The sequence below is a fragment of the Drosophila virilis genome, chromosome 2 (assembly GCF_030788295.1).
Source record: "Drosophila virilis strain 15010-1051.87 chromosome 2, Dvir_AGI_RSII-ME, whole genome shotgun sequence".
Taxonomy (NCBI): domain Eukaryota; kingdom Metazoa; phylum Arthropoda; class Insecta; order Diptera; family Drosophilidae; genus Drosophila; species Drosophila virilis.
Window position 1 is genome coordinate 14,482,897 of NC_091544.1, and position 232,149 is coordinate 14,715,045.

The 232,149-nt window shown below is 41.8% G+C and overlaps 24 protein-coding genes and 1 long non-coding RNA gene across 37 annotated transcripts; 11 read left to right on the plus strand and 14 right to left on the minus strand.

Moving 5' to 3' along the window:
- Positions 1-10,045: 10,045 nt before the first annotated feature.
- Positions 10,046-134,963, minus strand: Ir94h (Ionotropic receptor 94h). The gene is made up of 4 exons (XM_070207553.1): positions 134,776-134,963; positions 133,925-134,695; positions 11,428-12,282; positions 10,046-10,886 (listed from the first exon to the last, which is right to left on the minus strand). The coding sequence occupies exons 3-4, from the start codon at positions 12,255-12,257 to the stop codon at positions 10,046-10,048; spliced, it is 1,671 nt and encodes a 556-aa protein (XP_070063654.1). The 5' UTR covers positions 12,258-12,282; positions 133,925-134,695; positions 134,776-134,963.
- Positions 23,461-86,280, plus strand: LOC26531646 (uncharacterized). Of its 9 annotated transcripts, none has more exons than XM_032435622.2 (4): positions 23,461-24,949; positions 70,592-70,659; positions 82,217-82,690; positions 82,801-86,280. In XM_032435622.2, exons 3-4 carry the CDS (start codon positions 82,295-82,297, stop codon positions 84,736-84,738), a joined length of 2,334 nt encoding a protein of 777 aa, XP_032291513.1. In that variant the 5' UTR covers positions 23,461-24,949; positions 70,592-70,659; positions 82,217-82,294; the 3' UTR covers positions 84,739-86,280. The 9 variants fall into 9 exon arrangements, 6 of the variants coding, with proteins under 6 accessions (XP_032291513.1, XP_070063090.1, XP_070063092.1 ...); XM_070206989.1 differs by having other exon boundaries at positions 70,596-70,659; XM_070206990.1 differs by lacking the exon at positions 23,461-24,949 and adding an exon at positions 63,856-64,590.
- Ir94e (Ionotropic receptor 94e) lies at positions 87,135-89,083 on the minus strand. The gene is made up of 3 exons (XM_002053799.4): positions 88,574-89,083; positions 87,226-88,512; positions 87,135-87,143 (listed from the first exon to the last, which is right to left on the minus strand). The coding sequence occupies exons 1-3, from the start codon at positions 89,081-89,083 to the stop codon at positions 87,135-87,137; spliced, it is 1,806 nt and encodes a 601-aa protein (XP_002053835.2).
- On the minus strand, positions 90,253-91,726 carry LOC6629544 (uncharacterized). Its single transcript, XM_002053798.4, has one exon. It carries the CDS (start codon positions 91,674-91,676, stop codon positions 90,321-90,323), a length of 1,356 nt encoding a protein of 451 aa, XP_002053834.2. The 5' UTR covers positions 91,677-91,726; the 3' UTR covers positions 90,253-90,320.
- Positions 92,859-93,882, minus strand: LOC6631028 (tabinhibitin 1). Its single transcript, XM_002053797.4, has 3 exons — positions 93,712-93,882; positions 93,260-93,660; positions 92,859-93,200 (listed from the first exon to the last, which is right to left on the minus strand). The coding sequence occupies exons 1-3, from the start codon at positions 93,859-93,861 to the stop codon at positions 92,900-92,902; spliced, it is 852 nt and encodes a 283-aa protein (XP_002053833.1). The 5' UTR covers positions 93,862-93,882; the 3' UTR covers positions 92,859-92,899.
- On the plus strand, positions 109,009-118,107 carry LOC6631026 (ankyrin repeat and SAM domain-containing protein 1A). Its single transcript, XM_002053795.4, has 12 exons — positions 109,009-109,679; positions 111,492-112,396; positions 112,530-112,845; positions 112,899-113,326; positions 113,388-113,625; positions 114,021-114,996; positions 115,055-115,266; positions 115,328-115,627; positions 115,685-115,868; positions 115,930-116,103; positions 116,159-116,290; positions 116,347-118,107. The coding sequence occupies exons 2-12, from the start codon at positions 111,520-111,522 to the stop codon at positions 116,494-116,496; spliced, it is 3,987 nt and encodes a 1,328-aa protein (XP_002053831.2). The 5' UTR covers positions 109,009-109,679; positions 111,492-111,519; the 3' UTR covers positions 116,497-118,107.
- Positions 119,746-120,636, minus strand: LOC116651263 (uncharacterized). The gene is made up of 2 exons (XR_004304266.2): positions 120,161-120,636; positions 119,746-120,108 (listed from the first exon to the last, which is right to left on the minus strand). It is a non-coding gene; the product is annotated as an uncharacterized lncRNA (long non-coding RNA).
- A 140-nt stretch (positions 134,964-135,103) lies between the features above and the next one.
- Positions 135,104-136,394, minus strand: RpS3 (ribosomal protein S3). Its single transcript, XM_002053793.4, has 2 exons — positions 136,249-136,394; positions 135,104-135,960 (listed from the first exon to the last, which is right to left on the minus strand). Exons 1-2 carry the CDS (start codon positions 136,282-136,284, stop codon positions 135,256-135,258), a joined length of 741 nt encoding a protein of 246 aa, XP_002053829.1. The 5' UTR covers positions 136,285-136,394; the 3' UTR covers positions 135,104-135,255.
- A 312-nt stretch (positions 136,395-136,706) lies between these two features.
- Positions 136,707-138,391, plus strand: Kaz (E3 ubiquitin-protein transferase Katazuke). The gene has a single exon (XM_002053792.4). It carries the CDS (start codon positions 136,813-136,815, stop codon positions 137,989-137,991), a length of 1,179 nt encoding a protein of 392 aa, XP_002053828.1. The 5' UTR covers positions 136,707-136,812; the 3' UTR covers positions 137,992-138,391.
- A 134-nt stretch (positions 138,392-138,525) lies between these two features.
- On the plus strand, positions 138,526-140,201 carry RabX4 (RAS oncogene family member RabX4). The gene is made up of 4 exons (XM_002053791.4): positions 138,526-138,872; positions 138,969-139,261; positions 139,568-139,681; positions 139,737-140,201. Exons 1-4 carry the CDS (start codon positions 138,749-138,751, stop codon positions 139,845-139,847), a joined length of 642 nt encoding a protein of 213 aa, XP_002053827.1. The 5' UTR covers positions 138,526-138,748; the 3' UTR covers positions 139,848-140,201.
- A 275-nt stretch (positions 140,202-140,476) lies between these two features.
- niki (nimA-like kinase) lies at positions 140,477-144,141 on the plus strand. The gene is made up of 9 exons (XM_002053790.4): positions 140,477-141,308; positions 141,367-141,505; positions 141,575-141,858; positions 141,915-142,082; positions 142,141-142,650; positions 142,721-142,889; positions 142,952-143,137; positions 143,199-143,431; positions 143,489-144,141. The coding sequence occupies exons 1-9, from the start codon at positions 140,620-140,622 to the stop codon at positions 143,616-143,618; spliced, it is 2,508 nt and encodes an 835-aa protein (XP_002053826.1). The 5' UTR covers positions 140,477-140,619; the 3' UTR covers positions 143,619-144,141.
- On the minus strand, positions 143,658-145,381 carry LOC116650893 (zinc carboxypeptidase). Of its 2 annotated transcripts, none has more exons than XM_032435875.2 (2): positions 145,299-145,381; positions 143,658-145,077 (listed from the first exon to the last, which is right to left on the minus strand). In XM_032435875.2, exon 2 carries the CDS (start codon positions 145,068-145,070, stop codon positions 143,730-143,732), a length of 1,341 nt encoding a protein of 446 aa, XP_032291766.1. In that variant the 5' UTR covers positions 145,071-145,077; positions 145,299-145,381; the 3' UTR covers positions 143,658-143,729. The 2 variants fall into 2 exon arrangements, with proteins under 2 accessions (XP_032291766.1, XP_032291762.1); XM_032435871.2 differs by lacking the exon at positions 145,299-145,381 and adding an exon at positions 145,134-145,245.
- A 25-nt stretch (positions 145,382-145,406) lies between these two features.
- Positions 145,407-147,081, plus strand: Vps16B (Vacuolar protein sorting 16B). Its single transcript, XM_002053788.4, has 2 exons — positions 145,407-145,543; positions 145,597-147,081. Exons 1-2 carry the CDS (start codon positions 145,518-145,520, stop codon positions 146,975-146,977), a joined length of 1,407 nt encoding a protein of 468 aa, XP_002053824.1. The 5' UTR covers positions 145,407-145,517; the 3' UTR covers positions 146,978-147,081.
- Positions 147,082-147,680: 599 nt separating this feature from the next.
- On the minus strand, positions 147,681-155,539 carry ca (RCC1 and BTB domain containing protein claret). Its single transcript, XM_032435859.2, has 15 exons — positions 155,099-155,539; positions 154,171-154,793; positions 153,594-154,107; positions 152,990-153,525; positions 152,609-152,925; positions 152,003-152,551; positions 151,640-151,943; positions 151,352-151,576; positions 151,160-151,292; positions 150,987-151,102; positions 150,762-150,931; positions 150,622-150,703; positions 150,317-150,556; positions 149,817-150,263; positions 147,681-149,752 (listed from the first exon to the last, which is right to left on the minus strand). Exons 1-15 carry the CDS (start codon positions 155,376-155,378, stop codon positions 148,400-148,402), a joined length of 5,889 nt encoding a protein of 1,962 aa, XP_032291750.1. The 5' UTR covers positions 155,379-155,539; the 3' UTR covers positions 147,681-148,399.
- Positions 155,540-155,699: 160 nt separating this feature from the next.
- On the plus strand, positions 155,700-158,490 carry ncd (non-claret disjunctional). The gene is made up of 3 exons (XM_002053786.4): positions 155,700-156,296; positions 156,354-157,033; positions 157,089-158,490. Exons 1-3 carry the CDS (start codon positions 156,104-156,106, stop codon positions 158,310-158,312), a joined length of 2,097 nt encoding a protein of 698 aa, XP_002053822.1. The 5' UTR covers positions 155,700-156,103; the 3' UTR covers positions 158,313-158,490.
- On the minus strand, positions 158,475-159,593 carry LOC6631269 (3'(2'),5'-bisphosphate nucleotidase 1). Its single transcript, XM_002053785.4, has 2 exons — positions 159,123-159,593; positions 158,475-159,055 (listed from the first exon to the last, which is right to left on the minus strand). Exons 1-2 carry the CDS (start codon positions 159,499-159,501, stop codon positions 158,514-158,516), a joined length of 921 nt encoding a protein of 306 aa, XP_002053821.1. The 5' UTR covers positions 159,502-159,593; the 3' UTR covers positions 158,475-158,513.
- A 338-nt stretch (positions 159,594-159,931) lies between these two features.
- On the plus strand, positions 159,932-161,194 carry Etfb (Electron transfer flavoprotein beta subunit). Of its 2 annotated transcripts, XM_032434684.2 has the most exons (4): positions 159,932-160,032; positions 160,110-160,163; positions 160,272-161,002; positions 161,066-161,194. In XM_032434684.2, the coding sequence occupies exons 2-3, from the start codon at positions 160,113-160,115 to the stop codon at positions 160,980-160,982; spliced, it is 762 nt and encodes a 253-aa protein (XP_032290575.1). In that variant the 5' UTR covers positions 159,932-160,032; positions 160,110-160,112; the 3' UTR covers positions 160,983-161,002; positions 161,066-161,194. The 2 variants fall into 2 exon arrangements, with proteins under 2 accessions (XP_032290575.1, XP_002053820.1); XM_002053784.4 differs by having other exon boundaries at positions 160,272-161,194.
- On the minus strand, positions 161,057-163,064 carry Drice (Death related ICE-like caspase). The gene has a single exon (XM_002053783.4). The coding sequence runs from the start codon at positions 162,836-162,838 to the stop codon at positions 161,801-161,803; it is 1,038 nt and encodes a 345-aa protein (XP_002053819.1). The 5' UTR covers positions 162,839-163,064; the 3' UTR covers positions 161,057-161,800.
- Positions 163,065-163,460: 396 nt separating this feature from the next.
- Positions 163,461-164,626, minus strand: St2 (Sulfotransferase 2). Its single transcript, XM_002053782.4, has 2 exons — positions 164,219-164,626; positions 163,461-164,154 (listed from the first exon to the last, which is right to left on the minus strand). Exons 1-2 carry the CDS (start codon positions 164,551-164,553, stop codon positions 163,539-163,541), a joined length of 951 nt encoding a protein of 316 aa, XP_002053818.1. The 5' UTR covers positions 164,554-164,626; the 3' UTR covers positions 163,461-163,538.
- A 1,329-nt stretch (positions 164,627-165,955) lies between these two features.
- LOC6631265 (uncharacterized) lies at positions 165,956-169,370 on the minus strand. The gene is made up of 5 exons (XM_002053781.4): positions 168,199-169,370; positions 167,965-168,113; positions 166,788-167,067; positions 166,273-166,569; positions 165,956-166,183 (listed from the first exon to the last, which is right to left on the minus strand). Exons 1-5 carry the CDS (start codon positions 168,991-168,993, stop codon positions 166,103-166,105), a joined length of 1,602 nt encoding a protein of 533 aa, XP_002053817.1. The 5' UTR covers positions 168,994-169,370; the 3' UTR covers positions 165,956-166,102.
- A 504-nt stretch (positions 169,371-169,874) lies between these two features.
- Positions 169,875-171,017, minus strand: LOC6631264 (ADP-ribosylation factor-like protein 3). The gene is made up of 4 exons (XM_002053780.4): positions 170,871-171,017; positions 170,665-170,805; positions 170,367-170,603; positions 169,875-170,306 (listed from the first exon to the last, which is right to left on the minus strand). Exons 1-4 carry the CDS (start codon positions 171,015-171,017, stop codon positions 170,169-170,171), a joined length of 663 nt encoding a protein of 220 aa, XP_002053816.2. The 3' UTR covers positions 169,875-170,168.
- A 277-nt stretch (positions 171,018-171,294) lies between these two features.
- On the minus strand, positions 171,295-172,375 carry LOC6631089 (ADP-ribosylation factor-like protein 3). Of its 2 annotated transcripts, XM_070207200.1 has the most exons (4): positions 172,234-172,375; positions 171,821-171,949; positions 171,629-171,760; positions 171,295-171,570 (listed from the first exon to the last, which is right to left on the minus strand). In XM_070207200.1, the coding sequence occupies exons 1-4, from the start codon at positions 172,234-172,236 to the stop codon at positions 171,295-171,297; spliced, it is 540 nt and encodes a 179-aa protein (XP_070063301.1). In that variant the 5' UTR covers positions 172,237-172,375. The 2 variants fall into 2 exon arrangements, with proteins under 2 accessions (XP_070063301.1, XP_015027546.1); XM_015172060.3 differs by having other exon boundaries at positions 171,629-171,949.
- A 72-nt stretch (positions 172,376-172,447) lies between these two features.
- Positions 172,448-174,097, plus strand: LOC6631088 (RCC1 domain-containing protein 1). 2 transcript variants are annotated; one of them, XM_032437736.2, is made up of 5 exons: positions 172,448-172,578; positions 172,639-173,164; positions 173,228-173,303; positions 173,362-173,773; positions 173,904-174,097. In XM_032437736.2, exons 1-5 carry the CDS (start codon positions 172,485-172,487, stop codon positions 173,930-173,932), a joined length of 1,137 nt encoding a protein of 378 aa, XP_032293627.2. In that variant the 5' UTR covers positions 172,448-172,484; the 3' UTR covers positions 173,933-174,097. The 2 variants fall into 2 exon arrangements, with proteins under 2 accessions (XP_032293627.2, XP_032293630.1); XM_032437739.2 differs by lacking the exons at positions 173,362-173,773; positions 173,904-174,097 and having other exon boundaries at positions 172,639-173,173.
- A 90-nt stretch (positions 174,098-174,187) lies between these two features.
- LOC116651433 (uncharacterized) lies at positions 174,188-176,248 on the plus strand. The gene is made up of 2 exons (XM_032437755.2): positions 174,188-174,346; positions 174,404-176,248. Exons 1-2 carry the CDS (start codon positions 174,342-174,344, stop codon positions 174,657-174,659), a joined length of 261 nt encoding a protein of 86 aa, XP_032293646.1. The 5' UTR covers positions 174,188-174,341; the 3' UTR covers positions 174,660-176,248.
- A 21,163-nt stretch (positions 176,249-197,411) lies between these two features.
- Qsox2 (Quiescin sulfhydryl oxidase 2) lies at positions 197,412-199,346 on the plus strand. Its single transcript, XM_070207212.1, has one exon. The coding sequence runs from the start codon at positions 197,589-197,591 to the stop codon at positions 199,233-199,235; it is 1,647 nt and encodes a 548-aa protein (XP_070063313.1). The 5' UTR covers positions 197,412-197,588; the 3' UTR covers positions 199,236-199,346.
- The last annotated feature ends 32,803 nt before the right edge of the window (positions 199,347-232,149 follow it).

Sequence of the window (232,149 nt, forward strand, 5' to 3'; positions counted from 1 at the left end):
ACCACTACCACCACCATAAACACCACCAATCACAACAACTGCAACAACACAAATGCTTCTAAATGGCAAAGTAAACTGATTTACAATCAAAGGCAACGAAGCGCGCAAAGAGTCGCAACGAGGTTTCAGTTGAGTTGAGTTGAGTTCAGTTCAGTTGGGTTCGATTTAGTTCCGTTCAATTCGTTTGCTAGATCCCGTTGGCTTCTTCTCCCTGGGCACTTGGCACTGCCACTGCCGCTGCCATCAGCAGCGCAAAATCAATTGAAGTAATTACGAAATGAAGGCACGAACTAATAAACTTGGTCGTCGTCTTTGGCCCTCGATTTGGTCGTCTTAACGAGCTTGTTGCTTCGCCTTCGTTGGTTTGCCGCTGCTGCTGTTGGGCCTGGCGAATGGCTATTGGCCGCGGACGAAGCCACCGCGCCCAATTTACAGTTAGTTTAAATTAATTAAACGAAATGCACTTAATTAGAAGGCAATTTCCAATGGCAATATCCATAGACATCCGACTCAAATGCGAGCTCGGTTTGGATTTTGATTCGTTTGGGATTTGGCTTTGGACGCGGCGGCAAGTGCATGACTTTTGCTGCCCAACCTCAAAATGAAATCAGGTCAAGCCTGGCCAAGCCAGAGACGCCCAAAGACAGCAACAAATTTGCGCTGCTACAGCACCCAGACAGGCGCAATCGATCGCACGTCAAAAACTGGGGCCAGCATCTGAGAAATATGGTTTTTCATTTAAGCCAGGTCAAGCCGCCCAGAAAGGTGACCCACGCTGACGCCGCCGTTGCCGCCAAAACGAAAACGAAAACGAAATCAGAGAGCGCCATTTGTATAAGGGCATCAAGCATTTTGACCGGGCCATCAACAGAGCGAGTTTCAAAGCTTGATCGTGGTGGTGCTGACAGGCAATTTGCTTATAAGGTTTCATTGTTTTCAGACGCGCAAAGATCAAAACAAAACAGAAAAATAATCATAAATACAAAAAATATTAGAAAAAGATGCGCCACACCCGCGACGCAGCCCAAACTGAAACAACAAATGGACAGCCCGAAATTAAAGCCATTGTCTGGGCATTGGGTCAAGTGCTGACAGCCATGATGTCGATGTTGGCGCGTGTGCAACTTTTTGATGATTTAACGCCGTTGTTATGGATTCGTCTAAGGTTCCTAACAATTTTTATCATTTTTTTAAAATAGATCTGATCGCTCAAGGGGAAGAACACAACAGGTAAACAACAACATTGATCTTATATGCATTATTATATGTATATATATTATACTAAAAGTAATATCATCACAAGTCCAGGAATAAATCTATTTTTATTGATGTAATTAGTTGCACTCGAAAATGAGCTAATCAAATAAGTAACAAGCAGTGCAAACTATTGCCCTAGCCAACGCCTACGAAATGGGAGAAAGTTGGTCCAGAAACGTGCGCTCCATTTGACACCCCAGCAAAGTGCACTCGCACTCGCTCTGTAGCCTGAAATGGAGTCCGAAAATCGGTTTCAATTAAAGCCATGCCGCTTCAGCCGAAACGTGCTGAAAATCAAATTAAATGCTACAAAGCTCGCGCTAAAAATTTTGATTATTTGTACAGCTGAAATTAGAAGGAAAGTCGCCAATGCAAGTCCAAGTAATCAACCTCATCATCACCTTTTGTGGCTGCAGTCTGACTCAGTGGCGTGCTGCCAAAGTAGGTTGACCAGCCAGCTGACCGTCCGGGTAGCTTTTGTCGCTGACCCACAGCCACATCCACATTCACATCCACAAATGTTTCATGACTTTGGCAGTTGGCTAGATTTGGCTGGCGCTGGATGCCTGAGAGATGAAAGCATGCCGAGTGGCTTTGAAGTAAGTGCTCTCTGTTGACTGAGTGCCAAAGTAATTAGTCTACTGGCGAAAAAATTTGGGCAAGCTTGCAGTTCCGCATAGCTGGTTATTAGGCCTAAATGCCTAACATGGGCCAAACAAATCGACTTAATTGATTAACATTCAAAATGTTCGGAGCCCAGCTTAGAAATGTTAAACGATTTTCAAATGCACTTCAACATGCTTCATCATCTGCCGAGGCTTTTGGTCGCTTCATCAAAGCAAATAACAAATAAATAAGCTAAAAATAAATCAATCCAAATGGATTGTTGTTGTTATTATTACGGTTGTTATAGACGGCATCAATCAGAGTTTTAGATGAAGATGAAGTTGGTGGTGGAGGTGGAGCAAGACCGGCGAGGCCAAAGGCGTTTTACAGTTTCACCGTGCGGGCGAGCCATATGAAGTTGGCTAAAAATAAATAAGCAGTCAAGTGAATAAGCCACAAAAACAGTTGGCGTCCAAAAATTAAGTTAATAATTCCTATAAACAAAAAAAAAGCAATTTTTGCCACAATGGCACAATTGTAAATCCCTCTCGCACCCGCTCCCGAATTGTGGGTTATGTGAGTATTTTTAATTGAATATTGGTTTGTGGCTTGGCTCTTCGTTTTACTTTGTGAGCTGTGACTTGTCTTCGGCTTTGAATACTGTAAGGTCTGCTTGATATTAAGGCGGCTCGAGTTGGCTATGGATCGAGTGTAATTAAAAGCCACACGAGCGTTAAGTGTGCCCAGGCTCTGGTTGCATCGAACTTTAATTGAACACCTCAAAATGATGCGCACGTAATGCAGATTTACAGCGCCAATGAGGTAATAAAACAATGGCAGTGCCGGGTCCATGTTCTTCATGTCCTCTTGGCATCCTTGTCGAACTTAATGAGGGCAGTTGCTGCATGCAACATAGCTGGGACCGCTGCCGCAGCCCATTCGTAAGATGTAAGGCTTAACACGCCCCATCAAGGGACCCGAAGTTTGCACAAGAAATTAAGCTCGAACGATGCGAGCAGCTGAAGAAATACCCATAAAGGCGAAACCAAGTCCCATGCCCATGTATCAGTTGTGCATCTACTTGCCCTTAAGTAAAGTACAGTATCTTGTTGCAACTTCATTTCGTGGCATGGCCCCAAATATTTTCGCTTCGGTTTGCTTTGCTTTGGCGACCACAACATCAGTAACAACAACAGTTACAAAAACAACATGCATGCTGCATATTTTTGTTGCGGCCTTGTTGTTGCTGAACGGACTGCGCCTCGATGCCGGGCAAAGCCGGGAGGACAGGCTGAAATTATTTTCTCTCCCTCGTATATGTTTCGTTTACGTTTTTTGGCTTGGGTGTTTTTATGTTCTTATAATGCGACTTATCAGATTTTTTGAAGCTGACAATGGCCGAAAAGTGGCCGGCCCAGGCCGCTGGCAGCGGTCGCGAAGGTTACCAAAGAGGGGGCAGGCAGGGGCCATGTCGGCTCTGCTGCGGTTTTAATGCGTGCGCTGCCGTCGCCGCCTGTTGTATTAAATTTGGTTTTCCCTTCGCAGCTTTGCAAAAACAAGATTCCCTCATCTTTCGCCCGTCGCTCGCCACGCGCCTGACTTGCATTTTAACATGATATTTTTGATGATTTTCAATAAAATTAAATTGAAAATAAAAATAAAATAAAATTTTACGTTATTATTATGTTGACGCCGCTGTGATGCTGCCTTAAAGAAAGATCGGGTCTGATAGTGCGCCAGAATGCATTAACAACTTATGTGCCTGATAGAATTTTATAGCCAAAAAAAACGGAATGAATAAATTGCAATAAATTGTAATAAAAAAAATTTTTTTTTTGTGAATACAATTTAACTATTGCGGCCTAGCACCAACAAGTAAGCTGCAAGTAAGAAGTCACAATGAAGTACTTTTATAAAAAAAAATTTGTCTAAAATGGTCGCATCTCCTATGCGAGTCAAATGGATGGTACTACTACTTGTATTTTTTTGCCACATCCAGAAGGTGGTAATGATCGTTTATACTCCCAACTTGTTGCCCTGCTGCACTTCGGTTTTCGGTGTCGGTGTTTTGCGCTTGTCAAATATTTGCAAATCGCTTTGACATCTGGTTCGACAACTTGTTATCGTTCGTGTGTACCGTCGCCCGACTCACCCGGCTCGCACATATTTCGTTTTTAATAAATTGTAGCACAATTTGATATGGCAACGCCACGCCCGTCCCGCGGCTACGGATACGGCTGTGGCTACGGTTTCAGCTACAGGCTCAGTCTTAGCTTCAGGTTCGACTCTGGCAGTTATTGCAGCTGTCATGAGCGCAATGCAAAAAATGGCATAAAGTCTTTGATTAGGCGTGGAAAAATATTGTCGGAAAGCATTTTAATCGTTTTGATTAAAAGCCACCACGCCTAATTAGTTGGAAATTTTACTAAAAACCGGTTTGCCAACAAACAGAGATGGAGTCCAGCGTTTGCCTTTTGATTGGGCTGCAAACCTTTCGTCAATAAGCGCACATGTGCGGGCAGCCAATTTAACAAATAATTCATAGAAACATAAATCGCGATAGCGCCACGGCTGCCACATCGTCATGCCTGTCTGAGCATTGTGACTTTGACTGCGGCTCTGACTGGCAGTTGTTGCCACAAATTGTTGCCAATTGTTTGCCAAAACAAATACACAAAATGTTTCGAACGGGCACGCCCATTGTTGTAAATATTTTCGCGTTTTGTATTTTGTTCTAATTAATTTTTTGCAACGGCTGTGCACTCGCCAAGCATTCAACACATTTGCCGATAAGCATCGATCGAGCCAAGCTAAACGAACGAGCAAACGACATTGGTAAATATGGGCGATTAGCAGCGAAGTCTATCGGGGGTAACACGTGCTCCACGATTCCCAACAATACCGTCTACCACGTCAGGCGTATAATAAGTATCTGAGAAAAATTGCAACTTTTAATCGTGCATATTTTGATTGCTGACTTTATTAATGTTTATTGCTTTGTTAATTCCTGGCTATAATATATGGAGACACCCATTAAAATATACTGTTTCGTAACTTTAGAGGTAGCCCTCGCCAGTGTTAAAGCACACATAACAAAAACGTGCCAGTGCACCAATGACTTGCGGAGCACAGCTACAGCGAATGCTTTTAAATTGAAAATGTTGATTGAACTCAAGTTCGTAGCCTAAGTCTTTCGTTCGTTTCGACTACTTATTTAACAAATGCAACAAACGACGTTCCCCTCCGTCGCCGCCAACCTCGCCCGTAGCTTTTCAGCGTGACACCAAACTGTTGTAGTAATTAATAATAGCAGGCAGCAACAACAAATTATGTTTTTAATAACTGTAAATTTGTAGTTGTAAAAATTTACGATTTAATTGCCAAGCGTTTGGATTTATTATAAGTGCTAAGTTATTTCATTCGTTGCATATATCGTGCTATAGTTATCACATCTGTGTGTGTGCATGTATGTGTGTGTGTTTCTGTGAGAGTGAGTAAAATGTGTTGGTTGCCGTATAACTGCTCTTAACCTTAAGATGGGCTCTGGGCCGCCCAAGAAGTTGCTGGCTGGGAAACTATAACGCTGCCAGCATTGACCTAGGCCTCGACTAGCTAAGTGAATTCGCCAAAAATTGTCTACATCCGATGTCTTTGACTGACTGGCCATGCTAAGCTAATTGAATGGCGCTGCCAGTCCGGCTGCAAAAGTCAAGATCATTCATAACAACGTCAGCGTTGTCTCCATCTCCATATCCATCTCCATCTGCTGCTGCAACTGATCCAACTGCTTTTCAGCTATCACAGCCGCTGAACTTAGCCGCATCCCAATCGCTGGCTGCTTAGCATTTTTTGCTGGCCATTTTGGCTCAATCGTGCTCGTCGTCGACGACGTCGTCACCATCACCATCACCATTGCCATCGCTATTGCCGTTTTGTTTAACTACAATTACTTATTTAATCATAATTTTGTTCGCGTTTCAACAATCATCAATCATCAAATGCAATGCCGACAGCGGCCGGCAGAATTCTGTGACTGGGCCAACTGTCAGCCTGACAGATTGCCCGCTTTCAGCGAGAGCAGACGCTAGTGAGCAGGAAACCGGAGAAGGAGATGGAGAGGAAAAAGAAGCTGGCCAAGCCAAGTGGAATGCGCTGCATGCCTCAGCTATGTGACGGCCTCCTCGTCTAGCTGCTTGCTGCTCCAGCTGTTTAGCGCAAAAAAAAAGAGTAGCGTCAGCGGCAGAACGCTACAATTATCTAGTCAGCAGTCAGTCAGTCAATCGGCTCGTTGAACTTGCAACCGGCGCTTCAGCAGTGGCTGTTGCTGCAACCGCTGCAGCCAGCGATGCCGTTGCCCAGCAGTCCCCGCTGTCCCCGATGCGGTCGCACAAATCAATCGATCACGTTTTATAATGCCACAGCAGACTTGGTTTTCGAAAAAAAAAATAAATAAATAAATAAAAATAGAGGAAAAACTGAAGCGCAACTGAATGAACTTTCCAAATGGGCAGCGCGCGGCTCGCGAAATGCTGTCGGCGTCAACTGAGCAGCTGCAGTCGGCGCAGCATCGGCCAGATGGATTGATTGATTGCCTGAAACAGTTAGCAGACATTGTCTGGCTTGGCTTATTGCTATTTATGATCTTGATCTATGGATCGAGGGCAAAAGCACATGCGGCGACGTCGTCGTTGTCGGCCAGTCAGTGCACATGCTGATAATCAGCACGAAGCCAATGCCGATGCCACAGCCGAAGCCGAAGCAGTTGATGCTGATAATGACGCTATTGCTGGCCTTGATTGCGGCTTTCTTGCTGAGGTTTCTGTTTTTCAATCATGTTCGAGTGCAGCGTGGCATGGTGCTGCACTGCAGTGCCGAGCAATCAACGCTTAGTACATGCAGAAGTTACCGCCTAGTTTTTGATTGAAAATATTTTCAAAATTGTTACAGAAAAACCTTTAAGGGTAACACTGCCCCAACTTAGCCCAAAACAGAGCAGAGCACAGGTTAAAGAGTTGCTTGGTGTTAAGTGCACGATAATCGATTCGACTCGTTGCAGACCAGCTCGAAACTTGGGCCAATTTTGGTGTTGGCGTTAAGCGGCCAAACGAAAATTGCCTATTTATGGGCTGAAGCATTTACTGTTGTTGATGTTGTTGTTGTTTCTGTTATTGCTGTTATTGCTGTTGCTGCCAGCAGACAGGAAACCATATATTTGCATGTGCACAAAAAGAGTCCATTAAATTTTGGAAAAAAAAAAATAAATGAGAAAAAACCAAAAATCAAATATGTACATTAAAATGCATTACATCAGCTCGCATTGGGCATATAAAAGCGGCATATTGCAGCGCACGCAAAAAAATGACAAAAATCGCAAGCGGCGACAATAAAAAAAATGCAACTGGTTAACACAATTCGCGAGTTTTTACAGTGTTTTAATTACGCATGTGCCAAAAAGACGGCGTTGTTAAAAAGAATTATTTTTGTAATTTTTAATTTGTGCTGCTCGACAGCGATCAATGAAAAGTCAATAAAAATCGCCAGCCAGACGTTCACACGATCAGTTAGTCGCACACACGAGCCAAAGAGTTATCATTGCGGCTGAGTTTAACATGCGACTAAGGTGCCGACCAACAGCAACAACGACGTGTTAAGTAGCATTTTATGAGATCATTTAAGATGACGGAGTTTGTGGCGGCGCTGGCGGAAACGACAACAGCTGCAGGTGCGCCAGATTTTGGTGTAAGCTGGCCAAAAAGTCAGCTAAGCTGCCAGTCAGTTAGCATGCTAATTACACGCCAGCAACATGTCGCCAAGTAGCTGCTGTTGTCGTTGTTGTTGCTGGTGCTGCTGCTCAAAAATTTGGCGCACATGCACATCAAAAGACTTTTGGCGTCGAACTTGCGAAAGGGAACACTAAGATCAAATGTTATGCCGAATGCGGAAACAAATTATGCTAATTGGCAACTTTAATTTTAAGAAAAGAGAAAAAGAGCATTAAAATGCAATTCTGTAATCTATCGTGATGGCAACTGTTTTAGACCGCTGCAAATGCGCTAATGATTTATTTAAAGCATATAGTCGGCATTGAGGCAGCCCGACCCCGACCTTAACTGATTGGCCGGTGGGCAAGCTGGGTGGGCGTCATGGACTTGGCCGCACCCCGTGTGCGTGGCATTGGCAGCGACCCAGCCAAGTGACCCCACCCCACTCGTCTATCTGTGGCTGCGTATCTCCGCCTCGGGTGTAAAACGAAATCGACATTGAATGCGCTACCACAAAATTGTGTGGAGTTTTTGTTGCGGAACGAGCGGGGCGGGAGTGAAGTTGGCCATTTCCGTTCAATAGCGGCCAACATGATATCGCACATTTCAATCAATTTACTTATTATTGCCGACGTCGACGATCGGCCAGCTTGCTCTCGGGGCATTCCCGTTAGTATAATAGACCATAAAGGTGCGCTCAAAATATCAAAAAATTTCACTGCCGCAACCGCAAAATATATGCCGAATCTTTGGCCAAAGCGTGAGATGCGACCACATGCAAATTTATGCACGACGCGATGCGATTTAGCAGCAGCCCAAGATGCGAGAATCGCGGGCTCCACGAAGCGTTCGCCTGACTGACACTTGTCAACATTTTGGCGCTGCCATTTTGTTCTCGACTAAACTATGCAAATATGTGTCAAGCCCGATGGCAATGGCAGAGTCATGTCAGCTGCTTGACAACAACAAATGAAGATCAAAGTTGGCTTATTTATTTTATATGCAACACGTGAAGCTGAGTTGCAGCTCGAGTCTGAGTATAAAAGCCGTTACGCCCCTGCAACTGCAACTGCAACATGTAGTCAGAGCCAGTCAGCCAAAGCACTTGGCAAACACTTGGCCCGGGAAACTTAATACAACAACAACAACAATAACAACAGCATTGCCGGCAATGGCAACACATTTTTCGCGCCCAAAAGTGTTGGAGGCGTTTTGTTGTCCACTTAGAGACGAGGGGCTGTCTGTCGGTACGCCAGCAGCCGCCGTCTGGCAGGCAGCCACTAAGCGTCTTAGGCACACGTCAGACTGTCGCTTCTGTCGGTGGCATGTGTTGCTGCAGTTGCAGATGTTGTTATTGCTGCTGTTGTTGTTGTTGTTGTTGTTGTTGGAGTTGCCTTTTGTTGCCTTTTGGCGCCCGTGGTTGTTGTTGTTGCTATTGTTGTTGATTGTGGCATTTTGATTGATTTCTTTTGACTTTTGGCAGCAGTCGCAAATATTTGGTAATCCTACAATCCAGCTAAGCCAACGAGTCAGCCAGACTACAAGACGCTTCATCAGCAATTTTAATGCATACGTTAGTATTTTAACACCTTGGAATTGGCAGTTGCAACGGCCGTTGACTATTTTTGGTATTTTAATGCCAGCTTAGTGCAACTTTCTACCAAAGCCGACAATGTGATAGAGTTAAAATCAAAAAGTCTCGTATGGCTTATTCTGCGCACCCGTGTATGTGATTGTGTGCGTGTATATATATATATATGTGCATTTCTGTGCGTGTGTAAATGAGTATTTTTTAAAAGTTGTTCAAGCAAATTGACCATAAACTTGATTTCAGCGCACATTCAGCGACAATTTGTCAAAAATTCTGGCAGCCTTTTGCAGCAGCTCGAGTATTAAGGTCAACGTCGGTATTTAATTGAACACCTGGACGACCACAACGATGACGCGGTGGCCAGACCGACACCGTCGACCAGGGCGGTCCGCATCTGACAGTGACTCATACGATTGGCTCCAAGGTAAAGACAAACCTTTTGCCATTCTGTGATTGTGGAGCATTCATAAATTTCTGCATGTGATTATGTGCATATGCAAAATGGCGTGAAAATGTTGTTGTGCTTTCAAAAATGGCTTAGCCTATTTTGTGTTGCACAATAGAGAATTAGGATATCTGTACGACTTGTCCAGATAGCATCCAAGCTTCGACTTTCCGACTTCATTGCAGGTGTTGGTTAGTTTTAGAACCTAATTCGTTTGCGCTTGTTTCCCGGATTTAGCATAATTCGGTTGGTTTCTTGTGGTTGCACCTCAATTCTGTGGCTGAAATGAGTCTTCGTATAGATCGTCGTGATGTTGCGGTGGCTTCCTGACAGCCAATTTGCATTTATTTTAGATGCTACAAAGCAACAATGACTTTTCCAGCTCTACAAGCTATCCAAGCACACGTTGACATAGAATCGCAGCAACTCGACTGCAAACACAATAACCGCTAAGCATAGCCCGCCACCATAGCAAAGCCAGGCAATCTGAAAGTCCTGTAGTCTTAGCTGTTGGACCTGGTTGGGCTTACTGTAGTCCTTGAGCTGCATGCGATCCGCTCTCAACATATCAATAAAACTTTGTTTCATCCAATGCAAAAGAAGACCCGATTCTTGTGTCCTCATTGTAAATAGCTTCAGCGTTTTATGATATATAGACTCATCGGACAAGAGGATGCTATATGGAGTATTGTGAGCCAAACACAGATCTGAGTAGCGAAAAAGCGGACTTTGAAAATAATTTTGTTGCACGTCCATTATGGCCCATTTGATTGTCGTGATTGTATAAGCCCAGCTGGTGTTGAAGCTGTTCCGTAGTTGAAAAAGCTCGCTTACGTTGTTGGTCAGCCTGAATGCCGCTGCATACCTGGCTCGAAAGTCCCCATCCAAGCTATCAAACTCCGAACGTAAGCCAAAGATGCGTAAGTTCGATGCAAGCAAGGCGTCAAAGCTGTCAATGGGGGCTTCCTCGGGGCACATTATCATCAGCGAAAACAGCTGAGCCTGACAGGCACATATAAGTAAGAGAGCCAGTAACCTTGGCGTAAGGTGTAGACAACGACAGCAATAACGAATCCAGGTCGGTATGGTGACAATTTCCAGCAAGAACGATAAGTAATAACAGCCAAAGCTAATCAGCAGCAGGGCCAGCGCCTTGGCCTTCAGAATCCGTTCATACAATGCGCGCACCTTAATGGGGCGTTCCAATGGCAACATGATACACCAACTGCCATAAACGATCGGATATGAGTATTGATAGTACCTATCAAAAAAACTGGTGAAATATAGGTACTATTTTTTTACACGAAGCACACTGCACTGGTTAAAATATGATATCATGGTATTATGCAATTTTATGTAACAGGCAGAAGTCGGCTAAATCAGCTTCTTAAATACATTCGAAGTTGATCTAACTATGTCTATCCGTTTCTCTGCTTATCGACTTGCCCGTATTTATGAACGAGTCGATCCCAGAGGCTGCGAAAGCTTCATACGTAAAATTTTAAATAGAGCGTCTAATTCGATTACTGATGACTTGCAAAGTATTCTTGAAATCGATAAAAGTCTATATATATTCGGATTTTAGGCATATCTCAGAGCCAGAGACACCCTTCTTAATATGTCGATTTTCGCCAATACACACATATTTCACTTTTTTGGATAGCTCCTTAATTGGATATACAGTCTTGGCCTTAGGTATTTTCATGTTTATACCCTGAACAATTCTTAAAGATTCTTATTTGTTTAATTAGAAAATCGGTGCTTACCTATGTCGAGACTTTTCCACCGCCTGTACAGTGATCAATCCGATGTCCACGCTTCCATTTTTTGTGAATTCCAACATATTTGCTTCACCTAAGATTCTTCCGGGCCGCCATGTCGGTTGGACCACGCTCAAGCTGGCACCAAGTTTCTTGGCAAATGTGTCTATAAAATTCCACATAAATCCTGCGATTCGTGTGACTCCGTGAGCATCGCGATAGAGAATCGTATTTGGCTCAGAAAAATCGGGCATGACGCGCAGTGTGTAGCCGTGAAGATTGTTTAACTGGTTAGGAAACAGTTGACCTCCTTGTCTACCTAAGCTTGAACCAGTAAAGCGATTCTTGATCAGCGCGAAGTTAGGAAATGCCAAGAAGTTGTAAAGAATAACAGGCTTTGTCCACTCCTGAAAGTACAGCGCCACATTAAGCATGTAGCTCTGCAGGCAATACGAAAGGATTTGAGTAGCCAGCGAGTCCCTGCTCGACCTAGGTAGGAGGCTGCTATTTGTCAGTTCTATAAGCACAGGTGCATCCCTCAAATGACTCAGACTAGCTGTTAATCCAGCCAGCTCATTCAAATTGAAGAGATCAGGCAAGCAGGCTAAAACAAACACCTCACTGGATTGTTGCTCTTTCAGTAGGGCATAGGGCATTTGACTGCGCCACACCCACTGCGGCTGGGTGGTTAAGTTGTGTTGCTGAAACGATTGCCAGCTGCATTCCAGCTTGCTTGGATTGTAATAAAAGATGCTTCTTCCATCGATAACCTGCAGTACCAGGGCATACAGCTGGTAAATATCCGAGGCGAAGCTTTCATTAATGTTGACCCACATGTCGAGCACAAGCTACCACAGAACACTGCAATGAAAAGAAAGAAAAGAAGTTATTAAAACCTGCACATTGCATTTTACATTGTTTACATGTGCGACGGACGTAATTGCCTGGGGATACAGGATATAGCAATTAGGGCAATGATATGTCCGTTTAAAATGCAAACTTATTATTTAAATAGTTGAAGTGGCAAAAAAGTGACACGACTATTAATCAATTGTTGTTTGTGCTGCATGTGCCACAAATCATTAAAATGATCGAAATTTAAAATTTTGCCCTTGCTTAAAGGCACAGCTCGTACCTAACCGACCAATTGTGTCTGCTTCTTGGGTAGTAGCTGTTGGATTTTATACCATGTTATTTCTTAAATTTTTATTGTTTTTACTTGGATTTGCCGCTTGCCAGAGTGCATATGGCGTTCATTATGTCTGCAATAAAACATATGTGCCGCCTCCCCATAACTGTGGGTCACTTGGAGAAAGTTGCAACAATAATATTCATTTTAAGATCGGAGAGTAAATCTTATAACTTGTAATTTCGTGTTTCATCGACCTTCGGCACAGTTTTATCAAATAATTTGCAACAAATTATAAGCGTTAGGCCAACGAAAGAGTGTCAGCACTCTCCAATGACACCTATTGCACGATTACGATTCCAAATTGCCCCACATGTCGTGCGGCTGGATGATCGCCCGGCTCCGCCATCTCTGGATTAGCTTTTCCACAGGCAGCCCACGGTCACGGCCACATAATTTATGGATCGTGTTGTGAGAAATTTGTCAACAGATCGTGGCGCCATAAATTTTTTTTTTTTTTTTGTCTTCTTATTTTTCTTTTCTTTTAAGCTTGTATGACAATTTTCTAATGCAGGATCAGCGCTTCAAAGAAAATATATATGCCTGTTTGATTTTCAAAGAGCAATCAATAATTTCAATTGATACATTTAGACAATGATTAACTCTTTGAATCTCTTTATTTTACCAGAAAACTTTGTGATAGATGCATTTTTCAAGCGGCTGCGTATTGAATGTTACGATGATATTAATATAAGCTCAATAATTTGTTGCTTGTTTATTGCTTGGCCAGCGAAGTATCTGGATTGTTTTCAGCTCTGTTTGAAGTGTCAGCTCTCCTGCTTAAATAGTAAAAAATCGTGCTTACAAATTTGTATTATGTTGCTGCAAGTAAATGTCTTTTATTATGGTGTATAGTTCTTCGTTTTATGTTAATCGAATTGGCCCAGTCGGACAGACAACCTCACCAAAGAGTAGGAGACATGGTGCCGTACTTCAACAACATCACAACTTCTCAACGGGGACTAAGCCACAATTTGTTAGCTGATACTTGGGGTGCCTGTTGCCAGGGTTTTACATAATTTGCTTGTTTTCTTGCGGTTTCCCTGCTTGTTCCTCATTTCTGAGGCTGAATTGAGTCTTCGTGTCGTTCGTCGTGCCTCTGCGGTAGCTTCTTGCCAGGCGATTTGCATTTATTTTTATTTGCGAGGCACACAAATAGCGAAAACAAAACAATACAACAAGGTGTAAGATGGAAGCTTTATTTGCAACATTTTCACTTAAAGCAAACGCCACCAGCCACAGCCTGTTCGGATACACGACTAACGCCGACAGGACATGGTAAGCTAAGCAAAACGATTTTAATTATGCTTGTCTCTATTTGTTGAAAGGACTGCAGAACTATCGACCGCCATGGCGTGTTTTAGTAAACAAATTTGCATGACTAATTGTCATAAGGAAATTGTCACATGGCGCGTGTCTGACTCACGGCGAGAAAGAAAGACCCTTTCCACAGAATTAATTATACTATTGCATTGATGCATTCGGTTATCGGGAATCGAATTGGCCTGTTGCATTTTGGAGAATCCGAGAGAAAGGCTGCAGGAACAGAATTGGCAGCGTCTGGCATTGCCACTGTTTCATCTATATCCTACCGTCTCCTGGCCTGACAAGGAACTGTATAGTGTATTTCGAGGGCTGATTAAATTGTGGTGTCAGCGTTTTTAAGGGCTGACTTGCAAAACTCTATGGACTCAATTAATATGCAATTGTTAAGCATGTCTAGCACAATTAGATAAAGAGCTCGCCCAAGTTAGACTATGAAAGCAAAAGTTTCGGCTTGGAAAACTGTTGTTGGCTTGACCTGTCGCCTGACTGGGCCAAAACAGTTGCCGTAGCTGGCTGCCCACTTGGCTGGGGGCACAAAACAAGCGTGTCGACAATGGTCAAATGTGCAGGCCAAACTGAAGATGCAGCTGGGATCGCAGACCCCAGGCCTCGGCCACGAGACACTTGCATACAATGAATTGTTTGTCTTCGCTTTGCGCTCTCCCACAGACACAGACCTAGACACACTCACACTCACACGCAGAGGCACCCACATGCCTGTACACTTGTGGCTATAGCTCGGGCTTAAGCTTTGCCCCTGTACAAGACTGGCAGCAATGTCCATGTCCATGTCATCATCATCATCGTTGTCGTCGGGCTTGTTGTCTCTATGGCTGCATCGTCCGTTCGTCCGTATGTCGGTCTGTCTGTCCGTCTGTGCGTCTGTCCGCTTGGCTGGCTGGCACTTGTTTTATCGTCGTTTTACAAGCATTTTTCATAAATTACAGTTTATTGTTGTTTGATAAACGGCCAACGGTGGGCGCTACTTGTATTTGTATTTTGTGTGTCCAGCAACGACACGCAAATAAAACTCAAACAAGAAATTATTGTAGTTTTTATTGTATTAACGTCAGCATCGTTGGCGTCGTCTGCCGCCGCTTGCCTCAGTTGCTTGATAAGTTAAGCGTTGACATCTTTATGTGCGTGTGTGGGCACTAAACAAGCAAACAAGCCCAGCGTCATCCTCGGCCGTCGACAATCGGCAGTTGTCAGTTGCCAGTTGGCAGATCTGACCACGAACCAAGAAGAAGCCATCATAAAAATCAAATAAACAAATGCGTGTACAATTTAAGTCTGCCTCGTGTTGTGCGTTGATGACAATTAAAAATTCATGATGCGCTTTTTAACGATCATGAGAACTTTTATACAGCATCTGCGCAGGTGCTCGAAACTATAACTAAGAGACTTAACATGTTTCGAAATCAAATGGTCTTTTCAAAACAGCTGCAGCTCAGTTCCTTAAATATATTCAAGGGAATATTTAAATAACTAATATATTTGTATAGTAAGGGTATATATATATTTGCAAAACTTCCTAAAATTAAATAAGGTAATGTACTAATTTTGAATTTATAGATATATTTCGAATGTCTATTATTTCAATAAACATATTTTACTAATCAATAATTATGCTTGATTGCTAGCTAGTTAAATGAAAAATAAAAATAAAAATAAATGTTTTGAAAAATATATTTTCCAATCTTGTGAAAACGCAAAGCGTTAGCTCCACCCTCGCCGGACATTTACACTGCTAAAGAAAACCCCAACTTGCCCAGTTTTGTGATTTACGATTCACTCAGTGGCCCCTCAGGGCGCCAGCGTGCAAATTACCAATGTAAAAATGCATGAGCGAGTCTCGAGTGTGCGGCAGCATTTGCATAATTTTATGGTCGCAAATTCCACTTAAACAACTTAATTAGATCTAAAAGTAAAAAGGCATATTTGAATGCACTTAAATAAACAAAATCGAAAATGGGGAACATGTCCCTTTGGGCAGCTGCTGTTGATTTATTGGACTGGCGTTTACCAATAGCACCATTTTAGTAACTGAAACTGAGTGATTTAGCTTTTAAACTAGCCGATTGGGTGAATGACGTATCTGGCCAGCCAATAAACTGGCTGCCAAATGCAACGCCCGCCGTTTAGTTTAACTGTCTGTCGACTGTCGACCGGCGCGGGCCAAAACGCATTCGTCTTTAATGGCCGCTAATCTAGTTAACAGTTTTTCAATTATAAACGATTTTGTGCAACTGATAATAAATGCGATAAAACATATTTGTGGCCAACGCCAATGTTTTGTTGCCAGGCCGATGCCAGGCGGCGATTACATCAGAGGCAACGGTCGGTCGGGCGTATTGCGGTTGCAAATGTCAAAATAATTTGCTTTTAGCTTTGGCTTGTTATCTCAGCTAGTTAGCTGCAGGCGTTAACTGATTTAGTGGCCCACTAGATGCAAACCATTCGTTAAATTGCAAAAAAACATTATTAATGTTCGGATTGGGGCTGATATCATTAAAGGGCGTCCTTTGATTTAAGAAATCTCTAATTGGCAATTGGAGTAGTAAATCTCTGAGTCATTTCTCAATTCAATAGATGGTTATAAAATTGCGTATTGAGAAATCGCCACGTCGCGACGCCCAAAGGCGGCAATGTGCTCCAAACAATCTTTCTTGGCAACAAATAAAATTAATGAGCTTAGAGCTGGACGTGGACAACAAAATAAAAAATCACTGCTGCACCGCTAACCCACTTCAAGTGGCTTGCAAATGTCAGTAAGGCATTTTTTGATAAATGTGCCAACCGACGACGTTTCTATGCCAAACGAAAATGAAAATGTTTATGTAGCCCCTCCCGAAGGGTTACCGTCAGCGTCGCCGCCGCCGTCACCGTCACCACAGCATTTGCCGTTTTCACTGCAGTCACAGTCACAGTCACATCATAATGATGCCCTCAATCCGTGCCAGTCAGCGGCGGAGACGGCGGCCGTCCTTAACCAAGTCGTGCGCCGTCAACAAGGAATATGTCAGAGGCTGAGGCTGAGACCTCAACTGAAGTCTTTTCGGTGGCTCGACGTGTGCCTGTTTAGCAAACATTGTCTGGGCCGTGGAACAGCCACTTTTGACGAGAAGTCAAAATGTTGCAAATGTGTTGCTGCTATACATTTTTTTTATAGTTTTAGTTTTGTTGCTTTCCGGCGTGACAGCTTTGGGCCATCAAATTGCAAACTAATGTCGAAAATTCAGCTATGCAAAACAAAAGCCCAATCCATGTCCCAATCGCACATGTCTGCGCCGGGGGCGCTTCTGCTGCGCCGAATTTCAAAACTACGCCAAAGAACTCGCCGTCCATAGACTGTCGACTGGTAGTCAATAAAATTATAAATGGCCCTCGTTAAATTGAACTATTTTCGCATTTTTTTTGGCCAGGAGGTGACGCGGGCTAGCAGCAACGCTTCAGCTATTCGACCCGTCTGTTGTAATGAAGAGCATTTAAAAAACAAATTAAAATATTGAGGGGCGTGGTGTGTGTTTTGATGCAGTTGTAATTAAATTAATTGCCTCTGACTGCCTCTGGCCTGACTGAAGTTGCATAATTCGCTTGCTTATTTGCAATTGTTATTACCGCAGGCAATTTTATGGACGCAGAGTGATTTATATAGTATGCCATGCGGTCGAACATTATCCGAGGAACTAAGCAAATAAAAATAGGAGATTATATTCAGGTAACAATACCCTGAAACGACTGATTACTCATTTATCCTGAATACAGTAAAGTAAAAATTATTAATATTGAATATGTAGCATATACTATTGGGTGTTGAGAAATGAGCTATAGTGAAAATAAAAGCAATTTGCAGTCATTTTAAACTATAACAGTGCAAGTAAACAACAACAGTTGCTTCTGCTCAAGCTCAAGTAGTTCCGCATAACAGTCTTTGTTTGTTTTGGGGCAGCTCAAAATGCCCAACAGCTGCCAAGGAGCTGAAATGTATATGCCATGTGCGATTACGAGCAGAAGTGCTTACATGTATCTATGTAATGCAGCTTACAGTGCTTTTGAGTCGCCAGATTAAATATTATAACCAGGAAGTCTATGACAATTATAAATCATCTTCGCCTTGGCAAATTTACAGCTGTCATGATGAGCACTTCAGTTGCCAGCTCCAGGCAGCAATAAACAGTTGCTCATTACACAAACACCCACCCAAATAAATGGGGTAAGGGTAAGTCAACTGTTGAGCTAAATGTGCACCAGCTCAGCACCTCAGCAGCAGAGTAAACACGAGCACCAACAACAACAACAACATCAACAAAGCAGCAACATCAACAACAAAGCAGCACTCACCATCAGAGCCTAAGCCGCTAAGCAGGGCGTTGCAAGTGGTATTTGTTTTGGGGGCAGAGGAAGCTAACTGGGTTTTATTCCTAGGACGCGCTGCGAACATTAAACAAAAAAAAAAAAAAACACAAAATAAAGATTTGTGCCCGCCCCGCAGCCCGCTGTCAAATTTTTGGACATGCAGCAAAAGGTTCTTAGATTAGAAAAGCGTGTGCTTGTAATTTCTTCTCCTCAAGTATTTTCACATGTTGCAGCGTCATAAAGCCGGGGCCAGGTCGTCGTGTCGACTCGCTGTTGCTGGTTTTTTCTTTAATTTTTTTTTTCCTAGCTGCTGCGTCTATTAAAATGCTATTTTGACTGGAGTAGTTTAGTTGAACAGCGCAGCAGCAGCGTCATCGTTTCGAGTGCGAGTGCTGAAAAGCATTTTTATGTTCTCGTGGCGTCAAGTGCCGCTGCCATCATGCACCGAGCGGCAAAACGTTAGAAATTTTGCACACCAAGCGACCAAAACCCAAACAAGAACAATGTTGATGATAATAGTAACAACAGTCAACAAACAACAAACAACAGCAACAACAACAACTCCAACTGGCAGACAACTGTGCGGCGTGCAAATAATGCAATTTGTGCAATGCGCCTGCGCAAACGTGGGAGTCAAAACTGTGTTGTCGGAGTCAGAGTTGGTGCCGCCATGGGGCTCACTCTGACTTTGACTCTGACTCGGCTGCTCATTTTAGTAGCTTCCCCACTGCGCGGCCAAGTTACAGCTCCTAACTTCTGTCAGTCAGTTAGTCGTCGTCGGCGGCGTCGTCGCGGCCGCTGTGTGGCCGCCGTTGATTGCATTCATGCGACTGCAACTGCAACTGCGGCAGCGGCAGCAACTGCGACGGCAGCTACGGATGCGGATGCCACTGCCACAAAACAAATAAGTGCATTTAGTGTTTAACAAATGTTCGCTTTTGCGCTGATGGCGCTGTTGATAAGCGCGAGCAAAATGAATTAACAGCAATGAGCCAGAGACAATGATGACGCTGACAATGACAATCGCTGATTCTGGTTTGCCGCTGATGATCAACCTTCTGACAAGCTCGAGCGGGCAGTCATTTACACCATTAGCATTCATTTTTCTAATTAATTATAGATTAAGATTGTTAAAGAACAATAAAACATTTAAATTGTATTGCCCTATACGATTTATCAAATAGCCAACGGACCTCTGCTGAATTTCTTAACGTATTCAGGTTATAATTGTGCTTTTTTTTTGTAGGAATTAAAAGTACATCTATAACTTAAGCACTTAAAGGCTTGCTCTAAATACTCGGAGCAGAACTTAGGATATTTCGAGCACCCCAGCTTGGATATGATTCAAATTGAAGACCCAGCTTGATGTCGAGCTGCAGGTACATTTTAATGGGTTAATGGCAGTGCCAGTTTTGCAATGTTTGCCCGCCGAGAGACAGAAATTGAAGTGCATTGGGAACGACGGCCATAAAACCGAAAATATTGCAACGCCCACGTCAGCTCAAAATTTCACCTAGCAAAACCCATACACACTTGAAATGTTGCAGCAGCCGGACAGCCGACAGCCAAGTGGATGTAGAGCAAGATCCGTTTGCCCAGTTGCTGTCGCAGTTTCCATCTCAGTCCTATTGCCAGTTGGAGTCGCTGCCGCTGGCAGATAAATGTGCAGCGTGCGGCTATATCGCGCGGGTGTTTTGACCACAGAGAGTTTCATTTAAATTAAATTAGAGCCGCCAACTCTCTAACTGTAACAATGAGTGATGCACGCACTAAAAGCTGACAGGCAAATGGCCAACAGCAATAGCCAATGGAATCCACACCAAAGGCAAAGCGTGGGCATAAATCAGCCCGGCCGTAGCCATTGCCATTGCCAATGTCCTCGTAAAAGTCGCCCGTTTACGTTGTCAGGCAATTGTAATTAGCAGTGAACCGGCTGCTGTTGCTGTTGCTGCTGCCACTGCTGTATTTGTTGTTGCGGTTGTTTTTGGTGCTCGCCTGCTAATGACCGGCATAATCATTATGAATTGAGATTGTGGCAATCGGAATCGCAATCGCAATCGCTTTGGCATGCCACTGAAGACGCCCACATGGCGCGACAACTGGATGCTGACTGAGTATGTGTGCTCGAGTATGTATATGTGTGGACCTGTGTGCGGATCTATCCAGGTGCCAGTGTCAGGTAATTCGTCATGGCATGTGGCAGGCAAACAGACGTAGTTCCACTGTCAGCGCCAGAATCGATGCCAGTCCGGCTTCAGTTCCGTTTGCATGCAAATTAGAACAAGTTGGAAAAACACACGCGACTGACAGTGCTGACAAACGGATTTGGCATGCACCTGCTGAACGGCTGGTGCCTGGGTTTGACCCCAAACCTGACTTTCACAAGCTACCAAGCGGGATAGGCACTTTCAAGTTCAGAGACAAATGAGCGCGCATTCGATTCGATTTACTTTTAATTTATAATTTGCCAAACCTTTTGAACTCGACTGCATTGAGAAAAATGAAATTGTCGATAGGCCGCCTTGCAATTTGTGGTTGCAATTTCATTTCAAATTCAGTTCCGCATCATTGCCAAGCACCGAGCACCAAGCACCTAGCACCGACCACTGTGCACAGTATACAGTGAGTAATAAAAGTAAAATACTGCAAATAAAATCAGGTCAAATGGGGCACAATGGGCAGCACGTAGCTAGAGACCATTAGGCCAAATCTGGCTGCCATTTGAGGCACTCCTTTCTAGTCTGCAGCCTGACATTGACCCTGCCTGCATTTAAATCGCCGCTTAATTGACTTTTGTGCTGACGTCGTCTATGGCTGCGTATCCCCACAGGCACCAGCCAACAGTCAATGGTAATCAGATGTAGTCGACGTCAACGTCTCTGACGCTGTCGACGTCGCAGTTTAGAGTTTCAGTACGCGTCAAGTGTGTCGTTGTCAAGGCAACGTGGACAAGACATCAATCATCACTAAATTAAAAAACATTTAAGATTCCTGCATGGGGAAATGTTAGATGCTGCAGCGTTTGCCTTGCCTCATAAATAATGCAGCAGCAACAAGATGCAGCTACGAAATGTCACATTAAACAGGCGATATTAAAGCTGAAAAGCAGATGACACCGAAATCATGTTAGGCGGCACTTGAATGAGTATCAAACGGCAGCTGCCATAAACACACAAACACGCCGTCAACGTGTCGACGATAGCTGAAAGGAGCAGACCAGATCAGGCTAGGCCAGGCCAGGCCAAGCTGGAGCAGGAGCTGATACTGATGCTGATGCTGGAGCAGTTGCCGCCATCGACAGTCGTTTTACACTTGTCGCCGGCATTGACCAAAGTTGGCAATTGCCGCGCCACTTTTATGTGGCCTCCGCCTGGGGAGCTGCTACAGCGGACGCATCAAAAACTTGGTAGGTGCAAACGCCGCACGTCAATTGCTGCATTAGACGGCAGTCCTATTCTCTGTCTCAGTCTCAGTCCCAGTCTTAGTGCCAGTGCCAGTGCCAGTCCCAGACACAGTCCCAATTCAACCAGAGATCCCAATCCCAGCCAGCGACCAAACAAGTTGTCTTTGGCGCGTTATTTATGACAATGTTCAAGATGTTACTGTTGCTGTTATTTCCTCCCTTGCTGCGCACGCTCCTCCTCTGCTTCCTCCTGCCGCTCAACACTGTTTATGTTAATGCAAAGTTCGAGCCATTCTCCTTGCAGCCCCCCACACTGACAGCAGTACTGCATTCAAGTGTCCGTCAATTGGCATCGTTAATAGAGTTCGAGCTCGAACCCCGCCGGCAAGTTCGTGTGCTGCTGCCGCAGTTGCTGACCAAAAGCGGCGGGCGTGTGACAATTAAATTGTCAAGCGCAGGCCTTTGACATTGACGCGTGGCAAGTGTCAAACAACAACGTTGCTGCTGCTGCTGCTGTTGCTGCTTTGCCGGCTTGCCGTCTTTGTCTGCCCGCAAAGAGTGAGGAGTGCGCAGTGAACACCTTTGGCCAGTTAGCAGAAGGGGCGCATTTCAATTATGATTTTAATCACCGCAGTCCAGCGTCAGCGGCAGCAGCAGCAGCAACATATTTATTTTATTTTTGTCGTTTTTTTATTTTTGCTGGTTTTATTTTTATTTCAGTCGGCAACTTAGTTTCTCACCAGAAAATTGGCAATTTTTTATGTGCGCCGCTTCTCTGATAAATGAGCCTTGATATGATTCAGGTTGGATTTGGCGAGAGGCGCTGTTCAGTTACCTGCGAAATTATGCTATAAAAACTCTTAACGCGTTTTCATATAATTTTATTCAATTTCTTATCAACCAAATGGCCACGGGGCTAGACACGCTTGAGCCCAAGTTCTCTTAACATTTTCGGTCAATATTATTGTTCTCTTTCATCCAAAAGCTTAAAGCCGCACTCGCGCACTCTGGACGTCGCAGTCGCTGCGTCACTTTCCAGCGGCGTCGCCGAAACCTCTTTTTATTGGTCAAAAGCTGATCGGCAACTGATAGCGCAGCTGTGTTGGAAATGAACCGCTAGGTCAGGCAGCAGTAAGCAGGCAGCAGAGCGTCTGACTGGAAAATCAACAACAAAACTCAACAACGTCAAACGAGAGAGCAGCTGAGCGCAATTGTGCTGCAGCTGGGCTTGGGCTTGGGCTGGAGAGCGTCGTCGATCGGCGATAAACGAAGCAACGAACGACGCTGGCAGAGAGACCAAACAGCGGCCGCAGCCCGCTCAACAGGTTTTTGCGTTTTAGCGGCTTTTTTGCCGTTGCTCCCAGGTTCGTATGCGAGCTCGGCTCCTCAATCGTAAGCCGCAGCGGCTCTGACAACGGCAGCGGCTGCCTGTTGCCTGTTTGGCTGTAGTTGTTGTTATTATTATTGTTGGTGTTGTTGCTGTTGCTGGACTGTATTACTCGGTCAGTCGGTCTTTGAGAGGTTGTTGCTATTTTGCCACTTTTTTTGCTGGGCGATTTTTGCTCGCTGCGCTTCGTTGGTGTTTTGCAACTTGTTGTTGTTGTTATTTTTTCTGCTGTCGCTGCTGCTGCTGCTGCACCGGCAACAGCAACGGCAACGGCAATTGCACTCAACTGCTGCCGCGACTGCTGCTGCGGCGACTTCGGCTACGCTGGGAGCTCGAGCTGCCTGCAATTTTCATCCTCTTGCAGTTTCTGTGCGACTTTCTTGCGGGACTGTTTAAACTTTTTGCGTTTGCGCGCGTTGCAAAAAAGTTTTCTGATTTGTTCACGCGTTTTCGCAGTCGCGTGCGCGCGTTTCTGTTGTGATTTGCGTGCGTTTTGCATGCGATTTGTGTGCGTCTTTTTTGTGAGCCCGTATGCAACACTTGGCCAACGAACTGCACTCACAACGCATAGCAAATTATGTTTGCAGCTGCATCGAGAGCTTAACATTTTTAATGGTTAGCCATCTGTGGCTACTTCAAATCAAATCACTCATAAAAGCAGCCAAATAAGCAACAGTAAAAAGCAATTCAGTGCTGCCATAAAACCAAATTAATACACATATGATATATATGTACATACACTCTTATATGCATACTTCTTATATTTTTGTATGTAAATAAGTATGTACATGGATATGCCCTTCGTCAAAATACCAGGTGTATATATATTTGTACGTATCTGGCTACATAAGTTAAACACATGGTAGTATAATCAAAAAGACAAACTTGTTTCCATCAACGACATCGCGCAGTAACAAATATAAAACAAATTAAATTAAATTAATTTTAATTGCCGCCAAAAGATCACATAAAAAGCGTGCAGTAAAAAGAAAAATATCAGCAAATTAATTATATTGTATATAGAAAAACATGATGCGATAAAATGTTTACGATTTAAAAATAAAAATAAAAAATAAAGAAAAACATACAAATTTATAGTATAAGCCCAGCAACAGAAGCGATAACACAACAGGCGCGCTGCTAAACAAAAGACTTAGGCAACGAACTTGCTGCTGTTTCATTGCTCGCTTACATTATGTGGCTAGTATTGAGTGTTGAGCGCTAAGAGCGGTAAGAGCTGTTAGCTGTGAGAGTTGCGCCAGATAACGGTGCTTCGGGTGATAGCAATAGACGTTACCATAAAAAAAAACAAAAGCAACAATAATAACAGCAAGAAAATGCAACAAGCAACAAACTAATTGACAAGTCAAATCCTGCCTGCTACAAACAAACAGCTGGGTACCAACGACCAGTAACAAAACAACTAACAACAACAAAAAACAATCGCCGGACAGCTCGTCGACTGCCAGACTGGTGGCTTCAACTTTAATCAAATCGCAGCCCCAACGACAATTGCAAAGTGTGCCTCTTAATGTTTCCAAATGCATTTTACTGCCGCAAAAACAAAAAAAAATCCAAATAAATTTACATAAATATTTCACGTGCTGCTTTTTGCAACTGTTGCAGTGACGACGGTCACATCCGCGTTTCCAAGATTGAGATTTACCGAGCTGGATAGTTGCAAGTGTTTGGACCGTGTGTGCATTCGCTCTGTGTGTGCGTGTATGCGGTCTGTGTTTCTCCAAGAATCTCAATCTGCTAAATGCCAGTGCCAGACAAATCCAAATAATACTTAAAATAATAAAAAGCGCCTCGAGTGCGTTAATTGCTGTTCATTCGAATCAAGCTGGGGACTTTGCCTCCGGTAAGTGTAATTGTTTTCAATTCGTTCATAGTTATTATTTAGTCGTCTTTGGCTTGGTTTTATGCGCCTTTAATTGCACTTTATATGCAGCATCGGCAAACAAGATGCAAAGCTTTCATTAAGAAGACTCCCAGCTGACTAACTTGAGACTGGGCTGGAAAGAGCCACAGATTCATCAATTAACATACGCGCCGATTTCAATTAAAATTAACAGACAAAACAGCTGCCGCATTTGCTGCTGTTTTTGTTGCTGTTGATGTTGATAGCGTTGATGCTGTTGATGTTGCTGCTCCCGCTGCTGCTGCTGCTGGTGGTGCTGTTGGTGGTGCGTTTGGCTATAAAACCGTTAGTTAAAAGTTTGCCACAACAATTAATTGCAGTGATTTGAGAGAAAACACCAACTACAGACGGGCCACTTGGATTTTAAGACGACGGTTGCTGCTTTGGCTGCCATCTATTTCCTTACTTTATGTAAAAATCAAAGAGCAGACTCTGTCCAGCCAATATCAACAGCAACAACTACAAAAGAGCGCGCCATAATTACAAGTTCAGTTGAGCAATTTAAATAAAAACACTTCAACACTTTAACAATAGACGGAATCAACGCCGTCAGCAGCGGCAGCAGCAGCAGCTGATTGCCAGACACAGTCTGTCTAATTGTCAGAGTTAGTGTGATTGTTAAAGTCTGGTGATGCAATTTATTGGAAAAACGTTTTAACTGGCACGCTCAATTTAAATGGTATTAAAATATTCACTCGCACAGCTTGAAATAAATGTAATAAAGAAGCGGTGATAAAATTCATATTCACTGAAAAAAAAAAATCAATAGAAAATCTGCACATATATATATATTAGACTGAAATTCAAAACGCGCAAATTATTATTTACTGTGCTTATTATATCTTATTGAGTTTTTAATCTAGTAAAAATTTCTTATACTCATCTATATTATCGAACAGTAGGGTATTTCGTACATCGACTTACATTTTGCATTTTTCGATCTGTTTTTTTATGTGCAACCAATACAATTATAAAGCAATAATTAAAGCAAAATCGCACAAAAAATTAATCGACAGTAAGGAAATTACATAAAATGACAAAAGCCACTTGCAAATAAATATGCAAAGAATTATTTAATTCTCACAATTGCGAAACGCAAGTCACGAGATTCCAGGTCCAATTGGGCGTGTGCTTGAGTCTGTACATAAAGCGAATTAAATTAAATTTATTGTCAGAAACAACAACAGCATCAGATTAATCAGTAACAGTAAGAGCCACAACAACATCCACATTAACAATAACAACAAGAACAGCAACAAATGTCGGCAATTGTTTAATTGCTGCGCTGACAAAGAAATTGCCGAGCGCTGATACAAAACGCCGCAAATGAGTTCAAGAAATGCTGGCTGACAGTTTCTTGGTAGTAGCCGCGGCCTGGGTTGTTAATTGTGGGCCGCCGCCTGCTTGGATGGATGAGTCAACAAGAAATTTTCTTAATAGCTGTCTGGCTGCATTTTTTTTTATGTATTTCAACCGTAGCTGCTGTAGCTGTGCTGTTACCGTTGCAAGTTTTTCTCGCTATGCTTTTTTAATTAATTCTTTTTTCTACTGCCATAATTTATTAACTTTTTTTGCGCCTGCAATTATTGTGACTGATTCAAAGTGCTGCTCGCCTGGGCAAGTAACGCGTTGCATTTGATTTGCTTTGCCTGTAATTGTGCTCATTATGCCTTCTATTGTTATTGCTGCTGTTGTTTTTATTTTTGTTGTGGTTTTTGCACGGGTTCACGTCATTACACGTGTTGTCTAGTCGGCGACAGACTGTCTGTCTGTCTGTCCGTCCGCCAGTCTGTGCGCCAGTCATTTGGTGAGCGCTTGCACGTCCGTCAGTCAGTCAGTTAGTCAGTGGGGCTGTCAAATTAGCTGTCTGCCCATTTGGCTACTGCATATTGGCAGCAAATGCTTTGATTTCCAGCTAAACGCTTTTTGCCCTTTGTTTATAAATTCTATGACGCACTTAACTGACATTTACTGCTGTCTCTGATGTCATCGCTGTCATCAGCTGCCAATGCAATGCCAGCACTTTAAATGTCACGCACTTCTGGCTTAATCAGTTGCAGCAAACGCGGCAACTGCTTATTCTAAGCAGCTGCGGTACTCAGTTCGTTGCCTAAGTCTTTTGTTTCGCCACTCAATGAAATTCCCGGAATATTTCGCTTATACTGCGCCCGCGTCGATTACGGCAACAAAACCAACTGTAATGAGCCATGCGCAAATATTTCGTCTATTACGCAATACAACAAGCAAAGAAAACCAACTACAACTACGGCCAAAATCGATGAGCTATACAGACGATAGGAGGCGCCAACACAATATGCATACATTTTAGTATTTTTTTTTTGTTTGGATACCCAGCCAACTTCATGCCACAAATGTGAAGAGTTTTCACTAATTTCGAGTTGCTGCGAAACAAAACACGCGAATAAAACAGAAAAAAACTACAACAGCAACAACAAAAAACAGCAAACAATCAGCGCTGCTGCATAAATAAAAGTAAATTTAATGACAAGCAAAATATTTCTTGTCATGCCTATCAGATTACAAGATTTCTATATGAACTCGCAGATGACGCGCCTGTATGTCTGCATATGAGTGCGTTTTTTATAAACGTACATATGCGTGTGTGTGTGTGTGAGTGAGTGTCGTTAAAACATGATTACTGGCGCTCACACAGACAGACAGACAGACAGACAGAACCGTTAGTGTCATTTGAATGTGGCTGTTGATTATATTACGAGTGTTATAATGCCTCGAGGTATCCGAGTCCAGGTCCCAGGCGTCGGCGACATTGAGGCAGCTTTTGATAAAAACCACTTCAAAGAGCTCGCGAGGTTAGTCGCAAATGTTTTGCAGATGTGAAAATTGTACTGCGTAATGATGCCTTAAGAGTTTCTTCGTGATAGGCGGTCATGAAGTCACATTCTTAAAAACTTCTTATGAGTAGCACAAATAGCGGAATATAAATCTGTTTAATTTACAACTCACTCATTTATTGCAATTAACACATTTACAATAATTTCCCATAGTTCATAGAAAAGTTTCCAAAATTGTTGAATAAAACATTATTCCGCCGAATGGGAAAAGCTCTCGCCGTTTATAAGCCCAATTGCCAATCATAATCAATTTCACACATTACAACACCAAAAATGGGCCTTTGAAAACAGAAAAAGAAAAAAACGACGCATGAAATTGCTAATTGTAGCATTGGCAGTGCGGAAGGGCCCAACCCAATGGGCCTGGGACTGTCCCAAATGAGAGGCTTGTTTCAGCGCCGTAGGCCGCTTCAGCACCAATCGACAATTAAAATCGTAGCGAATTCCCAAGCAACAAAGAAAATTTAATTACGCCGCATGTGGCAGCCTCGGCGACCCTTGAAACAACAATCAAAAAGGGCAACAAATTCGGGGCCTTGGTCTGTAATCAAGTGAAAAATTTGTGCGTTTTCAGCCTTTTTGGCCTAATGAATTTTTCTGGCCATTTAGCTTAAAACCAGAAAATGGGCGTGTTAATTATTTATTAAAATCAAAATCACAATCAAAATATTTTTATTGGCTCTAAAAATAATCGGTAATGATGATGCCACCACATGTTTTTCGAAAGGAGGTCGCAGGCATCTGGGAAATGTGCATAACATATAGAAATATATGACTCGCATAATTATCTCTGTTATGGTTTAGGATGATCAAAAATAACCCAGTACATTAACGGATGTGTTTGCGTCAATGACTGTGACAGCTCTTAATTATCAGTTGTGAAATATATTCGCAAGTCGGCTTTTTTATGCTTATTAGCAAAGTCTAGCTAGAAATGGCGGCAAGCTTCATTAAATGTTATATGATTAGATGCTCTGCTGAGTCTGAATCAATTTAAGAGCGAAATTTTTTTGAATTCATAATTCGAACAAAGTTTTATAATTTAGTTATAAATAATTTATATACTTAACATAAACATAGTAGAATTTAATAAGCCTCTTGCTATGATGCTGGCCAATCAGAATTGAATGCACGTTTTTCTAACTGCTGACTGCCTCGTGTGAAACGAAATGCACATAAATCATCCTGTCCGCAGCATGTTTTTGGTGACATCAATTAATTCAGCTTTGATGTGGATGCAGCAAAAAGGCAAAGCAAGAAAACAAGCCAAAAAAAAAAGCGGAAAAATGCGAGCAAGCTGGCAAAATTCATGCATACAAATTTTTAGCTGCGATAGACAAAGGCTATAAAAGTCAAATCAAAAATAAGTTTTCTTTTTGTTTGTCTCAATGTTTTTTTTTATTTTTTGCAATGCGCAATTTGCATATTTGTCGTAGGTGGTTCAATGAACTTGCTGCTACAGTCGAACAAGTCTGCATCTGGTGGGGGCGTCACTTGATGAGGCGACGGCGACGCAAGACAGCGACTGCGACACTTCCAGCTCTCGGCCTACGCGTTATTTGACAAATTTGCAAACATTTGCATAAAATTAGGAAAAGCAAAACAGAACTGAATCCAATCAACAAATACAAAAAGCAATTAATTGTACTTTGACCAATTTCCTCGAAGTAGTCGTACATTAATTATATCATAGAAATTTTTGGCTATGTAATATATGTCGTTGGAATGTGCACATGAATGGATATTCTTTTCACTAAACAGGCGTTACAATTTAGTTTGTGTACACGTGGAAATGTTGCTGCAATAATTTTATAAGGTCCATTTGGACAACAGCCGCCAAGGGTTTTGGCTTGCTGACAATTTCTATTAAAGCATTTTACGTTGCTAACGAGCAGCCGCAATGATACCAGATACCAATTGAATCGCTTTTCTTTGACTTTTAATTGCAATTGAGTTTCAACATGAGCTGCGTGCATTTGCGCAATGATTTGCAGATAGCTGCCATGGGAAGCGTCGCTTTTTCCGCTTTGGTAGTGCAACCGGGGCTTGTGTAGCCTGTGTTGCCGGGCTGGCTAATTGATAACGCCTCTTTAATTAATGCATAGGTAATGCCACTTTACCGTGTCTTTGGTATTCTGCGAATGTGTAAAGCTCTTGCTCTTGCTTCAAAGATATATTGACAAACGGGAAATACTTTGACAGTAGCGTGTAATTAGCGTACTCAGTTCAGTCATAGCTAGTTGCTTATTAAATTTATTTAAATGCACTTTAGCTGCAGCCTTCAGTGTAACCTCGTATACTAACTTTTATACGCAAAGTTAGGCTTAGCTCAATTCTTGCTACGCACTTGCCCCAAAGTAATCTAAAATGCTAATTAAGCTGCCGGCATTATTTTTTGTTGTCTTGTTGTTATTGTTGCTGTTGTTATTAACGCATGCAAAACGTATGTTACGTATACGCACCAGCCGGTCGATTTGGTTTTCGAGTTTGAGTTCGAGTTCGGGCCGTGTCGCGTTTAGCTGTGCTGCGTGCATTAATTAATAAATGTCGTGATGTCGCTTTTGAAGTGTCTGTCATTATGAGATCAATTAATAGGAAAAAATTCTAGATCAAGGCGAAAATGTACAAAAATGTCGCACACACGGGACAAGCGTGCGTTGTTGTTATTGATCGACACGTAGCAGATATTTTTTTATTTATTTTTTGTTGTCCTCTATACAAACATATTTCAACTACACTGCGTGCCCGCGACCCCTTTTAACCACACTGCATTTATTTTTCGTTTCCATAAAGTCTGAGCAGTCAAGCATTTTATTTATTTATTATTAACTACTTGCTCTTACTGCGTTGCATAGTTTTGGGTTTGCTTTTAATTGACGATTTGCCCGCGCAAAGCGCGTGACGTCAGCATAGGAATTACATCAGGTACATAAATGGGCAGCATATGTCGAGAAGCTGTGGCAAATCAAGCGGGAAAAAATAAATCAACAAGTTGATTGTGATTTGCCGACGCATTGGGCTTATATTTCTGGCACAAAATCAGAAAATCAGTTACCACTGTAACAAAACAAGATATATTTTGATACCAAATCTACGCCTAATTTGTTTATTTTTAAATATTAAGTAAAAAGATCTTCTCAAATACTTATATATATAAAAAATGTATTAAACGCAATTGACTCACAGTTTTCTTACAGTGTGGTTGATATTTACCATTTTGTAATTGCCAATTTGAATAACGCACTATTTTCGTTGGCTCGCGCTGTTTTTTAGTGGTGTTGGTGGTTTTGCATGGCTGCTGTAATTAATGTTGTTGATACGAAAAATGCTTTAGCTACGGTTGCAGTCGCATTTGCTTTGATTTCATGTTACAAAGTTGCCGTATGCGAGCAGTTTTGTGTTCGTTGTTGCACTTGTTGCTGCTCGTTTTAGTTGTTATTGCAGGCGGTTTTATGTTACACAAATATTTGCGTTATTGACAAAAAAGCTACAACGCAAGCTAAAAATGCTATGCACAAAATATATTTGCCTTGCAAATGAATTTGCAACTAAAGCAACTTTATATTTGAACTTGATTTTGGCGGCGGTATAACAAAAGTCATGGGCTACGCGAGGGAGGGCGGTTTGGGTCGGGGGCCGGGGTCAACGCTAAACCAGACGCTTTCCGAATGCAGCTGCGCTCAAATGCTGTGCGTGAGAACCAGCTGGCCATTAACAACAGCAACAACAACAACATTCATAGTGCTGCCTTATATATATCAAGATTTCAATTTTGCATTTGTGTACTTGAAAATTGACGCCGCACGGCACGCACGCATTATTGTTGTTGTTGTTCGTCTAGCTGGTTAATAAATTTTGAGATACTTATCAATTAGCATACGAATTACATGCCTTGCAATCATAAATAATGCGTAAATTTTGCGCTGTTTGTTTATGAAAACGAAAATTAAAAACAAAAAAAGCCTCATTGATGCATAAATGTTGATTTCAAAGACTCCGTGGCTAGCACGCTGCTGTAAGAATTGTAATTTATATGCATTTCTACACACTTAGACTGTAGGTGCGTGTTTGATTTGTCTTTGATAAGAAACGACAAATAAACAACAAATCATGCGGCACGAAACGGATAGAGATGGAGTTGAATTCAATTGAATCGAAACAAAAGACTTAGGCAACGAACTTGATGGCATGCACAAGAAATTACCGCAACTGCCCCGCCTGGGCAGCCATCTCATTGTTATGCTCAACACTTTTGCGCTATATTTACAAATTGGGCCAATAAAACGAACACCAACAGACCAGCAACGGGCAACAATAGTTGCACAGATACCGACACCAACACCAACGTCAAAACCAACAACACCAACAACAACAACAACGAGAACAGCAACATCAGAACTGTAAGACTATAAAAATCAAGCAAAACGGAAAACGGCCACATAACTAAAATCAACTCACAACTGCTGATGAATTTTTATGCATGTTTATATGGTGGTCATAAAAACTGACTGTCCGCCTGCCTGACTAGAAGTCAATGATTGTTTAATGAAACATCGAATAGTTTGTTGTCCCGACATTAAAATAGTCAGGGAATAAATCAAACCCCGACTGGCTACACTTGATTATACGAGATTTGGCTTACAAATCCGCCCGCTTCGTTAGTTACTCAAGCAACAACAACAGCAACATCTCACCTGCTGTGCGTCCGCTACAAGACAAAACAAGAGAAGATATATATATGTCAATAGCGCGTTAATCCCTGTGCTATAAATGTACCTGTTACCATCCGATACTCAAATATCTATGTAAAATGAAAACGTTTGCCAAGGAATTAAAGCTTAGCGAGGGAAAGGTAGATGGACACACGAGGGCGCTTTAAGCTGACGGCGTGAGGCACGCGCTAAAATGTTTAGAAACTGTGAACGTTGATAAATCGACAGACGGACGGGCGAGCAGTGACATATAAACAACGACAACAACAGCGATGTTAAAGTGCGGGCACAAGCTAAATCAAAGAAACATGAATAGCAAAGTCCGTTTTTGGTCGAAAAACCCCTTGTCTCTTACCGGTCCGGACAACACATTCCCCATCATATATCTCCCACTCTATAGCTTGATTGTTTATTAAAAACGAGTCATACTCGCATATATTTTATCTACTGCTCCAGATCTAAAACTGAAACTGATTCGGAATTGGAATCGGAATCGGAATCTGGCACCCGATTTTGTGTCCCCGCTGTCAGCCCAGTGACACTTTGGGCCATGATTTATGCGTACACATTTTGTTGGCAGGCATTTAACGTGCTGTGCGTAGTCTCTTGTTCGTATACTTCGGAACAATGTGTTGAGGCAATTACGCCCACTAACTGACGCTAATACTGTGTGTGTACACACACATACACAAGCATGTAAGTGCATAAAGCGTTTGGGGAGATTTGTCATTTGGCGTACGGAATTTCCCATTATTTTGGCATTAACTTTAGCTGACTCAAAGAAATGTGTCAAAGCTTTTAATGCGACGCTAATTAAAAGTCCATAAAGCAAAAGAAACAACAACCAACCAACCAGTTGGCGACTCATCGGACGATACAAACTGATGGCAGACGCCTCTGGCTGCCAGTGTTTGTCTCTATGTCCGTCTGTTTGTTGGCTGGCAGCGGTAAGTGCTCCTAATTGGCCGCCAGCTCGTCCTAAGCATTTTTCGTTAATTTGCGAAACTGACAAACGCTTAGCATCCGTCTATCCTTATCTGGACGCTATCTTTGCGCTGGTCTCGTGGCTTTTATGATTTTTTAAATGTAAGTCACGCTTTTGGCAATTAAGTGCCCCCAACACCGACACCGACACCGACACCGAGACCGGGAGCGACCCAACACCCAGGCCTAACCGCATCGACTGTGGCATGTGGCCGCCCTCGACAGGTGGTTGCCTCAGCAGCCTGCTTTCTGGGCGCTGGGGGGTGTTGGCCGTTGTATCGCAGTCTTGGTTGCCTGATCGCCTGGTTGTTTGGTCTTTCTTTGGCTGCTTCTGGTGGTGGTGCTGCTTCCAGCCTTCCTGGCTGCCTCTGTGCTACGTTTTGGCGACATGCGCCGCATTTGCAATTATTTTGCGGCTCATTAAACTTTTAAACACGTCGCTCACGTAGTGACGCGTCTGTCAGACGGCTGCCATGTAGCCAACGCTGGCTGCCGCATCCCCTCTCGTCCGCGCATCGCCTGCCCGCCTGTGAAAATGTCATAAAAATCTCTGGGGAGTTAGCAGTCGGTTTGCTGCTGGCTGCTTTGATTTCTGTGGTTGCTTTTTCCCAACGTTTTTAGCTTGCGAAATCGCAAAGATTTCTTTTTTTATCGCACAAGTTGCCGTTGCTGTTGTTATTGGTAATGTTATTGTTGTTGTTTTTGTTGTGGCCGTTTGATTGTTGCCAGCTTTTTATTTTATGATTATTATATTTTTTGAAAATTGCCAGCATCTCGCTGCTCGGCCACCCCGTCATAGTCGACACAGTTGACACACAGAGGCACACACGCTGACAAAAGACTTAGGCAACAAACTTGGCGCAAAAAGTTTACGTCTTTTTTTGCGTGTTGATATAAATTGGTTACCGCCGCTGTCAAATGCAATTAGCTGCAGTTTAATTGAAAAGCGGGCAATCGCCAAATGCCATTGCCCAAAAATTGAAAAACCAAAATTGAAAAATGCTTTTCTGCGCCGCATACCACGGGACATTTCAATTAATTTTACTACTCGGCCGGCACTTTTCTCTTTCCTTCACGCATTGTTCGCCTGTGTGCCACTTTCTGGCCGTGACAGGCAACGGCAACAGCAACAGCAACAGCAACGACAACGATGACAACAACGACAACGAACAGCAACAACGAACAGCAACAACGACAACGGCAACGTTTCAATGTCGGCTTGCATTAAAGTGTCGTTCGTTTTCTGGTTCAAGTACGTTTGTCGCAGATAAGTCGCCATCGCCCGGACCAGGCAAACGAGCAGATTCCATTTCATGGTCATTTGCATGGAAATCGCTCAGCTGACGGTGCCGAGTCCATCGTCTGCTCCAACCGCCGTCTTCCGTTGTCAATAACGATTTTCATCATCAGCGTCATCCTGCCGGATTGTGGGGCCTGGCTGTTTGCCGCTAGCCTGCTTTAACTCATGCGCATTGAAAGCAGTATATGAACCAGTTTGGTCCGCAGCAGCAGCAGCGCCATCTAGCGTGCAGTTTTCGCCAATCGCATATTCGCTACTAATGAAATATATGCGAAAGCCAGACGATGACCGCTATCAGCAACAGCTTCGGTTTCATCGTCTCGCGTTCTTTTAATATTGTAATTTTGTGCTGGTATCGCCGTCGTTGTCGCAGTCTCTGTCGCAGTCGCAGTCAAAGTCGTAGCCGCAGTGATCGCAACGGTTTCGTTTTGTCCAAAACTATGCATAATTTATGAGAGTCGTTTGGGTTGCATCGTTTTATTATGCTAATGCTTGGGTAATTTGTACGTTTTGGATCTAGCAGCTTGAGCTTAGTGTCACCATTAAGCGACTAATTAATTTGTTCAAGACGCTTCTGCGTTGCTCACAGATCCATGAATTGATTAGCCTTAGAGGGCTAAGCATGAAGGTGCCAACAGTATCATCAATCAATTAGCATGGAACCCGATCTGGACACACTCCAAACATTTTGAACGAACGCAATCGTTTTGCAATAGCCAAAGCCAAATACAAAATCCGTCAGATCAGCAGAAATGCAATACAAAATAAAAAAAAATTAACGAGCAGTTGAAAACGACGACCACGACGACGACGACTTGCTCGAGATTACAACAATATTGGCATGGGGCTGACCACGTCGCCGTGTCTGGTCTGGCAGCGTGTGTGCCCCCGCGAGAGGTCGTCCAGCCTCAGATCCGGCTTTGCGGTCGTTCTGTCTGTCGAACGTTTAGTCGATCGGTCGCTCGGTACGTCGATCCGTCGGTGAGGCGGTCGGTCGGTAGGTCGTTCTGTCGTTCGGTCGATCAGAGGCTTTTGAGTTATGAACAAGCGTCGCACGTTGGATATACTTTAAAGCGCTTAATAATATGCAGTTTATTATTGTTATTGGCGTCGTTGTGGCACATAAAACTTGCAATTGGCATTATTAACGCCATAGGCTCCGGCCATTCAATATTTCGCTTTTCCAGCCTCACCAAATCCATGTTTGAATTTTAGTTTGGGCGTGTGTGGGAATGCAACGATTGCAATATTTTGGCACTACAAATGACGCTGATTGATTATGCTCATAACAGTTTTCGGGCCAGTGCTTTGTGCCTGTTCACACCTGGCCAGCACATTAATGAACATTCAAATTAACTGCACTCTAATTAACCATATATGCCATGTATTCACATTTCGCACGCAAGCCAAATGGTTTGGCTTCGACGCGACGTGACGCGGAGCCAAGCGATTTTGTTTTGTCAATGAAAAGCCACCTGGTTCGCCAGCTCATGAGCTAATTAAAAGCAAAGCATTGCTAATAAAATATTTTTATATAATGGCTCTATAAAGTGCGTGCTCTGATTCAGCGGGGCGTGAAATGAATAATGATATCCATTGCGCTATATACACACGATTATAAATGCGATTACGAATAGAATATGATTTACTAGCCAAATGAGTGCACCAAAAGATTTGCGTGACGACGTGAATTTTTATATTGATCTTTTTTATTTTATATATTTAGCTTTGCATTCCACTCAAAGGATTGGCTATGGTTGAGCTTATAAGTGAGCTATAAAACTAAATGCATAAATTATGCCTTTTATTTAATGGATATATTTAAATAAATTGCATTAAGTTTACTCTCTTTCGACTTAAGCCGTATCCAGATAAGCACAAAAAGACTCTCGATGCGCTTTCAGTTGCAGGAGTATATTTAATAAATTGTAAAAACCGACCTATCATTAAATACTCATATTTACTTTAGTTTCCTCCCCCGATGTCGCATACATTTTTAAAATAAAAAATCAAAATGGAAATGAGTCGGTATTGCCAGATGATGCCCGTATTCGATTTCCGTGTTGCCAGGCGTTCACTTTTAACTATGCCGCCGACGCCACCGACAACTCTAGCTGACTTGGCTGACTACGCGGCGTATGCGCATTTTTAATTGCCACAGCATGTTGCAGCGAAGATTGGCAACATTTTCGACTGCTTTTTATCAAAGCGCTCGCGCAACGGCAAATTGATGTTGACATTTCAACAGGCTGTCGCTCGTTGGCGCGTTAATTTCAAGTGGCTCACCAAAAATGGTCGCGTTATGAATTATCAATATGGTGCCGCCCCTGGTGACATCGCCTGGTCAGAGAATTCGAACCGGTGCTCCGTTGCTTTTCGCAACGCAGGAAATTGTTTTCATTGCTTGACCAATGGACAGCGGCGGGTGCTCCATATACGGTCTAAATATTTGCTAAATCACACGCGCTCTACAGAGTCGCCACAGCCAGAGACACAAGACAATACCGTACCGTCGCGTAGCTGCTGTTGCTGTTGCTGTTGTAGATGGGAGCTCGAAGCTTTTGCTCTGAGTGGGGCTATGGTCACGATTTTAACATTTTTGCGCATGCGCAGCGAGCACCCCGAAATTTTCGGCGTTGCCCATTAATTTTCATTGAAAACGTTTTCATATTTTGCCATAGTTGTAGCGCTTGCCGTTGTTGCCACATTTTCGTATAGCACAATATTTTCATTGTAGTGTTTTGGCATATATTTATGTGCCGTAAAAAATGCGATCAAGATTGGGCTAGGACTACAAACTGCTGCACACCAGACAAGGCGAGGTTCGCGACTTATTCCGCCGCGGAATCGCTGCAGTGCTGCCATGCCAGCTTACCAGCTGTAACTTCAAGTACACCACCAACAGCAACAGCATCAGCAGCAACAACAGCAGCAACAGCAACAACAACAAGCGAGGAGTGAGCTAGAGCCATGCAGGCTGCATTGTTGTTCAACTTTGCACTTCAATTGCTTTGGTTGATGCAGTTGATGTTATTACCATTTGGGGGCGCAGGCGTAAATTAATGGATTCATCGAACCAAACCAAACCAAAGCCGATCTATAGCCGGCTGAAGCCAAAGCCAAAGCAAACCGAATTGAAGTTCAATGTTCGTGTTAACAACTTTGCACCTACATATGCAGGCGACAAACTCGGCCACATTTAATTGAATATAATGTTTAATTAATCAATTAGAGAGTTACTTTTTAATTAAGCCATGTAGCGTGGTCTTATTGCCGGCCAAATTAGTGGCCAACCAAGGTGGCCGTTATGGGGATGCCGAAACAAAAAGAACTCACAAATTGACTTGGCCATTTTCGGGGTGTGTACCTGGGCGAGTCCCGGACTGACTGACTGACGGCCAGCGAGTCCGCAAAACAAATGCTAATTATATGGTTACTGAGTCCGTCCGAAGCTCTCATTGATTCTCTAAGTTTGCCGGGGCCAGGGCAAGGTTATATTTTGCACAATACAAGAAGCTGAAGCTCGATCTGAAGCTGGCTCATTCTACGATAGTGTGTGTGTATGTGTCAGAGTTCTTTCCTTGTTGCGGTGTATCTGTAACTGCGGTTAAGCAGCCACGCCCATTTAATTGCCACCTAACATTTGAGTTAACTAACTGTTCATAAATAGTTATGGCATACACGGACAGCAGCTGCGCCCACAAAGTTGCCACTGCAACTCAGTTCAGACCAGCCAGATCCAAGCCGGCCCGGTCAGGCCCTACCCCAGTCCCCAGGTCCGAGAACGAGTCAAAGTCATACTCTGAATCCAAGTCCAATTCAAAATCCGAGCCCCAACACGGTGGCTTTCAGTGTGCTATTGTTAGTGCAGTACATTTATTTTCCCACTCTTGGCTTGGCTTTATTTTTTTACTGCAGCAGCTGCTGTTGCTTAAAACCTAGTTAATTTGGCGCATTTTGTTTAATTTTGGTGCTGCGACTGGCGGTGCTACTAATTTTATTTGCAGGCCAGTCATTGATTGCTTTATTAAGCGTTAATTTCGACAGCGTCCTTGGGCGAGTTAGCGTACAATGTTGCAAGCAACGGCTTCCGCATGAAGCCGGACAAGATATTCAACTCAAACAGCTCGCACCTATATGTCATATAATGACTCAATCAAATCTGTGGAACTACTTTTTACTCACCCGGTACTTTATACCAGATAGCAAAAATAAAGATCCGATAAAATTCCGTTTCTATATACAAAAGTGTTTGTGACTTTTCGAGATATGGTTCCCATCGTAGCTCAAATTACTGTATACGATTGTGTCTAATTAAATTATGCGTTCTCTTTTGAAGCAGTCCAAAATGTGTTTCCCACTTTAATAAATTCGATATGCAAACAAAACGCAACGCAGGCTCCCAGGCATAAATCACACAGAGAGACTCCACACTCAGGCCCAGAGAACCCCACACTTCCGAGCCCACTGCTCACGGGCGTTTCTTTTTGACTTCCATGGCGGCTCCATTCATGCGTGGTCCCAGCGGCCCATTCAGAGGTGTCGTTGCTTGGATCGTTTATGCAAATATGCAACGCTAAACACAAAAGCCAAGTACGCCCAACATGTCGCACTCGGCAGTCAGTCAGGCAGTCAGTCAGCCAGTCAGAGGGCGTTCATATTCATACGTCTAATTGCCCGCATCGGGCCGTGAGATTCTATGGGGCATTCAAATGCAAAATGTTTTGGGCCGCTTATTGTTATGCAGAGTACACACACATATTCAGCATTTAGCTCACTTTGTGCGCACTTAACTGCAGCCACTCAAGTGCAGAGCGATCTCTGGCGATATCTTCAAGTGGCATTTGCATAAATTAAACCACTTGCTGCTGCCGGCCCGATGCCTTTCGGCAGCGCATGCAAGCCAATCAGGCGCTCAGGCATCGCCTCAGCTATTCGTCATTCCACAGACAGTTGGCTAATATTTACGAGCCAGTAATAACAACAACAGCGCTTAATGCCTTGGACAATGGCGACTTTAAAGATGCGTTAAGCACCTTTGCCTTAACACCGACTTCTTGTATCTATGTATTTATGGCCCGCTGAGTGTTTGGCTTTATGAAATCATCACAACAAAAAGTGAATGGGTTTTATGCTGTACTTATATATATATATATATATATAAGCCCAATACGTCAATATACAGGCAAGCTTGTCGCCCAGTTGTTTTTCGGTGTAGTCAAAGTTGTGGCAGTCTTAGCCACAGCAATTATAGCTTTACACTTCGGGCCCAAATGTTTTTGGGTGGTTTATGAGCAGCTCTCTCAGATTTTAGGCACATTAAATGCTTGGCCAGTTGGGCAAAGTGGCTTTGACAACGTTTTATAACCTACACACGCATTTACAATCGCATACTAATCATATATCGTATAATGCGTGCTATAGTTTTGAAATGTGTTGACACTTTTTGGCTTTTTTATAAGCAGCATATCAATAAACGATCATAAACTTGGCAATGGGTGTGGCGTTTCCGCTTGAAAGGAGCTCACACATCAATGTGTGAAGAGCCATAAAATGATGTGTTAGACTCTAAGCCCACTAAGCCTCACACAAAGGAGCTGCTGCATACTTGTATTTGCTATTGTTGCTGGCTTAGATGTTTCTGGGGATTCCACTTGTCTACAATTCCAGTGGGCTTTTGTCCTATGATTCGCAATAAAATGAAGCACGCTGTTGCCAACGTGAAATCGTTGATGAACTTGTTGGTGATAAAAACCATGAAATGCAAATAATTAAATTTTCAAAAACACCCCATTAACTCCTTATTCTTAGACGTTTCAATAAATATATATATTCGTATACAGATTAATATGTACATAATTAATAAACATTGCATTTTTAACTTATTTCTTACACTGAGAAACTGACCCTATAAATGCTTTAGAAAATATTAGCTATAAAATTGTTATTACGTTCAGAAAATAATTTCTTAAATCTCTATAGGAGATATCATAAAGATTTCAGTATGTAGACAGTCGATATAGTCGGGCTATACGAATCTGCACGATTTTACGATCTTTCACTTTTTAAACCTCTTTCTCTCAACCTCTCGAAATTCGCCACCACATTAAATATTCTTTCCATGTGCACTCCTCTTTGAGCACTTAACTTTAGAGTAGTGCTGCCCCCAGCACCACCGCCGAGTGGTACAAATTAAAAATTGCACTGAGCTAAGCTGCCTGGTTGGGGCCGAGACCAACCCATTGACAAACCAAAAACGATTTTGCCATTTTGGCAATTTAGTGCAATGCGAGCAACAAAAATGTTGAAATACTTTGCAAAATGCGAAAAGAAACGCAACAATAAAAAAATAAATAAATGAACGAGTGTTTTTATAGGTTTTCAATTGATTTTGTTGCTCGGCGTGCGTTGCAATAAATAAAACAGCGTACGGCCTATTATACAATATAATAAATCGCGCAGAGTGTGTTGGTATACCCAAACTAACAAAAAGTGGGCGTGCTGCTCTTGATGTTGGTGCAGCACTTGGGACATTAAAATGCCGCGCATGCGTGCCAAAGTGTTGCAAACGGCGCGCCTTGCCCAGGCTACGTCGCAGGATGTGGGCAGTGGCAGTCCGACTCCGAGTTCGAGTGCTAGTTGAGCAATTCCCTCAGCGACAAATTTTTGCACAAACTGCCGCCAACTAAGCCTCAATATTGTCCACTGTACACTAAGCGACTTGCTAGCTCCCAATTGGCCTAATAATTGCCCCACCCACCGCCCCAGCTCATTGGCCAATTTTGGGCACAAACGGGGTTGACCAAATCGGCGCGCCCTTTTGTCTTCGTTGCACGCTTAATTAAGATTCGATTTTTATTCGTAATAAATTCACTTTAAATGCATGTTTTCGCACACATTAAAAGCGCATAAATTATAAATTAACACCCAAGTGCGTAGAGCCGGACACACGGACAGTGGCCTGTCTGCCTCCTGCCTGCTGCTATCCAGGCACACGCAGCCGCATAGAGACCCGTTGCTGCATCATCACTCATACGCAATGAAGACATTTATATGGCAAAATCGCTTAGCGCCAGCATGGGAGCTTCTTCTTCATCAGGTTGGGAGCTTGAAGTTGGAGCTGGCAAGCGGGCGGATAGGCTGTGAGATACACGGACAGACAGCTAGTTATGTAGTAGTTTCAATAGTTAAATGCAGTGGCGCTGTGTGGGGAGCGCTAAGCTATGGAAAGCTCCCAAATCAAGTTAAATTTTATGTTATTGCAATTTTCTGCTGATATAATTTGATCGGCTCTTTCAAAGGGACTTTGGCTTGTGTTAACTATTGTGCCCCCTACAGCCGCCACCTCTGTGTCGGCTTTTAACTTCTCACGCACTCGCCTGCCAGTTTCGGGCCAACCCCAGTCTAAGCTGCAGCCTTCAGCTCGGCTTGCAACTTATCGTCAAGTTTTTCTAGCCGCCGCCTTTGGCCGCACGCAATGGGCGTAGCCGGGCACCTGTTGCAGTGGCCGCAGTTGTTGTTGCTGCTGCTGTTGTCGCTGGCTGAAATCAGAGCAAGGCAAGGCTCATTGGTGTGTGTGTGTGTGTGTGTGTGTGTGTTTGTCTTTGCGTGTGCGTCTTGTGGCTAAGTCTGATGACAGCATCTTGGGCAGCGACTTGTGCGCGTTGGTTTTTTGCTGTTGAACATGTTAATTCGCCGTGCGTTGCATAAAGAGCAAAACGAGCGGCCAAGCGGCCGTTACATGGCAGCCACTTGCTAGCTGCTCCTTATTTTATGTAATTGGCAACTAAACACTTTCTGCCCCGATCGTCGCCATCATCATCATAATCATCGTCATCGCCGCTGTTGTTGTGCGTATTTATGTCTAATTAAAATCGCACTGCATGCCAACCATACCAGAAGCTGGGCTCCAAGTCAATATGCATGGGTATGTATGTGTGCATGTATGATGTATGTGGTGCCTACTTATATATGTTAAATATGTGCTTTGTATTAATTATAACGCTTTAATGTTTCGCTTTAAACGCTTTGCAGTTTAAACGGCATTTCCTGCGTGCACATTCTTCCTGCTTGGGGCAAAATGAAGTCAGTCAACAAATCTATGCAAAACTTATTAAAAAATCTAATGACAAAACGTTTAATTATTGGTTTTGCCAGAGTGAACCATATCTGGCTGCTGCTGCTGTTGCCGTTTTGTCTTTGTTGCTGCTGCTATAATAAGCCACCTCAATTTGACTTAATTTGCAGGCGGTCACAGGGTCGTATGAGTAACGTTTAATTGCAAGCTTATAGCAACAGTTTGAGCTCAACAAAGGGGCAACACTTGAAAGAATTTCAGCTGAAATTGCTCATTACGCGGTCATTACGCAGAACTATAGCAACAAAAACAGCAACAACTAGCTGTGGCAGTGGCAATATACCAAAAATGGTAGCCATAATAATAACAATAATAATTAAAAACCAATTTTTTAAACAAGTGGCTGCATAATAAAAATAACAAGAAACTGGGCTATAATCACACATGAGTACACACATATGTATGTGTGTGTGTGTGCGTGTGTGTTTGTGTACATAGTTTAAAAATTTGCTTAGTCAAGCGGCAATAAGCGCTACGTAAAATGGGCGCAGCTATTTAGCCCACGGCTTCCAAAATGCCACAAAAATGCACAAAATATTATTGCGATTAATAATTTGGCAATAAAACTTAAAACTTTGCACTCCACATAGCGAAATTATAACAAAAACATTTATTATTAATAACAATTAAGTGCAGCACTTAAGCAGATGCCAAAACACAAATTGTTTGGGGCTAAAAGCTTTGCCTGCCGTTCTGGCCGCACCATCGTCGCGACGCTGCAGCAACAACAACAGCTACAACTGCAACAGCAGCAACGGAAAAATGTTGTACCACTGCTGCCGCAGCCGCTGCCGCTGCTGTTGCTGCTGCTGCTGCCACTACTGTTAAGCAACAATTAAGCAATTTTCATAATTACGAACAATGACCAATTTTTTGACACGCTCGCAAATCGCGCAAAATTTTTTAACCAGCGGCAAATAACGCCGCCGCCGCCGCTGCTGCTGCTGGCGTCAGCGTCTCAGCTGCGCTGCGAATACGACTTTAACGGCAGAGTTAAATTTAAACGTAGTTTTGCTAGTTGATGCATGCTTAATCAGAAATTCAAACACTGAATTAAATGCAACAAGCAGTGCATTTGTGCATGCGAGATTTCGACTCTTGTTGCACTTTGAATACGGTACGATATCGCAATTTTCAATTTAGTTTAGTTGTATAAAATATTTAGACATTTTACTTGGTAACTAATCGGTCACCCTTAACTTTTCTTTTGTATTTTGAGTTCTATTTAGCTTATCATGCCGCTATAGCTAAAGCGCATGTGCATATTTTGCCAGTCCAGTGCCACCTGACAATAATCATGTGCTGCATTTGCACCTCGTTCAGACACCAGGCAGTAAATCTGAACCACAATTGACCAGAGGCTGTTCCCGACGTGTCGTGGTCGTGCTACGGCCGCACAGCGGCAGCTGATTTTGCTAACAATTTCTGCACCGATTTATATAATCAGCAGCGACACAAAACGTGGTAACATACTGCATGTAATTTGCCATTACTAGCTGCCTGCTTTGGGCAATCTAAAACAATTTGCGTTTCGTTTTTCGGCTGCTACAATTGGACAAAGCTGGAGCAGCTACGTTTGATGTTGCAATTGGTACCACTGGCCAGACTGAGTGTTAGGCAGCCAGCTAGTCAGAGACGCAGTTGCCGATCTGGGCGACATCCGAGACATCCCACCCACAATTAATGTATAATAATTGCAAATTAAAACCAGTGAAACAAAAGTCTGCGCGACTCGAATTGCAAAAGGCAAGCGCAAAACGCGGCAAGTGTTGCAAATGCAAGTCGAGTGCGGTTGGTGTTTTGTTTTTTCTATTTTTCTGTTTTTTGTTGTTGTTGTGTTGTTTTGTTGTTTTTTTGTTTTTCGCTGGTACTCATTCGTATTTGTTAAGAGTCGAGCCGAGTCAAGATATTAAACAATAATTGTAACTGTAAAGTGAGCTTAACGTGAGTGCATCAAAGCATAATTTTCTTGCAACAGCGACGGGCCAGCGCTCTATAGCGCAGACTGTAACAATTCATTGAAGAAAAACACAGACAGAGGCACTGTGACTAACCGACAGACACACAGACGGACCGACGCACGGGCAAACAGACAAATGGACAAGCGGATAGAGAAGTCAAGAAACTCAGCTAGTACGTTAAACATACCGCCTTATAATTAGAGCAGAAATTCTGACGTTTCTATTTCAATTTTCCAACAAACGCCACGCAAAACTGCCACGCCAAGTGACGTTTTGATTGAGTGATTGGCAACAAGTCAGAGAGCCACAGCACTAGACCCGGCAGACATGGTAGCCAACCAGGTAGCAAGTGTTGCCCACTGTGGTTACTATTGCTGTGGTTACAAATATCTGCATACCAAGCTGCTGCCATGGCAATAACTGAATGAAAATCATTTTTTTCTTGTTTATTTTTTTTTTTTCATTTTTTTTGCGCTCCTCTTGTGAAAGAAGGCATCGAGTTACCTTCTGCTGTTCCATGTGCAAGCGACCATTGTCTTGTACTTCAAATCCGGCAGGTAATTTAAGCACCAGAGAAATTTCAGTGCACATAACACATAGACTAAATGTGGTTGGGTCCACTTGTAGCAACATTTATAATTATCACAAAACAATTCGCAAAACTGTTGCTAGTTGTAGGTACGATTACGTGCATTTGATGTTGTTGTAGTTGCTGCTGCTATGTATTTCTGTTGTTGCTGGGGCGGCACACCCACTTTTATGCCATACGAGTTTCAAGTGGTAATTGCTCCAATTTGAATACGTAATAAAAATCGAATGAGCAGCAAATCGATTAGCAATCTAACGCGCCCATTGTGTGGTCGGACTTAAACTCAGTCTCAGCCGCAGCCGCAGCCGCTGCCGCAGTCGCCGCCTCAATCCGGCACTTATTCGGGCTATCTATGCACCAGCCAGACGACGCGACGTTTGTCTACCGGATCGATCGGCTTGCGGATACTGTCCATTGCTACTGCCGCAGCAGCAGCTGCTGCGGTCGCTCAATGTGAAGGTCAGTAGGTGGCGGCCAGCAACTACAACAATCAATTAGACCCCTGAAACGGTAAAACCAAGTGTAATATGCGCAAACTTATTATTAGAGGTTTCACATGACTCAGGATCGAAGAGAAAGGCGTGTTCGCAACAAACTGAATTGGTTTCACTGATTATATAGTACATACATATGTTATATATGTATACAAAAGACTAGGGTGAATTGATTTTGGGCAGCGGTTAGCTGTCAAGAAAACAACTGTCAGCTGGGCAATAACATTTTAAATTGTTAATTTAAACAATTATGTTCAACGGTAAACTTGAATAACACACAAATTGCTTGGATTGCAGTTGAATAAACTAAAGCTTAAAATCCTTTTGAAATTTATCTTCAAATGTCGCTTGTCCTGAACCTATGAACCATCCAACTAAGTGGCCACAAAGTATAACTAAAATAAACAAAATGATATCATTTAATCGTTGCCATTGTAGACAGCTTTTTGCTAAAAAGAATTTCAATTGGTGGATTAATGTCGTCTTAGCTAATGGCGCACCCAAAACTCAAATGCTTGCAATCAAAATGTAATTGTAATTGGTAATTGCTTTCTTTTATGTATGATGAGGCAGCAGCAGCAGCTGGCTCTGGCTTTTAATCCGGAATGGACACGCACCCACGCGAGGAATAGCTCCAGTGATTCGTTTGCGACTGCTCCAATTTGATTTGTTGTGCTTGATCTCTGTCGCAAGCATTTCAATCTGCTCGCCGCTGACCAAAAATGTGTTTTGACAGTTCGCAGTTATTGTTTGATGCGCTGTCATGTGATGAGTTCATTAAGTGTACAATAATTGAGCGTTAAATGTAAAACTCGAGTTCAACTTATGAATGGGCGTGCGTTTTGACAGTTGGTCAAGACTGGTACCCAGTTTGACTGACTGACAAAATGACGAACTGGCAAACTGGCTGACCAGCTGACTGACAGGCTGACACTGACGGGCAACGCCAGCGCATTAGGCAAGTGAAATTGATACAACGAAAGTGGGCGAACCCGAGACCGAGTCGTGATCTAGCCCGTATCCGAATCGGTACTTTTTTTGAGCTGACCACTTCCTACTTAGTTTGTAAGTCGGCAACTAAGTGTATTGTATTTTATGCGCAGCTATCTAATTAAAACAAAGGCTAGGCTTATTTCTCAGCTGGCCTTGATAAGAACGATAGTTACTTACGGCCCAAAAGCTTTTACGGTGCAGCTGCGACAACGTCGACACTGAGGTCGCTCCTTACTACGGCCGTGGGCAATCTGAAGTGGAGCGCATTTGTTGTATTGAATTGCCAAGTGAAATTACTGATATTTGATGCTATTAACACAAATCTCTAGTTGCAATGCAAAGTTGCTTAGAAGCCGCCACGACTTGGTGTCGCTTATTGTTGCAACAGTGGCCGTTTACAGTAGGCCAGCCTCTAAGCCCAACAGTATCTCTCCCCTTCTCTCTGGCTTCCTATGTCTCTCAGAAACTATGCTCCCATGATATTCTTTTTAATGTTGGGTAGCGCGCGTGGCACATCGAAACGAATCGAATCGAGCAGACAGCCTGATGAAATAGATCCGCTTTAATATCGGTAATTAGGACCACACCTATGCGATACTCAAAGTGATTTTTATTACAATCTCTGCACCGTCGCGTCGCGTTGCCTCGGTTTGTTCTGTTTTATGGCTGCCTTTGGCCAAAACTCGACTAGTTTCCATTTGCTGTTATTGTTATTGGTACGAATGGTGTATTGTTTTGTAGTGTGGTGTTGTATTTTATTGTTTAAGTCTTGCATGTATACATATGTATACATTTATATACAAGTATATATATATCAAGACATACACATTTATACATACAGAAGTATCCATGCTGCTTTATTGAACCGCAGCCTCAACCTCAGCTTTGCCGCAATTACATGAAATTTCAAACAAAGTCTCGGCCGCATATCAAACGACAAACTGACCTTAAACTTGCCAGGCGGCTTTTGTTATGGCAAATAACAAATTCAAATAAACTATGCAGCGGTCAGCTTCTATGTGCAATTAGTTTTTACTATATAAGTCGTTTTTTTTTTCTATGTATCTGTTTTTGTATTTTTTATGTTTTCATTATTGTATGTTTCCTTTTTTTGTTTGGTTTTGTTTTTATTTTTTTGGTTTGGAGGTTTCGCGTCGTGTGTTGAAAGTTTTTTGATTTCAGAGCCAGGCGAGCGAACAGCAGGTGGTCCCCTGTTGCACCGCCGCCAAAAGCTAATTGTGTTTTTCTCACATTTGCAGTTAGGCACCGTTGCTATCGGTTTAGCCGAAGCTCTATCTCGGAGATACATAGGAGCGCATGTGCTCATATGTGCGCTTAAAACAAACACACAATAAATTGCCTGTGCACAGCATGCGTCCTTAGTGCTATGGTGCCGTCGAGCTGCGTTGCTGTGGTGCAGTCATTTGACGGTGAGGGGACTGTGCGGCCGTGCTGTGGTTCTATTTCATTTTGCGGCTGTGCCGCATTTTGCATGTTGTAAATTAAAGCAAGTTAGCTAAATGTGGTTCCTTTTTCACTCCGCGGCCGAGTCTTTCACTTAAAAAAGAGGAAATCGTTAGGATGCAACCATTAAATAGATATAATTGCCTGTTAGGCTTTGTGTTCGCAAAGTACATTCGTGCCAACATACGTTCCTGAATAAGTCAACGGTCAGATAGAATAAGCAATGCCTAAATATGCTTTAAGGCTATAATAATTAAATAAATTAGTATGAAAAAGAATTTCTACAGTTAATTCAATTAAAAGCCTGTCACAAGCTGTGTCATGTTATAGATAAATTTAATTTTTAATCGACTCAACATTGGTAAGTAGATCAAAAGATCAAAAAGCTGCGCAGCACATTTAAATAGCCAATTAATAAGCCACCTCCCATTGCTAAACGTTACGTTGACAGACACCTAACTACCTGTGTTGTGCCTGCTGTCAACATATCCAGGCGGTTATCTTCCATATCCATATCAGAACTTATCGCCTTACGACAACCACATGTTAAATTCTTAGCTCGGCGATTCCTCAAACCAGTTTGCAACTTTTCTCTGCATGACAACTTCAGCTTCATCCGACTTCGTGCTTCATTAGACATCAGATTTGTGATTGCCGCGAAAGCCGAATGTAAACTACAAAATTTAAATGTCATATTACTTGATACGCCCTAATGCTGATTCAATGTGTGCAAGAGGTTCACAGATTTTCACTTTGTATGCAAATGCTCGAGATCTAATGAAAGCAAAATTAATTTGCAACACAAAACTGAACAGACTGTGCCAACAGGTGCACCACAGCCTCCATACAGAATGGGAAACACATCACGGAGTATGGTAAAGCGCTCATGCAGATAAACAGTTAGGAAAGCCATAGGAGTGCCCCAGCAGGCATTTTCTTTGCCTTTACCTGGCAAGTGGATCACATGTGGACCGAGATGACCGAGTTGCTGCAGTCAACGCGTCCGCGACTTCATATCAAGTGGCTGTCGGCAACTAGTAGGCGTATCAACTGCCCAGTGGGGTACAGGCAGTAGTTTGAACATGCAACGAGGCGGCATTGTCCAACCTCTTCTCTTCACTTGCACAACGTACAAGCTTATCCAACCCGGACACGTGGAGGAATTTTGTGGTTGTTTTTAACTCTGGGCTTCTAAGTCAATTGTTTGCAAGGCGCAAACAGCTAACTGACTGGACGACAACTTTGACTGCCACTGCGAGTGGAACTGAGGCTGCCGCCAAGCAGTCTGGAAGGCCTGTTGACCGCTAACTGTTGACTATTGACTGTTGACTGTTTTCAATACTATATTGGTGGCAACTAGCTGTAACGAGCAGCAGAGGCAAACGCTGCTGTCGCTCGTATTAGTTTTAAATGCCACATTGGCATTGAGCAAACAGTTTGAACTCCAACTAAAGCTAAAAACAGTATATGAATAATTTTAACAAGTCGAATACCACATACACTTGTACAAACATTTTTAAAAAATTCCAATGGAATGGCAATAAATGAGAAGCAAGCGTAGATGTATTTATATTTTCTCATCTCAATTACGAAAACCTTATTTAAATTATAAGTATCAAGCCGTCTAATAAAATCCAGTGTACCCCTCACAAAGCCAACAAATGCCCTTCCCCGTTTATTGACATTAACGGCTTAATGCGTAGTGTAAATATAGCCACCGTTGGGACCACACACACACACACATATACACACAAACAAATATACAGATAGGCACACAGGTGGGAGATTTAGCCACCGTTAGATACTCGTGGCCATTGCCTTGCTAATTGCGTAGAAAGCAAACAGCAGCTGCTGTTGGCGAAGCGGCAATGTAAATCGTTGTAAATTGATTTTTTGTTGCTAGAAATTCTCAAGCACTTATGAAATTTTCGCTTTTTTGCCATTGGCGCACGCCAAACCAACAAGGAAATTATGCAAAATAGACACAAAAAAAATGTACACTGTGGCAAAAAACGCCACAAGAGGCAAAAATTTGGCTGCTCTGCCATTTTTGGTCAAATCTAACTGTTTGCCCGGTTGATATTATGGACATTGCATGCGAAAGTTGTAAATTAATAGGCGAAATTACGTGAAGTTTTCGACTAGGCAGTTGCCTAGTTGAGCACACACACAAAAATACATAAACATCTGTAAACCTTTTGACTATCAGTATACGCCCATTGCGGAACTTTCAGTCAAATGTCCGAAAATGGCCGCTGTAAATTGCCAATACATTTAATGCAGCTCTTTTTTCATGGACCGCGGCACTTACAAAACAATAAACATTTATTTTACTAGAGGACAGTGATTTGTTGCACTTACAGTAACAACTATAGCAACGGCTGCTGACAATTGCCGCTTAAAATTTATGCAGTTGCAATTGAGCTCGAAGTCGAAGTCTCTGTCGAGAACTATCTGAACCAGATCCAGGACGACCAACTGGGCGCGACAACGCGGCAGTCGATTTTAATTATGTGTCCAAAAATAATGACAACGTCAGGGGTTGCCCAAAAATGGCGCAGCCCGAGCGATTCCAGTTTTTGTGGCAGCAAGCCTGCATGTCGTACGCCGTTTGTCGTTTGTCAGTTGCCTTTAACAGACTGAAACCGAATCTGAATCTGAGTATCGCTCCGTAACTGAGACAGTCTCTCCAAGTGGATTGATTTTGTTTGTTTATTTACTTTTGGCCTGCACTTGCTTTGCATTTGCTTGACGCCCGCGCCCAGCCGGCCAACTTGAGTCGTTCCATTGGGGCAGACGCAGGGGCACGGCTGCCATTTTGGCTTGTCGTTACATTTGGGTGGGTGTTGGATTCAACACTTTCGCCAGCGCCACCAACACCAACACCACCACAGCCGCTGCCGCTGTCGATGCTGCCGCCAATTGGCAATTGGGTTATGGACTGGCGCAGGCTTCGTTCGCAAATTGCATTGATTTGTGTGGGAATGTGGCGTTAATTTGATTTGATTAATCAAAATTCATGCACAGATTTCACCTTAGACTCCATATCTCGCTATCAGCCTGGCTCCGACAGCAGCCTGTGCCAATGGGTCGTGCCCAGACGCTGACTTTATGTGTTCGTACAATATGTGTGTACGTACATAGGTATATGGCCAATAATTCACTCAGGCCTAACGGTTTATTAGCATAAATAAAAATAAAATTGATATGTTTGAACTATTTCCTGCAGCAATGCGCGCTACAATTTTCGTACATGACAACCAACAAGCGACTCCAACAAGAACAACCTGCAGCCAAACGAGCTACAACTAATGCCAGGCTGCAACTACAACCTAACTTAGTGCAACACACAGCACAGCACAGCACCAGCAACAGCACCAGCACCAGCACCTTGTTGGCTGCCCATGCGGCAACCGCAGCAGCACTAGCTACGACGACTCCAACTGCGGAATTGGTAGCCGCGCAACAAAATGTTGCGCTGTCAGCGGCGCATGCAAATGGCGTGGCCAGTCAGCAGATAAGACACAAACAGCGGTCAGGGGGAGCTTGACAGAGAAGCACGAGAAGGGTGTAAACCAATCCAAGAAACAACCATCATGTCTAATGGTTTTATACATACCAACATTTGGCACTTTGTGTAGTTACTGCACTAGCTCTATCTCAGTGGCTACTATTTAGGATCAAGCGTTTGTCCTAGTTCCTAATAATGGCTTGGTCAAAAAAATAATTATGTTAAAAAATATGCAATCAAAAATTTTGAGAATTGCTCTAAAATTTGTTTAAAATATTTTGATGAAATATTACTAAAAAAAAATAGGTTTTACTTGACTTTAAATCTAAATGAACATGATCTTGACACCAGCTCCATTTTGCGTATTTTTTTTTTTAACCTTTTCACCCTCACTAGAAGACATCCATAAATTAAAATTTTAATTTTGGGAAAAGGTGATTATGAAGTATGAAACAAATACAAGAAAATTCACAATTGAAAACTCATAAAATATAAACGTTAAAGCAAAGATGTGGTTAAACTGTGGACGAGATGTCAACAAGCTTTTAAAATCAGTTTAGTTTTGACAAAGTTATACGTATTTGAATTTTAGAACGACTATGCCCATACGTTGCTATAGCCACGCCCCAATACTACATCATAATTCGTTTTTTGCTTTGCCTTTAAAATTTGAATGACATGTTAATTTTACCATGCCACAGTTGGTGCAAAGAGTGAAGCAACACATGAAAACATGCCAGATACGAAACGAGGCGACACGCTCATTCGCCAGCCGCACCACGCCCTCTGCCAATACATAGCTCTAGACGATTGGGCCATTTGGATAAAGAAATCATTTATGCAAATTTTGTCGACAGTTTTTAAAAACTTGGCTGGCAGTCAGTCAGCAGCATTGCTGCTGGGTTCTGTCTGGGAGTCATCAACTTTTGATTAAAGCACTTCATTCCACGACACAATCAGAAATATCTTATATATTATGCATGGCATTTGCATAATCAGCTGAAGCAAGAGTTGACTTAAGCGGGTTAAGATGCAGGCGTTAACTGGACTAAACGGTACTGGTAGCAGCTGCTGCTGGCTGCTCACAAGCTATTCATATGCTAAAGCCAAAACTGTTAATGGCTCACTAAGAGCACCGTGGGTCTAAGGCTAATAATACGTCGAACGCCTCAAACTCATTACAGCTTTGGTTTTGGCATTGCCCGGCGTGTGTGGCCTATGCGCGCAAAGCAAACAGTAACTAATTTGCAGTTAACCCACAAATACCAGTGCAAAAAAAAAATTGAACAACAACGCGTGCTATTATTAACATTTTTCGAAAAACTATCAAAGCTAACGGCAGTGTATCGCAGGCAGTACAATAAGCCCGGCCATAAGCCATTCAAAGTGTAATTGATGATGAAAAAAGAGATCGATCATATTATGCGATCGTATATCAATCATGGCCACGACAAACTATGGGCACTCGCATATTCACTCCCATACTCGTGATCGTATGGGCATTTCAGCAGGCCAACACGGCGTATGCGTAACGTGTCGCAACGGAGGCATCACAGCTAACTGCCCCGGAGCTACAAAAGTCAACATAAATATTAGCGATAGTCAGTGGCAGTGGCGGACATGACAGCGCCACGTTAAATCTTTGGCCTGGCGCACGGTGCGTATGAGTAATGTTTTGCCTCGCCGATGCTGTAAAACTGTAATAAGACCCGACATTCCATTAAAACGAGTTATTCATAATAATTGGCCATTTCATAGCACAATATTTTTCTGGTCTCGTTTGCTCAATTGTTGCTTGTGGGTTCGCTGGATTGGTCTACTTTCCAGACTTGATTTGCGGGCGAAGCGTGTCGGCATCTGCTTCTAAAATTGCCAAAAGATTACGCAGCAAAACAGTTGACGCCCTTGCACGACGCACAAAGGGCAACAGAAAGAGAGCTAAGTACTTAAATATCTGGCCAACTCTTTGGTCATTCAAATTCGCAAATTTGCCTGCGGCAAGAGCCGCGTTCTGCGCTCCCTCTAGACCCAATTTCATGCTGTCTTTTTATTTGCTTTTAGATTTCTTTATTGCTTGTTTTGATTAATTTTTGTGGGGCAGCAAACATTTTTGGCTAGCTCATGATTGTGGCAACTCAAAGCTTCCGTTGTTAAGCGTTTTGATTTAAGACCGCTTTCTTGGCGAAACGCAAGCATAACAAATTGAAACCGTATCATGTGTTGTCCAATCCGTGGGCATTGGTCGAGAAGGCGGAAATAAATAAAGCAACACGTCGGGTCAGCTTTCTTTTAGCTGCTGGCTCACGGCGCCAGCAGTGGCATCGGATGATAAGTATGCCAATCAATAAAATGTATATCTATGGAAATAAGAAGCTCAATGGCTTTCAATCTGCATAACTAATTCACATAAATAGCAAATCATAAAAATAAAAGAAAATATTAGAAAAAAAATACAACAAATAAACGACTTTGATTCAAAAATCATTTATTGATGATAGACAAGCAACAGCTTTTTTTGAGTAACCAGTGCACAGCGAAGCATCAAATAAAGCATAATGAATTTTAGAAAACTTAAGACCAAATATGTTGTGCAAATGTCGAGCTAAAAACCTACAACAATAAATCTTTTTTCAACCATGTCATTTAATTGCAACAAAGCCACAACACAGAGGACCGCATCAGATCGAATCGAATCTAGAGTGTCTCACTATATAGAAAAACACCTGTTTTTACTAAAATTGATGTTTCTTTATTTGTCCGGCATCGGCGACCTTTATTTGATCGAAGAGCTCGGCAATGTCTGCACTTTGCCAACTGCGATTGCGGGAGAGAGCAAAGAACCAGTTGGCTGGCCATGTCTGTGCTCCCAGCCGGGCCTGTCATTGTCGGCCTTGTTGTTGTCGCTGTAGCCAAAGCAAAAACAGCAAAAACAGCAACGAAAAAAGCCGTTAAAGTTATTTTGCATCATTAGTATGATATGTGTGCCTGTATTGCTGTTGATTTCTGTGCGCCGGCTGTGAGAATTACAAATGCTCATGTTAGTATACACACATATGTTTGTAAGTGTGCGTATACTCGCAGTCGAGCTCACATATTTTTCAACATTTAATATCTACCTTGACTTTGATAGGCCATAATGCCATAATGCCGCCACATGCACGCGGCAATCCAAAGCTAAAGCTGGAGCTAAGGTTGTTGCCGGCATTGGGCATTTGTCTGGCCCGGCCGTGCTGCACCGGTGCTGTAAATTATCCGCAGTTAGTGACCCGGCATGGCTGCATTGGCATATTTCAAGCGCTAAATGCATCATTAGGCAATTTGATTTACAACTACAACCAAAGCAAAGAACACGTGTTCCGATGCCTCCATGTGAATATGCATATAGTACACATTTTAAATATTGATATGGGACTGTAGCGATTGCCCATACAATTGCATTTCAATTTGAATTGAATTTGATAACATGCACGGTTATTTATGAATCGATATTAGTTTGTTGTATTGCAAACTGGCCAAACGATTTAATTAAATATGTTCGCAAAATGTTATCAAAATGTGTGGCCGAGCAGCGGCTGTTGTAGCAACTGCAACCAATTGGTTTTGGCCTGTAGCACATTTTATTTTTTTGGTCAAAACGAGATCGCAGCAAGTGGCACGCAATGCAGAGCTGCAGCTGCTGGCTGCGATGCTGGCTACCTGATGCGTATCGAGCGGCATTTTAAATGAAGCGATTAAAATCGAACGCCAGCACAGTTACACATTTTGCCAGGCTTGTAGCCCGTTTACTTTCCTGAGCCCCAGTACACCCCCCAAACCTCTCCTGGCCTTAGGCGGCCATATGTATCTTTTAATTCAATCATTTTTCTCACAGCTACTGCTGGCAAGCGCATGAATCATGTGAATTGAGTTACATGAGATCATATTCCGCATTGCGCATGCCAAAGTAAACAGAGGAACGCACAGAGAGTGAGAGAGAGAGAGAGAGCGAGTAGTGAGAGAAAGAGAGCTCACGTCGCTATGTTGCGCATACACCGTGTGGGCCGCTTTATTAGAATAAGCAAACATACCGAAAATCGTATGGCAATAGCGGTCAACAAGCAAGTGTGTATGGAACACCCACAGCTTGTTAAACACTGACGCGTATCTATTAGAGCCTAAGAAGACGACAAGTAAGCAGACCCAGCTCCAGCTGCGACCGTAATGCCATCGGCAAGCAATCAGATGCCAATGTTGCCATTGGGTATATTAGTTATTTATGCGATTGTTTGCTTTTTAAGGCACTCATCGATGGTCTTATGCCGATTGTCATTGACTAATGCCACTAATTGTTATTCTTCACGCAGTCGGTGGCCCAGCACTCTTGGCATCCGTGGCATCCCGCTCATCACCTAAGCCTGAGCCTATGTCACTTACACGCATGCACCCGTCGCATAAATCAGCCTTAGTCGTTGACCGAAAATAAAATAAAATAATATATCGAAAACAAGAAAAAAATGCCCAAAAATGCCTCTAATGATTTGTTTGTTTATGTCTTGGTAATGAGCTACCAGCTCGGATCGGGTCTGGTAAGCATCTTGTATATAGTTCGTTTCATTTTCACTTCATTGGACTTCATTCGATTTATGACCGCCTACGCACAATGTTGCCTTAAGTTTGTCTCATGTCAGCATAAATTTGGCTTAATTGATTTTAAATTTGAGCATTTTTAATAGTTTGCAGACCAATTTCCGACATGTTCAACATATAAAGCATATAAACTGAATCGAGAAAAATACATATATATATTTTTTATATTTTCGCTTAATGGAGCTGCATACCAAATAAGCTAGACTTGGATCTAGGGTCTCCATCATTTGGATTGAGCATGAATATGTATGCTTAAAATGTTAATGTAAATTAAATTAACGAGCCCTAAGCATTTTATATAATTTATTTTTTTCAATATATGCGCATTTATGTTAATTGGATCATTTAAATGTTGCCTCATTCTCAATCATGTAAAATTTGACAAATGTTTTGCACTCAGCCAGAATCCAAATAAGGCGACTAATTGGTTGTAACTTCTAGTGAACAGATCGCGGAATGTGTACATTTCAAATGCTTAACCTTCTATGCTTTTGAAATAGTCTTCCATCAACTTCGGGAACATAATGATAAGATAATCGACAGTAAAAAAGATAATCCAATCCAACAGAATTAATTAAAATTAGCTGACACAATATATTCATATATTTTAGACCCAATTAAAACAAAATAGGAGATCTTGTTAAATATTTTGCCCGAATGTAAGACTGCTAATTTATTTCTAGTTATTTTATTTATTGATATTTAATTTTATTCAACTTATATTTACGTGCTCAAAAGTCGTCGGCACAGTGCATATTTTCAGCAGCAAATTATCGCCATAAATAAGCGAACCAAAAATTAAAAACAAAAAATAAAATTATTAACAACAGCGCGGACAACAACTCTATATAAATAATCAAACAACTTGAGATCGCTTTTTGAGACAATTTATAAAGCGGCAAATGGAGCTGCCAAGCAGCAAACAGAGCGTCGCACGCTTAATGGCGCGAATTATTTACAGATTTTAATGTCAAGCCAGAATGCGATATATCGTATCGTATTGACAGACATTGCTGCGCCTTTGTGATTATGTGCTGCAATACTGTTAATACTTTTGCGGCATGTGATTGCTTTTATTTAAAACAAATCGTAAATGTTTAAATGCCGCATAGTTGCGGGCTCCAAAGAAGCCGACGCGTCGGTGTCGGTGTCGGTGACGGTGTCGGGGATTCAGATTTGAGAGTTGGTGGCTTTACGGTGGCTATCAGAGGCACCCGTTTGTCTTGTTGTATTACTCTTTTTGAGGTGTGTCCCATGCCTCATTCGGCCAGTTATTATAAAAATCAACAAAGTAAAAAAAAAAATAATAATAATAATAATAATAAATAAAGCCATGTGTAGCATTGAATGCGTTCAATATTGAATGTGGAGCAGTTTGATTTGAAAAGCCCAGTAAAGAAAACAAAAATGAAACAACAACCGCGGCCCAAAAAACCAACAATAAATTTTTTTGAGGTGGCTGCTGGCACTGGCTACTTAAACAAACAGAGAGCTCGGATAATGAAAAATATAGCGGCATCGAGTTAAAAAAAAAAATAAATAAACTTCTTTTTGGAGATATTTTAATCATAATAATAGACAACAGGCAGCAAAGCTGACAAAAGCCTTTGTTCAAATGTCAGAGTTAATAAAAGCGCAAAAATTTATTTTAAACGTTTTTTAATGACGTCGGTTTTACATTTATGTGTGCCTGAGAGAGTGTGTTTGTGTGTCAGTCTCTGTGTGTGTGTGTGTCAGAGTGTGATAATGCTTGACTTGAGCAATTTGAATAAGCCACGCATTTCATGTACCCCCAATGACGACCAACTTTGGCATAGTTACTTGCCCCCATGCCAGCCTCTGCCATTGTTTCGACTGTTCTTTTTGTCGGCTTGGTAGGTTTGTTTTTAAATTGGACGCTGTAACGCCGAAGCTGACGCCGAAGTTGAAACCCAAAACCCAAAAACCAAACCGACACCTACAACATGGCATCACGTACAAATTTCGTATGCACGATTTTGCACTATTTTGATATTTATCCAACACCTGCGCATAAAATGAAGATGGAGATGCACAGCGAACAGATCTGCGTCTGGGTGAGATGAGACTCTGCTACCATTGAATGATCACGCTGAACATGAAAAGCATGAAAGCCGTCGACAACGACGTTTATTTGTAACTCTTCTAGACTCTTCAACTATATTCAAATTTCCTGCCAGAATTGACATTGCCAGACCAGCCAGCTGTGGGCCTGAGAAACTGCAGACAGACGGGCAGGCACAGTCTCTGGCAACAGCTGGGAGTCTGCTTTGAAGGCTTCTTTAATGTATCCAGCACATTACAACAGTTGCATGGATATTTACGACGGCTGCAGCCAACTGACAGTCAACATAAAACAGTTTAAAGCATTGCCAAAATAAATATGATGTAATAAATGAGCCACGGCTCACGTTAAGACATTGAGTTAAGAAGGTGCCTATCGGTTGCCGTTGCTGATGCCGTTGCCATTGCCCAATGACATTTTTGGGGCCTTAGTAAAATGGGATTAGCGTTCGTTTAGGCATTAAAAAAGCTTTGACGCGTGAAACCACACAAACGAACTGCCAAAAATACATGTCGTTAAGCATTATTAGGCCAAACGCACAACATTTCCGTTTTAATCAAACACCCGCTACTTAAAAAAAAAAAAAGCCAGATCTACAGAGCTGGAAAATGGAAATAAATGACAAGAAGATTGCCAGATTCAAAAAAGAAAAAAGTTATAATCGACGACAGTTAAATACTCTTCTTCAAAAATTGCACTTATAAGTAAACTATAAATTAATAATCGCTTGCAAGGGAAATCGACTATCTATAGAATAATCTAATACATACGGTAGAGCTGTTGCCATTACATTATAAATATGTATTCCATTGCAATAATTAGCAGCAACGAGTGTGAATCATTCTTAGTGGAAACGTGCAAATAAATAAACTATGGAAAACGGTATTTCATGGCTCAATGGCATAACCAGCTGAAGAACTAATAAGCTAGGACGGACACCACGGACAGCACAGAAACCGCGCCACAATCAAACAGCCACGAAGCAACCACAACAGCAAAGAAATAAAGGCAGGCTATGGTATATATAAGCATTATGATTGCCTTCAATAAATTGCAAATAATTTCGACCTCATTTCGCTGGCGTCGTCATTGTTGGTCCGCCACACGGTCACGGACGGTGTTCATATGCCACTAGCAATGCGTTCCCGCCTACACTCACCCTCCCCCTCGACCCACTGGCGAATAATAGCGCTGCGTGAAATAAGTTTGAGTTATAGGCAAGTCAAAGCGGGCCAATTTTTTAGCATTGGACCACGCACTGACAATTTTAGCGCACTGCAATAAATTTTCACTGCTTTTATTTGAATGCTCGAACACTTTTTAATTAAAATACAATCAAATGTCAAGTTTACAGCTGCTGGAGCGCCAGCTGCATGTTGCAAGCTACAAGCTACAAGCCACAAGCTGCAAGCTGCAGCCTGCATCCAAAGCAAACACTTGTCATCTTGACAGGCCAAACAAAGCGTGACTGACGTGCAGCGAGCACACGGTCGGGCAGACAGATAAACGGGCGAACTCACGCAGTAGGCCTAACGAGGGTCATTCAATGAGTTGAGCCGCATTTGCATAGACCCACACACGCACACTCAGCCGCAGACCCAATCGTAGTCTGAGACCCGCTCGCAGACAGGCACTAGCCTAGCCACTCCAGTTATAATGTGGGCACATGTTTGGACTTGGAGTCAAGCGAATAACTCCAAATAAAACTCGAGCTCGGATATGTTAAAGTAAATGCGCGCGTGCGTGGTGGCTAACAATTGAGAAACACTGTGCACGGGGTAAGCCTTTGTCTGAGCCAACAATTTCTGAGTTTGGCTTTGTTTTGTTGTTGTGTGTGTTTGTCTCTTATGTGTTTGTTGATAATTTTGCGGCGATAAGCGCGACATGTCAGCGTCAGCGTGGCAGTGGCAACGCCAGCTTTAGATTTGAGCACAATATATTTTGTCAGCTCAAATGGTGTACATAATAGCCCAAAGATAAGATAGTAATGGCCCGGTTAAGCGGCTCATAAATCATTGGCATGGAAATTGCTTTTCTATGATAGACAACTTGTTAACGTTGTTAGCGGCCACTTCCGCAAGGCGAAACCTGCAAACTAAGCCATTTTAAGCAGTACTTTTCACTTTCCGCTAAACACTCGACATCCGCCCAAAGTCCAACAAGCAACAGAAACAGCTACAGCAATGCCAACAACAACAACAACAACAACGACGACAACAAAGACCCCAACGGGAGCAAGATCTTAGCATGGGGAAAAGTTCATTTTTAAAGTAAACAAACGAAAATAAACTCATTTTCATACTCACCGCCGCTTAGTGTAATGAATGTGCAAGTTTTTTGTGGTATGCGCTTCCTGCGCTAATTTTTATAGCCAAGCGCTAAGAAATATGCTGTTAAAAAAAATATCAGCTTAATGCTTATAGAAAAAATAATTTCTATATGCGGCGTGAAAAGCGGAATGCTTACAATAATAATAATAATTCCCTGTTCTGTTGCAGGATACAAAATATGTACTATTAAATCAGAAATCTATAAGAAGAAACAAATATCTACTCGAAATATGAACTTACATTAAATATGGATATATAAAAAAAAAATTTAACCAACTGACACCAATAAAAATGGTTGCAAATATATAATAAAATCAAAACAACAGCATCTGTTCGCTCATCAAGTTTGTTGTTTAAGTAAGTTTTTAAACAACCTTTGATAAATTCATTTTTATTGTCGCAATGCATTTGATAATTCTTGAAATTTTTATGAGCATATCATATAAAGAAAAGTGTTTTAACCAATTTAAAATTATTTATCTGGGTGATCTTAAGCAAAAGTTGCAAATTAACTACTAAGCAGTAGAAATATCTGAAGTTGCATTCCTTAATTTGTAAGGGCATGTAGACTTCGGCAAGGAAAATTGAACTCTCATCTCTTGATTTTTTTTCTATTTAATACATTTTTGTACGGCATTTTATGTGCGTCGTGCGGCAGTGGTATACAAATTTCTTACACTGTAATATGATTGATTGCCCCGTTGACCTGGAAACGTAGCACAGAGCGGCCGAACTAATAGTTACACTTAACAATGAGCCACAGAAGATTGAGGAGAGCAGGGAAGCAGCAGAGCAGCTAAATAAAATGGGTCAAGCGGGGCGGCAGACCAGCCCAAAAAAGTTGTTCGAGATCGGCGGCTGAGTGGGCGCTGCATGCCACAAATAGACTTGCAAGGGGCAAGTGTTTTCCAGGTAGCAGCAGCAGTTGGGTGAAGTTGCAGGGCAGTGGCATGACGTGGCGCTATTTGGCATTTCGGCAGTCGCACAGTTGACGAAAGCGGCAAGTTAATGAGCTGCCTCCTTTATTATTCTTGTTATTATTACTAGAGTTTTTTTTCAATTTCACTTTTCTACATACGAACAAGACAGCTTGTCATGCTTGCTGGCTGCAAAGCAAGAGACCTCTCAAACAAAGTCGAGAAGCCGAACCAATGGGGCGCATAGGTAATTAAAAAACCGTTAATATTGGAAACGCTCGTCGCTAGGTGTCAAATCAAACATAAAAGATATTATTAAGAATTCATAAAAAGTGGTTAAAATTGAAAAAAGCATCGCAGAGAAATGTGAGAAAAACGCAGCATGCCACAACGTCAATGTAAATGCGCTGTAAAATGCAAATGAGCGGATAGAGAAAAGACATAGTCGATGACCACAGATGGCCAGAGATATGACAACTAATAAGCAAGGTAATGGCAATGCCAAGCTGCAACACAATGAGCCCCCTTAAATGTAGCGTTAAGTGTGTTCAAAGCCCGGCAAACGGCATTAAGCCATAAAACAGATATGGCCAAAACTAAAGAAGAAACCTCAGCTCATCAACATCGAAACGGAAGATTGAGCACAAATGCATATTGATTGACGTTGAAATTTTTTAAATGGAGCAAAACTCTAAGAGCCAGGTGCAAGTGGATTTCATCGTTGTTTCTCTTGCTGTTGTTGTTGATGTTGCTCTTGTAGCTAATAAGTGGAAGTGAAATGAATTAGTAAACGCTTATGGGGGTCGCGACGTTGCGGCACTCAAAGAACTGTTCAAAGTGAACTGGAGCCAAAGTCAACGATTTTTAAGAGACCCCCGGTGCCAGTTCCAGTTCCAGATCAATGGGCCATTGAAGCGGTTCGTCGCAGCGAGCCAGCCGAAAACGTAAATTTGAAATCATTGACTAAAAGCTTTTGATAAATTATTCGAGAGAAATAACCAGTCAGTGAAAGAGTGCAAGAGTGAATGAGAGGCAAATGCTACTACGTCAATAAGCGCCAAATTAAAAAAAAAATCTATCAATGGGGCAGCATAATTGTGTGAGAAAATATTATGCATATTGGAAAGTTTGAGAGCAGGGCGTGTCCGTTACACAGGCCTTTCGAAATTCTAGAGGTCAAAAAGTATTTTTGGCGAGCACAAAATTTGCAGACCTCTTTATTGGCTCATTCACAGATACCAATCATAAATTATTCAGTTTATTGGCTAAAGCGTAACAAATGTTGACAGTTTTAGATATGCACACGCGTATGTCTGTGTTCCTATCCCATGCAAATCCCCCCCTACACTAAAATAGTTACAATGGTGGCTCTAAAAATAAACCACACTCTTGATATAACAATAACAACAATAACTTTTGAAATTTAAAGAAAAGTCCATAATGAAAAATGCTGCAGCCCAAAATGATTTAGGCCCAAACAAAAGACTTTGGCAACGCACAAACATAAAAATAATTGACAAATATATTAAGAGCATAAATCAGAATGGCTAATAGAGCGCGAAGAGCGCATAGCCAACTCTTAGCGCAAAAGCGCCCCAAACATCAAAAACAACAACAAGATCAACAATAAAGATCGAAACGTTTTCATTGATTTTTCGCTGTCGACGTCGTCGTCAGCGTCGTCCAGATATAAAACCTAGACAGCTTTTATTATCATTTACCGCTTGTCCACAGTACAAAACCAAAAACAACAAAAATCCCAAAAAAATTATACAAAAAAAAAAACTTTTACGAGTAGGTCTCGCTCTTCCAGTATTGCCGTCATGCTCTCAGCAGCGGCACCAGCACCAGCAACGACTTAGACTGCGAAGCGAGCAGCGAACGCTGCTGCGGGCCAGCAACTTCTTGGACTTGCTGGCCCGGGTCCGAGCCAGATTTAGTTCAGTTTCAAGTGTTTGTGCGTTGCGTGCGCCACGAAGCGGAGAGCGGAGATTTTGTAGTGTTTCGTTGTCGTTGTTTGCGGCTCGCAAATCGGAATCGACTTCCGTAAAGTTCATTTGCCGTCGGCCGCCGACCAGCGCCAAAATTTCGATCACGATCGTTGTCGTGGGCGTCGCGATTCCTGTCGCCGAGTTACCGCGCAAACACGAACGCAAACGCAACGGAAACCGAAACCGCCAACGGAAGTTGGGCGTGCGGTAACGACCGACGATTATTGCAGTATTTTTAATTAACGAGGCTCGACGAGCAAAATTAGTTTTTCCAGAATTTTTAATGAGCTGGCACCGTCGAATGGGAATGAAAAGTGCAAATTTATGAATAGCTGCAAGAATTATGTATTGTATGATAAGTTGATAATACAAGTATGATGATATGTGTGTGAGTGTGCCCAACAATTGAAAGCCATAAATAATGAGCATAATGGGTTGAGTTGAAGCCATGTGAGAAACTAACGCAAAGTGTGAAGCTAAACACAACAGAATTGTCTACCTTATCAATTTCTACATCTATATTTATATATACTCAAAAAATATAACTGCTATCACCTCTATATGGATTTATTAACCTATTCAAATTGGATACAAAATTTCCTACAACTTTAAACTGGTAAGTGCAAGTTTTTTTTTGCCAAGTTCGTTGCCCAAGTCTTTTGTCTAAAGCAAACAACAGCAACAAAATATATGACGTTTTATGTTGAAAACCCGATTCTTCAATAGAAAAAACAACTTGCTATGAATTTTCTAAAGATTTCAATAATACAAAACAAAAATAAATAAATAAAATATTTTGTTTAAATATAAAAAGCTTTAACGTCATAAACTTATTATGAGAATAAATTTAGATTTTATCACGATCGTTTTGTATTGGGGAATAACAACAGTTTATTAAGCATATCGAAGCTGTAGATCTGTGTTTACCTAGTTTCATTAGTTATAAACGCTCTTCTTCCTTTGTTTCATTTATTCGTTTTACTCACTGAATACTGATGTTCCTATTGACAACCAAAGTTAGAAAAACAAATATATATATATATATATATAAAACAGATGCTAAGAGTGTATAACTGCAAAAAATGAAACTAGGTTAGAAAAACAAAGAAGACGGTTGACGAACTAAGTATTTAAATAATTGTTGCTTCATAAATGATCAAACATTTAATAATACTATTTGTCTATGAATGAGAAATGTATTTTGATCTGTTTTTTACCCTACAGCAGCCTCTGATCATAGGAATTTGTATCTACTCGCCATAATCACGCGCCTCACAATAATTATACAATAATTTAGCGTATAATTAGCTAATTAGAACTGCGCAGCAAAGCTGCCAAGCCAAAACTGAAAATCTAAGGCTTTAATATCTTCCGGCTACACCTTTTGTGCAAAAATGCTTGCGAAAATAGAAAACAGCAGGCATGACTAAACCCTTGACAAGCCGAAAAAAAACAATTAATCAAATTTGGTCGCTTATGTTTGGGTTTTAGTAAATAAGTATTAATGGCTTCATAATTGAAAATTGCAAATTGCCAAAATATATCAAATTAGAGTATCCAGATTTCCCTTTAAACAACAGTAACTTGACCTCACATGCGTAATTTGCGGCTTTTATTCTTCTGTCAGCATTTTGCCCATATTTACAGTCGATTAAGTTGATTTTAGCATTCGGCATAAAAATCAAATGCCAATAAACAACTTCATATAATTTAAATTTTATGCACTCAAATTATAGTCTACAAAGCAATGCATATTTAAATTCCGGAATTTTTAAGAGCAAATAAATATTTTCTTCATGATATCGATTACTATCAGTAGTTTTAAAGTTATTTCGGAAAAAAGTTTTATTAGCAATGAATGTGCCAGTTATACACTAAATTCAAATTGGTATATGACACACAGAAAATAAATTTGTAAGGAGCAAATAAATCGACAGCAGTACAATTTTAAAATATTGCAAGATATTATATCTATGAATTCATTTACCAACTTTAAACTTTAAACAACTTTGATAATAAGCAGCTAATACACACATTTAACAAACGAAATTGGACAATTCTCAATTTAAAACAAATACCAAATACCCTTAAAATTTTATTTGAAAGCAGTTAACTTGCTGTATGCGTTAAGGTGTATGAAATCAACCTGATTAATCTGGCTTATAGACTTGTATCATATTTAACATTAATAATTAATACTGACTGTTGCCCCGTGCTTTTCTGTTCAGCAAAAATTAATACGTGCTAAAGCGCCAAAGGCGGCATATGCAAATTTCTATGTTTGTTTGGTTTCGTTCGTAATTTTCTATGAAAAATTTTGCCGCTTTTAGTATCAGTGTTGGTATGTTGTTGTTTTCTCACATAAATTTGCCGCAGGCGCAAAATTTCACTCAAATGAAACCGGAAGCGAGGTCGTCAAGTGGAATGGACTCAAATTGTTGCTTGGACGTTCGGTCGGACCATCGTTGGGTCCGACGGTCGCCTGAATGTTTAGTTTATCAGTAGAAGCAGCAACAATAGCAAAAGAAATTTTAATATTTATATACAATATGCGCAGTACAATTTGCACTAAGTTTTTCTCACTTTCGCATGTTTATATCGTCCGTGTGAATATGTATATAAACATGTGTGTGTCAGCGTTTGTGACCTGTGTGTGTCTGCTGTCTTTTTTCCACGCTCCTCATGTCAAACACTTAGTCAAAACAGCATTTGTTACGCTGCCAGTGCCAGCCACCAACGCACTGAGCAGCAATAGCAACAACAACTACACCAGAGTAACAATAGCAACAACAACAGAAAGATCCAAGCAAAATAATAACGAGCGTTATCCAAGCATCATCATTATCAACTTTTAACCATCGGTTAATGTTGTGTGCCACCGAAATGATTTAATTTTGACAGACCTTTTTTCAAGTTTCTTTCTCGACTTTTATGTGTGGGAGTTTTTTGGCTTTTAATTTAAATTTTTTTCTTTTATTTTTTTTTTGGTTTTTTATATGTCTATTTTGGTCATAATTTTTGTCGTCTTGTTGGCACGCATTGTTGCTGCTCCATTGCTGTTGTTGGTGTTGCTCTTGTCGCTGTTGTTGCTACTATTTTATTTGATATGCATTACCAGCTTTCGTCATTTTTTATTTCTTCTACAACTTCTCCTTTTTGGCATTAAGTGCTTGTAAATTGGGTCAGTGGGAAGTTACACTTCAGTCGTCGACGATGGCTGTTGTTGTTGGTGGCTGCGGTGGTGGTGGTAGAGTAGATGTTGGTGTTGTTTCTGCTTGTACTCTAAAGCGTCATGTGTCATAAATTATTTGTTGCTCTTGCTCTTGCCAGTCTGAGAACCTTTGCCACAGCTGCTTCGCCTGTTTGATTTTCATTGTTTTATTTATTTATTTACTCCAAACCACATACACATACTTGATGGACTATATCACATTTTCTTTCGCGCTACCATGTTGCTGCTTTTGCTGGTACTGATAGCTTAGATGTTTTAGCTGCGGTATGATAAATATCATATTATGTCGCCATTTATGTGGCGCTATCAAGCATACAATATATTTTTTGTAGCTTTTAGATTTAGAGATTTGACTGTCAAGTTCGCTGCCTAAGTCTTTTGTTATTTCATGTGGGGGAAATCAGCTTGGATTTTAAGAAGTTAAATGTTATATTATAAATTGAAGACATGGGGAGCTCTTCTGAGCCAGCTGTTAAAGCACCTTTATAGGCCAGCCTGTTTGTAGGCTTCACCTTGTACTTTTTTAAATCCGGCAAGGCTTAACATCCACATTCACCGTTCGTCCGTTACAGCCAGTCAGGAAGCAATGTGCAATGTGAAGTGACTTTGGCTGTCTGCTGTCTAGACATTCTTCGATTTTCCTGCCAGCTGCAGCAACATCAACACCAACAACAACAGCAAAAACAACCTGCAACAGCAACAACAATATGAGCAGCATTTAGAGCGATGAGTAGAACAAGTGCAACGGAGGCAGCTCTAGACTGAGGAATATGTACATACTTACGAGTACATCCATGAAAGCAATGCATTGCAGTGCTTTGCTTGATTTTTATTGACACAAGTCGTTAGCGGACTGCTGACTGCGCAGCCTGGCACACATTTTGCATATTTTACGAGTTCGTGTCGTTGTCGTTGTTGTTGTGGTTGCTTGGTAGTGTATTTGGATGGGCCTAAACTAAAGCCATTGCCGAAGACCAACCGAAGCCTAAGCCGTGTCTGGCCTTGTGCAATGGGGGTTTTAGAAAATCTTTGCATAATTACTGTGGAACATTTTGATTTGAATTCAATGTACTATTGGCAGCTACTGAAGCTTGAAGATTGGTTTATGTGCGCGTTAAGTCACCCGTGGTCGTCAATATCTGACCCAGGGGACAGCTGACCCCCTTGTGCATAAAAGACCCATGTACACATAAATCAAGAAAAGGCATTAATGTGCAACATATGTAGATGTACGTGTGTACATATATACATATGTATATAGATAAATCATGAAGACCCCCTGTTTTCACATAAGTACACAGAGATTTCGCTTGTTAACATTAATAATAACTTGTAATTTGCAGTTGTTTCAAAGCCCCCGTTGTTGAAAATCACTCTGAGGGCGCCGAAGCAGAATTACCTAGCAGAGGAGAAAAGAAAAAACTAATTACAACATTTTTCACATATGTAAACATTCATTCATAATATTAAACCGCACAAGCCAGCATAATGTAAACGACGAGAAACTAAGAAACAAAAATTCGAAAAAACTCACTTTGAAGATCTTCCGCGTAGCTGCTATAGCCATTGGTTTCTCAGTGTGTTGTTAATTTTTGTTCATTAAGTCCGAAAATGGCCAAGTTTAATGTTTGAGCGAGGCACAAAATTAATTAAACATTTATCAAAATCAAAGCCGAATCGCCAGGCAAAGGCAACCGCTTGGCGCAGCTCCTAACACCAAAAGATGCTGGCGACCTGTTGACATTTCAACATTTAAATATACTAGGTATATTATGATTGTCATTGTTTTGAGCTTTGCTTGGAGTAACTGCGACACATTTTTTTCGACATTGTCTTTGTTTTTATTGCCCTATTAACTTGGCTTGTCAAAATGCACTGCGCACATTGAAATTGAAACTGAAATTGAGACGAATCCCGCATTAAGGTTCAAACACACAAAACCGAACCAAAAACTATTCACATACCACATATCTCGGTCATCCATGGCTCCAACTCGGCTGACAATGGAAGTGGACATCGACATCAGTTTGGCTGTCGCTTTTAAATGAAAAATGCTCAAAACAAAAAAGAAAAAAAAGAAACACTCTGTGTCGTTCTTCTTAATGTATAGTGGTTTTTTGGGACCCTCGTTTTTGCCTGCCCGAATGCCTGACGGCCTGCCTTACGGCCTGCGAGATGAAGTTGGACTTGGACATTGGCGGGCATATCGCTGACTTGGCCCAGCACTTGAACTGTACTTGAGTGTTGTAAATATTTTTTAAAGCTGCCTTATTGTGTCAGGCGCTAAAGTTAAAACGAATATCGAATGCCCTGATGCGCTGTACGTTAAGTTAGGTGAATGATAAGAAAAGCTTATTAATAGATGACGGCAGCTTTGAAGATTTCACGTGATCTTCAAAAGGTGGCTAAGTGTCCGGGAGGTCCAAAGGGTCGCTTAACAATATTTGTGTTTTTATAAAACTAATAAGCAAATTGACTCACAAGGGAATAAATAGTACATAGGAAAAAATTGAACGCATCTTAAATACATTGCACTTATTTTCTTTTTCTTTATTTTTAAATACTTTTAGATTTCTTTTCTTTATTTCAAATATTGCGTTACATGTTATGCTAAGAAATAGAAATTTCTCTCAGTTGAAGAGCATATCCCGCAAAAATGTTGCCTTTTCGTTTTTACTTTTTTTCAAGAGCTCTTCGTATTGCAGTTTGTGCCTGCTCTTGTGCTGTAACTCTTATTTTTGGGGGCTTTTTTTTTGTATTTTGGCAATTTGGGTTACATTAGCTGCTGTCTGAAAAATTATCTGGCACTTATATTCACGCTTAATTGGCATTTTTTATGAAACCCGAGCGTGCCGAAAACAAAAACAAAAACAAAAAAATAACATTGAGAGACATTCGTGCTTCTGGGTTCCTTGTTTGTCTGTTTCTCTGCAACTCTGCGGCTCTGCAGTCCCCGGCAATGACACTCGCACTCAAAATCAGAAGAAAAATCAATTTAATGAGCAAAACATGCAATAAATTACAGTGGCGCAAGGCGAAAACAATTCTGCAGTAAATTTCTTTTATTTCCTTTTTACTTTGTTTTTCATTTTTCATATCAATTTGTAATAAAAACTAGGTCAGGTCTGAGTAGGATTTTAGTTCGAAATGGTAGGAAATGCGTTCCGTCAAATGAATTGAATTTTATTACTTAAAATATTTATTCATCGACAGTGACGTCAAGAAAGATTTCATTTTGAAGTTTGCCAAATTGTGAAACCGGTTTTTTATTTGTGTTTTGACCTTTTGTATATTTTTTCTACCCTTTGGTTAGCTGCTCTTAATGTTTTTAATTATTAATTTATTTTATTTATTTTGTTTGTTCTGTTTCTGTTTTTTGTTTCAGTTAGAATCCTAACCAATATGTCAGAGTCAGCACCTTAAGCTGGAACAGCGAAAACATAGGAATAATATGTAAGTCAATCTTTATGCTCAAAATAAGCATTTAAGTATTAGCCAAGTCCAATACATTTCACATCACTTAAAGCCACAGCAACTACAAGCCAGAATTGGATTCCGGCCACGGTTAACTCTCTCAAAATGATGGATGAGACTGGTCTCCAAACTGGTTGACCTGCGTGGGGGTGTCTTTCATTTAGCCGTTAGCCGCATACAAAAATTTGAATAGATTTTAAATGCAAATCGAATTTAAACGCGCTACAAACTCGTATATTTTAATTAGTCTAATGCGTGTGGCTGACTTTTTTTTATTGTTTTTCTTTTGTTTTTGTTTTAATTTTTTATTGATTTCTATTTTGATGATGCGGTGCACCGCTGTGCCAAAAACAAGTTTCTATGCGCATCTCTCACAGACTTCGACTTATATTAATGGATGGGCTCAGATGCTGAATTATCTGAAATTATAAACGTAGTAAGCTTACGCGCTCTTGAGTGCACCATTGACAAATTGTTAGACCAAAGACCTTTGGAATGATTGGGCTTAAGCCCCATGCTTGATAAATGGCTTTTGAATGTGACTTGGACTATGCTATGCGTACATCTATAAAGAGTCAACACTTTAATGTGTGTGCGTTTCTTCCGTCATGGAATACTCAATGAATGACTTAAACAAAAAAACCAAAATAAAACAGCAAAAAATCAATGAATGAAACAGCACACATGAATCCGGGCACTAAGCTTATCTTATTGGTTGTTATATAAGATTCGCTTGAATGCGAGCCGCACTGAAGCTTAGCTCAACGTTTGATATACCATGAAAACAAGAAGCTTAAAACACCTGTTACGCTGACCACATGGCCCATTGGGGTTCGTCTGAGTGCGTTGCCAACGCTCAATAAATTTCCGAGAATGGTACATAAAAATTTGTCACATAAATTACAATTTGCATGCCTGTTGCCTGTCCAACAACAAGCACACTTGTCGCACACACGCACACACACACACTTATATATAGCATATGTGCTAAGCATTTCGCAATGGATTTGCTAGAACCAGCGACCGACACGACCCTAATTGCCTTTGAGTGTTGTCCCAGACTAACTGCTGTCAAGCATTAATTGTGCGTACAACTCTGCAACTGCAACAGCTCAATTTGCATCGCAACAGCGAAGATGGTGCACTCCAGCTGAACATTGCCACAGAGCACCGTTAGAGAGCGTCGCGCATTCTGGGCAATTAGCCTGGCAGCCGATTCAATTGGCAGCCTTACAAATTTACGAAATGGAGCGCGCGCATAAATGTCAGCTCCGATTTGGTGTGGGCAATTAAAAGAGCATGGAAGCGACGGCGAGGACATTGCCTGACAGATTGACAGAGCAGCAGCTTTATTTACAGCTTAATCTGCTTTATAGCCTCGACTGCAAGATGAATGACGCTGCAATTGCCTGCAGCGATAGTTGAGCTGAGATAAAGCCGTGGTAGAAAGTATTGTGAGCGACTTTCTTTTTGCGGCATGTCAACAGTTTCCAAAAAAAAAATAAGCTAAAATCAGAAACAGTGAGATGAATAAAATTCCTTAATAGGCTTTAAAATCAATTTAAAAATCTCTTCACGCAGGGTGTGAATTTTTTGTAAGCCTTTTCGAGAAGGAATTAAGAGTCCTTAAGAGGAATACATTTCATTTTGATTTCTCAAAATTAACTTGAATACATAACAAGTCAATAGTTGTTTGGGTAAAGAATTTCAATTTTCATTTTGTAGCTCTGTTATATTATCGACTGGACAACCTGTCTCGTTCTGCCTATTGTTCGCCTCTCTACATGATTTTCGAAGGCAAATATAGATTTCACTCATTGTTTTGAGGACCAGACAATATGCATAACAAGACTAAGACATTAGGTCTTTTATTTGCTTAACATTTCTTTAAAATTTATGTAAATTAACATATCGATTTCCATTTGGCACGAGCTCCAAGTTTCATAATTAAAGTGTACGCGGAGCGGGAAAAGTTGCGGTCCGTTCAAGCTACCGCAAAGATTATGCAAGACGAAACATGGCTAAAGATGCAAAAGAAAAAACAATAAACAAAAACTCATATTTCTGGCTAACGCGGGCATTGTTGCTATCGATATGCTGGTGGTGTTGTTGTTGTTGGTTGTTGCTTTTAATATTAGTCAAGCTGCTCAGCCATTGGTCTGCTGAATGTTGGCTCATTAGCATGTTTAGTTCACGCCCCTGCGCAGCACACGCCCCTATAGGTTTGAGCTTGGTTTTTGGCTAACTTTGGCTGATAATAGCCAACAGAGTTGGTCTTGTGAAAAGCAACAGCACTCGATTGAGTTATCTAGCTGAGATTGTAACTAAACATTGAGCTTGTACCTAGAGTCGGGTTGCTTTGGCAATAAATCAAAATTATTATCCACACATTTGACTTTTTAAGGCTACGTATGCTTTGCATCCATTTATGGCATAAGCACACACATGCTTGAGCCGGCCCGGGTTCCTGGTTGAGTCCGTTAGCGTTAGCGTTGGCTCTGGGCAGCCAAAGAAACGGCCTTTGAAAGAATGCCATAGTCACTATCTTAGCCACTGCCAAAGAAACGGTGGCGCTGTATTATCTTGCGAACGCAATCTACAGGCTCTTAGCCGGACTCCCGACATCAACTCCACATTTGAATATGACGCACGAGTGCGCCGCATGGCCAACTAGGGTGTGTGCCCGTGTCCAAGACTACGACTGCGACTGCAACTGCAAGACTGCCGGCGGCCGCATTCGGTTTTGACTTGTAGGGGCAAGCTTGATTTTCGATGTGCGATAAGAAATTTATAGTTTCGGTTTAAAAGACATTAGAGTGTAATATATTTAGAGTTTGGCCGAGCTCAACCTATCGTTGCTAAAAGAAGCTCGTTTGCCGCATTGCCTTTGTTACCAAGGCAGCCTGTGGGTGTGTAAGTCTGCCACTCAAGTAATAAATATATGCAAATATTTGCATGCGCAGTACATGCAAAATAAAAGACTTAGGCAACGAACCTGCTCAGCTCACTTCATTCACCAAGTCATCGACTTGTCATAAAGTTATGTCGCAGAGCACAGAGCTAGAGTATTATATGATATATATAGACATATAATAGGGCTAACCGAGGTACAGATTAGTATATAGCTTATACAGACCAGCCGCGAGCAATTACAATACGGAAAGTATAGAACGTAATTACAACCACATATTTGTACTAAATATTAACTATTTATAGCATCTTCTGCAAGATTTCTACATATTTTTTTTTTTGTAAATAGTCCATTTTTTGTCTAGAAAAATGTTAGCTTATTTTCATTACAGTTATTTTTTCGCTGTTTATCATATGAGTTGGAAAGCTTACACTCTTCATATATATATACAAACATACAAATGATAGGCCAATAAGCACTCAGATTATAAGTTAGTTACAAGTTATTTTTGCAAACAGCATTTGACTTGAGTTGATTTATAAATAGCTTGGCGCAACAACTCTTGCAAATTCATTTCTATGCAAATTTCTAGTTTCCATTTCGGTTCTCTCGAGTTTCACTTTCAATTTGCGCTTTTGGGCTTTTGTCACATTTTTAGTGGCGGTGCTTTGTCTGCCACCGTCCCATATGCATCTGTAGGTTTTGCTTGTGCCTTTTTTTCTGTATTGTTTTTCCTTTGTCTTCAGCTGAAATTGTGTTTTATATGGTAAAATGCAATTTGTGCAACTTGCAAACGCGACAAACAGCAACAAGAAATAGCATCCTTTGCTATATATTGAAAGTGAAGTCTCTTAGCATATTTGTAGTTGTTGTTATTTTTGTTGTTGCTGCTGCTTCTGTTGTTGTTTTTGTTGTTGTTATACTCTAAAAATTTGCATTTTTGTGCACAGCTGCTTTTTGTGCATTTCTTCACTTGCTGCTGCAATTGTTGTTAGTGTTTTTGTTTTTGTTGTTGTCTTCTATTGCATTAATTTTGGCTTCTTGTCGTCGTCGGCGTCGTCGTCGTCGTCGTCGTCATTGTGGCTTATATGGCTGCTCGGATGCCGTTGCCTGCTGTATCTTTGTTGTTGGGTTTTGGGCTTATATTGTGGGCTCATGTACAGCATTTGTCGTTACCAGGCACTGTTGCCACATTCTGCCATTCAGGCGCTTTGTAATTAATGGTTAATTAATTGAAACGAAGTAGCTGACAATCTTAATGATCCGTAATTTGTTATTATGGTAATTTATACAAGCAGCAGCTAAGGCAGCTAATGCCCACAACAACACCAACACAATAAAGACTTTGTTGCTGCTGCTGTTGCTAATGCTGCTCTGCTGTTGTCTTGTAATACATATACAAATAAAAATTCATTAGCTTCTGAGCCATGGCTGAGTTTGACGACAGCGACAATTGTCTAATTGCAGTCACGAGCAATTTATGTAGTGTGTTTAAACATGAGTTATATATGTACATATAGTCAATATTACTAAATGGCCAAGCAACTAAATGAATATGGTATAGGACGCCCACAGCTAGCCCTAAGAGCCAGGCCATGGCAATAAATTGCACTTGGTTAGGCTTAAGTAAAATAATGTCAGGCCAGTATAAGAAATGCTTCAACAGACTGCCGGCTGGTATCAATCTGTGCACCTTCCTGGAAGATGCGCACGACTACCAAACAACAGCAGCAGCAAACCGCAACAACAAAAACAATAGCAACAACAAAGTAAACAGCCTGTCGCAAAAAATCAGCAAAAAATTTGCATCTTGACGAATTTAATGATGATGATGAAAAAGACGCCACAAACATTTTGATCGACCCACAAGACGAGCCAGCCTCAAGGAGCCCACAGACTGCACACGATATTGCCATAGAGTCTCTGGGCATGTGGGAGTGTTGCTGCCGCTGCTGCTGCTGCTGTTGTCGTTGCTATTGCTGATGCTGTGGCTACAACGGCAACAGCATCAAATTTATGAAGATGCTTTTTGGGTGGCATTGCGGAATGTTTGACGTTGCTGTCTCATGTCAAGTGTTGTGTGTGCAGCGTTTGATGGGCAAGTGAAAATATTTTCATTGCACTTTGACATGACAGCAAACAAATTGCTAAACACACACACACACAAACACACACATATACATAAAAAGAATCACAACATGCACACACCTACAATCTGAACAGATAAATGGCTTTAATGAATGGCAGCCTTCAAACGGAATACATGGGATCGTCGTCAAGCGCCCACCTTTTTGTCTAACGTGGAGTTGGAGTTGGAGTCGGAGTTAAAGCTTGTGCTGATTAGCCAGAATTCCTGGCGTGCTGTGCTCTGACCTGCTCTTTTGTTTGGCTGCCAAGTGGCGCCTGCAGCGATCACGTCACAGACACACCAACAATAATAACACCAACAACGGCACAAAGAGAAAAAATATAAAGACTTGGGTTATTGTTACTATTTGCTTTGATTGTTGGCCAGACTCACGATTCGGTTTCAATGTCTTTCAGCTCGTTTGCCAAAATCAATAAAGTTATCATGCTTCTTTCTGGCAGAGGCGTCTAAATCGTTTAACTCATTATATATTTCATGTGTATGAGTGTCTTGTGCTCTTATACTATTGGCATTTGAAAGCAGCAAATTAAGTTACTGCCTAGACAGCTGTCAAAACTGTGCCTCGGTGGGTTAACGCCCACCCAAAAAAAAACTCAATTAACATGTCACGTTTGGGCAATGAATGCAGTTTTGGTTTCTCATTATTATGTCGCCAGTCAAAAGCAATTGAAAGTAAAACAGCAACAACGATAACAACTAAAAACAACAACAGATCTTGCCAAATTCGTGCGCTACCGTTTTGCAATTTTTTTAGAACAGCAACAGCAACAACAATATCAAAAGCAGCAACAACACCAATAAGAAGGACAACAGCAATAACAACAACAACAACAAATTAACTTGTTAAAATGCAAATTTTTGACTTAAGGGGTTTCGCCCGCTTTATGGACTTATTGCCGGTTGGCATTGAGCCAACTGCCTTATTGATTTTGATTAATGTCTGCCGATTTCTAAAGCCACGAATCATGGGCAGGGTCTTAAAAAGTTCAGCCTAACTGGCTTTAATTAATACATTAATCACAATGCTGCGAGCAGCATGGAGAAGAATACGCTGGCCGCTGCCCCTGTTGTGCTGCTGTGAAAGCAGCCAGCCTCAATTTTCACCTGGCCACGAATGAGTTGAAGCACACTCCTGTGAGTGTGGGCAACCAAGATGGACATGTTCTGATACTAGTTTCGTAGCAAATTCGAAATTTATCATGGCATGTTGCTGCAGCGCCTGGCACACCAGCAACATCACTCACAGCAGCACCCACAAACAAGGCCAATCGCAGCGGCAGCATTGCATTCGTTTGGCCTTATTTGGCGGGCAGTCTTTATGCAGATTTTTGTGGCATATATTGTGTGTGGGTGGCCAAAGCGACACTTTCTACTTGCCAATTGAACATTTGCATTTAATCAACTCACAGAAAAATGTTATATAGTGTTGTGTGATTGGCGGCCATTGATTGCTTTATGATCGTCGTGAACAAATGATTTTTATTTTCTGTCATAAAAAATAACTGCGAATAACTAAGATGTTGCATCTGCAAGCGCAGTAGCAGCAACAGCAGCAGCAGCAGCGGCAACTGCAATTGGCAGTTGACAACAGCAATGGACAACGGGCCAATCAGCAACATCTTCGTTTGCCGCTGCGGTCGCAGTTGCTTTTAAGGCTTTGTCATTAATCAAATGGAATTGAAATGCGCCGCGTGTACATCACACGGCGTTGCTGTTTTCGTTGTTGTTGTTGTTGTTGCTCTTGTTGTTGCCTGTGTTTGGCGCTTCCAACATGCAGCGCCCATTTGGAGTTTGCCATTTTTGCGCATTTTAATCATGCTTGTCTCGCCTGAAGTTATTTGGCTTTTTACGTTTTTACGTTTCGTTATGCCAAAGATCTGCGCGCTCTGATAAAGCGCTGTAGACGCGTCTACAACGGCTACGCTGCTACACAAGCACTGCCACTGCCACTGCCACTGCCGCAGTCAGCGTCGAAGCGCGTCGCAACGCGTCGCCCGCCAACGCTGGCCAACAAGCTACAACAGTGGTCGAAATGATTAATACATCTTGATGCTATTTGGTTTGTAACGCAGGCCAATAAAAACGTTTCTTTTGATTGACAATGCCAGCCAAAGTTGAGATGCTGTCTGTTGATTACTTCATTAGGCGGGCCTCAGTTCGAAAGTAGCTGCTGCCGTTGCAGTTGCAGTTACTGGCGAAAACATAGCTGCAAGACCATTTGATTCAATTATGCATTTGCATGCAATTGAAACATAAGCCCGCTGCAACAGCTGCCAGCCGTGTCCCATCCGCTTATCAACCTGTCCGGCTATTGGTCAATTGGTCAGCACCAGCAGCCACAACTGCGGCCGTTACGCGCATTTGGCCGGTTGGGGCAGTAGCCTTTCAGTCGGTTGGTGGGCGATAATTATCTGGTTGAAAAATGATCGACTGGCTTATGGCATGGTGCAGAGCGGTCTCACTTCACTAACGATGAACATTTGCATTGCAGAAATAAATGTGAGCGAAAAAGAAAAAGAAATCAATAAAATATGGCTAAATTTGCAGCTGCATAAATTCGTTTTTACGAGCTTCCATTCGCCTATGATGCGTCTTACAGGCCGTTATAGAATAGGACTTTTTTTCATTACACAGCAAAAAGAATTTCACAGCATAAATATCTTCCTGTTTATAACGATGTGCCAAATTATATGCCTTATACCTTATTCACTTTCATACGCCGTTGAAAATGTTAACAGAATTGCCGAAGAGTACTTTCAATCAGTTACAACCAATAAATGTTAATATAGCTCGATACACTTCGCATTTGTTCAAATAGTTCTCAGAAAAACCTCAAAGCATATATGGAGTACTTAGTTATCTGGCTAAAGATCCTAAAAGAAGAAACCAAATGTGGTGCTTACTTAGCAACCACTTTCAAAAGCAACCACCTTCATCTCAATCTACTTAGCTTAGGTCAATAAATATTCTTTTATCGACAAGTGCACATACAAATCCAAAGATATTTTCACTGATGGCTCCATTTTAGCCAATCGAAGTGCAATTTGATTGCGCTACGTGAGTCAACTTGTTGCCTGTTACGAATTCTCGTGGCTCGTCTGGATCTACAGGTTTTTTTTTTGCCGCATTGTCTTCTTTATCTTTCTTTCTTTGGCAATTTCACTACAATTGTTGAATTATTTTAATTGATTGAGCTGGGTTGGGGTTGGGGACTGGTTTTCATTTGAACATGTCTGCAAACGGCATCTGTACGCATTTTGCCATGGCTGTTACCTATTGGTAATTGAAACTTGTTAGTGAAGACATTAAAAAATCGTTTAGCACGGTATTTAGGTTAAAAATGCGTGGAAAATCGTGAAAAAATCAACAACAAAGGCACAAAAAACAAAAAACTAAATCATTTGACAAGAAATTGCGATCAAACCAACAAAGGCAGAAGAGCTCAGGCGTGTGATTTTTAAGGCAAACTTGTTGAGCGGCTGAAAAGGGTAAGGTGATGGACAATGTTGAGGAAAATTGTGTAACCACAATATAAAAATTCCTGCACATAAACTAATCTCAGCAACGGCGGTGGCTTTTGACTACCGCATTTTATTTTGTTTTTTTTTTTTTCTTTGTATTTGACGCCCGCTACGGCGGGTCACAAGATGGAGGGATGCTAATCATGCCCGACCATGCACACCAAAGAAATTGTGCCGAAAACTTCATAATTTTTGTTGTTGTTGTGTGCTCTTTGCATACTTCAATAAATTTCCCTGGCAATTTTCCTTGGCAATTTGCATGCCTAACAAAGCCAGACCACAGCACAATATATTTTCTGAAACCTCCGAGCTTAACTGCATGTCAAATAGCACACGATGCAGACTTGTATGTGTAAATAAATATGCCAAAATTTCGTTTAATTAAAAAAATTATTGGCGCATTTTTATTTATGGCCCATAATCGAGAAAAACCCCCTCTATCGGCAATCCAACAAAATTGAAAGCAACATAAACAAGTTACTTCAAAACCGAATTTCTACTAACCGAACATGAAGTACGCTCTTTGCAAAATGTAAAATAATTACTTGAAATTTGTATTCTTAATAGTTTTTATGTAAAGATATTAGTTGGTATAAAAAAAAAACGATGTTAACTAATATCCGATATTTGAGGAAATACCTTATTTTTAGTTAAATATCTTATTAGCATACTTTATTTGTTTACATAGCATTAAAGTTAATATACCCTTTAAGGAGTTAAGGTAACCTATCATGATATCATGTTTTTTAAATGAAGCCGCTGCGGGCTGTTTGCATTGGCCAAAATGCGCTAACAATTTCTACGATTACGATTGCAATTGCTATGCAGCATAGTGAAATAAACTGCAATCGCAGCCGCTGCCGCAGCCTTACTCAGAGTCGCGGCCACATGCATCTTCATCTTGGCTCATGATGCATGTGCTGGGTACATGCACGTACATGATTGGCCGCCAGGCAGCCGATCAGCCATCTGTATCTCTGTATGTACTATATGCACGTTCCAGGCGCGCGGCTGCGCAGCCTGTAAACTTTCTTTTTGTTTGGGCCACAGTCAAATAACAATAATCGTGGCCAAATTAGTCAATATTTGCGCCCCCAAAACGCTCTAACAAAAGCTTATTATTTTATTTAATATTTTTTATGAATTTTATAGTCAAGTATTATATTCTCTCCCTCTATTTCTCTCATTCTTTCTCTATCGCACGCTGTGTTTGGACCATAAAATATGTATAAAGTAATTTTTGATTTTAAACATCATGATTAACTAAACTACCGAGTGGCAGCCGGGCAGCCGAGTAGCCAAGCAGCCATGCAACTAGCCAGACGACCAGCCAGGCAAATGACTACAAATGATTACGCATTTGAGCCAAGCCGCAAAGTTTTTGGTGAAATTTCAGGAGGCAGCCTTTGCCTTCTATGGCCGGTCAGATGAACGGGCGATAAGCCGTGGAAAACACTGAAAACGAGCTCACTTTGAGAGCCTAAAATGCAGACTGGCCGAACGCTTGGTCTCTGACTTGGCCAATGGCCTGCACTTGTTGTACTTTAAGCTGTTTTTTCCGCTGTTGCTGTTGTTGTTGTTGCTTTCATTCAGGCTCTAATGGGTCGTGTCTTTGGCTGCCGCTGCCGCACTTTAATGTCTTTGGAGATCAGGTGTTGATGCGGCAGCGGCAGCGGTCTTAAATAAGCATTTCAAAGACCTGGCTTCACATTTTAGTTGATTTCTGCGTAGATTGCACTTAAATGTTCCTAGCAACAGCATCTGAAATATTTATACCATGGCATTTTCTCTTCGCTTTGCCCTTATCTAAAGTATGCGCTAGAGAATACGCCAAGCTCTTTGCTCTCTGTGTTGTATGCAAATTTGTTAAGTCATTTCTGTTTGTGGTTCTCACGCTGCCACACCAGGCCTCGAAATGCCGTCCATTTTTCCTATATGCAGAGTCCAAGCCCAAAAACAAAATGGTAATAAAAGCAAAATATCAAAAAAAAAAAAAAAAGCAAATAAATTGACAATTTGAACATTTAGTACTTGCTGCACGACTTTGACGGAGCAGGCAGGCCACAGCAAACACATGAACAACAGATCAAAATCACAATCCCTATCGCAATCGCTGCAACAGCAACAGCAACTGCACGCAAGCTGTCAATTCGATTTCGATTGCTGCCTGGCATCGATTACTCGATCTCGGACTGACCAAATAGGTTTCTAATCAAGACAGCAAAGGCAGCAGCACCCTCCAGCTCCATGGGTAGCCAATAGTTCAGACTCGTAGCGATATTTTTGGCAGCGGCTCGTTGCCTGTTCTAAATGGACGGCTTGTTATGCGGCTCGCAGAATCTATGCAAATGAAACAAAAACAGCGTGTCACAGCGTCAGGTTTGGTTTTAGCCAAAGTCCAAGTGCGGCTTCAAGAGATTTACGAGCCGAGCGCGCCAAATGTGTTTACACTTTGTCACCCTTCTGTCAGTTTGATTTATTTGTTTGCAGATAGCCAGCAAAAAACTGAGAAGGCTAAAGTAGCTGGCCAAATTAAAATGCAAGTATTGCTGGAATGCACGTCCAACCGAACTGAGCCACAAAGTGAGACGAGGTGGGGCAAGGCGAGTTGAGCTGAGCTGAGTGCAAGAAATGGGCGAATGAATGAGTGATTGAATTATGCAGCCAACTGACAAGTGGCTTAAATAAATTAATGTACATGTCCCCAAAGAGTCCGAGGAAAACTGTTTACTAATCAGCAGAGTGGACGGTGCTGCACAAAAAAAAAAAAAAATATATATATATATATATATATATCACCACTCAGATCGGATTTTTCAACTACCTTTAGCCATATTAATTTTGTGTTTGCATTAAAATTCAATTAAATAACAAGCTAGAAGTTTTTCTTTAAATCAAATGATTGAGAAAATAAGAGTATAAACATTATTTTATACCTTCTTTTAAATATTACAGCTTATTAACACTTAAAAATCCACATATTGGCCAGCACTGAATAAACGATTTTGCGAACTGGAAATACACGCGCAACAAATGATTGGCACTGAGGATATGTCCACATCGACTGGCATGGATATAAGTGAATCCTTTCGTACCGAGGATCTCTCAAAAACGGATTTCTTCGATTTCGTCACAGCTCCGGACATGGGCATTGGCATCGGTGTTGGGGTGGATGTGGGGGTAGGCGTTAGCCTGCAGCAGCAGCACCATCAGCAGCAGCACAATCAGCAGCACAACAGTCACAACCACAGCCAAGGTCATCAGCCAACGACATCACAAACGCCCCAGCAGGCCATCTGCGGCGGCGGCGCAAGAACCACCAGCAGCATGACACACGACGGCGGCGAAGGCGCCGGCAGCGGCATTCCAGTGAGCAATCGTAATGGCAGCACCAGCAATGGCGGCGATCCCACGTTACAAGGCTATGAGGTAAGTTTTAATGGCAAACAAGTTGAATGAGGATTTTGCGCCTCAGTGCAAAGCAATAATATTCATTTAATAATATGTTGTTCTCGGTTCTCTTTTTTTTCGTTTTGCAGTTCTGGCATCAGGACAAGGATAACAGCCGCCTTGACTCCAGCTCTATCTTCGAGGACCTTGATCGATACTGCTGGCAGCAGCAGCCGATCACAGCCAGCGCTACGACCACCGTTAACGCCAGCAATGTGCGATGTACTAACCAGCCAAGTCCCACATCTCCGCAATCGCATCCACATCCACATTCACATCCACATCAGCAGCAACAGCAACATCAACAGCAACAGCAACAACAACAGCAGCCCAATGCCAGCAGCTCCTCGAGTGCTGCGGGCAGCAGCAGCGATACCATTAGCAGCCTGGATACAACTGACGGCCAGATTTACACTTTGACAGTATTAAATGGAGGCGAGCCTTGGTTAAAGCGCGCCGAGACGGAGCAACTGCCCAGCGCACTGGATTTGGACAGTTTGCTGGGCAGTTTTCCGGGCTATATCAAATCAGAATATCCTTACGACGACAGCGGCTTCAGTACGGATGGCAAGGATGTGATTGTCAGTGGTGCAGATGTCAATGGCCTCAGCAGTATTTCCCAATCCCAGCCACACGGACAGACGCTACCCTCACTGGTAACTGCCATTTCCATCGCAGGTGGCGGGGTCAACGAGCTGGGCCAACAGCTGGCCCAGTTTCAAAATAACAATAACGACTGGCACATGGCCGATCACAACGCGGAGGCGGAACAGAACTCTGCGGAATCGCTGCTGCGCAGCGCTCTTCAAGGGAAGGGCTACGCCAAGGGCCTGCATATGCAAAATGGTCTAGCATTGCCTGTGGTCAAAGATGATGAAATGAGGAGGCTACTCTTTACGCCAGATGATGCAGCGGATGCTTTGGGCTTTGCGGACTCAACGCTGAATACCGCGCAAATGTTCGAGGATGCACAGTCCATGAGTCATGCAGCCAGCGGTGCGCACATGTCCTCGTCGAATCACGGCCAGCATGGTGGCAATGCCAGCATCATTGTCGATGATATGTTCCTGTCGCTGGAAAATGCTTTTAGCGATGACTTTGAGAAAATCAAGCGCATTGCCAATGAGGTGCAGCAGTTCTGCAGTGCCAACACGGGCACACCAACGCCTGGAGATTATACCAGCAGCGATGTGCTCATGCAGATGTCACCGAGCGCGACAGCAGGAACAACAACACAGCTACAGCCCCTAGCCAATGCGCAACAACAACAGCAGCCGCCACCGCCCCCACAGCCCCTCAAGCCGGAGGTGTCCACATCGACAACAGCTACAGCTGTGGGCACATCTGTGGCAGGCAGTCGCCTTGGAGGCGTTAGCAAGCCCAAGAAGCAATACAAGCGTAGCAACAGCAGCGCCAACAGCTCAAACAGCAACAATAACAATAACAACAATAATCCTAATGTAGCCAACAACAATAACAGCAACAACAACAGCAGCAACGTTCTGGGTGTGGTCATTGGCAATGGTGGCAGCTCCTCGTCAAGCGGTAGCGCCAGCAGCAGCAGTAATAGTCCGCCTGCCAACTGCAATGCGAGCGGTAGTTCGGCCAGCAGTGGCGGTGGGCAGCGAAAGGAGCGTTCACTACACTATTGCTCCATATGCTCCAAAGGCTTCAAGGACAAATACTCAGTGAATGTGCACATACGCACGCACACGGGCGAGAAGCCCTTTGCGTGCTCGCTGTGTGGCAAAAGCTTCAGGCAAAAGGCACACCTGGCCAAACACTATCAGACACACATGACCCAGAAGAACAATGGCAACCTGATCAAAGGCAGTTCCGCCAAGCATCAGCGTGGTGGTTCCACTGCAGCTAACACCGGTGCAAGTCTTGTCCAACAGCGACAGCTCAGCGCGGTGGCCACCACGGTGGCCAGCCCCAGTTTAATGAGCGCCGGCGTCGTGCTGAGTGGGCCAAATACGCCGCCTGGCGTATTACCGCCTGCCAATGGTCTGTTGGCGAACCGGTAGTGTGCCGACCTTGGCTTTTATATGTATAGGCTATGTTCCACAAAACACAAAACAGCAAACTATTTCTTGTTCCTTACTAACAGCATACAAAACAATATGAAAAACTAAGATAACTACTTGAATACTCTTGGGAAATTATTTCCTAGAAAATGATCTTTCCTGATCAAAAAATTGTCATTGATGAATTCCTATCTCAGCTTTCTGTGCAATTCCTATATCACAAACACATCAAGACAAAATCACAAACTCACTAAATGCACTTCCAAATAAAATACTCAATTATATTTTATACCTAAAACACACACACACACACTCATAAACACACATACACAAATTAATTTTAAATGTGCCAAATTTAAAGCAAGATAAATTAACAAGCAATTTTAAATAATAATTAATTAATTATAAAAATAAAAAAGTTAAAATGAAGCTAATAAGCAAATTTACGAGTGGTGATATCAAAATGAGGCCAAACGCTTCCTTGCAACAAATAAAATCTATGAACTCACCCACATTGTTTCTGTAATTAATTACGTTAAAGAAATTAAATAATAATATTATGACAATAATTAAAATGTATTTTGAGAAGCGTTTCCTGTAAATTAAAAGTATTTCATTAGAGTTGCTTTGCCCAAATTAGCATAAGTTTCCTCAGTGTAAATACGACCTAATTTAAGAGAAAGCCAGTTGTGCGAACAATTTTGAACACTTCATTAAAATTAGTACAAGTTTTTTAAAATAAATCAGAAAGTCCTTTTGGCATATAATTACACCTGAGAAATACGAATTTATGTATCAAACAATGTCTTCTCTTCAAGGATCTCTTATTCCAAGCACAAGTAACATATTTAACTCGTGTTTTTTTTTCCTCACAAATAATACTCACATTTTCGCAAATCTGAGAAGTGTTCAAGTTATCCCCGTGCATCAACTATTTACAGATCATAGAATGCTTGAACGCATTGCACTTGCCATTATTTTTTTGTATTTGATATAGAATTCGTTTACATATTATACTTGATAACTATTTCAATTTTCATAGTACTCATCTTCTTATACTCGCCGCTGTGTGAATCGCAAATTGTATGTACTATAAATAAAATGAGCTAATTTTATATCTTATTCTAAGTTAAGTAAAACAAATTGAATAACTATGGATAGTTAATGTTAATTAAACTGCCAATTATTATGTGATAGTTTTAATAAAAAATGATTTATATTTTGGTGTTTGGGTTACGTTACATATATTGTTATATATACTTACTGTGAATTTTGCAATATTTTCTAATTTATTGAATTTAGTTTATGTACATAATAATTTTTTGAATTTAAGCCCTTGTTTATACACATATATAGCGCATAGTTTTAGGCGCAATCAAATTACAATTGTACTTAGTTAAATGTTTGTTAGTTATTATTTATGCAAACAAAAAGACAAAAAAAAAACAAAAAAAAAACAGCTACCCATTAGCAATTAAGTCTTACATTACATATTTAAGTATTGCAAGCATTAAACATCAAAATAAAGAAGAATAAAAAGTTTTATTGACAATTAAACGATATATATCTAATTCATGGTCAAACCGAAAAGCGAACACATCAAAGCCTTGGACTCATTGTTAGTAACTGAGCGTTGGCATTGTGTTAATTAGTTTTACAGACCTGTACCTGGACAAAGATCATCAGGGGCATATAAATAATTTTCTCCCATAAAGGAAGCGCATGAAAGCGCATGCAGCTGCGCATGTCAACAACAACAACAACAACAACAGCTACGACGGCTGCAACATTACACAGGCGGCACTTGTCAGTCAAAATCAAAGTGCGCAGCTACTGCTGCATTAACAGCATCATCAGCGGGTTGTGCCGCAGCCTTGCGGTATTGTGGGGCAGGGGGCTGCAAATGCGTGCCGCATGCGCCAACAGCCAGCAAACATCAGTGCAGATTAGAGAAAATGTTTTACTCGCAGCGTCTTGGCCAGATCGGGCAACTGCAACGGCAACGTCTGCCTCACCGTGTGGCGTAGTGAGCGGCAAGTCATTTGAGATCGAAACATGTCGATTAGGGAATTTCAAGAGGCGCCAGTTACTGGCGCAGGTGGCTCATATCATCCAAGACGTCGTCTTCGTGGCACCTTGGGGGACCTGAAACCGCAGCCACAATGAACAGGTATCTTAATTGCATTTGATGAACTTTGAGCCAAAGCACATTTGCACAACGAAACCCAGGAGCAGGTGAGCAGGGTACACAAATATGCGGACCCTGCACAAACTTTTGACAAATTAATAGTCTGTAAGGCTGAGCATTGAAAATAAAAGTGAAAAATAATTAAAATGCACGGAAGTCCCCAACTAATCGAAAACAAACATATGAAAGTTATTGGTTCAGTAAGGCCTTACAAATGCTAGATTAGATTAGAAAGATTATAGCTAATACTGAGAGAGTTTATGCCTGCGTTGGCTTCGGCGTTTTAGCCGATTTAATACCAGTTCGAGCAGCCAAACTGCTGTAGAAAATAATACCATAAAAGCAAAGCCATACCATACATATTCCAAATCCTGTAGTTGCATGGCACGAAACTCTCTGCGCATACTATGGTCCAAGTAATGCATTTCGCCTGCTTCTACAAGCTCTGAAAATCCCTTTGAAGTCCAATAAGATGTTAAGCCAGCATCGGCAAGTTCCATAATTAGCCTTTGTATGGGCTTTTTATAAATCGAATTTTCGTGCACCGGAAAACCAAGGGGAATATTATTGAAAAAGCAAAAATCATTGCGCATGCGAAACAGTGGCTGACTGAAGATGTTCTGTTGCTCGTTAATTACCACCCACTTGCTGGTTGTCATCATAAAGCCATGTTTAGTGTCAAAGGTGTCACGCATGCGAATAAATTTACTAAAACTAGGCTCTACCAGAAACATTGGTGCGTACTTCCGGAACTCCTTTAGGCGTCCAATAAGCTCATTATACTCCGATTCCCAGGCGGCCACTTTCAAATTGGAGGCCAGTATATCATCGTAGGTTCGATAAGGCGGCTCCTTGGGCCTACTGGTCACATAAGCCGAGAAGTAAGAGTTATACCAGGCCGTAAGCAGAAAGCCCAGTAAACAGATCTGCACGTAGATGGCGCGTAGGTGTACCGAAGCGCGACGTACCTCAAAAAAAGACTGTCCCAGAGCTCCTCTTAAGCAATTATCATGCAGTATAAACTCGTACATCTCCACCGGATACCCGTGGTGCTTCAGAATCGACGAAAGCGTCATGGAAATAACCACCAAGACGGCCAGAGTTAGCAAGAATGCCTGCAGCTCAAAGACATTGACATAATACTCGGCGTGTGGTATATCCGCTTCCACTGGTAGCATTAGACACCAATTCATTTGCTCGTACGGATAAGTAAAAGGTCGCATATTGAGCTGGTTAGGAAATGTAATCGCCAATGACAGGTCCACGGTACCATTGCGCACAGCTGCCACTAGCTCCGTTGAAGGAACTAACACATTCGGCTTAACTGGAAACGGCTGCTTTAAAGTGCAATTGAATTTTTGCTGAAAGACATCCATAAAGTGGCCCAATGTGCCCCGATAGATAATATCGCCCTGTTTATTATAGTAGAGAATGATGCGCGGAGTCGCGCCACCAATTATAATGCGCACACTATAGCCGTGTAGATTTCTCAGACGATCAGGAAAAATAGTCGAGCTGGGATCATATACACGTTGCTCCAATTGATAACTGGGAAATTGCGTATAGCTATAGAAGGTGCTCGTAGTCTGGAATGTAGAATACGCCTATTAATATGCCAAATTGATTTCTGCATGCTTTGTTATTTACGTTATAGTTCTCAAATACTGCCAACACATTCAGTAGCTTCATTTTCCAGCAATAGGTAAACAATTTGTATAGAAACGTCTCATTGGCTTCTCCGAGCTGCACCATAAACACCACCCGCGATATGGTCATGAGTCGCAAGTTGGTAACCAGTGCATTTAGCAAGCTCTCGTTCTCGTCTAAATCCATGCCGATCAAATATACCACAGACAGCACAAGACTGCTATGTTTTTCATACAGAAAACTATTAGCGTGCTCATCGAATTGCACAACAGGCGTTTGCAACTTTTCCATTAAGCTTTTCACAAAACAATTACCGTCTGTTTGATCCGTCATAAACTTTTCTGACACACGGGAATTTTGATATTTCATAAATAACAAATAATTGAAATTATCTTGATTTTTAATGCTGCTCAACAGTTGAAAAACTGCCGAGCTATCTGCCTCAACTGTTAGCCTGACCATCCAAAGCAAATGGCACAAAATAAACCAAGGACGATCCATGGCGGACATTGACGAATTACTGCAGGACACTGATTAATGGCGCTGCTTTTTAAAAGGGTTGCTAATGAATGCGTTGCGGAGACATGTAAAAAACTCAAATTAGCGGCTAACAAGGGCCACACAAAAAACCACACCCAAGAGATTACAGGGAAACGCTGCTTAAAATGCATATATCAATTTACTACGAAATGCTTGATGACAGTGCCCTAGTTAATAGGTGCCATGATGGCATAATTTATATTGAATGCTTAATTGTATTTTAGCCCACCAATAAGTGATCCAACAATAAGTGGCATTGTGAGTCGACTGTCTAATTGAACAATGTTTTTGGCAAATTTATAACCTGTGAGCTGCTTTAATATTGCAAGCCTAAACAAAAAATAATAAATATATGGAAATATAGAGAAAATTTGTTTTTTTGTTTTCAAAAGATAGGAGATACCCTGAACTTTCTTTTAGCAAAAACAAGAAAACGCAATCCATCGCTGATTTGAAACAAGAATTAAGAAGAGGCAATCGATTCCATTAACTAATGTTTCGCAAGAATAAATGCGCTCAATCATATACATCCGATTCCATATATCCATATCCATATATCCACCATATATAAATACACATAAACACTATCCACAAAGAGCTCGGCCTTAAACACAAAAGAATTGTTTTTACTCATTATCTTTAAATTGGTAGAAATATTTTAGGAACACAAATTTACCCTGCAGGGTTTGAGTTCGCGCCCCATCAACCACACATGTGTCATTTAAGCCTGTTACATTTCGGTCACATTTTTTAAATTATTTGGTTTTTGATACTGCTCGAACAACCTGTTCATCTGTTAAAATGATAATTCAAGACAATAGCCACTAAATACTCCGAGTACGATTCATAGCAGATTAATGGAGGACAATATTTAGTATAGCTGGGATCGATTATGAATTCGAAACCCCTATAAAGCTGAATTGGTTCTTAACAAGCTTACCAAGAAATCTTTGTATTAATATATGTTTAATAATTAACAAAATAAGCTGTAAAAAGTGGCATAGCTGGGCCGACGGGAAAGTAAAACACCTCCATCGGTCGGTGATGCTTTTAGAAAATAGTCACCCATCTACTTTTATTAAGAAAAGTGAAATTAACTTTATTTAAATATTTATCAAAATTATTATTTTAGTGTTTTTGCTGGTCAGTAATATATTTTTTATTTTAAAGCAAAAAATGCTGCGTAGTGCGTAATCTTCGAAATTTTTTATTTTAAGTGCACTAATTGCTTTGCAATTTTTAAGCCCTCACGCAAATATCGTCTTAGTCGCATTTTGTGAAACCATAGTTGCTCCAGCCCAAATACGGCCAGTGCCAGGGTCATCATCAATCCACCAGCCATTAGAATGTCGCTCAAGTCCATTAACTGCATGGCACGGAACTCCTTTGGCTTGCCCAGGTCGACCAAACGCAATTTGCCAGCTTTAATCATTTCACTAAATGCCATGTCACGCCAATGAACCATGAGGCCAGTGGCAGTCACCTCTCCTATCAACCGCTCTAGTGGCTCCCTGAAAACAGAGTTCTCAGCAATGGGAAACATAATTGGGACGCCTTGATAAAAGCAAAGGTCCTCGCGCATAGTAAACAAAATTGAGCTAAAAACCATTTGCTGTTGCTTTATAATGTTCCACTTCTGTATAGGCATCGCATAGCCATACAGAGTATTAAACGAGTCGCGCATTTTTAGGTATTTCTCAAAGTCTGGCTCGATCTTAAATATCGCCTCATACTTTCGAATTTGCCTATCGTACCTGAGCAGCGTTTGATACTCAGAAGTCCAGATAACCACCTTCAGATCCGAGTTCAATATGCTATCATAGCTCGTGAATGGCTTCTGTTTAGGGGAGCTGGTGATATACGCTGAGAAATACGAGTTGTACCAGGCGGTGAGCAAGAATCCCAATACACAGATCTCCAAATAAATGCCACGCACCAGCAAAGGCGCCCGTAGAACCTCATTGAAAGATTGACCCAAAGCTCCTCTCAGACAATTGTTGTGCAGCAGAAACTCATACGGTTGAACGCGATAGCCATAACGCCATAAGGTAAACGATAGTATTGCTGAGATCAGTCCTAAGGATCCGAGTACAATCAGAAAAGTGGGCAAATCCAGTACACGACTGTAGAGCTCACTGGACGGAACTGGGCTTGGAACGGGCAGCATAATACACCAGTTAAGGATCTCAAAGGGATACGTGTAACCCTGGAGAGGCATACCCGGATAAGTTGCCGCAAAGGCAAACTGGACGCTGCCGTTTCTCACTGCTCCAATCAGCTGCCGGGCTGGCACCAATGTGTTCTCGGTTAGCGGAACCGGCTGAATCAAGCTGCAGTTGTATTTTTGTTCGAAGCAGTGCATCAAATGGCCCACGTAGCCGCTGTAGACTAGCTCCCCAGTTGGACGACGATAAACTATAAGTCGTGGAGTTGAGCCGCCCACAATAACTGGAAGTTTATAGCCACGGAGATTTCGCAGGCGTGGTATTATAATTGGATTCGTCTTGTTTGTGATCAATCGCTTTTTAAGTTGAAATTTCGGAAAAGGTGAATAGCTGTACATGAGTCCGGTATCCTAAAAATATGGGGGTATTTCACACTATTGGCAATTTGTTTACGAACAACCATGCTGAGAAAATTTAAATCAAGTTCTTTTACTTTTTAATCATCTCGGTAAATATTTCAGCCAGATTTCATTTTGATTGTAAATTGTAAATATGGCTATAAAAATTTTGTTTTTTTGCTGCTTGCTGTGTCTCATTTTAGTTGCCCAAGCTGCACCGAATTCTATAGGCAAGTATTATGGTTGGATTCTAGAATCAAATCTTAATAAGGTATTTTCAGTTCAATGCAAACTTGCGGCCAACCACGGTCCATGCAAAGGCAAGTTCAAAATGTTTGCCTTTGACCCGTACGAACATCAATGTAAAACATTCATCTATGGCGGATGTGGTGGAAATCCAAATCGCTATAGCACCTACCAAGACTGTATTGAGACTTGCAGCGGAATAAATTCAACAACAAGTCCAAAACCGTGAATTGCAAGCACAGGAATAGAATGCTACCTCTAGAAAATTATGAACCAAATGTGACCAATATGATTTAGGCGAGTCGTAAATATTAATTGATTTCTTTGTTCAGAAAATTTATAGTATTAAGTAAAAGCTTGATATTTAATAATATATTTCTTATAAATACCTGAAAGTCTTCGAGAATCGCCAAAACATGCAACAACTGCAGCTGTTGCCAGCACCATTTCAAGATCACTTGCACTTGCTCAGTTTTTTTGAAGACCAGTAGTAAGGGTTGTGTATTCCATAATCTCAAATTGAAAGTCAGAAACTCAAGAAGTTCATGTGTATCATGTTCATCAACGTATGCAATGCTAAGCAAGTGATTAGAGTGATATCTATCTAGATGATAGCTGATGTTCAATTTGTCTTTAATCTTAATAGAGGACAAGGGCAGCTTCCACACCAATTGTGACCAATCGGAGCTGGAGCTTCCAACCAGCAGCACATAGTCAAAACGTTGCTGTACTTGCAACTGCTGCACCAGCTCCGGGACAGTGAGAATTAATTTAGCGCCCAGTGACAACCACAAGCTGAACCAAAGAAGAAACTGCCTCATGTTAAAGCTAGCTACTATTAACGATTGCTGGGCACGAACCGCGCCCCAGCTCCTTTTATACCTACCCCAAAAAGCTGCACGAACCTTGCACATTAGAGAAACCCAGTGGGAGTCATAATATTTCTAAATGTATTTTATTTAATTGAACTTGGTTTGTTACACCTCAACCTCAGAAAAGAGCTCCGCGGAAGATGGGAGCAGCTCGCCAGGCTTGTATTCGCGCTGGTTATTGTAAACTTCACCAAGTGCGCACAGATTCTTATAAGTACTGTCGCGTTGTTTGCACAGACTGCCTGCCGTAGCCCTTACCTTGTATATGGGCTTATTTAATATGTTGTCGGTGGCAAAGGTACAGGCTAGAAAAAACTGATTGACCATTCCATTTGACAATCTCATTGCACTGCAGCCTACATGTGTGTTGCGGTCCGCCATTAGCAACACGGCTTGACGTACAGTTCTATGAAAGGGTTGGAAATATTAATAGTAAGCCTATGGCATTATGGGACCATTACTAACGGTCGAGTAAATTCGTTTCTCAAACGCAGCGACAATTCTCTCGTCACAAAACGTGCATCTTCAAACCATCCATTTAGCAGCTCCTCTGTGATTTCAGGAATTTTATGCGATTTTTGGCTGCCCGAGTAGGAGAGCCCATCGTATATGCTGCCAATGGCTGAAAACTGTACCGAGGCCATGCAGGGTCGCGGATTAAATACACATTTCTTAATATACATTTTCGCAAAGTTTTCCAGTTCTGTAGACCATGCCATACGGGCCATTCGTCCGGCTGGAAACAAAGTGCGCGTATAACCAACGGCAACTTTATTGCGAAAACTGTTGAACTGGTGCAACAGCTGCTCTCTATAGGGTGACAAGCTAACCACCTTAGAGCCAGGCGCGCAAGCAATGCTCAAGTTCTATATGAAAACCAAAATTACCAATATGATTTACATTATTCCTAAACTTACTCTTGAATTCCTGCATGCCAAATTCTTAAGGCCGCAGCGTGAAGTTTTACAATAGGCGCCGAGTTCGGCAGGTTTTGATGACAAGCTGCCGTGTGGATAAAAAAGCGGTATTAGCAGTAAGGCGAATAACTGATTAAATATCAAGGACATGTCGATTTCAAGCTCTGAATGGGAAATAAAATAAATCCACAGCTTGCATTTCCATTTTTATAGACTTTTTTAATGTAACTTGGCGACTGCAAGACACAGCTGTGAAACCTAATCAAATTAAAACCAATTGTTATACTCTTGCAACGTATATAACAATTTAATCGGTAAATGTGTAACGCATAAACGGAAACATCTCCGACTCCAATATTTATATATAAGTAAATATTGAATTCCTACATTTTTGGATATTAGATATATCTGATATTAACAATCAAGAAATAAAACACAAAATTCAGCGCGATTTTACGGAAGGAGACAAATTAGTGCAGGTGCGAACAATCCGAAGAGTATTTATCCTTCGGCGTGCCAAAAGTTTAACTTCATACTTCTTATATGACAGCCGGTTGGTAATCTAAATTATGGGAAATCAACAAAGAGAAAAAAAGCTTTCCACAGAAAAAGAAAAACATGCAATCGAGAACTATTAAAAGTAAGAGTAACTGCGTAGTGTAGCGAATGTTATGGATTTCAATATAAAACGTTTCACAGCAGATCAGCTGAAGAACTCGATGACGAATAAATGTTTTTAAATTAAATATTTTTCCGATGCTCTTGGATATATATATTTTTATCAAACGATCAATAAGGTCCGTTGTACAATATTTGGTACTGACAGCCAGAGTCCACTTATTTAATTGAAAATTTCACAAGCTCAAGTTTTTGAAATGGAAATATGGATATAATCGTAATGAGCTGTCGCAAAGCAATGCAACAGACGAAACCAAATCCAAAAGAAAAACTTAAATGAGGCAAAGATCTCGTTCATGTTTCATGTTTCAAGCTGCCTGACAGATGATCACTCTTAATGATGCTGCCAGCTACAGCACGAGCAACACAACAACAACAACCACAACTCTCATTATTTTTCAAGCATTTTTTATTTTGGTAACTACAAGTTTTGGTGCACTTCACTTGATTTGGCAGATGCGTCAGCACTTGACCCGCGCTGGCTCCAGCTCAGACTCAGACTCGGACTCGGACTCCATCTTCGACTGTGTCCCATGCTTGTTAACCGCCAAATTGAGTTGACGTTGACGTAATGCCGCGCCACTCGAGTAGGTCTCACTCTTTTTTATGATGAAGTGCAGCATCTGAGGCCGCTGTTGTCGGTCAATTAGCTGCACATATCACAAAGCCAAGCACAACACACAAAAAGAAAAAAAAAACAGTGGCAAAATGGAAAGCCTACCACCGCATGACAGCCCAACTTGGGCTGGGGTCACATGGAGTCTTTAATTGGCATCAGTTGCTGCTACGACGACAATTTGTTGGCTTCCTCTAAGCTCATAAGTGCATTCACAGAATATTTCTTAAAATGATGATGCTCTGAAGTATTTTGGACTACAAACACTAAATCAATTCCAAATATTTATAATATTGTTATCTTTATTACTATTATTAATAATAGTATTATTATCATTATCATAACGAACTGTTAAAAAATGTAATTCTGTCAGGCATACCAGAGGAATATTTACAGGTGAAATTTGGCGTTTTCACTCAGCGCAGCTTTGTAACTTGATACTTATATTTAGAAAACTATTTTTAACAAGATAATTTCTAATTTTCAGGCGATAGGCAATACCAACAGTAGCCGCCCCTGGAACTGAAAACCATTCTCCCAGCTCTGCACCGTTTCTTTCGAGTGTCATATTTGAGTTTGTTAGTAGCTCTAATCTGGTAAGTCGGTTGTCCAGTCATTGTCGCTGTTATTGTTAGAGGCCACAAGACATGCTTAGGCCAAATGCAGTACCACCAGCCGCCCAACTCGATGCTGCCACACGGCTCGGTCGTTGAATAAGTGGCGCAGAAACAACGCGCTCCGCAAAACGGTAGCCTTTATGGAGTAGCCGTGCACCTAACAACAATGGAATTGTTGTCGGTCAGCAGTTGGGGCTGGCATATTGAAAAGCGAAAGAAATGGTGAAAATAGCAAAAGGCCAAATGCGGTCTGACAAAATGTGTATACACATATCGGTCGCTATATGTATGATAAATGGCACAGTTTAAAGCAAGTCAAGCGCTGGCGATTGTCCAGCGCTCGCGCCGCGGCACAATGTAAATTTCCATGGACTATTTTGGAGTGTTTGGCCTTAAAGTAGTCCTTCTGTTAGCCACGTCTTAAACAAAGTCAAAACGGTGGACGCAGCCTATTTCGCTAGGTCGTCGAGGCTTTTGCAGCTGCCCCCCAGTGCTGATTTATGAAAGGGTCTCATAATTTACCACAAATATGGTCATAATTTTTGGCTTTTACTTTTTCGGCAAATCGGCTGGCTAGCTAATGAAGCAGCTGCCGCCGCCATAAAACTGAAAACTGAAGCGCGGTGCTAATTTAAGTGGCCGCCCGATGGCCACTTGTTGCTCGTTCGCATCATTGCTATAGCCATTGTTGCCATCGTTTCCTAGCAATCAACGACAAAACGTGTCATTCCTAGACGGCAGTCTCAGACTGGCCAGGCTGTGGCACACTATAATCAACATTAACGTTACCAGCCAGCCAGCTAGCCAGCCAGTCGCCTACAATGTGGAGCAATGTGAGCAATCACGTCCGGCTGCATCCTGGCCTGAACGCTGATCGCTGGCCGCTGGGCCGCCGGCCGCAACGTTCAGCCACGCTTCAATAAATGTCACTCCTCGAGCTTTGCATCTAAAAATTGATGACAATAATTTGTTGCATTTGCCCGAGGGGGTGTGGCAGGCCAGTCAGGCAGCTAACCAAGCGGCCGACAATGCGACGGACCAACAAATTGTCTTGGCAGACAGTTGGCTCTAGCTGTCCCTGCCAGCGTTGGTGTTCGAGCTGGTTCAACTTGGACGCGACGGGACGCGACGCGATGCCCGCTGCCGTTTTTCGACACAATTTATACAAAGTGTCGCAGTTTTTGGCGCTTTGCATTTGTTGCTGACAGCAGCATGCCCCCGTACCGCACCGTGCAACAGTGTGCCACGCCCCAGTGCATGGCCCCTATTGGCTGTTAGAGCAATGCGACTGCACTTTGCAGCAACAAAAATGAAACATAAATTTCGTCATTTTGTCGCAAGTCGTTTGTATACCCTAACCGCAACAGGGTTAGGTGGGGCCAGTCGTTGATTGCAAAGCGCTTTACGAATTGTTTTCCCAATTCCATGAAAATCAACACTTAGCTTTATGCATAAAGCTTATTTATATATTTATTTAGCTGCAGTTGTCGCTGGCCTGGACTGGCTGACTGGATTGGCTTTGATTTGATTTCGATTGAACATTTTTCAATTTGATAAATTTATTGAGTTTCACGCCGCACTTTCCGACCAAATACAAATCACCTGCGATGCCAACGTTCGCGATAACACAAACGAAATTCAATACAAATTATAATGGCTCCTATACTGCCACTGCCACTGCCACTGCAGCCGCAGCCACTGCCACTGTGATTCCGTGTAAGTGGTACCCTTATGGCCGTCGCCTTGTAAATGGCATCAATTGCGACCTTTTGCCATTCTTACGGAAACATTTCGCTAATGAAACCGATACCTCAAGTGTCAGTGCCAGACTAGAATCTGCTTGAAACGCAGCTCCTGGCTCCCGGCAGCCAACTGGTAAACTGGCTGTTCGCAGACGCACACATTTACCACATTCTAAGACGACTTATGGTGGTCATAAAAATGTTAAGCGCACAACATTTGCCACATTGGCACCTTTTGGCCAACCAGAAATGGAGCACGCACGTGGCAATATGCCCGAGGTCTACACCAAGAGATGTCCAGCGAAATTGGATGCCCGCTATAAACACGTAGCACAAGACATTGATCGCCAGAAAATGCAGCTGCAGTTCATTAGCGGCAACTGGGCAATCATAATATGAAGTCTGTTCAGTTTTCAGAACCATAAATATATCATCTATCAAGGATATATCATATCCTCAAGCAGAAGCTGGACTATTTCGACGTGAAAAATCCTTGCCTATATTAAGCAGATTGCTTGTCCATTTAATTATTTCATTACAAAGCCAAAAACACATCAAGAAATAATAAAAATATAATAATAATTTGTGAGCACATACACACACACTTGACGGGCGCAATGGATGATGCCAAAAAGACACGTCAAGCCATCATTCAAAGCTATTCCAATGGGCAATCACAAAACTTCTCCTTATGCTCCATACAATAGTCGAGTGTTTACGTGGGCGTGCAGCGCCTGAGCCACAACAACGACAACAACAACAATATTTTGAACATATAAACAACAGGCGACGTGCGCTGGCTTGATGCCAATTTCGTGTATGCCAAGCTGAGAGCCCAAAGCAACCCATACACACACACAAGCATACACATACTGGGACGCTTGCCGGTGCATGTGAACGTGTTTAAACAAATACAATTTGCAATTATATGGCAAGCAAATCAAGTAGAAATCAGCATGCGATTTCCACCTGTGACCGGCGTCATAATTCGTGGCTGTGTTTTTGGCCATAAATCTAACGATTTACAATTATTTTTGTACATACATATATATATATATATTTTTTTTGGAGCTGGAAAGAGATACATATATATAAGAGTTGAATGCATTTCGTGGCACAGCGGGCAGCTGCAATAACATGCACATGCAACGTATGCAACAACAGCAACAACGACAAGAATAACAACAAAAACAAATGCACCTAATGGCCATTATGGTCATTTCGTTATCACTGCACTGCCACACGGCCAAACAACAAGGAAACGCCGTGTCCGTCCACATCCCAGCACCCGATGTGAGTTGTCATAAATTTGCATAGATTTCGAAATGCTAAAACTGCTAAAATTATTTATGATGACGCTAACGAGCGACGACAGGTGATGCTGTCTGGCGACTCAGCGCTACGCACCATCCTTCCCGGTAACCAGCTCGCGCACTCTCCCTCACTCGCTCTCTTTCTAACCATTTAGCTATGCGCGTACCGCTCGCACACGCACTGATAACGTGCTGCGTGGCAGTAAATTGATTTTGTGGCGCCGCCCGTGCCAAAGCCGCAGGCATCATGGATCGCAGTGCAGCGCATCGCAGCTTGTCCACATTATGCAAAAGACAAGTGAAAATTTACGTTAAGCGGCGACAACCGCGATATGCATTTAATACAGGTGCTGCTGCTGCTGCTGCAGGGATTAGCGTGCTCTCTACAGTTATGCACACACACGTGCACACATTTGTATCTGTGTAATTAAAAGTGAAATTATTTGGCCAAGGGGTCGTAACGAGTTAGCAACGTCCAACTGCAATTCGCTCTTTGATTGATGGATGAGTTTGAGTTTGTCATGCAAATTTCAACAGGCAACCGCTTGTTGCACGCTGCGCTCGTTGCACGTTGCACGTTGATGATGTTGTCTTGGGTCTCGAGCCGGCTAACGAGCGGCGCGTGGTCGTCGCTGCCGTTGTTGTTGTCAATGTCTTTTTTTTTTTCTTTGCCATATTCTGATATCATAAATATAAAGCTGTTTTTATTAAAAATTGCACGAGGCCAAGTCGGCATCGGGGCGCATTGGCATGTGTGTGGCATATAAATTGCAGCCCGTTGGAATTTTAATGACAGCCTTTGGAAATTAATCTAACGCGGCTGGCACTTGGCACTGGCGCACTGGGACTGCAACTAGCACTTGGCACGGGCACTAGGTCTCCAGCTCTGGCTCTGGCTCTGGGCCTGACTTCTATCGATCTCCGCATAATATCGTTGTCAAACGAGTTTCAAAAGTGTCGCAGCTGTACTTACGGGCGTTGTTTTTGTTATTGTTTTTGTCGCTTTTGTTGTTCCTGTTGCTGTTGTTGTTGTTATTACTGTTGATTGTTAAGTGATTTGGCGTTTGCTGGGCTATCAGCAGCCCAGCAGATTGATCGCCCATCGATCGTACAATGCAAAAAAGTCTCTCAACTGTGCCACTGATGCTTATCAATGCAGCTCCATAAAAATAAAGATGCCACCGCTGCTGCTGCCGCTGCCACAGCAAAAGCGGCTTTCACTTGCCGCATAAAAATGCCGCGCCAATTTTGCGCAATTAATCGCATAGCAAGTCCAATCCAAACCGCCCCCACCCGACCCAGACGAGTTGCGACTCATTTGCATTTCGACTTAATTAAAACAGTGGGTGGCTGTATCAAACGTGTTGGTGGTGCGGCGCACAGTGCTGGGCGGTGCTGGCGTAGGCTGCTGCTGCTGGATGCTTGCGGCTGTTGGCCATCAGCAGCAGCAGCAGCGACAGCAGATGCCTCGCTTTCTTTGCCAATTTCACTGCGTGTCGAGCTTCGGGAGGCAGGTAAATTGAAATTTATGTGGAAATTTCATGGCACATCTGCCGCCGTCTTCCATTTAGATACTGCAATGTTAGTTGCTCATAATTTAGTTAAGGAAATCTATCGAGGCCAAAACAGTGGCAAGTGGGCGAGGCAACTGATTTGTGGCCATGGGAAGCGTGCACCAACCCAAGATAAAAAATCAACAAAAATGAAAATTTCAAGGGGTGAAAATAGAGCCTGTAAGCAATTAAGATTCAAAGCACCAATGCACTGGGAAAAATTTATAGATTTACGAATCATGTGACGATAAATTTAAATAAAATTTAATATTTTCTTTAAGTGTAAATTAATAAAATCTAGTATCACTTACTTTTTACATTATGTTAGGTGTATATAGATAATTAAAAAAATAAATATAAATTTCTATACTAAAATTCCTTGCCAGTGCCATAAATTGTATTATCTACACACGATAAAATATTGAAAATGTCATCTAAAAATACAATTATTGAATCTATGAGAATTAATTAGCTGTAATCCAATCTGACAGTGAGTTATGAGGCTGAATAATGAAGTACGTAATAAATTAACCATCAATAATATGACAATTGGCAATTCCTTTCAATATTGAACTCGGCCAGAACGAATTCAATGGGTAGCTGGAACCGGACGAAACTTCAACGGTTTCTTTTATGCGACAAACCACAAAAAGTTGTCAAATTGATTTTATGCACTATTTCAATTGACCTCAAGTTGCTGTGGTTGTTGCCGTTGGAGTGCTTGAAGCAACGGTAGCTACAACAGTTGATATCAGAGTCGCAGCCAGTGCAAAATGAAACGAATTAACAATTTGATGTAACTGTGATTTTTGGTGCTGCTTTTTGGCTGCAAACGTCGCACACGCCCTCAACAAAACGAATTCAAAAGAAATGCTTATCGTGCTTCACAGAAACCCAGCAACAGCAACAACAACAACACAACAGCAACAGCAACAGCAAAACATGAAATTGAAAATGCCAAACGCTAAAAGACAACTAGGCGACCAGTCGCCCAGTACGGACCGTTCAACAATGTTGCCCATAGTAAAACTGTAACGAAACCCGATTGAACCCGCCATGGGTGGCTCGACTTGCCAGGGCCCAGAGCGGCGAGCGAGACGGCAACATTGCCGAACAGCAACAGAGCAACAAAACAGTGGACCAGGGACATGGACAATAACATGTACGAAAAATTTCATTGCTGGTGTGCTTTTTGCTCTATGCCTGGCCACGATTCGCCAAGCCAAAGCCAAAACCACAAGCAACAACGGCAGAAATCTCTGCCAAAAAATCGCTGGCGGGCGTTTTGACCATGGCGCATGGAGCAGCTGCGGGCTTAGGCCAGGCCCAACTCCGGACATATCCTCAAGAGCAACAATAACGCCAACAACGCCAACAACAACAGCAACAACTACAACGACAGCAACGACAAAAGCCCGAAAAAATAATTAATATGCCTCAAAAAAAGAAACCGGGCTGCCTTTATGACAGGCGACAAGGGCAGGGTTCGAGGCAACATCGATCGGGATGCAGCTGCAGCGTAGACGCTGCCCGCCGGCCGCCGGCAGTGGCAGCAGTTTAACTAACGGCTTCTGTGCTTGTTGTGCTGCCGTTTCCGCATCTCGGTGTCGCCTCAGAATGTGCACGATTTTCCTTCAGATTCAATTTCAAGTGCAGCAGCAGCAACAGCAGCAGCAGCAGCAGTGGCAACAACAGCGCCAAGCGCCGCTATTAAGTCGACAACAACAACAAGCAATAACCCTAACCAAGAGAGCCGACTCAGCTGCCTAAGCCGGCAACGCGGTGTGCCTGTTTGCCACTGTCTGCCGCTTCTTGCCGAGATTTCTATCTTTGATCTCTTACTCCACATGCAGCAGCAGCAGCGGCAGCCGCTTGGAGCTCAGGCTGTCTGCTTGTTAAATTGCTCATTTAAACCATAACGAAATGGCTGGCTGCTTGGTTGGGCATGGCCCAGTCAGGCGCAGCATGTGCCGCCGGCTGCACTTCCTAGAACTTCGATCAGGCACTTGTTTTGCTCCCCTATTTGCTAGGGACAGCAACTGGCTGCAATTTGCCTATTGGCAGTCATGCCGTTGGCACTTTTAATTAGCATACAGCGGAAATTAGTTTGCCCACTTTATGTGACATCAGACAGTGGCAATGGCCACGCCAGATGTCTGCCAACAGATTTGCCCGACATTATGGGCGGCTATTGCTGCCTGGTCTCGGCCCCATCAAATGCCCGTGAACTGCCTCAGACCTGTAAGCGCCCATACACATAAATTATGATCTATGGAATTTATCGCTGACATTGCGATAACGAGCATTATCTGGACGAGGACAGAGAATAGGCACGGCTTCTCAAGCAACAAACACATGACATAGACAATTATATTTGATAGTTTTATGGCATTTTTTTTTTGTGCGTAAAGTTTTCTGTTGCAGTTAAAGTTGACAGGGACTGGTATAGTAGAAAGGGAATGCCACATTTTTTTTTTCAATAAAAGAAATGGATAAAAATAATTGTAATTGTTAGAGAGTTAAAGCAAAAGACAGTTAACAAATTCATAAATTGCCAACTCGTTTATTGGGCTTCGAAAACTTTTCGAAACTTATCAGAACACATTTTATCGGAGCGAAATTAAACTTAAATTCAGTTAAAAAAACATATATTGAGAGAAACAAGCTGTTTTATGAACTATCGTTTTATATTTTTCTAATTTGTCTTTAGTTATATCAACCTGAAGGAAAACTCAACAATATCTTTAAGTCGCAGCTACAGCTATAATGCTGCAAGCTTGGTCGTTGGCCTGCCCGGCTGACCGCACGCCAAATTGATGTCACAAAACCAAATCATAAATCAGGCAAATTATAGTTATTATTGCATGCCATATGGATGAACAGACATACAAACATATAAATGAAGTATGCTATACACCTATATAAAGATATCTATGGGCAACAGCTCGTAGAACAAGCGCCGCTGCCAAATCTTGCTTGGAAAAAGGCCATAAATCTTAGCGATATTGTGGCCAGCAGCAATCGACATCGACATACAGCATCGGTACAGACATCGGTATAAGCATCGGTATCGGCATTGGCCTAGGCATAGCCATCGTCCATGCTTGACTGGACAATCATAATAATCACAGTCACAACGGGCAGGCCAGTCGCTGCAACAGCAGCAGCAGCAGCAGCGGCGGCAGCAACAGCAACTGACAACAGGCAACAAAAGCTACTTACTATGTCTATGTCAAGCCGATATGCGACTGATAAAAACCTGTGCAGAAAACAATCAGATATAGAAATACCCTTATAAAGAAGGGTAGCACGGTTAGACGGATCTATTGCAGCTCCCTGTACTACAGTTATATATAATCTACCAAAAAGATGTAAAATGTAAATCTGAACTTATATTCTGCTTTTTCTTTCCAAAGTATCCAGAATTCTATAATAAATCACAGCTTAAGCATTTTAAAGTGTATGGAAACTTCGTTGGCTCATAGGCAACATTTCGGCTTGTTGTTCATTGTTTTTGTTGTGTCTCTCTATATTTCTTTAGCAGCCAGCAAGAAAATTGACAATTGCGCACCTGCTTCATTTTCTTCTTCTCTTAGAAAGCGGGACCACTGCAATAGCAAAAGCGACTGCAACAGCAACAACAACAATGCCACTGCCACTGCCACAGCCGCAGCCACAGCCTGAGCCGCAGCAGCAGTCGCCTGTTTAATGGCACTTAACGGTCAGCATGCTCACTGTGTAGCAGTAAACTTTGTGCTTATAGCAAAACTTTCCAAAAAAAAAATTATATATTTATATACAAAAATCCGGCGACCACGTCTTAAGTTGTATATGCTTACTTAAGCGTATGCCTATATTTAGTTATGCAGCTCATACTGGGCTCATACCTTCGATTTAAGGCACCTTGCATTTGCATAATGCAACAAATATTTACATATCAAATACGTATACATATACATGTGTATTTCTCAGAATAACTATTTCATAAAATGCAGCAATGCTCTAATTGTATGGTAATCGAGTTAGCCCAAAATAAATCTGTGCAACAGACAACGATCCAAATGAATTATGACTAGAGGATCTAAGGCACGCCAGTTTTCAGCAGCTGTGTGCGGCGTCTTTTGTGTGGTTTTTCATTAAAAACTGATTTCGGCCCAAGCCAAATGGCCATCAGAGGCCAATTAAGCGAGCCAAAAATCAGGCTGACAAACCTGGCCAGAAGATCAATAAGCTACTGCTGCTTCTACTGCTGCTGATGATGATGATGAAGTTGTTTTGATAAAGGCCCTGCCTTAGAAAACGTGCTCAATTTATCGAAATCGGTGCAGAGTGCACCATGGTGCATATACTGAGGAGCACTTTGCATGGCCCGCTCGCCCAAGATAAACATCATAAATGCATTGAAATGTCATTGCCAACTGTTGCTATCGGCCGTCTGGGCAATGAGCTGGCCAAAACGAGCCAGCGATGGCGATAATAACGAGAAGCTTAACCTGGCCAAGAGCAGCCGTCAATAGACACAGGAGCAGAAAGTGCCGTTACTCCTTATGCAATTACGAGTACCTGCAATTGCCGAAGCTTAATTAGAAACACATAGAGGGCAACCGAGCTCTGGACCAGCTCCACTCTAACGTTGGCTCCACTTGGACTCGTACACAGTCAGCATCTCTCATTGGACTGATGATTATTTATCACCGTCGTGAGTCGTGCGACAATGATGAGACGGCCAAAGCAACAAATCCTATACACAGTGAATCACAATAAACCAAAAAACACAATTCAAAAAAATATTAACAGAAATACTTTAACAACCTTATTATTATTATTTTATATTCGTTCAAATATATAACTTCTTCAAGAGAAATTTAATTTTTTTCTGAGTCGACAAGTTTATTTATTAGATGCTTAAACCACTGTGCAGCGTTGGCAACATTTGACTGGCAACATGTTGGCAAGTGGTTGCTCCCTTCCTGTCAGATTGGCCACTCAATCTTCAAAGCCAGCGAACTTAAGAGGGCCTCGTTAAGGGAGCGACATTCTGTGAGAGCCAGACTAATTTTGAATCAGCTGGTTAAAATAAACAAAATGCCACATGTCATAGCGAAAGCTGATTATTAAGTAATTTTCGAGCACATTTTCACTTTAGTTAATAACTAACTGAACATGTTCATCTAGCGAACTGGACATCCCAGTTCAGTTACCAATTATCGCTAAAGCCATGAAGTTTGTTCTTAATTTCCTTGCGTTTGGCTTGGTTGTAGAAGTTTCAAGCCTGGGATACACAAGGGAACCTTTTGTAAAGAATTGTGAGTCAGATCTATTATTTTGCGAATAATCTTATTACATATAATGTCATCCCATATATAATACAGTGAAATGCTTGTTCCGCGTTAATCCAGGTCCATGTAAAGGCAAATTTGAAATGTTTGGCTACGATCCCTTTGCCAGACAATGCTCCAAATTCTTTTACAGTGGCTGCGGTGGAAATCCAAACCGTTTCGGTTCAGAGGTAGAGTGTCGGCATGCTTGCAAAAAACTTGTATCCGTGGATGAATATGAAGATTATGAATATACTGACGACCAGACAGATATAACATTTCCAGACGTTGAATATACAGATAATAATGATAAAAATACTGACGTCACTTACGTTACGGATGACGATTATCAAAGTTATGAATATCAATAATGAAAAACAAAACGAAACCTACAAAAATTGATTTTATGAAAACCAAAATAAAAACATAAGAAAGTAATCAACGCTTAAAGGACGAGAAAATGAAGGACGCTATTAATCATGCCCAAGAACAGTTAATTAGTAAAAAGTTACACAATGACACACATATATTCTAAATTAATATGTTTTTTTAGAAATGCAGCTGAAGCTAAATTTTAAGTTAATCGTAATGTAAATTAACAATTAATGTTGTGTAATAAACAATTGGTGCAGCTCAAGGCAGTCATATTTAAATTATAATAAGCATATTATTCTATAACAGCAAATGCGGAATTCGTTTATGTTTGCGGATGTTGTTTTATGTGTAGACACAGCCCCCAGCAACAACAACACTATCAGACAACAACAAGTTGCGTAGCCAATGCAGCGGAACTAAACCATTAACGCCTCAAACTGTGCGATCGAATGCCGACTTATGAGCCAGAATCGTATCGCACATTCTAATGACTTTATTACAAGCAATGCAGGGCATATGCAATGGGTTATTGTTGTTGTTGCCGCTGCTGCTGCTGTTGTGGCTGCTGCACCCACTAACAAACATGACGTCAGGGGTGTGCCACAGTCGTCGTCGTCGTCGTCGGCTTGATGCCTTTTAAGTGTGCCGTATGCTGAAATAAATACGAGTACCAGGCCAGGGCAGGCCATGCTGGGCCAAGCAGCGACTGTATATCAGTTGACTTTTCTGGCTTTGACAATTATTTATGGTAATAAATAGAACCGCCGGCTTGAAGCTGGGCACAGCTAAGCTGGATGTACAGCTATATACACCTATCAGAGATACTAAATCTAAGTTCCAAGTCGAGCCCACATAATGCGCCTCTAATTGCCGCACTCGGCAAAATGTGTTACAATTTCTATAAAATTTTACGAGCTCAGCGATTTGTGCATGCAAATTTCGATTGGCAATTACCACACAGGCGCAGAGCATATTAAAATGTTGAAACGTCATTGAATGCAACTGGCAATTTTTATAAAGCAGGCGTCCAGTTCATTGTCAGACAAACAAATGGCCAATGTCTCATTAATGCCACACAATGGAGGCAGCCAGCGGCGGCGGCAGCGACGTCCCGCTGCGTCCAAAATATGCAACATTCATCAATCACACAGCGCACACTGCTGGCCAGGAATGAGAATGAGTTCACGCGCTGCACTTGGGGTCGAACTGCGGGCTCTAGCTGTGCCAGTGCCAGTGCCAGTGCCAGTGCCTGGGCTTGGGCCTGTTCTGGGGCCTGTGCCTGTGGTCGGGGCAAAAGTTTGGTCTTGGATTGATTTGCTCGGCGCATTTTCAAGTCAATTACACATATTTGTGGCATTTGTGGCACTCAAATATGAATACCCATGCGGTGGGTCGCAGTCGTAGGTGTTAGCCGTTTGTCTGTTTTGCTATGTTTTTCCCTATGCCACCTCTGTCTGTGGATTTTGTTTGTTTGCTGTGTGTTTGTGTGTGTGTGTGTGTGTGTTTGTGAGCGGGGCATGCCACAACAAAGCCATATGTGTCCGCCCACAGCGGCGCTGGTCAAACAGCGCCACAAGTGAGTCACGTTGCCAGTCAAGCGTGCCATAAATTATACCCAATACAGTTGCACAATAGCGACAACAATGGCATTTAGAGGGCCATCTAAGGGTTAAATAGCGTCTCTTATCGAACAGCTGTTTCAAAAGCTTCACACGCCCCCATATAGAAAACACAATGCCCCAAGCACTAGGTTGATAAGAAAGCTTTACTCACTTGTCTGTTTGGCTCAACACGGCGCATGTGTGATGAGCAAGTCAGAGCGCGAGTTAGAGTGAGAAAGAAAAGAGAGAGCGAGTGCGATTGCAGAGAGTGCGGATGCGAGCGCGCGCGCATTGATAACAAACGTAAGCTGAGCAATGCTGCACTTAAAGCACGGATTGAATAGAAAACTCAAATTTTATAATACAAAAAATATAAAGCTCTCTTACTCTAAAATACCGCGTAATCTACAAAAAAAAAAATAAAGAAAAACAAAACATAAAAAATAAATGTAGTACCCTTTCTTTTTTGAGTAAGAGAAATCTAATTAAAACCTACATTATTTAAGTTAGAAAAATCAAAATTAATAAAAAAGTTTAAAGAATTAAAATTTTTATTATTTTAGTTTTAAATTTTATAATTCCAAAGAGACAATCAAGCAAAAAGTAAAGCAAAGTCGTAATATAATTTATTTAATTGTTTAAACGTGGTTTTATTTTATTAAAAGGCTGTCATTGGTATGAACATCTATTTGATGAGTCTACAAACTGATCGGTTCGGTTATTTTTGGATATCAAAACAAATAAAACTACACATAATGGTGATAATTTTTGTCATCAGAATATACATAAGTATTTTATCTATAAAAATGATTAGATTTTAGTGACCTATTTTTATATTTTTTATATTTATATACGGTTTATTACTTGGTTTGCTTACGGATTCTTTATGCTTTCGTAAATTACAATTTATGAATTTTTTCTCCAATAGATATAGGAAAAAACATAGGATAGAAAACATCCAAGAGCTGAGCAAGCCAACTCAAAAACCGTGTATAAAAATATTTTATCAATACTTTTTCAAAATGGTACATTCATTAGTGTGGTTCGTACTAATGAGTTTTATATTTAATATTTAAGTCTCTATAAAAGATGATAAGATGTAATATAATAAAAATATACGAAAGCGATACTTTTAAAAATGTACATACACAAAGTCAACTAAGGATTACTAGATTTTCTATTTATTTATAAGATTAACATATGATATATGATCGTATGCATGAAAATATCTGGATAATGCATTTATGTGGCAACTAAGGCGTTCCCTTTGCCACATTCTTTCTTCATGATGACAACTAAATAAAATGTTGATACTATTTTTACTACCGTCGCTGCTCTGCACTCGCTCCCATCCCCCACATTTAGCCGCTGGTGACACACTCTGTGGCTGATATGGCCGCTCTCTCTCTCGCTCTCTCTCTCCGTCGCTCTCTATCTCTCTGTCGCCCTCTCTGTTTCTAACTTGCTCTCTGATGCCTGTCAGTTTTGCACATCAGAATACGTAAACAAAAGCATACTATCGTGTAAATAAACAGAAATAAAATATTTATTCTCATCGCTCGGAGCTCAGCTACGACTCTCTGTCGCTCTTTGGCCCGCATGGAGCAGCGACTGCGGCGACAGCCAAAGCAAAACAATCAAGTGAAAGCGCTGAGCAAAGCATAGCATATCTAAACTTATTGTACTGTATTGTATCCACAACTTTCATTGGCACTGCTGCGCTGCCGTCTCGCAGCAGATACAGATACTAAGCGTACATTGCACAAGAGCAAAGTGCACGGCGCATGGAGTCACAGAGCGCGGAACACGGAGCACGGAGCACGGAGAGCGCATTGTGTGTGAAAAATGTAGCAGAAATTCTTACGGAACCCAGACCCAGACACTGGCAGAGTCAGAGTCACCATCAGCACGCCAGGCTGAGTTGTCAGAGTCGTCAGTGTCGTCAGTGCGCGGTCGGAGCCAAACGCGGGCGTAGCAAACTCATTTCGTAAATGGAAATGTGCTGGAGACGCAGACGACGCGGCAAGCCAATGAAATGAAATTTATTAAATTAAAGAAGACGAGAATACATAAACGAACGGAAGTGAAAAGTTACACATCCCAGCTACATACATATATGCATAGTGTACACAACTTAATAAACTAATCGCAAAAGGTAGCTAAACGAATAGCTCACTTGAGCATAGTGCAGCCAGAAAATGTATCTGTGAAGTAGCCATAAATGTGTGTATGTACGTGATGTGTGTGTGTGTGTGTGTGTGTGTGTATGTACACATAGCAGCCAAGTGCCTGATTGGGGTGCGTGTGTGAGTGTACATGAAAGTACACGCCTTTTGAGTGCAGCAGCAAATATGCCAATAACAAACATAGTTGGAATTTGTTTTCCACAGCAATTCTCATTAATGGCCGCAGATCAAATTTAAGCAAATTGGTTGAGAGAGGCGGAAATGCGCCCCAGACAAACTGTCGTCTAGGAAATCAAGCGGACTTTCCCATATGTACACAATAGTGTCTGGCTGTTTGCCAACTGCCTTATATCCAGTGGGTTGCGTACGGGTCAATATCCTTTGACCCAATTATGGGAGCCACTATAAATTCATAAGCTAGCAGCCAATTGACATGGCTGTTGTTGTTGTTGTTGTTGCTGCTGCTACTCTGACATTGTCGACTCGTTTATAATGGGCTTCAATTTCCGTTGCTTTTGTATTTGGCTTTATTTGCATGGACTAACAGCCCAACGCTGACCCCTTCCCCCATACTCATCGCCCACAACCACTACACATGGCACGCCTCTGAGCTTGCTTTCAAAAAAAAAACACACAGTTGCGTATGGAGTTGTAAGTGGAGGGCGGAGCCAGCCCCTTGGATGGTGGGCGCGGCAGGACCCCAGTCAGAGTCTGCAGGAATACTCTCTGGAGCAACACACTCTGAAAAGCTCTCTCGCACCTCTCTCTCATTTTGTCGATGGGACGTGCCTAACCTACCTTGCGTTGAATTTTATAGTAGCATATAAAGTACATGTGAGTGTGGGTGGGTGTGTGAGTGTGAGTGTTTAGGGTGTGCGCCTGTGTGTGTGTGTAGGGCAGAGCGTGTGTAAGCAGGTGATTATCTGTTGCAGTGTTGTATTTATCTCATTGAAGCCGATGTGACAGACTGGCAGGCAGCATGCTTTCAATTTCTGGCTCCCCATTGGGCGATATCAAAAGACAGCCAGACAAACAGACAGAGTACAATGGTTAAAATTTCACACAAGTTCAACAAATTTCAAAGGGCATATATATTAAAAATTGAATACGTATTTATTCAACAACATTTTCGACTCTTACTTTTTACTAAAGATTTCAAAGATTTCACCATTGTCTAAGGCAATGTTGACAATTTATATAGGGTTTAATATTGACTCAATATATTTTTCACTGTACCGAAATAATTAGAAAGTTTATGTGCGTGCATTTTTGCATAATTTGTACATTAGATTTGAATATATGAATATTATTCATACTGAAAGACGGTTTTTCGGTGCGACATTTTGAATTTTTGCCACTGTGTGTGGCCCTAACGGGACGCTTCAAATATACTCAAAGATATTTCAACGCATGAAAAGCACTTCATCAGCCTAGCAGCTGGCAGGCTACGAGGGCAGCCAGTGCCACATGAATGCTCCAGGGGACCTGTGCGGTATGTCTTATTGTGCTATATTATTTTTTTTCGTAATGGCAGTCCTTAGACTGGCATTACCGGGCTGGGGTAGCACAAGGAAAGTCATTAGAGCTAAAAGGCCAGACTCGAGCTAAAAGCTAAAAAGCCACAAAGCCCGCAGCCCCGCAGTTTTAATGAAGTGCACTTCACAGTCATAATTCATTTTCAGTAAATCAACTCAGCGATGTGACCGGGCGCTGATTTCTGAAAGCGATTAAAACGATGTGCGACCACTTGAGAAAGTCCATTAATGGCCATTAATTTGCAGGCAGGCACGTTATTTACACGCACAGGAAATGGGCAAGGATCAGGAGTTTCTGGAGGCGGCGCGCAATGGCAATATCAGCCACATCGAGAAGGTGCTCTCCCAGAAGGGTAAACGTGCCGGGCCACTGGCAAGCCTGCGACGCACTGGCGTCAATGTGCAGGACAGCGGCGGTTACTCGGCACTGCATCATGCCTGTCTTAATGGGCATGAGGATATTGTGAGACTACTGCTGGCACATGAGGCGTCAACCAATTTGCCCGACTCCAGAGGCTCTTCGCCGCTTCACTTGGCCGCTTGGGCTGGCGAGACGGACATTGTGCGGCTGCTGCTAACGCAACCCTACCGACCGGCCAATGCTAATCTGCAGACCATTGAGCAGGAGACACCACTGCACTGTGCCGCCCAGCATGGACATACTGGTGCTTTGGCCCTGTTACTTTCCCACGATGCAGATCCCAATATGCGCAACTCACGCGGCGAGACGCCACTGGATCTAGCTGCTCAGTACGGACGCCTGCAGGCAGTACAAATGCTCATTCGTGCGCATCCCGAACTGATTTCACATCTGAGCACGGAGGCGGTGGAGGGTGGAGCGCCTTCGCCCTCATCACCATCGTCGCCCACGCGTAATATATTTCCGCACACCTGCCTTCATCTGGCCAGTCGCAATGGCCACAAGAGCGTTGTCGATGTGCTGCTCGCTGCCGGCGTCTGTGTCAATCTATTGACGCCCTCGGGCACAGCCCTGCACGAGGCGGCGCTGTGCGGCAAGGAGAATGTGGTAAGAACTTTGCTACGCGCTGGCATTGATTTGTCGGCCACGGATAATGAGGGACGTACAGCACTGGACATACTTCGTGAATTTCCGCCGCATGTGACGAAGCACATAATTGCAGTGATTAACAGTACGTATACGTAATATTGTTTAGCAACTTTACGCTGGCTCTGATGTCATATTGCGGCACAGACTATCTTTATATATGTTATAATATGTTTCTGATATCATCAGACTAAGTATATCAAACCTATATTTATCAGACTTTCGCCACCAAATGGATACAGATGAGGTCGACGAGGTTATCTATCGCCAGCATGTGGGTCCACCGACAACTGGGCGTGACCAGAACGCTAAACAGCCGCTGCCGCATAACAGCCACAATCACTATCATTTCAACTCCAACAACCACTTGCTTAACCACTCGCACTCCATGCAACAGTCCGGTTACAGCAAACAGCGGCTAAGTGCCGGCAATGGAGGCCACTACAATGGCGGCAAATCTCTGGATAGTTCACTGCAGCCAGAGGACAAATTCTACCAGGATCTCAACGCACACTCGCCACTGCACATACAAAGGTGAGCCGCACATTTAATTTGCCTATTAACTTAATTCACATTTCTGCTCACAGCGACATGGGCGGTGGCTTCAGTGTCAGTCCCTCATCCTCGCTGAGCAGCTTTGAGCCGGCCTCCGTGTCGCCGCGTTCACGCTGCTCCACTGGCGGTGGTACACAGCCCTTGCAAATGAGCACATTTGCACCGAGCGGACCACCCAAGAAGCCGCCGCGGCGCAATCTCTCTGTTTCACCTACACACGCTGGCCCAGGTCAGCAGTTTAGCTATAGTTCACCCTCCAGTCAGGGTCAAGGCCAGCAGGCACGGAGACGACCACCAGCCAACGAAAGTCCCTATTCGCATCAGAGCCATGGCAGCGTCGGCGGCATGAGCTTCGATGAGACCCAGCTGCGCGAGCGTCAGCGCAGCGATCGACTATACGCCAGCGCCAGACAGAGCACGCGCTCTGCCGTGGCTGGCAGCTTGAGCCTAAGCTCCAGCAGTGAGTACACTAGCGAATGTACCTTGTATTTAGACTATATGCTAAAATGTTGCGCACTTAGATGACATGCTGGACCGCCAGTGCAGCAGCTCAGAGCTAAATAGTGAGACTAGCGTGCCAAATTCAAGCGGAGAATCACCAGCTGCAGCTGGACATGCCACCAATTCGATGAAGCGGCCCATTCCGGCCCCACGCAGCGCTACAACCAAATTATCAAAAGAGCTGCTCAAGTCCTGTGAGAGTGCCACCCTCAAGTCGTACAATCCCAATCGCAAACTCAAACGTAATCGAAACAGCTGGTGAGTAACCAATTTCACGAAAATATCCAAAGTTAATTAATTAATTATAATTATAATTATAGTTTTGACTAATCATTAATAATATTAAATTAACCATTTTTTAATCTTGTGTTTTTAGTTTTGTTTGTTAACCTTTTAACCATCATTAATACAAACAAATAAAAATCATTTAACAATAGGTCAGTTAATCTTTTTTAATCTTTTAAGTTTTTGAGAAATTGGTTGATGTTCATGTTATATGTCCCCAGACATTACATATATTCCTGATCAGTAACAACAGCCGAGTTGATAAAGCCATATCCATCTGGCTGTCCGTCCTTATTAAAATTATTATGCATGCGCATTGAATCGATTTGAAACATATTTTATATATATGCATATAATCCCTGGAACAGCTCCATTAATGTAGCCGAAAAGTCGGATGGTGGGGAGCAAAACTGTGATCCCAAGCAGCAAACTCCGAGCAGTCCCACACACTACAAGCAACCACCAACGCCGGATCATCCGCCACCCAGCTCAAGCCAGGCAGAGCGCACCATACACGAGCGCATCCGTCCGCTGAGCCAGGAGTACAAACGCCGTTCGGCGCTGCTCCAGTTGCAGGCAGCGCAGCAGCTGATGATTGAGACGGGCTCATCACCATCGAAGTTGCTGCCAACACTAAGTACGCCGGGTTACGACTACGATGATACAGTAACAGTGGTGCCACGCTGTCCGGCTCCATCGTCTGGGTCACTCAGCTCCAGTATTTCTTGCTCGGATCACAGTCTCTCGCACTCTACGGACTATGTGGAGGAGTTTGTCAGCGATATACCCTTTGCTGGGCTACTCAAAGGCGCCACACAACACAAGGAAACCAAGAAACAAGCAGAGCAGACTCAACCGCCGCGTGTGCGCCCACCAATTCCCACGAAGCCCTTGGTGCCCGAGAGAAAGTTTGTTAAGCCGCCGACGACACCCACCAATGCTGAAGTCAAGCTGGAAGCAAATGGCAATGGCACAGCTGAGAAATCAACTCTCAATGCAGACAAGTCGCCCGCAAAATCACCTGCCAAGTCACCTGTCAAGTCACCTGTTAAGTCGCCAGCAAAATCCCCAGGCAGTGGAAAGTCGATAGCGCGCAACTCTCTCAATTTGTTGAGTCCCTTTAATGCTGAGGAGGCACGCAAGAAAATCTCTGAAATCATTGAAAACTTTGGCAGCGGCATACTCAACACGAACATTACGCCCACCCATGATATTGAGCTGGATTTCGAAGATCTGGAAGTGCTGCCGGAGCGTCGAGAATTGGCCGTAAGGCTGCGCAACGCGGGCTTGTTACATCTGGAGCGCATACTCTTTGAGAACGGCTATGATAACTACAAGTTTGTGGTAAGCATGAAAAATGAATAACTTTTCCACTGATATGCCATGAGTTAACTTTCCCAAGCGTAATGTGTTCGAGGAGCCAGACATTCCGCTGCTGCACATACCGGAACGGGATGCAACAAAGCTGCTCACCTTCGTAGGGACATTGCCGCAAGCGGAGTTTCTGCCGCAGGTGCCATTTAAGGTACAACAGGAGAACAAACAGCAAGGCGTGGCCACGCTGCAGCAATGGCTGAACAGCATCGCATTGCCCGAGTATCTGGAGTTCTTCAAGTGAGTTTTTGCATTGCGTTAACATATCAATTTAAAGAAATTCTCGGCTTAAAACTTGCAGCAAGCATCTGTACAACACTATTGACAGTGTCTGTGGTGTCTGGGATGTGGAGCTGCAGACGGTGCTGGAGATTAATAAATTGGGCCACCGCAGACGCATTCTGCAATCCCTGGCGTATATACGGAAAATGCGTGAATCCAAGTCGCTTAAAACCCCGCTGGCCGAAAACAACGAAACAAACAAAATGACAACGAATGGCAACAAGGAGGGCACGGTATCTATCACCACAGCGGACAGTACACAGCCACCCACAAATGCTTTGCCGCATCGAAATTCCATGACGGGTTACCGCAAGAATCGGTAGGTTTTATTCAGCAGAACTCAAACATGTGCAATATCAAATGTTACATTACGCAGTCCTGCACCACCGCCGCCGGCACCACCGGCACAGAAGGCCGCAACAGCTGCAAACTCAGCTGCTCCACTCCAAATACGCGCACCCTCCGAGCTGCTGCTGGGTCTGCCGGCCAATATGCGCACCACCCAATGGCGTCATTCGGCGCAAACTCTGCTCGATGAGCACATCAAATACGAGGTCCAGGTGAGTGAATGACTTTGTTTACGTCGACATCATCTAATCATTTGGTTATTGCCTTTGCCAGTACCTCGGCTCAACGGTTGTGAAAGAACTACGTGGCACTGAATCCACAAAGAAATCTATACTAAAACTGAAATCGTCCTGCGCGCAGACAAATGAAGAGGTTCATAAGCAGGGCGCACAGCTGTCGCTGGCAATTTGTCACCGCGGCGTGGAGTTCATTGATGTTGCCACCAAGGTAAGTGGAGCAGCAATATATTTTATGAATCGATTTATACATTCGTCTTCGCCAGCGTGTTATCTGCGAGCATGAGATACAGAACATCAATTGCGCCTGTCAGGACTCGGAGGATATGCGCCATTTTGCCTACATAACGAAGGAGCAGGATATGCACTATTGTCATGTGTTCCTGGTGCAAAGCACGGTTTGTTACAGCCTAAAAAAGCCATGTGGCCTATGCTAAAAACGTAAATTTTACAGGATCTGGCCAATGAGATAATACTGACGCTGGGCCAAGCCTTCGAAGTCGCGTATCAGCTGGCGCTGCGCGACGGTATTGTCACAACGCCAGCTCTGCTACTCGATAATGGCATGCTTCAGGGTGAATATTGCGGCGGTGGCACCAAATAGAGCCAGGAGCTGGCCACCGCCCGGGCCCAAAATCAATCTTTGGCAGCCAGCTCAAATCGCACGCACAGCCGAAGTCGTAGCCTCTGCGCCAAACTATTTTGCCTGACCAACTACGGTGCGCTGTTTAAGTTATAGATGGGAATCGTGTGGCAACTATTCAAATTGATCCTAGTCCTTGAGAATTTTATATATTTAATTGGTATTAAGTTTTAAATGGCCAACAAGAACAACAGCACATTGAACAAAAAGACTTTTTACAAATGGCACAAATTTTTTTAATGAGCTGCACTCAAGAAAACTCCAGCTTTTTTTTGTCAAGCTACAAACTTCTGAGTACCAGATCAATAGAACGCACAATTTTTCCTGATATCATCGTTGTTTCGTTTAATTTGAAACGAAAATAATGCATTTACAAACTTTTAAAATCTTCATAAAAACCAATTGCATTTAATCAAAGAAAGAAAATACCCACTTGTGTGCAATAATGTTTTAGCAAATTTTAGCTATATATCTAATCCTTAAATCGACTAAATCGTAAATTAATTAACATACTATTGGCACATAAACAATTTTATTGATGTTAAAAGCTGTATACAAAAAAAAAAAAAAAAAAAAAAAAAAAAAATAATTGACGCAGCGAACTGCTTATAAAAGCAATGAAAATTCATATCCCGCAAACAAAAATACAAATTGGCTATATACAAGCGATAAATATATATACATATATAACTAATCCCAATGAGCGTTGTTATATAATTTTAAATAAATTCATATTAAACAAAAATAAAACAATGCTAAACGAAAACTCTAATCAAAATAAATACAACGCAAAAAAGTTATAAGCAAGTGTGCTTACAAAATACAAAAAAAAAAAATAAGAGATATACGCAAAACATTTAAAAACAATTTATAATATGGGTGAAGCATTTGAATATGTTTTATAAAATTGGGAAAAATTTGTAAAACTAGTCCTTTAGTTGTTATTGGAGCGTAGGTAAAGCATTTTAATTTGTTTAATTTGAAACTGATTTGAGGCAAAGCCTTGTTGTTATCATTTGTTTAACATGAAATTTGAGTTAATTATTATTTAAATAACAACCTATTCATGATTAAAATACAAAAGTCTTTCTCTTGATATGTGCAATGCTTTAAATGTTAGCCTGCTTTATGGTACAACAGTGTTCATAAGAAGTACCTATCCATAAAAATCATGTGAAAAATCTACTAATTAAACAAAATATTTATGCATTTTCTGTACGTAGTTTAACAGTTTGTTATGCCACTTGGAATACATACATATATATATATATATATATATATATACATATAAATGCATACATTCAAAGAACTAACATACATACATGCATACACAGGCTAGCGCATAACTAATGAAATTTAAAAGCGATCTATGCATAAATAAATATAGCAAAAAAAAATAACATGTTTACCGAAAAAAAGCTAAATGGAAACCTGTAAACCTGATTTGTCTTCGTCAAATTGCATAAACAAGTTTACCAAACATACTAAAACACAACACAAAAAAAATGAAAAAGATAAAAAAAAAATTATTGAAAATACGCACACGCATACATATGTGTGTGTACATATACATATATGTACAACTAACAACAAACCTTATACAAATCAATACTAAATAAATGCATAAATATGTATGTAATTTAATGAAGCCGCAATTGTTTATCTATTATTTATAGTATTTATCTACTGACCAGGTCAGTGCAGCATTTAAAACGCCTCATGTCAATTAAGGCGCACTTTCCCACAGGCCTCTGCCAGACGTGCCAACTGCACGTCTCCACCGCTTCCAGCTCCCAGCATCAGAGCAGAACGCGGATCATTTACACAAGTTGGTCGCGAGCCGGTTTGGCGAAACGTCTTGTTGGTTTTTATAAGGCTAAATGCGTTAAGCATTTGATCATACGAATATTAATTGGCAAACACCAAAGCGCAAGCTCAGTCGGGACACCGACTACAGCTTCAACTGCAGCGCCAACCCCAGCTCCAGACTATGCCCCTGTCCCTGACTCCTCGGCACACGCACACACGTCGCTAATGTTGCCAGCAATAAGTTGCCGGCGTGCGTCAAATGTTGCCAAGCAACACGATAGCATTGGACAGGAATGGTGCTGGTGGCGGGAGCAGGGCATCAGCTGCTGTTACCAGCCAGAATGACGACGCTGCAACATCTGCTTGATGCTGCCGCATCTTGCGCTTAACGGTTTAAATTATTTCTCGTCTCGGGCGTCTCTGGCTAGCGTGCAATTTGTGGCGCACAGCTTATCACAATTTCATTATTACAAGTATTATTATTGGCCATAGTAAATTTGCAGCAAGTAGAGAGCAGCTGCCATTTGGCATTGCCAGTGCTGTGCGTTTATTTGTAATTGAAATTGCGTGACTTTATTCTTCAATTTCGCCATTTTCCCGTAATTTCTGCGCTTTGCCATTGCCATTGTTGCCATTCAAACGAAAGAGAGATAAGCTTGCACATTTTGCCGTTGTATTCATACACACACTCACACACTCGCACACGCACGCAAGCACTTACATACGTGTGCAACGAAAACTTTTGGCGAGCTTTCATTTTACCAGCGAGAACAACAAAAGCAGCAAACAAAATAAAAAGCACAAACAAAAGCTGGCAGCTACCAGCTAACAAGGCTGTTCGCCTGTTCCAATGCGAGCAAGCAGCGCAATGTTTGCCCAGCCCTTGTGAACTTGAGTGTGTATATGTGCGTGCGTGCGCGTGTATTGTCACACTGTGAGTATTTAAGTTAAAGCACTGTGCAGCGGTTTGTTGTTTTCTTGCCTTTTGCATTGCTGCACGCCTGATGAAAATTGTACCAAAAAATCGCCGTTCGTTAGTGAAACGCATATCTGGCGAGTGACTGAAACGCGAGCGATTCGTGATTTCGTTGCGACAATATACTCGCTCTATTAAATTGAGCAACGTTGCTTTCGCTGTGTTTTTAGCGTGTTAAACAGAATTCAATATTGTATTCAAAATATCAAAAACAAAAAGAATATTAATATTCTGTTTATATCAGCAATATCCTAATGCCTTTCTGTTCTGCCTTAGAAAATGTAATTTGCGAACTGTGAATCATCATTTTACCAAAGCAACTTGTTTTTAAACACTCCTTTGACTTATTAGGTGAAAAAAATCAATGTATCTTCTGTGCATTTTATGATTAAGGCTTAATATATAAAAATAAAATCACTTAGTAAAACAAAATATTTAAATATATTGTAATAGTATCTGATATATATAATCAAATTTTATTGAATTCGCTTTGATTAGAAATAGTTTGTATTATTGTATTTGATCTTGATATTCATATTTTGGGCTGTATTTACAAAACCTGAGCTACCTTTGCATATATATAACGATTATTCTGATATATAAACAAAACTAGCTGAGCATCTTTTTCTTACAAAAATTGATGCAATGTTCTTCGGAGAAGAACTTATTGCGATTGCCACCACAGTTGGAGTAATCAAACAATTGGCATCGTGATCGACCTGGATTATAGTACCATAACGAGCGGTGTCCTTCACATAAACCATATTCGGGACGCGCTGAGCATATGCCTGCAGAGATACCATATCAACTATCAGCAGTCCCTTCACACTTGTAACTTACGCGTCCTTAAAGCATTGTTTCTATCCTTTGCAGTGTTATTTTTTGCGCCAGTTGCCGTTGAGATTAACAACAAGAACACACAATATATGGCTAATATGACTTTCATTTTTGAACCGATATAGCGACAAGCAAGGTATAGTATGGCACTGCATCGATTTGGCCTACGCCGACCTCTTTATATATCGCAGCTTCTTAATGGAAATGTGTTTTGTGCACTTGCCGCTAATTGGCATAACACATTTGCGGTGTATATATATTTACAGCGCCTATGCATTTTTGTGCACAAATATGAAGATAAAATATTGAATAGTTTTTAGGCTTAACTAAGGGTTGAAAAGTATAACCAAATATTTATCGATAACCTCACATTTTATAAAAAACTTTTGAATATTGTTAGAACGTATCATTCTCGACTTCAATAATTAAATTGATAGTTTTATTTTTTGTATACAAATAAAATAGATTAATTATTACTATTTGATATCATGTCTAGGACGCATGGGCATTTCCTTTGCGATCCATTCTTTAGCTCTATCAGTGCAAAATTCATCACATTCGGCTTTGGTAAAGTAACGATTACGATTTCCTCCGCAATTTGAATAGATGAATTTCTCGCATTTAAGTTTATACTTATTAAAATACCACATCTGACGTCGGCCCTTGCATAGGCCATACTCAGGCTTCGTATAACAAATGACTGTAAGATACAGAATTGTGCACATTACCTAAATGTCCACAGGATAATCCATCAATTTATCATAAAAACCTTTAGAGAGTTTATCAAACTGCATTTTGCGTGCACCAGAATCAAAGCTCATGCTATCAGGCATCTGAGCCATTACAGTAACAGCCATTAGTAAAACTAAAAACAGAGCTATAAAGCGTGCCATCCTGTACTTCAGCTGATGTTGTTCTTGAATCGAATGGAAAATGTGACTGAATAAACTGATTCACCTACATCTAACATTTATACCATTCACGAGTGGACTTGCTAACAACTGTTTTGTCAAAAGCAGACTACCTTTTAATAAAACCAATTGTTTAAAATGGTTTTGGACAGTTTTTTAAACAAAAAAAAAAAAAAAAAAGGAAAAACATTAAATAGCTAAAGCGCAATGCAATTGCTCAATCTGTAATCAGTGGTCAAAATTATTCGACCGGTTAACCAGTTAGTTAGCAAGCGAATTCAATTAAATTTCTCAATAAATTATAAGTGCAAAAACGCACGCGTTTCTACACACACGGCTCAGCTGTGGTGCTGCATACTTAGATGCATAAGAGTGTAAACAGTGAACTGGTCCGGTGTTTAAACCGGTACTTAGTACACGAATCGAGATTACGCAATCCCCGCACATCACATACCATCACACATACGCCATGTTGTACGTAGAGCATAGTCATACAAATGTAGACATGTCTCTCTGGCATTTGTCTTCTCGCAAAACGAAATCGAAAACATCGGAAAAATCGAAATTCTAGATCAAGGCCAATATTATACATGCATACATACATGCATATATATGTACAAATACGCACACACACTTAGTCGCTGACACACGCAATGCATGCGTAAAATAACTCAAAACTAGTTTTTCATTGGAGGAGGATGCTTGTGCTAGGCCTGTTAGCCAAACGCACGCAAACTGGGTCAAAAGGAAGCACTGCCAATGCGGGCAATAAATTGCAATTGAAATGAATTTTGTCATTTGACAATTTGCATTTGTAAATTACAAGACAAAACACTTAGCGGCACTTACGCGACTGACAGGGCCACAGGCTCCGCGGTCCGGGGCGGCAACCCCAATTACATATCCAAATACATTATCAAAGTTTACGATTGCCAATATGTCATTGATCAGCCGTTTATTTATAACAAACACCACTTGAAGGCTGCACTCAAGTGAAAAAAAAAATATTATTTCAAATTGTATGACTAAGAATAATGCCCCTTAAAAAATATAAAAAAAAACTTACATTTATAGCACTAGACGTAATAAAATGTTGTTTTCAAAAGTGTTCTACACATTTTTGAAATATAATAAAATATTCATCGTATTTTTACCTAATAATCTATGATGAGGAAAAAACGAATTAAAATAGCAGCACAGAAAACAATACAATTGCAATTGCAATGCTGTTGACAGAATTCGAAGAAGACTCGCACATGTATACAGGAGTAATACTATTCTTCATAAGCATCAATAGCCGAGACGACTTAGATATATCCGTCTGTTTGTGCGTATTTCTGTCCGTATGTATAAAGGCGATCTCAGAACCTATAAGTGACCTTGTACGTACGTCCTCCTCGTGCCGGCGAAGTACGAGATACCGATAATCGATAACTTGCCCCGTTTCCAAGCGATAACAAAATCCAGTTTTTAATCAAAGCCTCTTAGGTTATAGTTTATAAGAGACATGTATCTTCCAGAATAATATATATCAAGTATCTTTCATTTTTTTATTTGAACTATAGCCTTCTGTTGATAAAACAAAAAAGCCTGTATTATTTAATAATTTAATACCCAGCTTTGGGCCATTTCAATTCGATTTCGACATTTGTGTACCAGATTTATTTACATATGTATATATGTATGTATTTTGATCGGAGGTGATTGCGAGGCCGCGGGACTTGCCAGCTAGTTGAGCTATTAAGAAAATTAGCGAGCATAATTCTATTAATTTAAATGTTGCATTTAATGTGCTGGCAAAACAGTTTTCAGGCTTCTTGCGATTATTATGGTTATTAGCTAGAAAAGAAACACTTAGGGCCGCCTTGGGCTCGCCTGTACTGGTCGATTATCGATTGTCTCTGGCCTCGTGGAGCGTGTCAAGGCCTAGAAAGCAGGCGGAGATTGAACAATTCATAACTTATGGCATTATCAAATGCTAAATCTATCGATATCAAAAGATTGATGACAAACGAAATGCAAAATTTGGCAGGCACTAAATAAATATTCATATCTACAGGTTTGACGCTTTTGACCGCTGCACGCAAATAAACCACATGGTAGATTGTGCAATTATTGCTAATAAAAATGTTTATGGCCGCTGCTGATGCCCATTGGCCGATGACTTCTGCTGGAGCGATATGAATCACCATAAATCTAAGTGCAGTATAAATATTTATCGTGATTTTATAATCATGGCAGTGCAGCATGATGACCCAAACTATAAGAGGGGGACAACCAACTTGCCTTGCATGCTCTGCACCAACAGCAACAACAACAAACACCGCGTTTGGCATGCGTGTGAATCGCACGCAGGCCAACTGACCAATGGCCAATGTCCAATGGTCACAGACCACATTTTCTTCTTTTTTTTATGGCAGGCAAATTTCGCACATGGCAGCGTCGTGATTTGAATGGCGCAGATAAAAAAGGTCGCGCGGTCTTAGAAAGTGGGTTAATTAGCAGGCGAAGCAGATTCGAGTACCTGGATCCGCATGTGGACCCCACAGCGCACATTGCTCCAATAAAACATAACGCATTGGAATGCCCAATACTTGACCTCAAATGGCGCTGCCGGCAGCGACTCGAATGTCCAGCTAAGGAGGATGCGACTGCGGATGAGGACGAGGACGAGGACGTGCTGCTCGCGCACACGTCACGGTTAATTGGGCATTCAAATGTCAAGTTCAATTTTGGGCTACATTAGCGTTACCTATAAAAGGGCCGTTCTCTCTGCGCTGCATAAAATGAGATTTATTGTTGCATTTTGCTGCCTGCTGACTGCTGCATGCTTCCAACGGCTGCTGCTGCATACATTTTTTTGGCCTATTGGGGCTGTGACTGCGTCCAACTCTGGTGGCAATGGTCCAGTGCTCATCTGGCCAAACAATTGCCGAACGAGCCACCCGATAGCCGTTGCGCTCGCCCAGTCGTTCGCTTTTAACTTTTGAATAATTTGGCCAAGCCCAAATCGTATAAATTGGAATATCATTATTAGCCCAACTTGAAGGTAAATTGCTATGAAGAACTAACCCCAACTTGCAACAATTTAAACGCCTAATGCAATGTTAATAAAGTTTTTTACGACATTGACGCGCTGCTTCCGATTTAAGTCTTATGCCAAAATCGAGTTCAAGCTAAACGGCTTTTTTTAAGCCAATTGGCAATGGTCTTTAGTTATGAGAGCTATAAAGAAAAACCTACAATTAGCTTAATTCAATCACACTGTTGTACCCTGTAAAAAAACAAAGAGGAGATACCCCCGACATCAAAATAAATGTGTTCTTTAAATAAATGCCTTTGCGATCTTTGTAGATGTTATCCAATATTATATATGAGGGAAGGAGAGAGGTAACGATGGATGGAGAGTGAGAGAGAGGGAGCGTAAGCACCCTATCTCTATATATCGAGATTTCTATGAGATTTTCATAACACATTTATTAATAAGAAAAGAAAAACTTTGAGTAAAAGATGAAGTTAACGAAAGACGATAACAGAGTGAGCGAGTGGAAGAAAACAGAGTATTTATATTTTGTAAAGAAGGTCAGACGAGTGTGCAGGGTATTTGCTGAACGAGTACCATTTCCCGATACTCTCTTACTAGTTAATATACTTAAGTTTCAATTAAACTACATAGCTTAAAAAATTGAAGTGCAGCCAATGCAAAGCCACAACAGTGGCACCAAAAGTTTGGCATTGCAAAATTGTTGTTGTTGTTGGTGTAATTTTTGGTGGCATAAATCAGCGATAAGAAAATTAAAAGCCATAAATTTGCAATTAATTTTTAATTTGCGCAAATTGATTAACATCAGCACGCTGCAAATGCCAAATAAAAAATGTTAGAAAATAAATCAAATTGTAGTTAAACATTTGATAAGCATTTCAATTACGGCAAGTTTCTTAAGCGTCTTTTAACCATTTCCGCTAATAGCAGAATTCAGTCTGCTCCTAAGCCAAAAAGTGCACAATGTAGCCTCTAGTCCGGATTGGCCGGTTCGGAAATACCTCAATTTAAGGGTAAGTCGGGGTATACAAGCCAATTTTGAGGAATCTCTTTGAATATTTGAGACGTGCTTAAGATTATGTCTCAAAAACTATATCCATTTATATTTGCGAATTGGGAGAAGATATCGAAAGATAAGAGGATTAACTTGTTCTGATATATGTATTATTTCTCTTTCCATGGGAAATATTTAAGCTTCTCGACTTATCAGCTAGCATGCATGTTGCTGTTACTTTAAAGCGAAATAAATGCCTTTTACTAAGGATTCAAGCATTTCCCATGATCAAACCTGGTTAAACTGTTTTCCTGCAATGAACCCGTCAACAATAACTGCTAACCAAATTCGTCTTTCTAAAGACTTGGCCCACAGCCAAGTAAATGGTACCGGGCATCAAATTGTAAAAGCCAAACGAAATGCTCACAGCTACAACCTACGCAATATGGCCAATAAATTAGCTGGCGCATAGTCTAAGCTAACAAAAAGTGTGAAGGTCTCGGTCGGGCCAATCTCTCAGTGGCTGGCTGTGAACCCAGCGAAACTAGCCAATAACATAAGGCGAACTGTTGACCCTGCTGTTGGTGTTGTTCTTCTTCTTTTTCTACTCTGCTGTGGCTGAACATTATAAGATGTGATTAATTATGCTGACATTAAATCGGCTAATAGAAATATATCTCGTTGCGTTGAAAATAATGTTGACGTGATTGTAATTGAAGTTGTTGCTTTTGCCAGTTGGCAGTTTCTAGTTTCTAGTTGCCAGCTGCTTGTTGTTTGAATGTTGCCTGTTGCCTTTAACCCTGCGGAAAATTGCCTTTTCACCGAGTGCTGTGCAGTTTATTGCAAATTTGTTTGTTTGCGCTCATGATAACTGATGGGGAAAATGTTGTGAAAAGCGCTTACGAAAATACAATATGACAGAGTACATTAATCACATTGATAATTGGCAACTGTTTCACCATAATGCTGGCTTTCACGCCAGCAACAGTTGTGCCAGCAATTTGGCCAGTTGCTGGCACTTTTTCCGAAAGTTCTGATACAAACGAATCGAGCAACAATTAAACAGAAATGTGCGCCCATACACTATATACCTGTATATATAATTAACTGTTGCTTTAAGTTATTTGCGACGCATCATCAACGTATTTAAATCAATTACAATCAGCAATTTGTTGGCTCGGCTCGAGTCGGCTAGGCTCGGCTCGTTTTACCGCGCTGCCTTCTCTTTAATCAAGGCATGCGTTTGTATTACAGATAGATGACACTGCCCCTGGAGACGGAGATGGTCGTGTTAAGTACGCGCGAATTAATGTCTTGCCCGAGTCACTACATCTTGGAAAGTCCTCTGCAGCGGTTGCCGTTGCCGTTGCTGTTGCCGATGTCGCTGTTGGTGTTGGTGTTGTTGGTGTTGCTGTTGTTGCTAAATTGCAAGTCAAGACAAGTCAAGAATTTAACAGCCAAAGCGCCGCCTGCCAGTGCTAGTTGAAGCGACTTTGTGGCAGTCAGGCGGCGCGTAATTTACGTCGATTTGATGTTTCCAACATAAATTTATAGCGCGCACATTTTTACCAGCGATTTGTTGCCAGCGCCGCCTGCAACATGCTGAATTGATGATGCTGCCGCTGCTGCTCCTGCTGCTGCTGTTGCTGGCGTGCTTTGATTTCGCAGAGCAGCAAACACAAAAATGTCGCAATAGCATTATAATGAAAAAGCAAGAAAAATCATGTTGGCATGCGGCTGGTCGCACTGTCTAGTGGGCTGTTGCTGCTGCTGTTGTTGTTACTGTTGTTGCTGTTGCTGCGACTGTTGCTGCTGTTGAGTTGGGCAACATTTTTGCCAGCGATTTGGTTTTTATTGACTGAAGAGGCCGCCAGTTGAGGTGGAGGCAGACGTGTCTATTGAAGAGGCGCCTGCGTGTATGAAATATGGTGTTGCTGTTGTACTGTTTGCTGCATGTTGCTTGCCCGACATGACATGTTCGAGGAGCAGGAAGTCGTTTTGCGTTTGCCACATTTATGAGTTACGCTTTGGCCGCGTGTTGCAAGCAACACCGCATGCAATGTGCCACTTATGGATGCCGTGCTGTTGTTGTTGATGTAGTTTTGTTGTTGTTGTTGTTGTTGTTGTTTAATTATGTGCAACTTGTTTGCAGACTTAGCCAGCAAATGATGTCATTAGCACACAAGCCGAGTGGGCCCAAAGTGCAAAGGTACAACACGCACAATGAAATTAAGAAATTAAATGCCAACATTTAGCGCCAAAGCCTTGCAACATGTTGCTACTGCCGACAAATTGCTGTTGCCCCGCGGACAACACGCCGATCTAATTGCAAATGGAGCAGCAGCAGGGTAAATTATTTGAAAATTCGATTTTTCCTTTAACAACTAGCGCCCAAGGGCGGAGGCACGTTTAATTCCAAAATGATGCATATTGCTGTTTGCGGCAGCCATGTTGTTGCTGCCACTGCTGCTGCTGCTGCTGGAGTTGGTGGGTGATGTTGATGTTGCCTAGCCCAATTATAAGGCACCTGCAATTGACAATGCGGCCAACTGGACGGCATGATTTATGCGGCGCACCATTTAAAGTCCATGGCGGTTCCATAAACAAATTGTCGCCATGCGCTCTAAATGGACCTCTGCCTCTGCCTGCCACAGCCATGAAATTGAGCTGTAATTGAATTGCGCTCAGGATACAAAATTTTTGCAGCACATATACAATTCGATACGTTACGAATTTTTTGGCCATCTTGCAATTTATTGCAGTGCATTTCAATTTCACAATTAAAACACGGCCCGTAGCCACAAGCTCGAGCCACAGCCACATCATTAGTTTTGGGCCAAACAAATATGGTCATTGTCTCAGTGTATCTTTGTGTATATATATGTTTGTGTTTGTGTGTGTGTGTGTGTGTGTGTGTGTGTGTGTGTGTGCGTGTGTGTGTTTGTGTTTGTATGTGTCATGGATATTGCCACATATTGCATGCGACTTTGTTACGATTTCAAACATTTAACATTTGTTTTAGTCAAACAGCAACAGGCTGCATGTTTGCCCAGCCCGGGGGCTGCTGCCTTGCTTGGTTGTTGATAATTTGTAAGCAGCAACTTTGTTGCTGTCGCTGCCAGTGTTGAGTGCTTGTTGCTGTCCAAATTGCCAATGCGACCAATATGTATCTTAATCAATGTGGCAGCAACATATATGCACCCAGTCGCAGGCGATAATTAGCAAGCTGTCTCCCACAGGCAAACTTCTCAGCTCATAATAATTCTAAGCAGAAGGAGCTATAGAGTATGATTATTTCTAAAATCTCTTGATTTCATTATTCAGTCGCTAGTATATTTAAATTAATTTAGGCACCAATTAGTCCTTCGAATCATCAGTATCAAATCACCAGTTAAAGAAGGTCAGAGAAAACAATGCCTAAATGTTGGCCGGAAAGGATGAAGAGATGTCTAATATTTGAATGAAAAGAGAATTGGTCAGGCGAATCACTTGATCCTCTATCGGGAATCGTTTAAGCATTTCAACGGAGAGCTTTAGTAATATAACCAACAAACAAATGAGGAAATTATGAAATATCAAATTGTTTCCGGGCTCCGTTATTATATAGATGAAAGATCTCTCATTACAAAATTAAACTAAAAACACAAGTTCTATTCAATTTGTTTGAACTATTCATAATGAACTAAAATATTATTTAAATTTCCAAAAAAAAAAAAATGTTGAAAATATTTCTGTCATGCAGTGATATTATTTCAAGTGTATGAACGAAATTGGCCGCTTCATCTGGTGTAATCAAAGAGTCAGGTTAGTTGGCTTTGCCCAAATTGGAATCATTTCTGACTGCACACCAAGTGATCAGTGATCAGGCTGCCACCCGGCAATGGCAGCAGACCCCAGCAAAGCGAATATCATTGTCAAATGCGCTTTTAATTGATGTAGACAGCGCCCGTACATATTGGACAGCCAGCTGGACACTCGAGCTGGGGCTCGACCACAACTGACAAGCGCACATTAGCAATAAAATATCTAATTGGCGTCTCTTAAGCAACAACAACAACAGCAACAACAATAGCAATAGCAGAGTTGAAGTCAAGAAATGAAAATTTCATTATACGACTCGTGTTTGGCCAGGAGTCGAAACGTAATCGAGACTTTTGTTTGGAGATTTGCTCTGGCAATTGTCTGTTGTGACTCTTGTGTGTGAGTGTGTGTGTGTGTGTGTGTGTATGGCCTGTTACAGTTTATAGGCTGTGATTTATGCCAGCAACTAAAATTTATTTCATTTTTAATGAGTAATTTACACAAAATTGCATTAATTTGCGCGCCCAAAGCGAAACACATGCCACAGCGACAAGCAACACGCCATGGCGACAAGTCATGGCAAATTTCTGACATTTCCTTGATTTATATTTCAAATCGAATTGAATTCTCAAAAAAAAAAATGCTTCACGGCTCACCGAGTATATAATCTTGGCGTTATGCCCATGCAATTGACAATTAATGCAATTAATTTTGATTTTCGTATATACATAAATTGATATATATATATATATATATATATATATTTATATATTTTAATTATATGTTTGCTGTTAATTTGAATTTAATTCAGAAAATGCCGCCGCATTCCAAATTGGCAAAATGCCTTTGGCCAAGACACAAAGAAAATTGTTGGCAATAGCATGAAGTGTTGCCAATTAAGCGCCACCACATGCAATGTGCGTGGCCGTGTGCGTGCATTGCGTGGCAATGTTGCAACGATTACCATATGCGCAGCAGATGCCGGCCAAAATGGTCGTTGACAAACGCAGATCAAACGACGCCCCGGACTTGGATTGAGATGATTTAGTGTCACAGCGGCCAGTTGACCATAAATGCAACGTTTAAATTAATATGTACGAACGTCACCTAATGAAGCGGCTGCCCGCAGCCAAAGCGGACAACGTGACCAACACGGCGCGACGGTATTTTTGGAATTTTTACAACACCCCAGTCCGCTGAGAGAGGCGACAGCCGGGTCGTTCCACCGGTCCGCTTGCCATTTTCCATTAGTAATAAAAATAAATAAAAATAAAAATGAGAGAAAAAAAATACGAGGCGAAGACGAAACAAAATGTTGGAAAATAGTGCGAATGCGAGTAGTTTTAAATTATGGTAAAACACCTAGGCCATGATTTATAGTTGTTGTAAATAAAGAAATTAAAATGCTTTTATGGTCAACGGGCAAGCGGACAGACAGCCATGCAGGCTGCAGGCTGCGGCTTCTGTTTGGCCGGGGCCGCCTCAAATGAGCAGAAAAAATTAATTGCCAAAATGTTGATAAGATTATTTTGTGCATGCACCGGCTGGCAATGTTGGCAACACCCCCGCGCCATTGTGTGCCTTTGCTGCGGGCAAAGTGTCCTTAATTAAAAATTTGTTGCATGCTGGCAGCATTTGGTTGCGGCACAATGTTGCCAATATTAATGTGGCTCTGTAATTGGTTTCCCAAGACCAAGTCACGTTAAGTCTATTACAAGAAATGCATTTTGGCAGTATGCACCCGTGTGAGCGGGTGACGCGACTGTTGCATAACTCCATTTGTTGTTGTTGTTGTTGTTGTTGTTGCCGCAACGATTTGACAAGCAGGTTTAAGCAGTGCACCTAGCCAAGCAGTTAAAGCTCGGCTCGCTGATTGGAAGAAAAGACGCCATTTTTATTTGAACTGTACCGTAATAAATTAACACTAAAAGCTCATCGTAAATGACTGGCCCGATGTCCAGGGGGCATGCGACAAATTTATGCACTCACACTCACACACACACACACACGCACACGTATGCAACTGTAATTGGTTTCTGCATCTGCAACATTTAAGCCAACCTAACGACGCAGCGTCGCATCGTTGCGCACTTGTTTGCCGTTTGGCTAAGTCCGAATTTGGATGGTTTCTGCCACTAAAAGCTTAGAACAAGCTCGTTAAACGTTTTCAGATTGCATTGCGCTATAAATTCTGACAAAAATGTTGCTAATGATGTGTTATGAAAGACACTCATAAATCGTTTGATTCCATTGCAACATTTTGCCATGGGGACCAGCAAATTCGCAAAGAATTTATTGGCCACATTCTTTAGTATTTGTTAGCAGCTAAAGATAAAAGTTAGGACTACGCAAATTAGAATATTTAAATAAGAGTGCAGGATATAAACGAACAGACGCACGGATAAACGGACGGACATGGCTAGAACAACTCATCTATTGATACTGACCAATACTATATGTATTTTATGGGGTAGAAAATTCTTACGCCTATTACATACATTTACACAAAAGCATTTTCCATGGATTCAGGGTGAGCAACAAAAACAAAAATCAGCAGGATAGTGTAAATAAAACCGCAATCTAGTCAGTGAGGACGTATTCAAAGTTGGCCCACAAATGCTATATAATTTTTGGTATTGTGGCTATCAGCCAGTCGCAACGTTCGTGGCCCGAGCAACTGCAGCAAGTCTGTGCTGTAGGGGATGACCCCGAGGCGGTGCCTAAGCACGCTACGATCACACGCGAATATATCACATGGAGCTGGACAGCGCCTCACAAGTGCTGCCCTGTCGGGCGAGTGATTCGTGTGGGTTCATGAAATAGACGCGCGTGCCTGGCCAGAAGCTAACAATTATATTGATCGACCTCAATGATCTGCTGCAGTTACAACGTGAGCCATCGCAGCATACTGAACCACAACTTGGAGGGCCCCACTCTATTGGACTGGCGCCAGAGCACACGTCTGCGTTACTTTCCAAACGAAAGGATATATGCTTTCCATTGGTGGCATGGGATTAAGCAGTCAAGAAGTGCCCATCGGTTGATTTTATTTATAGAGTGTGACACACACGCTGGCGAGCTCGGATTGCACCTGCTGAAGCCACTTATTTTATTGATCGGCTGCCGCAGTTCGGCGATAACTTGGCGCAGCTCTTAAAACTGGTTGATCTTTCCCACGGTGAGTCCGGATGGCTATCACAGCAGCTAAAGATCGCATGCAGCTTTAAATTAAGCGCAGCTTAGTAAGTTAGTATGCAGCTTATCAAATCGCTGAAACTTCTCGGGTGCTGGAACTAATACCCTCTACTCAACGAGTAGAACCCCGAATCTGAAACTTTTCAGTTGAGGGCTAGCTCCGGTTAACCCTAACCAGTTGCACACGTCACGAGATCTCGGAAATTTGCTCAGTTAGCCAACCAAAGGCGCGGGAAGCCGTTGCAGCACCGCAAATAATCATGACTTAGCCCAGCATCCAGCAAGCAACTGCTCCAACATCATCAGTGGCAGCAGCAGCATCTGATGATGATAAATGTGTCGTCTGGTCCCTGGCAGTTCACATGAAAAACACATTACGCGCCAGCGTTTCTTAATGTACAATAATGATGGAAAAATCATGACACAAGCCTCACAATAATGTTGATAAATCAAAGCAAATATATAAGCACAGACGGGCCGCAGAGCTCAATAGAAATATGCGCTTACAGTTACAACCAATTGTTGTTGTTGTTGTTGTTGTTGTTGTTATACCCTAAATGAGAGCCGCAGAATCTAGACACATGAGCTGGCCCATGGAGCATAGGCATTCCGCCTAGGGACTGAGTTCTTAAAAAGGCGCTTTTGTGACTTTGATGTGAGAAACAATTCCAGTAGGGCATACATTGTTCGGTTCGTTATTATTATTATTATTTTTTTAAGTTTTTTGGTGTTGACATGGCCAGAACCGAAGCAGACACTAAAGTTATGAACCTGCGCCGCTCTGCTATAACAGGCATATGCATGTGGCACGTAGCAAAACAACTGCAAAAAAATGGCTAGCAACACGTTTCCAGCCACCGCCGCAGACTTGTTGACGGCAGCTTTTGTCTTGGCTGCCTTATTATACCCTGTGCGGTGTGAAAATTGACAAAGGGTATACGCAGTGTGTTATACAATAATAACAAGTATGAGGTTCTAGTCGGAAGCTCCCGACTAGGGGATACCCTGAACCCTCTTCTTGCAACACCAAATGCATATATGTGTTCTATTTTAGAAGCTATCAAGTTTGGTGACCCTAGCCCTTCTTATTGACCAAAATTCCCTAATAAACAGGATATCGATATCGATTTTTATCGATTGCTTCGAAACGGAGTAAGTTATCGATTATCGGAAATAACCTCGATCTGCGCAGGTACTAGGAGCACCTACATCTAAAATTTCAAGTCTCTAGCTCTTATAGGTTCTGAGATCCTTGCGTTCATACATACGGACAGACGGACATGGCTGGATCGATTCGGCTTTTGATGCTGATCAAGAATATATATACTTTATGGGGTCGGAGATGCTTCCTTCTGCCTGTTACATACATTTGGATTTTGCACAAGTACAATATACCCTTATACCCATTTTTAATGGGTTCAGGGTATAAAAATTGGAAATCTTATAGATTAGACAACCTACCTATTAAGTTTTTCAGATTAGACACTGCTATTTAAAAGTAGGGTATTCAGTGTCTAACATACAGTCAAAACATTTCTAACGGTCACTTTTTTAAAACCATTTTATATTAAGCTACACCCCGTTTCCCCTCTACTCGGCGAAGACTCCTCTTGAGTGTAAATTCAATGCTCGCCTAGCAAAGTTTTCATTGTGCTTTTATAAAATCTTGATTTTGTGATGAAAAATTGGTATTTTAATCCTACTAGACTACAATTTTGAAATATGGTTTCAATTTGGTAAGGTCTTGTTAATTTTAATGAAGGCTCTTCGCGCTTCATCTTAGACCCAGATAATAATGATAATAGAATAAATAAAAAACTCACCATAATGACTTGTTGTTGTACACTGAACACAGGGTATTTGTAAGTCTATCAGTAAAACAGATCCATTTAATGCTTGCCTTATCGATGCTTTGTTGTTGTCGTTGTTGTTAACTCTTGCTGTTTAAGCCATTAAAATATATAGTTAGTGTTATTGCTGTCAATATGAGGTTGGCAGTGGATCGCAGAGGGGTAAAAACAACACAGCACATGTCAGAGCGTTTGGCTTGTTAATAATGTTGCTGCTGGCAACAAAAGTTGCTGATGCTCGTTGCTGATGATATTGATGTAACCATAATCACGATCTAATTTATTTACAAATTTTTGTGTTGAAATCATACGTTCGAAGTCGTGTTTAAAAGGTTCTTTATGATTTATGCGCGCGTTGAAATGCCAAAATGTGTGCAAAAACTTCTCACAGACTCAAACGATAAGCTCTGGGCTCTATTGATTGCCATTGTCCAGAATGCAGCCGGGTCAGCTGATCCCAGGCACTGTCTCCGCTGTGCGCCGTCATGTCCGGGCACCGCTTTGAAGCGTTAATTTAGATTTATGGCACAAATCGCAACTAGCTTGATGCGTGATGCAGCCGCCAGGCCATGAGCATGCGGCTGCCACCCAGCAAACGCAACTGGGCAACTGTTGCATGTGGCCCATTTGTCATGCAGCAGCGATCGTGTGCTGGGACTTAAGGTGTGCGGTGCCAGGTGAGATGCGGCGCAAGGTAAAAGCAAAGACTCTGCATTAATCTCGCACTCTTACTGGCTATATAGTCTGCAAAAATGTTGATAAATTAGTTGATTGTTGATTCCATGCGGCAATTGATGCAGTTGCTGCGATACTTGCACTCATACCATGTCACTGTGCCAAGGAGTACCCAAATAAACATATCAACATGATAAATATGCGGCCCATAAGCAACTGCAGTTATCCGAGTGTCCGGGCTACACGCAAAGCGAAGGACAAGCGCATAAATCAGTTGCCTTTTTTAATCGCTGATTTCCGCTTCGTTGGAAATGAAAACAGAGACATGCGGCAATGGTCAGAAAACTGGTTTGCCGCCAGTTAAGAACGGGGAGGATGATCCGAAGGCATACTGGAGTGAGATCTCATCAGAACCGATGTGGCGGCCCTCGTACACTGGACAAAACTGCGGCTGCGGTTGGTGTTTACATTTAAATGTTTACTAAAAATTAATTTGTTTATTAAATCCACACATTTGAATTAGCTTTGTTTTTGTGATTTTTTGTTGTTGTTGTATTTATCGCAAACTCTGCACACTTGTTGCTCTTGTTGTTGTTGTTGTTGCTCTTGTTAAACAGTAAAACTTTATTTTACATAACCTTAGCCTCGGAGAGATCATCCAGAGGCTTGGTCTGTGGCGGAATCTTGTACTCCGTCTCTGGCGTCTCATAGATCTTCTCTTCCTTGGGCTCAACGACAGACACATTGTCTGGCAGTGGCTTCTTGGGTCCAATCTTGTTCTTGGGATCGTACGGCAACATGATCTTGACCTTGATGCCCAGAACGCCCTGGCGCAGCAGAACGTGACGTGTGGCGGTCTCGACATAATCGTTGCACGGATCACCAGAGTGAATCATGAGTCCATCGACGAACTTCATCGACTTGGCACGCTGACCACGCAGTTTGCCAGACACAACGACTTCACAGCCCTTGGCGCCAGACTCCATGATGAAACGCAGCACACCATAGCAAGCGCGACGCACGGCCAATCCACCGGTCAGCTTGTAACGCAGCGATTCAGCCTGGGCGATGGCGCAGAGACCGCGAGTGGCGACCTTCTCAGCGTACAGCTCAATGCGGCCGGTCTCGAAGTTGAAACGCTTCTGCACCATGGCAGTGAGCTCACGAATGCGACGGCCCTTCTCGCCCAGCACTTGTTGGGTCTTGGTGGCCATGATGATGATTTCAGTGCGGGATGGAGTCACACGCACCTCAACACCGGAGTAACCATCCTCGGCGAGCTCGCGAGTAAGGAACTCATTCAACTCCGCCTTGAAGATACCGTCGGAGACGAACTGTAAAATGAAAGTATAACACCTGTTAGCCATGCATAACCCAAGCCTTAAGACATCACTTGCTTCACGAATCGCATTGTCTATGTCATTGTTTTTGTTGTTTTAACTGAGAGCATGACACGGGTGCTCCACGCCTGCCACAGACGCCCGCGTTTTGAGGTTAACTTTGGTTTAGCACTGTTTTTGCGGCACCGCCGCAGATTGCTCACACAACTTTATGCACACAACATGTACGCAGGTGCAGTACACTTATTTATTTGCTTTCCAATGCAATTTTCGTTTAATTACCTTACGTTTCTTCGAAATGTTTAGGTTCATGTTCATTTCATACGACTCGCACGGAACGTGGTCAAAAAGAAAGAAAGACAGCGACCTGCTTTACCGATAACATGGCCGTCGCATACACTGCTTTGCCACCTGTAGGGTTGCAACGAAAAACATACCGATTGCTGTGTGTCAAATTTATCAAATTACGAACTTACTTAAGTAGCAGCATCATACCGCAGGAGATACACAGCATGCTTGTGCGACATCATCGCCCACCGCTTTCTTTAGCTTTTTCCCAAATAACGTGCACATTTGTATGTTCAACATTAAAGAGCTAAACATCGATTCGATTAAATCAACTCTGAACGATATTCGCAAGGAAATAGTACTAAATTTGGACAAAATAGTAATGCACACTTTATCGCTTGCCGCCACAAATTATTAACCCATTATCGATATGAACATTTATTGACTATCAATAGGTGCATCGATAATTTGCCAGCTGTAGAACAAAGCAGCAACAAATTGCGTATCTTAATTAAAAACGAAAATAAATAACGGATTTAGGAGGATTAAATCAGCAAAATGTCCGAAATAAAGGCGTTGGAGCACGCCACACTAAAAGTGCCATACGAAATACTTAATAAACGCTTCAGATCAGCTCAAAAGATTATCGACCGTGAAGTTGACCAAGTGATGAATGTTTCGCGTCAGGTGGAAAAGGCCTTGGACGCCGAGCAGCCGCCCATATTATCGGATGTGGCCAAGCTAATGGGCAATGTAGCACAAAAGCTTCAGGTGCTCAAGCGCAAAGCCGACGAGAGTATCAACGACGAGCTGAGCGTCACACAGATTTGCAAGCGCAAGCTAGAACATCTCAAGGGCATAATGCCTCGCAACGCTGACGAGGTGTGTCAGGGTTCGGTCGATCAATGGAAGCGTATTCGTCTAGATCGCTTGGTAATTGAGCATCTGTTGCGCATGGGCTATTACGAGACGGCCGAGGAACTGGCAGCACGCTCTGATGTGCGTAATTTGACAAATCTGGACATATTTCAAACTTCGCGTGAAGTGGAGGACGATCTGGCCAATCACAGCACTACTAAATGCGTGCTCTGGTGCATTGACAACAAGTCCAAGCTGCGCAAAATCAACTCAACCATTGAGTTTAGCCTGCGTGTGCAGGAATTCATTGAGCTGGTGCGTCAGAATCAGCGCTTCGAAGCTGTCAAGCATTCGCGACGCTACTTTCCAGCTTATGAGAAGACCCAATTGAATGAGATTTGTCACGTGATGGCCCTGTTGGCCTATCCAGCCGACACCGAAATGGAGCACTGCAAGAAGTACATGGATCCCAAGCGCTGGGAGCAGCTTGTGTTAGACTTTCGTCACGAAAACTATCGCTTGTTCCAGCTTTCAAGCACATCAGTCTTTTCGGCAGCCGTTCAGGCTGGTCTATCAGCTTTGAAGACGCCACAATGCTACTCTCAGACCTGCCGCAATCTCAATTGTCCCGTCTGCCAGGAGGATCTCAATCGGATTGCGCTCAAGTTGCCATACTCCCACTGCGTGCAGAGTCGCCTCATCTGTCGCGTTACTGGTTTGCCGCTGAACGAGCACAATCAGCCAATGATGTTGCCAAATGGACAAATTTATGGACGGCTAGCTTTGCCGAAGATAACCAAAGAGGATGGCACCATGACATGCCCCGTAACCAATGTTAAGTTTACAAAGCCTAAAATCGACAAGGTATTTATCATGTAAACCGAATAGTCTGAACGGCCAGACTTTGTTTAAAATTAACCCTCTATACTATCATTATGATTAAGCCAGAAATGACTATATATATATATATTTTGTATAACTATATTTCTATTATGTATGTATATTTAAGTGGCGCATCAGTTTTTCAACAACTGCGCGTTTGAATTTCGATTACGATTAGTTTGTTCTCGTCCACATTTGATTGTCGACGCTGCGCCGTCGCAATTCTATTGATTTTTTCGACTGCGCAGTCAGTAGCAGCAGCAGCAGCAGCAGCAGTATGTCGATGTTGATTCATGCTGAGTGCAACGCGGACGACGTTATTTAATTCCTTCCTAAGTGAAAACTATGCAAATATATCAGAATAAATAAAGAGAAAATCATATAAATAATAAGCAAAGCTTGAAGGGTTTCCAATTGTTTGGGTCTCCAATTTCATTTGCACTTGAACTCTGTATTGTTGTTGTTGCTCTTAGCCAGCTCAGCTGCTAAAATGCATAGGATATTGTGAAAATTTACAAATCGCTGTCGCGACCCACAATAATTAACGCAGCATCTCGAGCTAAACAGCTGCGTCTTCTTCTATAGTAATAACAACAACAAACAGATACATAAACACCATATACGTTCAACCCCTACGGCCAAAACCTCACACCAACACCACCCCCAACCACCACCTCTACTGACACCACCAAGAAACAAAAGCAACAACACAAACCCATCTGTAACACTAAACCCGCTCAGAGCAATACGCAAAATGGCTTTGGATTTTGTGGCCACCTACAAAGTGCTGGTGCTGGGTGACTCCAACGTTGGCAAGACGTGCATTGTGCACAGATATTGTGATGAGAAATACTACGACACATACATCTCCACCATTGGTAAGTGTTGCGACAGGTGACATACATATACATACATATTTATATATTCTTTTGTCTGGCTTGAATAACAACATCATCCATCCTTCACCCGCCCAGGCATTGACTTTAAACAGAAACTCATTAATCTCGATGGTGTGCCCATAAAGCTGCAAATCTGGGACACAGCTGGGCAGGAACGTTTTCGCACACTAACCACAGCCTATTACCGCGGTGCCATGGGCATTTTACTTATGTACGATGTTACCAATCTGGAGAGCTATAACAATTTGTCCTATTGGTTGCGCAACATACAGGAGAATGCCTCACCCGACGTTGTCAAAGTGCTGGCTGGCAACAAATGCGAATGCTCAACGACACAGCGGATGGTGGACAAGGAGAGAGGTGAAAAGGTGGGTGGCAAATATGTAAAATATACGTAAGATATGTATATAGTAGCAGATGAAAGATGTCCTAAAAACCTTCTCAATCAATAAACCCCTTTGAATGACACTAACAATTTATATACTTGGCGCAAGATTTCTCTTTTATTTAGAGAACATACAGTAGCTTATAAATGCCCTGTTTTTGTCAAGATATATTGATAAACAAGCATTAATTGTATAATTTGTTATCTGGGTCCAATCCTATCAGGTTGATAGAAATAATCTGATACATAAGGAGTCTAATGCAGTCTTAATGAAATTTATTGCTTTCAGATTGCCGAAAACTTTGATATGCCCTTTTTTGAGGTCTCATGCAAATCGAATATTAACATTGAGGACGCATTTTTGTCGCTAGCTCGTAAAATACGTGAACAGCGTGAGCGACGAGTAAGTTAAAAGCAGAATTTAATTTAATTCAATAACTAATTAGTATTATTTGCAGGGCGATAACTTTGACAATGATGAGAAACAGGACAAGAAATCACCCGGATCGAATGGCTTAGGAACCTTCAGTTTGGGTAGTCTATCCGGTGATAATCGTTGCACCTGCTAAATTACCGTCAACAAGAGTAGGCCATTGATCCGCTGTGTAACCTGAATAAGTTGTCCAAAGTTTTGCAAAGCATTGTACAGCTAGCAGCAACAATTCATGTAGCCAAGTTTGTGCAGGTTATATACCGCAAACGATAAAATTATTAAAAATGATAAAATGAATAATAATTAAAAACAAAGAAAACATTTTAAATGCATAAAACATTCAAGTCAAGCCTATGTAAAACGTACAGATTGTGCATTTTTTAAGATAGTCCAAGAATAGCATAATAATTTTAGCATATTCGTGCAAATCATCAATAATAGTCGCGTCATAATTTCTACATTAACTAACTCGTGTACTTGTTAAGCTAAATAAGTCTATATATATATATTATATATAAAATATATTGTATAAAAATCGTAAACATAGCTATAATGTTTGACGCAAATAACAAAATCTGAATGTAAGCCGCCTGTAACGTTTGTTACAATCACAAACTTTTAAAGTAAAGCAAACATAATAAAGTCTATTTGGACTAGTTTTGCTTGGATCTGATCAATTATACATTCATAATACAAAAACTCAATTGGTCAATTTTCATTTCAAAATTTTCCATGATTAATGAGATACCAATCAGGCTGTCAATTAGCGCGGCGCGGCGGCTCCGTGGCGCCTAGCAACCAAATTGTCCACAACGATGAGCGATGTCATATCTTATGAGGAGCAGAATAGATAGTTGAAGTTCGATTTTTGTGCTGCTTTGACAATCGTGACAATTTGCGCGGATGATATGAAAAAGTTTCGGAACAAAGCCAGCTCCTTGCCAATTTTTAATGGGCGCATTACAGATGCAACCACGTTGACAACTACATCGCTGCAGTTGCCGCTGGTTGCTCCACAGCAGAAGCAGCACACGTGCCGCAAGCTCAGCTCTCGCGCCATACCCACAGTTTTCACCATAACCGACGGCAACACAGGCGCGCCCAGCACATCGCTTGCTAAGGCCATGGCCATAAACCATGTGCCGCATTCACCGGATAAGCCGTTGCGGCAATTGGAGGTGCCCAAGGAGGAGCTGAACATAGCCGGAACCGAACTGGCCAACTACGAAAAGGTGCGCGTTGTCGGTCAGGGCTCGTTTGGCATCGCAATTCTGTACAGGCGCAAATTTGATGGACATCATATTGTGTTTAAGCAAATCAATTTGAGTGAGCTAACGCCCCCGGGTCGCGATCTGGCCATGAACGAGGTGGAGGTGTTCTCCAAGCTGCATCATCCAAACATAGTCAGCTATCTGGGCAGCTTTATCAAAGATAATACATTGCTCATCGAGATGGAGTATGCGGATGGTGGCACCTTGGCTCAAATAATAGCTGACCGACAGGGCACACAACATTTTCCCGAGCGCTATATAATCGCGGTCTTTGAGCAGATATCCAGCGCTATTAACTATATGCACTCGGAGAACATTTTGCATCGGTAAAGAGCAGTCTTTTAAATATATAGCCATATATCTGGAGTTTTTGGCCATTTACAGCGATCTGAAGACGGCCAATGTGTTCCTCAACGGGCGTGGAATCGTTAAGATTGGAGACTTTGGCATATCAAAAATTATGAACGCAAAGATTCACGCACAGACTGTGCTTGGCACGCCCTACTATTTTAGTCCCGAGATGGTGAGTGTTGTCTTCTGTCTTCTCCTCAGACTTGACGAACAATCTATTCCATGGGATTGGTGTTTACAGTGCGAGGGCAAGGAATATGACAATAAAAGTGACATTTGGGCGTTGGGCTGCATTTTGGGTGAGCTGTGCTGTTTGAAAAAGACCTTTGCCGCCTCCAATCTGTCGGAGCTGGTTACGAAAATCATGGCCGGCTCCTATACAGCTGTGCCACCCGGCTACACCTCGGGTCTGCGCAGTCTCATGGCCAATCTGCTACAGGTGGATGCAGCACGGCGACCCACTGCGTCGGAGGTGCTAGTCTATTGGATCCCCCTAATATTTCGCAGTCTCGGCAAGAACAAAGGGTGAGTTGCGAATACGCCGCCCGAGTTAGATGAATACCCCATCACTTACCCTCTAGCTACACCTACGAGGATAATGTGAGCAACAATGGCAGCTTGATAGCGGCGCCAACCTCACTTTTTGCCAGCTGCAGCAATTTAGCCATGGAGCTGCCCACGGCCCAAACAGAAACGAGGAAGCTTATGAGCGCTGAAACAGTTGCGCCCCATGAGGTTATAGAGAAGCGGTAGGTTTATTGGACCAGGCAGAGCTGATTTGTTAATCATGCTAGCTACTTTTTTCAGATCTGTCTTGTACCAGCTGAAATCCTTTGGCAACAGCTTCAGCATGAGTCCTATACAGCTGCCACCCAAGGCATTTATTGTCTGCGTGGCCATGAGCGAATCCCACTTTGTGGTCATCAACGATGATGGTTCGTCATACGCCTGGGGCGAGGGCACACACGGTCAGCTGGGCCTGACCTCGCTGGAGACCTGGAAACATTATCCCGGACTGGTGCAGAGTGTACGCAATTATCATATGGTCAGCGCTTGTGCCGGCGATGGTTTCACAGTATTCCTCACCCAATCCGGTAATCTGCTGAGCTGTGGCAATAACATCAAGTTCGCTCTGGGCCAGGACGAACAGAAGGATTATTTCACTCCTAAGCTCATAGCCAAACTGGCGGATGTGCGCATTGAGCAGATTGCCGCCGGCCTGCATCATGTGATGGCGTTGAGTCGCGAGGGCGCCGTTTATGTTTGGGGCACCAGCGTGTCTGGAGCTCTGGGCCTGGGCAACCACCAGCAGCAGCAGTAAGTGACTTTTAATTAAATCGCAAGAGACACAGGCACAGACACCCATTCCTGGCATTACCCTTCTCAGAATGCATCCACAGAAGATATTGTTGTCGCATGTCAAGAGCAAACCCTCAAGGATCTACTGCGGCCCAGATACATCAGCCGTGCTCTTTGCCAACGGCGAGCTGCATGTCTGCGGCAGCAATGACTACAACAAGCTGGGCTTTAACCGGCCCGGCAGGATTACAGCTTTTGTAGGCAATGACTAGCTACAAATTATGGAAATGATTTTAAAAATCTTATTTTCCGAACATAGAAGAAAATACAATTGCCCTTTAAAGTGCTGAAGGCTTGCTTCTCGTCCACGCATTCCGTGTTTCTCACTGAAGGCGGCTATGTCTATACCATGGGTCGCAATAAGGAAGGACAACGTGGCATTCGGCATTGCAATGCAGTGGAGCAGCCCACACTGGTGGATGCAATACGAGCACGTTACATTGTGGTTGGATACAGGTTAAGCTAGTTGCTAGGAGTCCACAATGAATAGTTTCTTTAATTCGTAGAAAGCGAATTGCAATGATCAGTGCACCATAGTTGCCTCGGAGGATAATATAATTACGGTGTGGGGCACGAGGAATGGCTTGCCGGAGATTGGTTCCAGCAGCAGTGGCTTGGGCTTGGAGGTGTGCACACCCAATGCGGAAATGGAGTTGGGTAACAATACAGCCGCGTTCACCAATTTCCTGGCATCGGTCTACAAATCCGAGTTAATCACAGAACCCATGGATATATTAGCGTAAGTTAACTTTTCAGAGCCGAGGTCCATGTAAGCCATTTGCTTTTCCCTGCGCAGGCTGCACTCATCCAAGGAACAGTGTGAGCGCGGTTATTATGTGCAGGTGAATGATGTGTTTCCGCTGGCTCATAGCGTTTTGGTGATGGTAGAGACGACCACACCGCTCATTTCCTCCTTTGAGGGTTAACATATGCACAGATTCTGACCGCAAGAGCTCTATTGTCCATTACTAGTTGAAATATTCTTCGTATGTATTATGCCTTTATTTATCAAAATGAATAAAAAAGCTTTGTCTCATTTACTGGTAATAACCACGTTTTCGCGCCTCCTCCACAATGGTTTGAACCGCAGCGAATGCCTCACGAGCTGTTGGCTCAATCTCTTTGGCCGGCAAGATGAACATGTCATCGCTATCTGGTGGACCGCGCAGCTCAAAAGTAAAGGTAATCGGCACCTTCAGCTGACTATGAGCCCAATCCTTTGAGCCACCACTTGATGGGTAGATGGTCTCATGTATGCTGCCGCTCTTATAAACACGTCCAGTGAGTGCCTTTATGCGCGCCGCTGCCAATTGGCCGATCGCCTTGAGGTCTGCATAATTTTCCACACGCTCCGCTGTGTGACCATATGGAAACATAATGAGCTGCGAGTAGCTGTGCAGAGATAGATAGGTGCGAATGCGTTCCGGTTCGACATGCTCTTCCAAAAACTGTATAATGCGTTGAGTTTCTAGCTCGCTGGCAGCGGCTGGGCCAGAGTAATCATATTTACAGGGATTGCCACTGGCACCTGTTGTGTTCCAGCTCAGTGGAAAATTGCGATTCAGATCGACGCCGCGACAGATACCAAAGAGCTGGCGGTTCTTACGCCACATCCGATCCCCAGTGAAGCTATAGTGATACCCATCCGGATTTACCGTTGGGAAGATCAGCCAGTTATGAGAGCGAGCCATGGCCTGCACTAAGGTATCGTTGGAGTGCAGCAGCTGATCAATAAAGTAGGTGGCTGTAGCAGGTGCAATCCATTCGCGTGCATGTATTCCACTCTCTATGAATACACTTGTCAGATTCTCGCCACCAAAGGCAATCTTTACTCCCTTGATGGGCAGACCTTGAGTGCTCAAACCCATGTCCAACACCTTTACCACTTCAGGCTGCTCACGTGCCAACTTCTCTAGCCAGTCATATATGTTGTCCAGCTGAAAGTAACGCTTCCAATCGAACTGATCCGCAGGCGTGCTCTCTGCTGCTACATCAAGGTAATTGGCGTCTATTAGGTCCTGAAAGTTGTAGTTCAATATGCGATGGCTCACGTTGTAGCTATGCAAAAGATCATCAAAGTCGGCCACTTTAGGAGCGGTCACCATAATAGTTAGCTTCTGGCCAGGCACTCGCGCGTGCCCCATAAAGCTGCACGAATCGCTAGCCTCCTCCAATGCCTGAAAAAGCTCGACGTGATTGACTGTGGCCAGCTCCACATTATATATCCGCGTATGATCGTAGCGTGCCTTGGCGGAAGGAGCAGCTGCGACCTGAGATTCGACGCCTAATGCACATCGATCAGCCTTGGTGCAGTGCCTCGCAGCCCGAGCGTGAGGGCTGAGCACGACCAGGATCAGAACAAATGAGACAGATAACATGTTCACTCTGGAACAGACAAATTACTATTGTTTGGAAATTTTACCCTCGCTTATCAGCCTCACCTTTGAGGGCATAATTGATTACAGATGAAATTATGCACATACATGTATATGTGTATATTTTGTTAGTATGGGTATATAAGCAAAGCAAGATTATTGTTTCTCTGTTGACTCCGTTAATGAGATCAAATAAAAAAATGTCTCAAGTCTAAATAAACATAAACATACCAGCTTGTAAGTCCAACTATGTTTTTTAAGTTAAGAATAATAGTTTTAGCTTAGTTTATAATGTAGCACATTTAATATCGTGATAAAAGCGCGCTTACGTATTTTTTTTTTTTTAAATTTTAAGCCGATAACTATATTTCGATATTTTGAGCTTCCCTGTTTACAAATACTTACAAGAGCTGGTCACACTATCAGCTGTTTTTTTAAGAATACAAACCAATGGAATCTCAATTTGATAACACAGAGTAAGTGCGCTTAAAGTATGGGGTTTTGCAGTTAAAATTACATTTGTTGACAGCGAAAACTATTGGAACCGCTCCTCGAGAGCTGCCTTTAGCTTTGACGACGAAGATGATGTTGATCTTGGCGATGCCGGCGTCAGAGGAAGCTCAGGTCACGCCAGCCAGAACAGTAAATGGGACAACAATTCAATATTTAATGACGACACCATATCAGAGGCCAGTTTTGATAATAGTGCCGCGCTGGGAACACTGAATCATCTCTCCATTAAAGCCATATTGAGCGATGAGGCGCTTAGTCTGGTGTTACAAGAACAAACATTGGACGATCATGTCATGCCCAAGGGCGTAACGCCTGAGGAGGAGCTAAAGCTGTTGCGACGCCAAATACAGAGTACTCTGTACAGCCCCAATCTGGAAGCTACCGCACAGAAGCTACTGCATGGCAAAGTGGCACCATTGGAAATGTTCAAATCGCTGCTGGAGAAGCGACAACTGTTGGATATGGTGTTGGCCAACGGCGGCGATGCGATAATTGGTGTGCTGCTGTTCCTCAAACGCACGCTGAACACCACCCAGTTCCATAACATACTACAGCAGCGGCCCAAGGCGCTGGAACACTATCTCAGTTACCTGCGGCAAAGCGGTGATGTGAGCCACTATATTGATATATTGCAGCGGTTCGGTCGCCACCAGGAAGCTGCTCTCAGGCAGTTTCAAGCAGCCATGACCTGCAGTGAATTGACAACGCGAAAACAACAGCTGCAGCGTCTGGTTGATGCGTATGCCAGCGCTGGTGTGGGCGTTATTTCACTATATGAGCAGGTCTTTCATGCGGCCTTAAAGCTGCAGCTGGTCAAGGAAAAGGAACCTGTAACTGGTCTGGCCCAACAGATAGGTGATGAGCCCACGCCCATTGAGTTTTTGTATGTATGCTGCACGCAGAACAAGAACTGGAAGGAACAGGACATGCTTAAGCTCAGCTCACCCCAGCGCTTTGCCGCCGATCAGGAAATCTCACCAGCACAGTATGAATGGACTGCGCTAAATGAACGCGCCCATGCACAAGCCTATGCGGATTTGGAATGCATCTTTGAGCGCGTTTCCGGTTGGAATCCGCTCAAAACGAAGCAGTTTCACATTAGCTTTGATTTGTCACTAGCCGTGCAGCGGCTCTTTGAGTTGCAGGCGCCTGCAACGGTATTACAGCTATTTCTCTCCAAGATGAGCAACAGTCCCGAAAAATTGGCACTGGCGCAACGTGTCAAATGCATCAAAGCCGTCATTGATGCTATGGTCAGTCTAAAACAACAGCAAGAATTACAGCAATTGAAGGAAACGCTACCTGAACGATCCGAGGAGCAGTTTTACTGTGAAAATGCGCTCAAATTGCTGCAAAGCAAACGTTGGACAACGGACAATATTAAACTGAAGCTTTAGGAAACCTTAGAACGTTTATATAAATGTATTTTTTATTACCTTTTTATATATGTAATTATTAAAATTTTTAAATATATATTTATATATAATATATATATATATTAAATAATCGCAAATCACAAGCTGAATATCAATCAAAAGTGTTTGTGTACCACGAAACGGTTAAGGATTACCATTTCGGTGTGTTGTGTCCTTTAAACATTTTTTTAAAGTTTATTTTTTATTTTATTGAGTAAACAAAAAGCGTGTATAGCCAATAGCAAACAAAGCACTACAAAAATTAAATTCTTTAAACAATTTGTTTGCCTTAAATATTTTTCTTAAATAACATCGCTATGAAAGCTATTTATATAAATATGCGCAGAAAACCGCAAACAACAATTATGTAATTAAGTATAAACATGTGTGGGCGGGTAATAGACAATATGTAATTTTTTTTTCCTTATTATACTATCATCTGAATTTTGTCGAATGGCTGCAGCACAAGAAAATCCCCGAAGCTCCCTAGGTCTACCAACTTTCAAATGGAAAACGGTTAATGGCAAGGATGTAAAAGTCTCTCCCAGCAGCCTACAAACTATGAATATATTGGCGATATTTTCGCAGATCGAAACAGCATTCCTACAGTTCACTGGGAATTTGCTTTCCACATAGCCAATTCCAATTCTAACAAGAAAATCACTGACTGATAAATTAACTCAAGATTGGAAATCATACAGTGTCGGAACCAAAACTATGAAGCGTGTGGACTTTTGTTCTCAATTTAAAGTATGGAGCGAGTCATAGGTTTGCAATGTGTGTAGATGAGAGATGAGATCTTGCGAACATACAACCATCCTGAGAAAATTTCTTAGTCCATAAAAGCAAACCCAAATCTGACACAATAATGGGACCACAGACGTCCACTGCTGGCCATAGAGGCTGCCCTATTTGTGCAGAATACAGAAAAATTAAGCCTTGGCTGGTAATGCGGATGGAATAGGTGACGATGCAGAACAAGCTATCCATTGAAAACGGGGATGCACCACCAAGAATGCGAAATTCGGATGGAAGATCAGTAAAATTATCGAGGCGATGACGGCTCCAATATTGGTGAGTGTGGGAGCATGGGTTGAATTCACTTAAGTTGGTCAGCTGCCTTGACAAAATTATACAGACAATTAGACAATTAAACAGTATTTCTAATATTTACTTATGTGTGGTGTTTGTGGGCGGGCACTGCAACTGACGCCATCATTGATCTTTGGTTTCCTGCTCGAACTGACAACAAATCGTAAAAACTTTGAAATTACAACAAAAAAAAAAAAACACGATAAACTTTCAACTTATGCAGAGTTGAATGTGAAAAATAACTAACAAAATTCAAAGCAAGAACCGCAAGTCCTTCGATCGACCCCATTGACCACGAAGCCAAAGCCAATGCTAATTGCTGCCACTGGCATCTTGATCACAATAGCTGAGCAGACGTTGGCACAGGATTGTCTTGAACTTAACTGTGAAACTATCAAAAATGGCGTCAGTGTCTTGGAGCGCACTCGTCGATGGTTGATTGCTATCCGACGCCGCAATCAGCGACTTGAACTTCTGGTTGAGATTCTGTTCAAGTGCCGAGTTGTTGTTGTTGAAATAAAATACATATGCCAGCTCCAGCAGATAGTAATCCAGATCAGCCATAAAGTAGCGCTCACACTCGAGCATATCGAGCTTGAGCTCCAGAAAGTGCACACACATGTGATAGATAAGATACTTGAGATCGGAGCGATGAAGGGGCACATAGCCCGTGTCCTTGCTGAAGTACTCGAAAAGCTTAAGGGTACGCTGGGCGTTGTCGCAACTATGCAGGCACAGCTGGAAGGCCTCCACGAATCTGAAATTGAGCATACAAATCCTAATGCGATATTCGTTGCGCTGCACACGCGAGCATTCGGCTATTTTGTCCGGATTGTACAGCCCATGAAAGGCGTATAGACAGTAGTGTATATAATGGCGCAACGGTTGTAATGTAGAGACATCTGCGCCCTCAGAGCTCGGCGTGCAGGTGCTTGCATCGTCTCTATCCCCGAGCAAGGCAGCAGTGTTGCAAGCCAAGCCCGTCGCTCCCTGATTTGGCAACGGCACATAGCTCTGCTCTTCCGGCGATAAGTCTAACTCTAGAGAGCTGTTGACATCGGCCAATTGCTGTGCATTGTATGAGTAACTAGCATCGTTGTGGCTTAAATTCTCCAGGCTGCTCAGTAAATCATCTGAGTCCTGGCCAGTCCCCGCTTGATCTGTGCTGGACTTATAGTTGAGCGTTTCCGGTGAGTAGCGATGTTCAAAGCTTATGTTTGCCTGCTGCAAGAAGTGCGGCTGATATGGCGGTATCACCTTCAAGTAACGCACAGGATCTTGGTCCAGACGAATACGTGGACGCGGTAAATTGATCTCTACAGGCGCCTCAACACACTGGGTCTCAAAACGCATTAGCCGCTTGGTGGTAGGCAAACACACGACGCGCTGCCGCATGCGATCCAGACTGGCGCCCAAATCGCGGCCGCATTGCCCGTTCGAGTTGCCACCAAAGGCCTTGACAATGTGATCGGTGGTCATGACAAGAGTAAAATCGGCGCCGCAATCCACGTACATGGGCCTCTCGATGCTGTCAATGGGTGATGGTTTAAGCACTGTACGGCGATCCTTGTCCTCGGTGCCCAGCTGATGCTCGAGATTCTTGCCCCATGTATACAGAGTGCACGTAGACGATATCAATGCAAAATGAAACAATCCGCTTGAGACCTTTGAACGGCAAAACGATCTTAATTTATACTAACAATAACCAGAAATGAAATGAATAACGTACCTGCAGTATTTGTCCAGCCACCTCGCTGGTATCTACTAGATGTGGCTTCATGTGCTCCGTTGGATCTGGCTCAGTACTAGGTTGAGCAGTTGATGACGCAGCCGTTGTCTGTACTGACACTGTGCTTGTTCTTATTGTTAAGTTAATATTTTCGCAAGCATCCGATTGCATGGCCTCATCTTCGGCACACTCTTTGGTTTCTGCACTAGACTTGGGTATAGCTCCTGCCACAACAGCGGCATAGGAAGTACTTGGCTCCACCAAGGCGCTGTTGTTGTTACACGGTGGCAGCAACGTTTCCTCTAACCGCTTGCTAAGCATCTCACGCTGTTGATTTTCCTCTAACTTTTGCTTGGCGTTGGCACGCCGCTTTATTTGATTGGCCAGACGCAGCGCTTGTGGCGAACTGCCCCAGGTGTACATGCGTTCCCTCTCATCTACAGCTAGCTAAAAACAAATGAATAAGCCAGTGTTGCGTCAGTGTTAGCCCTATTACTTACATTTGTAAAAAATTTCGTGTGTATCAGTCTTAAGCTGCAATCACCCAGTTTGAGGCGCAATGGCACACTCGTCTTCGTATCCTGAATCTGCTCAATGTTGCCAGTGCCCAGCTGGCCAAAATGATTGGAGCCGAACACAAAAAGTTCGTTGCCAATGTCAGTAGCCTCTACGAATTTGTTGTAGTTCGCCTGGCAAAGCACCAAACTGTGTGCATGCCCTAGCGAAATTTGTAAAATTTTCTATGGAATAAAAGAAATATTACTATAAATAAAGAAGTATTTAAAAATACATAATATACACGCACCTTATACTTAAAGAAACTGACTAGTTTTGGTGTTGCGATGTTCTCGCAACGGCCATTGCCCAGCTGGCCATAGATGCCCCAGCTAAAATCAACACGCTGGTTAAAAATGTTCTTTGCGATAAAATATTATTGTATCATACCCCCACATGTAGAGCTTGCCATCAGCAACGGCTGCATTATGATATTGGCCTGCCTCCAGCATGGTAATGTTCATGCCATCCAAAGCTGTTACCAACATAGGTTGTAGCGCCATTTGCATATGCTGTCCAACGCCCAGCTGGCAGAGACTATTATTGCCCATGGCATACAGCTATGGAAACATGAAATTGATAGTAACTTCCAAAAGTTAGAGCCACAAAACCTACGCCATTATTGGTGAGTATAAGTGTATGCTGACGTCCACACTTGAGCGCATGTACTTCCAATTGAAGTTGCGACAGCAGCTCCAATGTTTTCACAGCATGTGCAGGTTCCGGTGGTTCTGTGAGATATTTAATAGGTATCGCAAATTCAATGAAAATATGACAAAAGAACTTACCAGTTGACTTCTGAGCACTAAAGCAACAGGGCACGCCACTGGAGCCCCAAAAATAGGCCACACCATCCACAACACAGGCGCAATACGCACAGCCAGCTGAGATCGGCTTGAAACGTGATGATTCAATGGCAAACTAAGGCACACACACTATTTAGATAATAATGTTGATTACTGGATCCTGCTGGTACTTGCCTGATTGTCCTCATAGTTGATGCGAAAATTTGATAAGGCGTTTACAATGGAATCGTGCTTGACACGCTGTGACTCCAAATGAATAAGCACAGCCAAATACGTTTCGATTAGGCATTTGCAGAACTCAAATATATGTTCATTATTGTCATTGTGGCTTGAGCTGCTGCTGTGTGACACAATGGGACGCAGTGAAGGCGCAAAAGGATTAAGCTGCATAGCGAGACGCTGAAAGTAACAAAACACATTTTATAAGTCACGACATTGAATAAGGTGCATCAAATCGTTTACCTGTAGCACGCAGGGTCTTATATGTTCCAGTTTATCTTGTATAAAGGTAAAGTAATCCATTGACACTTGCGGCAAATATGTGATTGTCTCCATAAATATATTCTCGCTTAGATTGTACAAACATACGTTAAGTTCGTTGTACCAACCAAACTCCTGGGCAACAACGCTGACCAATGCATTGAAGGTGTCCAAGCAAACACCACGCACTTTTGCCAAAATTATGGCGGCCGAAAAGAGTCCGCTCTGGCACAGCACAATGCTGGTCATATTGGTGTGGTATTTGGTGTTAGTGACCAAAAAGTTCCTGAATTAAAAGTTTACATTACAAAAATGAGCATTGAAATTATATAAAATCAAACATACCACAAAGGCAGATAGTTCTTATCGTTTACAGCCTTCTCGGCCAACGTTATTAGCAGCAAATTTGCCAAATGAAACTGTGATGAGGGCGACATTTGCAAAGCGCTAATTGACTCATCGACACCATAGTGATAATCGCTGCAGGAGTCCCCGCTATTGACCACAACGTCTACAGGCTTTTCTTTGGCTTGCAATATTTCGCGCACATCCTCCGAATGACGATAAGTTATATCCGATAGAAGACTCTTCAGCAAAGGATGGCTCAAATAGCGCGATCGCAAAATATAAGATGACTTCAGGGCCATGGCGCTCAATTGCATCAGCGCGTAGGTGTGTCCATACATGGCCAACTTGAGTGCAGTACGTATGGGTTTCACGCGTGCCACATTATATGTGATTAACGCCTGAGTAATCTTTTTGCGCCGCAGCAAATAATCTCCAGCGAACTCAATGCAATGCTCAAAGGACAGATCAAAGGTGTTGCAAAACTCCCGGCATTGATTCCATTCGCTGAGCAACGCTGCGTCCAGAAAGATTTCAAATGGTTCCTTCCTGTAAGAAATAAACATAATATAAATATATGGATAATATAAATATTTGTGTGCGCACTTCAGCTGTATGGTGTAGACATTTTTGTTGGTTATAACATAGCAAGGATCATAGTTGATTTTTGGGAACTCTCCCTGCATAATCTCCATTTGCCGCAAAGAAAATTCATTACTACTATCCGCCGATTCATAAAACTGCACATAGTCCATAGGGGTGTGTATGTCTTTGATTTCAAATGCTTTTGCCTTTTCCTCCTTCGTTAGAGTTTCGGTAAGGTTGTTCCCGCCAAGATTCCGAAATTGCGCCATCTGATACAATTGAAGCACAGTCTCGTGCTCAAAGCGAAATAGTGCCAGCTGTGCCTGATGATTGAATCGCTGTGAGGATTTAAAACATGAATGAATGCGCGTTTGATAACTAGGATAGCATATCAGTACTTACATCATCTTCGGTGGTATGCAGCGAGGCCATAGCGCTGCTAATGACGCTTACCGCATTGATGGCATTGGTTGGCATTTCGCTTTGATCGATGCTACTTGCGCTTGTGGTTGTTGCGCTCGTCTCGTCGCTTTTGTTCGTATTACCCGGCTCCATATGCTCCAATTTTTCAGTATCTGCATCTAAGCTCTCCTTCTCGGTGTTCGCCACCAGTGGCTCTTCCAGCGACGTAGCTGCCGTTGAAGCGCCTGAATCACTGCGACTGTTCAAATCCACATATTGTATACCATACAATATATTGGAGCTAATGAGTATGTCCACACAGTGGTTGGGTATCTTGTACAAAAACAATGGCTTCAAAGTAATATCGATTCTGTGCACGGTCAGGCTGCAGCTGTTGCTATGCAAAGCGCTCAACAGATAAGTGCTACGCAGATTTTGTATGGTATAAAATGAGCCGTTGGTGTTGCCCAGTGGTTCCGGTGTAACTGATGGCGAGTCCATAATAGCAAATGTGCCCATATTTGTCTCTGGCATAACTGTAATTAAATAATAAATAGTGCAATCGATTATAATTCTTAGGATTCAAAGTGTTGACAGCACGTACATTCGTCTATCTTTTGTCGCTGATCGGAGAGGCGCAATTTGATAGCCTGCAACTTCTTGGAGCCCAGACTTTTGAGAGATGCAAGGCGTGCCCGTGTGGCTGGCAAAATGCCATCGAAGCTATTGACGGCCAACTGCTGCTGCTGGAAGCGCACACCACTGCTTTCGGCATAGGATGGCGGCGACGGTGGCATTTGCGTGTTGGCATCACTGATTGCCATACTAGATTCAGCACCACCAGCAGTGAGTGGTACTGTTTGTGTGCTTGGTGCGATTTCATCGCTGGCAGGTGGCGCGAAAACATCCTCCTCTAGCTGGCTGCTGTCCGAGGCCGGATCAGAACTGTTGCTTTGGCGCGCAACGTTTCCGGCAGCGTTTTGATGCTTCGAATGCACGGACATGACAATCTGCCAGGCGCCCTCACGTGACGTAGGCGAGCTATCACCAGGATAGACATACTTGATGGCTTTTTGTTCGAGCAGCAGCTTATATTGAGCCTTAACTGACGATGTGATCTGACGATGGCAAAACAAAAATTGTTAACTTTGTTTATTTGTGCATTAATAGTGGCAGCTTACCAGCAACATGACCCCATCAAATGTATTATCCTTGCAAACTGTCAAACGCACCACGGATCCATTTTGAATGGTTGTGCTGGCTATCATTGGACAATTTGGACTTAGGCCCACAAAGCATATGGATCCATCTGAGTAGCCAATAATGGCGCGATTTAAGCCATAGTACGTCTTCCACCATACGACAGAGAGCGGATAGGGACACGTTTTAGATGCCATGAACGACGTAGCCATTACTTGACTGTTGCCCGTAGTATCAAAGGGCGGTGCTTGCACTTGGACGGCATGCTCCGTGGCAGACTCCACTGCCACAGGACCATTGCCCAACAAATGATCGGGCAATTCATGACACAGCGGCTCCTCGTCTAAATTATCAGCCTCTTTGTCCAGTTTAACATGGTGCAGTTGCTCTGCCAACTGTTCCGAATTCCACTGCTGTTCAAACGCCTCGCCCCGTGCCGTAGAATGATTAGGGCATTTCTTTGAATTGGGACACTCGTGCGGACCAACAAATGGTATTATATAGGATGTCACCTGCGTGGTGCTGTACAACGAACAGGCGGACAAATCGTGCGTCTTGTCTACTAGAGAGAGTGCGGGCACAATATGCAGCGTGTTGTCGAAACCTGTTGATAGGTAAGGAAGGCATGGTAATAGCTGGGTTCAGTAACACTTTAATGTACCTGTCCCCTACATTCACCGACCGTTCAAGAAGCAGCCAATCAAAACAAAATATGCTAAAGAAAATCAATAATGTAAATCGCGTACATGTGTACACGCACACACACATACACACACGCACACACACACCGGACCACTACGCTCCCACCCACAGCATCAAAAGTAATTTTAGGCGTCACTATGTGTAGCACCTTATCAGCAGCCCCATCCCTACCCCCAAAACATGTCCTGCCCGACGTCACATACTTACATAGAACCAACAGCCAAATGCCCGCAGGATCGAAGCAGACATCGTGTATGACACGATTGGTGCGCCGGAACCAGGAGATCATCTTGAGGACCTCTTGGCTACCGCCAGCGCTGATATAACGCAGCACAATCTCATTTTCCTCGCTGACCAGGCACAGGAATTGTTTTTCATCGAATGGTGTGACTGTGACGGTGGAGAGCTTACAGCTGAAATTCGTAATAAGCGGACGAAGCTCAAAGATTTGTAAGTCTTTGAGCTCGGCATGCCCATGCACCGCCATCACTTGAAGTTTTTTGGTCGCTTGACGCTGACGGACCTGCTTACAGCGTTTCTTTTTTGTTGCACAAATCAAATTTTAATTTTTTGTACTATTGCCATGTTTCCATAGCAAACATTTGGTATCGCATCTAAAAACTATCGGCAGTATACGATAGGCTGTTTGCAGGGAACGCATCCAAATTAGTACATTATACCATCAAATATAAACTTAACAATTTTGACATATCTTAAATAAAAAAATATCGTATTTGCTTTGTTCAGAAACATGTGTGGTATAACAAAAAGTCAATATCATACTAGACATAATTTCAAAATTAACAAAGGTATCGATTTGTCATAACCGACTTTTGACTTTCGGCCTAAATCTGCATTTGTTGATGGATTAACTGCAAAATAGCCAAAAAAAAAAAAATATGCTATATTAACTTCTAAAGATCTCTGACGTTACATAAACTGTTATCTATTATCAAGTGCTAAATAAAAAAGTTATTAAAAACTAGTCTCCTAGCAAGAAATAGTTTCCTATCCAAAATACAGTGTTAGCAAATGCTAAAGTTGCAAAAGTAAAAACCTAAATATATTGACGAGGTGGCAACATCGATATTTTTCATGCATCTCTACAATCAAAATTAACGGCGGGAATGGAATTTTGGCGTCGCTTGTTTTTACCGATCGACGAATTTGAGTTGAAAACACGGATCAATTGATAAATAAAATAAATCAATAATGGAATCACGTCTGCCAAAGCCATCTGGTCTAAAGAGGCCAATGTCTGCGATAAAACAAACTTTACCAACTGATCGCAATAAAGCGCTGATGAGCAACATGAATGCAAATACAACATACAGCGGCCCAACAGTTCAGCCACTTACCAGAGAGTTGCAAAACATTCCTCAAGCATCTCTGATGCGGCAAGGCGGTAAGTTAATTAGTTATCCATTGCAACTGGGTATTAACAGCGCCAATAACAACATAGCTCGCGCCCTTTCACCCGAGCCGAGGAAACCAATCGGTATGCAAAATAGGTCTAAATTGCGGCGTAGTCGCTCTGCGTGTGACATCAGCGAGATAAGGCAAAATCTCAAGCGGATTGGTGCACCCAATCTGTCAACCATACCGTCAAAATTAACACGGCATGCCAACAGTACAATGACTGCGAATACGACAACGGGCTCAGAGTCAACTACAGGTATGTGTCGCACTGCCCGTGCAGGTTCGGCACCAGCCAGGCGGCTAAATGTAGCAGCACCAGCTCCGGCAGCGACCACGCGTCCGTTGCCGCGGACAGCTGCGTCGACGAACAAAGCTAAGCCAGCTACGGGCACTGCTGGTGGTGGTGCAGCGGCTGCTGCACCCAAGCGCATTGCCCCTTATGACTTCAAGGCACGCTTTCACGATCTACTGGAGAAGCACAAAGTGCTTAAATCCAAATATGAGAAGCAAGTAGATGATATGGGGGAGCTCGAGTCGCTGCCCACGCAGCTGGAGGAATCTCAAACAAAACTTATTGAAACGGAGTCAATGCTGAAACATACACAGACAGAAAAAGAGTGTCTGCAGCGGCAAATAAAACAACAAGTAGAAAGGATTGAGAAAATAACTAGCACGTTGGGTCGCGCAAAGGATGAACTAGATCAGTTGAAAGTCGTGCATCAGGTAAGCCGCTATAGCATTGTATGACCTGATAATTATTTTCCAATTTGCATTGCAGACTATCAAAACCGATCATGACAAACTGTCCACAGAGGTGTTGGATCTGCGCCTTAGGAATGAGGAACTCATACGCAGCAATGAGCAGTTGGCTGCTGATCTGAGCACATGCAGGGAGCAGCTGTTCCAGTCGAACATAGAACGGAAAGAACTGCATAACACAATTATGGATTTACGTGGCAATATACGAGTTTTTTGCCGTGTGCGTCCGCCGCTTGATTTTGAATTGGGACGTTTGTCCTGCAGTTGGACGTACCACGATGAGGCAACAGTTGAGCTACAGAGCATAGATAGCCAAGCGAAGAACAAGATGGGTCAACAGATATTCACGTTTGATCAGGTGTTTCATCCAAACTCAACGCAACACAATATTTTTGAAATGGTTGCACCATTAATTCAATCTGCCCTGGATGGTTATAATATATGCATCTTTGCCTACGGCCAAACGGGTAGTGGAAAAACATATACGATGGACGGCGTACCCGACAATGTGGGCGTTATACCACGCACAGTTGATCTGCTGTTTGACTCCATCAAGAACTATCGCAATTTGGGCTGGGAATATGTTATTAAGGCAACGTTTTTGGAAATATATAATGAGGTGCTTTACGATCTGTTGAGCGATGAGCAAAAAGAAATGGAGATCCGCATGGCCAAAAATTCCAGCAAGAATGACATCTATGTGTCTAATATAACTGTGGAAACAGTCACGGATCCCAATCATTTAAGACAACTCATGGAAACTGCCAAAATGAATCGCTCCACGGCTTCTACAGTGGGCAATGAACGCTCATCACGATCACATGCGGTTACCAAGCTAGAATTGATCGGCCAACACGCAGAGAAGCAGGAGATGTCAGTGGGATCGATTAATCTGGTCGATTTGGCTGGCTCGGAATCGCCAAAGACCAGCGTAAGAATGACGGAAACCAAAAATATAAATCGCTCGCTCTCCGAGCTAACAAATGTTATTTTGGCGTTACTACAAAAACAAGATCATATACCCTACCGCAACTCGAAACTTACACATTTGTTGATGCCGGCGCTGGGCGGAAATTCAAAGACCCTGATGTTTATTAATGTAGCACCGTTCCAGGACTGTTTCCAGGAGTCGGTCAAATCGCTGCGCTTTGCTGCCTCCGTTAATTCTTGCAAAGTGGCCAAGGCAAAACGCAATCGTTACTTGAACAATTCCACGGCTAACAACAGCAGCTGCGAAAAGTAAATACTGGCATTTCATATACGAGATTACAATTATCTGGATCGACAGTTTTTTGTAAATCTCTTTTTATCAATTTACATGCACAATCTTAATTTTACTACTGTCTGTTATCACTTAACTTATAAAGGTGTATGTTTAGTGCAAAAATAAACAAATAAAAACAACAACGATTACAGTGTCATTTTATAGTTGTGGATTGTTTGTTTACATGGCTCCCACGGCCTGCCGCACTTCTAGAGGAATCTTCTCCACTAGCTCTTTGTGATTATTCCCGACGCTGGCGAGCACACCCCTGCTATTCACGTGCTCCACATCTGCATGATATTCATAATGTTCGCCATTGATATTAGTCAGGGTGCCGCCATTTGCCTCCAACACCGCCTCCGGTGCGCAAGTGTCCCATTTTTTGCATCCTGGCGTGGCAAATACATAAGCATGCGCCTTTCCCTCAAGCAGTTGTAGCACCTTAAAGCCAGCGCCGCCCACCTTAAGCACTTTGCTGGCATTGAAGACATCCACTGCCTTTTGATGCAGCGCATTGGAATGTGAACGGGTCGTTGTGATGATGAATTCACCCGCTGGCGGTTTCACAGGAGTGAATCCTCCAGTACCAAGCCCTTTAAGACCCCAAATTGTGCGGCCTAGCTCTCCGCTGGATTGCTTGTAAAAGGGCTGATGAATAATGCCACCCACAGCCGAGTTTTTAATAGCTATCCCAATGAGCACAGTAACATGTTCCACATAGCCTAAGGTGGAGCGACCAGAATGGAAAACAATATAAGTTAGATATTAACATAATAATTTTCGGCTTACCTTGTGTATACTCCGCAGTACCATCTAAGGGATCGACCCATATGACAAAGTCCTCCGGCTTGGCATCTTGCCATGCCGCCGGACAGATTTGCTTCAGGAATGCTTCGTCCTGTTCACCGACCAGCCAATCATCGCATACATTCAAGTCGGAGCCGCCCTCTTCGCCAATAATTTTAATGCTGGGAAATTTCTTCGTTAGCGACGCAATGATGCACCGTTGAGCAGAACGGTCTGCCTCAGTTTGTGGATCATTTTTTCCCTTGTCCACAATGCCCAAATCGCCCTGCTTCAGAACATCGCGTATGATGACGCCGGCTCGTTTTGCAGTGTTGATGGACAGCGCCATTATACGCATTATAAGTGGAGCGTTTGTGGCCATGTTAAAATCTTAGGTAGTTTTGACTGTGGAATGGATTCTATATCGAAATACAGGTACTTTCACTGCTTTCGTAAAAGATTTGGCAAATCAGCTGTGCCAACAGCGAGCAAGCAGGGTACGAAACTCACAACCTTTGCGAGCAAAATAGTCGAGCAAAATTAAATTATCCATAACTAATATTTAATAAACATGTTGAAATAAATTATAAATAAATAAGCAAAAATAACTAAAAAATATTTTGCATATAATTCCTTAAATATATTGGATACGCAGCGCAACATCTACCCTTACCATATATTATTATTCTTACATAGATTTATTCCTACAAAAAGGTGTATTCAAACAAGGCCAATAAAACGCCTGCATAGAGGTCAGCATACTATTTACTGTAACTTACACGATCAGCATACTTCCCTACAGTCTGGCCATTCTGGCCATTCATTCTCTGTCTGGCAACGCTGCGGCGCATACAACCTTTGGACCCCCAACCACCCCCCTTCACAATCAACAATATCTGCTGCTGCTCAAGAGGTAAATTAGCATAGCACACGATTAATAATTAATAAAAATTTTCCAATATTAGTTAATTTTGATTTGTCGTTAATTAGAAAATGGCTCGTGTTTTGGTTGGTGTAAAGCGTGTGATCGACTATGCCGTTAAGGTAAGTGTATGGAAGAATCGTTTGTTTCTTCCTCTTATCACTTGTTGCGCTTCGTTTTGCGTAATCGTTTTTATTACACTTAATTAATGTCTCTCGATTGGAATTTAGGTGCGCGTTAAGCCCGAAAAAAATGGCGTTGTTACCCAAGGTGTTAAGCACTCAATGAATCCCTTCGACGAGATTGCCGTCGAGGAGGCCGTCAAGCTCAAGGAGAAGAAGCTGGCCGGTGAGATCATTGCCGTGTCTGTGGGTCCAGCCCAATCGCAGGAGGTCATACGCACCGCCTTGGCTATGGGCGCAGATCGCGGTGTTCACGTTGAGGTGTCAGCAGCCGAGTACGATCTGTTGCAGCCAGTGCATGTGTCCAAAATACTTGCCAAGCTGGCGCTGGACGAGAAGGCGGATCTGGTCATACTGGGCAAGCAGGCTATTGATGACGATGCCAACCAGACGGCTCAGATGACTGCCGCGGTGCTGGACTGGCCTCAGGGCACATTCTGCAACAAAGTTGAGAAGACGGATGCGGGTCTGACGATTGTTCGTGAAATCGACGGCGGCCTGGAGACCATCAAGACCAAAATACCAGCCGTCCTCAGCGCTGATTTGCGCTTAAATACGCCGCGTTATGCCACGTTACCTAACATCATGAAAGCCAAGAAGAAGCCACTGAAGAAGGTGACACCCAAAGATTTGGGTGTTGATACCTCGCCACGCATTGAGATTATCTCCGTGGAGGATCCGCCAGTGCGTCAAGCGGGCGCTGCTGTTGCCGACGTAGATGCTCTGGTGGCCAAGCTAAAGGCTGGTGGCCACATCTAAGTCAACATCCAATCAAAATTGTGAGCAAAATTCTACGTTCTATTTTTTGTACTACTTTCTATCAGAAACGTGCATTTATCTAGCCACTAAAGATTGATTCCCCATGTGCGCGCCGAGTGTCCCATAGTGCTTTAAGTGAAAATTAAATGTCTGTTTTTGGAATCTGTCGTGTCAAGCCTTAACGAATAAATTGAAGTGAAGCAACTACAAAACATGCCACGAGGTCAGCCACTGGCCGTTTTTTGTCACACATCCGTCTATTCCTTTTCAGCGGACGTGGCTCAACTTGACGCACCAAATCAGCACCCATTTAATTCGCTTCGTTCTTTTCTTGCGGTTGCGCACGTTCTTATATGGCATGATCGAGTCACAGGCGAAGGTCAAATGATTTGTATTTAGCTCTATATATTTTATTTCCAAATCGAACTAATTTTTTTTTTTTTTTGCTTAAATTATATTGAGTAAATACATAAATATGTACGTATATAATATGTATAAAAAGATAAAATTCATTATTTTTGCTTATAAAAGATATAGAAAGCTGATATAAAATTGTAAAATATGGACAATGGACACTTAATAGACAAAGATAAAGACATGGCAGGAGCTGGCAATTTCATAGGAAATTACTCTAATAGTACTATCTTTAGATAATTTCAATATTTAGAGTTTGGATAATTAAGTTATTTGTGATTCATTTGTTTCTTCAACAGCTTGAGCGTCTCATATATAACATTTTATATCACACTGCCCGCAGCTGCACGAACACCATCAGAGGAGTTAATCAGCTCTAGCAACCAATTAGAATGAATCGTTAATTAATTACGTCCAGCCGGAGCTTTTTCCTTATCGCTGAATAGCAATATGCGTGTCAGCATTGTGGTAATACAGGGTATTTGCTTCTGCTGATGCATATCTGGTGTGTCCGGTGTGCAGGACTCGAAATCAACAGCGACACGCTGACAGACGAACGTAAGCAGGGTGAGAATGTCCAGACGTTTGCCGTTGGCGGCCAGCTCAGCGCACAGACTTTGCATGAACCAGCTGCCGCGCGTGGTGTTACGCCATGAGTAAAAGCCTGGTATGGTGGAGTAGGCAATCAGAAAGTCGGCGTGGATGGGTATCTTGTAGCTCATTGAGGAGTCGCCGTCGGTTTCGGTGCGACCGCGTTGCATTGTGACACCCGTGTCCAAGCGGTCGCCCTGGCAGGCCTGTATAAAGAACAGCTTGGGTTTGCCAGCCAGCGTGGGACAGTGATTGGCCGTGAAGTGGCTCCAGATATTGTCCAGCTTGTACTGAGTATCCTTTGCATAAATGTAGCCCATTTCGCCGTGTGAGAGTATGGCCACGAGTATGCAATCGTTGTGCTCGTGATTCTGCGATGACACATACTTAATTGTGCTCAAAATCTCCGGGTATCGACAGTCCTTGTACACAGAGACATCAAAGTCCAGCTGTTTGAGCACACGTGACAGATTCTCACAGTCCACATTCGTACCAGCACGGGATTTTAGTGTGGGCACCTCGAAATGTTCATGATTAAATATGATTGCCATGCCGCGATTCTTGTGCCGCATGTTGTACTCGGCAGCATGTCGATCGGTAACCATTTTGGCCACATATTTGTGATAGCTGGACGAACTGTACCCGTTTGAGGCCAGCTGCCCAATGGCGCCGCTGCCATAACTGTTTTGTTTGTGAATTGCGGAGGTCGATGCGCCGCCGCTGCTGCTGCTGCTGTTGCCCACAGAGCCAAAGGCATCGGTAATATCGTCGGTGTTGGTGGCGACCTCGACTCGTATGCCTACCTGGTCGGTGGACTCGATTTCGTTGTTGCTATTGTTGTTGGCGGCCATTGTGAATATTGGCTGTGAATTTTTTGATGAGTCACACGGCTGGTTTTATGTCCAGGCAAGCAGTAAATATCAAACACTTTTCACAAATAGTCCCTTAGGTCAAAAATGTTTTAAATTGCACGTTGCGGGCACTTGTTGTTGTAACAAAGGAATGCGACGCGAAACTGCACCGCACTTCAGTTGCAGTTTTCTAGTTTGTTACTCTCTTTGTTTGTTTTATGTTATGCATTTTGCGCACAACAGCTCAACAGTTCGCTGGACTGTTAATAACAGTGTGCAGTATTTTTTTTTATCAAAAGCAACCGTTAATGGTTTTGAAAAAAGAATAAATACAATTTTTACTTGAAAATATAATAGAGTAAAAAATTGTAGATTAAGTGTATATTGGTAATTCTTAGTATTCCCGAAAGGCTATATCCAATTAAAGTTTTAATTTAACAGCACTAGCTGTTAAGCTGATGAGCAAGCAAAAGAATCCCGCACACTGTAAACTGATATAAAACACATAAGTACCTACCAACAGTGTGGTGAAAAACAGTTGCAGCCGCTCGGGGTGAAATTTGCATACTATGTAAACTAACCAATCAATATCAATGATCTTCATCAAATAATTGCAATCATCTTCAACTGTAACTGTAATATATTTTTCAAAATGATTTTATCAAATATATAAACAATTCATATACAGAAGCACATGGCTCTAATCGTAATCAAATGTCAAGCCGCTTCCGCGCAAATGTTGCTCGGACCATGAATCAAATCTCTCGGACATTTCATCGGTCATGTGATTTCGCCAGTCGCCAATTTTGCCTTTGCGTATGAATTTCGTCTCCCTCTGAGGAAGTTCACGCTCCAGATTGATGGCTTTATTGTTTTGCATGCTGTCGAACTTCAAATGGTCGCAAATGCGCGCCATGTTGGCTTCGTTGAGAATATTTGAAACATCCAGGAATTGGGCACAGCGTCTTACCACCGCGGGCAAATCGCGAATCATGTCCTCGTATTTAATAAATAGGACATTATCATCAACGCTGCGCTTCCAGAAGGGCAGCACATGCTTCCAGTACGAGCCCATGGGCGTATGGCCGCCCAGAAAGAGCTCCACGAATTGCTCAAAATCACCATTGATTCCATGGAGCAGCTTGCAATAGTGATAGTAGGAGACACACAGATCCTTGGGATTGCGCGCGGTGTACACAATTTTTGGCTTGACCGTCTCAAATTGCTCTGGCAGCAGCTGCCAGGACAGATGCGAACGTGCATACCGAGGACGTGGCAGATTGCGCACCAGCTCAACTGTGTTGCCAAAAGCATCCCTGTGAAATGTTCAGGCTCAGTAGAGTTACCTTGCGCAAAAGAAAAACCAAAGTCTATACGTACGCTACCCACTGATGATGGTCTATGCTGAATAGTGCGGATAGCTCAATCAAGGGTGCACGCATTCGCACATCCTGCTTCGCGGCCTCAAAGTCCAGCTGATGGCCTAGCAGCCAGACCATCTCTAGGGCCCACGTCGAACCGGTACGTGGATACGACACCATCCACACATCATCTTCATAGACGGGCAAATTGCTTATCGATTCACCGAGCTCTACATATTTGCGTGGTATGATCAGTTGATCGGGCAGCACCTCGACAAAGCAATCCTGCGCCGGAAATATGGCATTTGTGCGACGCACAATATCCGCATCCAGTTCCCGATAAACAAGCTGCATGGCATATGGCGTTCCTGCTACCGTTGGCCTGCAATACCTGCAGTCGACTGACTCCAGCTCCAAGTGTGAAAGGAAAGTGAGCCCAAAAGTGCGGTGAAAGTGACGGCAACGCGAATCCAGCTAAGTTGCCCGCAATTTTAACTTGTTTGCGCCAAACCGGCTCAGTGCAATCGCATTTGCAAAGTGCATCAGCTTAGCCTGGCACATTTAGCCCTGCCCAAACCCATCCTCCGCGAAACCCAACAGGCCAACACTTATATTCACATGTACTTCTCGATCAGTTGGCACGCATTGTTCTAATGTGAGACTTATTTTTACTACCATTAGATAAACAAATAGTTGACTTCCCCAGCCTATATGAAACTAATTTATTTAAAATCAAATTATACAACCAGAAACTTGGTTTTGCATTTGCGAACTTAAAATTGAAGGTTCGCAATTTGTAATTTGTATTTTAAAGATTTAAACGAGAAAGAACGGCACGCCGAAGATCTAATACCCTTGCATACCCAACCTATTCATAATGCGTATAGTGCTTTGCCCGCATCTAAGAACCACAGGGAAACTAGTAAATGCCGAGCTTGGTCTAGATATCTGGAATAAAACAAAGTTTTAATCAAAAACCTAGTTTTGGACCGATCGTTCCTTTGGCAGAAATATAATATAGTAGGCCGTTCTTAATAAGATTTTTTTAAAAATGAAGGGAGCATAGTGAAAACTTTAAATGCCGTGTTTAATCAAACTATCTTGAAAGACAAAAAAGTTTTCCATACAACTTAATTTTCGAGGAATCGTTCCTATGGCAGCTATATGATATAGTGGTCCGATCCAGCTGGTTTTGACATATGTGCTTCGTCCAACAGAAACAGAAACTTTTGCAACGTTTCATTAAGATAGCTTTACAAGTGAGGGACTAGTTGGGACAGAAACAGACATGTCTATATCGACTCGGCTGTTGATGCTGACCAAGAGTATATATACTTTATGGGGTCGGAGTTGTCTCCTACTATGCGTTACATATTTCACGACAAAATTATAATATAATAATTTGTAGTTTTCACTGTAGAAAACAGTCTGTGTACAAATTATAGTTTTCGTATAAGCAATAATGTTCGGAAAAGGAAACAAAAGTTTTGGATGGGCTAAGGACAATAAATATTATATGTTCATACAGCTAGTTGGCATCGGGAAACCTAACCATAAACGCAAAAAATATTGCTGTATAAAAATATAAACGAGTATATATATCAAATATATATATATAAGCACACATCTTCTAAGATGGATAGGCAATAACCAAGTACTTTTGGATATTGGGTTGAATTGTTAAAGTGTTTCTCTAAACAGAGTTAAGATAATATTATTATATTGTTTCCCTTAAAGATGACTTAATCTAAAAATGTACCAATTAAATTAAAATTTATTGCAGTTCGTAATACTATATACACTTGAAATCTTTTTTTTTCTTTTTTTTTTTTTTGTCAGTTACAACTAAATCATTCTAATGAGCACTCGTTAAAAGTTATGTTGTTAGTTGGAGCAACTACAACTACAACTCGTTGTGCACATATTCCGTGGTCACCTTGGCCTCGCCCTCATGGAAGCCATTGCAGTCGACTGGATATTTCACCTGTGTAAAGATTGGTTTTGTATTTGCGATAAAGCAACAGCATCACATTAGAATGAGTAAAAATGCGGCTATGACGGATGTGGACTCACCTCACAATTATATGGCGCATTGATTACCCCAAATAGCGTCCAGAATGGTGTACCGGTTTCTGTGCTAATGAAGATCGCGGCACCCATGCTGCCGATCTTGACAATTTTCGGACTAACACCGGCAATGAGACCGCCCGGCGATGAGGCAGTCGCTTGTTTCTTGGACTGTTGCTGCTGCTGCTGCTGTTGTTGCTCCAAAGCAGCTGCATTTAGCTGGCAGAGCACATAGCGATCGCATTGCGGCGACTTCGAGATGTATCTGTAGGCGCGATGGACTTTAAGCACCGGTTCGATAACCTGTTAGATGTTTGTTGTTTGTGGGTTGGCCATGTGGAGTATGGAGTATGGGTTGGGTTGATGCGTGCGCCGTGGAACAAAAGAGAAAATTGTAGCGTAATTAATTTAATTTCTGCTATTTGCTGGTTTAGTTTTTTTTTTTTTTTTTTTCGTTTTAGAGAATCTTTCATTGCGGCGCTTTAATTGGTTAGCAATTCAATTGGCCGCAACATGCTTACCTCCAGATTCAGTGTATCCGTTAATCTATCACTGATCTCGGTAGCATTGAACTGCAGCAGGCCACGTGCTTGGCCCAGTTTCAGCAGCTCCTTGGCATAGCCCACTGCGGGTTTCACGTACTGGCGCGCATCGATTTTCACATTCAAATGATGTTTGGCAACGTGGTTCAATAGGTTTGAAATTGTCTCGCTGGGACGTGCCGGATCGAAATAGGTTTGCTTGGGATAACCTTGAGATTTTAACAGACCGTTGAACATAATTTGCGCCGTCTGGAAATATCTGTGGAAAGTGCCAAAGAAAAACAAAATTGATGAGCGTTGCCTTTAATGACGCAGCATTGTCAGAGTGAAAGGGCAGCTAGAAAGTGGAAGTTATTTCTGTTGTCGTTGTCTAATAATGATTGGCGCGGCGCAGCTTATGCCAAAAGTGTCTCCATATACCTACATACATACATACATACATACATATATGTATTTGTGTTTATATAGCGCGACCCAAATAGCCAAGGCACTCGGCTTATGTACTTTGCCTTTGGCCCACTTCCTGATCAAACCGGTTTCCCCTACACACACACATATACAAAATAAACTGTTCTGGCTTTGGTTTTGTTTGTGTATTTTAATGATGCGCCATCGTCTTTGTAACTGTAACACACACACACACGCAAACACGCAAGCGCACACCCAAAGCCAAGCTAAATCCAAAACTCGAACTCAAACCCAGGAATTGGAGTTGGACTTGTACTGTTCTTTTTTGTTGTTTGTTTTGTTGTTTTTTTTTTCAATTTTGTGTTGACCAGTAAGATTAACAGTCGTGTTCTAAAAGCCGTCAGCATTAAAAGTGTGTCAAAAGGTAAGCAAGAGAGCTTCAAACATGTTCGATGCCAAACAGGTAGCAGTTAACGGTAACTCGTCCGACAGCAACAGCAACAGCAACAACAACGACAACATCAACAACAACACGAACAACGCTAACTGGCAGCTGTTTGAGCCAGTTGCGCTGCCTCCATGTACACGCGCATTCGTATTGCATTAAACGTAACGCTCAGAATTCGAATCGTATCACAGCAGGGTGCTAAACGGCTTAAAACCGTTGAGAAAGCAGAACGTGTTCCACAATTAACACGCATCGTTCACCCTCACGATTAATGCTTTAAATTATATGCACCTGACTCACCTGAGATAGTTTTCAGGATTGGCCAAATAACTGGCCCAGTCAGCCAAATACAATGTGGCCGATTTGATCCAGCGACGACGGAATGATTGATTGTTCAGAGACTCGAACAATTTGTCATAATCCAACTTGCCATCACGGCCCTTGAAGCCCTACATAAATAAATGTTATTGTTATGAGACCAAAATTTTTAAACATTATATTAATCGAATTTCTCAGTCAAATCTCGTGATATACCTTCATGATCTTGTTGACGCCCGACTTTTCGTATAGCGCATCGGCGAGCTCCGAGTTGGAGAAGTGATCCCACAGCACGTGCACATGCTCCAGGAATGGTGGCAGCACCCAGGCATGACTCTTATGGCGTTCCTGTGTGCTCTGGCCCTCGGGACCAGCAAAGGAGCTAACTGCCTGCATAACCAGCGGCAACAAGTTCATGATACCATTTTCCGACTCTGGCTCTTCGGATGCGGATCTCTTCTGTTGATGATGGGTATGTGTAGCTGGCTTCTCGGCACCGCCCTGTGTGTTCATAAAAGCGGAGGCCACTTGCAGAATGGTGTCCAGGCCAATGCCAGAGCCGCCATCAGAGCTGCCGCCGCTGTTGCTGCGCCTTTGAGCGGCGCCAGAATCCTCGTCATCGTTTTGTGTGAACATTTCCAGGACATTTCCAATGATGGACGGATCAAACCCACCGCCGCCACCACCTCCATTGCCGCCACGTGCATTGTTGGCCAGCAGACTGCCCAGACCTGATAAGATTTGCATGGCGCCACCGCCGCCACCGCCACCGGCTTTTCCATTGGCTTGCATGAAGCTGCCGATCATGGAGGCGACACCTGCCAGTCCGGCGCCCGCACCGCCCCCGCCAGCAGCAGCACCGCCACCGCCACCGTTCTGATTTGACAATGCCTCCTGTATGAACATGGAGGCCATGTCCAGGAATGGATTGGATTCATCCTCACTGGCCATGTGGCCATAGGGCTGTGCGCTGAGCAGCGCCAGCACAAATAGAGCTCGCTTCATGTACATTTTTGGGCAGGAACTTTCACAATCACACACTTGAGATACTTTTTTTTTTCTTTTTAGCTATTTTTTTCTATTTTGCTGTTGGGCCAATTAAACAACGCCGCCGACGACGACGACAACAACAACAATAATAACAACAACAGCGCGACCGACGCTTCACTGCGCAAATGGCTTGAAAATTGCAAGCCAAAGACGAAAATCTGTTGTTATTCCACGAGACTGGGAAGTACTTATTTACATGTACATATACTATATAAGTAATATGTACTCTGATGCCTGCAACGCAGCAAACACAGCCAGCTCAGGCGAAAACTTTCTTTCTTCTGTGACTGCGAGTCTGTTTGTAACACTTCTTAAGTCGCCCGTCTGGGCCCGGCCAACATGTTGCATCTGGCGCTGCTTGTGAGCTTGTGTGAAGACTCTCGCAAGCTCAGCTGTGTTCGCTTCTAGCGCTCGCTGAACATTTCTCCTGCACTTGGTCTTTCTCTCGCTCTCTCTCAGTCTCTTGTTCTCTCCGTCTGTTGTCATTCTTCACGCCTGCGCCGCCTTGCGAGTTGTCCACGTCAGTTTGCTGCCAGCATACAAATTCGTTTGTGTACGTGTGTGCGTGTGCACATTTTTGAATGCTTTTGCGCTGTTCTATGGCGCTGTGCTGGACTTAACTTTGTTTATATTTTCTACCCACTTTCTTTTTACACACACACACACTCGTTCTGTCGCTTTGAAGTCGTTCTTCTTGCCATGACTTCAGCTTTATCTCATTTTTTTGGTTCTTTTTGCAAGCTTTAATCTACGTCCATATGCATACATACATACATACTGAAAGAGTATTTATGTACGTATTTATGTACAATGTTCGTAACATGAGAATAAAAGACATTTTTTTGGTTGCTATTAAATTTTCTTTGGGCTGTTTAATTTAATCTAACCTTCATAAAAAAAAAAGTTGTGTAAAGTTAATTTAATTCTGTGTTGTAGTGTATTAGATCGTGTCCGTAGGATTTTTTCTTTAAAAATCTTGCAACTATAATTTTTCAATGCAAATGTATAACTCAAACGAATGGATGTCATATTGTATTTCGACTGTAATTCTCTCTGGCTTCTTTCGATGTGTGTCATGGCCCATTTTCGGTTAAATTCGATAAGAATAGATTATTTTGTGCGCCAATTACATAAATTTATGAAATGTTCATTTCGCGCCGTCGAAAGTCCAATGAACATGTTGGTCCAAACAGAAAAGATGGAGTTAAAAGTTTACTAAAACGACTTGGTGTACGGAGCTTCTTAAGTTTACCGTAGATCCAACCAATCGTACTCTTAAATCAATAATATTTAATGGCATTTTTGAATAAAAAAGTGATTAGTGTTCTACTCACTTCGATGCCGTCGCCTGCCAATGAGGAGCAGCCGTGTATCTCCCAAACACGACCCTCCAAACGGTTCAATCCCAACAGCTCGGATATCATGGAACTTGGCAAAGCACCAACCGCGTCCTGTTTGTTGGCCAAAAGCAGCAGCGGAACCTGTGCCATCCGCTCGTCCAGCAGAACATCACAGAGCTCGCAACGTGCTTCACTCAAACGCGACGCGTCCGTGCTATCGACAACAAAGATCTACGGATCAATTGGTTAGCCGAGAAAGTGTTTTAAAGATTAAGGTATGTATGGGCAATACCAATATGTTGGCTTCCTGATAAAATGTATGCCACGATTGACGCATCCTCCATTGACCACTCAAGTCACGCAAGCATACCTTTATCCTTTTAAATTTTAAATGTCGCTCGGTTAGGTCGACCGTAGGAGAAATGCGCTTTAACTTATTGGAATATACATGTATATAAATATGTGACTAATGTCTAATAAGGTTGTTGGTCCGCTTACGGCGTCCCCGGTTTCCAAGCTAAGGCGGGCCGCCAAAGTACTCTTGCCTGCATTGTTCAGGCCCAGAATAAGCACATTAAACTCCTCCGAGGGCGTCCCCTTTAGTTTGCCCAGGAACGAAGTGACACCCTTGTAAATATAGGACATTTATTGCTATTGTTTTTGTTGATGTTATTAAAAAGTGTGAGCTATACACAAGCTACTACTTAGATTTGGATAATGGCTAAGAATTGTAGGGATATGTCATTTTCGATCTGGTATGCTTATGCTAGTTTCAACACACAAACAAATAAATTCAAGAATATTTTGATAACATTATGGTCTCTATAATTATATAAGGGGCACTTCCTTTAACACTTTTCAAGTAAGTAGTGTAGGTTGAATAGCTTTAATCTTACAGTAGCACAAATTAATGAACTCTAAACTACTTTTTCATATTTTTGCACACCCAGTCCATGCCCTCTTTGATGCCAGTGCCATCTACAGCTGTGCAGGCCTTAATTTCCCAAGTGCGCTCCTCTAGACGCACTAGACCCAGAGCCTCGGCCACTTCGGAGGCGCTCATGGCACTGGGCAAGTCCTGCTTGTTGGCAAACACCAGCAGCGGTACTCTCTTTAAACGATTGTCCATAAGCATCTCAAAGAGTTCACTGCCCGCTTCTGATAGGCGTTTCCGATCCGTGCAGTCTATAACGTAGATCTGTCATGGTAGCAAATGATGAATGCTTGAATCCTATCAACACTTTGTAAGAAATTACCAAAACATCGGTATTGGCAAAGTAGTTCTTCCAATATGGCCTTATTTTCCATTGACCGCCAATATCCCATACATTCAATTTGAACCCATCTGCTGCTACGGATTTGATGTTAAAGCCCGCGGTGGGCGTCACCTGCGAAGCATTGGAACGACTATTAGGAAAGCAAAGACGCATCTGTTCCAAAATACTCACCGTTGTTATATCCTCGGAAGCCAGTTGTTTGAGAATCGTTGTCTTGCCGGCATTGTCCAAACCGAGCAGCAAAATACGTGCCTCCTTTTCCGGATTGGGGCGCAGTTTGCGCAACAGCGAAAGTAGACCCTAAAAACAAAATAAAAACATTTGAAAGCGCAATTCATTTTCGCGCAGAATGTAAATCGATATTATGGCGAGTGCTATCGAGCTTTCGGCTGGTCACACTTTACGAACAGCTGTTGCACGAGTATAAAGTATCGATACTATCACGCCAAAAAGTTACCATGACAACCGAGTTAAATAAACAAATATATATTATTGGATAATAAGAGCAATTTAGAAAAGAAAAAAATACTATAATTAAGTGCTACCGCGTGACTGATAATCTGGGTATTCAGCAAACAACCTACCATTTGGTAAAACAATTACAATAACTTATTTGAAGTGCGATCACTTAAAAAGCACCAACTGTAGCAATTGTATTTAAGCACAATTCAAACAACTAAATTGAAAACCACCACCAGCGACAACATTACAGGTGCAATGCTAGCTAGCAACTAAACATCGGTCGACCAAACAATAGAGCAACAGCCGCAGGTAGCGGCGCCCAGCCCCTATTACAGTGCGCGTCGCTGCGCAAACGCTGTCGGCGAAGCGGAAGATGCGACAGTTACTATTTACGGGGTTCAATGCATTTGGGCAGCACAATGGAAGCAACACTGACCGCATTTCCGGTCGCGTCACTGCCTTAACCGGTTCGTAGCTGCTACCAAATAACATTCTCACAGTTTATACTGAAATCCTTAAATTTTTAGAAATTAGCGTACCCGGGCATGACGCGGGTAACGCTATAATTGCGTTGAGCTGGCGTTATACCGCATATGCTGTGGGCACTAAGCTATGGCTGCGCGGACTCTTCAACTTGGTGCCTGGGGAATGCCTGGAAGTGGAGGCACCTGCGAGTATAAAAGCGTTAGCCGCTTGCGATTCACATTGCCTGGTGCTGCTGCAGAATGGCGAGCTGTACAAGCTGCCAGCCAAGATGAATGCAACATTGCAACACATCAAATTGGAAACAACCCCCACAACAAGTGCAGCCACAAAGCGAACTATTTTTGGTACACCTAAGCTAGCTAGGGACGCCTCACACGACATCACTCACATAGCCTGTGGCACGCATATTAATGTGGCCATAAGCGCTAACAACGCCGTGTACAGCATACCCAGCTGCTTGCATCAGTTCCCGCAACGTCAATGGCGGGTCCAACAGTTGGAGTGCGGACACGAGCATGCCCTGTTGCTGAACGGCAATGGCGATGTCTACAGCTGGGGCAATGGACTGTAGGTTTAGTGAGTCGTTTATTTGAACAAAATTTTGTGACTTTTTATGCAAATATTTCACAGTCGTGGACAACTAGGCCACGAAACACTAGCTGTAGTGGAGACGCCACTGTTGCTGGAGGCGCTGGCGGGCATTAAGGTAAGCAAATTTCATTATCTAGCTTGTCAAGTAATTCATCCATCCACACACATTGTAGATAACACACATTGCCGCTGGTGGCTGGCATAGCGTAGCCATCTCTGCATTTGGGGATCTCTATACGTGGGGCTTGAATTGCAAAGGTCAACTGGGTGTGCGCGTTATGAAACCCGATGGTTTGCTAAAAGAGCCCACGGTTTATCCATTGCCTCAGCTGCATGATTTGCCAGACTGTTGCGGGGTAGAGAATGATGCCTGTGCGCCTCTAAAAGTATTTGCAGGTTCACGTCACACATTGCTCCTGCGCAGCTGTGGCAGACTCTGGGCTAGTGGCTGGTGTGCCCACGGCCAGCTGGGCACGCAGCCCACTAAATTGGAATACTTGGACATATTTCAAGCTGTACGAGATACGCCTAAGGGTAATAATTATACTGTGTTTTGTGGTCCGTGGTCCAGCTTGATTGCCTTGTGTGAGTAAATATGTTTTATATTCTTTATTTATAAACTATTTACATTTTAGTAGAACTATTTTAAATTTTTTTTGTAAACGGCCTCGTTTCTTTTTTATGTTTCGAAATTGTAACGGCTTTACGTTAACAGCTCTTAAGGCTGACTGCTATGGTACTTAAATTGCGCCATGGTACTAACTGCTATGTTACTCACATACCATATAAAGTATTATCATGGTGTCTTTGCTAAAGCTTTAGCCAAGATTCACACCAGGTAGATGCAGTTGATTTCGATTTTTGCAAAATTTTAGTGAATAAAAAGTTATTGTTATTATTAACAAAATATGTTGTTAGCTCAGCCTCGGCCTTTAACATAGCCTTCTTTCTCAGTTGCGTTGTAAACACACTAGCATTGTAAATTAATCACTTAGAATTCGTTTTGTTTCGGCTTCACTTTTCAAAGCAGTATTTTTCACAGCTTCACGTCAAGCATTTCCAAAATTTTTATTTTACTACCCAAAATACCCAAAACACTCAAAACCCAAAAAATAAACATAAAACCTTTCATGCTGGTGACCTGCAGCTAAACATGGCGTAAGTGATTCTCCATACCGTCTGTCGCATTCGATATCCATACCAATCTGCCAACAGTCCCAGCATATTCTTTGTTCTCTTCTGGCGGATTGGGGTCCATCTTCTTTATCCCTATAGATATACGAATCGCTCGATTCAGGATGCGCTTGGTGATGACTATATACTGTGGGTCTCCAGCGATCGATTGCAAAACGAACAATTGATCATGATGCTGCTGCGTCAGTCGATCGAAAATTTTCTGATATTCATATTGATTATGGAAATTATGCGCTCGATTCACGAAGGACGCGAACTGCCCTTTTTGTTACAATGAGGGATCCGTGTGTGCAAAAGCAGGATTTGTTCATACTATAATATATACATCAATTTTTTTTTTTGTATATTTTTGACAACTTTTTGCCTGTCTATCAAAAGTAAACACGCCTCGAGTGTGGGGCACACAGCATTTTTTGTCTTGGGATAGGTCCGAGGCCGATGTCCCATTGCCGGCGCTGTTGTCGTTGTCGTTGCAGTCGCGCGTGTAATCAGTAAATTTTATTTTTAAAAATGTTATTAAACAATATTTGCTTTAGCAAAAGTCAGACACGCAGTGCAATAAACTTTTCAGCACTTGTAGATCGTCCGACGCGACGCGACTCGACGACTGACGACTCGTCACTTTGGTGGGACTCTCATTGTTTGAATTGTGTGTGTGTGTGTGTGTGCGTGTGTGTACGTGTGTGTGTGCATAGGGTGGGAAGTGGGCGGTTTGGGGGTATTTCTTGGAACGGTGTGATAATTTTGTTATTGGAATTGCATGGCTTTTTGATTGGGTATTACAAATGAATATACATATAGAATAAATATAATAACCGAAGTTTCTTTCGGTTTATATATTGATAAATTATAGGGTAGGTCCATAAAAAAATTAAATTCCTAGTTTTTATTTAGTAAAACAAAGAACCCACATATTTTTATAAATATTAAGTTGGTCAAAGTCAAGCCTTGAGACAAACTACCCCAAACTTGCCTAGATATTTCTCTTAAGCCCACGCTTCGGGTTTTGGTTTGAGCAATTTTGGCTTAAAGTTCAAACTTGACTTGAGCAATTGGGTTCGGTCCATGCTGAATTCTAATTTAGAATTTCGTTGTCAACTTTTAAGTTTTTAATATCTGCCATAGTTAAGCCCATTTTGTCTTTTATTTCATTTGAATGTAGCGCTTCGGTTGTTCATTATAGCCCATACTTTACTATCTGTATGCCTATCTCTTTGCGGTGTTCCACCGAGTTCAACGTTTTTATGTTATTTGCCAAATGAAAAAGTAAAAACAAATGTTTATCTTATAACGCACTGTGCGATTCGCTGTGTTGCAGTACAGTTCTAGCGGTCGGACAGAGTGCGGTGCGCAAATAGGCTTTGCTTTTGGGCTTTACTTTTTTATGAGCGCCATTTTTGAGCAAACTTTGTTATCGACAAAAAAAAAAATAGAAACGAAAAATTAAATAAAAGCCTGGCAGTGTCATTTTTAGGCCGCTAAACTATTTGCTACCAGCAATTGACGACAGACAACATGCCAAAGAGGGCGGGTTACGGTTGAAGACAAAGAGGGAGGGGGGTGGGGCTGTTGGCGTGGCCAGTTCAAGCGCCTGGCTCAAGGCGAAATACGGTTGAGTTTCCGTTTCTGGAGCTTATCAGAGCCACTCGAAGTATCCGAGAAGCCAAGTGCAGAATGTGCTAATTGTGGCACTCTCTCTGTTTATCTGTGTGTGTGTGTGTGTGCGAGTGTGCGAGTGTTTGTGTGTGTGTGTGTAGGTGCATGTGGATTTCGTTACTCGAAAATTGTAATTCATGCGTGCCAGCAGACGCCAAAGTTTCAACAGAAATCAGTCAATCATAACCAAAAAAAAAAAAAAAACAACAACAAAGAAGAGTAGCTAGTTTGACATGCCGAACTTGAAATACCCTAACAAGCTATTTGGCGAAAACTGTGCAGCTTGTAATTACAGAGTTTGGGGCAGATAGTAATACACCTGTTTTCTTTCTGTTTTTAGAGCTGAATAACTACGCTTGTGTCTTTTTTACACCGTTTTTTCTGGAACCAAATAGAATTAGGTGTATATCCAATTAAAAGTTGTTGGCTTTATAGGTTCCATATAGCACGATACATTTAAAATGCTCTCTGTTAGGGCATACAAAGCGCAGCAGCAGAAGACGCGGCCAGTTTGTTTGCTGCGCCCGTGTGCTGCAAGGCTGCAAGTGCGTGCTGTGCCGCATGCAACGCTGCACACAGCGCCCCGCCCACCGCACGCCGAGCTCCTCCGCCCCATCTCCTGGGCAGTTCACAAGCACAGGCTACTCCTTGGCCATGGCTCTGGCCGCGTATTTGCAGTTTGCATTGTTTGTTCGCGCTAAGTGGGAGGTTTCAACACATTTGGGCTTAGGCCCCACCTGACCTAGCTTGGCGCTCGGCCTATTTGCTTTTTGGCGTACATTGACCAGCAATGGAAGCCCCCTACCGCCGCCTAATCATCGCTTTGAATTTGCGCTAATGACTGTGCCCACTTGCCTTAGCTTGCAAACTCACATTGAGTGGCAGGAGAAACGTGTTCATAAAACGTTTTGGCATCCCAAATGTATGAAAGAGTCATTTCTTGTCCCCCTTATGTGCCATAAAAATTATGCATGAATGTATTTGCCACATTCTACATACTCGCACAAGTGCTCCCATTCATATTGCTGCCCAAATAAAAACGTTGCCCTCGACTGGCCCAAAAAAAAAAAAAAAAAAAAAAAAAAATATGGGAAAAGAGAAGACGAATGCAGCGTCGCATTTTTACGGCTCCATTCATGTGACGACGGAAGTGTCAAGTGGCTGTTGGCAACTCGTCCTCGACAACCAACTCTCATCCTGCGCGTCCTTTTCGTCAACGTCGCCGTCGTCCTCGTTGCCGTTGCCGTTACCGTCGCTTCCTCGCTGCTCTGCATCGAAAATGCCGTTATTGTTACCAGTTGTCTACAAAGTCCCCCCGCCGTTTGCATGCACACACACCTCGCTCTCCCACACACATACACATGTGTCTACGTGTGCCAAGTTGCATTCTGGTCTGCGCCTGGCGCTGGGTCGCCTCTGCGTTGGCGTCTGCCGTTGAGTGGCAAACTTTTTTACGTATGCTATCGTATCGTACGTCTAAGTATGTGTTTTTCATTTTTTTGTTGGGTGTATTTTTTTTTTTTTACATGCCCTGCACCATTTTTGTATGCCCTTCATTTGGGTAGCTTTGTTCTTTTTTGGTACAGTTGTGTCTGTGGGGTTAAGTGACTGTAAATGCACGAATAAGCAGTGAAAATTTGCTTACACGAAATATATGTGTATTCACTCTTGGCTGCAAAATTGATTTATTTTTTATCCTGACTGACTGACTGACTGATTAAACGGTGATCAACGATATGCAATGGGAATTATATATGTTCAACCGTGGTGCGATAGGATTTTATATTATATTCTGACTGGCAGCCTGATTGATTGACTGATTGAACGATAATCGACGTATGCAACGAGCATTTGCTGACCAACAGGCTGATTGACTGACTGACTGACTGACGGAGCGTCGATCCGTTGATCTATTGGTTTAGGCAGTGAAATGCACCCTTTTGGTGTCAAAGGAATTTATTTATTATACTGATTGACTGCCTGATTGACTGATTGAACTGTGGTCAACGATAAGCAATCGACATTTGTTTACATGAACTATATATATTCACTCACGATGCGAGAGGGACTTATATTTTATCCTGGCTGACTAACTGGTTGACTGATTGACTAATTGAACGGCGAGCAACGTAAATCAATAGAAATTTGCTTACATATTATTTATATATATGCTATTTGTTCGAGCTGAAGTTATTTAGTTTTATCCTGACTGATTGTGTTATGTGATGCAGGTTTTACTTCCGATCGGCCTCAAACTAATGTTCAAAGATCTTTGTGTTAATTTATTTGAAATATGTTTCACAGTTTTCGGAAATTTCATCCCTTTGGGCTAAAAAATGCGGGCCAAAGGTTGAATTAACGACCACCACGGCGCTGAAATGGGTGGGAACTGTTGATTCCGACTATTGTTTCTTGTTCGATTGACTTTAAACTCATTTTGTACTATCTTTGTACAATTTGAAGCTTGGAGCGGGTGAGGCTGCTTTCTTTGAACTATAACAAAAGGTAACCTAATAGTAGAAAGCATTGGAGAACAAATGAATGATGGACATGATACAATAACTGTAACTAAAATAAACATACTTAAATAAACTAAATTAAGTTGTTAAAACTGAAAAAACTTGTATCCGAAGTTCTTTTAAGCGCTTCTGATTATGTTGGATCAAGTGCAAGGCTCCATTGCAATGCAAATCGCTTGAAACTCCATTCATCCTATTCAATTGGGGCTCTCCGGTTAAAATTCCATGACAACTGTGCAATTTGTGTTGACGACTTGATTGTCCTGGCCCAAACGGCCCCATAGAGCGACACCTAATTGAAGTTAGTCACTTATATAACCAACAACAACAAGAGCAGCAACAATGATGGAGCCAAGATTACATGATTACGCGGCGACAGCGGCCGGGCCATGGCACACGATGCCCGTCGTCCCACGCGCTGCATGCAACCGACAACAGCTTTCGCTTTCAGGCCAGTGAAACTCGGCTTGCCACATCCTCCTACAGCCACGAGCAACAGCAGCAGCAGCAGCAGCCACTTAACGGCAACTGCTGCATTTTTGCATTGCGTCTGTCTAATGAAATTCTGTTGCCATTTGCTGCTGCGGCTGCTGTTGCCGTTGCTGGCGGTCAGCATTGGGTCTCCGGACTGCGTGCGCGACCTTCGTCTCGGCAGCTGCACTTTTTGGTCAAACAAAACGCCCAAAAACGTAGCCCATTCATGGCCAAATGGCCATGCCCCAACAGCCGGCCCACTGGCTGGCTCTGTGTCTGGCTGCCAGGCTGGCAGTTGTTATTTTTGGCGCAGCATCGGAACGTGCCCAGGCCCGACAACGCGGCTGTATATCTATGGCATTGGGACGATGAAGCACACATACAAACACACACACACACAGCAGCCCACACATAGAGTCAGATTCGAGTGTGTGGTTGTTGTTGCATCCTCCACGCTGTGGCATTGGCATTGGGATAAGTGTGGCAACAGGCAGCCGGCATTTATTGTTGTTGTTGTTGTATTTTTGGCATGCCGTCTGACGTTCGGCAAATGCTGGCACGCGGCGTATACGTAACGCGTTGGGGCTCTATTTTTGTTTGTGCAATTTGGTGATTCATGTTGCCGGCGTTAATGCGCTTATGGTATTGTAAGCTATGGGCTGCTGTAATCGCTTCTAGGAAAGTTTACACTGCAATCGAAACGCAGCCCCAGTGATTCAATTCGGTTGGGTAGGGCATAATCACAGTTTCCTGTAATGCCACTTCAATGTAAATGGGCCTATATATAAATCCTGGCTCTTTGCTCATGATAAAACAATCAACAGGAGCCAATACTTCAGTCAAGAAGTCTACATTGAGAATAATATGAATTTATATTTATGCTGGAAAACTAAATCACGTAGAATGTATTTTCTTTGTTGCATAGTTAATTTGTTATTAACAATTTCTAAAAATTTTGTGGACGAATTATAACAATTTGTCGCCAGAAGATTTTTCTTCAAGAGATTAAATGTGTTAAAACTTGGCGCCTTTAACTTCAAGGCGTTTTTAATTATTTTTTTTTGTATTTAAAAGTGTTTGATTTCGTAAGCAATTTCTCGACATCTACGGAGTAAGCGTAAGTAAGTATAAATAGAACACGAACTTTCCGATAAAACTATTAGAGCAAAACTTTAGCGTAACTTAAATGCATTGAATAATAGGGTTTTGATAATGCCTTGAATATTACTTACAGTAGCCAGATTTTATGTATTTATTTTTCTTATTATTATTTTACTCACAGGACTGGAAAGGATTCGGCAGCAATTCAATTGAATTTTTTCGCATGCAGCTTTCAGTGAACCTTCAACGCAAGCTCTGAAAATATTTTTTATCTCAACTTTTGCTGCTCATTTTCCCTTTTTCTTTTTATCTGTGCGGTAACTCTTCATCATCCCATTTGCGACTACATATATACATGTGATTTTTGGTTCGTTGTCTGCCCAAAAAACCATTGCCTGTCCTGTCTGACGCCCCTGTCCAACTATCCAAGTGTCTAGCTGTCTATCTCCCAGTCTATTCGATTGGCCGTAATGTAATATGCGTTTATGCCAAGCTGCTTGCCATGGCCAAATCGAGATGCCTGCACATTCGATTTTAATATATATAGATGCTTGGTTATTTTTTTTTTGATACTGTTGCTGTTCCTCTGCCGAGAGCGAGAGAGACTCACTCTCAATCTCTGGAAGTGTTTTTTCTACGTTTCGTTCGTTTTATTATTTTGCCTTCTGCTTTTCGCTCGCTTTGCATATTAAAATTTCATATGAATTTTTTGCTTTATTAATATCTAGCAGTTATTTTTGTTGCCTGCGACTGCGAATGGCTTGGATCTCTTCGATTGCTGGCTGGGTTAGTTGGGTTTCTGCTCCGTTTGCCCCATCAAACTGCACGTCGAAATTAAATTTCATTTGTGTGTGAGCGTGTGTTGATATGCGAAATGAAACCAAGCTTGGCAGTCGGCAGTCGGCACTCTGGGTAATCGGTAACTGGGAACTGGGAACTGCGCAACGGGAACTGGCAACTGGGAACTGGGAACTGGGATCTGACACTTGGGAGTCGGTTTGGGTTCTAGCTAAGCGCGATTTATTGAATTATTTAGCGAGCAGCTGTTTAACTCGATTTACTTGACGTCAGCGCACATATCACACACATATCCCAACCGAATGCCAATTCACATATATTGCATACATTTGCATGTGCGCATATGCATGTTTTCATGCTTCCTTCTCTTGCATTGAGAGCACCACTAATTTGTTTTTGCCTCAGTGCGTTGACGATGACGACTTCATTGAAAATTAGACAAATTGGAAGAGTCAAAATGGCAAAGCGACAAAAAAATAAAAAATAAAAAAACCAACACGAGAATATATGCCCAAAGCGTATGAAAGAAGTGAAGTACGAACACAGTTGCACTATCAATTTGCACACAGCACACAAACACACAGACGCACACACACACGTACAGAAAACCATGTCATTTAAGTAGCCAACAGCGCGGCCCCCAACTCCAACTTCAACACCAACACGCATGCACACACACATATACATACACGTACGCATACACTCACACACATCACACATGCATTAAGAGACATTCTACGCTCTTTTTGGTTTCTGCCTGCTGCTTCTTTTTGTGCGCTTCGACGCGTCACCAGCTCTCTGAGTGTGCGTGTGTGTGTGAAGTTTATTCAACTAAACGAGCGGTTCATTGAACTTGGCCGAATGGCGAATATTCGGTTGTCGTAGGTTAGGGCACCCATTGTGCATTCACAAAATGAAGTTGTGGCGAGTTAAGCATACAAGCACACACACACACACACACACACACACATACTCAGAAGCAAACACATTCAATCGCAGAAGAGACGAATTGTATGACTGACTGACTGACTGACTGACTTGTTGACTAACTGGCGAAATGAGTGACGAAAAGTGCAATGGCAAATGCATTCACACACACACCACTCTCATACACTGGCACACACGTAAGCGCATATCAAAAGTGCATAAAAAGCTATAAGTGAGCACTTTATGGCACTGAGGCAAGCAGCAACCGTCGTTTGGGCAGCCTTACATGTGTCGTCTAGCCATCGGTGTAAAGGAGAAGCGGTGGTAGGGGAGGGATTGGTAATGCACGTATAATAATCCCATTGATAGAAACGTAAAAGCAATCGGTAAATGAAATTTGTAGTTATCAATATGAATATGTATTTAAGAAGGTAATCAAAATAAATTTTTATGAGAAATGCAATGAGAGCAAAGTGTGCCTTGAGTAGAAAAGCCAATTTACCAAATTTGATCCGAACGCCACAAAGCCAACACCTGCACGGTACGGCTTTATTCACCAAAAGATTGCATGTGCCCAGGTCAAAATTACCTTAACATAAACATATGTGTGTATATTTATATGGCAATCTGCACTTATCCACTAACACACACAAGATTAGTTTATTGCCAAATGTACGTCAATAAAGAATAAAAGAAGTATACAGTGGGTTACAATAAAATGCTTAAAGTGATATAGATTGCGAGAGAGAGATTGAGATAGAGAAAGAGAGAGATAGGGAGTAAATTAGAGTTATAATGGTACGTGGAGAAAATATAGCAGCTATCCTACTACTAACTCCTGAGAATCGCATAGAAAAGCAATATGAAACATATTAATTTATTTTTTAATTTTGCTGATCTGATCTAAACTTTGCCTGCGTACATGCATTAGTACATGACACATGTATACATACACACAAAGATTCATACTACATACCGAAATACATATATACATTCATACATACATACATGCATCCATACATACATACACTTATAAAAACATTCATGCACATATGTACTTTGACACATGCAAACATATGTACATGCATAGTTAAATACAAACAAATCTTAACATCTTCTTAAGGGTTGGCGGGCAGTTGAACTTACATTTGGATTTGGCTTGCGAATCTAATTTACCTAATATCTAAAATATTGCGAGCACAGGTCCAATTTTGTATGTTTCCAAACATAATCCAGCTCTGTTCACGTTTGTACACGTTTGAAAGCCTTGAATTACTGGCCTATCTGTGCGTATCATTTTGTCGAAATAAACATGCATCACAATTTAAGTAATTTCTTTTAACGTTTAGACCTCATAAGTGTTTTTCAAGTGCATTTTCTAAAATATTTGAACTAGTGCGTCTTGCATATTCATTGAAATCCTACGCTCTGCTGCTTTCCCTTATTGCTTATGCCCTTCAATTGTCTCCATCAAACACTCAAATGTTACCACCAAGATGTGTATAAATATATATATACATATACCAATGCAATATAAAAAGTGGAAACCACAAATTCTTTAGTCTTCTTGTCTGCACAGCGAACGCATTGGCCTGGGTATTGGTGGCATCTTGGGGCAGAGAGCTTTCATAGACGAAATATGAGGCGCAACCGAAATGCAGCAAATGCTAGGTCGCAGCCGGCAGACCCTCTAGTATGCCGTAGACCCCTCTGTTCCGCCTCCGCCCCGTCATTTTGCATATGGGTAATTTGAGAACATTTGCGCTTTAGCTGCAGGCGAAATGCAAAAATAAGAAAAAGTTGCAACGAAAAAAATATCTATGTAGTTACATATGAGCAGATGTGTCGCCTGGCCTGGTATCTAGCTACATACACACACACACACACACGCACACACGCACACACACACACACACAAGCACACACATGGCTTGTAGCTTGTGTGCTTAGGTTCACATGGGCTTTCAAAGGCCTAAACCGATGCGGCGCAGTTGCAGCTTGTTTTGTTGTTGTTTTTCATGCTGACTTTTGTTGTTGCTGTTGACTTTGAGGGCTTCATCATCTGCTTTTGGCCAGTCGCTCGCTTGGCTTGGCTTGGCTGGCCAACAACGAAAACTGACAGCGACGAGCCATTGGAGTGGCTTAGGTTTTGGAGTAGCTAGACAAAAGTGGCCACGCCAAGGGTAGGAGACAACAACAACAACAACAACAACAACAACAACAACAACAACAACAACAACAAGCACAACAACAACTGGCGGCACATTTCAAGTTGACTTTATTTTCATCTGCGTCGACTTTGGTGTCCGGAGTTACGGCTGGGCTAGGAACCGAAACTTGATGAATTGGGAATTAATGCCTCTGACAAGCTTTTCTATTATTTGCCTGCTGTCCTGCTGGGGAAGTCAAAAACATGGCGTGTCATAAAAATCTATAAGAAAAACAGCTTGCATGCCAATCATTTGACTAGCCATCCGCAAGTTCCTTTTTCCTGACGTACTTATACCCTCTAAACGAAATGCAGCATGAGCATGAGTGAACTAAAGAGTTATTCTCACACATTTTCATGCGTACAGAAGTCAAGCTGAGCAAATTATTGGGCTAGTTTTTATATTCAACGATTTATTAGAGACCTTATTAGCTCGCAAATCAATTGGTTTTCTTTAAGCAGAATAGCTGCAGATATAATCAAATCCTTGAGATGAGAATCTAGCTAGAATCGGAAAGTCAAATCGTTCGGAGTACCATGAGAGGGATACGATTCTTAATGGTTGCGAGATCCAAATTTTTCGGCTTTTCATGCTTTTCCCTCCTATACAATAAAAAGATATATAGACGAGGGCAAGCAAATGCATTATAGTTTTATAATTGATCCCAATAATACAAAATGTATAAGATTTGGATACATAAATATTTTTATATTTTTTTATTTTTATATTGTATGGATAGCAATTTCCAGAACATTTTTGTTATTTAGAGGGTATGTACCTGTAGTGCAATATTAGTTTATCCAGCATTCTTGGTTATTGTGTGGCTTGCATTTTGGGTATTTGATATCTTTTGTGGCTCTTTAGTCACACAGAAATTGTGCTGCAGTAGCATTCCCACACACACACACGCCCAGGCTTAGCTTGTGTGTGTGTGTGTGTGTGTGTGTGTGTGCGTGTCTTTCCCTGCTCCTGCTGTGTGCTCCCTTGAGCGTTGAAAAGTTCATTGCACTTTTTGCGCAGAATTTGTTGCCTAACCAGCCGAAGAACAAACGCAACGGACGCATAGGCGGACAATGTATGTGTTGTTATTGTTGTTGTTGTTGCTGTTGTTGTTGTTGTTGTTGTTGCTGCTGCTGTTACTCTCCTACTCTTTGGCTTTTTACTTCGTTGTGTTGTTGCCGTGCGCCTTTTTTTCGTGTTTGGCGTCAACATTGGCAGCAGGTGTTTGACATTGCGTCAAAGCTATTGTTGTTGTTGCTGTTACTTCTGCAGCGACTGGTTGCCTGGCTGACAGCCTGCCACAGGAAGCCATAGAGCATTTGCCAAGTTGTTTTCATTGTTAACAAGCTTTCTGTTGCTGTAGGTCGCTAAATGTGAGCATGAGAGCATGAGAGCCTGATGCGACTGCGAATGCGAACGTGAATGATTCCCGCAAAACCGAATACTAAAAACTCACATTCATACGCAGATGCCAACATCCAATTAGAGTTGGTGTTCGAGTTGCTGTGCTAATTAGCCACTAAAAACCAGTTGTAATATAATAGTTCAACTGACCAGCTAGCTGGCAGAATGCTTTGTCTTCTAATGTTGTCGAAAATTTACGCTTTCTTTCAGCCTTTTGTGCAATTTGGGCGAGAGAAGAAAAAGTATGTAAAATCGAAATTACGTAGTCTGTTACACTTGCTGGCAATCACTGATTTCTTTCTTAACCGAAACTTAATTCCGATTCATGGATTATGTTTTTGCCACAATTCCAGCTACTGGCTAAAGCTGAGATATGCCAAGCATATAGCTCAATAGCAGCCAGTTGATGTACTTCAAAAGGATTAATCATAAATTTACGCTCAAATAAATTCACAACTGACCAATGAAGCCAAACAAAGAGCCTGGCAAACTAAATCAAATAGAACTTCAGTTAAAGCTGAAGCGTAAAGTGCTTGAAATGAAAAAAAAATAAATGTCGATGGCTATTTTCTAAAATAAATATCTCTTTGGCTTGCTAGCCAAGTGCATGACCATTTTGTTACTAATTCCCTGCCTATTTTCTCTACCTATTTACTGCCATTGGCCAACAGCTGCAATTGATGGAAAATATTGCGTATACGCCCCGGCCGCACTTATGCAATCGGCTCATTTGCTGTTTGGCCTGTTTTTTTTTTCTCCTTTTTTCTTTTTGCCCGCAATTTTTCTAAACAGAAAATGGCTGCAGCAAAGTTTGCAGTCCAAGTGTATATATGCATGCGTACACGCATAAAAGGATATTGATCTGCCCCTTACCAGGAAAGCGACCATTACGCATCAGCCCGGGGGTAAAGGGGTCTGCCGCAAAACTTTTTTTTGCCATGAAAAGGCGGCGACTTTTGAGGGGTGCTGCAAGACAGCGACCGGCACAGTCCTTTACAAGAGGCCTCGAAATCGGCGCTGGCATTTCTGTATAATTTTCCCCATTGCTAAAGCAAATACTTGTGCGTATGTATGTACGTTTATACGCCTTAGATTGCATTAAATGGATTTCAGTGGTAAAACTTACGCACTTTTCGTTATCCGTTTTGTTTTTGTGCTCGCATGTGTGTGTCCTGTGCGTGCGGCAGGCCAAGTGCTGCTTATGCAATATTCATAATTATAATTTTATTTCTATAAGGTTTTTTTTTCTATTTTCACTCTGCATAAGTATTGTGGTCCATTTTGTAGCGCTTTTAAGGAATTAGATTTAAAAGGAACGCTTTTCAAGCGGCCTTTTTAACTGTCAGAGACCAAGTGCTTCCTAGTAGACGGCCTTTGGCCATTTCCTGTCGCCCAAAAACGTAAAGGGAAATGAATTTCCCATGCGCACGACAAAGCCATGTCTGGGTTCTTTGCATTTTCAGACTGCCCCGAAAGGAGAACTGAAAAAACCTCTAAAAAGAAAAATAAAAAAACAATAGTCTTGCATTGATAATTAAGCAGAGCAGACAAGGACAGAACTAGAAAGTGCTTGGTCTCAAAGCGGCTAGCAAAACGCCCTATGGCCAGGTACAGTCAGCTCTGCCGTTAACTAAAACAAGGAATCTATTAAAAATGCAGATCAGGTGATCCGTTAAGAAAAAGTATCAATATATGTTCTAAGAATCTTATTTTGAGAAACACAGTTTTGGTTATGTGTCACTATGAATTTATGCTAGATTTAGTGTGTGCATGTTTCGTTGTGCCATTTTCTAAATATTTCCCCGTGCCATTTAACTTGTAGCGTGTGACGAATTTTCGAATTATTTGTTTTGGTCGCTGGCTATAAATTTGAGCGCTTTTCGTGTTGGCCAGTTTACTGCTCGTGTTTCAGCTTTTGCATATTTGACAAAAGCAGCAGCAACAGAAAAACCAAATAAAAAAAAAACAAAAATAATGAGAGTAGCTTAAACTGGCCTGGCCGCTCACCATCAACATCTAAACGGCCCAACGACAAATTTATGATAATTTACAATGAACCAAAAAAAAAGGTAAAAAAAAAAAATTGCCCGTACCTCTGAGGTTCCCTGGGCCATGGAATGACATTTTAGTACATCGTCTATTATTGCCTCAAAACATGCTCTTTTGTTGTTTGTCGAAACATTCTCATAGCCTGCAGGCGCCACGCCCCATTCCCTCTGAATATCCACCATCGTCTGGCTGGCTGTTTGTTGGAAAATATGACCGCCAGCATATTGCAAATTATATTTAATTAACATTGCATTTGGACTACAAGCTGCCGAGTTCTTTTTGTTGTATTTTTTTTTTTTTTTGCTTTGTTTTTTACATTTTTTCAAACAAAATCCAATTGCATTTTTAATTAGGCGGCCATCGGTTTTCCTGTCCTTTTTTGTTAGATATCGTTTTGCTATTTTGGAATATTCATAGGGTTTGTTGTTATGTGCTAAACATGCAAATGATGCAGTCGCTGTTAAAGCAGACAAAATGGGCGTATTTTGAATATGCGCATTTAAAATGTTCCTCATACTTATATTGTGGGTAAATTTCCTTAAGAGTGCAAATATAATTTACCAACGAATTTTATGCACCCCTCGCTAATAACATACACAAGTCTGAGATTTAAACCCAAATTCCAAATCTTGAACAATTATTCTAAAGTTTTTTAGCAGGTCATGATAATTATTTCGTGCAGGCGCAAAATATAATAAAAACCGATCATTTTATACCCTTTTAGACATTTCCATTTTGGAAATATGTAAGAAAAGTATAAGATTCTACTATTCCACCGTTCTTTCCTTAAGCAGCCTTCTGATATAGTAATCGGATATTGATAAGATATTTTATGTATAGAATAATCAAATAGAACTTATAAATCTCGAGTTTGGTCAAGTTATCTTAATGTCAGAAGCAACTCAATCGAAGGATCTCTTCTATGGCAGCTGTATGATCACAAGTTGATAAGATTTTACAACTATGCCGAGTTTGGTTAAATTTTCTTGAGAAATAAAAACATTTTTTATACGAGATCCGACTTTTGGACCGATCCTTTCTTTTGCAGCTAAGTATATAATAAAGTAGTCCGATCCGGCCGGTTCCGACATAAGTGTATATATACAGGCTGCTTCCTAAGAGCAGTTCGCATAGAAGCAGGCAGATGGACAGACGGATATGGCTATATCATCTCGGCTGTTGATGCCGATCTAGAATATATAACTTTATGGGTTCGGAAAAGTCTCTTTCTGTGCTTCACGCATTTCATGGAAAAATCATAATACCCGCTGGAAGGGTGTAAAAATCATAAGTATTATAAATCATAAGTTGCAAAAAGCGGAGCACATACTGACGCGGCCATTGTTACTTCTAGATTCGTTGTTCCAAAGGATAATCTCCATTATTCACTTACTGCGGCACTTTAACACACGCTGTCTGTCAAGACACTTATATTTCGCTGCCCGGACAACAGCCTAACAGCCTCATTAGCTCGAGTGCTTGACATCGGTCTAAGACTTGTAACCCCCTTTTTTTTTTGTTTTTCTTAACAGCTTTGTCCCTACATGGGCTCTAGCTGCCTCCAATAAATTTTGGCTACCTTTTAAACAGAGCAAAAAAAAAAAAAGAGAGAAGATGAACGAAATAGAAAAAACGCTGGCATACTGACAAAAGGCAGCCCGGCTGCTGCACATATTTTAGCCAACTTTTAAAATATGTTGCCATTTGTTGGCCAAGTGGCCGCATGCAACAGGCGGCAGCAGCTGCCGCTTAGACGTTGATGGCCATGCCAGTCGACAGTGGCAACCGGAGTGAGGCAATGCACAAAAAAAAAGTGGTTTTCTATATATTTTTCTAAAATCAAAATGTCCAGTTTTTGTTCATCAACGCCGCCGCTGCATTGCTGCTCTTTGGCCAAAGTTGTCGCTGGCTTTATTTATTTATTTATTTATCTTCTTTTTTTTTTTTTTTTTTGTATCCATGCTTGTGCCTGCAATGTCATTAACTTGGCATGGCGGTCGCCTGCTCCAGCTGCAGTTGCAACTCCAGCTCCATGTGCGCGCTGACATGGCAACATGAAGCGATTTGAGCATTAATGTTCGCTCAGTTGCGTCTTTTTCTGGCTGCAATTGGGGCTGCAACTTCAACTGCTGTTGCTGCTGCTGCTTTTGCTGCTTCTAATTTTGTCAAAGTGCAAAAAGTGCGTGTGCAATTATAAAATGCATTTCATTGCTGCCCAGAGATGCAATGACTTTGATTTTGTGTCGCCAAATTGCTGAGCTGCTACCTCTGCTGCTGCTGCTGCTGCTGCCCGAAAGGAAGAGGTTCATTAAAAGAGTATTTCAGCGCTGATTTTGCCACACATTTTTTGATTGCCCCCTGGTAGCAGCAGTCGCAGCAGCAGCAGCAGCAGCCACATCTTGACTGTGGTCAGTGTTTGCGAATCGATTGCAATATGTTGTTGCTGTTTGTAATGCGAGCTGCAACAAAAAGTTGCCCAGCCAGCGCTGCTCTTCATCTTCATGTTCATCATCATTACCCCTACAGTTACCACCACCAACGACTGCAGATGGGGCTCGCCTGCTCGCTTTGATTGCTGTCAGATTTGCGGTTGGACTGCCCAAGACATTGAACCTGCCCACAAGGCGACCGCGCGAGTTGGTCAAAAAATTTTCGCATTGCGATTGCGAAAAAAAAAAAAAAAAAATACTAAACTGATTGACACTCAGGAAATGTCAGCAATTTGATTGGCTTTTATGCTCAGCCGCCTTTGAGTGTTAGACACAACGAAAAATTTACATATTTTAGCCTTCGCTTGTTGGCCATACGAACAATTAGAATTCATAGACATGTGCCAGCAACAACTTTATCGCGACTTTCGCATCGAGTCAAGTTGGCTGTGTAGGGGGTTCATTGACGCGTCCCACAGAACAGGAATCAAAACGAAATACGCCAAAAATAGCTAAATACTAAAAACCAGTTACGAAAAAATGCACCAAAGCGAGAGAGACACACATACACACACGCACACACAATGCACAACAACAGCTTAAGAAATTTTCATAATTTTTGCATTTTATAGAACATTCGAAAAAAAGCAAACAACGTTTTATAAAATGCTATCCAATAGCTGCCTAATAACTGCTTGCGACTAGTTAATACCCTGTTAGCTAGTTAAATTAAAAGCCAATTTTCTATACATATTTTCCTGTTACTGCTCTTCCTTTGCTGGCTCCAGAGCATTAGATGTGGATTTTGTTAACCTTTTCAACTTTCATCTTATTATTGTTATTATTTATTATTTATTTAGTTATTTGCGCTTTAAAGTAATGTACACAAATGGCAGATCTGCCATGCATTAAATTAAAGAAAAAAAGTAGATGTTTTGGTTTATGGAGTAAGCCAATCTGCTACCTTAAGGCGCGTTTCATGAATCTGGTTTTCACTTTCGTGTGATGTGGCATTGGTTCAAACAGTGGCTAATAAAGTGGCTTGGTCGAAAAATGATTATCTTAAACATTTACTTATGCCTTAATTATTTATTTAGCTAATATACCCTAGCTGTTCTTGTTGATGAGCATTCATCGACTCTTAGTGCATTGGCCGCCTTCAAGGCTATGCTCAGCGTATAGTTTTTGCTGCTGTTGTTGTTGCCTTCATCATGAGCCGTGTGCTACAAGTTTTAGCCAAGGGCCGAAATCTGTACTGTGCTCATTTGGCTGAGTAAAAGTGTGTGTGAGCGTGCGCGTGCATGTGTGTGTGCGCGTGTGTGGTCTACTCTAATTAGCCGCTAGCCTGGTCCATTGAATGCACATTTGATGCTGGCACACATTCCATTCAATTTCATTGATGTAATCGCTGTACAGCGCCTTTTTCCGCCATGGCTAGCTCCATTCATGCCCAGATTCATCCCTGTTCACCGTCCTTGCTGTCTTGCCTGCCCAGCCCAGCCCATTGTGTGTCGGTAGCTGTGCGCGCATTTGGCTACTTCAGTTGCCAAGTTGCCAGTTTGGGACACACCTTCCGCAACGCCACGCTAATCACGAGTAGGCAGCGCCGGCAGCGCGTGGATAAATCAAAATGCAGCCGAGACGTGAACACTGCCACACAGCCGCCGTGCCCCCGTCTCAGTCTGCATAATCCACGGCAACGAGCCAAAGAAAGTGCCTTACATGGGTCTCGAAGACCTGGCTGCCAGGCAGGCTGGTTGCCTGGCTGGCTGGCTGCCTCATCGCCTAACTGCCTAACCGGCTGACTGGCTGATCCTCGTGCTTAAGACAAACGCAAACGCTGGCTCTTTAGCCGTATCTTTCACTTTGATTGTGGGTCTGACGGTGGCTCGTGTGGCTCGTGTTATGTTGTTAGTGTTAGCCTAAGTCGTTTGCCTTGCGGCTTCAACGTGCCGCACTTGTTGTTGTTGCTTGTTTGGTTTTTTTCTTACAACTTTTTTTTTTTTAATACAGTTGCAGCCATTTGGCTACTGTTTGTTTACACATGTATATATAACTCAATCAGCATCTGCAGCAGTGGCCACGTCATTTGGGCAGTTGACCCACAACAAATTATTGAACCCGACAGCTCTGGCTGGCAGCAGCGCATGGAAGGAATTCGAAACAACAAAAAAAAAATACACAAATATATATGTATGCATGTATATACGAAAAAAAAGGAAGTCTGTGTCCATAGTTGTGCGTAAGTTCTAATGAAAACCTAATTACAAAATCAGCCAATACTCTCAAGACCCGCACATAATTAAGGCGCACACTTGGCGTCGTCGCAGGCGCAGTCGCAGTCGCTGTCGCATAGTAGCCGTTGCAGTTGTGGACCTTGCCCCGGCGTTGCGACTGCGTCTCGCCATGAAAAACGCATTTAAAAGCCACATTAATGACGAAGACAACGATGCAACCACTTTGGTAAAATAGGAAATTGCTAGCTGCTTTCGTTTGAGCGTTTGGCTGCTTTTTTTCGTCCATCAGCGGACGAGATCAACGCCAGTCGTTGGAGATGTTCTCTCTGGACTATTCGTCTTCAGCTTTGTGGTTTGTCGTTGTCCACATTCACAGAGACAACCACACAAAAACCACGCTGCGTCGGTTGCTCTGACTGCGGCAGCGACTGCGAAGCGTTTTCAGCATTTTTAGTTAATTTACCAGGAAAAACATTTGAAATTCTTAAAAAAGTAGCATCAAGTAGCTGGGTACACGAGAAAAAGTAGCATAGCATCGGGCGGGCTCTATCACGCAGTCATAATACTCTATGGTAAATAAATTATTTATAGTAATTAATTATGTATAATAAATATAGTAATAATTATTTTAAAAATAATATTAATAATAATTATAATAATAATATATTAATAGGAATAGCTTTTGCTCAATATCGTTAAGTTTTGTATACGTTTTATTTCCCAGACAATCATTTAGTAGTTAATGCCCAATTAAAGAGCATTAAAATCTCGTTATGTTTTCGTTTAGTTTTTCCACGTTTTCCACTTTGGTTTAAGTCGCCGCCACCGTCGCGACGCGTTGCCGCTGTTGCATAGACTAAAAATCGCATTCGATCATTTATGGGATTTTATTTGGCGCGTCAGCAAATGTTGCTAAGCAATTTATTTATGACATTTTTTGCTAGCCTCGGCCTCGGCCGCTGGCTAGCGCTGTGGCAGATTCGTGCAGAAATTTCTGTGCTGCTGGCGGAGGCTGCCAAGCAGGCGGTGGTTGGATGCATGGTGGGACGGAGGGATGTACGCACTGAAATAGTTACAAAGTCAAAGCCAAGTTCCATATTCATCAGCTGCAACACTCTTCATTCGTGGTGTTGTTCGTTTTGCTTGTTCTTTGGCTTGTCTTGTAATTTTTCGTTGTTGTTTGTCCTCGTGTTGTTGTTTTTCTATCGAAACCCAAACTGGATTTAGTCATATACGCGATCTCTCAGCGGACAAGCGTCGCCGTTGCATTGGCATTGCAGTCGCTGCAGCAGTTGCAGTTGCAATTGCGTTTGCTGTTGATTTTACCATTGCATTTTAATTAAGTGCATTTTAATGAGGCATCATTGGCTGCTGGATGCAGCAGATGTTCCTGCGGCTGCTGTTATTTTGTTCATTACCAATGAGCGCATTTTTAATAGGCTCCCAAAGCTGGCAAATGCGGCTGAATGCTTTGGCCTGGGATCCTTGTTCCCGCACCTAATTAGACATACCATTAGCTAAACCTTAAGCCTATTTAAATTAGTCTACTACGTTTGTGGTTTACGCTTTGCTAAAACAAACACAAATAATAAAAAAAAAAATGAAAAAATAGTAAAAAATGTGGAAAAATAAATAAAATGTCTGCAAAATTGTCAGTCTAATTTAATTCAAAGGCTTGGCTGTTTATAGTTGTTCATATGTATATTGTGGCCAGCGGGCAATATTTGTGATTAAAGTGAGAGTGAAAAAGTATAGTAGATGGAAAATTTTTTACGCTGGCTTACTTTAACAGAACTGGGCATATTTGCACTGAGCTAAAACTTGATGCATGTAGAAGAATTTCTTGAACTCATTTATTGAAGAATATGCACAGAAGGTCTCTACTCTCTATTTAAAACTAATATAATCTAAAAAAGCTTTAATTCCTGTATATCTCCTTTAGTAGAATCTCTCCAGTGTTGAATCGTTTTCCTTAAATAGATTTATTTTCTTTATAATTAAGTGTTTTTTAGCGGCATATCTAAGCAAACAACATGCCATTGCCGTTTATTCTATACCACCCCGTTTAGCAGCATTTTCCAGGCTCAACATTTTTTATTTTTTCATTTTTCAAATTGCGTAATTTTCATTAGTTTGCTGCATCTGCAGGCAAATTAAGAGCTGCTGCTGTCTCACTCCCAATCTGCACGACTCTGTCACTCTCGTGTCCAGCGTCTGCCACGCCCCGGCTCGCCCCCCAACCGCCTAAGGTCGAAAGTGCGTATCTGCAGGATACGCATGCAAATAAGCGCATGTGAGTGCAGGACGACCCTCGCTGGCTGTTGATGTAGTAAATGTATTTGTGTGGTTTGCATTTTTTTTGCATCATACGAACATGCATTTTTTTTTTTATTTTATACGCAAATAATTGTGAATCTCTCTGTTTTTTTATTCGCATATTTTTCGCTGGCTGCGGTAGGTTATTGTTTGGTTTGTTTGGGTTTTTATTTTTTATTTTTAATTAAAAACGGAAGTAAATGCTGGCAGGCCGAATGCAGGGATGGCATCCTGCCTGGCTGGTTGACTTGTCAAGTGCATGCGTGAGTCTGCCATCAAAATGCGTGGGTGCGAGTGTGTGGGTGTGTATTAGGCATGTGTGTGTGTGTGTGTGTATGTGTGTGTGGGCGCTCACATATCGGGCACTTTGGCCAGATTGTAGTGTTTTGCTAACAATGCAATTTTCAGTGCATTGTTGCTGGTGGTGATGCCCGCCTACAGAGCTCTCTTCCTCGCACTCTCTTTTGACGGACGCACATCAAATCAAATCCTTAGCTGCTGCAGCGGTCGCAATTTCAGACAATCGCCGTCGCCCGCCTGATGAAATGTCAAACGCGTTCCCGTTCCGAGTGTGCAAACAGTGTAAGGCACAACGGATACGGATACACTGACTGCCGCTTAGAGAGCTGCGGAACCATATATGCCCGCCACGCACAAACTAAACCAAACTCAACAACAATAAAAACATGGCAACAATTCAAAACTGAAGAGTTTTTCAAATAACGCAAAAAAAAAAAAAACGTAAAAGGGAAAAGGCATGCAAAAAAAAAGAAGAAAAATAGAAAAAAAAATCGAGAAAATTAAAACAAAACAAACAGCAGAACGCATCATCGTCGGCATCAGCAATGGCAGCCTCATCAGCCTTTGGCTTTGCCACTGCTCTGTGCCACGCATGAGGAGATTTTGGTTTGGCTTTTGATTGACGAACTTGGCTCGTTGTTGTTACTGCATCGTGCCTCCTGCCACCTCCCTGCTGCCTACTGACTGCTTCACGATCCGCTTTTCACTCAAACTCATCAACGTCAACGACGCATTCAAATCGTTTTGATGGACTGCTGCCGTCCCACTGCCTTTATCCGGCCGCCACCCCCAGCTTCCGTACGCAGCGCATCCTGGCACAAAAAAAGAAAAAAAGGAGAAAAAAAATCACACAAAACCTTTGCACAATATTTGTATTTTACGCAATTTTTACTGACTGCCATGTCGTTGACTGGTTGCCTGTTCGTTGCTGCCTGATTTGCAAACCGATTTGCAACATTGTTCATGTCAGTCGGAGTGCATTGTTAATAATCATGATGTGTGTGCGTGTGTGTGTGTGCGTGTGTGTACGTGTGTGAGATCTAAGTTTTAATAGCTAGACTCTTGTTTGCTCAGCCATTGTCTTTGCCTGCCGATTGCAAATTAGTGCGACAATAATTGTGGCATTAAAATTTATTTGAAAAGCCATAGAAATTCCTTGCGCTTTCGTCATGAGTCTGAATCTAATCTCAACTTATGGGCCAGCAAAGAATATCTCTTTGCATTTGATTCGATTAAACAGTTGGCAAGAGTTGTAATAAAAGTCAAATTAGCTTTATTGCGTATACGCCCCGCTGGCTATTTTGTTTTACTTTTAACTCGCACTCATTTAACAGGACTCAAACATGCCTCATGCAACGCTTAACACTTTCCACTGCAACGCCTTTCCATAGTTAATTTGCCATAAAATATGCCAGCAACAACAGCCGTCAGCTGATGATGGAATGAAGCTCGTCTCGTTCTCGTAATTAAATTACTCACCATCAAGTTGCAAGCTCAGCAAAGGCGTGTCCTCTGTAGAGGGAGGGGGGTGTTGCGCTCATAAACTGTTGCCAAAAAGTTTTAAGCTGCAGTTGAGTCCCCGCAAAACTTGCCTAACCGACAACAGAGACAAGAATCTGTTTTCACATCCCAAACTTTTGCCAAACTTTTGCGAGCAGTTGCTCTTGTCTGCTTTTGTTGTTATTGTTTTTTTTTTTTGCCTATTTTCTCACATAATCTGGCATGTAAATGATATAACCACAAAGTTGAGCATACTTTGAATTTTGTTTCTGTGCCCAAAACACTTCATACCACTTGTTGCTGTTGGCAACTTGTTGGATTTGGCCTGGAATTTAGGCAGCTGCTGTTTTATGGCTGTAAAGTTATTTATGACGCCAGAAAGCAAGTGTTAAAATGCATTGTGGTTTAATCTGCAACTGAACGAGTTTATAATTCACTCTATCTGCATAAAACAATAATCGGAAGGTCGTTAAAATTTGCTTTAGCCCTGGATAGAACTATTGAAATGATATATTAACATATCTAATTCAATAAGATATATGAAATGTATGTGATATGTGGGTTTTTTGTGGTTTTGTAACGAATTTTGTAATGTATGGAAGGAGCCGTGTCCGATCTCCTCAAGTACCTACGTGATTAGCATTACACATCGATCGAGAAGATAGGATCCGACATATGAATATCACATAGCTGTATGAACAGTTGCTTTGAGTTAAGCATGCTCGAGGTGAATATGAACAAGGAGCCGGCCAGTTTGAAATTAAGGCAACCTAAAACATGTTAGTCATAAAAACAAGTTATTTTTCTCTTTTTACCAATATATTTCGATTGCTTTCCGACAGTCTTCTTTAGAGCTTGAGTTCTTTTATTACACGTCTGCTCTGTTGTATAAGAAACTCTTTTGTTTCTTTCAAGATGTCTTGACCAAGTTTATCATTTGTGAGTTTTATTGTGCATGAAAAGTTGTTGTGTTTTTACGATATCTTGAGCACAGTTGGAGATTGAATTCATGTTATATTTAAAATAAAAAACTCATAAGATAATCGCTACCCATTCAGCTCCTACGCATTAGTCTGATCAATTAGTTATCTCAAGCTTATTGTAAATGAAAAGTAACTTCTGCTGTCTGCTTTTATTCTGTGTTGTTGTTGTTGTAGCTGCAGTTGTTTGTCTCTTGTCTGCGCCTAGTAAAACAATCCAAGCAAAACGTGCGCTTTAATAAACCATGCGACTTGGCATCTCTCATCAGTTGCAGTTAAAAACTAAGCCGGGCAGCATCTTCTGCAAATGTTTCGCTTTATTCTCTTACTGCTGCTGCACTGTGTTGCGGCAACTGTGACCGAGCCAAGTCTCTACAGTGCCGAGGACAACGTCAAAATATTGAACAACGACACGTTGGAGCTGCAGTTGTATAGTCCGCATACCTGCAAACTTGTGCAGTTCATCAACTATTTCTGCGGCGACTGTCGTCGCTTTGCAGGCACATTTAAGCAGCTGGCCTGGAAATTGTACGGATGGCAACGCGTACTCTCGATCTATGTTGTGGACTGTGCGCAGGAGCGGAATGTGAAAATCTGTCGTGACTTTGACATACGAAAAACGCCAACGCTGCGTTTATATCCACCCGCTTTTCAGCGAACTGAGCAAAAACTTGGCTTCGAGTTGGACACACTTGTGCCAGATGATATTTTTGTCCAGCTTGCCGAATTTATAGGCAAGGTGAAGTACACAGCCTTTGACCAGCCTAATTTTGAGCCGCTGACTGCTACGGATACTAAACAAACGCTGCTTAATGAATGTACTACTAGTAGCACAAAGTTTATTGTGCTCGTCCACCAGCCAGAGGGCTCAACATTGGGCAGAGACACAATTCTGGGCCTGCTGACTTGGCCAATTGTAGCTGTGCGCATACTGAGCGATCGGTGGCTGTTTGATAACTTTGGCTTAAACCCTACCAGCGATTCCTTGATTATTATGGATTGTCTGGGAAAATCCTTAAGCCTACATCCCCAAAATGATAGCAGCACAGCCTATGTGACCAGCGTGCAGCAATATCTGCAGTCCAAGGCCTACACAGCAGTGTCGCCTCATTCGACTACGACTGCGCCAAATGTTACTTCATATCTCGTTGATGAGGAACAAGCGGCAATTCTTGCAACTGTTCTGCAAGGAGCACCAAAAATATATCGTGCCGATTTGGAGCAGGCAATTGACAAGCTGCTCCACATAGAGCTGCCTAAAGTGCGTGTTTTTGCAGGCGAAAGTCTTTTGGCTCTGAGGCAGTTGCTCAATGTTATGCACCGTTTTAGTCCTTTAAACCGCAGCGGAAATATATTGCTGGCACGTCTGTATGAATTCGTTAATGACTTCGGCGGCGACAAGCTTAGTGGCTTTGCCTTTCAGGCGCAGGTGCAATTGTTGGAGAGCATGCTGCCAAAGGTATTCAAGGCCAGGCGATATGTGGGCTGCATTGCATCGGGTCCTTTTCTGCGTGGCTTCACCTGTTCGCTGTGGACGCTGTTTCATTATCTCACCGTGCAGACGGCCAGGTCGCCCGTTTTGCCAGCGGGTTTTGTTTTGGGCACTATTCACGGCTTCGTCAGTCATTTTTTTGGCTGCAAGGATTGTGTCCAGCATTTCCTGGGTATGGCAGAGCGTCGCAGAATTTTCTCAGTGGCCAGCCGGGACGAGGAAATCCTTTGGCTATGGGAGGCACACAATGAGGTGAATCAACGCTTAGCTGGCGATTCCACCGAAGATCCCAAATTTCCGAAAATACAATTTCCCAGTCGCAGTGTTTGCGACAAATGTCAAATGCACACGCCTCAAAACACGACTTGGAGGCGGCCAGAGGTATTGGAGTTTTTTAAACTACTCTACGCTGTCAAAAACTTGAGCAATTACGGCTTACCCACCGCAATTGGTTACGAGTGATGATTGGGCATTAAATCAGAATCGAGGTTCAAGACTCTGAATTGGTTTAATAAAATGTTCTACGGGAAGATTAATATAATAAGGTATTGCAAATAAATATGAATGAAATATAAATTTGATAATACAAACATTTGCTTTATTTGTTTTTTTTTTTTTTTTAATATGTGAGATTAAAGCATTTTCGTCTCTTTTTTATGCTTCTGCACATATTATTTTAGTTTCGACCGGAAATGTTAAGAAAACATATATATCTTCTTTTATCAGTTAAATTAAATTTTATTTTTTGTTTATGTATTACAAATTATATTCCCAACAAGGGAATATATTAGAATCCGCATCCTCTCAATAAGAATGTAATTTCAGTAATTAATATGTTTAATTTAACTATTTATGAAAGCTTAACCTAGAGTTACAAACTTTTGAATAACAGTAAATTGCATTAGCAACAGCAGCTACGGTTTTTAGCCAGATATGAGTTGGGCAGAAGTCTATATATATAAGTATATGAAAGTTTCTTTGAAAGATCCTTTAATCCACAAGATATTTTCTTATAACATACAGATGATGATTTATGATTTGTGCTTCTGATGTTTGTTGGCCAATTGTCATAGCTAATTGTGGAAAATTGCTAAATTGAGTGTTCAACTCAATTTAAGTGCCGTTCAAACTATTGCAATGTAAATGTTCCGGCTGTCACATCAGTTATATAACGCACACTCAAACACACAGGCACACACAGTGCAGGCAAACTCAGTCGTTGCATTTGTCAGAAGGGGATTGAGTAGCACACGTTGAACGGCACATCAATTATTTATAGAACATTTTTGCAAAATATCTACGCACTAATTTGCGTAAAGTAATCGATGTGGTGGAAAAATTTTCACGCATGCACACATGGGGTGACCCAACGGGGAGTTTCAACCTCTCCATGGGTATGGGCGATGCCTGGCCCTGGGTCTGGGTCTGGGCTGGTGCTGAACTGGCAGCGTTCAGTGGAACTTTCGATTTGGGCATGGGAGAACAAAATGGCCTGTGCGGAAGCTAAAAATTACTAGCTACCCCTACGTGGCAGCAGGTAGCTGGCGTTAGACACCCACAAGATATCCTTGTGCGTAAATTGGCGTACCGACCCCCACAACTTTAGCCCAACCCGGGGTCAAGCATGGAGTTTAACGCATTTACATGCATTTTAACTATGTATATAATAAGGCCTATGTAAATTATTTAATATGTATAAATAAAATGCGCACAGTCAAAAGAAGCGCCAAAGCTGCTCTGGTGGGGGCTGTGCTTATTGATATTTTTCACACACACACACACATACCCCACCCAGCACACACACACACACACAATCACACCCAAATAGAGGAGCCATCGATACGTGCAAAAAGCATTGCATAGGCGCGTGGGCAAAATGGCCGCCATAAGACTTGAGCACAACTGTACGCAAAATTTTTGTGCGTCATGCAATTTCACGCACAATACGCTGAAAATTGAAGGTGTTCGTTTGGCGTTGGTCGTAAATTTAGACCCACACGCACCTTTATCGGCACAGGAAACAGGAAACCAGCGCCCATTTGTAGCAATGCGGTTTATCTTTTTCGTTACGGCCAAAATCTGTGCTGTGCGTAAAATGCGTAAAATATGGTTGAGACGAAAAATTACCGACGTCTTTGGCATTGTTGGCGTTTCTAATAGCAAACGGATATTGTGGCTTTTGCCATATAAATTTCTAGATAGCCAGGCACCAGAGCACGGCCGGATGTCAGCTAATTGGGCGCTTCTTCAAAAGGGGGCTGCAGATTTTCGTGCTGCCATTTGGCATTTGCATAACATAGGTAATTGCTAGCGAGTTGAGAGGCTTTTACGTACATCACTTCAGTTGAATTTTTCATTGCATGCATTAACCAAAAACAATAACCCTTCAGAATAATGCTCAAATTATTGTTTAGGCATTTAAATTAAAATGAAAACAATAAAAGCAACGGCGGGAGCAGCCCAGTGCACTGTTATAATTATGTAAAAACAGTCTAAAGATTGACTTGACTTCTATGCACAACACACACACACACACACACACACACACACACACACACTTTGATTGCCACAAGCGCATGCGAAAGCAACATAAATTTGCAAAACCTAGTGGACAGAGGGGGGCGGCAGGGTATGGCGGTAAGAGAGTGCTATATAACAACCTGGTAATTATCAATGGCTGAGCGGCAAGCCAAGTTGGTAACATTGTCTGTCTTGACTGCGTCGAGCAGGGGGCGCTGCCCCGCCCCCAGCCTCCACATGCCCTTAGCCCATCAGCCGAAACGAGAACACACGCAAAAAATGTAAAGTGGAAAAAATTTTCGTGGCACTTGCTGATGAAAGGGTGGTGGGCGGCACGGGTGCGGATGCAACCGCTGCCTACATAGCCACAGCCACCGCCCTGCCCTGGCCTACAGCTACGAACCCAACCAAACTTCAGAAATTTTCTATGTAGCTACAATTAAAAATATATGAAAAATGTTTGTGGATGCAACACGAACCAGGGCTGGACAGAAGCTATAATCTTTGAGATACTTAATATAAAAAAATTATCTTCTAAGAAGAACAAAAAGTGGGAAATTAAATTAAAAATTAATTAAACTTAAATTGTTAAATTTTTATTGTAAATAATTTTTAACATTTTATAATATTATTAATTTCATAGTAATACCGCTATAATTTCTCCGGGCATTCAGCTTATATTTATTTTTTTTTATAACATATTTTTATTCGATAGACACACAATTAATTGGCTTTTTATAATAAATAAAATAAATAAAAGATAATAAAATACTAGCTAATTATTAAAGCAACTTTTTCAGCCCTATTAAAACCACTTAATGTTGTGGCTAATGTAGGCAAAGCAAAGCTAACGCAATTTGGCAACAATTTTCCCAACAACAACAATCATAATAAACAGCTAGTCCTCCCCCCCACGTAGAGCTCTACTACTACCACAGTCCCACAATTTGCGGCAGCGCGTAATTAAAACAATTTAATTTTTGTACAAGTTCGCTCTGGCTAAACACTCAACCCAAAGTCAGAGCCAAAGCCGGAGCCTAGAGCCAGAGCCAACCCTGGGACGTGTGCCTTCAAATAATAATTTGCTTAGTTTATGAAGTATATATTCTACCCAAGTATGTGGGTGTGGGTGTGTGTGTGTGCTACATAAACAGAACATTCAGTTTTTTTTGCAAGTTGCTGCGCACAATTTACTCACTTGGTTGCATTTTAACATATTTTGTTACGTTTTCTGCAGGCCGCGTCGATTGTTGTTGTTATTTTTTCAGTTGGCTGCCGTGTTGTTGTTCCTCTTGGCCTTACCTCAAGTTTAATTTGTTTGAGTTTTCATGCAACAGCTTCTGTTGTGAAATTCATGTGCATCTGCCGCAGCCGCTGCCGCTGCTGTTGCTGTTGCTCTTGGCTTCTTTCTCTCAAGTCGAAAAATATTTGTGCACGCAAAAAATGTTAATTACTAAAGTCGCTGGGCAAAAAGCGAACCATCAATGCGGCTGGGGCATTAAAATATTTAGGTTGCTCTGCCTGCTGACTTCCCAGGCCCAATCCCATGCCCAGAACCAGGCCCAGACTCCGACTCCCGAGACCGAGACCGAAACCGACTTACCCCCTGGCTGAGGCCTAGGCTCAGGCCGTGGCCCAGCTACAAGTTGCCCGTTAATGCAACTGCAACTGTAACAAATTGCAATGTCGCACATCTGTCTTGGCTGGCGTTTGGTTTTGCCTAAAAAACTGCAGACCAGGCTTTGGCCCCGGCACCAGGCCCTTGACGTTGTCGAGCTCATATTTATTTTTGCAGTCGTTTTTTTCTTTCTTCTGCCCAGTTAAAGAAAAAATTGTCGTTGTTGTTGCTGCCGCTACTGCTGCTGCTGGTGCTGCTGCTGCATTGCCAATTACCGGCCGCCGGGAACCCTAGCAATTTGGTCATATCCGGCCCCCTGGCTGCTGTTTGGCCAAGCTAAAATCTGGTTTTTCTTTCACTTGTTAACTATTCTTGTGGCACGCTGATTTTTCGTTTGCTTTAGATTTTCCTGTTTTTGGCCTTGCTATCAATTTGCCGAACAGTTTAGTTTTCTATATATATACACTATTTTTTTTTTGATGGGCAGCTGCTGGCCTTTCCGGTTCCAGTTCTGAACTCCACTAATTGGTATTCAAAATGGCAGGCTATTGTTTAATTTGAGCTCCAAATTGTGCAATTTAACTAAATATTTGTAATGAAAATTGTTATTACGCTGCAATTTGCGATGCCCAACTCATTTAGGGGCCTTTGTCCTGGCACTTGGCCACGACACCTTGCACCAGTCATTAGCACAAAACGTCAGCAACATTTAGACGCTGAGCATAATGTGTGTACGAGTTGTTGTTGTTGTTGTTGTTTGTATTGCAACTAATGAATATGGAACTTGACTCTGACTTTAACTCAATGCTCATGTCCATGTTGCTATTGCATTTCTACTGCACTCGCTGCTTAGCCACAATGTTGTTGCTGTTAGCTATTACAAGTTTGTGCCTCATTGCGTTTTTGGACGCGTCATGCGGCCAGTTTTTTTGTGCCACAGATTGCCGCACGATTCCAAGTCGGCAAATGTGTCGCTCAGCATTTAAACAACAGTGGCAAATGCAACAGTAGCAGCAGCTGCAACAGCAGCCGCAGCCGTAGCCGCAGCTTCTAAACGGTTGCAAAAAAATGTCATAAATAAATTGCTTACAAACATTTGCTGACGCGCCAAATAAAATGCCATAAACGATCGAATGCAAGATTTTTAGCCAGAGACTTGCGCCAGTCGCTGCAAGGAATTCCAAATGTTTTTCCTGCCATTCGTGTAAATTAACTAAAAATGCTAAAAATCGCTGAGATGAGTTTGCTTATAGGGCTCATGTCTTGGCCATCAACTGCCTCATCATTAATGTAGTCAAGTGCGCTTCTAATGATACTGGAATATGTATTCGACTCGGCTGTCTGAACTGCAGCTTAGGACTCGGACTGAATTCCTTTTGTTCGCTTTGGAACTTTGTTTAGTATGAGCAATTTCATGTGTAATTCCTTGATGCACATTCAATTAAATAGCATCAGCTTAGACTGCGCCACAAACTCAAAACAATTTGGTACCATTTACTGAGACTCACACATTTTTAGTGGCCATTGGCATGCCGGAGGCACATTCAAGTGGCAACAAAGTTTCAGCTGCGCCCCGAAATCCAAACGAAGCTGGACGGCAGCTGCAACACCTTTGCTAATACCTGGCATAACAACTTAATTCAGCTTGCTGCATGTCTGCTAACGAACAGACACGGCGGCAGCAGCGGCAATAAGAACAACAACAACAACAAAAACAACAACAACTATGCTATAAGAACCACAAGTTTCTCAGCAGAGCCCCAATCCTGTGGCTTGATGAGGCACCCCAAACCGCAGCGGATGCAATTTTTTTTTGTTATTTATTTATTTATTATTTTTTTTTTTTGGACAAGCAGCTCAAATCAAAGCGAAGGCAACAGCATCAAATTTGCAATCCCATTCGTTACATTTCTTATTCAGGCTAATGGGAAACGACTGTGGACGATGTAACGCGTTGCAAGCTCCATAAATTTGGCATTTTAATCGCCGCTTTAGATTTTTATCTCAATTACCGCATCGGGCTTGGGGCGTATTCTGCATTAAACTTACAAATTTTATGATTTTTTGGGCGTAGTACGCGGCGAGTGCTGGGCGCAACTAAAAATTCTAAATATAAAATCGTGCATGTAAACAAAAAGCGGGCACAAATGAGCAACAGGGCAGCCAGCCAAATAGCTATGAAAAGCGAGATCAAGTTCAACGCACATTTGTCCTTGATAATTGAAAACAGCGCATACACACATACGAGTGCCAACAAAGGGGAGCCCGAAAAAAATTACATATTTGGTCTCTAGTTAGTCGAGTCCGACTCGAAGATACTCTACACCCAGCGCCGAGCGAGTTTTGTTTTATGCACACAAAATAACATGCTTATATTCCGATGTTTTTGGGCTTCAAATTGGCATGCGTAGGTATGTGCATTCAAAAGCACAAAGCTCTATCTGTAAAAGTATATATTAAAAAAAAAAGATTTGATGTACATCTTAAGTGAAATATTCTTAATCTGTATATATTCTATACGAGAAACTATATACCACATTTTAGGACATGACATATTTTTAATTTCTAGCTCTTAAAGATTTCGATATCCGCAAGTTCAAAGAGATGGGCGGTTGGATGAAGAGACTTCGGCCTGAGGCATGCTTTTGGTAAAAGCCAGCATACCCATGCATACTCAGGGTATTGATATAAGTATATACAAAAATTATGGCACTGGATCGGCAGACTTATTGCAGAGTCTGTCAAATTGCTGCCTCTCGCTCACGCGGCCTGCGCCATATCAAAGCGCAAAAGAAACCGGCTGGGGCTGCCAAGAATGCTCCTATAATAAACACAAGCACATGCACAAAATGTGCGTAGCGTATGCCGAAAATACGCCGGCCATTAAAGCAGCCCAATGCCCCAATCCCCAATGCCCAATTTCCCCCAGCACATGCCCACGCCGGCAAGGCGACTTGCGCGACTGCCAAGTGCGATCTCCAGTCGATCGTACGTGCCTTCGGGAGAGGAAGAAACAAAAAAAGAAGAGAAATAACAAAAAATAAAAACAAAAAGAAAACAAAACATTTCCGAAAATTTGCAATTGACTGGCTGCAACGATGGCGTCTCTGCATCGGGACCGAGCACAAAAATGTTTATGCATTTTTTCTGGTCACTGACCGTACTCAAGGTTTTTCGTATTCTGCGGCTGCCGCTGCTGCCACTGTGGCAGCAACTCCTTCGACGCTGCGTAAATTGCATGCGCACAAAAATTGACGAATATGCCAGGCGACGCAAGGCAAGAGCAAAGCCCATGTTGTATGGGGCATCTTGAGGGAAGTGAAGCGCAGCAGCAGCAGCAGCAGCATCAAAATGCTCGCCCCAAAAACAACACACACAGCATAAGTGCTGCACGCCTTGTGGCAAACTTGTTGCACTCGAACGAGGCAAGTTTAGCTACCCTTTCAGTTGCTCGGTTCGGCGACGACGATGATATAATTTAGCACGAAAGTGAAGACGGCTTTGCAGCCGGCTGCTGCCGGCCCGAAATCGCCAAAGCCGAAACCGAAATGTGCCGGGGCAAGATGGGTTGCCTGATCTCATTGTTGTTATTGTTGTTGTTGTTGCGGCAAGTGATAAATTATTGTGCGTGGCATGGTCTTTGCTTTTTGGCGCAATGTCAGTTTGATTGCGGTAGGCTGCCACTCACCAAGACTCTGGCTCTGTCTCTGACTCTGACTGTACCTGGCCGGCGGGCCACAAATACTTTTTAGACTGCGCCGTAGCCTACCCTGACCACCCGCAACAATCGAGGCGCAAAAAGTTCTCAAATTACCACGCCAAATGCCAAGTCAGTGACCGATTATGTTACCCAAAGCGTATGGGCGAGAGACAGCCGTCATTATAAAGCGTCGCTGTCGACGTCACTGTCGACGTCGGCCCCATAAGCCGTTTTCTCTATGCGGCCTGTCTGACACCGTCTCCAGCCCCATCTCCTCTCCGTACCCATCTGCCATCCGTTGCTATCCCTGTGCCACTAGGAGGCTTGCTGTTTCTTACAGCTGCTCCTTGGGCTTGCTTCTATTTGCTTTTCTTGTGGCACATTAGTTGCTGTTCTTGCTGTTGTTGCTGATGTTGTTGCTGTTGTTGTTGTGCGTGGCTTTGATGACTCTCTTTCTCCTAGGCTGACCGCAAAAAATGCGCTTCATCAAAGGCCGCGCGATGACTGCGTAGGTTTTAGAGTTTTGATAAATGCGGGGTGAAGTGCTGAAGTGAAGTTTGCTGGAGTGTGCTAAAGGGTCGACGGCGGGGTGTATGCTTGGTGATAAATATTTATTATTTAGCATGCAGCACTTTGTTTTTATTTGATTATGTTGGTAATCTAGGTGCTTAGGCAGCATTAGGCACATTGCGCATACGTCACGTTGAGCAGCTTCAGCTTTCTAAAAAAAACATCACCCATAATTGGCTTAACTTCAAAGTGCATTAAATGTGTATTAGAAATGCTTTTGTAACGCTAACTAATCAAACAAAGTGATATCAATTAATTGTTGACTTATTAATAAGCAGCAATAAATCAGAAATTGGTTTTCATTATGTCAAGCTGTCAAACAAAATTTCAAATTTGTTGCCATAATCACGGCATCTACTTAAGTCCTCAGAGAAAATATTAATTGGCATGCAATCCTGTAGAATTCTGTACCAAAATTATATTTAATATTTTAGTACGTATTTTTTTTTAATTTATATAAGAGAATAATATTATATAAGGAATACAGCAGAATTTCTTTAGGGTATTTGAAACTCTCTAACAATTTGATCAATATCATGTATGAAGCCAAACAACTTGAGCACTAAAAGCCTTAAAAAACTACAACAAAAAATGTCAGAAATACTTCGTTAGTTTGGCATTAGACAAGCAGCTAAAAAAATAGTAGAATAAGAAAGGCAAAAGCTTGACGCTTCAACGTCAACGTAAGCGGCTTTGGTCTAGGTCAAGTTGCAAGTGCCACTTGGCAAAACTAGCCAGAATTCAAAACTCATCCCCAGCTTTAGCTTCTGCACTGGCGCCTTGTACATTCAATTACAATTCGTCATTGGTTGAAATGGCTTGGAAAATGATTTAATTGCTCAGAGTTTGAATTTGAACAGCTCTAATTGAGCATAAGTCGGCAATGGTCGACTCAAAGCAGCTTGTACAGTGCGCTGTACTACACGCATGCACGTATGTGGCCCCGAGGGCGAATCTACGGCAGAATGCGTACAAAAAATTGTACAAAACTTATTCGGCACAGCCAAATGGAAAAAAAAAAAAAAATGGAATCAAAAATGCAGCGCTACAATTTGTATAGAACGCACACAATTTGATTGGCAGGCCAGTCAATAAACGAGCCATACTCCCCGGGCCTGGGCAAAGTCTGAAGTGCTTTTGGGTAGGCCTTAATTACGTAATGTGTGCGCCCAGTTATGACCAAAGGAGTACTCCACAATGCGCGTGTGTGTGTGTGTGTGTGTGCGTGTGCTGCAAATGCGTAAAATTTTAATTTCGTTTTGAAAATTTCACTCGAAAAAATTGAGCGAGGCCTGCCACAAAAGTTGTTTGCAGGCGCGACTCGGATGGTTGCATTTATTGAGGCCAATGACCAGACACGCACACACTCACACAGTTAGATGTTGTGTCTGTGTGTAGTTGTTTGACTGTGTGCGTGTGCTGCTTCTTACGCACTTTTTGCATTTTCTAATTTGAAAGCATACACACACACACACACACACACACACACAGGGGCACAATTATTGGCCTGTTTGCGCAAAAGGCATATTGATCTGCCCTAACCCTCTTAGTTCTTATTATTATTATTAAACAACCCCATTAAGTGCGGAGCTCACCGTTTGTTGTGTGTTTGTTGTACGCTCGCCCCTGGTTCGCTCCGCAGTTGGGTTATCTAAAAAGCAGGAGGGGTTTGGTGGGATATAAAGAGAGAAGGCCGATTCCATACTGGGACGCGCAGTGGGTCGTTTATTATGGATCTTTATTTGGCTTGATATTCGTAAGCCTTCGTTTGGCTTTTTGTCGTAGTTTGTTTTACAAAGCCATTTCTGTAGGGTACACAAGTCGGGGAGGGGTGGGGCTTTAAGTGAAGAAGGTTATATATATATATATATAAATAGTATGAGAATATCCAATATTAAATATTAATAAAACTATACAATTAGAAACCATTTAAATTTTTGATATAAGTGTTTGAATAGAAAGCAAATAGACAACGAAAAATAAATAAAAAAAATTAATTTTAATTTGAACTATTATTTTGTAAGTGTTATTGAGAATAATTCAAGGAATTCCTTGAAGTGCTTGAAATAATAAATAAAAAAAATGTGAGTATATTTGTGATAAGGCTTTACAGATAGCCCAATGCTTTGACGATTTTTGCTGCATTTGCTAATGAGGCCAATAATAAACTGTGAATAAAATCAGATCAAATCATAATCCGCAAATAAATTGGCACTTAATGCATTGATTTAATATTTTCGGTATTGCCATAGAACAAAAGCTGCAACATGTTGACTCATTGGCAATTTTTCACGCCCATTTGCCATATTTATATGCTGTCAACAATGGCCGCCTCAGCGCCACAAAGCATGCAACATTCAGTAGAAACCACAAGCTGCTGAAATTGCACAATTTGTGCGCAAATTAAAAGAAGTGAATCAAGTTTGCACGACTGCTAGATGCCCTATAGAAGTGCTTTGAGTATCCTAAGAATATATACCCATTGTTTTACACAAGGCAACTTTTTAACATTAATATGTAAATTATTAAAAATATTAAATTAAAATATTTTGTTTTTAAAATACCTGACTTTTTAAGTGCTTGGCCATATAAACTCTGTTCTTGATTTTCAAAATGAATATACCAAATGATTTCTTTAATATTTAAACCTAAACATTAATTTTTGAAAACCTTTTAAATTAATTTGTATAAGCGAAGTATGCCCGGTATATTCGAGTGCGCTGAAAATCTTCCATAAAGCAGGATAAAGACTCAAATGCAAATACAAAGAATAATAAAAAGCCTGTGAAATTGCCATACAGTCAATAAAGAATGCAAATATCTATAGATATACCCTGCAAATTTAAAAACAATATTCGAAAATTATTAAAAACTAAATGATAGATTGACGAATTGTCGAAAAATTGATATATTAAAATATTTGGAATATACAGCAATAATAATACCAATTACAAGTGTAGAGCATTTCGTGGTCGTTAATTGTTTACTTACTTTGCTTGTATTATCACATATTTGCAGTGTGTTATGCGGGTGATTATTTTTTAATAAAAATGTTAGCTCGAAGGCATAGGCTACGCACTTTGTTTAACAGCATGACACCAGTGGAGACACACACACACACACAGCATAAAAGCATTTGTTGTGCAGCAGCTTTTGTGATTTGTTGACGCGTTTTTTGTGCTTGTTGCTGGGGTTAAAATAGGTCTTACAGCTGACATAGCCGCGGGATCTCAGCATACGCATATATCCAGCCATATTATAATACAAAAGTAATTTTGCGCACAATTTTTAAGCTGGTGTCAACTGTCGCGCCTTGTGGCATGAGCCAGAAACACAAACCCGACCGCTGACAACATGCCGCAAACGATGGTGCGTTTAATTTGTAAATAATAAATAATGCTATCATTGTCTGGCTGCGCACATCCGTTGGATCTGGGCTCCTCTGGGCGCTGTCTAAGCCTAAGCCGACTGCTTTAATGAGCCAGATACAATTTAACATCAGCTTCCTGTTTGGTTCCTGTAGCGACGGCTTTTCAAATCAGTTTACTTCCTTGGCCAAGAGCAGACGCATTGACTGAATTAGACCAAAACCGTAAATTTTGTGTGGCCTCTCGAGCCGCTGAGAACGGATGCAATCGCGGCCTGGCCGCGGGATCTGGCTCGAAAAGAGAGCGCTCTGCACGCCTCAATTGCCGCAAAAAAAAAGTTATTAACAGGATGCAGTTGTAGTTGCTGCTGCTGTTGTTGATGCTGTGCCTGCTCTTGTTGTTGTTGTTGTTTTGTTGTAGTTTTTGTGCATATCAAATGTCAGGGCACCAAAAAACGCTTATCAAGACAAACTCTTGGACTTCTGCGCCCCTCGCCGGGCAATGCAATGGGTATGTAAATTGCATCTCCAAGATGCGAGCTGCTCGGATTTCGCAATGCATGCGGTCTTTGTAGTTGCATTTACCCTTCGATTGCATTTATGCTCATTTCTTGTTGTTGTTGTTATTGTTATCGCTGTCGTCTTTCGTGCCCCGCTGCATTGTTTGTGCCTTACATAAATTGAAATTTTTTTTTCGAATTATTTAATTTTATATTTTTTAGTTTTTTTATTTATTTTTATTTTGTTAAGAGGGTTGAATTCGGGTTTGCCTTTTGATAAAGAACTCGTTTCTACTGTTAGAATAATGTGGTTAATCTTGTCGCCGTTGCCTTTTTATCTTCCATAAATATGGCAATCAAACGCTTGAGGAACAAAGGTGTCAACTTTTTAACCCGTTTGGCATTTTTTGCATTTATGTATTGCTCAAGGTTTTGTCAACAATTTCGACATATTCATTTTCCCAATAGCTAAAGGAACCATACAGAAATATTCATTCGTAGCGAAAATTAATTATGAAAATCGAATACTTATGCACATACGCATATCAATATGCAAGTATTCATATTCGTTTTCGAGTATTCAATTTAACTTGCATGTTAAAGAAATTGCATTGCCTTCGCTGAGAGCTAAAAGAGCGCCACGTTATGTTTACTTTTTTTCTTTATTTGTTTTTTTTTTTTTTTTATTTTTATTTTCATTCACTCATTATTACAGGGGCCAGGGGTTAACCAACACAAGAGCAACTCACTGCGCCAGCAACTTGCTGCCGTGGTGAGTTTAAGCAAAAGCACTCAAATTTGAGTGCAGCGTGCGCTGAGTGAGTTATTCAGATAGGGGCAACTGTCTGTGTGAGTTTGTGATTGGCACATTTTTTAAAAGCCTCGCAAGAGTGTCTGTATTTCGGGTGGTTGTCGTTGTTGTTGTTGTCGTTGTTGTTGTTGTTGTTGTTGTTGTGCGGTGGTGCTGGTGTCATTGGGCTGCGTGCCTAATGGCAACTTAATTGTGTTTCTCGCATTGCATTAGTTTTTCATTTTTGATACGGATATCTCTATATGGCACTTTAACCTTCAGCAAGGCCATGAAATTTTCATAAGCCAAATTCGCATTGCTGCCCATCATCATCAGCAGCAGCATCTCCATCAGCAGCAGCAAGTCTCACAATCAGTAACCAGTTGCATGCAAAATGACTGCAACAGGTGTGCAAACCAGTAACAGCAGCAACAGCAGCAGCTTAGACCCAGCCCCACCATACGTCCAAGTCACTTGGGCGCAATCTGCAACACAAATTCCCTGCAGCAATAAGGTTGCAGCCACTGTGTATGTGTGTGTGTTTTTGATTGTGTGCCCATGCCCGTGCCCGTGCCTGGCCCTGGCTTTGCCCTTACCCCAACATCGTGTCGTGGTTGAAGTTTTCAGCGCTTCCATGCCTCATATCTTTTAGAATGATAATAGTTTGCCTTCCGTTGGCTCTAGCAGCATATAATATTTTTTTCCGTCAATGTTGTTGTTGTTGTTATTGGCTGCCTCTTGCAACAACTGGCAGCAGCAACAACAACCAGCAGAGCTCTGGCTATTATAATGCCGTTTGCTCTCCCCTTTCATTGAAATTGGCTTGATCTCAATGTGTTTTGGGCTTTCATTTGGCTTTGACTTAGCTTGTGTTTTAGTTTTATTATCACTTTTTTTCTGCTTTGCATATAGATTGGCATGCATGTGTGTGTTCGTGTGTGTGTTGCGTACAATATTTCCTTTGTTAGCACTCGACCATTCTTTAATAGTTTTTTTTGCCGTTTTCTTAATGCTTGCACTGATTTTTCAATTAAATATGTTTTTTATAACGTCCATTGGCTGTCATTTGTTTAGCGTTTTAGTTTTCTATAACGGTTCGCCTTTTTTAATTTACATCTTTTTGCAACAAATGACAAATGGCAAATGCCAGCGCCTGCTGCCTGTTGCCCCAGTGGCCTGTAGCAATTTGTGGCTGTTATTGTTGGCCAGAGCACAGTTTTGATTGACTTCTCGCTGAACTGTTGACAGATTGCTGCCAACTGGGGGCAATGTCTCATTAGAGCTGTGATTGAAACCATGATTAAAACTGTTGTTACCCAATAGAATACTGGCCAATAATAATGGGCATTCAAATAAGTTAACTGGATTTAGATAAAAGCTTTATATATGTATGTTTATTTATTCAATATATGCATTTCGCACTGTCCGAGGACTCGCTGAGTTCCATTTCGATGGGCTATTAAATATTTAACATACCGACAATCGATTGCATTTGTGTCTCAGCCTTAACTTCAGCTGCGTTGAGCATTCGCACAGACAAACTCAAAGCGCAACACTCGGTGCGCCACTTGGCTCTCAACGATTTAGCCAAAACGTAGCCAATTTTTTGTTTTACGTATTTCACATTTATTTTGTTGTTGTTGTTATTTTCATTGTTGTTGTTGCTGGTGCTGTGCATTTTGTTCAAGTACGTCAAGTTCGATTGCGTTCTTTACCTTGAAATCTTGTTTTCTATCCGTTGTTAAGTTTTTGTTGCGGCTTGCTATTGCATTTCGGTGGTTGTTGTTGTTGTGGTTGTTGTATTATCGTTTTTTTTATTTTTTACTATTGTCGGTTTTTGTTTTTGTTGTTGTTGTTGCTGCTGCTGTTGCACTGCAGCTGCAAAAGATTTTGCATTTTGCCCACCTCCATCAGCGTCCAGCCGCTTGCCCCCAGCCGCGGCCCCTGCCTAATATTTTATTTATGTAGTTTCTTTATTTATTGAGCAACAAAAACAAAGTCATCATTTGTTATTGCTGTTGTTGTGCTTTATTGTTGCTGTGGGCATTTCGCATTATTCTAAATACTCAATTTGCATTTATTTATACAACAGCCATTAATTTGTGTGCTTATAAATTCAATTAATTTGTTTTATCTACTTAGTTTGGTGTCTGATTTGTTGTTCTCGTTTTTTGTTGTTGCTAGCACCTTTAAATAAATTACATTTGATGTTTTATTAATTTTTCTCAGTCGGCGGCGTTAAGTAAAATGCGGAAATTGTCGACGGCTTATGAAAGTAACCAACTGCACACATTTATAAATAATAAATTAGTAATTATTTCAATTGATTCGTGAGTTTAGCTCACTCAAATTTCGCCATACACCTTTTCATCAGTGTAGTGTATGTGTGTGTGTGTGTCCTCTTTGCATATGGGTCTGCTTGTGTGTGTGCGTGTGTATATGTTTGTGTTTGCTTTGCACTAGCCTTGACATCAAAACAATCGCAGCAAACACATACACTCACACACACACACAAATATAAGGTATACGTCGCGTTGTGCAGGCGACGGTCTGGCAACGCCGTGCCCATGTACCATAGCCCAAAATGCAACGCTTCGCTGCATACGAAAACAAAATATCCAAAGCCGAAAAAACATATTCCCCCACCTCGGCCTCTGCCAGCGTCTCGTGTCGCTGCCAGTTTTTCTATTGCTATTTAGTTTTGGCTGCGCTTGGCCTCCATTTTGGCATGCATTCATAACGCAAGTCGAGGTTTTCATTGGTTTCCAATTTTGCTGTTTGCTATTTGAGCTGTCGATGCCGATGCCGATGCCGACGCCAACGCCAACGCCGACGCAGCCTGCGTCGCAGCTTTGTGCCTAAAATTTATCGTTTGTTTTATTCTATTTTTTGTTTGCCATTCGTCGCGTCAACCTCGAACTTTAGATTTGTTTGCAGTGTTTATGAGAGCATAACATTCTGTTTATTGTTGTGTAGAGCTGCAAACAAGTACGCTTGTTTTTTTTTTTGTATCAATAGTTAGCAGGCCTACTTTACTAAGGGTATACATATCATCACATAGCACTAAGGTCTCGTCACATAAGGTGTTTATAAGTATTTGTAGACAATTATAAAGAAGTGTAAGATAGCAAACCGTATAATAGGCAACTCCGCCCAATATGTCGTATGTATCACTATCGGGGATATCCATACTCTAAAATGAAAAAGAAATAAATTCAACTCTTGAATGGCAGCCGCACGCAATATTTTCCTCCTGCTGCAAGCAATTGTCGAACATTTTTAAACACATTTTTTTCATTTTTGAAATTAAACTTAAACAATCAAGTTTTAAAATACAATAAACTAAAATGTTTATAATGATCTATTGTATAAAATTTGTTACACAAACATTGAAAAAATGTAATGCATTAAAAATACATTTTTAAAAGCTAACAAACAATGTTTTTATAAATATGTTAACAGTTAATTTAATTAAAAACATTTTTTTTTATTTATCAAAAATGATCATTAACTAATTATGATATTAATAGTTAAATAAATACTTGTTTTTAGTAGGCAAATCAAAATAATGTTAAAGATATTAACAACAAATTTTCAAGTTAAAAAAAAAGTTTGTTTTTAGTACAAATTTTCTTGAATTTTTTATATACATATATATTAATAACGCATAAAAGACTTAGAAAATAATAATATTAAAATAATATATTAGTTCAAATATATCAAAAAGCGTTGATAGCCGAAAAATAAACAACGTTTGTGGAAGTATACAAAAATAAACATTTATTTTAGAACTTTTTGTGTTTAAATTGAAGACATTCAATAATTAAATATAATAATAATAAAATATGAAGAAAACTATAAACAAGAAAATGTTAAAAAAATAAAATTACATAGTTTTCTAATATGATGAACTTAATTAAAATATGTTGTTGAACATTATTTTTTTACTCACAAGTTCTTGAATTAGCGTTACTATTAGTCTCATCTATTAAATACATTAAAGTAGCTGAGAAAATAATTTTTAAGTGGATTAGCGTTTATTATTCTAGTTCTCAGAGCGCATTACCTACTTTAAATAACTGGCCCGTTTGCGTCTTTGAGCTGGCTGCAAACAGGAAGTGTCGTTGCAGCGTCGCAGTTACAGTAACACACATTTCCCATTGCTGGCTGTCGGCCATCATTTCCATTTTGCAGGCGGGCGCTGAGGTCGAGACCGAGCTACAGCTAAGCGCCAGAGTCGGAGCCAGAGCTAGAGCCAGCGCCAGCGTCGGTGGCAGAGCTCAGGGTCCAAGACAAGTTTTGTGACGTTGGTGTTGTCTGTGAAGGCGGCGAAACTGCGCTTTACTAGCTGTTATTGCATTTTTTTTTTTTACCAATGCACTTGTCCCTGCCCCTGGCTTTAAGTTGTTTGGCTGGCTTGTTAACTTGCTGGCATTTTCAAGCATTTCGACTTGATTAAACGCGAATGTGTGTGTGTGTGTGTGTTGCGCTTGACCCTAATGCATTTATTTGGCAGCTGACAATCACTGAATTGTGTCCAATATCAAATCAGGCGAATATAAGTTCCGTTTTATGGCCACACAAGCGACCACAGGCAGCTGCGCTTTTCGGGCATAACCAAACCGGAAATAACGCGCACACTTCCACTTCCGCTAAACTTCACACCCACAGACGGGGCACAAGTAGTTGTTGCTACTGCTCTTGTGGCAGGAAACGTGAATTTATCGCTCTAAAAGTTAACTGCCCAGCGGGAACCAAACAGGAGTCTGGGCTGCCACTGCAATGGCCAAATGATTTTCTGGATTTTGTGGTTCACTTGTTGCACGTCCCAGCGATAAAATTCATTTTAGTTTTCGTGTCGGCAACTTTGGCCAATATCCACTTATATTGATATCCAACTAATATTCAGCAGTGTGCCCAGCCAATTGATTTGAACAAAGTGCTAAGCTAGACACATAAAAACAAAAAACCCATACATATATATATATATATATATATATATAATGAAATACTTGATAAGTTTAATAAATGACTAGCGGCGCACTATAAACTGGAAGTTGCCCGAATCAAAATAAAAATAATCAAATGACCGCACGGACAGCCAACAGTCAGACGGCATTTGCAACTGCAACAACAATAAAGCAGCATCAAAATAATGCAACTATTTGCAGTTACAATAACTGGTTCCATTATTAAGATTTTTCTTTATTTTTTTTTTCTTTATTTTGATTTCTATTTTCGTTTTGTATGTGGTTATTGTTTTTGTACACGGCTGAATGTTTAAATCTGTTGCATTTAGTTTTGCTGCCTTTTTTGTGCAGCAACCTTGAGTAATTTTTCTACATTTAGTTTATGTTTTAATTAGCATAAATTACAAATGTGTGCACAGGAAAAAATGCTAAATCTTTTGCTAAGAAACTGGGAAAGAATATTATGTAAGTATACTCATATAATATTTAAGAACAAGTAGAATAATTTAATAATATATAAATGTATGTTGTAGACGAAGCAACTCGGTCTCATTTTATTTTTTAAAATATAACGCATATAAAAAGAATGGGTAACCAAATAAAATAAATGATTTAAAAATAAATAGAATAATTTGGATTTTGATTGTCTATCGACAAATGTTTTAAAGCAGAACCACTAAGAACTCATTTCACTTCGATACAATGCACATAACATGAGTAGATAAAAAATGAATAAAAAATAAACAATTACATTAATTAAAAATTAAAAAATTAATGAGAAATTAAAAAAAGCTTGGATAAAAAGCAATCTGAATAATACATGATTCGTATAACTGACCTAAAGAATGGTACTTTAATATTAAAAATATTTTAACTAAAAAGAATAATTTATTTAAAAATAAATTAAGAAAATTATAAATAATATAAATCAATAATAAATAAATAATAATTAATAAATAATAGTGAAATTCAAAATAATATAATTTAAAAATTATTATATGTAAAGTCGCCAAAATTAAGTCTGACTAAAGAAATCGATGTTCTAATAATGAATGAATATGTATATTGTTATTTCACTGATGCAGTTCCTTTCTGCATGTATAGGGTAACTGAAAGTCGAATTAATTTATAACAAAACTTTCCATTAACTCTGCAAGCATAAACAATTACAAGGCGCACTGTCTTAACTTGGCTTTTAATGAGCAGCAGTCAGCATTGCGCATCATCAAATTTAGATAAACTATGCAAATATTTTATTTTTTTTTTTCTTTCTTTAATGCTGTTTGAATGTTATGAGGCACTCAGAGTTTTGATGACAAAACATGCGGACAGGCCATAAAAAATGGCCTTTGCAAATCGCTTGAGTCATTGAACGCTGCTCAAAAATATTTAGCAAGTATTTGTGACCTTTGTGTTGGCGAGTCGCCTCAGCCCTCAGGCTGCGATCGGCCCAACTATGCACTCTCAATTGGGTTGCAGTAGCAGCTGTGTTGTTGTTGTTGTTGTTGCCATTGCTGCTGCTGCGTGCAACTTGAGCTGCATTAGGAAAGGTCAGTGCCATCGCCACTGTCGCTTGTGCCTCAAATACATCAAAACGCGCTTTTTGTCGGTCTCTGCGTCAACTGCGTCGTCGTCGCAGTCGTCATCATCGTGGCCATTGCTGTCGGGACTAGAGGGACAGGAACTGAGCCCGGGCATGGGTAAGGGTAAGGGTACGGGGTACGGGATACGGAGCTGTGTACGTAACCGGGGCCGGCGCTGGGCTTCGTTTCGCGCTTACTTGCTTTTAATTCTTGCATTGCGTTTCAAGTTGCAGGGCACTCAAACTCTGCAGCACACACACACACACACACACGCATACAATGCGCCTGTCAGGCAGTTGTATATAGTTTAATGCAGCTGCAGTTGCGGCAGCAACAGCAACAGCAACGGCAGCAGCAGCAGCAGCGGCAGCAGCACAAAAAACGCGCAACTCATTTAAAAATGCCAACGTCCATCAACGAGGATCGCCGAAGATGGCAGAATTTGTTGTCGTTTCGCTTTTTTGTCAAATTGTTTTGCTGAATTTTCTTGAGAACTTTTGCATTGTATTGCATTATATAGCCCCTGCGCCATTGTTGTTGTTATTGCTGCTGTTATTGCTGCTGCTTCGAGGCTAGAGCGAGATGTCCGAGGAAGTGGTCACATAGAGACGACAATGAACTGTTTTGTTTTGTTTGGTTTGGCTCAGTTCGGGTTTGAGAGCTGCGTTTGGCTGGCAGCCCCATTTTCTTGTTGGGCACATTACCAAAGACCAGCATACTAAGAGAACCATACTAAGTTCACATTTCAGCAATGCTTTATTAAATGGTTGCACAAAAAAGTAAGGAAAAGAAAACTAATTTTTAAATAATATTTATATAAGAGCGATGTTTTAACTTCTGCCCGATTGGCATCAAACTTATTTGCAAATTCCCACATACAAATTATATGAACACGTTTTTCAGCGATTTTAGAAGTCCCACCCAGAACAGTACAAATTTTCCGGCAAATTTGCGCGATCTTTGCTTACCATCGAAGTAGCATCATATTTATTTCAAGGATGGAAAATTCGGGTCAAAGGGTTAAAAAAAGAAGATCGAAAGATTCTCACGACAACTTTCTCTATTTAATGAAATTATAATATATTTTTAAAGGGAAGTAGAGATCAAAATGGTTCGGATAGACTTTAATTTTCCAAGAAACCAATTACATTTTGCATACTTAATTTCGGCATACGATAAATATCATTATCTTAGCGTTTTTTTAAACTTATTTTTCTGGACTACATTTACCATGTAAAAAAAGAATTAGATGCTCCGTAAAGCAAAGCACGACAAGTCCATAATATGTTTATATCTGTCATCTTTGCCAGCCCCAATGCTGGACATTTGCACTAACAGAATTTTCAAAATAATTTGCACTAATTGAAATGAGAAATGCAAAAAATGTGAAAAGCGTTGAAAAAAGACATGATTTAATTTTCATATTTCACTTTTGCTGCCAGCAGTGAAGATGAATTCAATTTGCTGCAATCAAATAAAAAGCTTCACAAGTTTTTTTTTCATGCTTTTTAAATTTTAATTAACTGCAGTCCAAGAGTTTGTAGCGGATAGTTGGCAAAGGTTAAGCTGCGATTTATAAAGCTCGAAATCTACACCTGCAATTTTGTGTGGCAGCTTTGTGCCATTTGTTTGTGGCATATGGAGCTTGATAACAAAATTAAGTGTGCATTTTTGTAGCCACAAGTCAACAGGAACAAAGCACCAAATTGCTCTTAAGTGAACGCTCCTTGCCACAAGTGCACACATTCACAGACACAACTTTGTGGTCCTGTGTGGCGCACATGTTGCTGGTGTCGTGTGTGTGTGTGTGTGCCTGCCTCTCGTGTGGCATTTTATAACTTTTGGGCTACATGTTGTGCTGCTCTGGCACATACTCCGCCACACACACACAAACACACGCACACTCACATACAGACAGAGAGTTGCCGCTGAGCTTAGTCACCGCAGCAGCCTTTGAGGCACCTGTTGCACATACCAGCTGCCATGCTAATTTTATTATGTGCAATAGGTTGACAGCTAACCACAGGCGACAACAACAACAACATCATTCAAAGCGATAACGACATCTAAAACGAAAATTGCATGGCACTTTCGTTTTCACTAAACACACACACGCAGACACACACACACTCTTGTGTGCCTATATATAGAGAGCGAGATGCATTTGCAGGCTAACTAACTGCCCGATCTCAGTGCAGCTCAGCCAGCAACTGAATGTGCAACACACACAGCTAAACAGGCTGCACACACAAACAACTACACACACATGCAGCAGCAGGTTGCAATACGTTGTTGTGGCTGCCACCCACCTGTTGTTAGATGCAACCAACTGGATACTGGATTAGAGGCTGCCACAGTTTCATGCTGTCGTGTGCATTTTCATTCAAATATGTAACAGCATCAGCAGCAACAGCAACAGCAGCAACAACAATAACAAACCTGCCGCATAGGCCTTCACACACAAATACAAACACACACACACATACACACACACACACACATACAACTTAATTGAGTGTTTTGCAAATTTAGTTCAGGGTCAGTTATGTGGCTCGTTTTTGGCCTGTGCTTAGACGGCCAATTTGGGTTTGAGTTTTTTTTTTGGGGTGCTTTGGTTGAATGTTTTTGTGTTTGGAATTTGTTTTGTGTGATTTATGCATACCGCATACGCCATGTGGTACTAGTAATTAGCATATTGCTCATTCGATTTGTGTACGTAAAATATCATTTAATAGTAATCAATTTTGTTATTTTAGAGTGAGCTACCTAAAAGGGGAAATAGTTTGGTAATTTTTGATAATTTTCTTTGCATTAAAGTAAATATTAGATTATTTCTTAAGTCTTATTTATAGGTAGTTTGTCAATTAAATTTTAGATGTTGGGTCTATCCAATCAAAGTCTTTGCGTCTCAGTTCTGTTAAGTTCCCGACGCATTCTTCTACACTGCCTACTTGGCAGTCTCTAAGGGTATATTTGGCATATCGAGTGCTTTTATTCTAGATTATTGTACCTGCCTATTTTGGCTTTAGATCTAGTTGCATAGTATTTGATTGAGGGCGCCATTAATATGGGCTACATAGCGCAGCACAAACACTGTGCCACTTCTCATTAAACAGACTTTTTGCCGCTGCTGTAGATGCTACTGCACCTGTTAGCCAGCGCTTCACACCGCACAGCCCAACCATTACCGATTCAGGTGCCCGTTTAATTGCATGGCATTGCATTCCCTGTGGCAAGCTCTCTAGCTTCCATCTTTCATTCCGTTCACTGCCAAAACAAATTGTGAGAAAAAGCCGAGCAACACAAAAAAGAAAACAGAAAAAAAAAACAAAATGAAAAACAACACAAAATGTGCGTGCTACATAAATTAAAACCTATGCTTCAGTGGCTTCCCTAGAAAGAGTCGGCCCCACAATGAGCGAGACGGCAACAACAGCATACTTCACTCAACTCTTCGGGACTGTGATCAGATCTGCACTCATTCTATTCCAGTCGATTCCATATTTTATGTCAAGTCTCGGCTTTTTTGCGTTTTCCAACCAGCGGCTCAACATGTTTTGCATTGAATTCGGGTTTAAAATTCTGTTTATTGCCGTCGTTGCTGCCGCTGCTGCTGCCGTCGCTGCTGCTGCTGCTGCCAGCGCAGCTCTTGCTGTTGCATCGCATATTCGTCAATTTTTTGCTGCAAGTGGCTGCCATCTTGATTATGTTGTAGCTCCCGCTGTTGTTGTTGTTGTTGTTCTTATTATTATTACTGCGCCCTAGCAGCAACAGCAACAACAACACCAATTGTGACTTCGGCAACAACAGCAATGATGACGATTACGATGATGATGATGATGATGATGATGATGACGATGGTAATGGTGATGATGATGGCGTGTTTGCTGTAATTTGCGCTACGTAAAACGTTCAAAAATGCAACAACGAACTGCAGCAGCAACATCAACAGCAACAAAAAACGCTCTAAATGAAGGGAATTGAGCGCTGCGATCGTTGACGCTGCCAGCGTCTCAGTTGCTCTGCGGCTGACGCTGCTGCCGTTGCTGCTATCGTCGACGTTGACGTCGCTGCTTCTGCAAAAAGGGCAAAATACGAAAAACCTTGAGGACGGTCAGTAACCGACAACCGCCAGCCCAGAAAAATTTGTATGAGCAGCAAACGAAAATTTTTTTGTTTAATATACCCTACAAAGGGTATACACACTATTTGATGCTGTCTGTAACTATATTTAACAACAATCATGTTGTTGCCCATAGGTTATTGCTATATATTAACAATAGGTTAATTATTATATAATACATTATATTATGTCTCCATATATAAAACTGTTTCTTCTAATTGACTGACTAATTCGTGATTAACCCACAGCCCGTAACCGTACCGTTAGAGCAAGGATGCCTAAATTTTCACTGTATTTACCTTATGTAATGAAGATGCATGTTGAGAAAAAGGTTAGTACGAAACTTTTTTGCTTACCATCCGATCGACCTCAAACTCACATTTTTGACAAAACAAAAGCTTTCTCGGTGGAAAGTGCAATTCAAATATTTTTTAGGTGAAGCTTAAAGTTGTGTTCGATTTGCTGCGATTTGGGAAATTCAGCACGCAACAGTGGGAAATTGGCAGAAAAAGTTTGTACCGTCCGATTAGTCAAAATCATTTCGTGTGCTACAGGCCAGGTCGGGTTATGCCCGCCAGTTATTATACATATAATAATTTTAAAGCTCTGAAATATTTTGGGTCAAGGATTGGATTGGATTTGAATCTCATTAGAGAAAGCACAGAATATTGGGATTGCTTATTATATTTCGGAAGCTCTATTCGATTTAATTATAAAAAATTGGTCACCATTTTTAGTTTTAGCTTATTCAAAAACTGTTTGTGGCATCTATTATTTTAATTTCAGGTAAGCTGAACATAAATGACAGTCATAAGCTTTAGTGGACCCATTTTGCGGTTTCTTCACAGTCATCACATGGTTAGGGTATGTCAGCATCGACGTGTCAATGATAATTTTAGGTCTTTTTTGTACATTTATTTTGGTTGCTCTTTCTGCTGCGTTTTTATTCGCTTTTTCGTTTACTTTTTTCAAATTGCGCATTTTTGGCTTTGGGGTGGAGCCTCTGAATGCGTTGTGCCGGCAGCGCTTCTGCCTTTTGTTGTTGCTGCTGCTGTTGCTGCTTATACTGCCCGGTTTTGGGTGAGGTCGTGGTCGTTGCCGGTTTTACTTTTTTTGCGTCATCAGCAACGAGAACTGCACTTGAAAACTCAACTGGCGTGGTTGGCTGGCCGACGTCGGGACCGACATCAACGTCATCATTGTGGACTTTAAGTGGTTTTGGGTGTGCTTGTCTCGCATGCGTGTATTCGTATCTCTCTCTCCGTGTGTGTGTGTGTGTGTGTGTGTGTTTGTGCGCGAATGTATCTGGACCCCATGCGGTTAATTTATGCCCGCTTGCAATTTTGGCAGACAGTGAAAAAATATTTTTGGTCTTGTTGCTGCTCGCTGCAGCCAGTTTCATTTTTAGAACTTTGGCGAACCGGTTTTTTGGCTGCGGCTTTCGATTTTATTTGTTGTCGGCGCATTAACTGGTTATTTTTATTTTCGTTATACGTTAATGTTGTTGTTTTTGCATTTGCTGCTGCTGCTGCTGAAGCTGTTGTTGTTGTTGTTGTTGTTTTCTTGGTGCTGGCAGTTGTTGCAGTTGATAAATCTCGGCGCGCCGTTGTCATAAATTTGCATTGGGCCATGCCATTGGCCCTGACATTTCTAAGGCTTCCTTGCCAGCCAGTTGGTATTTTCAAGCTGAAGTTACCAGCGTCAGCCAATGCAATTAATCACAGCCAAATGCACAGAACGAGCATGTGAAATGACAAACAGACCGACTGACTGACTGACGGACAGACAGACAGACAGACAGATGCTGAAGTTGTAGTAATTCATTTTTTTTTTCGAGCCAACTAATCCACAATTTGACATCGTCGATGAATCGATTCGATTGCATTACATTCATTTTCGCCACACACACACACACATACATGAAATGAGATGCTCCCAGGGGGGGGAGGGGGCAAAGATCTGTGGTAACAATTCGGTTGACTCTATGCCAGGCCATATCATATTTAGACAAGTCAAGTCAAGCCAACCCAACCAGCCCAATAGGGCAGGCAACCAAGCGCAGCAACTAGACTCAGCCTGAGTCCCAGTCCCAGCCTCCTTACCTATCACAAACTGATTATTTTTAACAGAATCATTATAGTCAATGGCAACCGAGGAGCATCTCGCCCAGACGGGTTTATTTTTCCAACCCAAGCGGGTACATTATTTTGTTCATTATATTGGAAAGTCGTCGAGTACCAGATCTTAGCTAGCTTGGATAATTAGTCAAGTTTATTTTTAAAATTTCTATTTTTTTTTAAAGCAGCTTGCATTGACTGTGCTCTGTGAAAGGAATATTTACTAAGTACACACATATATATTGAAAGTAGTGTATAACTAATCTATAATATATGGCAAAAATATTCACTTAAGGAGAGCTTACCAAAATTATTATTTAAAATATAAAAAAGTAAAAATAATAAAATTCGCCACATTAAATTTATGTAGCTATTCATATTCGCACTTTTACATTCACATAAGTATACACTCTTATATTTATTTATTTTTCAAATAAATAAATTTCTTAGGGTATCTGAGCTTCCGGTTTGCCCGCTTCCCATTTTGCCGTTGAATTTTTTCTGCCGTTCTCTTTGCGCCATGTAATTTGATTTTCTAAAAAGTTTCCGATTTCTAGTGAATTTTTCGCACAGAGAATCGACAGCTTGGGTTATTGTGGTTAATTTCTTTTAAATTATTTTTGCAGTTGCGTTTATAGGAAAGTCGCTTATCAAAAGCCAGCGACAGCTGCTGCCTCTCATACCAAATACACACAAAAAATGTAAAAAAAAAGTATGTATGTATGTACATGTATGCATATGAGTGCGAGCTTAAGTACTCGTCGTCGTATCTTACACTTTATGCATGACTCAAAATTGAAATTCAAAACGAACTTGACAAAATTAAAAGAAAGAAGCTTCATTCATGCACGCATACATAGACACTGAATAAACAGCGAACAATAACAACAACAGCAGCAACACACGCATGGCAGGCCAAATGGCTAGTCAGTCAGTCAGTCAGTCAGCCAGCCGGACAGGCAGACGGTCTGACAGTCAACCAGCGCCCTCAATGCACGCTTTATGCAACGACAACAACGATGGCAGCGGCGACGGCGACGGCAACGGCGACGACAACAACTGCAAAAGCAACAGCAACGGCAAACGCAGCCAAAAAGTTCATTGAACCTGGCCCAGTGCGAATTCGGTTGTCGTAGGTTAGGGACGACCGTCAGACCAACCGACCAGGCGACGAACCGACCGACTGCTGCCCGGCCAGGGGCCTGGACAGGGGGCATGTGACGCTGTCGTCGACGCTGACTCTGTGCAAATACAAATACAAATACGCTGCCGCTGTCGCTGTCGCTGCTGCTGCTGCTGCTGCTGCTGCCAAGTGTGACGAAAAATATACAAAACAAAATATAAAAAAAGAAAAAAAAAAAAAACAGCAACAACAACACCAGCAATAAGAGTAATAACAGCAACAAGAAGCGTATTCAAAATAATAATAAAAATCGGTTGCTGGTTCAGTTCACGGCATACCATATGGAGCAGAAGAAGTCGGCAAAGGGGGCGAGGAGCAGCGCTTGCCAGTGACCGCTGTTGTTGTCGCTGGTCTCTCAGTTGTCTGTTGTGTTGGTCATGGACGCCATTTCACATTTATTTTTTGTTTTTGTTGTTTTCTTCTGTTTTTTTTTTTTTTTTTTTGTGAATCATTTGCGATAAAGAAATATATACGAAAACTTATATATGCTGTCTGTATATCATTGTTCTGTTGAGCTACTGTGTGAGTGTGTATTTGTGTGTGTGTGCGGGTGAAGTGCGTGGACTTCAAATCAAAAGCCACAAAATACTTGCAGCTCTCTCGCTCATCATAAAAATATCAGCATTTTGTGAGTAATAAGTTTTTTGAACTTAACAATTTTCTACGCCCCGCTCTCCTTGCCCACACCATAATGCTAAAGTGCAACTGAGTAGAGTCAATGTGTTTATTGTTGAAGTCAACCGATATTAATATCCAGTTTTGGCATTACTTTCGTACTCGGACAGCCCTTGGCAGGCTATAGATGTGTGACATTTGGGGATGGATGCGCTTGAAGCGTGCTGACAGGGTCAACGGGAAAGTTGTGCTGATTTTTTTTCTCTTAACTAACACGTTTCATGTACTGTGTATGCCATATTTTCCAAATCTTGATAGCTTTGCTGATTTTCATATATTAATTAAACTGACAACATATCAAATACGGAAATAAAGCGGAAATGTACGAAAAGAAAAGACGTAGATTGTGACATATCAAAAGAAAAGAATGCGTCAGCTTTGATGATTTCGGCATGCAAAATATAAAATCCCATTGTTGACTTCTTGATATAAGCTAAATAAATAAATCATACGCTATGTATACCCCAGAATATGCTCACAGCGTTCTTATAGTTCAGTAATACGCTGTCTCTCTTTCTTAAGGAACTATATAACTTTATTAAGTAATTCATTGATTTTAGTGCATTATCTGATTTTAAGTACTTTTTACACTTCCAACACTGAGATGTTCATTAAGCTACCACTAAACGATCGCTTCATTAATCTTATTACAGTCTCTTAAAGTTGTTGCTTCCTTGTTTGTTGCGGCATTTAAATATGTAAAATGTTCAATAACGGCTTTAAATCACATATCAATTCACATGAATGCCAATTGAATGCACATTTAGCTGAAAATGCAAACTGCCACAAGTTCACCGACCATACACACACACACGCACACAAACACAGCCAAAATATAACGTATACGTAATATTAATTGAAACGTAAATGGTCGGAAAACACTTTCGCTCTCGACTTCATTGATATCTAAAACTAAACATCTAAAACTGGCAGCCCCCAAAACCGACCCCGACTGCCCGAAACAACAACAGCAATGCGTGAATTTGCAACACAAATTGAGTGTGTGTATAAACACGTGTTCATGTATGTGCGTGTGTGTGTGTGTGTGTGTGTGCGTGTGGTTGTGCTCGCGCATGCCGCAGGCGCTTTGGCGCTGCATTCATCTGTTTTGTATTTGGCAGGCAGCCAAATAAAATTTCGAGATATGACCTTACACACAATGTGTTGCCGGCGTGCAGCCAGAGCAACAGCAACGGCAATGGCAACGCCAACAACAACAAAAACAACAACAACGACACGGCCTAAACATGGCATCGGTTTCCGCGTGGATGCTGCGTCCATTAGAAATGCATTTGTTGCCGCCGTTGTTGTTGTTGCTGCTGCGGCTGCAGATGTTGCTTGTTGACATTGACATTGGTTAAACGGCAATTTGTGCGTGTATATTTGGACATGTTTGCGAGTCTGCGTGTGTGTGCGTGCGCTATGCTAATGCAAATTTATTTTTAACGCATGTTGCAATCTGTTTCATTGGGCTAAGCTTCAAATGACATCATTTGCATTTGCCCCTTGCTCGCTTTTACTGACCCACAATGCAACGTCCACTGTCCAACCTTTTAATTGGCTTATCAGTTGCATATGTTTGTCGTTATGTTTTTGTTGTTGCTGCTGCTTTTATTTCATTGCGTATCTTATCAATTGCACAGTTAATCTATATGATTCTTACACTTCACTTTCTTGTCGACTTTTCGCAACGAAAATTAAAACGTAATAACGCGACGGCTCAATGCAATGCAAAAGGAAAAGGAACAAAAAAAAAAAGAAAACTGTGCAAAAGCAAAAACATTTAAAAATATTTATAAGCTCATGCACACACACACACACGCACACGCATATGTACGTATAGTACGCATATACAGTGTGCCTGACCAAGGCCAAGCAATTTTGTATTGCTCTCGAGTTCCTTGGCCTCAGCAATCTGTGTGCTTTTTCGTGTTGTTGTTGCCGCTGTAGTTGTTGTTGTTGTTTTTGTTGTTTCAGTTGTTGTTGTTGCTGCTGTTGATTCTTGGTCATTGGCTTGGGCTGCTGCTCCTTAGTCGCGTCTGCTTATTTGTTGATTTCATTTTGGTTTATTTGTTTTTCTTGTTTTCGTTTACTTTTACTTGAAACTGAAAATCGCATATAGAGGCGCACAGCAGTTGGCATTATAAGGCAATTAAAGCAAATGATGTGGGCGCAATGTACATAAATATTGAGTGGCTGAAATGCTGAACTTTTAAGAGAGTAGATACTTAATTGAGGCAGGTACATTCCCAAAATATTAGAATGCTGCAAAGGGTTTTTAGTTTGTAAGATCTGCAAATGCTCTTACAGACTTCTCTTCTCTCTTAAATGACTCTTTATTGTTACTTATATTTTGCTTTTATTAATTCCGCAATATAAAAATTAGCGTAAAACAGTTCCGATTTTAAATATCCTGCGTTAAATTTTGTTCAGAAATCATGCTCAACATTTGAAGTATTTCTCTTAGATTTAAATTCCTCAAAACCAAACCGAATTTCATAATTGAAGTTTTCAGTTCGGTAATTTTGTGCTGCATTCGATTTATTTCAATAAATTGTTTATTTTGGTAAAAATGTATGTCAGCAGTTTTTCTGTTTTACCTACAAGCCTTCGCAGTATTAAGACTAAGTTTACGTCAAATATCATGCATACAATTTTGGGAAGAATTTCAATATGTAAAGCACATAAATTTCAAACTCGTACAGCAGACTATGATTTATCATAATGATTAATTTTTAATGTTAATTTTCTTTTTATTTCGAAATAAACATTTTGGGTTTATAAGGCAACCATTGAAGTTCTATGATGTTCAGTACATTGTCATGTTAAATGTTGCTCTACGGGGCTTCCATGGTAAATGTATTATATGATTTTTTAATTGAAAATAAGAGTATCAAAATTATCAGATAAACATTTGGTAAATTTAGTGGATATTTGTCTAGAATGCTTACGTTTGGACTCAGAACTATTCCAAACGGATTTCATTATTATACCATTATGGAACACAATTAGGTGGCATTATTTGCTGTTGAAGAAATGACAGAATAATTATTTGCTGAACATTTATTATAAATGTTGGTTGAGTGCTGTCAATTAATACGGCCTAAGTTTGATGCTTATCTAATTGCGCGTTTAATTTCGCTCATTATTTATGTTGGCCATGATCGGTGCTAATGTCCAACAGTTTCCGTATGTCCGTGTCCACTTGAGAGAATCATTTGAGCTGGCGCTTCCGCTTGCAGCATACAGTTCCGTTGCCAAACAGTGGCCCAGGCGCAACTTAGAACGGATGCATGAGACTTCCTGCCTGGGCGCTCATTTGGGCCAATCAACAACTTGGCTAGCTGGAGAACAGACTCAGGCATTAGGTGCCTGGGAAATGCGTAATTTTGCAAAACTAATTGCAAAAATCGCTTCTTAATTATGCATTCCAAAATATTAAAGACATCAAGACGTGCAGAAACTCACCCCATTAGCCCTTGTGTGCGCGTTTGTAAGTATCTGTGTGTGTGTGTGGATGTGTGTGGCTGTGTGTATCTGCAAGATGCACAAAAATGCATTTCTTTCCTGTGCTTTGTGTTCGCCGTTGCAGTGGCGTGTTTTAATTGCACATGCTTATATCAGTGTGTGCGTGTATGTGTGTGTGTGTGTGTGTGCTTGCATTGCGCACCCCTTTGACTGTTTACATTTCGACAGGCCGTCGCATTTTAATTTTAGAATATATTTTTGGGTCTGGATTTCACAGCTCAGCTTTCAATGTGCATACATGCAATGCGTTTCATTATTTCCGAGTGTGTGTGTGTGTGCGCGCGCGTGTGTGTGTGTGTATTTGTTTGCCTGCTGCATTTTTCATTATGCAAAAAATTGCATACCACTTTTTTTTTGTCGTTTTGCCCATTCGCATCGACTTTTTTTCGGTACTTTTTTTCGAAATGCATTCAACAAAATTGCACGTTTTGCTTCGTGCATCTTTTGTGTGGCCTGGGCATAAAAAAGTGCATTTGCAATGGGGTGGATTTTTATGGGTTTTGGGTTCTTTTTAACGCCTTTTTCGGGGGCTCTACGTATTTGCTTACGTGGTTTTACTTTTAATTGCTTCTCATCAGATTTTTATGTATATGTACATATATATGTTTTTTGTCGCTTTCGAGCTGCTGCTGTTTGCATGTTGTTGACGATTTTATCTTTTGTAAATACTGCAATTATGTGTGTTCCTCTTTGGCGACATTACTCGTACTCGTGTGTTTTTTAGGTTGCTTAATTTGTTTTTTATTTTTATGCTCAACGCGGAAATGATCTGGTTGAACGGTCAGAGGACACGCATAAAAAGCGAGCGGGGTTTTCGATCCCTTCCTTTTTTTTCTTTCATCTTTGTGGAGTCTGTGTTGATGGCAGAGCAAAGAAATTATAGATATATTTCAATAATATTAATATCAAGTACATTTACGATATAACATTTAACAAATTCTTACTTCCTCGCTGAGGGATCATTTGCCGCATTGTTAAGTTTTATATAAATGAAACTGAAACTAGGTTCCTTATTTGTTTGGCAATCCAATGCCGCCTTAGCTCAAGGCCAGCTTATGCTCAAAACCCCGATTCTGTTGGTGTCATATTCCATTCATATGAACGCCACAGTCACCTTCGCCAATTCAAATGCCAGTTCTTGACTGTGTACGGCCCAAGGTCGGGGAGTCGCCGTTAACTAATGTAAATGCAATTAAAATCAACAAATATTTCGCTTATTAGAAAAGCATTAAAAGCAATTCCACAACGAAAACAAAAAATGGTTAAACAATTACTATATTTATTATACACGAATTTTGTAACAAGCATGCAAAAACAGAAAACGAATAAAAAAAAAAATAACATTTACAACGAAATTTTCGCATTAATTGAGAGACCTTGAAACCAGTCACGACTAAATTCAGGCAGAGACCCAGCCCCAACATCAGCCCCAGCCCCGGCCCCAGTCGTGGTGCCAGACTGCGACTCAGACCCAGTTCCCTTGCCCCCAGAGTCGAGTCCATAATTCGCTGTGCCAAAAATTCTCAAAAGTATTTTTCGTTTTTTTTTTTTTTTTTCGTCTACAATGACATGCAATTGAGTCGCTGCAAGTCGAGTCGAATTGCAGTGTCCGCCCGCCCGTCCGACTGGCGAATTATAATAATTTTCAGTTTTGCTCTCGCGCGCTCGACATTCGCACAACAGCGAGCCGAAACCGTTGCACACTCAAAAAAAAAAAAAAACAACAACAACAACAACAACATAAAAAAAAAAAACAAACAAAAAGTGCATGTGCAACGGGCGCGCGTTGTCGGAGTCGCCAGTTGCATTTCGAGCGGTGAGTGAGCGTCTCCGTCTTCGTCTCCAGCGCTAAACAAAGCGCGTTGCTTGTCTCGTTGCCGTTGCCGTTGTCGTCTCGGTTTCGGACTTGTTTTCGCTGCTTAAAACGAAACCGAAAAAGAACTGTTGAAAAATTACAAAATGGAGAACAAATGCACAAAATGTATTAAACAAAAAAAGCAAAAAAAAAAAACAAAAAAAAAAAAGTTGAATACAAATGAGAAAAAACTGAGAGCGTGTTCAGCAGCGTTCTGAGTGCATTTAACTGAGCGCTGAGACAGCTGTGTGCTCGTGAGTGCGTGTGTGTGTGTGTG

Coding starts and splice junctions, on each gene's coding strand:
- Ir94h (XM_070207553.1), bottom strand. CDS start 12,257: ATGTGGGTCAACATTAATGAAAGCTTCGCCTCGGATATTTACCAGCTG. Junction 10,887..11,427: donor GTGGAAAAGTCTCGACATAG/GTAAGCACCGAT, acceptor CGTTTATGGCAG/TTGGTGTATCATGTTGCCAT.
- LOC26531646 (XM_032435622.2), top strand. CDS start 82,295: ATGATTGGCACTGAGGATATGTCCACATCGACTGGCATGGATATAAGT. Junction 82,691..82,800: donor CCACGTTACAAGGCTATGAG/GTAAGTTTTAAT, acceptor TTCGTTTTGCAG/TTCTGGCATCAGGACAAGGA.
- Ir94e (XM_002053799.4), bottom strand. CDS start 89,083: ATGTCCGCCATGGATCGTCCTTGGTTTATTTTGTGCCATTTGCTTTGG. Junction 88,513..88,573: donor CAGTATTTGAGAACTATAAC/GTAAATAACAAA, acceptor TCTACATTCCAG/ACTACGAGCACCTTCTATAG.
- LOC6629544 (XM_002053798.4), bottom strand. CDS start 91,676: ATGTACAGCTATTCACCTTTTCCGAAATTTCAACTTAAAAAGCGATTG.
- LOC6631028 (XM_002053797.4), bottom strand. CDS start 93,861: ATGTCCTTGATATTTAATCAGTTATTCGCCTTACTGCTAATACCGCTT. Junction 93,661..93,711: donor TGGCATGCAGGAATTCAAGA/GTAAGTTTAGGA, acceptor GTTTTCATATAG/AACTTGAGCATTGCTTGCGC. Junction 93,201..93,259: donor AGAAACGAATTTACTCGACC/GTTAGTAATGGT, acceptor ACCCTTTCATAG/AACTGTACGTCAAGCCGTGT.
- LOC6631026 (XM_002053795.4), top strand. CDS start 111,520: ATGGGCAAGGATCAGGAGTTTCTGGAGGCGGCGCGCAATGGCAATATC. Junction 112,846..112,898: donor TCGCCACTGCACATACAAAG/GTGAGCCGCACA, acceptor TTCTGCTCACAG/CGACATGGGCGGTGGCTTCA. Junction 115,869..115,929: donor ACATCAAATACGAGGTCCAG/GTGAGTGAATGA, acceptor TGCCTTTGCCAG/TACCTCGGCTCAACGGTTGT.
- RpS3 (XM_002053793.4), bottom strand. CDS start 136,284: ATGAACATGAACCTAAACATTTCGAAGAAACGTAAG. Junction 135,961..136,248: donor ACATTTCGAAGAAACGTAAG/GTAATTAAACGA, acceptor TTCATTTTACAG/TTCGTCTCCGACGGTATCTT.
- Kaz (XM_002053792.4), top strand. CDS start 136,813: ATGTCCGAAATAAAGGCGTTGGAGCACGCCACACTAAAAGTGCCATAC.
- RabX4 (XM_002053791.4), top strand. CDS start 138,749: ATGGCTTTGGATTTTGTGGCCACCTACAAAGTGCTGGTGCTGGGTGAC. Junction 138,873..138,968: donor CACATACATCTCCACCATTG/GTAAGTGTTGCG, acceptor TCACCCGCCCAG/GCATTGACTTTAAACAGAAA. Junction 139,682..139,736: donor GTGAACAGCGTGAGCGACGA/GTAAGTTAAAAG, acceptor TATTATTTGCAG/GGCGATAACTTTGACAATGA.
- niki (XM_002053790.4), top strand. CDS start 140,620: ATGAAAAAGTTTCGGAACAAAGCCAGCTCCTTGCCAATTTTTAATGGG. Junction 142,651..142,720: donor GGCAACCACCAGCAGCAGCA/GTAAGTGACTTT, acceptor TACCCTTCTCAG/AATGCATCCACAGAAGATAT. Junction 143,432..143,488: donor GAACCCATGGATATATTAGC/GTAAGTTAACTT, acceptor TTCCCTGCGCAG/GCTGCACTCATCCAAGGAAC.
- LOC116650893 (XM_032435871.2), bottom strand. CDS start 145,177: ATGTATGTGCATAATTTCATCTGTAATCAATTATGCCCTCAAAG. Junction 145,078..145,133: donor AATCAATTATGCCCTCAAAG/GTGAGGCTGATA, acceptor TGTCTGTTCCAG/AGTGAACATGTTATCTGTCT.
- Vps16B (XM_002053788.4), top strand. CDS start 145,518: ATGGAATCTCAATTTGATAACACAGA. Junction 145,544..145,596: donor TCTCAATTTGATAACACAGA/GTAAGTGCGCTT, acceptor ATTTGTTGACAG/CGAAAACTATTGGAACCGCT.
- ca (XM_032435859.2), bottom strand. CDS start 155,378: ATGGCGGTGCATGGGCATGCCGAGCTCAAAGACTTACAAATCTTTGAG. Junction 152,552..152,608: donor GTCTACACCATACAGCTGAA/GTGCGCACACAA, acceptor TATTTCTTACAG/GAAGGAACCATTTGAAATCT. Junction 151,103..151,159: donor TAGTGCTCAGAAGTCAACTG/GTAAGTTCTTTT, acceptor AATATCTCACAG/AACCACCGGAACCTGCACAT.
- ncd (XM_002053786.4), top strand. CDS start 156,104: ATGGAATCACGTCTGCCAAAGCCATCTGGTCTAAAGAGGCCAATGTCT. Junction 156,297..156,353: donor ATCTCTGATGCGGCAAGGCG/GTAAGTTAATTA, acceptor ATAACAACATAG/CTCGCGCCCTTTCACCCGAG. Junction 157,034..157,088: donor AGTTGAAAGTCGTGCATCAG/GTAAGCCGCTAT, acceptor TTTGCATTGCAG/ACTATCAAAACCGATCATGA.
- LOC6631269 (XM_002053785.4), bottom strand. CDS start 159,501: ATGGCCACAAACGCTCCACTTATAATGCGTATAATGGCGCTGTCCATC. Junction 159,056..159,122: donor TACTGCGGAGTATACACAAG/GTAAGCCGAAAA, acceptor GCTCCACCTTAG/GCTATGTGGAACATGTTACT.
- Etfb (XM_002053784.4), top strand. CDS start 160,113: ATGGCTCGTGTTTTGGTTGGTGTAAAGCGTGTGATCGACTATGCCGTT. Junction 160,164..160,271: donor TGATCGACTATGCCGTTAAG/GTAAGTGTATGG, acceptor ATTGGAATTTAG/GTGCGCGTTAAGCCCGAAAA.
- Drice (XM_002053783.4), bottom strand. CDS start 162,838: ATGGCCGCCAACAACAATAGCAACAACGAAATCGAGTCCACCGACCAG.
- St2 (XM_002053782.4), bottom strand. CDS start 164,553: ATGCAGCTTGTTTATCGGGAACTGGATGCGGATATTGTGCGTCGCACA. Junction 164,155..164,218: donor GACCATCATCAGTGGGTAGC/GTACGTATAGAC, acceptor AACATTTCACAG/GGATGCTTTTGGCAACACAG.
- LOC6631265 (XM_002053781.4), bottom strand. CDS start 168,993: ATGTACATGAAGCGAGCTCTATTTGTGCTGGCGCTGCTCAGCGCACAG. Junction 167,068..167,964: donor AATCCTGAAAACTATCTCAG/GTGAGTCAGGTG, acceptor CACTTTCCACAG/ATATTTCCAGACGGCGCAAA. Junction 166,184..166,272: donor ATGCGCCATATAATTGTGAG/GTGAGTCCACAT, acceptor ATCTTTACACAG/GTGAAATATCCAGTCGACTG.
- LOC6631264 (XM_002053780.4), bottom strand. CDS start 171,017: ATGTCCTATATTTACAAGGGTGTCACTTCGTTCCTGGGCAAACTAAAG. Junction 170,604..170,664: donor ATCAGGAAGCCAACATATTG/GTATTGCCCATA, acceptor ATTGATCCGTAG/ATCTTTGTTGTCGATAGCAC. Junction 170,307..170,366: donor TGGCAGGCGACGGCATCGAA/GTGAGTAGAACA, acceptor TATTGATTTAAG/AGTACGATTGGTTGGATCTA.
- LOC6631089 (XM_015172060.3), bottom strand. Junction 171,571..171,628: donor TTGCCAATACCGATGTTTTG/GTAATTTCTTAC, acceptor CTACCATGACAG/ATCTACGTTATAGACTGCAC.
- LOC6631088 (XM_032437736.2), top strand. CDS start 172,485: ATGCGACAGTTACTATTTACGGGGTTCAATGCATTTGGGCAGCACAAT. Junction 173,304..173,361: donor AGGCGCTGGCGGGCATTAAG/GTAAGCAAATTT, acceptor CACACATTGTAG/ATAACACACATTGCCGCTGG. Junction 173,774..173,903: donor GTCCAGCTTGATTGCCTTGT/GTGAGTAAATAT, acceptor TTACGTTAACAG/CTCTTAAGGCTGACTGCTAT.
- Qsox2 (XM_070207212.1), top strand. CDS start 197,589: ATGTTTCGCTTTATTCTCTTACTGCTGCTGCACTGTGTTGCGGCAACT.